The sequence below is a fragment of the Triticum urartu genome, chromosome 5A, assembly GCF_056163025.1.
Source record: "Triticum urartu cultivar PI428250 chromosome 5A, HENAU_Tu73, whole genome shotgun sequence".
Classification (NCBI taxonomy): domain Eukaryota; kingdom Viridiplantae; phylum Streptophyta; class Magnoliopsida; order Poales; family Poaceae; genus Triticum; species Triticum urartu.
In genome coordinates this window covers 250,634,002-250,922,359 of record NC_141877.1, presented here as the reverse complement: position 1 = coordinate 250,922,359, position 288,358 = coordinate 250,634,002, and positions in this window count along the sequence as shown.

Genomic DNA, 288,358 nt, shown 5'->3' with positions numbered 1-288,358 from the left:
AACGACCAGACAAAGGCGTCACAGAACCCCACATTGATCAATAAAGCTTTCCTCTTATATTCGCAATATCCAGATTGCAATCTTAGTTTCTTGCTTGTTCTTCATTTGCCTGCAGGAAACAGACCTTCGTGGTCAGGTTGATCGTGCTCTGGCATGGTCAATAACCTCTCGAAGTTGGTATAGAGATTGCTAAGGCACGACGTCCTCGCACGTTCGTAGTCGGATCGTCAAAGTCGGCTTCCCACCAAAACAATAGCCACCATCTCATATTCACTCAGCCCAACCTCAACCTCCGGCAAACTTGTTGGGTCAAAATGATTCAAGAGTACAATCCAAGTATTGAATACACTCCAGGAAAGGCGAATGTGATTGCAGATGCTTTGAGCAGAAAGACTTATTGCGATAACTTAATTCTCAAACCATTCCAACCGGATCTTTGTGAAGCTTTCCTCAAGATCAACCTCCAAGTTGTTCCTCAAGGTTTTCTGGCCAACCTTCAAGTCACTCCAACTTTGGAAGACCAAATTCGTGAGGCACAACTCCTTGATACCATGGTGAAGAAGGTGAAACATGGTATTGCCAAGGGTCTTTCCAAATACAAGTGCTATCGCATTGATGACAAGGACACCTTATTCTTTGAGGACCGGATTGTGGTTCCTAAAGGTGATCTAAGGAAGGTCATAATGAATGAAGCGCACAATTCTCTTCTTTCCATTCATCCAGGTAGTTCGAAGGTGTACCATGACCTCAAGCAGTCATATTGGTGGACTCGAATGAAGCAAGAGATTTCTCAATTCGTGAATGAATGTGATGTCTGTCGAAGGGTGAAAGCAGAACATCAACGACCAGCTGGTCTCCTCCACCCTCTTGCTATTCCAGAATGGAAGTTTGATCATATCGAAATGGGCTTAGTCACTGGCTTTCCAAAGTCCAAGCATGGGAATGATCCTATCTTCGTTGTCATCGATAAGCTTACAAAAGTGGCTCATTTCTTTTCAATCAATGAATCTATCACGACAGCTCAGTTGGTAGAGCTATACACCTCCAGAATTGTCTTGTTGCACGGAATTCCGCAATTGATCTCTTCAAACCACGGAAGCATTTTCACTTCCAAGTTTTGGGACTCCTTCCAAAAGGCCATGGGCACCAACATTCGCTTCAGCACGACTTTCGATCCTCAAACAAGTGGTCAAGTCGAGAGAGTCAATCAAATCCTCGAAGACATGCTCAGAGCTTGTGTCATCTCTTTCGGTATGAAGTGGGAAGATTTCCTCCCATATGCCGAGTTCTCCTACAACAACAGTTTCCAAGCAAGTTCGGGCAAGGCCCCATTCAAAATTCTTTATGGCAGAAAGTGTCGTACTCCTCTCAACTGGTCCGAGGCTGGTGAACGCCAACTTCTTGGCAATGACTTGATCACAGAAGCTGAAGAAATGTGTAAAGTCATCTGTGAAAATCTCAAAGCCGCGCAATCGCGCCAGAAGAGTTACTATCATAGCAAGCACCATGACTTGGCTTTCGAGATCGGAGTCAATGTGTACCTCCCTGTCTCTCCTAAGAAAGGCACTCAATGCTTCAGTATCAAAGGGAAGCTTGCCCCAGAAGGGTCCTTTCAAGATCATTGGCAAAAGAGGCGACCTCGCCTATCAACCAGAGCTTCTGTCCAACTTCTCAAATGTGCATGATGTATTTCACGTGTCACAGGTTCGCAAGTGCTTCAAGACTCCCGAGCGCACTATAAACTTCGAAGAGATTGACCTCCAAGAAGACTTGTCTTATCATGAGCATCCTGTTGCCATTCTTGAAGAAACCGAACGGAAAACTCACAACAAGTCGATCAAATTCCTAAAAGTTAAGTGGTCTCACCATTTTGACCGAGAAGCTACATGGGAGCACGAGGATCACCTCCGTTCTGAATATCCGGAGTTCTTTCAGTCCTAGATCTCGGGTCAAGATCCTCTTGTAGTGGTGGAGAGTTGTAACATCCCGGATGTAACATTCCATAATTGTAACTCCAACTCTTGCCATTTCTGGCAATGTTATATGTTATATCCTCCGTGGTTGGGTTTTGTCCTTGTTTTTGCATTTTGTTCATGTCATGCACTTCATCTCATGTCATCATGTGCATCTCATTTGCATTTGTGTTCGTCTCATGCATCCGGTCACTTTCCCCCTTATCCGTTTCGGGATCCGACACTCACACATGCACATTTTGCACCTCTCAGATCCCGTTTCATGAGCGAGAGAAAAATGTTCTCAGAATGGGCCGAGATTTGTTGAGTGGCCTTGGTACATCACCGGTAGGCCGCCTATCAAATTTCATTCCATTTGGAGGTCGTTTGATGCCCCAATGGTTAACCGTGTAACCGCTGAAACCCCTCTCTCCTTGAAGCCCAACACCCCTCCACAACAGCCCACTAGCCCATCTAAACCCCTCCATTCTCTCCGTTGTTGGATCACGATCGTGTGGGCGAAAACCGCACCCCATTTGGACTCTCCTAGCTCTCTCTACCTATAAATACGCCTCCCCCTCCAAAATTCACGGGCAAAAACCCTAGCTTAGCTCTTCCGCGCCGCCGGATGTGTCCGCCCGTGCCGAACATGGCCGCGCCACCGCCTCCACGCCAACCACCGTCCGCCACATGTCCCGCACCGCCTCCCACCGTCGCCGGCCCGCAAGCCCGAGTCAGGCCCGCGGAGCCCGAAGCCACCCCATCTTCCCCGCCGCCGTACCACCTCCCGCCGGCCACCCGTGCCACCGGAGCACCTCGCCGACCATATCCTCCCTCGCCGAAGTGCGAGCCGCCGCTGCCTCGGTTCGTGTGCCAGACGAACCCTAGATCAGGAGGTTGATTTTTCCCCAAGTCCCCGAATGTTTCATCTCATGTGACCATCTTGGCCATGTCATAACTCCGCGCTCGTAGCTCTGTTTTGCGTGGATGATATACCGAAATGTTCATCTCGTGATGCTCTACATGCTAGTGCCATTTCCATGCATGTTACTGTCCATATTGATGCCCTAATCTTCGTTGCAAAAGTGCTAAATGATGTTATCTGCTGGGAACTGTCATAACTTGCTGTTTTGTCTTTTTTCATAACATTTTGTGTGTTCATCCTTTGAGCATCATGTCAACATGTTTTAGGAGCATCTTCATGCCATCTTTACAGTGGTGCAAGCCTTGTATTTTTATGTTCCCTGTGGTGACTAGTACAAGCATGCCAAGTAGGCCACTTGATGTTGCTGATTTCAGCCACTTAGTTTTTCTGCTAAGTCTTTTCCAGTTACGTTAGGTTGCTATGTTGACTTGTCAACACAAGTAAATACATGCATATTTTAATGAATTTCAGTAAGGGTGTTTTGAAGATATGGTTATGCTCTATCTAGTAATGCTGAAAGGATCGATATGGTTGACTAGAGGGGGGGGGGGTGAATAGGCAACTACCATTTTTTAACTTTTCTTTCTCAAATTAAACTTTGCATCAAAGTAGGTTGTCTAGATGTGCAACTAGGTGAGCAACCTATATGATGCAATACCAACAAGCAAACAAGCAAGCAAGAGAAGTAACACTAAAGAGCTTGCACAAGTAAAGGTAAGAGATAACCAAGAGTGGATCCGGTGAAGACGAGGATGTGTTACCGAAGTTCCTTCCCTTTGAGGGGAAGTACGTCTCCGTTAGAGCGGTGTGGAGGCACGATGCTCCCCAAGAAGCCACTAGGGCCACCGTATTCTCCTCACACCCTCACACAATGCGAGATGCCGTGATTCCACTATTGGTTCCCTTGAAGGTGGCGACCGAACCTTTACAAACAAGGTTGGGGCAATCTCCACAACTTAATCGAAGGCTCCCAACAAAACCATGAAGCTTCACCACAATGGACTATGGCTCCGTGGTCACCTCAACCGTCTAGGGCGCTCAAACACCCAAGAGTAACAAGATCCGCTAGAGATGAGTGGGGGAATCGAAAATCCCTTGGTGGAAGTTTAGATCGGGGCCTTCTCAACCACTCCCAAGAAAATCAACATGTTTGATTTGCTAGAGAGATAGATCGGGCGAAAATGGAGCTTGGAGCATTTAATGGATCTTGAGCAATAAATGGAGCTTGAGGGGGGAAGAGGTAGGTCAAAGGAAAGAAGGGGACCCCCTTTTATAGTGGGGGCAACAATCCAACCGTTGCCCCCACCAACCAGCCCCGCACAGGGCGGTACTACCGCTAAGAGGGGGCAGTACTACCGCTAGGTCAGCGGTACTGCGTCACCAGCTAGCGGCACTGCCGCGCAGAGAAGACAAGGAGGGAATAGGACCCAACGCGGTACTACCGCGGTGGTAGGGGCGGTACTACCACTCCTGAAACGGTACTACCGCCTCTACAACCGCAACTAGTGAAGCAAAACCCGACACGAGAAAAAGTGCCCTCGAGTCGAGGCGGTAGGAGCCAGACAGCCCAACAGTACTACGACAGCGGGGTCACGGGCGGTACTACCGCTATGGAGCGGAACTACCGCTTGTGACCCTTCGGCCGTACTACCGCTGGTAGTGCGGTACTACCGCTGGGACACAGGAGAGAGAGAGAGAGGATCTCTCCAAAGAGGCTGAGGACGAGGCGGTGGTGCCAGGCACCCCAACGGTACTACTGTTGTGGAGTCAAGGGCGGTACTACCGCTATGGAGCGGTACTGCCGCTTGTGGCTCCTCAGCGGTACTACGGCTGGGTTGCGCGGTACTACCGCTAGGACCCAGACAGGACAAAGAAAGATGGAGAGATCTCTTCAAAGGAATGGAAAAGCTCGGAGGGTGAGAAGCTGATGTGTACGTGTTGATTCCACCCATGCAATACCCCAGCGGACCCCCTCTTGATAGAACGGTGCCCTCTATGCAACTAGTCCACCGAGAGAGAAACGAAAGAGCTACACCGTCTTGAAAGACACTCCGAAGGGAAGAAAATGTCTCATGCCTGGGGTGAATCTGTGAACTATTCAAAGCATATGATTAGTCCGCAAACATGTTGTCATCAATCACCAAAACTACATTGGGAGAGATATGCCATAACAATCTCCCCCTTTTTGGTGGATTGATGACAACTAGGGATTTGCGCAAGGAAAAGAAATGAATGTAAGAAAACTAAGAACTACAAAATATAGACGGGCTCCCCCAGAATGTGTGCACCTAGTTAGAGGAGCATTCGGAAAGCAAGACACACACATCCGGGTCAACACTCCCCCTATATTTTATAGTTCAACAATACTAAGCACAAGATATATGAGAGAAGAGTATAAAACAGGACAAGCATGCAACTCATAATAAACTACAGTACTAAAAAGAGATAAGAAATAAGGTAGCGTTAGGGAGCATATGTCTCACACCATATTTCTAGAACTTAGGTCTCACAGGCACCAAACCAAACCAAACAAAGACACGAGAGAACACACAAGAAAACACAAGACGACACACACAAACTCAAAGCACGGGAACAACACAAATCCCTACACTCTCTCCCCCTTTGGCAGCAAGACACCAAAAAGGGCAAAGAGTGACGCTACGACTCCAGGTGATGGGAAGACAAGGATCTCGAACATCACATCTCAGCGTGATCGTCTGCATCTTCATCATGGGTTGAAAACTGCTCGGCATCAGAGTCGGTCCAAGGGGCAATGCTAATGAGTCCATTCCTCCTCTTCAGTGATCTGACCCTCAGAACCACTGGCGACTGTCGCTCCCATCTGACGCATGAGCTCCTTGTGGCGCATCCCGGCATGCTTCTCCGCCACATGAGTCATGTACTGACCATGAGACTCCATGCAGAAAAGCTTCTTCATCTTGCGTTTAAGCTTCTGTGCCCACGACGGTTCTGTACTAGAGGGCCCAAAGTCCTCCTCGTGATCATCAGTGGCAGCCCCACCCTCGGTTCCCATGGCAGCAACAGCAGACGGACCCCCTGTTTGAGGTGCTGGGGTGACCCAATTTTCCTTCTTCCTCAGACACTTGATCTCATGAGAAACCAAGTCTCCAGTTTCTAGCAACACTCTGGGATAGATCTGTGCCCAGGCCCACTCAATGAGCCTCATGATGAATGGACCATATATCAGTCACTTGCGCTCAGACATGGCAGAGAGAAGTTCAGACCACATGACATGAGAAACATCCAGGCTCTCTCCAGTGTTTGCGTCCTTCTCATGCTGACAGAACATAAGCATGTCCACGAGATAAGAGTGGACCATATCCAGATTCCTGATGCGAGGAAAGAGAGTCTCACGGAAGATACGATGAAGAATATCCAGATACGGAGACAGCTCATAGGTTTTCTTCTTAGTCACTGGGTGAACTTTCACAGTGCAGTAGGGCCAAAGGGCTTGCTTGTGGGTGGACGTATCATTGCGGTGAGGGCGGAAACCGACTGGAGTCTCAAGCCCGTGATCCACCACATCAAGTAACTCCATGAAAGCCTTCCACTGGACGGAAAGTAGCTTGCCATTGGTCATGCATGTCAGAGTTCTGTCGACATCTGTCCCAAGATGAACGGTGGCAAAGAATTGAGCCACCAAATCTGCATTGAAATCCTTGTTGAATTGCATGATCCTGAGAATGTTCAGCTGAGTGCACATCTGAAGGGCTTCGCCAAAGTACTCCGGGTCCTTCTCCATAGCATCAGTGTCAATGGAGCGAACATCAACAAAGAGATTCTTCTTGGACTTGATCACATCAAAGTAGATGGCAAACTGAAATCGGTTCCAGAACAGGCGGTTGACCAAAGTGGGTTCTTGGTCCACCTCATAGGGATTGCGGCGACGCTTTTCCCAAAACTCCTTGTTGGTCATCTCAGTCACAGTCTTCCCTTTTGGCTTGTTGGCGGATCTCTTCGTGTGCTGAGGAGGTGGAGGAACACTTGCGGATGCACTTGCTGGAGGCGGTTGGGTGCTAGAGGAACCACCGGCTGGCTCAGAGGTGCGGTAGCGTTTTGATGTAGCACGCCCGGGGTTGATACGGCGAGCTTGATGCTTAGAATGATCATCACCTGGAGCCAAACACAAGAACACGCAAAACAACCAGAAAGAACGAGCATAATCCAACAAACACAACAAAAATGATCAAGGTAAAGCAGGAATATGATGGAATTTGGCAGGCAGCGGTAGTACCGTGACATGCCCGCAGTAGTACCGTACCAAAGAGAGCGGTAGTACCGCTCGAGGTCAAGCGGTAGTACCGCTCCAACGAGAGCGGTAGTACTTCTCGAGGCAGAGAAACAGCGGTTTCCTACATCACGAGGCGGAGAAACAACGGTTTCCTACTACCGTGGTCAGATCCGGCACTTCCGGCCTGCCAAATTCAAAAATATTCCTACCAAACTCTAATCGAGATAGTCTAGTTGCCTTCTCCAACCAAATCAAGCCTAGATTTAGCCAAAAATCTAGAGATGCAACCACCATTGCCCCTAAGAAACAAGATCTGAAAACGAGACAAAAGGAGAGAAGGAATGGGGGCAATACCGGCATCCATGGCAAGAGTACGAGGTGGGGATCGACTCCACCAAAGGAAATGGAGAGGGACGCCCCGAAGACGGAGATCCGCCGGAGCCCTCCCGCGGCGAGTTGAGGCTGGAAAGAGGAAGAGGAAAGAGGGGGCGAAGTGAATGGGTATGGGGGAGAAGAAACCTCCCCCTGCCCCGATATAACCCCCTGGTCCCGTCCCTCAGCGGTAGTACCGTGCTGGGGGCGGTAGTACCGCACACCACCAGCGGTAGTAACGCCCAGCACGCCACGGCAACCTAACAACATGGCTTTTGCTCGAACAAAACGGCAAGAAAAGAGAGCACACCAGCAAACGACCAAGACACACCTCTTCAAAAGAGGGCGGTGGCCGAGGCCACCTATGTTTGAGTCAAGTGGTATGGCGCCGCGAAGATTTTAACCTTGGGCCCATGACCAAAACTCGTCTTTGAAACACAAGTACCATCAACAATGGCTAAAGTGAAAGACTTGATCAATTTATGCATAATGGGGGAGGGAGAGTTCATTGAGAGAACAACACTCCCCCTATGTCCATGCCTACACCTAAACTAGACAGCAAATTGAGCGTGGTGGGTGTGCAAGGGTTCAAGCCACATTGCTCGAATCAATGATATTTAGCTCATGCCTTAACTCGCAAAATCTTGCTTCATCCAAGGGCTTCGTGAAAATATCTGCAAGGTTGTCATGAGTGTTGACATACTTGAGCTCGATCTCTCCTCGCCTAATGTGATCCCGATGAAGTGATACCGAATCTCAATATGCTTCGTCTTGAAGTGTTGCACCGGGTTGAGAGAGATCTTGATAGCACTTCCATTGTCACACCAAAGAGGCACTTGTCACAAGTGACACCATAATCCTTTAAAGTTTGCCTCATCCATAGGAGTTGTGCACAACAACTACCGGCGGCAACATACTCCGCCTTAGTGGACGAGAGAGACACACAACTTTGCTTTTTGGAAGACCAACTTACCAAAGAGCAACCAAGGAATTGGCACCCTCCGGAAGTGGACTTCCTATCTACTTTGTCTCCTGCCCAATCGGAATCCGAGTACCCTACAAGCTTGAAGTTTGATCCTCTTGGGTACCATAAGCCAAAGTTTGGGGTATGAGCAAAATATCGAAAGATTCGTTTGACCGCCACATAGTGACTTTCCTTAGGTGCAGCTTGAAACCGTGCACAAATTCCCACACTCAACATGATGTCCGGTCTAGATGCACAAAGGTAAAGCAAGGATCCAATCATGGAACGATATACCTTTTGATCCACCACTTTACCATTTGAATCTAAGTCAAGTTGGCACTTGGTGGGCATTGGAGTGGAAGCCGGCTTGACGTCACTTAGCTTGAATCTCTTGAGAATGTCTTGAGTGTATTTGGATTGATTGATGAAGGTTCCTTCTCTTCTTTGCTTCACTTCGAACCCTAGAAAGAACTTCAACTCTCCCATGGAGGACATCTCGAACTTTGAGGTCATGAGAGCGGAAAATTCCTCATTGAAAGCTTTGTTAGGAGAACCAAAGATAATGTCATCAATGTATAATTGGCACACAAACAACTCCCCTTTGACCTTCTTAGTCAAAAGAGTGGGGTCGATTAGCCCAACTTCAAATCCACGGTCTTGTAACAATTCGGTAAGGTGGTCATACCACGCACGTGGGGCTTGTTTAAGGCCATAGAGTGCCTTATCGAGTTGATACACATGATCGGGAAAGTAGGGATCCTCGAACCCGGGGGGTTGCTTTACGTAAACCAACTCATTAATAGGACCATTAAGAAAATCACTTTTCACATCCATTTGTTGTAACTTAAAGTTATGATGAGAAGCATATGCAATCAACATGCGAATGGATTCAAGACAAGCAACGGGAGCAAAGGTTTCACCATAGTCGATACCCTCGACTTGGGAGTAGCCTTGTGCTACCAAACGAGCCTTGTTGCGAATGATAATCCCATGGGCATCTTGCTTGTTCTTAAATATCCACTTGGTTCCTATGACATTGTGATTTCCGGTTGGTCTTGGCACCAATCTCCACACTTTGTTGCGCTCGAAGTTGTTGAGTTCTTCATGCATGGCATTGAGCCAATCCGGATCTTCTAGCGCTTCATAGACCTTGTGGGGTTCCACACAAGAGACAAACGCGTGATGCTCACAATAATTTGATAATTGTCTACGAGTGCTTACCCCCTTTCTTAAGCTTCCAAGCACATTCGTCATGAGATGATCCTTGGTGGAGAGCTTGGAAGCAACCTTGGCGGCACGACGCTCTAATTCCTCCTCGGGGGTGAGACGTGGAGTGGTCACTTGATCATCTTGAGCGTCATCTTGGGCCTGTTCTTGTTCTTGAACTTGCTCGGAGGAGAGAACTTGACCTTGGGCATCGCTTGATGTGTCGACACCGTCTTGAGCATGATCTTGCCCTTGGTCAGGTTCTTGAGGATGAGGGCCTTCATGTTGTTCTTCGGAAGCGTGTGGGCCTTGGGTTGGTGATGGCTCCACTTGAGTGGAGCTTTGTCCTTCTCCTTCGGCCACAAGGGGTTCCTCAATGGGTAGGATAAAGCCAACACCCATTCTTCTTATGGCTTGGGGAGGAATTTCATCACCTACATCACAAGTTCCACTTTGCTCCACTTGGGAGCCGTTATTCTCATCAAACTCCACGTTACACGCCTCCTCAATAAGTCCCGTGGATTTATTGAGGACACGATAAGCATGAGAGTTTGTAGCATAGCCAACAAATATGCCCTCATAAGCTCTAGCCTCAAATTTAGACAACCGAACACCTTTCTTGAGAATGAAACACTTACACCCGAATACCGGGAAGTACTTGAGATTGGGCTTGTTACCGATGAGTATCTCATATGGAGTCTTGTTCAAGCCCTTGCGGAGGTAGAGCCGATTGGATGCATGACACGCGGTGTTGATGGCTTCGGCCCAAAAGTTGTACAGAGACTTGAACTCCGCCATCATGGTCCTTGCCGCATCCATCAACGTCCGGTTCTTCCTCTCCACAACACCGTTTTGTTGAGGGGTGTAGGGTGCGGAATATTGATGCTTGATTCCCTCATAACTAAGAAACTCATCCAAGGTGTAGTTCTTGAACTCGGCGCCGTTGTCACTTCTTATTGTCAAGATCTTTGCATTGTGTTGACGTTGTGCTTCATTTGCAAAGTCAATGACGGTTTGTTGGGTCTCGCTCTTCCTCTTGAAGAAATACACCCACGTGTACCTTGAGTAGTCATCCACAATCACCAAGCAATACTTCCTACCTCCAAGACTATCAAAGGATGGAGGCCCAAAGAGATCCATGTGAAGGAGCTCCAAAGGCCTCTTCGAATAAATGATAGTCGTGGGAGGGTGAGCCTTCTCATGTAACTTTCCTTCGATACAGGCACTGCAAGCACGATCTTTAGCAAAACTAACATTCGTTAGTCCACGGACATGGTCCCCCTTGAGGAGACTTTGCAAAGATCTCATATTGACATGGGCTAAACGGCGATGCCAAAGCCATCCCACATCAACTTTAGCCATTAGGCATGTCGCGGTCTTAGTGGGTCGCTCCGAAAAGTTAGTCACATATAGACCGTTCTTGACATGCCCAACAAAGGCTACTTTAAGAGTCTTGCTCCACAAGAGGGCCACGGTATCGATATCAAAGAAAGTGGCAAAGCCCATGATTGCAAGTTGACGAACTGAAAGTAAATTGTATGCAAGGGACTCAACAAGCATGACCTTCTCGATCGTGAGATCATGAGAGATGACCACCTTGCCAAGTCCCAATACCTTAGAAGATGAGGCGTCACCCCACTCGACATTGGTGCGCATAGATGGAACCTTGTGCACGTCCACCACCATGTCCTTGCTTCCGGTCATATGATTTGTAGCTCCGCTATCGAGCAGCCATGATCCCCCACCGGAAGCAAACACCTACAAGAGATCAATTCTTGGTTTTAGGTACCCATTTTGTAATGGGTCCTTTGATGTTAGTAACAAGGGTCTTTGGAACCCAAATAGACCATTCAATGTATTCATGAGGAGAACCAACAAATTTGGCATAAACATGCCCATCACTAGCACGGCATAACACATAAGACGGATTAAAATCGCCGGCTTTGTTGGGAGGGGTGGCATTGCCCTTCTTGACATGCCGCCCTTTGCAATGTTCTTCTTCTTCTCCTTGGACACACTCTCTCCCACCTTCACAAAGGTTTGCATGAGAGGAGGAGGTCGTTTGGTCATGTCATTCTTCTTCTTGTTCTTGGAGTCGGGCATGTACCCAATGATAGAGGCAAAGGTGTCCCGATGTTTCGATGAGATGGTGGCTATCGTTTTCTGTGGGAGTCGACCTTGACGATCCGACTACGAACGTGCGAGACGTCGCGCCTTAGCAATCGCTAAACCAACTTCCGAGGGGTTATTGACCACGCCGGAGCACGATCAACCTGACCACGAGGGCCTGTTTCCTGCGAGCAAACGAAGAACAAGCAAGAAGCTGAGATTGCAATCTGGATATTGCGAATATAAGATGAAAGCTTTATTGATCAAGGTGGGGTTCTGTGACGTCTTGGTCTGGTCGTTGGACACAAACGAAGTACGCGAAGTTGCAGCTATGGCGAACTTTTAATCTAAACAAAACCCCAGTCTAAACGACGCCCTAAGGGCTGTATATATGGAGGAAGAGAGGGGAATTTCGTGGCCCTTGAGGGTGGGGTCCGAAACCAACCCTAACTCTTGTTTCCCCACACATACGGACTCTAAAAATAGCCTATACTTAAGTATTTCGAAATTACATGGGCCTGGCCCATTAATAAGGTGACACAGCACCTAGAATAGCCTATGGACAAATATTATGAAGTGGCATCTTGTATATTTCGTCCAAGGCTTCATGCACTCCTTATGGCGGCTTCAAAGTCCTGAAATCATCACTTGTAACTCCGTTCTTGATCCCCTTGCGCATGCCATCAACTCCATTCGTGTTCTTGCTCCAATGTTCATCCTTCTCCAAGCTAGGGCCTTCATTTGTAAGCAAAACAAATGTATCCAATTTAGGCAGCATCATAATCTCATGAACATTAGAATCATTACCAAGAAACGAAAGTACCTGGTAATTTAATTGGCGTGCGCAAGCTCTAGTAATTGGTCCAGTATATGTAACAGTAGGGGCTGTGGGTGTAACAATGGTATTGATGTCCTCATCATCCTCCCCTTCTTGAAATGAAGTCGTCCTCGACGGAAGCTCATCTTCCTCACCCAAATAAGGCTTCAAATCTGCAATGTTAAAAGTGGGACTAACCCCAAAATCTGCAGGCAGCTCAAGTTTATATGCATTATCATTTATTTTCTCTAAAACCTTAAAAGGACCATTAGCACGTGGCATTAGCTTTGATTTGCGCAGATTAGGAAATCTATCTTTACGCAAATGTAACCAAACAAGATCTCCAGGTGCAAACACAACATGTTTTCTACCCTTATCTCCAGCAAGTTTATATTTAGCATTCATACGCTCAATGTTTTCCTTAGTTAACTCATGCATTTTTAAAATCAATTCAGAACGTTCTTTAGCATCAAAATTAACCTTCTCCGAAGATGGAAGAGGCAACAAATCAATAGGTGCACGAGGTAGGAAACCATACACAATTTCAAAAGGGCACATCTTAGTAGTAGAATGCAATGAACGATTATAAGCAAATTCTATATGAGGCAAGCATTCTTCCCACATTTTCTTGTTATTCTTCAAAACATCCCTAAGCATAGTAGACAATGTTCTATTGACTACTTCAGTTTGTCCATCAGTTTGGGGGTGACAAGTAGTACTAAAAAGCAGCTTAGTCCCCAACTTAGCCCATAAACATCTCCAAAAGTGGCTAAGAAATTTAGTATCACGATCTGAAACAATAGTATTTGGCACACCATGTAAGCGAATAATTTCACGAAAGAACAAATCAGCAACATTAACAGCATCATCGCTTTTATGACATGGTATAAAGTGTGCCATTTTTGAGAACCTATCCACGACAACAAATATGCTATCCCTCCCCTTCTTTGTTCGAGGTAAACCTAAAACAAAGTCCATAGATATATCCTCCCAAGGAACACTAGGTACAGGCAAAGGCATATATAAACCATGAGGATTGAGTCGTGACTTAGCTCTTTGACATGTAGTGCAGCGAGCAACAAAACGCTCAACATCCCGTCTCATCTTTGGCCAAAAGAAATGTGTAGCAAGTATATCCTCCGTCTTCTTGACGCCAAAGTGTCCCATTAATCCTCCTCCATGCGCCTCCTGCAATAACAAAAGACGAACGGAGCTAGCTGGAATGCATAGCTTGTTAGCACGAAACACAAATCCATCGTTAAGAACGAACTTGTTCCAAGTTCTCCCTTCCTTACAATTCTGCAATACATCTTTAAATTCAGCATCATGAACATATTGATCTTTGATGGTCTCCAAACCAAATATTTTAAAGTCAAGTTGTGAAAGCATAGTATAACGACGAGACAAGGCATCAGCAATAACATTTTCTTTACCCTTCTTGTGTTTAATGACATAAGGGAAAGTCTCAATGAATTCAACCCATTTAGCATGTCTACAGTTCAGTTTTGCTTGACTTTTAATGTGTTTCAAAGATTCATGATCAGAATGTATAACAAATTCCTTGGGCCATAAATAATGTTGCCATGTTTCTAAGGTCCGAACAAGAGCATATAATTCTTTATCATAAGTAGAATAGTTCAGACTAGGCCCACTCAACTTTTCAGAAAAGTATGCAACAGGTTTTCCATCTTGTAATAACACACCTCCTAATCCAATTCCACTAGCATCACATTCAAGCTCAAAAGTCTTATTGAAATTAGGAAGTTGGAGTAAAGGTGCATGTGTTAACTTATCTTTCAATACTGTGAAGGCTTCTTCCTGTGCGGTACCCCAAACAAAAGGTACATCCTTCTTTGTAAGCTCGTTGAGAGGTGCAGCAATGGTGCTGAAATCTCTCACAAAACGCCTATAGAAACCAGCAAGGCCAAGGAAACTCCTCACTTGTGTGACCGTTTTGGGCTGCGGCCAACTCTCAATAGCTTCAATCTTGGCTTTATCAACTTCAATTCCCTGTGGAGTAACAACATAGCCAAGAAAAGATACTCGGTCGGTGCAAAAGGTGCACTTTCCAAGGTTACCAAACAAACGTGCATCACGTAGAGCAATAAAAACAGCACGTAAATGTTCCAAATGGTCCTCCAAAGATTTGCTATAAATCAATATGTCATCAAAGTAAACTACCACAAATCGTCCAATGAAGGCACGTAAAACTTCGTTCATTAACCTCATGAAAGTACTAGGTGCATTAGTTAACCCAAAAGGCATGACTAACCACTCATATAATCCAAACTTAGTTTTAAATGTTGTTTTCCATTCATCTCCCAATTTCATACGAATTTGATGGTAACCACTACGCAAATCAACTTTGGAGAATATTGTAGAGCCACTAAATTCATCAAGCATATCATCTAGCCTAGGAATAGGATGACGATAACGAATAGTAATATTATTAATGCCTCTACAATCAACGCACATACGCGATGTACCATCCTTTTTCGGCACTAAAATGATAGGAACAGCACAAGGACTAAGGGATTCGCGTATATAACCTTTGTCGAGCAGTTCTTGTACTTGACGCATAATCTCCTTCGTCTCCTCTGGATTGGTACGGTATGGTGCACGGTTGGGTAATGATGCACCGGGAATTAAGTCAATTTGATGCTCAATCCCGCGAATAGGTGGTAATCCCGGTGGCACGTCTTGTGGAAAGACGTCGGCGAACTCCTGCAAAATGTTAGTGACAGCAGGAGGCAAAGAGGAAGGCGCGTCCTCGAATGAAAATAATGCCTCTTTGCACACAAAAGCATAGCAAACAGATTTGCTAAAATCTAGATCATCAATATCAGATTTGGTGGCAAGTAAACATGCACTTTTCAATTTAATTTCAGAAGCAACACTAGATTGTTTATTATTATTAGGCTGCATTTGTTGCTCAAATTCTTTTGCCACAATCTGATTTTCACTCTTAGTTTTCTCCTGTTTTGCTTTATTAGCTCTATTAATATCATCTTTCAAAATGGAATCAGGAGTCATAGGAAGCAAAGTAATATTTTTATCCTTATGAACAAGAGTATACTGATTGTTTCTACCATGGTGAATAGAATTTTTATCAAATTGCCATGGCCTACCAAGTAATAAGGAACATGCTTGCATAGGTACCACATCACAATCAACATAATCAGCATATGTAGAGATACTAAAATGCACACGAACAGTACGTGTTACCTTAACCTTGCCGCTGTTGTTGAACCATTGGATGTAGTAAGGATGCGGATGTGGTCTTGTGGTGAGAGATAGCTTCTCCACCATCTCGATGCTAGCCAAGTTGTTGCAACTCCCTCCATCTATGATCACGCGAACAGAACGTTCCTTCACAACTCCCTTTGTATGGAACAAATTATGCCTCTGATTTTGCTCAGCTTGTGTAACCTGCACACTCAAAACACGTTGAGCAACTAAACATTCATACCTGTCAGCATCTTCAGGAGCCATGTATTGCTTCTCATGATCAGAATCGTCTCCACCGTGTTCGTCACGTGTAATAAGAGCCAAAGTCTCCTCATCATAGTCACTAGCGGACTCATACCCACCATCCTCAGTAACAATCATCACACGCTTAGATGGGCATTCTCTCGCATAATGACCTCCACCCTTGCAACGTCGACAAATAATATCATGTGTCTGCCCTGTTGATGCCATGGATGAAGAAGAGCTCTTTGCAGGCCCAGAAGGTGTGCTCTTGGCAGATAGTGGTGATTGTGCCTGCTTTATTGTATCACGGTTGGAGGTGGCAGCCGACGGAGGCGCCGGTGAAGCAGAACGTGTGGAAGTAGATGATGCACGTGGTGTCCATGAAGAAGGTCGACCTGCAGAAAAGTTAGTCCGCGCCAATGCCTGTCGATCCTGCACTTCACGTTCAGCTTTACAAGCAAGATGGAATAAACGAGTGATATTAGTATACTCCTTATACTCTAGAATCGTCTGAATCTCTCTATTTAATCCACCCATAAAACGTGCAAGCATAGCTTCATTCTCCTCAACAATACCACATCTAATCATGCCAGTTTGTAATTCCTGATAATATTCTTCTACAGAATTTTTTCCCTGTCTTAAGCGCTGCAATTTTTGAAGTAATTCACGTTGATAATATGGTGGAACCCAACGAGTACGCATAGCAGTTTTCAAAGCAGCCCAAGTAGCAGGAATGGGATATAATCTACAATGCTCAGACCACCAAACACATGCAAAACTAGTGAATGCACAAACAGCAGCAGGAACACGTCTCTCCTCGGGATATTGTAAACATGTAAATCGTTGTTCAGTTTCTAACTCCCAAGTAAGATATATATCAGGAACATATCTACCCTCAAATGGTGGAATATTCAATTTTAGTTTAGGGAGATGGTCATGATCTCGTACCTGAGGGTGAGCCCTACCATTGCCATTATTTGCATGTGGACGACCTGATGGTTGCTGTGCTAGTGGTGGCACGTAGTTCTGATTTTGATCAACCTCATCCTCGTAATCGCCAGCAAAATCATCCTCCTCCGCATCAGCAGCAGGAGCCACAGAAGTAGCAACAGCAGCACCAACAGTTTGGCCAGGTGCAAGAGGGAGACGGCTCGCTCGGCGGAGGGCTGTTTCACGATGTGTAGGTAGTCGTCGTTGTTGTTGTTGTAGAGGTGCGTTAGGTGCAGCCGGTGGTGGTGGTGGAAGACGCGCGAGCAATTCATTAAACCTGTCATCGAGCTTTGTTTCGAACGTCTTCTCCATGTCATCTATCTTCTCCATGGCCTCTTCAAATCTGTTTAGCACATCCTGCACCTGTCCATTCATCATTTGCTGAAATTTATCATGCAACTCCTGATTCGTCATGTTCTCCCAGTCAGTCTCGTCGGCTTGTGATCCTGCCATGGTTAGCAACAATAGAAAACACACAAGAATATGATCCTACAGAATACTAACAAGAGGTGGTGGTGGCGGGTGTCACAAATCCGTCAAGCAAATCTCAAATTCTTACCAGTTCTTACCCAGCAGCAGGCGGTGATCGGCAACCGTTGTAGTCAAAACTCTCAAAAGCTTGGATAGAGCGATTGCCAGGGAGAGTCAAACGCACGACGTAGAGGTATGTGGAGCTGGGAAGGCTTATAGTATGGTAGCAAAAAAGGGTCAGCAATAATCAATTCAGAGATGCAAAGTTGAATAAACGCTCAACGACGGTACTGTGCTGGTCCTAGGCTAGACCGTGCTAGAGACGCGAGCCTAGAACACTAACAAAATCACGGCGCTGCACGTAAATAAGGGAAAAGCACACTCTGGAACTTTTTTTTTCGCTTGTTTTTTTTTTGCGCTCCTCTTTTTTTTTGCGCTCCTCTTTTTTTTTGCGCTCCTCTTTTTTTTTGCGAAAAATTACTATAATGGCGAGTGTCTCAAAATTCTTCCCTCGTCAAACTGATAGTATGGGCACGAAAATTTTTTTTCCACTTTTTTTTTTCGGAAATCAGGGCAGCGACGACGAAAAAGTGCGACAAAAAATCACTATGATGGCACGTGGCTCAAAAGACTCAGAAAAGCCTAAAAATAGGATAGGGAAAAAAAATTTTTGCCCGAGAAAATTTTGGCCTAAAAACTGCCCGGGGGTCTCCAGACTTTTTTTTCCGAGACCTACGCAGGCAAGGAAACACGAATCGGAATTGAGATTGATCTCAAGAACAAACCTAATATGAGAAGAACTCGGATTGGTGGTGGATATATGGTTGTGGTATATGGCAGCGGTGGTGGTATATGGTAGCGGTGGTGGTATGTGGTATATGGATAAGGATTCAGAGCGGTGGCGGATTAGCAAAAGTGGTAGATGGGCGATGATGATGGTGCGGCGGCGGCGTGACAACTTATGACCAGAACTCGAAACTCTAAAAGACTAGACTCTAAGACCAGCAACTTGACACGACGATGCAACCGCAAATTCAACAAAGCAAAAACCCTAAAAAGATTATGCAAAGGCTCAGATTGGTTCGGATATGATGAACTAACCCTAATTTATTTTTTGTGGCTTTTTCGTGGACTGTAGGTATGAAGAACAGACTCGATCTAATCTACGAAAAATTGTAAAATCTCACCGAGCAACCTGGAAATCTGATACCACTTGATAGAGGCAAAGGTGTCCCGATGTTTCGATGAGATGGTGGCTATCATTTTCTGTGGGAGTCGACCTTGACGATCCGACTACGAACGTGCGAGACGTCGCGCCTTAGCAATCGCTAAACCAACTTCCGAGGGGTTATTGACCACGCCGGAGCACGATCAACCTGACCACGAGGGCCTGTTTCCTGCGAGCAAACGAAGAACAAGCAAGAAGCTGAGATTGCAATCTGGATATTGCGAATATAAGATGAAAGCTTTATTGATCAAGGTGGGGTTCTGTGACGTCTTGGTCTGGTCGTTGGACACAAACGAAGTACGCGAAGTTGCAGCTATGGCGAACTTTTAATCTAAACAAAACCCCAGTCTAAACGACGCCCTAAGGGCTGTATATATGGAGGAAGAGAGGGGAATTTCGTGGCCCTTGAGGGTGGGGTCCGAAACCAACCCTAACTCTTGTTTCCCCACACATACGGACTCTAAAAATAGCCTATACTTAAGTATTTCGAAATTACATGGGCCTGGCCCATTAATAAGGTGACGCAGCACCTAGAATAGCCTATGGACGAATATTATGAAGTGGCATCTTGTATATTTCGTCCAAGGCTTCATGCACTCCTTATGGCGGCTTCAAAGTCCTGAAATCATCACTTGTAACTCCGTTCTTGATCCCCTTGCGCATGCCATCAACTCCATTCGTGTTCTTGCTCCAATGTTCATCCTTCTCCAAGCTAGGACCTTCATTTGTAAGCAAAACAAATGTATCCAATTTAGGCAGCATCATAATCTCATGAACATTAGAATCATTACCAAGAAACGAAAGTACCTGGTAATTTAATTGGCGTGCGCGAGCTCTAGTAATTGGTCCAGTATATGTAACAGTAGGGGCTGTGGGTGTAACAATGGTATTGATGTCCTCATCACCCAACCCCTTCCTTGGCCACGACTTCCTTTTGACTACTCAAAAGGTCGTGGAGGTTCTTTTCACCTTGTATGCACGACACAAGGCCTTTATCAAGCTGCTCCTTCAACTTAGCATTTTCCTCAACAAGATGTATATGCTCACAACACGGGTTAGTAGAATTTGCATTGTCAATTAAACCATATGAGGAAATGTGGCTTTCTCCTTAGTTAGCTTTACTTGGAGTTGATCATGAGACTCCTTGAGACTAGCGTGAATACCGTTCAAGGCCTTGTGGGCCTTGTCAAGTATATCAAACTCCTCTTTGAGTCTAGCAAGATCAACCCCAAGTTTGGCCTTCTCAGAATTTAGCACACGAGAAACAACAAGAACATGACCATAATCGTTCTTTAACTTAGCATGATCAACGTTGTGTGACTCCTCAAGAGCCAAACGAAGACCACGCTCTTCATCAAGAGCATTGGAAAGATCCGAAATCCCATCGGCATAGTCACGACTATGCCCTTCCATCTTAGTGATGGTATCTTCGTGAGCCTCGATCATGTTATTGGCTTCACCAAGTTGTTCCAAGAGAGCAACAAAGTGCTTCTTGGATTTACCCTTAAGTTTGCCCATAAAGGCCTCAAACTCATTTGCCTCCACATTAGCTCCCTCATGTTCATCAATGCTATCCGTCGAAGAAGGATGATTAATGATAGTAGTTTTGATGTTGGGGGTTACCTTGTTGGTGGCTTTAGCCATGAGGCACTTGGCGGTGATGCTCTCATTGGGTGAGTAGAAGAGAGACACCCGTGGAGTCGTCGCAATGGCAACGGAGGCCATGGCAACCGACTCATCACTTTCATCATCGTCATCATCCTCATTGTACTCCTCTTGTACCACCAATGCCCGGGGAGGCGTCTTCTTGGTGAAGTTGCTCTTGTTGGGGAACGACTTGGCCTTGTCCTTTCGGATGAGCTTGCCACCATTGTCTTCCCTATTCTCATACGGGCATTCCGCAACAAAATGACTCACGTTGCCACAATTGTAGCAAGTCCGTACACGTTGCTTGCCCCTCGTGCCACTTGAGTTGTTTTTGCTAAAGTTTGGCCTCGAGTTTTTCTTGCTCCAAAATTGCCTTGAAGCAAGTGCCATGTGTTCATGATATGCATACTTCGTATCTTCGGGGTTGCTCTCCTCTTCTTCCTCCTCTTCTTCTTCAACGGTGAGCTTGGCCTTCAATGCAAGGTTAGGTCTGTTTGCCCTTTGAGAACGAAGCACCGCATTGTCGGCGGTCTTGTCCAAAATGTTCATGGCCACAAACTCATCCAACACTTCGCTTGAGGTCAAAGTGTGGAAGTCCGGTCTTTGACGAATGACGGAGGACATGGCCTTGTGATAGGGCATCATTGCCTTGAGGAATTTGCGCTTGATCCAATTGTCATCCGTGTCCTTGCTCCCGTGATCTCGTAGTGAGATCGCGAGTTTGGTTACTCTCCGATAAAGCTCACGAGGTTCTTCATCTTCTTTCATTGCAAACTCATCGGCCTCATCTTGTACCACTTCATAGTTGGAGCATTGAATGCTTGCGCTTCCCCGGTAGAGAGAGACAACACAATGCCATGCATCTTTGGCCAAGGCGAAGGGACGAAGATGAGGTAGGTCTTCGGGTGGAATTGCATCTTGGATGATGAAGAGAGCATTCTCATTGAATTGATTGTCCGCGGCTTCTCGAGGAGTGAAGTTGCTTGAATCATGCGGATAGAAACCTTCTTCAATGATTCTCCAAAGGTTAGTGTTCACATGATTTAAATGACGTTTAAAGCGGTAAACCCAAGAATCAAAGTCCTCATTTTTCACAATCTTAGGGGGAGGACCGGCATGATTCAAATGAGTAGAAGGAACCGGTCCACCATAAACAAGTGGTGGTTCCACATGAGCAAAGATGCCAGTGCCATTTTTACCACTAGAAGACGGAGCCTTTTCACTACTAGCTTCCCCCTTGTCGGGGATAACATCCGTCACCTTGTCCATGGGATCACCCACTTTCAACGGTGCGGTGGAAAGTTTAAGCCCCTCAAGAAATTTAGTAAACATGCTTTCAACCTCGGTCGTCATGGAGGTCTTCAATGTCTCTAAGGCCACATTGAACTCCTCACGAGAGACCGAGGTTCCCCCATCGCCCGTAGACGAGATCGGATTCACACTGGAGTGTTCCTCCACACCGTCTACGGTATCAACCATACTCTTTGGACGGTAAAGTCCTTAATAAAGAGACGAGGCTCTGATACCAATTGAAAGGATCGATATGGTTGACTAGAGGGGGGGGGGGTGAATAGGCAACTACCAATTTTTAACTTTTCTTTCTCAAATTAAACTTTGCATCAAAGTAGGTTGTCTAGATGTGCAACTAGGTGAGCAACCTATATGATGCAATACCAACAAGCAAACAAGCAAGCAAGAGAAGTAACACTAAAGAGCTTGCACAAGTAAAGGTAAGAGATAACCAAGAGTGGATCCAGTGAAGACGAGGATGTGTTACCGAAGTTCCTTCCCTTTGAGGGGAAGTACATCTCCGTTAGAGCGGTGTGGAGGCACGATGCTCCCCAAGAAGCCACTAGGGCCACCGTATTCTCCTCACGCCTTCACACAATGCGAGATGCCGTGATTACACTATTGGTGCCCTTGAAGGCGGCGACCGAACCTTTACAAACAAGGTTGGGGCAATCTCCACAACTTAATCGGAGGCTCCCAACAAAACCACGAAGCTTCACCACAATGGACTATGGCTCCGTGGTCACCTCAACCGTCTAGGGTGCTCAAACACCCAAGAGTAACAAGATCCGCTAGGGATGAGTGGGGGAATCGAAAATCCCTTGGTGGAAGTGTAGATCAGGGCCTTCTCAACCACTCCCGAGAAAATCAACATGTTTGATCTGCTAGAGAGATAGATCGGGCGAAAATGGAGCTTGGAGCATTTAATGGAGCTTGAGCAATAAATGGAGCTTGAGGGGGGAAGAGGTAGGTCAAAGGAAAGAAGGGGACCCCCTTTTATAGTGGGGGCAACAATCCAACCGTTGCCCCCACCAACCAGCCCCGCACAGGGCGTTACTACCGCTAAGAGGGGGCGGTACTACCGCTAGGTCAGTGGTACTGCGTCACCAGCCAGCGGCACTGCCGCGCAGAGAAGACAAGGAGGGAATATGACCCAACGCGGTACTACCGCGGTGGTAGGGGCGGTACTACCGCTCCTGAAATGGTACTACCGCCTCTACAACCGCAACTAGTGAAACAAAACCCGACACGAGAAAAAGAGCCCTCGAGTCGAGGCGGTAGGAGCCAGACAGCCCGGCGGTACTATGGCAGCGGGGTCACGGGCGGTACTACTGCTATGGAGCGGAACTACCGCTTGTGACCCTTCGGCCGTACTACCGCTGGTAGTGCGGTACTACCGCTGGGACACAGGAGAGAGAGAGGATCTCTCCAAAGAGGCTGAGGACGAGGCGGTGGTGCCAGGCACCCCAGCGGTACTACTGCTGTGGAGTCAAGGGCGGTACTACCGCTGTGGAGCGGTACTGTAACACCCTCGATGCGGCTATATCTCCCACATGTCGAAGCACGACTTAGAGGCATAACCGCATTGAAAGCAATGCCGCAAGTGAGGTAATCTTCACACAACCCATGTAATACATAAGGGAAAGAGATACATAGTTGGCTTACAATCGCCACTTCACACAAATACATGAATAAAGCATTACATCATCCAAATACAAACAGGGTCCGACTACGGAACCAAAATAAAAGAAGAACCCCAAATGCGACAAAGGTCTCCGATCGACCCCAACTGGGCTCCACTACTGATCAACTAGAACGAAACGACACAAAGGACAAGATCTTCATCGAGCTCCTCCTGAGCTTGGTTGCGTCATCTGCACGGACTCATCGGCACCTGCAAGCTGGTTTTGGAAGTATCTGTGAGCCACGGGGACTCAGCAATCTCGCACCCTGACGATCAAGACTATTTAAGCTTATGGGTAAGGTAAAAGGTATGAGGTGGAGCTGCAGCAAGCGACTAGCATATATGGTGGCTAACATACACAAATGAGAGCGAGAAGAGAAAGCAAAAGCACAGTCGAGAGTCTATGATCAAGAAGTGATCCTAAAACAACCTACGTCAAGCATAACTCCAACACCGTGTTCACTTCCCGGACTCCGCTAGAAAGAGACCATCACGGTTACACACGCGGTTGATGCATTTTAATTAAGGTTAACTTCAGGTTTTCTACAACCGCACATTAACAAATTCCCATCTGCCCATAACCGCGGGCACGGCTTTCGAAAGTTCAAATCCCTGCAGGGGTGTCCCAACTTAGCTCATGACAAGCTCTCACGGTCAACGAAGGAATAGACCTTCTAGCGGGAAGACCCGATCAGACTCGGAATCCCGGTTACAAGACATTTCGGCAATGGTAAAACAAGACCAGCAAAGCCACCCAGATGTGCCGACAAATCCCGATAGGAGCTGCACATATCTCGTTCTCAGGGCACACCGGATGAGCCAGACGTCGGGTGGGCCAACCCAGAGTTGCCCCTGGTAGCTCCGGACATCGCTCAGTTGGACCAACACTCAGAGGAGCACTGGTCCGGGGGGGGGGTTAAAATAAAGATGACCCTTGGGCTGGCCTAACCCACGGGAAAGAAAAGGCTAGGTGGCAAATGGTAAAAACCAATGTTGGGCCTTGCTGGAGGAGTTTTATTCAATGCGAACTGTCAAGGGGTTCCCATTATCACCCAACCGCGTAAGGAACGCAAAATCCGGGAACATAACACCGATATGACGGAAACTAGGGCGGCAAGAGTGGAACAAAACACCAGGCATAAGGCCGAGCCTTCCACCCTTTACCAAGTATATAGATGCATTAATTAAATAAGATATATCGTGATATCCCAACAAGTAAACATGTTCCAACAAGGAACAACATCTCCATGTTCCAACAAGGAACGAACTTCAATCTTCACCTGCAACTAACAACGCTATAAGAGGGGCTGATTAAAACGGTAACATAGCCAAACAACGGTTTGCTAGGACAAGGTGGGTTAGAGGCTTGGTTCAACAATATAGGAGGCATGATAAGCAAGTGGTAGGTATCGCAGCATAGGCATAGCAAAAGAGCGAGCATCTAGCAAGCAAAGATAGAAGTGATTTCGAGGGTATGATCATCTTGCCTGAAATCGTGCAAGGAAGAAGAACGAGACCATGAAGAAGGCAAACAGACGTAGAAGAACGGGTCCTCACAAACGCGATGTTACCGGAACCAACCCGAAGAAGCAAACACCAGAAAGAAGCACACAACATAGTAAACAACCAACACATGAACATGGTATGATATGCGGGATGCGGTATGCGATGCATATGCATGATTTGACAAGGAATGATTGAACCTAGCCTCAACTTGGAAATCCAAGTGTGCCATTGGAAAGATGAGATGAAATTGCTTGAAAACGATATAAAGATCACCGGAATCGGAGTTACGGTTTGGAAATGGCAAGCGATTCGAATATGACAATGGTCTGCGATATATAGCAAGTAGTCATCTAAATGCAACAAGATGAACATGCTACAACACTCAAACATGGCAACAAAATACATGGCAGGGATCCATTCATGATGCTTAACAAAAGATGAACACTGAGCTACGGCCAATTCATCCATTAACAGGTTCAAACAAGCATGGCAAAAGTGCAATTGGTAACAGATCTCAGACTTAGTGAAATTAACACTTGTCTGGAATTTCAGATCAGGTAGCACACTTTGGAGCATGAAAACACTATGCTACAGGACCTGAACATGGCAAAGTAAAGCATGACATGGAGCTAATCAAAGAGCTTAACAAAAGTCCCTTAGTTACCTTGAGCCAAAAGGGATCAGAAAATACAATTGCAAGCATGTGAACATGGCAAAAACATTATCAGATCACAGACTTCGTGAAAACTGGAGCATGCTGAAACAAATATCAAGTAGGCATGTTTACGAGCTCGATGCACTCACTACAGAGCAAGTCATGACAGTATAAGCATACACCCATCAAGAATACACAAAATACAAGCTAGACACGGCAAGAACAATAACATAGCATGCACGGATCAACTACAACATCCTCGGCAAAATCGCTAACAAGTAGACAATCTGCCCAGATTCACGAAATAGCAAAAGTAGAGCTCGATTGACTCAAGCTAGGGTGCTCCATAATTGCAAACAAAGACATGGATGTATATAGCACTACAAGATTAACAAAACATCCTTACTGATCATCCTCAAAAGAGGCACGGATCACTAGGAAACAACATGAACATATGGCATATTGAGATAAATAGGTCAAGGACTTAGTAGAAATGCTAAGTCCCTAAAATCAGCATTAACGAATGCTCCACTTTGCAAGCTTGTGCTAGTCACCACACACATCACAAAAATACATGGGTTGCACCTCTGAAAAGATGGCATGGCATATAACAAAACACATGAAGAGCTCAGGGGCATATCATGCGCACAATAATCATGGCAAAAATGACAAATATCCAATTGGAGCAGCAGATCTGACAATTATCTCAAATAGCATTCTTCCAACAGCATTTCGGGCATCAAGATGAGCTCAAATGAAAATGATGCAGTGAGATGAAATGATGTACTCTCGGAGACGAACATTTTGATATGCTATATGTCCAAAACGGAGATACGGATGCAGAGTTACGATGCTATGAATATGTGCATTTGAAACGTGGGAAACTCAGGGACTTAGTAGAAATTAGACCTCCAGATCTAGGGTTCTTAGCATGGATTTCGATGCAGCACGGATCTCGCCGGAGAGCGGCCGGAGACGAGGAGAAGGTGCGCCGGCAACGAGGAGGGGCCGGGCGCGGCTGCCGGAGCGTGGGGCGGCATCGGCGACGAGGTCCGCGGCGGCGGGGCAGCCGAGGCGAGGCGCGGCGGACCCGGCGCCCAGCGGGCGACGCCGGCGACGAGGATGCCGAAGGCGGCGGGCAGCGGACGCCGACGGAGGCGCGCGGTGGCCGGCGCGGCCCCTGGATCCAAGGGGCGGCGCGGGTGAGAGGAGAACGGGCGGCGGCGATTCAGGCCGGGAGGGCCCGATCTGGGTTCCTCGGTCCGCGGCGGGGCGCGTTGACCGGCGGCGGGGTTGGGCGACGTGGCGCGCCACGATTGGAGGAGGGCGGCGGCGGACATGTCCGGCACGCGGGGTGGACGCGTCCGGTGGCGCGAGGAGGACCAAGACTAGGGTTTGTACCGCGATTTTTGGGGAGGGGATCACATATATATAGGTAGAGGGAGTTAGGAGAGTCCAAATAAGGTGCGGTTTTCGGCCACGCGATCGTGATCGAACGACCGAGATGATGGAACAGGTTTAGGTGGGTTTTGGGCCAAATTGGAAGGGTGTTGGGCTGCAACACACACGAGGCCTTTTCGGTCCCTCGGTTAACCGTTGGAGTATCAAACGAAGTCCAAATGGCACGAAGCTTGACAGGCGGTCTACCGGTAGTAAACCAAGGACGCTTGGCAAGTCTCGGTCCAATCCGGAAATGTTTAACCCCCACACATGAAAAGAAGGTAGAAATAACCACTGGAGGAGATAGGAGCACCGGAATGCAAAACGGACAACGGGAAAAATGCTCAGATGCATGAGACGAACATGTATGCAAATGAAATGCACATGATGACATGATATGCAATGCATGACACGCAAGCAATGACAAGGCAACAACAATGAATAACTGGAGGACACCTGGCACATCGGTCTCGGGGCGTTACAACACTCCACCACTACGAGAGGATCTCGTCCCGAGATCTAGAATGGCACCGGAGGGACAACGGAATAGAAAGAGAAGAGGTAAGACTAAGTTGCTTCTTTGACAAACGAGTGAAACCAAAGAACCTTGAAAAGGTTGAACAAATTGAAAGACAGCATATAGCGAAGATGAACAAAGTTGAAAACACTCCATTAGAAAAGAGAGACAAGGAAGAACAACTTCTAACAGCACTCCGGTTGGAAAGATAAGCAAGACTTGATAAAAAGAAAGAACTTGAGAAGCGGGCACACACTCCGGTTAAATGGATAAGCACAGGAAAGAACATGATCTTAGATGAAACAAGATGATTGTTGAAGAAAGCAACATCACAATGCCTCCAGAACAGAAAAGAGAATGGAATGGAATGAACGACGAGAAACAAGATCTTGAGGGAGCATGCCTACAACAAATGGTATAATGGAGTTGTTGGAAAACCAAGAACGAAAAGAATAAGCTTGATATGGTCTTATGGAATACATCTCAAATCATGAGGTGACCACCTGCCACTCACGGGAAAAGAATAGGATTGATATGAACGAGGAGACGAGAAAACCTATTTCACCGGAAGGATAAAAGAAGACATTGGATCATTTATGAGCACCATAGATAGCAACAATCCTTAGGGAAAGATTTAGGTGAAATATAACCCAAGATAGCTCCAACGACGAGATTGATGGATTTAAAATACCTCATTCATAACAACATGTGAGTTATGAAACATGAACTCAAATTATTAAGAATGACATAATACCATCTCCAATGATATGGAAGAAAGATTGAACTCCGGATTGCCAGATGAGAATGCTTGAGCTCCTTAGAAAAGAATCTCGATGAACACTTCGAGAAGGAATATAAAACCTTGATGAACCATCATGTAGAACCTTCATGAAGAACTCCGGTAAACAAAAGATAACGAAAAGAAAGAGAAGTTGAAATCACAAGGTGAAACCTTGTAATGATTTAGATGGATCTCCGTGATAATTAGAGCTTGGAACTCCTGGAAAGAAAGATGAGCTATTGGAACCAAGAATAAGTATGATGAGCCACTCCGGAAAACAGGAATTGAATAAACTCGATGAAACAAGAATAAGAATTACATTATGCCTATCCTTCACCAATTAAATTGATGACAATCAACGGCTTCAACATATTACTTATTCTCTTTGAAAAGGATTAAGATAGATATAGCATAAACTCAATGAACCACCGGTAGGATTGAAACAACGAATGAATTGATATGATGAAGAAGGAAGAGAACTCTTGAGCAAACCACCGTAAGAATTGAAAAGAACGATTAAAACATGAAGAAACACCGGGAAGGATTAGCAATTAAACGAAGATGCTTGAGAGAATTTAGATCCATGAGAACGAAGGGATCACGAACTGATTAAAGATCGCTTGAACGAAGCACCGGTAAGATTGGAAAATGATAACTGAAGGCTGAGAATGAATAAATTTTGAGATGATGGACTCCGGATAACAAACTGAAAAAGGCTCCTGATTTGCTCCGGATATTTAAAAAGAATTCTCACATTCAAACAATTATGAGAGGATGGCCTCGAATTTGAACCACGAATTTCTGAGAGAACGGATAAGATATGGAGGCAAAATCTTCTTCGGTCTTCAAAATCCGAGAATGACGACGAGAAACACCACCATGAATTGTTGAGGCACTCCGGAATGAAGAATGGAAAGGTTGAGCCAACGATGAAAAGAATTTGAAAGATCGTGGAGAAATACATTTGACTGATGATAATTCATTCTTACGTCAAACTTTGAAATGAATTTAGGATAGCTCCGGGAAAATAAGAAGAGTCTGGTAAGATCCTGGGAAAAGACCTGTGGGTTAGGGCCCACTCAAAAGAAACACCGTTGAAATGATTTAAAAGAGAGGATTGCACCGGTTGAATTAAATGGCTTGGATGAGATAACAAAATCGAAATAAGTTGAACGGATCTTGAATTACGAGACGAGCCTTCTGAGATATCTTGAACACTCTGGAACAATTGAATAGCGAGAAGTGGAATGGTAATGAGGTGCAACAGCATGAGAAAGCATTGAAAACGAGGAAAGGATATGATCAACAAAGCTTGACTTGAAAACACCGGAGATGAAAAGAATGAAGAATGACGAACTAGTAGAACATCTTCATGGAAACCACCGGGTAAGGACATTGATGGAAAAGAATGGAGAGACTTCACAAAAATAAAAGGATACTTGATAAAGAAATCCGAGTCCTTGACGAAAAAGGGTGGGTGGGCGGGAAAAACAAAGGCAACTTGAGGACGGATGAAACGAACAACGTTGGAAAAAAAACAAGAGGTGATCTTGCGGATGTTGAAATGATCGGACCCACTTGAAGAGAGAACACACCGGTTGAAAAAGAATTAACATGACAATCTCGATTGTCATGAAGGATTGGTATTCACATCGGAGTATGAGAACACCATTTAGGAAAGGTATGGAATCAAATCTTGACTTCGAAGCAACTCGAATACCAGAACTCAAAACAAAAACAAAGGATTGGCTTGCAGAATAAGCCGGAAGAAACATATGATAGAGATTTCGTCCGAAGTTTTCGTGGTGGGGCCTACACGGGCTCGATCGTACAACACCATCATGTACAAGGCAGTGCACATGACATACGAAGCGTCCCCGAGTCGGCATAGCCAAGGACTCTTTAAAACACAATGAGACCACTGTAAAACCGACCGTGAATAGGCGGACCACTAGACGTCGAACCCCAATTTCAAATCATACATCTGTCAGAAAGATATCCTAAGAACTACTTGAATTCCCACTTATAAACTCCCGAAATTTTCCCGGTTATGCAATCAGGTGTTGGGGATACAGGGGAAGCATAATATCTCACCCAAAACTAGCAAATCCTACATCCAGCTATATCCATCCTTCAACACATAACCAAGAAAAACTTCGGAAACCATCTACCTCAACCTTCGAAAAGCATCCGTTATACAAGTTATGGCAATACTCCCGAACTCCCGCCCCAGTACTGGGTGGCGTCGAGGTTATCTCACCAACGAACTGCATAAAAGAGATTTTCGATGTCGGCGTACTAAACTCGGGTATTACAGAACTGCAACGATAAAATTGTGACGACAACACCTCATAGCTCAACTCCCCGGGACACTGCCACAAAACCCCTGACAGGAGGCACCAAGACAATGTTCTCGTCACAAAACCATCGGAACGATTCCAAGATACCCGCGTGATCCTTAAATTTTTTTTAGTGAAATTTGAGAAGAGAAGAGTCAAAACTCTACGTCAGGATGCCTTACCAGAGCGATGAGGAGACTGGGAAGTAAAAAGAATTCCTAAACTCTCCAATATATAATTCCTAAATGGCCCAAAACATTTTTCTAGACACAACTCGACTGCTAAAACGATCAAGGAATGGGGCTCCTAAGGTCCGGGAAGGCTCTGATACCAACTTGTAACGCCCTCGATGCGGCTATATCTGCCACGTGTCGAAGCACGACTTAGAGGCATAACCGCATTGAAAGCAATGTCGCAAGTAAGGTAATCTTCACACAACCCATGTAATACATAAGGGAAAGAGATACATAGTTGGCTTACAATCGCCACTTCACACAAATACATGAATAAAGCATTACATCATCCAAATACAAACAGGGTCCGACTACGGAACCAAAATAAAAGAAGAACCCCAAATGCGACAAAGGTCCCCAATCGACCCCAACTGGGCTCCACTACTGATCAACTAGAACGAAATGACACAAAGGACAAGATCTTCATCGAGCTCCTCCTGAGCTTGGTTGCGTCATCTGCACGGACTCATCGGCACCTGCAAGCTGGTTTTGGAAGTATCTGTGAGCCACGGGGACTCAGCAATCTCGCACCCTCGTGATCAAGACTATTTAAGCTTATGGGTAAGGTAAAAGGTATGAGGTGGAGCTGCAGCAAGCGACTAGCATATATGGTGGCTAACATACGCAAATGAGAGCGAGAAGAGAAAGCAAAAGCACGGTCGAGAGTCTATGATCAAGAAGTGATCCTAAAACAACCTACATCAAGCATAACTCCAACACCGTGTTCACTTCCCGGACTTCGCCGGAAAGAGACCATCACGGTTACACACGCGGTTGACGCATTTTAATTAAGGTTAACTTCAGGTTTTCTACAACCGGACATTAACAAATTCCCATCTGCCCATAACCGCGGGCACAGCTTTCGAAAGTTCAAATCCCTGCAGGGGTGTCCCAACTTAGCCCATGACAAGCTCTCACGGTCAACGAAGGAATAGACCTTCTAGAGGGAAGACCCGACAGACTTGGAATCCCGGTTACAAGACATTTCGGCAATGGTGAAACAATACCAACAAAGCCACCCAGATGTGCCGACAAATCCCGATAGGAGCTGCACATATCTCATTCTCAGGGCACACCGGATGAGCCAGACGTCGGGTGGGCCAGCCCAGAGTTGCCCCTGGTAGCTCCGGACATCGCTCGGTTGGACCAACACTCAGAGGAGCACTGGCCCGGGGGGGGGGGGGTTAAAATAAAGATGACCCTTGGGCTGGCCTAACCCAAGGGAAAGAAAAGGCTAGGTGGCAAATGGTAAAAACCAATGTTGGGCCTTGCTGGAGGAGTTTTATTCAAGGCGAACTGTCAAGGGGTTCCCATTATCACCCAACCGCGTAAGGAACGCAAAATCCGGGAACATAACACCGATATGACGGAAACTAGGGCGGCAAGAGTGGAACAAAACACCAAGCATAAGGCCGAGCCTTCCACCCTTTACCAAGTATATAGATGCATTAATTAAATAAGATATATCATGATATCCCAACAAGTAAACATGTTCCAACAAGGAACAACATCTCCATGTTCCAACAAGGAACGAACTTCAATCTTCACCTGCAACTAACAACGCTATAAGAGGGGCTGAGCAAAACGGTAACATAGCCAAACAACGGTTTGCTAGGACAAGGTGGGTTAGAGGCTTGGTTCAACAATATAGGAGGCATGATAAGCAAGTGGTAGGTATCGCAGCATAGGCATAGCAAAAGAGCGAGCATCTAGCAAGCAAAGATAGAAGTGATTTCGAGGGTATGATCATCTTGCCTGAAATCCCGCAAGGAAGAAGAACGAGACCATGAAGAAGGCAAACGGACATAGACGAACGGGTCCTCACAAACGCGACGTTACCGGAACCAACCCGAAGAAGCAAACACCGGAAAGAAGCACACAACATAGTAAACAACCAACACATGAACATGGTATGATATGCGGGATGCGGTATGCGATGCATATGCATGATTTGACAAGGAATGATTGAACCTGGCCTCAACTTGGAAATCCAAGTGTGCCACTGGAAAGATGAGATGAAATCGCTTGAAAACGATATAAAGATCACCGGAATCGGAGTTACGGTTTGGAAATGGCAAGCGATTCGAATATGACAACGGTCTACGATATACAACAAGTAGTCATCTAAATGCAACAAGATGAACATGCTACAGCACTCAAACATGGCAACAAAATACATGGAAGGGATCCATTCATGATGCTTAACAAAAGATGAACACTGAGCTACGGCCAATTCATCCATTAACAGGTTCAAACAAGCATGGCAAAAGTGCAATTGGTAACAGATCTCAGACTTAGTGAAATTAACACTTGTCTGGAATTTCAGATCAGGTAGCACACTTTGGAGCATGAAAACACTATGCTACAGGACCTGAACATGGCAAAGTAAAGCATGGCATGGAGCTACTCAAAGAGCTTAACAAAAGTCCCTTAGTGACCTTGAGCGAAAAGGGATCAGAAAATACAAATGCAAGCATGTGAACATGGCAAAAACATAATCAGATCACAGACTTAGTGAAAATTGGACCATGCTGAAACAGATATCAGAAAAACTGGAGCATGCTGAAGGCGGCGGGCGGCGGACGCCGGCGGAGGCGCGCGGTGGCTGGTGCGGCTCCTGGATCCAAGGGGCGGCGCGGGTGAGAGGAGAACGGGCGGCGGCGATTCGGGCCGGGAGGGCCCGATCTAGGTTCCTCGGCCCGCGGCGGGGCGCGTTGAACGGCGGCGGGGTTCGGCGATGTGGCGCGCCGCGATTGGAGGAGGGCGGCGGCGGACAAGTCCGGCACGCGGGGTGGACGTGTCCGGTGGCGCGAGGAGGACCAAGACTAGGGTTTGTACCGCGATTTTTGGGGAGGGGATCACATATATATAGGTAGAGGGAGTTAGGAGAGTCCAAATGAGGTGCGGTTTTCAGCCACGCGATCGTGATCGAACGACCGAGATGATGGAACAGGTTTAGGTGGGTTTTGGGCCAAATTGGAAGGGTGTTGGGCTGCAACACACACGAGGCCTTTTCGGTCCCTCGGTTAACCGTTGGAGTATCAAACGAAGTCCAAATGGCACGAAACTTGACAGGCGGTCTACCGGTAGTAAACCAAGGACGCTTGGCAAGTCTCAGTCCAATCCGGAAATGTTTAACCCCCACACATGAAAAGAAGGTAGAAATGACCACCGGAGGAGATAGGAGCGCCGGAATGCAAAACGGACAACGGGAAAAATGCTCGGATGCATGAGACGAACATGTATGCAAATGAAATGCACATGATGACATGATATGCAATGCATGACACGCAAGCAATGACAAGGCATCAACAGCGAATAACTGGAGGACACCTGGCACATCGGTCTCGGGGCGTTACAGGTACTGGCGCTTGTGGCTCCTCAGCGGTACTACGGCTGGGTTGCGCGGTACTACCGCTAGGACCCAGACATGAGAAAGAAAGGTGGAGATCTCTCTTCAAAGGAATGGAAAAGCTCGGAGGGTGAGAAGCTGATGTGTACGTGTTGATTCCGCCCATGCAATACCCCAGCGGACCCCCTCTTGATAGAACGGTGCCCTCTACGCAACTAGTCCACCGAGAGAGAAACGAAAGAGCTACACCGTCTTGAAAGACACTCCGAAGGGAAGAAAATGTCTCGTGCCTGGGGTGAATCTGTGAACTATTCAAAGCACATGATTAGTCCGCAAACATGTTGTCATCAATCACCAAAACTACCTTGAGAGAGATATGCCGTAACAAATGCCTTTGTTATTACTGTAGCTTGTCATTACCATGCTCTCCTTTTGCTAAATATTAGTGTTGTCAGTCTGTTAACAGGAAGTGCATTTTTGCCATGTGTTTTGCTAGTGATCCATGCACCCTATGAATATGCTCTTGCCATGTTTAGCTTCATAAATGTGTCTTCTTACTGTTGGTTGCTTGGTTATGCAATGAAATGCATTGTGGTGACTGACACAAGCTTGCAAAGTTGCTATCATGAATCTGTTCCTGCCATGTATGATTTTCCTCTTAAGTCTGAAACCTGTTTCATATCACTTGCCATGTTTGCAATGTGAAAGTGCAACTATCCCTAGGTGGTTTTGGTAATTCCTAAAAACGTATAGCTCATTGAGCTAATGCTGTTTCAAGATTAATATCTCAACAAAGCTCAATGATTGGCATGGCATGGATGAGAAAAGTGGACCCCTCAAAATGCTAAGGACAAAAGGATTGGCTCAAGCTCAAAGCTCAAGACTCTACATTTTCTATTTTAGTGATCCAAGATCACATTGAGTCTATAGGAAAAGCCAATACTATCAAGAAGGGATGAGGTGTTGCTTAATGAGGCTCTTGCTCAAAATGCTTAGTGATATGCTCCAAAGCCCTCAACTACTTTCTCACATCCACATATGACCTAAACCAAAAGTCAAACTCGACCCCACCGATTCTTTCTATCCGGCGCCACCGAGTTCAGATGTCATAGCCACTGCCACAAACCCTAGGAAAATCGGTCTCACCGATAGGGATCTCGGTCTCACCGAGATGGGATTGTAATCTCTCTGTTTCCATTCGTATTGTTTTGGTCCCACCGAGATGAGCGATCGGTCCCACCGAGATTGCAATGTAAACTCTCTGTTTCACTTTCGTAACATTTTGGTCTCACCGAAATGAGCGAATCGGTCCCACCGAGTTTACCTGACCAACTCTCTGGTTAGCTTAGTACCAAAATCGGTCTCACCGAGTTTGTGTAATCGGTCTCACCGAGATTACGTTATGCCCTAACCCTAACCATATCGGTCCTACCGTGTTGCATGTCGGTCCCACCGAAAATCCTAACGGTCACTAGATTTGCTGAGTCGGTCCAACCGAGTTTATCAATTCGGTCCCACCGAGATTGGCAAGTTGTGTGTAACGGTTAGATTTTGTGTGGAGGCTATATATAGCCCTCCACCTCCTCTTCATTTATGGAGAGACCCATCAGAACAAACCTAAACTTCCAACTTACTTTTTCTGAGAGAGAGAACCACCTACACTTGTGTTGAGGCCAAGATATTCCATTCTTACCATATGAATATTGATCTCTAGCCTTCCCCAAGTTGCTTTCCACTCAAATCTTCTTTCCACCAAATCCATATCCTGTGAGAGAGAGTTGAGTGTTGGGGAGACTATCATTTGAAGCACAAGAGCAAGGAGTTCATCATCAACACACCATTTGTTACTTGTTGGAGAGTGGTGTCTCCTAGATTGGCTAGGTGTCACTTGGGAGCCTCCGACAAGATTATGGAGTTGAACCAAGGAGTTTGTAAGGGCAAGGAGATCACCTACTTCGTGAAAGATCTACCGCTAGTGAGGCAAGTCCTTCATGGGCAACGACCATGGTGGGATAGACAAGGTTGCTTCTTCGTGGACCCTTCGTGGGTGGAGCCCTCCGTGGACTCGCGCAACCGTTACCCTTCGTGGGTTGAAGTCTCCATCAACGTGGATGTACGGTAGCACCACCTATCGGAACCACGACAAAAACATCCGTTTCTCCTATTGCGTTTGAATCCTCCAAACCCTTCCCTTTACATTCTTGCAAGTTGCATGCTTTACTTTCCGCTGCTCATATACTCTTCGCATGCTTGCTTGAATTGTGTTAAGATTGCTTGACTTGTCCAAAGTTGCTAAAATCTGCCAAGAACTAAAATTGTGAAAAGGATAAGTTTTTATTTGGTCAAGTAGTCTAATCACCCCCCCTGTGGACATACTTTCGATCCTACAAGTGATATCAGAGCTTTGGTCTCCATTTGCTTTGATTTCCATAGCTTTTGGTAGTCATAGCCTTGGTTTCACAACCTAGGAGAGTATGGCGTCTAGCGAGGGAAATTACCACCATAGAGGTCCTTACTTTGATGGTACTAATTTTGCTAGTTGGAAGCATAAGATGAAAATGCATATTCTTGGACATAGCCCCCCCGTATGGGCTATTGTGTGTATTGGCTTGCAAGGTGAATTCTTTGATGGGAGAGAACCGAACTGTGAAGCTATTGCGGAAGAGTTGAAGATGCTACAATAGAATGCTCAAGCTTGTGATATCCTCTTCAACGGATTGTGCCCCGAAGAATTCAACAAAATCAGCTGTATTGAGAATGCAAAGGAAATTTGGGATACTTTGATTGATATGCACGAAGGTACCGACTCTGTCAAGGAATCCAAGTTGGATTTGCTTTAAAGTCAGCTTGACAAGTTCAAAATGAAGGATGGTGACGGTGTCGCTAAAATGTACTCTAGGCTTGCTCTTATCACAAATGAGATCACTGGCTTAGGAAGTGAAGAGATGACCGACAAATTCATCATCAAGAAGATCCTAAGAGCTTTGGACGGAAAATATGATACCATATGCACATTGATCCAAATGATGCCCAATTACAAAGATCTCAAGCCAACGGAAGTCATTGGAAGAATTGTTGCTCATGAGATGTCACTCAAGGATAAGGAGGAGCTCCATAACAAGTCAAGTGGTGCTTACAAAGCCTCATGTGAAGCTCCCACATCATCAAGTGAGAAACAAACCTTCAATGAAGAATTGAGCCTAATGGTGAAGAACTTCAACAAGTTCTACAAGAGTAGAAACAAAGAGAGAAGTTCCAAGTCAAGGTCCTACAATGACAAAAGATCTTCTAGTCAAGAGCGAAATTGCTACATTTGTGGAAGACCCGGACACTATTCCAATGAGTGTACGGCACCCTACAAGAGAAGAGAAGATTCTCCAAAAAGAAGAAGTAGAAGAGAAGAATCACCATCAAGAGAGAGAAGGAGTAGAGATGATCGTTATGAATGAAGAACATCCCGGAGAAGCAAGGATTCAGAAATAAAGGACAAGTGATCAAGGAGCTACATAAAACAAAGACATCAAGCTCATGTTGGTGAATGGGTATCCGGCTCCGACTCCGACAATCACTCCGAGAGAAGCTATCACTCCGACTCCGAATATACTCAAGATGAAGGTGTTGCCGGTCTACCACTTGTGTCAACCAACTCCTACGACATATTTGATTCACCAAATGAAGGACTTGGAAGATGCTTCATGGCTAAAGGCCCAAAGGTATCACACCCCGAGTATGTTGATTTCAATATGATGAAGATGACTTGTTAGGTGATGATGATTTACTTGTTGAGAACTCTAGATATGAATACTATGATGAAACGTCAATTAATCATGCTAATCAAGATAAAACGAATGACAATGATAAGGAGAAGATTGAGTTTCTAACTAAAGAACTAAACACTCTTATGTTAGCTCATGAAACTATCTTAGGAGATCATCGAGAACTTTTAAGGACTCATGAGAAATTACGTTTTAAAAAGCTCAACCTTGAGCAAGAGCATGAGTTCTTAAAGGCAATCAATGATAATCTTCGCAAGAAAAGTTCTTCTTACATTGCCAAGCGTTTACTCTTATCCACTTACATGCCTCAAGTCAAGTCTAGTAACAAGAACAAGAATGATTCTTCCTCTAGTAGTGACAATAATCATGCTAAATCCAATGTTGTTGCTTCTAGTAGTTCTCTTGATTCCACTAATGATTCTCTTAGCCAAGTTACACTTGAGCAATAAAATAGTTTATTGAAGGGAATTATAGAGAAAGGTGTTTACAAGAGCCTTGCCGGGAGTAAGCAATTCGAGGAAATTGTATGCAAGCAAGGAAGGCACCGGAAGAACCAAGGTGCTGGTTTTGAATGAAAGTTCAATGCCAATGGAGTTGAGTGGGAAGAAGATCAATAACCCAAGATGAAATTTGTTCCTCAACAAGAGAAGTATGATCCTACTTCCTTCAAAGGGACACAAGCTCAAGATGATCTTCCAGCACAAGACCACAAGCAAAAAGGCAAGGATAAGCTTCAAGAGGAAATTGATGCATTTAAAGAAGAACCCAAGGCCTTGGTTAAGTGGGTTCCCAAGACTACATCAAGTTCTACTTCATCAAGTACGACTACAACTCCAAGGATTCCCATCAAGATGATGTGGATCCCGAAGAAGAAGAACTAGAGAGTTCCTGAGGCTGACTCCGCCAACATGCTTCACTCTTATCATTTTGGCAAGAACAAGTGCGATCAAGTTCCACATCTTGCACTAGTTCAAGGAGTCACAAACCCTCTTGTTGGTAAGACAAGGGACAAGGTAGCCTAATGCTTTCATAGACATCATCTTGTGTGTGCATCACTCTATGTCTATGGATATCCTTGTTTGTTCCTTGTGGGACTAACCTGTGTAGGTATTGAAAGTGCAACTCACTCCAAAGGTTTGCTCCAAATGATCTACATCACCATTGAGAATCTACATCTTCAACACCTACATGAAGTCATCATCGACAAAACCCAAGGTTAGTTCATCCCTCTTAGGGGGGATCTCACATCTAGGGGGAGCTTTACTCTAAAATTGAGCTAAAGCAACTCTAATGGTGTGAACACAACAACGCTTGATGTAAAAGTGGTAACCCCACTTGTGCTTAAACAATGAGTATGCCCTATGATCAAATGTTCTCATTTGACTCCTAAGTCAATATACTCATATACAGATGACCTAGTCATCGCCAATTGCTTCATAGATGCTAGAATTGGTTGTGCATGCTTTGCCACATATTTCATTTGCCATTTTATTGTTTGAGCATGTTGGTTGCATAATTTACTCATTCGAGGACATCCACTTGTTGTTTTGATTGCTTGGTTCCTTTTTCTTTTGGCAAGTGGATGGACAAGAATGCCTAAGAACCTTCTCTAGCTATCTATGTTTTTCTTGTCTCAAACTCTATTCATGCTACATCACAAAGTTTGATCAAGTCAGATTCGAACCACTCTATGTGAGGAGAACTCGGAGTCCCTGATTCGTCATAGACTTAAACTTCCAAAACTTCTTTGTGCGTTTCGTTCTGACCAATTCATCCATTTCGGTCATACCGAGATCACTAAGTCGATCTAGGTTTTCAATCTCGGTGCAACCGATTTGAACTTTTCGGTCACACCGAGTTGCAGTAACTCCTTGCAGTTATGCATCTCGGTGCCACCGAGTTGTTCCACTCGGTCACACCGACAGCGTCAGGCTATATATATCCTCGGGCCAAAATTTGGAAAATTTTCCGAACCCCTTCGCCCGCGCTCATCATCGCCAGCTGCCTCCCGCCACTGGTCTCCGCCGCCGTCAACGGAAATCGTCTTTGCCGTTGCCGCCGTAGCAGGTCCATCGCCGCACTTAGGGTATGGACTTGATCCTTGTGCTAATCTCACTCCGATTCCTAGCTCATTGTTTTGCCATGTATCTTGCCACGATTGACATCACTCTATCCAGCGAAATCACTCCGTAGTTTAGTTGTGGATTGAAAATTTAGGGTTAGGTTTCCGCCGAAATCATCTCGGACCAACCAAGTTGTTGAAATCGGTTCCACCGATTTGGCTATGGCCATTGCACATGTGATTCTCGGTCTGACCGAGAATTGCAAATCAGTGCGACTGAGTTCAATTCTTTGTGAAACCCTAGCAGTCTCGGTGCCACTAAACTATGACTCGGTCTGACCGAGTTCACTAGTTTAGGTTCGAAAAGTTGCTTTGTTATCATCGAGTTTTCAAATCGGTAGATCCGAAATGCTTTATGTGGAAAACTAAAACTAAGATTTTAACCCATTCTTTTGCAAAAACCTTTGTACTTTGTGATGCTCATCCAATCTAGCTCATCTATAATCTATTCATAGGGTCTGCTGTCAGTGTTTGCATCATGTCAGATCATAGTGACAGTCAGAAAAAGTCTGAGGAGCAAGTTCACATAAGTGAGGGCACTAGTCCCTCTAGCAGCTTTGATGAGGGAAGCAGGAGTACACCCAGCAACTTGCCTAAGGCAGCCACCAGGACCAGAAAGAAGAGAACCTCAGATTTTGAGGTTGAGGACTATGTGGCTATTGAGGAAGAGGCCACCTCAAAGAGGAAAGTCCTGAAAAAGGAATATGGCACAGCTGCTGCCGCTAAGCCAGGAATAAAGACAAATATTCCTGCCAAGATAGTTCCTATGTCAAAGGCTAGAACATCCACTCAAGAAACTTTGGGATCTGCACCCAAAGAACAGGTTGTGGCAGAGAAGAAAAGGAAGGAAAGGGTCAAGAAGATCACTGCCAGAGTGCTTGGCGGATCATCAATTATGGGAGATTCTGAAGAAGAAGAAGAGGAAGAGGATGCATCACCACCACCCAAAGCTCAAAAGCTTATGGGAGATGTAATTAAGACAGGGGCTGCTGTCGTGGTGGGCGCACGACAGATGCCAAGGGATGGCTAAAGAGAGGAGGAGGCTCGAGGGCGCTGGTGGACTCCAGAGGCGAGGTTGGCATGAGCAGGCGTGGGACGCCGGACATACCCAGGTTTGGGGCTCTCCGGAGAGATAATAACCCTAGTCCTGCCGAGTGTAGTTGTATGATTGATAGTACAACGTTGCTCCTAGAGCTGTGTGGAGGAGAAGGAAGCTGGCCAAGGCTTAGGCAGTTCCCTCTCCTTGGGTGTTGCTAACTAGGTGTGTGTGATGGAATAAGTTCGCCTGTATGCATGAGGGCTCCTGGGGGTTTTTATAGTCCAACCCCCCGAGGGCACAATTGTAATGTTACAAGTTGGTGGGTCCGTATTGTGGGTGTCCGGTAACCCGGGCTGGGTCCCGCTGAGGGCTTGTGGTTCGCCGGGTTCCCCTAGGTGCGGGCCCCGCATGCCTAGCGGGACTGTGCGCCGTCTTGTCGATCATCAGGGCGTTGCCGAGTTGAGTCATGTACAGTGCTCTCCATCAGGTTGCCGCTTGCCGTCGTTAGCGGTGAAGGCGGGGGCACTGTAGCCACGCCAGCCATGGTAAGCGGGTAGGTAAGGGGCACTATTGCCACGTTCCTGCTGACCAGAGGCATGGGCGGGGCACTGTTACCTCGGTCATCGTTGATTGAAGTCTTGTCCCATCATATGACTGGATGGGACAGGAGTTGACCCGTGGCTGGATTGTGTAGCACGCCATGGGTGGTGCTAGCTTGTTGAGGATGCTTTGGTTGTGCCGGGTTCGGCTGTCTTGCGCTAGTTGTCGGGGCCGAGTCGACGCGTCTTGCCGGGTCGGCTTGTCTGGCCGGCTTGCGGGGCTTGGCCGGGTCGAGCCACCCAGGCAAGCGCGTGCCGGTATTGAGGGGCAATGCCAACCCCATTATTTTTGAAGAGGATCCGGGTTCCGTTGCTTGCCCGGGGTCCATCCCCCCGACAGTAGTCCCCGAAGCTGTGAAGGTCCACCGTCTTCGGATGAGTGGGCCTTTGCAGTTTCCCCCTTAAGCAAGGTGGATCCTGCGAGCGCCGGGTCCGGCAACACCCACTGTGTGTCGGCTTTCTCGGAGACCGGATCATGGCATCCCGGCCGTGGCGGGGACTGAGAAGTCCGCTGAATCTTGGGGCTATCCCTCGGGCTTCGCGCGGGCGCCACGTGGTGCCCAGAAGTCGGAGGGGCCTGACAGGCCACGCGCGTGACGGGACCGGGCGGTGGGCTGGGGCCCATCGCCGCGCGCCCTTGGCCCAAGCGCGCGGATTTATTATGGCGTCCGGGGGCCGGTTGCTCTTCCCCGGGCAGTTACTACGCGTGTACGTGCGCACTTATTGCGGGGTAGTGGAACGGGTGCGTGCAGACGATCCCACTTCCCCACGTTCAAATCGAGGGTTATAAATTGGGGGGCAGTGGGCAGCGGACATTATTCTCGCTCGCGCCCTCCTGTCCCTTTGCTCTCGCTCCGCTGGTTGCAACCGACGCACTGCGGCGCCCGCTGCTCCGAGCAGAACTCCTTTGCCGGTCATCTTCCTTCTTCTCCTTCTTCCTTTGATCATGTCGCTGCCATCGGGCTCCTGGATGGGCTCGAACGTCACCTCTGAGGACATCACCCAACTCCGGGCGATGCGGCGCCTGCCACGGGAGACGGACGTCGGCATCCGCCTGCCGCGCGGCGGGCAGAGGCCTCGGCCCGAGGGGCAGGAGCACGTGGTCTTCCTCACACACTTCGAGCGTGGGTTCGGGCTGCCGGTGAGCTCCTTCTTCCGCGCGTTCTTGGAGTTCTTCGGGATCCAGCCGCATCATCTTGGCGCCGGTGCCATCGTCCAGCACTCCGGCTTCGTCACCCTTTGCGAGGGGTACCTGGGGGTCGAGCCTTCGATCGACCTCTGGGCGTGCTTCTTCTCCTTGAAGCAGCAGGGCCCGTCGGCCAGGGAGTTCGCCGATTGCGGCGCCGCCGTCATCTCGAAGCGGTCGGGAGCGGATTTCCCCAAGATCCCGCTGGAGGATTCTGCCTAGAAGTGGCAGAACTCCTTCTTCTACGTCCACAACCATGGTGCGGATAGCATAAATCTTCCGGCCTTCGCCATCACGCCGCCGCGGGCGAAGATGAATTGGGGCTACTCGCCCAAGCGCCCGTCGTAGGAGATCGTCCACCTCTGTGAGCGTGTGATGGTGATGAGGACGCAGGAGGGGCTCACCGGCACCGACCTTCTCGCAGAGTTCGTTAGGTGTCGGGTCCTTCCGCTTCAGGGGTGCTCCTGCCTCATCGGTGAAATGGTCGGCCTTCAAGACCCCAACCGCATGGGGTCGACGCGGCTGTCCATGGAGCAGATCGCGCGCGACGTGAATGGAATCTCCAAGGCCAACCTTGGGGAGGACTGGCGGTTCGGCATGGCGCCGTACAGCCAGTCAAACCCGGCGCCGCAGGTGAGTGCCCGGTCTTCTTACTTTGCCGCCGCGTACCTTCTCATTCGTCCTGATGCGATGCGTGAGATACTTCTGAACGCGATTCGCCATCCTTACGCCCGGGCCCCGTCGCAGGTGACACCGGTGGCGCCAGAGGAGCCCACGGCTCATGGCGGGGAGGATGAAGCTGAGTCCGACGCCGGTGCTGGGCGTCGCGCAGGTAAGTCTCGTGTTTTTCTTCATGTGTCTTGAATTGCTGGCCGCGGCACGGAACGATCGATGCTGACGCCAGTTGTTGGTGTAGCGGCGTTGGGCGGGGGAGGCGGCGACGCGGGCAGAGCCAGGTCCTCGCATGGGACGGCGCCAAGCCGCCCGCATGGGAAAGACAGCGTCGTGCCGCGACCCCAGGCCCCGAAGCGCACGGCGGACCCGGTCAGGGCCGGGAGGCCGGCCAAGAGGAAGCGCGGTGGCGGGGACGGGAGGCCAACTCCGGTCCCGGTCTTGGCGGGGTAAGCTTCATCTCTCGCTCATGCTCCGATTTTTTCCTTGAGCTAGTCTTGTTTCTTTTCTGCTTATTCCCTCTTCTTCTTCAGGTCGCCAATCACGCTGGCGAGGGCGGCGGCGGAAGCCGCGGCCGCCGAAGGGGCGAGTTCCGCAGGAGCCGGTCCGACCTCGCCGACCAGGCCGAGGTGGGGGAACAGGCCGACTCGGACCTTGGCTTGGATGCGAACGATGCCGAAGCCATGGCATGGCGGGACAGGAACCGGGCCGAGGCGGAGCTGAAGGCGGCGTCGGTCCGTGCTTGGACCGACGAGGCGGTGGCATGGGCGCGAGGCGACGGAGCCAGCCTGGCGCGAGAAGCCGGAGGGCATGGTGGTGGAGGCGACGGTCTTTGAGCCGTCGCTGGCGAGGGAGCGCGGCCGTGGAGGCCGGGTGGTCGTGGAGGTAGCGGATGACTCCCCGCCGCGGGCCGACGTGGTCGGGCGAGCGGGGGCTGATGGTGGTGGAGGCGGCGCCGTCTTGGAAGAGACGTTGCGGGCGACGGTGTCGGAGGCGCCACCTGTTTTGGAGGAGGCACCGCGGGCGGCGGTGCCGGAGGCCTCCCCGGCAGCTGGGCCGGAGATGGCGACGCGGGGCGTCCCGGCGTCCGGGTCGTCGTCGGCGCCGGGAGGGGCATCGGAGGAGGTGTTTGCCGCGTCGCGAGTGGCCAGCGGGGAGTACGCCTTGGTGCCCCGGCAGGGAGGGTGCCGAGCTGCCATGCCACAGCCGGCGCGGAGCAGGGGCGCCGTTGACTTCGGGCCTCAGACCCAGGAGGAGGCAGTGCTGGACGTCGTCAGTCGCCGCCTGCGAGGCTAGACGGAACAGCTCGAGGCCTTCGCCCAGGCTGAGGTGGAGCAGACGCGCGACCTCGAGCGCGCCGTTCTGGTAAGTTTTCTTGTAATTTCTTCTTTGTGGGGGCGCGCCAGCGCACCCACTGGGTGTATCCCCCGAGGTTCGGGCCAACTACGTAGTAGTTGGGTCGAATCTTTAGAGTGTTGGCCTTGTCCTGACTTTTGCTTTCTTCAACATCTTGACGCCTTCCGGGTTGCTGCCTACAATCGCCTCCTGGGCAAGCACCGGGAGCTCAAGGGGCAGCTTGCCACTAAGGAGGAGGAGCTCTGCATCGCCGCAGGTATTCTTGTGCTCTTATCTAGTGGGGGCGCGCTAGCGCACCCACTGGGTGTAGCCCTCGAGATTCAGGCCAACTATGTAACAGTTGGGCCAAATCTTAAGTCTTGCTTTTTTCTTCTGCTGAGTCCTTCTTCTTCGCAGCTGAGGTGTTGTCCTGGCGGACTCATCTGCTCCGGGCCGGTCATCACTATGACCGGCTCGTTGCCGACACAAGCCGTCTTGGCGTCGAGGCGGCGCAGGCGAGGGTGGAGGCGGCCACGGCTCGGCGGTCTCTTGACGAGTCCGACCGGCTGCATGAGTAGCTAGCAGGTCACAAGAGCCTCCTCGAGGCCGAGGTGGAGCACCTTAAGGCGGAAGCCGCCAAGGTGGCAGAGGTGTAGCAGGTCCTGGTGGAGGCGGACCAGCAGCGCGGCCAGCTGGCCGACGGCAAGGTCTGGCTCCAGGCCGAGGTGGATCGCTTGCGGGAGCAGGTCGCCACGGCTGAGGGGGCCTGTCAGGACGAGGCCCATCACCGCGAGGCGGCCGAGAAGGTGGCTGAAGACAAGGACGCCGAGCTGAAGGCGGCCCTGGCCAAGGCGGCCGATCTGGAGAAGGCGCTCAAGGAGCTTGATCGCTCCATCGAACGGGAGCGGCGCGGTACGTTGCTTGAAGCGCAGCACCTGGAAGAGTCCTTCTCCAGTAAGTGCTTTTTCTTTTCGTTCACCGGGTCGGGATTCGGCCTTTCTTCCTTGTTGTTCTTCTTCTAACTTGCTTTTTCCTTTGCGGCAGTGGCCTTCCCGGAGATGCAGAGGCTGGCGGAGGAAGCCGTCCGCCATCGGCGCGACCCGACCGGCGTCGTTGGGTCCGGGACGGATCCGCGGGTGGCCTGGACCTTCCCGGAGATCATCGCCGCCACTGAGGCCCGCCTGTAGGTCCTGGGAGCATAGTTGGGGCGGTTGTCCCAGGACGGCACCACAATGACGCCACTGAGGCCCGCCTGTAGGTCCTATGGCCAGACTCCGTCCAACCGAGCAGCTTCTCGCGCCTGGCGCGTTGGTTGGAGATGGGGCCGGACCGGCTTGGCGAGTGGCACGTCTCCGCCCTCGTACTGGTGCTGAGATTGCGCTGCGGTTCGCGTTGTCCTGGCATCCGGACCTGCAGCTGGACGCGTTGTTAGGCCAGCGGGCTGGTTCGGAGCAGCACTTACAGGAGCAAGCCGGCCGGATCACCTCCCAGGCCAGCTACATCGCCGAGTTCGCCTTCCACGACGAGTTCCATCCGGAGCAGACGGAAGACAGCAGGGCCGTGGACGGTGAAGACTACGGCTTGCTCCTCCACGATCCGGAGGGGAGCTCGGAGGAGACGGGCGTCTACCGCGATGCGGGTGCTGAGGAGGACACCAGCACCTTGCTGGATCTGGAGGCCGCCAGGGGAGAGCCGTCGATGTCGCGACGCGGCGCTGGAGATGCCTGAGACACTTTGTGTAATAATTTATTAAATAGCAGGTCCACCCACCCACTGGTGTAGATGTCGCGACGTGGGCCTTTTCTTAAATACTTGTGTAGATGTCGTGGGTGCTTTTGCTTTTTGCCTTCCGTTTTTGGACCGATTTCATGCGTTTTTCCTTTCTCAAACCTCCCCCCCGCGAGTCAGACGACCGAGGCTCTGGTCCGTGACAAGGAGTTTGGTTCTTTGAGAGGAGCGCGCAGGACTTGGGTCCCTCAAAACGTTGAGCGTGAGCGAAACACCCACTAGGCCGGCTGGAGGCAATCCGGCGAAGCCGGTTGGCGAGCAGCCGGTCGTGCGGCTGTTCATTTAATGAATGGTTAGCCGGGTTGATCGACCCAGCAGCCTTTGACTTAGTTTATGAAGCGTATAGGAGCTTTGGACCGTTGTGCTTGCCAGCCAACAGCCAAAGCTGGATCTGTGGCTTCAGGGTGAAGTGGGGGACCGCGGCATCCTAACTTTATCAGGAATCACCAAGTAAGGCGGCAGGGTGGCGACCGAGCCGGCCAGCCCCCGAGCCCTCGGGTCGAGCGAGTCGGACTGGTGGCCGGGTTCAGTGGTATAGTGATGCAAGAAAATAGGACACAATAAATTGTTCGACAAAAGGCATCCCCCGAGTCTTGTTCGAGGACCTCGTAGTTTCATCCGTTTACAAAAGGCGATGGTACATACGCTCGTGCGGCTATTTGTAAAATGGGCGAAGGAGTTCCGCGTTCCACGGCCGGGTCAATTCTTCACCGCTGGTGTCCTTCTTGTGCTTCCGTGATTTGCGTGCGTCGATGAGGTAGTAGGCATTGTGGTCGCGCAAGGCCCTGCTCACGATGAATGGGCCGTCCCATGGAGGAGATAGCTTGTGCTGGCCTGCCTGCTCTTGGACGAGTCGGAGGACGAGGTCGCCCTTGTGGAACGCGAGGGGCTTGATCTTCTTGCTGTGGTAGTGCCTCAGGCCTTGCTGGTAGACGGCCGAGCGACTGAGTGCCAGGAGGCGTGCTTCTTCGAGCAGGTCGACGCCATCTTCGCAGGCTTCTCTGGCTTCGGCTTCGGTGTACATCGCGACGCGCGGCGAGTCGGACTCGATGTCGGTCGGGATGACGGCTCCGGCTCCCTAGACGAGGAAGAACGGGGTGAACCTGGTCAACTGATTCGGCGTGGTGCGTAGACTCCAGAGAACGGCTGGCAACTCGTCAAGCCAGCTGCCGGGTGAGCGGATGAGTGGCTCGACGAGTCGCGGCTTGACGCCAGACAGGATGAGTCCATTGGCCCGCTCGACCTGCCCGTTGGACTGCGGATGCGCAACGGAGGCCAGGTCGAGGCGGATGCCGAAGATGGAGCAGTATTGTTTGAGTGCGCCCTTGGTGAAGTTGGTGCCGTTGTCGGTGATGATGCTGTTCGGCATGCCGTAGCACACCGCTATGTCCTTGATGAACCGGACGGCTGTTGGCCTGTCCAGTTTCTTAGTTGGTCTTGCCTCGATCCACTTGGTGAATTTGTCCACTGCCACCAGCAAGTGTGTCATGCCGCCTCGAGCGGTTTTGAAGGGTCCCACCATGTCGAGTCCCCAGACCGCGAAGGGCCAGGCGATCGGTATGGTGCGGAGTGCTGACGCCGGCTGGTGGCTGCATTTGCTAAAGCGCTAGCATCCCTCACACTTGAGGACGAGCGACTCGGCATCTTGGAGGGCCGTGGGCCAGTAGAAACAGTGGCGGAACGCCTTGGCCACCAGGGATCGTGATGCAGCATGGTGCCCGCACTCGCCCTGGTGTATGCCGCGGAGGATGTCGATGCCCCGCTCCTGCTCGACGTAGCGCCGGAACACACCGGTGGAGCTGCGCTTCACGAGCTTGTTGTTGATGACGCTGTAGGCGGACGCCCGGCGTTGCACTTGCCGAGCTTCGGTCTCATCCATGGGGAGAACCCCGTTCTCCAAAAATTCTGATATTGGGAGGGCCCAAGATGGAGCCGTAACCACGATGAAGACGGCCACTAGGGTGGGTTCCGAGTCGGCAGCCCCCGAGCCGGGTTGAGCAGCCCCCGGGTCGGGTATGGCGACGGCCGGGTCTGGGATGATGGTGGTCGGGTCGAGCTGAGCAGCCCCCGAGCCGGGTTCAGCAGTCCCCGGGCTGGGTTCAGCAGTCCCCGGGCCAGGTTCGGCAGTCCCTGGGCCGGGTTGAGGTGTGGCCGGGTCGTCTGGAATGTGGATGGACTCGTAGTCCGGCGATGGCTTGACGCACGGCTTGCGCAGGTGCTCGAGGGAGACGCTGGACGGGATAGTTTGCCGTGACGAGGCGATTTTGGCGAGCCTGTCGGCTGCTTCATTCTCCGCGCGCGGGACGTGGAAGAACTCGCAGCCATCGAAGGATCCTGACAGCTTCTGGACGAGGAAGCGGTAGCTTGCCATGTTGGGGTCGCAGGCGTCCCATTCGCCGGAGCACTGCTGCACCACCAGGTCCGAGTCGCCGTAGCACAGGATGCGCCGGATGCCGAGTTCCTTGTCAAGCCAGAGGCTGTGCACAAGGGCTTCGTACTCGGCGATGTTGTTGGAGGCGGAGAAGTGGATCTGGAGCGCGTAGCGGAGCCGGTCTCCCTTTGGGGACGACAGTACGATGTCGGCCCCCAAACCGAGTCGCATCTTGGACCCGTCGACGAGGAAGTCGGCCAGGGCTTGAGACCGGTCTCCAATGCGTCGAGTCGGGAGGCGGCGGCAAGTACTGGGTGGTCCAGTCGACGAGGAAGTCGCCCAGGGCTTGAGACTTGATCATGGTGCGGGGCTCGTAGAGAATGGTGTGGGCGGCTAGCTGGATTGCCCACTTGGCAACCCAGCCAGAGGCATCCCGGCACCCGATGATTTCTCCGATAGGCACCGTGCTAACCATGGTGACAACGTGCTCTTGGAAATACTGCTTCAGCTTCTTGGCGGTGAGGTACACGCCGTAACACATCTTTTGGTAGTGCGGGTAGTTCTGCTTGGAGTTGGGGAGCACCTCGCTCAGGTAGTAGACTGGGCACTGGACGGCTTGGATCTTGCCCTTCTTTGGTCGCTCGACCACCAACACCGTGCTGACCGCCCGCGAGGTCGCGGCTATGTAGAGCAGCAGCGGCTCCTTATCGGTCGGCGCAGCCAGGACTGGTGCGGTGGAGAGCATGCGTTTGAGGTCTTGGAAGGCCTCGTCTGCCTTGCCGTTCCATTCGAACGGGCTCGTCTTCTTCATTAGCTGGTACAGGGGTAGCGCCCTCTCGCCCAGCCGGCTTAGAAACTAGCTGACCGATGCCAAGCATCCGGTGAACTTCTGGACATCGCGCAGCCGAGCCGGCTTGCGCATGCGCTCGATGGCCTTGATCTTCTCCGGGTTCGCCTCAATGCCGTGTTCCGAGACAAGGAAGCCGAGTGGCTTTCCGGCCGGGACGCCGAAGACGCATTTTCCGTGTTAAGCTTGACCTTGTATTCACGGAGGTTGGCGAACGTTTCCTTCAAATCGTCGAGGAGCGTGAGGTGCAGCTTGGTCTTCACAATGATGTCGTCCACATACACGTGGATATTGCGGCCGAGTTGCGGCAGTAGGCATTTCTACATGCAGCGCTGGAAGGTGGTGCCGGCGTTCTTCAAGCCAAAAGACATGGTGATGTAGCAATACGCCCCAAAGGGCGTGATGATGGACGTCTTCAGGGCGTCGGCCGGGTCCAGCTTGATCTTGTGGTAGCCGGAGTAAGCATCCAGGAAGGACAGGAACTTGCACCCGGCGGTCGAGTCGATGACTTGGTCGATCCGCAGGAGGGCGAACGGATCCTTGGGACAGGCCTTGTTGAAGCTGGTGTAGCCGATACACATGCGCTAGGTCTTGTTCTTCTTTAGGATAAGGACTGGATTGGCCAGCCACTTTGGGTGAAACACTTCCATTATGAAGCCGGCCGCCAAAAGCTTGGTGACCTCTTCCTCAATGGTTCTTCTCTTCTCTTCGGAAAATCGTCGTAGGGGTTGACGGACAGGCTTGGCGTCCTTGCGGACGTGAAGTTTGAGCTCGGCGTACTTCCTCGGGATACCCGTCATGTCCTTAGGGGTCCATGTGAATATATCTTGATTCTCATAGAGGAAGTCGACGAGCTTGCCTTCCTATTCGCTGTCGAGGCGGGCGCCTGTGACAACGTACTTGCTGCAGCTGGGGTCTTCTGGTTTAGCTTCACTTTCTTGGTCTCCTTGGAGGGCTTGAAGGCGGCCTCATCGGTCGGGTCCGGGGTCGGGATCGACGCGGCGGATGCCTCGCCTGCTAGGGCGACGATCCGGTCGAGCTGGCGCCGCTCCTCGGCAATGACCAGCGACTCGGCCAACTTGGTGCCGTCTCGGGCGCACTCCAGGGACTTGCGGTAATCTCCGATGATGGTGATGAGGCCCTTGGGACCCGGCATCTTCATCTTCAGGTACGCGTAGTGGGGAACCACCATGAACTTGGTGAGCGCGGGCCGGCCCAGCAACGCATGATACGCGCTGGACAGGTCCACCACCTCGAACCAGATCGGTTCACGCCGGAAGTGGCCGCTATTACCAAACAAGACATCTAGCCGGACCCGGCCAATGGGGGCACAGGAGAGGCCGGGAACGATGCCATGGAAGATCGTTCAGGTCGGCTCCATGTCCTCGGCCTTGAGGCCAAGCTTGGTCATCATGTTGTGGTAGAGGATGTTGATGCTGTTGCCGTCGATGAGGACTCAGGAGAACTTGCATGTGCGCCGCGCGACAATGGTGGGGTTGAGGACGAAGGCGTAACCTCCCGGACTCGGCATGACTGCCGGGTGATCCTCCCGGGTCCAGGTGATCGGGCGATCCGACTAATGCATGAACTCCAGCTTGGCCGGGACGACGGTGTTCACCTCCTGCCGAAGGAGGCGCTCGCTGCGCTTGTCATCGCCGAGGCTAGTGAAGACGACGTAGGCCGCGTTCTAGTCCGGGTAGGCGTCGTCGCGCATCGCGCTGCCAGCTGGAGGCGGCGGTGGAGGTGGAGGTGGTTGTCCCGCGCCGGGAGCCGGAGGGGGCGGTACGTCGGCCCTCATGATGCGCTTGGTGATGGCGCACTGCCGAAGCGTGTGTGTGGAGGGTTTTGCGCCACTGTGGTTCTTGCAGGGGGCGTCGAGCATCTGCTCGAAGCTCATGGCGGGTTTCCATGCCGTCTTGCCAGCTTGCGAGCGCTTCGCCGCCGGGTCCGCCGTGGGTTCGGCGGCCGCGACGAGCCGGTTGTCCTGACGCGGCGCCGGCTGGTCGGCCTTGCTCTTGTTGTTCTGGTGATGCTGCTGCCGGCTACTTTCGCCAGCCGGCTTCGAAGGGGGAACCGGCTTCGCCTTGCCGGCTTCATCCAGCGCCACCTGGATCGTCATGGCAGAGTCGGCGTTGGCGTACTTGTCCGCCGTCACCATGAGCGCGGCCATGGTGGCCGGCTCGGAGCGTAAGAGCTTGTGCTTTAGGAGGGTGCCGTCTCGGCACCCGTTGACGAAGTACTGGATCGCCTGGACTTCATGGACGCCCTCGCAGCTGTTCCGGAGCTCGGTACTCGTAGCTGTTAACGAGGTACTCGTGACCGGTCTCTGCAGGCCCCTGCACGCACATGGCGAGCTGGCTAGGGCGGCCGGCTCGCTTGTAGGTTCCCGTGAAGTTGCGAATGAAGGCTTCCTCGAAGGCCACCCATGTGTTGATGATGCCCATTGGCAGGCTGTTCAACCATGTGCGGGCTGACCCTTGGAGCATGAGCGGTGCGTAGCGCATGGTGAGACGACGATTGGCACCGGTGATGCCAATGGCCGTGGTGTAGTTGGTGAGCCAGTCTTCTGGCTTCACCGTCCCGTTGTACTAGGGGTGTCGTGGGGGAGCATGAATCCTTTGGGGAAGGGCTCCTCCCGGATGCGCGGGCCGAAGCACGCCAGCTCGATAGCGCCGCTCTCCTCCACCTCCAGGGAGCGAGCGAGCCGATCGAGGCGGTGGCGAGCGTCAGCGTCGTCGATGGCGCGCGGGCCGAGTCGACTTGCGGCCAGGCCACGGGGGGCCGGGCCGGTTGGAACCGGATGCCGGCCATGCTGGCCGGGTTCGGGCTGGATCTCTAGGACAGACTCGTCGCCCAATCCGCCAGCGGCTGTAGCAGCCGGGTCGCGCCGAGTCCGGGCTCGGCCGGAGTGCGCCTCGCCGGGTGGCGAGGAAGCGGTGTGCGGAAGTTCGCTGGGCCCGCCAAGGCGGGCAGAGCCGGATCTCGCTGGCTTGGCGAGCTGGTTGAGGCGGTCCTGCTGGGTGTTGGCGGCGTGGAGGAGTTCGCGTATCCACCTGATGCCCTCTTTCAGCTCCTCACCCGTGAGCTGGTCCAGGGCGGCTGCGGCTACCTGAGCAGTGTGCATATTCTTCGCTGGGGTCTTGTAGACGGTTGGGACGGAGCCGAAGGCCCGGCCGATCGCTCCTCCCCGGGCACGCACATCGGCGATCCGGCTTGGGTCGGCCGCGACGGGCGTGAATCCGTAGGCGGCATCGCGCTCCAGCTGAGCGGCGTCCAGGTGACGCTGAGTGGCGGCGAGCATCTCAGACAGGTCCAGCATCTGTTGGCGCCTTTCCTCGAGCTGGGTTCGCGCCTCAGCGATGTTGGTGGCGTCGACGTCGGCGCCGATGGGGATGTGGAGGCTCTGTATCGCGGCGCGCAAAGGATCAGACGGCTCGATCCGATCCGCTGCGGCCCTGGCTTCGGCGGCCTTCCTTGTCTTGCTCGATGAGGAGGAGGCGCCGCCGCCGGTGATGAAGACTTCCACGTGGATGACCATTGCCCCGGCGGGAATGCCGCCGCCGAGGGAGAGGGGAGAGTCCGAGTAGCTGAGCACCTCGCTGGGGTACTCGTCGGCCGCGAACGTATCGAAGATGCGCAGCGCGGCGAAGGAGGCGACAAGCGCGCCGACGACGTCGTCCGCCAGGGCAACGGACTCGTCGGTGTAGGAGAAGGGCCCCATCTGAAGCATGTTCTCGGCCATCTCCTCGAGCTGCCCCTCGGTGGGCGCCAACTGTCATGGTGGGCGCACGGCAGATGCCAAGGGATAGCTAAAGAGAGGAGGAGGCTCGAGGGCGCTGGTGGACTCCAGAGGCGAGGTTGGCATGAGCGGGCGCGGGACACCGGACATAACCAGGTTCGGGGCTCTCCTGAGAGATAATACCCCTAGTCCTGCCGAGTGTAGTTGTATGATTGATAGTACAATGTTGCTCCTGGAGCTGTACGGAGGAGGAAGGAAGCTGGCCAAGGCTTAGGCAGTTCCCTCTCCTTGGGTGTTGCTAACTAGGTGTGTGTGTGATGGAATGAGTTCGCCTGTATGCATGAGGGCTCCTGGGGGGTTTTATAGTCCAACCCCCTGGGGGCACAATGGTAATGTTACAAGTTGGTGGGTCCGTATTGTCAGTGTCCGGGAACCCGGGCTGGGTCCCGCTGAGGGCTTGTGGTTCACCGGGTTCCCCTAGGTGCGGGCCCCACATGCCTAGGGGGACTATGCGCCGTCTTGTCGATCGTCAGGGCGTGGCCGAGTCGAGTCGTGTATAGTGCTCTCCATCAGGTTGCCGCTTGTTGTCATCAACGGTGAAGGCGGGGGCACTGTAGCCACGCCAACCATGGTCAGCGGGTAGGTGAGGGGCACTGTTGCCATGTTCCTGCTGACCAGAGGCACGGGCGGGGCACTGTTACCTCGGTTATCGTTGATTGAAGTCTCGTCCCATCATACGGCCTGGATGGGACGGGAGTTGACCCATGGCTGGATTGCATAGCACGCCACGGGTGGTGCTGGCTTCTTGAGGAGGCTTTGGTTGTGCCGGGTTTGGCTGTCTTGCGCTAGTTGTCAGGGCCGAGTCGACGCGTCTTGCCGGGTCGGCTTGTCTGGCTGGCTTGCGGGGCTTGGCCGGGTCGAGCGACCCGGCCAAGCGCGTGCCTGTATTGAGGGGCAGTGCCAACCCCGTTATTTTTGAAGAGGATCCGGGTTCCGTTGCCTGCCTGGGGTCCACCCCCCCACAGCTGCTCCATCTAAGCCCAAAACTGCTCCTAAGACTACTGCTCCAGCTCCAAAGCCAAAAGCCAAGAGAAGCACCAGGAACATCCCTACCGAGGAGAAGAACTAGGCCCAGTGCCTCAAGCTACTGAAGAAGAAGAGGATTCTGTTGTTTTGAGGAAGTTGAAGCCCAAGATCCCTGATCACAATGATGCACACCCAGTTGCAGAGAATATGAAAATCAGGAAGGATCCAGGATTGAGGCTATGGAGAGAGTCTGATCCATATGCCACCAGGAGAAGGGCTGTTGTGGACTACAGGTTCCATACAAAGGAACAACAGCACTTCTATGAGACAGTGTTGCTTTACAAGAAGCCCATAGTGTGTGACATGAGATGGGTTGATTGGAAATTCATTGAGGAAAATGAGGATCACTTCCCTGGTGTATATGATAGATTCAAGGCATCTGGAGTTGATGAGTTTGTGGCTCAAAGCTCACAAAGTGGAATTATGAGCTTATTATGCAATTCTACTCCATAGCTCATTTCTACCCAGATGGAAGGATTGTCTAGATGTCTGAAGGTACTAGGTACCAGTCAACAGTTGAAGAATGGGAAAAATTGATCAATGCTCCTGAGGAGAATGAAGATGACTTGGATGTCTATGCCAAGAAGAAGAAGGATCACAACAACATGGCACATATGTACAGAGAGATCCCAGATGCTGCTCTTGAGACACACAAATTTGGATCAGTACATTACCTTCTGTCAGGTTTGCCAACAATCAACTGGATCCTCAGACACACTCTATTGCCAAAGTTAGGTGATCACAAGATGATCAGAGGCCATGCAATTAACCTGCTTCACATATTTGATGTGCCTCAAAAGTTCAAAGTCATGAGCATAATTGTGGAAACCATAAAGAGAACGGCTGCAGATCAGAAGAGAAGTTGTGGGTATGCCCCACAGATCCAGGAGCTAATCAACTCCAAGATGGGCACTGCCACATATCTCTTGGACAAGGAACATATGCCCATCTACCCAGACTTTGAGGACAACACTGTGGTGATGGATGAGAATGAACCATCTTCTGTGCAAGCACAAGCAAAGAGGGAGAAGGCAAGGACTGAAAAGACTGCAAACATGCCAACCATTGATGAGGCATCTCAGTATCTTCGGAAGAGCAAGCAAGATCAGCTTGGCTACTTGATTGCCTCCACTATGAGGATTGAGAAGGGATTGGCCACCCTGACTCAAAACCAGGAGAGCTTGGAGAGGATCATGGAGCAAAAGTTCTATGATTTAGATGTGAAGGCCACAGAGATACAGTCAGTTGTTGAGCAACTTCAGGATGAAGTGCAGGAGAAGAAGGGCAAGTCTACCACTGATGCTTTTGCTAGAGTGCCCAGAGGACGGAGATCTGCTGCAGTGCTAGTTACCGACACCAGAGCACTTCATCTGCACCAGCTACAGCTTCAGTGCCACCAGCTCCAGCTTCAGTGCCACCAGCTCCAGCACCCACTCCACCAGCTCCATCTACATCAACTGATGCCTTCGTCCTTGGAGTTTTATCTACACCACCACCTGAAGACCCAGCCTGAGAGTCGATCTAGCACTAGGTGCATTAACCTCATGAAAGTACTAGGTGCATTAACCTCATGAAAGTACTAGGTGCCCTCATGAAAGTACTAGGTGCATTAACCTCATGAAAGTACTAGGTGCATTATTTAACCCAAAAGGCATGACTAACCACTCATATAATCCAAACTTAGTTTTAAATGCTGTTTTCCATTCATCACCCAATTTCATACGAATTTGATGGTATCCACTATGCAAATCAACTTTGGAGAATATTGTAGAGCCACTCAATTCATCAAGCATATCATCTAGCCTAGGAATAGGATGACGATAACGAATAGTAATATTATTAATGCCTCTACAATCAACGCACATACGCGACGTACCATCCTTTTTCGGCACTAACATGATAGGAACAGCACAAGGACTAAGGGATTCGCGTATATAACCTTTGTCGAGCAGTTCTTGTACTTGACGCATAATCTCCTTCGTCTCCTCTGGATTGGTACGGTATGGTGCACGGTTGGGTAGCGAAGCACCGGGAATTAAGTCAATTTGATGCTCAATCCCTCGAATAGGTGGTAATCCCGGTGGCACGTCTTGTGGAAAGACGTCAGCGAACTCCTGCAAAATGTTAGTGACAGCAGGGGGCAAAGAGGAAGGCACGTCCTCGAATGAAAATAATGCCTCTTTGCACACAAAAGCATAGCAAACAGATTTGCTGAAATCTAGCTCATCAATATCAGATTTGGTGGCAAGTAAACATGCACTTTTCAATTTAATTTCAGAAACAACAGTAGATGGTTTATTATTAGGCTTCATTTGGTGCTCAAATTCTTTTGCCACAATCTGATTTTCACTCTTATTTGTCTCCTGTTTTGCTTTATTAGCTCTATTAATATCATCTTTCAAAATGGAATCAGGAGTCATAGGAAGCAAAGTAATATTTTTATCGTTATGAACAAGAGTATACTGATTGTTTCTACCATGGTGTACAGAATTTTTATCAAATTGCCATGGTCTACCAAGTAATAAGGAACATGCTTGCATAGGTACCACATCACAATCAACATAATCAGCATATGTAGAGATACTAAAATGCACACGAACAGTACGTGTTACCTTAACCTTGCCGCTGTTGTTGAACCATTGGATGTAGTAAGGATGTGGATGTGGTCTTGTGGTGAGAGATAGCTTCTCCACCATCTCCATGCTAGCCAAGTTATTGCAGCTCCCTCCATCTATGATCACGCGAACAGAACGTTCCTTCACAACTCCCTTTGTATGGAACAAATTATGCCTCTGATTTTGCTCAGCTTGTGTAACCTGCACACTCAAAACACGTTGAGCAACTAAACATTCATACCTGTCAGCATCTTCAGGAGCCATGTATTGCGTCTCATGATCAGAATCGTCTCCACCGTGTTCGTCACGTGTAATAAGAGCCAAAGTCTCCTCATCATAGTCACTAGCGGACTCATACCCACCATCCTCAGTAACAATCATCACACGCTTAGATGGGCATTCTCTCGCATAATGACCTCCACCCTTGCAACGTCGACAAATAATATCATGTGTTTGCCCTGTTGATGCCATGGATGAAGAAGAGCTCTTTGCAGGCCCAGAAGGTGAGCTCTTGGCAGATAGTGGTGATTGTGCCTGCTTTATTGTATCACGGTTGGAGGTGGCAGCCGACGGAGGCGCCGGTGTAGTAGAACATGTGGAAGTAGATGATGCACGTGGTGTCCATGATGAAGGTCGACCTGCAGAAAAGTTAGTCCGCGCCAATGCCTGTCGATCCTGCACTTCACGTTCAGCTTTACAAGCAAGATGGAATAAACGAGTGATATTAGTATACTCCTTATACTCTAGAATCATCTGAATCTCTCTATTTAATCCACCCATAAAACGTGCAAGCATAGCTTCATTCTCCTCAACAATACCACATCTAATCATGCCAGTTTGTAATTCTGATAATATTCTTCTACAGAATTTTTCCCTGTCTTAAGCGCTGCAATTTTTGAAGTAATTCACGTTGATAATATGGTGGAACTCAACGAGTACGCATAGCAGTTTTCAAAGCAGCCCAATTAGCCGGAATAGGATATAATCTACAATGCTCAGACCACCAAACACATGCAAAACTAGTGAAAGCACAAACAGCAGCAGGAACACGTCTCTCCTCGGGATATTGTAAACATGTAAATCGTTGTTCAGTTTCTAACTCCCAAGTAAGATATATATCAGGAACATATCTACCCTCAAATGGTGGAATATTCAATTTTAGTTTAGGGAGATGGTCATGATCTCGTACCTGAGGGTGAGCCCTACCATTGCCATTATTTGCATGTGGACGACCTGGTGGTTGCTGTGCTGTTGGTGGCACGTAGTTCTGATTTTGATCAACCTCATCCTCATAATCTCCCACATAAGCATCCTCCTCCACATCAGCAGTAGGAGCCACAGAAGTATCAACAGCAGCACCAGCAGTTTGGCCCGACCGAAGAGGGACACGGCTCGCTCGGCGGAGGGCTGTTTCCCGACGTGGAGGTAGTCAGTGTTGTTGCTGTTGTTGCAGAGGTGCGGCAGGAGCAGCCGGTGGTGGTGGTGGAAAACGCGACAGCAATTCAGCAAACTTGTTATCGAGCTTTGTTTCAAACGTCTTCTCCATGCCATCTATCTTCTCCATGGCCTGTTCAAATCTGTTTATCACATCTTGCACCTGTCCATTCATCATTTGCTGAAACGTATCATGAAGCTCCTTGTTCGTCAAGTTCTCCCAGTCAGTCTCGTCGGCTTGTGATCCTGGCATGGTTAGCAGCAATAGAAACACACAAGAATATGATCCTACAGACTACTAACAAGTGGTGGTGGTGGCGGGTGTCACAAATCCGTCAAGCAAATCTCAAATTCTTACCAGTTCTTACCCAGCAGCAGGCGGTGATCGGCAACCGTTGTAGTCAAAAACTCTCAAAAGCTTGGATAGAGCGATTGCCAGGGAGAGTCAAACGCACGACGTAGATGTATGTGGAGCTGGGAAGGCTTATAGTATGGTAGCAAAAAGGGTCAGCAATAATCAATTCAGAGATGCAAAGTTGAATAAACGCTCAACGACGGTACTGTGCTGGTCCTAGGCTAGACCGTGCTAGAGACGCGAGCCTAGAACACTAACAAAATCACGGCGCTGCACGTAAATAAGGGAAAAGCACACTCTGGAACTCTCTCTTTTTTTTCGCTCTCTTTTTTTTGCGCTCCTTTTTTTTGCGCTCCTCTTTTTTCTTTTTTTTGCGCTCCTCTTTTTTTTTGCGAAAAATCACTATAATGGCGAGTGTCTCAAAACTCTTCCCTCGTCAAACTGATAGGATGGGCACGGAATTTTTTTTTCACTTTTTTTTCGGAAATCAGGGGAGCGACGACGAAAAAGTGCGACAAAAAATTACTATGATGGTACGTGGCTCAAAAGACTCAGAAAAGTCTAAAAATAGGATAGGGAAAAAAAATTTGCCTGTGAAAATTTTGGCCTAAAAATTGCCCGGGGGTCTCCAGACTTTTTTTTTCCGAGACCTACGCAGGCAAGGAAACACGAATCGGAATTTAGATTGATCTCAAGAACAAACCTAATATGAGAAGAACTCGGATTGGTGGTGGATATATGGTTGTGGTATATGGCAGCGGTGGTGGTATATGGTAGCGGTGGTGGTATATGGATAGAGATTGATGGTGGTATATGGATACGGATTGGTAGTGGTATATGGATATGGATTCAGAGCGGTGGCGGATAAGCAAAAGTGGTAGATGGGCGATGATGATGGTGCGGCGGCGGCGTGACAACTTATGACCAGAACTCGAAACTCTAAAAGACTAGACTCTAAGACCAGCAACTTGACACGACGATGCAACCGCAAATTCAACAAAGCAAAAACCCTTAAAAGATTATGCAAAGGCTCAGATTGGTTCGGATATGATGAACTAACCCTATTTTTTTTGTGTGGCTTTTTCGTGGACTGTAGGTATGAAGAACAGACTCGATCTAATCTACGAAAAACTGTAAAATCTCACCGAGCAACCTGGAAATCTGATACCACTTGATAGAGGCTAAGGTGTCCCGATGTTTCGATGAGATGGTGGCTATCGTTTTCTGTGGGAGTTGACCTTGACGATCCGACTACGAACGTGCGAGACGTCGCGCCTTAGCAATCGCTAAACCAACTTCCGAGGGTTATTGACCACGCCGGAGCACGATCAACCTGACCACGAGGGTCTGTTTCCTGCGAGCAAACGAAGAACAAGCAAGAAACTGAGATTGCAATCTGGATATTGCGAATATAAGATGAAAGCTTTATTGATCAAGGTGGGGTTCTGTGACGTCTTGGTCTGGTCGTTGGACACAAACGAAGTACGCGAACTTGCAGCTATGGCGAACTTTTAATCTAAACAAAACCCAAAGTCTAAACGACGCCCTAAGGGCTGTATATATGGAGGAAGAGGGGGGAATTTCATGGCCCTTGAGGGTGGGGTCCGAAACCAACCCTAACTCTTGTTTCCCCACACATACAGACTCTAAAAATAGCCTATACTTAAGTATTTCGAAATTACATGGGCCTGGCCCATTAATAAGGTGATGCAGCACCTAGAATAGCCTATGGACGAATATTATGAAGTGGCATCTTGTATATTTCGTCCAAGGCTTCATGCACTCCTTAGGGCGGCTTCAAAGTCCTGAAATCATCACTTGTAACTCCGTTATTGATCCCCTTGCGCATGCCATCAACTCCATGCGTGTTCTTGCTCCAATGTTCATCCTTCTCCAAGCTAGGCCCTTCATTTGTAAGCAAAACAAATGTATCCAATTTAGGCAGCATCATAATCTCATGAACATTAGAATCATTACAAAGAAACGAAAGTACCTGGTAATTTAATTGGCGTGCGCGAGCTCTAGTAATTGGTCCAGTATATGTAACAGTAGGGGCTGTGGGTGTAACAATGGTATTGATGTCCTCATCAGCATTTTTCATGAACTTTTTGGTAACTTGTTGCCAAAGGGGGAGAAAATGTATAGATCATAGGCTTTGAGAGAGAGTGTTGCTCTTTGTTCTCTCTTGTTTTTTGGTGGATGAACTTTGTTATTTGCTTGTTTGAGATACTTTATGCTTTTGTGTGATACTTGGATGATCATGTGCTTGATCATATGCTACCTTAATGCTTGTTGGATGACATTATCCTTTTATATCCCCATATGATCATTCACTTTGCTTGGTGATGAGTGCATGTATTTAATTATTATCATTTTGAGCGCTCCACCAAGATGTATGTGACATGGAAGAGTAACCCATGATCCTAAATCATTGTGCATTTGCAGTCCAAAGCAAATCTTAAACTATGCACAAATTTAGGGGAGCTCTTGCTTTTCTCATACTTCTCAAAGCGACAACGTTTTTCACTCTTATTATCATTTGTCGAAGCTTTGATCTATATGTTGTCATCAATTACCAAAAAGGGTGAGATTGAAAGTGCAACTATCCCTAGGTGGTTTTGGTAATTCCTAACAACATATAGCTCATTGAGCTAATTCTATTTCAAGATTAATATCTCAGGAAAGCTCAATGATTGGCATGGCATGGATGAGAAAAGTGGACCCCTCAAAATGCTAAGGACAAAAGGATTGGCTCAAGCTCAAAGCTCAAGACTCTACATTTTCTATTTTAGTGATCCAAGATCACATTGAGTCTATAGGAAAAGCCAATACTATCAAGGAGGGATGAGGTTTTCTTAATGAGGCTCTTGCTCAAAATTCTTAGTGATATGCTCCAAAGCCCTCAACTACTTTCTCACATCCACATATGACCTAAACCAAAAGTCAAACTCGGCCCCACCGATTCTTTCTATCCGGCGCCACCGAGTTCAGATGTCATAGCCACTTCCACAAACCCTAGGCAAATTAGTCTCGCGGAGATGGGATTGTAATCTCTCTGTTTCCCTTCATAACGGTTCGGTCCCACCGAGATGAGCGATCGGTCCCACCGAGATTGCAATGTAAACTCTCTGTTTCCCTTCTGTAACATTTCGGTCTCACCGAAATGAGCGAATCGGTCCCACCGAGTTAAATGACCAACTCTCTGGTTAGCTTATTACCAACGGTCTCACCGAGTTTGTGTAATCGGTCTCACCGAGATTACGTTATGCCCTAACCCTAACCATATCGGTCCTACCGAGTTGCATGTCGGTCCCACCGAAAATCCTAACGGTCACTAGATTTTCTGATCGTTCCGACCGAGTTTATCAATTCGGTCCCACCGAGATTGGCAAGTTGTGTGTAATGGTTAGATTTTGTGTGGAGGCTATATATACCCGTCCACCTCCTCTTCATTCATGGAGAGAGCCATCAGAACAAACCTACACTTCCAACTTACTTTTTCTGAGAGAGAACCACCTACACTTGTGTTGAGGCCAAGATATTCCATTCTTACCGTATGAATCTTGATCTCTAGCCTTTCCCAAGTTGCTTTCCACTCAAATCTTCTTTCCACCAAATCTATATCCTTTGAGAGAGAGTTGAGTGTTGGGGAGACTATCATTTGAAGCACAAGAGCAAGGAGTTCATCATCAACACACCATTTTTTACTTATTGGAGAGTGGTGTCTCCTAGATTGGCTAGGTGTCACTTGGTGGGCTAGTGAGGCAAGTCCTTTGTGAAAGATCTACCGCTAGTGAGGCAAGTCCTTCGTGGGCGATGGCCATGGTGGGATAGACAAGGTTGCTTCTTCGTGGACCCTTCGTGGGTGGAGCCCTCCGTGGACTCGCGCAGCCGTTACCCTTCGCGAGTTGAAATCTCCATCAACGTGGATGTACGATAGCACCAGCTATCAGAACCACGACAAAACATCCGTGTCTCCTATTGCGTTTGAATCCTCCAAACCCTTCCCTTTACATTCTTGCAAGTTGCATGCTTTACTTTCCGCTGCTCATATACTCTCCGCATGCTTGCTTGAATTGTGTTAAGATTTCTTGACTTGTCCAAAGTTGCTAAAATCTGCCAAGAACTAAAATTGGGAAAAGGATACGTTTTTATTTGGTCAAGTCGTCTAATCACCCCCCTCTAGACATACTTTCGATCCTACACACTGATGCTACCATCTTTTCTGTGCATCTTTGGCTCAAGTTCAGTAAGGGAGTTTTGTTCATTGCCTTTAGTACTAGAATTCCTTGCCCTTATCTGCCATGGTATGTTCATGTAGCATGTAGGTTACTAGCTCTAAACATTGCTACCTGACGCTGTTTCTATCTAGATCAGTGAGTTCTAGCAGGAGCTCAGTGTTCATGATTTGAAGAGCTTCAACTGTACTTCACTTGCATGTGTTTTGTTTTTACTTTGGAGTGTTGTAGCATATTTTCATGATGCATCTTAAGTGCTATGATGCTGTTAAGTGCAGTTTTGCTTTGTTCTTGTGTTGCTCGTCATTTGCAAACCGTGCATCCGTTTCCGGTGATCTTCATATCAATTTCGACCGATATCTCCTAACCTTTCAAGTGGCATGCTTGGTTTGCCAAGTTTATGCCATGATCATATTTTCCCTTCCGGAGTACCCATATGAATTGCACATCATATCTTGCATCCCATGCCATGTCTTGCATCATGTTGCTTGTGCATTGCATTGAACTATGATTGATTGTTGTTCCACTTCTTGTGTTCTTTCTTCGGGTAGAGCCGGGAGACAAGTTCGTGAACGAGGATCCTGTCGAGTACGTTTACGAGGAGCAAGCTTTCGACAGCCCTGAGAACTTTGCAGGCAAGATGATCATTACCCCCGATATCACTTCTATCTTTGCTTGCTAGTTGTTCGTTCTATCGCTATGTCGCGCTACCTACCACTTGTTTATCATGCCTCCCATATTTCCATGTCAAGCCTCTAACCCACCTTCCTAGCAAACCGTTGTTTGGCTATGTTACCGCTTTTGTGCAGCCCCTCTTATAACATTGCTAGTTGTAGGTGCCTTGCAGGCTGTTCCTTGTTGGAACATGGATATGTTGGGATATCATAATATCACTTATTTAATTAATGCATCTATATACTTGGTAAAGGGTGGAAGGTTTGGCCTTTTGCTTGGTGTTTTGTTCCACTCTTGCCGCCCTAGTTTCCGTCATAGCGGTGTTATGTTCCTTGATTTTGCGTCCTAACACGATGAGGGTTTATGGGCCCCTCTTGATAGTTCGCTTTGAATAAAACTCCTCCAGCAAGGCCCAACTTTGGTTTTACCATTTCCCTAATAACAACTAAAAACTTGCATAGGGACTTTCCAGCCCCTGTGGACTTAATCAACAACCCGGGCCAGTGCTCCTCATGAGTGTTGGTCCAAATCTGGACGTGGCGTGAGACGAGATACGCGCGGCTATTATCAGGGTGACGGCACGCCCATGAGGTCTTGCTGGACTAGTTTTACTATTGTCGAAATATCTTGTGCACCGGGATTCCGAGTCTGATTGGAGGGTCCTGCGATGGAGGATTGCCTCCACGGATCATGAGCTTGTCATGGGCTAAGTTGGGACACCCCTACAAGGTTTAAACTTTGGAGAGTCGTGCCCACGGTTATGTGGCAGATGGGAATTTGTTAATATCCGGTTGTAGAGAACTTAACACTTGACCTAATTAAAATACACCAACTGCGTGTGTAACCGTGATGGTCTCTTTTCGACGAGGTTCGGAAAGAGAACACGGTGGGGTTATGCTTGAACGTAAGTAGTTCTGGATCACTTCTAGTTTACGACCGTTGCATAGTTTCTCATCTTACTCTTGTACTCGTATGTTAGCCACCATATTTGCTTAGTGCTTGCTGCAACTCCACCTTATACCCACACCCTACCTATAAGCTTAAATAGTCTTGATCTCGTGGCTTTTGAGATTGCTGAGTCCTCGTGACTCACAAATATTACCAAAATAGTTGCAGGTGCTGATGATACCAGTGCAGGTGATGCCACCGAGCTCAAGTGGGAGTTCGACGAAGACCTTGGCTATTACTATGTTTCCTTTCCGGATGATCAGTAGTGGTGCCCGGTAGGGATGCGATCGGGATTTAGCATTTGGGGTTGTCTTCTTTTCATTTGGATTCGTCCGTAGTCGGACCTTGTGTGTACTCTGTTTGATGTATGAATAATTTGATCATTGTGTGACGTGGCAATTGTAAGCCAACTATTTACTTCCTTGTTCTTTTACATGGGATTATGTGAAGATGACCCTTCTTTGATTATACCAAAATGCTGTTATGCCGCTAAGTCGTGCCTTGACACGTGGGAGATATAGCCGCATCTTGGGCGTTACAAGTTGGTAATCAGAGCCATCCCGATTTAGGAGCCCCCTGTTTGATCGAACCACTTGCGTTATTGAGTCTAGAACAAAACTGCTTTGAGTCTTCGGAATATATATATCATAGAGTAGGATTCTTTTTACTCCTCAGCCCCTTCGTCGCTCTGGCGAGGAATCCTGACATAGATGATTTGACTTTCCTCTCCTCATTTTCACTAAAAAAATTAGGATCACGCGGGTATCTTGGGATCGTTCCGATATTCTTGTGACAAGAACATTGTTCTTGGTGCCTCCTGACATTTAGGGGTTGTGGCAGTGTCCCGGGGAGTTGAGCTCCGAGGTGTTGTCGTCACAATTTTATTGTTGCAGTTCTGGAATACCTAAGCTTGCCGACATCGAAAATCTCTCTTATGCAGTTAGTGGTGAGATAACCTCGACGCCACCTAGTACTGGGGAGGGAGTTCGGGAGTATTGCCACAACTAGTATAATGGATGCTTTTCGAAGGTTGAGGTACATGATTTCTGGAGTTTTCTTGGTTATGTGTTGACGGATGGATACAGTTGGAGCATAGGGCTTGTTAGTTGTGTGATATATATTGTGCCTCCCTGTATCCCCAACACCAGATTGCATAACCAGAAAGTTTCGGGAGTTAATATTTGGGAATACAAGTAGCTCTTAGGTATTCTTCCGGCAGATAATTGGTATGGGATTGGCTGTTCCTTACCACTTATTTGTTCCAGTCGTACCTTGTTGTTTCATTCATCAATCTCTTTTAAAGTGGCTTCTCACCTTAATTGTCGTGTAATGTTAACTTTGGAATTCTTTCGTTCAATCTCTGTTCGAATGTTTATTGTGAAGACTATATGTTGCAATTTATATCTGTTGATTCAGCTTGTCCATCTGTCTATCGTGGTCCTAACGGATGTCACCCTCTTCAGGATGGCTCCTCCAACGCGTCTGAATCCAGATCGCAACGATGGGGAACAGTCGAACCCTCCACCTCCGCCACACCTCCGCCTCCGGAGGCATGTCAAGCTGTGTTGGCAGCCACCATCGCCAATACCCAGATGCTTTTGCAACTCCTGCAAGAGTGCAACCAAGGCCAAGGCAACCAAGGAAATCAAGGTCAAGGGCAATTCAACAATCAACCTCAGTTTGCTACCCTCAACCTGTTTCTTGAAAATCAGCCAAAGTCTTTTAGTGCTTGTGCCGAGGCCATGGACGCTGATGATTGGCTCGTGGAATTCAACAAGCATTTTGAATGTAGCAATGTTGGGCCTGAGGACTACGTCAAGTTCGCTTCTTTTCACCTCAAGGACCAAGCAGCTGATTGGTATCAGCAATAGAAAGATTGGAGAGGGGCCCGAGTGATTACCTGGACTGACTTCTGCCGGGAGTTTCGATCTCATCACATTCCAGCAAGTGTTGTCGAGAGCAAGCGTGAGGAATTCCGCAATCTCAAGCAAGGAAGCATGTCCATGTATCAACACAATATCCAGTTTCAGAAGCTTGCTCGCTTTGCAAGGCAAGATGTTCCTGATGAAAAGAGCATGATCTATCACTTCAGGGCAGGCCTTGGAGAAGATCTACAGTTAGCTCTCGTGCTTGTTGAGCCTACTTAGTTCGATCAGTTCTATAACATGGCCCTCAGGCAAGAAGCTTCTCAGCTCAAGTGTGAGGCTTCAAAGAAGAGAATCAGGGATGCAGTCCACTCATCTTCTTCCTCTTAAGTGGTAGCTAAGCAATAGAACTTCTGGCTTCCTCCACCTCCTCCGTTTCGTCAGCCCTACTAGCATAAGAACTCAGGTGGTCGTGGATCTTCCCACCCACCCAACCCAGGCTATCAGAACAAGTCTCAGACTCAAGTTTCGAGGACAGGTGGTCCTCCTCCTCCTTATCATCATCCGCTCTCAGAGGTTACTTGCAAAAAGTGTGGTCTGAAAGGTCAAGATGCAAACAAGTGCACCCAGAGGCGCCTTCCGCCTCCTCCTCCTCCTCCTATAAGGTCTTCAAGCACAATCCAAAGCATGCAGAGGTGAACATGTTGAATGCAGCTCAAGTAGAGGAATCTACTGATTTGATCATGGGTACACTTCCAGTTAACTCTATTCCTGCTAAAGTTTTGTCTGATTTTGGTGCATCGCATTGTTTCATGTCAACACCGTTCTTCACAAAGCATGATTTCATTTCGGCACGTTTGGAAAAACCATTAGCGGTTGTTTCCCCGGGCAAGCACTTGAGTTCTCGTCTGGTGGTTCCGTATGTTACCATCAAGATGGGCAATTATAGATTCCTGGCTTCCCAAATTTTTCTCGGCGACTCTGATTTTGATCTAATTATTGGCATGGATTGGCTTTCTCAGCACAAGGTTGCTCTTGATTGTGCTACCAGTGAGATTAAATTGACGCACCCTTCTAAGGATATGATCATCTATACTGCTTGTGACGAAACCTTTCGGTTGTTCTCTCTCAATGAGAAGGGCAAGTTAGACGCTATTTCTTAGATTCTAGTTGTTCATGAGTATCAAGATGTCTTTCCATAAGAGCTTCCGGGTATGCCTCCTCACTGGCCAGTCGAGTTCGTTATTGATCTTGAGCCCGGTACTGAACCCGTTTGGAAGCACCCATTCAAGCTGGGGCCACAAGAGCTGAAAGAATTGAAGAAATAGCCCGATGAACAAGAGCGACTGGGCCTGATCAGACCAAGTTCATCTTTGTGGGGTTGTGGTATTCTTTTTGTCCAAAAGAAGGATGGCACGGACCGACTTTGCGTCGATTACCGTCCATTGAACAAGAAGACAATCAAGAATAAGTACCCACTTCCCAACATCAATGAGCTATCGAGCAACTCAAAGGTGCAAAGGTGTTTTCCTAGCTTGACCTCCGTATGGGTTATCATCAGATTTGCATTAATGAAGAAGATATCCCTAACACAGCATTCCGAACAAGCTTTGGTTCTTATGAATATACTGTCATGTCCTTCGGGCTTGTCAATGCCCCTCCAACTTTCTCTCTCATGATGAATTTCATCTTCAACCCCTACACCAATGAATTCTTCTTGGTGTATCCCGATGATATCTAGGTGTTCTCCAAGAATAAGAACGATCATGCCAAGCATTTGCGATTGGTGCTCGACAAGCTCGGAGAGTATCAATTCTACGCAAAGTTCTCCAAATGTGAGTTTTGACTTGATGAATTTCTTTACCTTCGCCACATCTGTTGGGGAACGCAGTAATTTCAAAAAATTTCCTACGCACACGCAAGATCCATCTAGGTGATGCATAGCAACAAGAGGGGATGAGTGTTGTCCATGTACCCTCGTAGACCGTAAGTGGAAGCGTTATGACAACGCGGTTGATGTAGTCGTACGACTTCACGATCCAACCGATCCTAGCACCGAAGGTACGGCACCTCTGCGATCCGCACACGTTCAGCTCGGTGACGTCCCACGAACTCTAGATCCAGCTGAGTGTCAAGGGAGAGCTTCGTCAGCATGACAACGTGATGACGGTGATGATGAAGTTACTAACGCAGGGCTTCGCCTAAGCACTAAAATGATATGACCGACGTGGAAATCTGTGGAGGGGGGGGCACCGCACACAGCTAAACAATCAACTTGTGTGTCTATGGGGTGCCCCCTCCCCGTATATAAAGGGGGGAGGAGGAGAGGGCCCGCGGCCTCATAGGGTGCGCCCCAAGGGGACAATCCTACTCCTACTAGGAGTAGGTTCCCCTTTTCCTAGTCCCACTAGGAGGGGAAGGAAAGAGGAGGAGGGGAGAAGGAAAGAGGGGGCCGGCCCCCAAGCCCTAAACCAATTCGGTTTGGGCCTAGGGGGCGTGCCCCACAGCTCCCTTGCTGCCCTCTATTTCCACTAAGTCCCATGAAGGCCCATTGACCCCCCCGGGGGTTCCGGTAACTCCCCAATACTCCGGTATTTATCCGGTGACCCCCGGAACCTTTCCGGTGTCCGAATGTAACCTTCCAATATATCAATCTTTATGTCTCGACCATTTCGAGACTCCTCGTCAGGTCCGTGATCTCATCCGGGACACCGAACAACCTTTAGTACATCAAAACACATAAACTCATAATATGGATCGTCATCGAACGTTAAGCATGCGGACCCTGCGGGTTCGAGAACTATGTAGACATGACCGAGAGTCATCTCTGGTCAATAACCAATAGCGGAACCTCGATGCTCATATTGGTTCCTACATATTCTATGAAGATCTTTATCGGTCAAACCACATAACAAGATACATTGTTCCCTTTGTCATCGGTATGTTACTTGCCCGAGATTCGATCGTCGGTATCTCAATACCTAGTTCAATCTCGTTACCGGCAAGTCTCTTTACTCATTCCATAATGCGTCATTCCGCAACTAACTCATTAGTCACATTGCTTGCAAGGCTTATAGTGATATGCATTACCGAGAGGGCCCAGAGATACCTCTCCGACAATCGGAGTGACAAATCCTAATGTCGATCTATATCAACTCAACAAACACCATTGGAGGCACCTGTAGATCATCTTTATAATCACCCAGTTACGTTGTGACATTTGATAGCACACTAAGTGTTCCTCCGGTATTCGGAAGTTTCATAATCTCATAGTCATAGGAACATGTATAAGTCATGGAGAAAGCAATAGCAATAAACTAAACGATCATAGTGCTAAGCTAACAGATGGGTCTTGTCCATCACATCATTCTCTATTGATGTGATCCCGTTCATCAAATGACAACACATGTCCATGGTTAGGAAACTTAACCATCTTTGATTAACGAGCCAGTCAAGTAGAGGCATACTAGGGACACTCTGTTTGTCTATGTATTCACACATGTACTAAGTTTCCGGTTAATACAATTCTAGCATGAATAATAAACATTTATCATGATATAAGGAAATATAAATAACAACTTTATTATTGCCTCTAGGGCATATTTCCTTCAGTCTCCCAGATGGACTAGAGTCAATAATCTAGTTCACATCGTCATGCGATTTCACACCAATAGTTCACATCTTTATGTGATTGGTTCACATCTTCATGTGAGTAATACCCAAAGGGTTTACTAGAGTCAATAATCTAGTTCACATCTCTATGTGATTAACACCCAAAGAGTGATCATGTTTTGCTTGTGAGAGAAGTTTAGTCTACGGGTCTGCAACATTCAGATCCGTATGTATTTTGCAAATTTCTATGTCTACAATACTTTGCACGGAGCTACTCTAGCTAATTTCTCCCACTTTCAGTATGTATCTAGATCGAGACTTAGAGTCATTTAGATTGGTGTCAAAAGTTTGCATCGACGTAACTCTTTACGACGAACTCTTTTATCACCTCCATAACTAAGAAATATTTCCTTAGTCCTGAAAGGATAATTTTGACCGCTGTCCAGTGATCTACTCCTAGATCACTATTGTACCCTCTTGCCAAACTCATGGTGAGGTACACAATAGGTCTGGTACACAGCATAGCACATTTTATACAACCTATGACAGAGGCATAGGGAATGACTTTTCATTCTCTTTCTATTTTCTGCCATGGTCGAGTTTTGAGTCTTTACTCAACTTTCACACCTTACAACTTAGGCAAGAACTCCTTTGACTGATCCATTTTGAACTACTTCAAAAACTTGTAAAGCTTATTTAATTGAAGAGGCAAATCTTTTGCCTCCGTTTCAAAAAATAACTTGTAAAGGTATGTACTCATTGAAAAATTTATCAAGCGTCTTGATCTATCTCTATAGATCTTGATGCTTAATATGTAAGCAGCTTTACCGAGGTCTTTCTTTGAAAAACTCCTTTCAAACACTCCTTTATGCTTTACAGAAAATTCTAGATCATTTCCGATCAACAATATGTCACTCACATATACTTATCAGAAAGGTTGTAGTGCTCCCACCCACTTTCTTGTAAATACAGGCTTCACTGCAAGTCCGTATAAAATTATATGCTTTGATCACACTATCAAAGTGCATATTCCAACTCCGAGAGGCTTGCACCAGTCCATAAATGGATCGCTGGAGCTTGCATACTTTGTTAGTACCTTTAGGATTGACAAAACCTTTTGGTTGCATCATATAAAAATCTTCTTTAATAAATCCATTAAGGAATGTAGTTTTGATATCCATTTGCCAGATTTCATAAAATGCGGCAACTTCTAACATGATTCGGACAGACTTTTAAGCATCGATACTAGTGAGAAAATCTCATCGTAGTCAACACCTTGAACTTGTTGAAAAACATTTTTGCGAAAATTCGGCCTTTGTAGATAGTAACACTACTATCAGCGCCCGTCTTCCTCTTGAAGATCTGTTTATTCTGACTGGCTCACCGATCATCGGGCAAGTCAATTAAAGTCCATATTTTGTTCTCATACATGGATCCCATCTCAGATTTCATGGCCTTAAGCCATTTCGTGAAATCTGGGCTCATCATCGCTTCCTCATAGTTCGTAGGTTCGTCATGGTCAAGTAACATGACATCCAGAACAGGATTACCGTACCACTCTGGTGCGGATCTTACTCTGCTTGATCTACGAGGTTCGGTAGTAACTTGATAAGAAGTTTTCATGATCATCATCATTAGCTTCCTCACTAATTGGTGTAGGAGTCACCGGAACTGATTTCTGTGATGAACTACTTTCCAATAAGGGAGTAGGTACAATTACCTCATCAAGTTCTACTTTCCTCCCACTCACTTCTTTCGAGAGAAACTCCTTCTCTAGAAAGGATCCACTCTTAGCAACAAAGATCTTGCCTTCGGATCTGTGATAGAAGGTGTACCCAACAATTTCTTTTGGGTATCCTATGAAGACGCACTTATCCAATTTGGGTTTGAGCTTATCAGGCTGAAACTTTTTCACATAAGCATCGCAAACCCAAACTTTAAGAAACAATAGCTTAGGTTTCTTGCTAAACCACAGTTCATATGGTGTCATCTCAACGGATTTTTAGACGGTGCCCTATTTAACGTGAATGCAACTGTCTTTACTGCATAACCCCAAAACGATAGTGATAAATCAATAAGAGACATCATAGATTGCACCATATCTAATAAAATACGGTTATGACGTTCAGACACACCATTACGCTATGGTGTTCCAGGTGGCGTGAGTTGCGAAACTATTCCACATCATTTCAAATGAAGACCAAACTCATAACTCAAATATTTGTCTCCGTGATCAGATCGTAGAAAATTTATTTTCTTGTTTAAGATGATTTTCCACTTCACTCTGAAATTCTTTGAACTTTTCAAATGTTTCATACTTATGTTTCATCAAGTTGATATACTCATATCTGCTCAAATCATCTGTGAAGGTAAGAAAATAATGATACCCGCCGCGAGCCTCAACACTCATCGAACCGCATACATCGGTATGTATTGTTTCCAATAAGTCAGTTAGCGTGCTCCATTGTTCCGGAGAACGGACTTTTAGTCATCTTGCCCATGAGGCATGGTTCGCAAGCATCAAGTGATTCATAATCAAGTGATTCCAAAAGATGATCAGCATGGAGTTTTTTCATGCGCTTTACACCAATATGACCTAAACAGTAGTGCCACAAATAAGTTGCACTATCATTATTAACTTTGCATCTTTTGGCTTCAATATTATGAATATGTGTATCGCTATGATCGAGATTCAATAAACCATTTATTTTAAGTGTATGACCATAGATGGTTTTATTCATGTAAACAGGACAACAATTATTCTTTGACTTAAATGAATAACCGTATTGCAATAAACATGATCCAATCATATTATGCTCAACGCAAACACCAAATAACATTTATTTAGGTTCAATACTAACCCCGAAGGTAGAGGGAGTATGCGATGGTGATCTTATCAACCTTGGAATCTCTTCCAACACACATCGTCACTTTGCCCTCAACTAGTCTCTGTTCATTTTGTAACTCCTGTTTCGAGTTACCAATCTTAGCAACTGAATCGGTATCAAATACCTAGGGGTTACTATGAACACTAGTAAAGTACACATCAATAATCTGTATATCAAATATACCTTTGTTCATTTTTCCATCCTTCTTATCCGCCAAGTTTTTGGGGTAGTTCCGCTTCCAGTGACCATTACCTTTGCAGTAGAAGCACTTAGTTTTAGGCTTGGGTCTAGCTTTGGGCTTCTTCATGGGAGTGGCAACTTGCTTGCCAATCTTCTTGAAGTTCCCTTTATTTCCCTTGCCCTTTTACTTGAAACTAGTGGTCTTGTCAACCATCAACACTTGATGCTTTTTCTTGATTTCTCCCTTCGCCAATTTCAGCATCGCGAAGAGCTCGGGAATCGTTTTCGTCATCCCTTACATATTATATTTCATCATGAAGTTCTAGTAACTTGGTGATAGTGACTAGAGAACTTTGTCAATCAGTATCTTATCTGGAAGATTAACTCCCACTTGATTCAAGCGATTGTAGTACTCAGACATTCTGAGCACATGCTCACTGGTTGAGCTATTCGCCATCTTCTAGGCAAAGTACTTGTCAGAGGTCTCATACCTCTTGACTCGGGCATGAGTCTGAAATACTAATTTCAGCTCTTGGAACATCTCATATGCTCCATGGCGTTCAAAATGTTTTTGAAATCCCGGATCTAAGCCGTAAAGCATGGTGCACTAAACTATCAAGTAGTCATCATAGCGAGCTTTGTCAAATGTTCATAACGTTTGCATCTGCTCCTACAATAGGTCTGTCACCTAGCGATGCATCAAGGACATAATTCTTCTGCATCAATGAGGATAATCCTCAGATCACGGAACTAGACCACATCATTGCTACTAACATCGTTCAACATAGTTTTCTCTAGGAACATATCATAAATAAAACGGGGAAGCTATACGTGAGCAATTGATCTACAACATAGATATATATGAAAATACTATCAGGACTAAGTTCATGATAAATTTAAGTTCAATTAATCATATTACTTAAGAACTCCCACTTAGATAGACATCCCTCTAATCATCTAAGTGATCTCGTGATCCATATCAACTAAACCATGTCCGATCATCACGTGAGATGGAGTAGTTTTCAATGGTGAATATCACTATGTTGATCATATCTACTATATGATTCATGCTCGACCTTTCGGGCTTAGTGTTCCGAGGCCATATCTGCATATGCCAGGCTCGTCAAGTTTAACCTGAGTATTCTGCTTGTGCAAAACTGGCTTGCACCCGTTGTATGTGAACGTAGATCTTATCACACCCGATCATCACGTGGTGTCTTGGCACAACGAAGTGTATATAGCAACGGTGCATACTCAGGGAGAACACTTATACCTTGAAATTTAGTGAGAGATCATCTTATAATGCTACTTCCGTACTAAGCAAACTAACAAGAATAAAAGATAAACATCACATGTGATCAACATATGTGACATGATATGGCCATCATCATTTTGTGCCTTTGATCTCCGTCTCCAAAGTACCGTCATGGTCTCTATCGTCACCGGCATGACACCATGATCTCCATCATCTTGATCTTTATCAACCTGTCGTCACATGGTCGACTCGCCAACTATTGCTTTTGCAACTATTGCTATCGCATAGCGATAAAGTAAATCAATTATATGGCACTTACATCTTATGCAATAAAGAGACAACCATAAGGCTCCTACCAGTTGCTGATAACTTTAACAAAACATGATCATCTTATACAACAATTTATATCTCATCACGTCTTGACCATATCACGTCACAACATGCCCTGCAAAAACAAGTTAGCCATCCTCTACTTTGTTGTTGCAAGTTTTATGTGGCTGCTACGGGCTTAACAAGAACCGTTCTTACCTATGCATCAAAAACTACAATGCAGTATAGTGATTTCTTTTTGATCTTCAGAAAGAACCATGTTCATTGAATCCGATTCAACTAAAGTTGGAGAAACAGACACCCACTAGCCACCTGTGTGCGAAGCACGTCGGTAGAACCAGTCTCGCGTAAGCGTATGCGTAATGTCGGTCTGAGCCGCTTCATCCAACAATGCCGCTGAATCAAGAATCAACTAGTGACGGCAAGCAACATGTATATACCCACGCCCACAACTCCTTTGTGGTATACTCGTGCATATAACATCTACGCATAGACTTGGCTCGGATGCCACTGTTGGGGAAAGCAGTAATTTCAAAAAAATTCTTACGCACACGCAAGATCCATCTAGGTGATGCATAGCAACAAGAGGGGATGAGTGTTGTCCATGTACCCTCGTAGACCGTAAGCGGAAGCGTTATGACAACACGGTTGATGTAGTCGTACGTCTTCACGATCCGACCGATCCTAGCAGTGAAGGTACGACACCTCCAGGATCTGCACACGTTCAGCTCGGTGACGTCCCACGAACTCTAGATCCAGCTGAGTGTTGAGGGAGAGCTTCGTCAGCACGACGGCATGATGATGGTGATGATGAAGTTACCGACGCAGGGCTTCGCCTAAGCACTACAACGATATGACCGAGGTGGAAAACTGTGGAGGGGGGCACCGCACATGGCTAAACAATCAACTTGTGTGTCTATGGGGTGTCCCCCTCCCCGTATATAAAGGGGGAGTAGGAGAGGGCCCGCGGCATCATAGGGTGTGCCCCAAGGGGGCAATCCTACTCCTACTAGGAGTAGGTTCCCCTTTTCCTAGTCCCACTAGGAGGGGAAGGAAAGAGGAGGAGGGGAGAAGGAAAGAGGGGGCCGGCCCCCCAAGCCCTAAACCAATTCGGTTTGGGCCTAGGGGGGTGCACCCCACAGCTCCCTTGCTACCCTCTATTTCCACTAAGGCCCATGAAGGCCCATTGACCCCCTGAGGGGTTCTGGTAACTCCCCTGTACTCCGGTATTTATCCGGTGACCCCCAAAACCTTTCCGGTGTCCGAATATAACCTTCCAATATATCAATCTTTATGTCTTGACCATTTCGAGACTCCTCGTCATGTCCGTGATATCATCCGGGACTCCGGACAACCTTAGGTACATCAAAACACATAAACTCATAATACTGATCGTCATTGAATGTTAAGCATGCGGACCCTATGGGTTCGAGAACTATGTAGACATGACCGAGGCTCATCTCCGGTCAATAACCAATAGCGGAACCTGGATGCTCATATTGGTTCCTACATATTTTACAAAGATCTTTATCGGTCAAACCGCATAACAACGTATGTTGTTTCCTTTGTCATGGGTATGTTACTTGCCCGAGATTCGATCGTCGGTATCTCAATACCCAGTTCAATCTCGTTACTCGTTCTGTAATGCATCATCCCGCAACTAACTCATTGGTCACATTGCTTGTAAGGCTTATAGTGATGTGCATTACCGAGAGGGCCCAGAGATACCTCTCGATAATCGGAGTGACAAATCCTAATATCGATCTATGCCAATTCAACAAACACCATCGGAGACACCTGTAGAGCATCTTTATAATCACCCAGTTATGTTGTGATGTTTGATATCACACTAAGTGTTCCTCCGGTATTCGGGAGTTGCAGAATCTCATAGTCATAGGAACATGTATAAGTCAGGAAAAAAGCAATAGCAATAAACTAAATGATCATAGTGCTAAGCTAACGGATGGGTCTTGTCCATCACATCATTCTCTAATGAGGTGATCCAGTTCATCAAATGACAACACATGTCCATGACTAGGAAACTTAACCATCTTTGATTAATGAGCTAGTCAAGTAGAGGCATACTAGGGACACTCTGTTTGTCTATGTATTCACACATCTACTAAGTTTCCGGTTAATACAATTCTAGCATGAATAATAAATATTTATCATGATATAAGGAAATATAAATAACAACTTTATTATTTCCTCTAGGGCATATTTCCTTCAACATCATCTCCGCCAAAGGCATTTCTGTTAATCCGGAAAAGGTTTCTGCAATTGTCAACTGGGAACCTCCTCAGAATGTCAAGCAGCTCCGCAGTTTCCTTGGGCTTACAAGCTATTGCCGAAGGTTTGTTGTGAATTTCTCAAAGATTGCTACACCTCTTTCCAACCTCCTCCAGAGGCATCTCAAGTATTCCTGGACTCCTGAGTGTGACGTTGCTTTCAACACTCTCAAAGAGAAACTCGTCACAGCTTCTGTCCTAACTCCTCATGATGAGTCCAAGCCATACGAAGTTTTGTGTGATGCCTCGTTGCAAGGTCTCGGTGCCATGTTAATGCAAGAGAAGAAAGTTTTGGCCTATACTTCTTGTCAGTTGAAGCCAAATGAAAGGAACTACCCCACTCACGATCTTGAGTTGGTGCCAGTTGTCCATGCATTAATAACATGGAGACATCTCTTGTTGGGAAGGCAAGTGGACATTTTCACCGATCACAAGAGCCTCAAATATATCTTCACTCAACCCAACCTCAACCTCGGGCAAAATCATTGGGTCGAAATGATTCAAGAGTACAATCCAAGTATTGAATGCACTCTAGGCAAGGCGAATATGATTGCAGATGCTTTGAGCAGAAAGGCTTATTGCAACAGCTTAATTCTCAAGCCATTCCAACCGGATCTTTGTGAAGCTTTCTACAGGCTCAACCTCAAAGTTGTTCCTCAAGGTTTTCTGGCCAACCTTCAAGTCGCCCCAACTTTGGAAGACCAAATTCGTGAGGCACAACTCCTTGATACCATGGTGAAGAAGGTGAAACATGGTATTGCCAAGGGTCTTTCCAAATACAAGTGCTATCGCATTGATGACAAGGACACCTTATTCTTTGAGGACAGGATTGTGGTTCCTAAAGGTGATCTAAGGAAGGTCATAATGAACGAAGTCCACAATTCTCTTTTTTCCATTCATCCAGGCAGTTCGAAGATGTACCATGACCTCAAGCTGTCATATTAGTGGACTCTAATGAAGCGAGAGATTGCTCAATTCGTGAATGAATGTGATGTCTGTCGAAGGGTGAAAGCAGAACATCAATGACCATATGGTCTCCTCCAAGCTCTTGCTATTCCAGAATGGAAGTTTGATCATATCAAAATGGACTTTGTGTTGGGGATATGACTACCAGATATGACCTGCCCAGGAGGGGCCGGGTCAACCACAATGGCGGTTCACCTGTATGAAGCCCAAGAGTATACAAGATGGCGGTTCACAGTTAGGTTTATAATAGGCCCAAGCCCAGAGGCGGCTTAAGGCCCGTAAGTATAAACCGCCATGTATGAATAGACCTGTAATGTAAGGCATGTAAGATACGTCACCGAGTCGGACATGTTGTATGAGCCGGCCGAGACTTTGTAGGCCGCATGGCGTCAACCATGTATATAAGGGGACGACTCGGCAGCGGCTTAGGGCAAGAAATAACAGATCGAGAGACAGGTTAAGCGTATTCACTCCCTGGTCATCGAAACCCTAGCAATATCACCTCAAACTGGACTAGGCCTTTACCTTCACCGCAAGGCGCCGAACCAGTATAAACTCCTCATGTCCTTTGTCCCGTTTAACCCCTTTAAGCTTCCTAGTTGCGATGGCTCCACGATTAAGTCCTTTCACTAGGACATCTGCCATGACAATTCCACGACAGTTGGGCCCCACCGTGGGGCCTGCGCACGGTGGATTTGAGTTCTTGAAGGGCAACTTTGAAGGGATCAAGGGATACGTTGTGGGCCGGATGACCAGGAGTCGCCGCGGCAAGCTCTACATTGACGACACTGGCTAAGGCCCCGACGCCGGCTCAACAGAGTACGGGTACCGGGCCCCCTTCGGTTGAATCCACGTCTTCATCGGCCAGATCGGCGAGCCGGGCCCTGAGCCGGACATCTGCACCGACATCATCGAGATGGCTCAGTGTGCGAGCCCCGCCCGGACTCAGCCCGCCATGAAGCGTGCCTTCGTGGGATGCATCCATGGAGGAGAATTTTCTGAAGGATCTGTGTCTGATGGTGAGACGGCTGTTTGCTCTGACGGTGGATCGTCCATAGGTGAGACGGATTCATTATATCAATTGCAAGACGGTGGGCTTGGGGGCTGTTCCGATGGCAGCAGTATTCCGGACCCCTTTGAGCCGCCAAGCAGGCAGGATCTTCATGACTGGCACACAGCCCATTCAAAACTCTACGGCTGCGGAAGTGATAACCTCCGGGTCAGTGGCGGCCGAGGCAGGAGGCCCTGCGTGCCCGCCAGCTCAGGATACTGATGGATCTCATGGATAGGATGACAGCCCTTTTAACTACCGTGGTTAACCCGGTGGATCAGGCTCTGCACGATGTAGAAGTGGCATGGTTACGTGAGGAGGTAGCACAAGCCAAGGAAAACCTAGGAGCGGAGGACGTCGGGGCGGAGCGGGTGGCTTTGGATGCTCGAGCTCAGCAGATTCAATCAGAGGCTTTCCAGCTTACGATGGATCTGAATGCATCAAATGAGGTCATGAGGAGAAGACACCAGAAGGCTCAGTCCCGTCTACCTCTGACTTATGATCCTAGAAACCTCTTCCGCACACCCGGTGCAGGCCCCAGTAACCCGCCGGAGATAAACCAGGTGGCAACGCCCGGGGCTGGGGCGCCGGTTCAGCCACAGGTGATGGAACCTCCTCGCATGAATATTGCTCCAACACCTTATATACCAACACAATCTGGTCACTATTCTAACCCTTTGGAGAACATGATCGCTGCGGCGGCACGATTGGCGGCTCTCCCAGCCGAGGGTGACTCTCCGACGGCGATTGAAACCCGAAGGGTCAGAGAACTTCTTCAGACGGCTCTGGCGCAACAGGAGGCATATTCTTATAGTCGAGACAGGATTCATTCGACCCCTCGCCCAAGCCAGAGCCCAAGTTATAGCAGGCACATAGATTCAGTAGCTGTTTCAAGCAATGCCCGGCGTCGTGACCAGCCGTGCGGGCATGACCCAACACATGATGGAGCTCTTAACTTGGTTGACCAGGACAGGATCCGCCAAGAGGTTGAGCGGGCGGCTCAACAGGCAGCTGAGCAGGCAGCTCAGCGGGTGGCTCACAAGTCTTTTCCGGTTCATCCGACGACCTCTATTGAGGCAGGCGTGGCCACAAGGACTGGAGGTGTCCCTTGCTTGGTACTGGCTCTGTGTAATGAGTGTTTGCCCAAGGATTTCAAGGGGCCTCAAAAGGTGCCTAATTACACGGCCGATTTACAGCCAGGGGCATGGATTGAAAGCTATGAGATGGCCATGGAGCTACTAGAGGTCAGTGATGCGGCAATGGCCAAGTACTTCACCATGATGTTGGATGGAACGACTCGCACTTGGTTGAAGGAGCTGCCACCCAATTCCATCGGTTCATGGGCAGAATTAAAAGCCCGTTTTATTCAGAATTTCAAAGACACCTGCAAGCATCCCATGTCAATTGTAGATTTGACTAATTGTAAACAAAAGGAAGGTGAGTCCATGACCCATTGGGTGCGCCAGGTCAAAGCCATAATACATTCATCCGATAAGATGGATGCCGGCTCTGCAGTCTTAATGTTGGAGAAAAAAATGCCGTTTTACACCTCAGAAATAGAAGCTGGGGCGGCTGAAGCGCGATTGTAATGACATGGGCCAGCTAATGGCGGCTCTGGTCAAGTGCGCCGACTCTGATAGTACCAGGGATCCTGAGTCTGACGATGAGAAGATAGGGAAGGGGAAGAAGAACGACAATGCCAAGGGTCATCAGCATAACCCGATGAATCAAGGAGGCAATAATAAGCGTAAGGCTGACGGTAGCTCGGAGTTTGTGGCTAACACCAGTGCACAGGCCAAAAATTAGCGACGTAAGGGGAGGCCACCTCCTCGGTCCGGCGGGTCAGGTCCCACTCTTGAGCAGCTATTAAATGAGCCCTGTCCAAGGCATGGTACTTAGCAGAAACTGGCCACTCACCTATGGAAGGACTGCATGATCATGAAGGTTTTCAAGAAATCTAACATGTTCAATAGCAATCATCAGCCGGGCGGCGGCTCAGGTGGCGGCGGTTTTCATGGCCCGGGCGGCGGTTCAAATTCCAATTTTCAAGGCTCTCAAGGAAATCAAGGTAGCTATAATCAGCAATCTAGCCAGGGAGGTCAGCAGCAACAATCTGGATATCAGAGCAATCCAAAGCAGTTTAATAGTGGGCAGTATCATGTGTTCACCACCAGTTTGTGCAGACGGGACCAGAAGCTTCATAAGAGGGTTGTGAATGCTGTTGAGCCGGCAGTCCCTCGTTATTTGAGATGGTCTGAGCAGCCTATTCTATGGAGTAGGGAAGATCAGCCTCCCCGGGTTGATAATCGGGGTCACCTGGCTTTGCTGGTGGCACCTCCGGTTGGTGGATATAAATTCACTAAAGTACTCATGGACGGAGGCAGTAGCATCAATATCCTCTATTATGAGACTTTCCGTCACATGGGGTTGACTAACAAAAATCTTAAGACATCCAACACTATTTTCCATGGAGTGGTACCTGGTAAGTCGGCGTACCAAGTGGGTAAGATTGAACTGGAAGTAGCCTTTGGAGATGAGCATGATTCTTGGGCTGAGAAGTTAACTTTTGAGATGGTCAAAATCAAGAGCCCCTATCACGCCCTGTTTGGACGACTGGCTTATGCCAAGTTCATTGCACGACCGTGTTATGTTTATTTGCAGCTTAAAATGCTGGGTCATAAGGGCACCATTACAGTGCATGGGAGCCGGAAGATAGCCTTGGAATGTGAGGAACGCGATGCTGCTTACACTGAATCTATTTGTGCAACAGAGGAGTTGAAGTTCTACAAGGACAATGTTGACCCGGTGGACATGAGGTCCTTGAAAAAGCCAACTACAGAACATGAGCCGATGCTGAAGTTTAAGTCGGCTAATGACACCAAGCTTGTCGATTTTGTTCCAGGTGACTCATCTAAGCAGTTTAGTATTAGTGCTAATCTGGATCCCAAATAGGAAAGCGCACTTATCGAGTTCATCCGTGAGAACCGGGACATCTTTGCATGGAAACCATCTGACATGTCGGGTGTACCGAGAGAACTCGTTGAGCACACTCTCAATATTGATCCAAAATTTAAGCCGATCAAGCAGTTTCTTCGGCGGTTCAATGAGGAAAGGTGCAAGGCCATTGGTGAAGAAGTGGCCCGGCTCTTGGCGGTCGGGTTCATTATTGAAGTTTTTCATCCAGAGTGGTTGGCTAACCCGGTGCTCGTGCTTAAAAAGAACGACATCTGGTGTATGTGTGTGGATTACACGGACTTAAACAAGGATTGTCCGGCTGATCCTTTTGCTCTCCCTCGTGTTGATCAAATCATTGATGCTACGGCAGGTTGTGAGCATTTGAGCTTTTTGGATGCTTATTCTAGTTATCATCAGATCAAGATGGCCGTTAAGGACCAGGAGAAGATGGCTTTTATTACTCCATTTGGAGCCTTCTGCTATGTGTCTATTCCTTTTGGGCTTAAGAGTGCCTAGGCGACTTATCAGCGATGTGTGCAGAACTGTCTTCACAATCAGATTGGGCGCAATGTTCATGCTTATGTGGACGATATTGTGGTGAACTCCAGAGAGAAGGAGACATTGATAGATGATCTGAAGGGAACCCTTTGATAACCTCCGGGTCTACAAGATGATGCTTAACCTACCCAAGTGCGTTTTGGAGTACCATCGGGCAAGCTTTGGGGTTTTTTGGTTTCTAACAGAGGCATCGAGGCTAACCCGGAGAAGATCAAAGCAATCACTTCTTTGGCTAAGCCGACATGCATCAATGATGTTTAGTGTTTGGCGGGTCGTATTGGTGCTTTAAGCCGGTTCATAAGCCGGTTAGGTGAGAAGGCCATACCGCTGTATCAAATGATGAAGAAGACAGGCGATTTTGTCTGGAGTGATGCTGCTAACACCGCCTTTGAAGATCTGAAGAGACAGTTTGCTGAGCCGCCGGTCCTTGCTGCTCCTGTTGATAAGGAGCCATTATTGTTATATGTGGCTGCTAACACACATGCTGTCATTGTGGCCGTTGTAGTAGAGCGCAAAGAGGCTGGCAAGGAATATCCGGTTCAACGACCGGTTTACTACATTAGTGAGGTGCTTATTGTGTCCAATCAGAGATATCCACATTTGCAGAAACTTGTTTATGGGGTGTTCATGGCGAGCCGGAAGCTTAAGCAATATTTTCAGGGTCATCCCATCATTGTGGTTAGTTCTGCTCCTTTATGAGATATCATTCAAAATAGAGAAGCCATAGGACGAGTCGCCAAGTGGGCCATTGAGCTTGTGCCTCATGTCGGATGTGGGGTTCCGGGAAACCCTTAAGGTTCGAACACTGGGGTGCGCGCGAAGTCTTTCCTTCCTATCGATCTACGCCCTAGCTCGCTAAGATCTCGCGGACGAACTCGACGAACTCGCAACACAGAATGACACGAGGTTTATGCTGGTTCGGGCCACCATTGTGGTGTAATACCCTACTCCAGTGTGGTGGTGGTGGATTGCCTCTAGGGCTGATGATGAATAGTATAAGGGAAGAATAGCCTCCTGAGGTTGAGGTGTTCTTATGAGTAGGCTCTCGATCGGGTTGGATCAAGCTAAGATAAGATGAGATGAGATGGGATGCGATCCGATCAGATGCCCCTACTATGGTGGCTAGCTCTAGTTATATAGGCCCTAGTCCTCTTCCCAAATATCGAGTGGGAAGGGAGGCAATAACGGCGGGCAAATTTGAAGGAGGACAACTAGTACAAGCTATCCCGACAAAAGCGGTCTTCGCCTGTGAAAAGCTCTGGTGGTGACGACGTCTTGGGATCCACGATGACCTCCATCTTGCCGTCCTCCTGGTCTTGGTCTCATTGCACCAATATAGCAACCTTTTCCTGATGCCTCGGTATTCTTCGCCTGCGCTGGCCTCCTTAGCACCAAAGAGGAAATAAGGACGATGTGCGCTCTGGCGCCTGCCTGGTGTCGTGCGTCATGGCTCATGTCATGAGGGCCTCGTGAGGTTTGCCTCGCCTTGATATCTCTGCTCCTCGTGAGCCTGCCTGGCTAGGCTACTCTAGAGGAGGTCTTGCGCCGTCCGCCTCGCGAGGCTTGGACCCTCGCGAGGGTCTTGGATGCTTTGTTGGTGAAGATGGGCCGTACAGCCTGCTGGCTCAGCCACGCCGCGGGCCGCAGGCAGGCAAGTCTGGGGACCCCCATTCCCAGGACGCCGACAGTAGCCCCCGGGCCCAAGGTGTGCTCGGGCTTGGCTTCGCGGCAAAGCCAAGGGCCAAGTACGGAGCGCCATGGGCCCCAAAAGCCTGCGACCTTGGTTGATGCGTGGCGGATGATTGGACATGGGCGTCCCCGCTTCCCCATGCCGCCTTGGCAACTGCACGACTTGACAAGTCCCTGCGACATGCAAGGAAAACCATAATTACCTGCGATCGTGGGAGACGCTGGTTGGCCTTCTCTTGCTATAAATGGGGAGGGGGCGGAGCCCCCGTCTCCCATCTCTTCCTCGCTTGCTTGCTTCTTCCTCCTTGCTCCATTGCTGACAACAATGGCGCTCATCAGAAGGTTTTCTACTGAAGAGAAAGGAAAGGCTCCCCGTGATGATCCGGGGCCTCTTCCGCCGAAGAAAAGGTCGATCCATCGCCGTGATGAAGCGGCGATGCAGGTGGTGTTGAGGCCTTGATGCGAGCGGTCTCCTCCGGGGTACCCGCTGCCCTTGTACGCCCAAGTAGAGGGCTCGGGATGACAAAGTGACGAGCAGCGCAGCCCACACCGCATCCCGCGCGAGTTGGTGTTGTGGGCGTCGATGCCTCCAAGCTCCTGGATCCGCTTCCCGCGGTTCTTCTCCAACATGATGCCGCCGAGGGGGCCTCTCGAGCTCTGGCTGCAGCACGCCGACTGCAGCACTCTGGCGACCGGAGTGGAGATCGAAGCAGTCCCCACCGGCAATATCTTCATGACTCGCGGCTGGGGCAAGATCGCGCGGGTCTGCCGTGCGAGGGGCGCCCTCGCGATCCACTTTGAGTACGACGGTGTGTCCACGCTATTATTCTAGGTCTTTGATGCTGAGGGCCGCCGCCTGGAGTGCTGCTCCAGTGAGGAGCATGAGGCTGACGCGCGTCCCGCTCGCAGCCACTCCAGCAGCTCTCCTGAGCTCTATGAGACTCCGGAGACGAGCGATGACAGCTACATGCCCCCGAGCTTTCGCCGCGCTCGAAGCAGAGCTGCGGCATCCGGCCGTCACCGCCGCTAATCTGGATGGGGTTGGCGCCGGCCTCCCGTGGCCCACTGTTGATGATGGTGTCCACCACGAAAGGATGTAGATAGGATTCCCCTTACTATCAGCTTTTGTTTCCAGTGAAGAATCATGAATTACCCCGTGGGGGCATGTAAGGGTTTGTAATGTCTTTTGTGCTTATCTTCCCTGTTATGAGAATTTGGTGAACGCATGTCCCGTTAAGGCTCGATCCCCCCTTTCTTTCCTCGCGATAGCTTGTTGCTCAACGCTGACAGGTCCCGGTCCCCAGGAAGGCTACGGCCGTCGCTGGTATGCCAGGTCGCGTGCCGTGGTCAAGGCCAGGAGGTGTGCGGCCCGAGGTCCAGTAAGAGCCCCTGAGGTGCGATGCTCAGGAGGTCCCCCTTAGCGCTCAAGCAGCCATGGTAAGGCGAGAAAGGGAGTTGACGTGGCCGCAACAGGTTTGCGGCAAGGTGTGAGTGACCATTAGGCCCAAACATTTAGCCGATTCGAGTGCTGGACTTATCTTGTTGATCTCGTGGCGACTCCTGACATTGCGCTAGGGCTGCGCGCCTACTCGTGCGGCATAGGTAGGCCGGCCCATACGAGTTTCCCTCCCCTCATGCTCTCCTTCGTGCTCTACGTCTTCAGTTCCCAGCCCTCGAGCAAGCTCAGCCGCTGCTGGTATGCCAGGTCACGATGCCGTGGTCAAGGCCAGGGGGTGAGGGCTAGAGAGCCAGTAAGAGCTCCTGAGTCATGATGCTCAGGAGCCCCCCTTTTAACGCGCAAGCGAATTGCACGAGAGAAAAGGAGACTCGCGGTGCCGCCTGCTATTCTTCTCACAGGATCCCTGTGAACAGGCACAAGAAGAAACACGGTTTTTCGTTACAGCTATCATCCTGCCGTTGCTTGCTCTGGATGAGGTGAAGGCACCGAGGGCCTGGTGAGGTGACGTGCACAGGGTGTGCCGCGAGCCAGAGCTCGACCGCTCAGATTTGTCGGCGTGGCAGGGACGGACCCATGCACCTGCGTTGTGCCTATGTGGAGGCCCTCGGGGAGGCGATGATCGAGCAACTGCTATCAGTTGGCAAGTTAAGCATTGAGAGCAGATCAACTTGGATAAATGCAGGAAGACGCGTGCCACCGGGTCTGGCCCGAGCGGCTTGGGGATGATGCGGCCCGAGGGGCGCCCCAATAAGGTAAGCTAAAGACATAAGCAAAAGGAATACATGCCGCAGTGACGAACCCACGCGGCCTGGGAATAATGTAGCCTGAGAGGCGCTCCCAGCTAAACGAGCTTGGAAGATGTCACCTGGTTCTGTAGACGAAGTAGAGTTGGTGCAGCTGAAGGCGTGCATTGAAGAAATGACTCCACATGAGCCGCCAGAACCCCGAGCCTCGGGAGGCTCTGGGGGCTCGGGAGGTTCCCTGAAGACCGTCTCCATCTCCTCCAGAACGGCGTGGTACCTGGCTTCCTGAGCTGCCAGGACAAGTCGCATGTTGCGCTGATAGGCCGACGCCATGCTTGGCAAGCCAAAGGGCATACGAATGTAGCTGTGCGCGGGCCCTCACAGCGGCCCACACGCGAAGGCCAGAAACGCTCCTAAGATGCGGCCCTGTTGGGCCCTGGGACGTTGATGCAGACACGCAGCCCAGCATCCTCGCCAGGATGCGGAGCTGCGCCTCGTGGGCGGCTGTCGCCGCGCATGGCTCTTGCTTCTTGCAGTTCCTGGGTGGTCTTGGTGATGAACTCCTGAGTGGTGGGCACTCCTTGCCCTGTGCTCTCCTGAGGGTCACGCGCCGTGAAGCACGCCTCCAAGTGGTGCCCAAGCGCCTCCCTCGTGAGGTTGGCAAGGTCTGAGGCCCTCCAGAAGAGAGTCCCCGAGCCCTGCCTGAGGAGGGCGCCGGACGCACCTTCCTATGCAATGGAGGGAGGCGCCCCTGGAGTGGGCGCTGGTCCTGACGAGGCTCCTGCCGCGACGCCATCCTCCTGAGGTCCTGCACGGCGCGGCTTCTTCTTCTTGGGGATGGCCTCCAGAGGGCCTTCATTTCTGCTATCGGGGTCGTTGATTGTTGCGGCTTGAAAGGCGCGCTTGAGGGAGCACACCGCATCCCTCTCTTCACATGGGACTGCGATGATTCCTCTGCTTCCTGGCATCTTGAGAACGTTGTAGCCATGATGAGTGACTGCCATGAACTTGGCTAGGGCCGGATACCCGAGGATGGCATTGTACGGCAGGCGGATGTGCGCGACATCGAAGTCGATGAGCTCGGTGCGGTAGTTCTTGCGCTCCCTGAAGGTGACGGGCAGGCAAACCTGCCCTATCGGTGTGGTGGAGCCGTCGGTCACTCCTGAGAAAGGCTTGGTTGGCTGGAGCTGTTCATATGGCACTTGGAGGTTGTCGAACGTGTCGACGGACAGGACGTTGAGCCCTGCGGCGGCGTCGATGAGGGTCTTGGTGACCTGCACATTGCTAATGACTGGGGAACACAACATAGGGAGGGCGCCAGCGGTGGCTGCGCAATTGAGCTGATCCGCCGAGTTGAAAGTGATGGCACATTGGGACCACTTGAGCGGGCGCGTGGCCTCGTATTTGGGGAGCGCCGCGTTCACCTCACGAGCGAACTGTTCGAAGATGAACTGAGAGGCTGGGGCCTGGGCGCGGCCCAAGATGCAGGCGATTGCATGCGGCTCCTGGAAGCCCCCAGCCCCCTCGTCCTGGTGGTGGTCATCGTTCCTTCTTGGTGGCGGCAATGGGGGAAGACCGACGTTGCCCTGGGGGCGATCCTCACGCGGCGGGTCCCTTCAGGCGCCCTCGCGAGGTTGGTCCTGCCAGTTGTCCTCACGAGGCCGGCCGCGCCACTCCTGGCGCGGGCCACGGCCGTCCCAGTGTCCGCCTACACATCCTGCTCCGTGGCTGTAGCCCCGGTCGTTGCGCTCGGGGCATCGACCGTAGCGTCCTTCTCATTTGGCTCTGAGCTCTTGATAGTCGCTTGTGTTGTGGGTGTTTAGTTTGTGGAAGGCGCAAAACGGTCGGTCGTTCTTGGATGACTCGGGCTGATCTCTGCCCCGCTTGATGTCGGGCTCCACTACGAGCACAACTGCCTCCTTGCGCTTCACGTCCTTGGCCTTGGCCTTCTTCTCCTCCGCGCCCATGGCTGGCAGCTCAAGGAGAGATAGGTGCCCCTCCTCAGCTCTTGCGCACTTGGTTGCCAGGTTGAACAGCTCCTGAGATGTGCAGAGCTCCTCATGGATGGCGAGCTCTTCCTTCATCTTGACGTCGCGGACGCCGTCGGAAAACGCGGAGATAATGGCCTCGTCCGTGACCTTGGGGATCTTGAGGCGGGTGTTGTTGAAGCGCTGGATGTACTTCTGGAGGGTCTCTCCTGGCTGCTGCCTGATGCGGCGTAGATCACCCGCGGCCGGCGGGCGGTCGCGAGTTCCCTGGAAGTTGGCGACGAAGCGGTCGCGCATCTCATCCCAGGAGGAGATCGAGCCGTGCTGCAGGTTCAGGAGCAAGGAGCGAATTCCATCCTTGAGAGCCATGGGAAACCAGTTTGCCATGACCTTTTCATCACCGTTGGCCGCTTCGATGCTCAGCTCATAGAGCTGCAGGAACTCCGCGGGGTCGGCGGTACCGTCGTAGCGAGGAGGCAGATCCGGCTTGAACTTGACCGGCCAGGCAACGCTATGCAGCTCGGGGGTGAAGGCACGGTAGCCAGCCGTGGTTGTCGGGGCCCGCTTCAGAGGTGGAGCTTGGTCGTGACGAGGTCCGCGCTGCACCGCTGCGGGCGGTGCGCGGTTTTGACGAGGTGGCGCGGGGAGCGTAGGTGCAGCTTCTCGCGGCTGAGGAATTTCTTGGCAGCTTCTCTCTTGGCACGCGGGCACCGGGCGCGGCGGATCACGCCATGGAGCCGCGCGCCTTGGTGCCAAGGCGCCGTCTTGGGGCTGAGGTGGTGGAGGCACGCCATGAGCCCCATCGCCCGCGGTTGGTTGAGGGGGAGGCACAGAGTGGGATGGCACCAGAGTGCCCCCTGCGGCACGGACGAGCTCGATGACGCGGTCGAGCCACTCCTCGTAGAGGTCGTCGACGGGGCGGTAGCGCAGGAGCTCGTTCGCCGCGAGGAGCGCGGCCCGTGCCTCCATGGGAGTTCTGTGCGCGTGAGACGAAGAACCGGCAGGGGTCAGCGATGGAGTGGCAGTGTGGCCGTCCTGCCGCACCGAAGGATGCACCGAGGATGCCTGCTGCTCGTTCCCTGCCGGGCCGTGGCAGCGTTGGCGGCATGAGACGGAGAATGGCGATGTGGCCCGCCGACGGGAGCCGTCTGAGCGAGGCGGGCGGTGAGGGCAGCTTGACGCTCAGCTCGAGCATGACGAGCGTCCGCCATGGAGACGACGGAGCGACGGAGCGATGAAATGATGGAAGGGAAGTTACGGCGCACCCCTACCTGGCACGCCAAATGTCGGATGTGGGGTTCCGGCAAACCCTTAAGGTTCGAACACTGGGGTGCGCATGAAGTCTTTCCTTCGTAACGATCTACGCCCTAGCTCGCTAACATCTCGCGGACGAACTCAACGAACTCACAACACAGAAAGACACGAGGTTTATACTGGTTCAGTCAACCATTGTGGTCTAATACCCTACTCCAGTGTGGTGGTGGTGGATTGCCTCTAGGGCTGATGATGAACAATACAAGGGAAGAACAGCCTCCTGAGGTTGAGGTGTTCTTGTGAGTAGGCTCTCGATCTGGTTGGATCAAGCTAAGATAAGATGAGATGAGATGTGATCCGATCAGAAGCCCCTACTATGGTCGCTAGCTCTACTTATATAGGCCCTGCTCCTCTTCCCAAATATTGAGTGGGAAGGGAGCCAACAACGACGGACAAATTTGAAGGGGGACAACTAGTACAAGCTATCCTGACAAAAGCGGTCTTCGCCTGCGAAAAGCTCTGGTGGTGATGCCGTCTTGGGCTCCACGATGACCGCCGTCTTGCCATCCTCCTGGTCTTGGTCTCGTTGCACCAATATAGAAACCTTTGCCTGATGCCTCAGTACTCTTCACCTGCGCTGGCCTCCTTAGCACCAAAGAGGAAATAAGGACGTTGTGCGCACTAGCACCCGCCTGGTGTCGTGCGTCATGGCTCACGTCACGAGGGCCTCGTGAGGTTTGCCCCGCCTTGATATCTCCGCTCCTCGTGAGACTGCCTGGCTAGGCTACTCCAGAGGAGGTCTTGCGCCAACCGCCTCGCGAGGGTCTTGGATGCTTTGTTGGTGAAGATGGGCCGTACGGCCTGCTGGCTCAACCACACCGCGGGCCGCAGGCAGGCAAGTCTGGGGACCCCCGTTCCCAGGACACCGACACCTCATGACTTAATGTATGTGCCACGCACTACTATGAAATCTCAATGATTGGACAGAGCTCCAGATGCCTGAAGAGAAGCCGGACAACACATATTGGACTATTCATTTTGATGGGTCCAGGCAATTAGAGGGATCAGGGGCTGGAGATGTTTTAGCTTCCCCTCGAGGTGACAAATTTTGTTATGTGCTACGGTTGATGTTTCCCTGTACTAACAATGCAACTGAGTATGAGGCCTTGCTCCATGGTTTTCGGATGGCTAAGGAGATGAGCTTGAGCCGGTAAGGTGTTTTGGCGACTCAGATTTGGTGGCTCAAAAAGTATCGGGCAAGTGGGATTCCAAAGATCCTCTCATAGCGGTTTATCGCCGTGAAGTTGATGCCATTGCTGGACACTATAAGGGTTACCAAGTGGAACACATTGATCGTAGAAAGAATGAAGCGGCTGATGCTTTAAGTCGGCTGGGGTGTCAGCGTAAGCCGGTGCCACCTAACACTTTCTTAGATGTTCTGCATAACCCTTCTGTCAAGTTGCCTACGAAGGAAGCACAATTGGTGGCGGCTCTTCACGTCATCCCAGATTGGACAGTGCCATATTTGGCTTATATGACCCAGGGAGAGTTGCCTGAGGATGAAACCTTGGCTAGACAGATAACCCAGTGGTCTAAATCAATGACAATTGCCAATGGTGAGTTGCATCATTGTAGTGTCACAGGGGTGTTTCAACCCTGTGTCTCTCCTGAGGAAGGTCAAGAAATTCTTCGTGAAATCCATGAAGGAGATTGTGGCCATCATGACGGTTCAAAGTTCCTTGTAGGCAAAGCCTTCCGTCATGGTTTTTACTGGCCGACGGCTCACGCTGATGCGGAGGATCTGGTCAGTAGGTGTGATGGTTTTTAGAAATTCTCATGACGGGCACACGTGCCGGCTCAAGAATTGCGGATGATTCCAATTACTTGGCCGTTTGCAGTCTGGGGCTCGACATGGTTGGACCTTTCAAAAGATCAAAAGATAAAAAGACACACCTTTTGGTGGCAGTTAACAAATTCACAAAGTGGGTTGAGGCACAGCCAGTTAGTAAGTGTGATGCAGCCATGGCGGTTCAATTCATGAAAAAGGTGGTCTTTCGTTTTGGCTTTCCACACAGCATTATAACCGACAATGGTACTAATCTGTCCAAGGGTGCTATGGAGGAATTCTGCCAATGTGAGCATATCCGTCTTGATGTTTCATCAGTAGCTCACCCCGAGTCCAATGGTCAAGCTGAAAGAGCCAATCAGGAAATCTTGAAAGGTCTCAAGCCCCGGCTTATGGTTCCTTTACAACGGACGCCGATTTGTTGGGTGGAGGAGTTGCCCTCTATGATATGGAGCATCAATACTACCCCTAATAGGTATACGAGTTATACGCCTTTCTTCGTGGTTTATGGAGCAGAGGCAGTCTTACCTATTGACATCTGTCATGACTTGCCCCGCGTGGCGGCTTACGTTGAACCTGATAACGAACAAGCCCGCCAGGATGCACTTGACCTGTTAGATGAAAATCGTGACTTAGCAGTAGCCCATTCTGCGATTTACCAATAGGACCTGCGCCGTTATCATAGCCGCCGAGTTAAATCTAGAACCTTTCAAGAAGGTGACTTGGTGCTCCGGCTTATCCAGGATCAAACTGATGCACACAAGTTATCCCCACGGCCATGGAATATCGCTATTCGAGAGCACAAAGACTCACGTAAGTCAAAGGAAGAGACCCGCCGGCCATGGAATATCGCTCATCTTCGGCCTTACTACACTTGAGCCACTGGCTCTCATGATGTACATATCTTGATGTTGTATATATTATGATAAGTAATAAAGCATGACCTCTGTCCTTTTCATCATAAATAATCATATGTCTTCATCATTATAATTTCAAAATGACCAATTGGGGGCTGATTGTGTTCAAATCCAGCTTAACCCCTTTGGTCCGGCTCATGATCGTATTCGAATCTAGCCGTTAAACCATATGATCATTTGGGGGGGCTTCCTGTTCAAACATAGGTCGTATTCGAACCAAAGAGAACATAACTGTCGGTACCCTCTTGATCGGCATAATGCCAAACTCACTGGGGGCTTCTTGATCGTATTCGAATCATAGCTTAACCCCTTTTGGGTCTGACTTTGGTCGTATTCGAATAAGAGTTGTTAAAAAATTCTCAAGGTCATTCAGGGGCTTCCGGTTCAAACATAGGTCGTATTCGAACCAAAGAGAACATAGCTGTCGGTACCCTCTTGATCGGCGCAACGCCAAAGCCACTGGGGGCTACATCATCGTATTCGAATCCTAGCTTAACCCCTTTGGTCCGATTTACTGATCGTATTCGAATCAGAAGCCTCCAAATTTTTCTTTTTATTTGGCTTATGTTTTTGAAAAACAATCTTTGTTTTTTATTCGACAGCCTTTTCGTCTAGATCTAAGTATAAGCATGGTTTCAATTTAACCCAACTTGGTTTTTTGACGATAAATCACCAGTGTATGACAATCATCACTTTAACCGGCAGTGCAAAATCAAAATCACAGGTATGATATTGCTATTATGTTTCAAAGTTAAAATTTGTAACAGGCTTATTTGTGTCTCTTCTTTCAATATTAATGGTCGTATGTAAGCTATTACGACCCACCCTGTGGTAAGACACCAACATAATTCAATATCATAGGAATGATATATTTCATGTTGATTATTCTTGCATCTAGCCTTAGTTATACAGTTATGTTGGTTTCCATGTTTGTGTATCGGGTGTTATGACCCGTCCGGCGATAAACCGCCAGAACAATTTTTAGATATTGCATGCAGGAATAGATTCAACACTACTGATATTGTAAGGGATGTAAAGCGTATCTTCACATGATGGACAAAAGTGCTGTACACAGCACAATATGCATGATGGCATAAGCAGAACATGAAGTTTTAAGCTAGCCTATTACAAGGCGCTTGGAGCCCAAAAGGATAATACTATTTTTACTTTCACACATAGTAGATGATAAACTGGAGCCGGTTCATGAATCCTGGCGGGGTCGACTGGATGGTTGCGACTCATCCCTTGCCGGTTCGTCCTCCTCCACCATTTGGAAATTGGGTTTGGACCAATCAAAGCCATGAAGGGCGATGAACTCAGCCTCATCATCAATCAAACTAGACGTGTCAATTTTAGGGGCGAAAGTGTGCTGCCGAATCGGCGGGATTAAGTATGTCACTTTATATGAAGGAGTGGCCATCTTCTTATTTTCTACATCAAAACCCGGCTAATACTTGGTGAGATTGGTTTCTTCAGCAATGATGGTGGCGTGAGGACGAATCTCTTTCACACAGGCAGCAAAGTCTTCTTGGTCGACGGGACTTTCGTCTTCCTTAAAGCTGGGATACTCCTTGGCTACGTCCGCCAGCTCTAACTCCGGTACCCAGGTTTTGGAGCGGCTCAAAGCAGTTACGGCTCCGGCTCTCGCACAAGAACGCTTGACTTCCTGAAACCTGGCGGGTAAGATGGACAACTTCTTCAAGACATCACTCAATAAGTTTGGCCCTTGGTTAGCTGCGGAGATAATGGCAAGAGCCCTCTGAGCTCCAGTATACAATTGCTCCACAAGAGTGTAAACCGCCTTGAGCTTTATTAGGCTATTTTGACTCAGATTGCTGCTACGGGGACCTGTGAAGTTTTCCCAGTGAGTTAAGTAGGCGGCTTACATTATGGTGACAAATATAGACTTTGAGTAAGTAATAAGGTGATTTACCAAAGATTGCAGAAACCATCTGAGATACACGGTTCTTTAAACCGGTAAGTTCAGCGGTAACTTCTTTCAGAGCCGCCTTGGCCGTTTCAGCATGCTGCGTCAGAGCAGTCTTCTCATCAGCCCAAGTCTTTTTCTCTGCACTAAAACTGGTCTTTAGTTTCTCTGCTTCAGACAAACTCAATTGGAGTTTGGATTCAGTTTTCTTTATTTCAGTCTCCTGAGTCGACAGCCGGGTCTTGGCTTCAGATAATTGGGATTCCAGTTCTACGGTGGCAACCTGTATAGAACATAAGGTTGTTTAGTTTCCTGGCGGATTATAAAAAGCAAGTCCCAAATGCTTTGCAAACAATAACACTTGGCACTTGGGGGCTAATGTTTGTCAACACAATTTTTCAAAAGAATCGGCTCTTTCTAAAGTCCCAAGTGCTTTGCAAGCAACAACACTTGGCACTTAGGGGCTAATGCACATTGCTTGTTTTCTTTCTAAGGATGAGCCGGGTGTGCTGTTGATAGTCCCAGCCGACTCATGGGGGCTATGCAGTTAAGTTCTATTCTTTTACACGATAATTAATAGGTCCGGCTCATTCATACTAACTAAGCCGTCCCTTGGTGACTACAAATGCAAAGTTATGCTCTCATCAGAATCCGGTTTTACAATATATAAACCGGACTTGGAGGGAGTCTAGGACATAAGCTTGTAAATATTTCAAGTCTACAAATTATTCAAGTTTCTCATAATCAGAAAACTTGGGGGCTGGCATGATGTATATATAAGCCGGATGACGTACCTCATACTTCTGGTGAAGTTGTTTAACTATTTGTATCTCATAGTCACAGATGGAATGCACTCGACTGACATAGCCAGATAATACTTCACTAGTACTCAGTTGAGCATAGTGGGAGACATCAAACCTTACTTTCCGTCTTTCCATGACTTCTTGTTTGGCCGAATGTCTCGCTAGTATCGTTGGATTCCCCGACTCAGTAAATCGGGTGCCAGTGATTACAACATCATCAGCATGAATCTTCGGCTGGTTAATTGAGCTTGACGGTTCAATACTCGACGGATCAATAGTGGTTTTGTCAACAGGTGGCTCAGGCATTTCAGGTTGAGCATTGAGAGGAGGATCTTCTGGTTGTTCAGGATGTTCCGGGGCAAGAGTCGGTTGTGCTGGTTCAGCGGCTTTTGGATCCTCAGCCGGTTTTGCCACTTTTGCTTTCTTGGGCTTTGCTTGACCACTAAGAAGAATTTGATGAATCAATAAAATGATACAGGCATAAAGGCGCAGAAGAAGGATAACTATCTTTACCCGGGGGCAGTCTTAAAAGCCGGTAGCTGAGTTTGTGAAGAATCACCAGAGGAGGAACGAGCAATCTCCTGCAGCAATGGAATTATAGTTGAGTGACTTATAGAAGTGACTCGTTCATCAAAGTTAAGATGTAAAAGAACCTCGTTTTGGTGTTTCCGAGGAGTTTTCGGTAAGCCAGAGGGTACCTCATCGTCTCCATTGGTCCGGGTCTGACGGCGACTCTCATGTTGTTGTTTTTTCAAAAGAAAATGAGGATCTAAATAAGCCAAGGGGTGTGAAAACCTTACTTTTCGGGTTACCCGCCGAGGTTTCTTCCTTGGTAAAGGTTCTGAGTCGGAGGAAATAATAGTTACCTCTTCTTCAACTGTCTGGCTGGCCCCCATGTCGCCCTGGTAATAGTCAGTGTCAATAAGGTTGTTAAAAAGCAGGCCAAGAGAGTCAAGGGCTACCTCCGACTCAGAGACGTCATCCAACTTGAATAAGTCATAAGAAGTTGTTTTCTTCTTATATTTTCTGGCGATTTTCTTGGCGGCTATTGCAGTGGCTCTAGCTTTTTTAGCAGCCTCATGATCATATTTGGCTTTCCAAAAGTCAGATTTAGCCTGTAGAAAAATAGCATGTTGAAACCCATGCAAATACTTAACTGCTGAGGAAAAAAGGAGTCAAGAGGCTTACCTCTGGTGCCGGGTTAAGCTTGCAGAAAGGATTCATCCCTACTTTGCTACAGTCTTCGTATCTTCTGTTGACGAGGGTGGTCGCCATTTCAACAATGGCTTCTTCGGTCAGACGAAGGGAGCTTCATGTAATGGGTCGTCTGTTCCTCCGGTATAGTTGCACATCAAATCAGATCGGTGGCTCAGAGGGATGATCCACCATGCGATCCAATAGCGGATCAAGTCAACTCCAATTAAGCCATTTCCCAGCAAGGCTTGAACCCTTTTGATTGTTGGGTTAAGTTTCTTGCATTCAGCGGCAGAAATTTTATCAAGGAGTGAATATTTAGCGTCAAGACGCTTAGCGTGATAACCCGGCATTGGTTTTTAATTAGCCGGCGACGTATCTTTGCAATAGAACCAGGTTTGGTTCCAGTCTTTGGGATGTGTCGTGGAATTGTCACGGCAGATGTTCTAGAGCAAGGACTTAGTCGTAGGGCCATCGCACTAGGAAGCTTAAAGGGATTAATTGGGACAAAGGACACGAGAGGGTTTTATACTAGTTCGGACTCTTACGATGAAGGTAAAAGCCTATGTCTAGTTGGGATTGGTATTGCTGGGGTTTCGATCACCAAGAGGCTCACCTCGCCGGCTTGGTTATCGATTTGTTGTTTCTTGCCCTAAGCCGCCACTGGGTCGTCCCCTTATATACATGGGTTGACACCTGGTGGCCTACAGAGTCCCGGCCGGCTCATAATCGTGTCCGGCTCGGTGGCTTCCTTTACATGCCTTTCTTTACAAGTCTTTCCTTACATACGGCGGTTTACAATATCGGGCCTTAAGCCGCCTCCAGGCCCTTGGGCCTTCTATAAGGTTTAATAAACTATCGTCTTGAACGTTTACTGGGCTTCTTGCGTAACCCGCCATTGGGGTTGACCCGGCCCCTCCTGGGTGGGTCATGACTGATAGTAATATCCCGAACATTAGGCCCCAGGTTGACTTTGAATTTCATTCTTTGTCAATCTTCAATACTTAGACAAAAATCCATCTTGTTATCTTCGTTGAAGTTTTCGTAACCTGCCGTGACGTCATCCCTTGAAAACGCAAAGAACTTTCATGACATCATCTCCCAACGGATCTTTTATCTTTAATGCTTCCCGAGAATCGAGGCGTCTGGGTAGCTAGATAACCTTTATTCGGCTCTCCTCGATTTTCACGCCCGTCTGTTCACATCTTTCCTTATAAATAGGCACGCCTCGGCCTTCTCATTCTCCTCTCTTACTCCGTCTTCTTCCTCTCGCAAACTCCGTGCTGCTCGAGCTCTGCAATAATACAATTTTTTCCATTTTGAATAGCCATTTGATCTGGAATAATACCAAACAATTTAGGAAACTGGTTTGTCTCAACACTTAGCTTAATTTGCCTTCCTCAAATATCTGTAGTCATGGCGGCTTACCATGCCGGCTTAATTTTCCTTATATGTCATTAGCCCTTAACTAAACCGCCATTACTTGTTTGCATCATCATTAGTTAACTGTCAATCTCACCATTAAACTGAACCGGCATGTTGCCTTTCCAAAGCACCAACCATTTGTAACTAGGTTCCCTCAACCGTAACTGAGGAACGTTTGAAAGAGTTCTTCACCATAGGATTTCTGCCAGTGAAAACCGTCATGTCTTACCGTGCCCCTGACTCGGAAGAAGAACGACCCAATACAAGAGACGGCGAAGTGATCGTTTTCACTGACCACATGAACTGTGGCTTCTCACCGCCCGGCTCAAAGTTCTTGAGAGAGGTCCTCCACTTTTTCAAGCTCCATCCTCAAGATATCGGGCCTAATTCCATATCTAACATCTGTAACTTCTGTAACACCCAAAAATTTTAACCATGATTTGTTTATTAAAATTTTGCCAGGAAATTAAAATTTTCATTTTCTGGATTTTCTTTGATTTCAGAAACATTCTTTTCTTTGATAATGTGGAGTTTTTACCCCAAGCGAAAACTTTCCAAATATATTGTTGGACTTGTTTATCTTCCCAAGACCATTTCTTTTGATCAGTGGAATTATTTCTGAATTTATTTTTCCCTAAATTTTATTTCCCTTAAAATGGTTTTTCATTAGTGTCAAAGCCTCTTTTGCACTACAACCCTTTTATAAATTTATTTAAAATTCCAACCAAAATTTGGGGATGTCATGTGATGTCTTTAAATCAATTTTATGCAAAAATATCTTCTATTCATTGGAGATTTTGAGCTCTACAGCAAACTTTTAAATATGGTCCAGTTGGTAATTTTGCACTACAACCTATTTAAATATTTCTTTAAAGCCTTCACCAAAATTAGGGGATGTTAGTAGGAGTATATTATTCAACTTTATGCAAAAACCCACTGATGTTCTTCGAAATTTTTGAGTAAATCATCCTCATCTTCATTCTGGTCGAGCTTGGTGAATTGTATTGCATCTATATTTTCTCTTGCTCTTTTTGCCATGGGATTTGCCCTACTTGAAGTACACCCTACCAAACCCTTAAGTCCAGGAGGTTGGACGCATTGGAGTATTTTTGGTACATGAAATAATGCCATTTACCTTCTGTCCAGAGCTGAAGATTTGCAAAAACTTGCATTAGCAAGTTACTGGTTTTGCCCATATGGTCTTGCCATCATCACCTACATCTAAAGAGACCCCAGTCTGGAGTTTGTGACCACCCCAAGAGATGCCTAGATGCCCTTGGCATTTCATCGAACAGGTTAGGAGCATGGCCAGTTTTTGCATGCTTTTAGACTTGCATTAGGAAGGTGCCCTTATGATCAATAGCCTAGTTCTGTTTAGTTGCAGAGGCATCAAAGAGGCCTACGACGCGTTGGCATAGCGTCGAGCACCTGGCGTGCGTGCTCTGGGCGCGCCCAGAGCGCACGTTTTGCACGCGCGCGCACCGAGCCGCCGCGTCTTGCCCCTGGCCTTCGCGCACCCGCAGAGCCACGCCCCGTTCCCGTCCACTCACCAGAACCCTCCAGGCCACCCTGGCGCCTTACAGCGCCGCCGTCAGAGCCCCCTTGGCGGCACGCCGGAGTCCACAGCACGCCCCTGCCGTGGACGGCGCCGCCCGAGCCATATGAGCGCGCTAGCTCGCCCCCTTGAGCAGTGGGGAGCTCGTCGGGATGCGCCGACTAGCCCCAACCGCCTCCAAGTCGCCCTGCTGCAACAGAATGGCGGTTCGCCGATCTTATCTCTGGCCGTCGCGGAACCGACCTAGCCGCGCTATAAGTAGGGGCCCCCGAGCTCATCCAAGCACTCAAGCAGCCTCAGGCCCTTCCCCTGGAGCCCCCATGGCTAGCAATCGACGGCGGGAAGCTCTCTTCCTCGACTCCGGCTAGTTCGGCCGCCGCCACGCTCCAACTCCATCCGTCGCAACCAGGGCCTCCCCCGTCCATCCAGCACCACCACCCGACTCCTCTCGACCGTGCTGAGCTGCCCAGCCCCTCAAACACGGTCAAGAGCCACCGTAGCCCAAACCCCCAATCCCTCCCGAAGCCATCTCTGCCACGAAGCTCGCCGCCGGCGACTCCCTCCATCCCCGCAGGCCAGTCGACCACCGGAAGGACCGCACTGAACCAGCGGATCCATCCCTGCCCTCGGAGTCCCGCGAGATGCCACCAATCGTCGGCGTTGATCGCCGGAGCCCCGCCTCTGCTCGGCCAGAGGAGGAAGGAGGCGCGGGCGACTGGTCAAACCTGACCAGTGGGCCCAAGGGACCCACTGTCAGTGACCCGAGCCGGCCCACACTGGTTTAAGTTGACGCGTAAACCCCGGAGTACGTCTCCTCTGCCTCGGAAACGTATTCTCCCCGACACGTTTTCTTTTTCTGGTTTTATTTAAAAACAGAATATTGACTAAACTATGACTAGCTATAACTTTTTAAATATAAGTCCAAATGACTTGATTCTTTTTCTGTTGTTCCCCAAATTTGGTCTAGTTTATTTTCATATTTATTTGAGAATTTTCAAAACAAGTTTTTTGTGCTACTTTGTAACTACGTGTTGATTTCAAATTTTCTTAAATAGGATTTTTGGAAGAAGGAAGAAACTTTCAAAAGTTTTGGAATGCACCCTGCCTCTCCACAACTTGAAGGCAAGCATCCTGAACCCTGGCATAATATGTTGTGTGTTGTTTGACAACGGTTACACACCACCTTGACATGGAGCATTCGTTATTTTATTGTGATGATATAATCATACGCATGGGTGCATAATGAAGATATCTTGTTGTTGGAAATGGATATGCTTGTGAAAGTAATCACCCTCATATACCTTTCATGCCTAGCGGGAGGAAGCCGGGAAAGTCTCTGTCTTGGGTAGACACGAGCTTGTCTTCGGTCATTGCCGAGACGGTTGTGTCTGGTACGGCATAGTGAGGCATGATGAGTGGTGATCTTGCCTGTTGGTTGAAACGTATTTGTTATGCTAACCATGCAGGGAATACTTAAACCTCCTGAGTCGACCATGGATCGAGTCTTGTTCCAGTAACCCCCATACCTATTTTGTACTACCACTTGTCCCTGCCATAGGTAGTGTACGGTTCAGTAAATTGTCAACCCCTCCCTAGCACACACCATACAGAGAGGCCATGGTGGAAGATACCGGAGGCATCCGGTAGGCATGCCACCTAGTCCGGGGGCATGGGTGTTTTTGGTTGTACCCGAAGGGGTAGCTCCCCTAGTTTGCGTGCGGTATAAATTTTGTGATCCCATGCTAGTCGAGGTTGAAGCCTCCCACTTAGAGTTTTGCTTAACGGGTGTCAAGGGTGATTCCAGACACCGGTGAGTTAGGCTGGTGTGTGCGGTCAGGTGTGTTTTCAATCAAAAGGCCGTAGACGGAATTAGTCCCGATGGACTAAAGGAAACCGTCACTCGTGGGTAAAGAGTACACCCTCTGGAGAGATTATATCTATTCGAATAGCCGTGTCCATGGTTAAGGACTACAGTCTGGGATGGGTCAAGTGTCAGTCTTAGTGTCGGTCTTCGGAGGAAAAACTACTAAATCGGAACACGGATCATGACTTGTGACTCATGATGATTATGATTATTATTACTATGGACTAACCATCTACATTATTTCAATTATTGAGTATCCCTGGGACGGTTCTACCTCCTGGATATACACCGTGATCATTCTTATATAATCCCTTTATGTGGTGTCGCACGGACGCCCGACTGTGGCATGCTTGTCATTTATTTACTTATACGCCCTTTATGCGGTGTTGCTGAGACGCCCGACTGTGGCATGCTTGTCATTTATTTACTTATAAGCCCTTTATGCGGTGTCGCTGAGATGCCTGACTGTGGCATGCTTATTATTTATTCACTTATAAGCCATTTATGTGGTGTCGCACAGACGCCCAACTGTGGCATGCTTGTTACTTATTTACCTTATAAGCCCTTTAGGTGGTGTCGCACAGACGCCCGACTATGGCATGCTTGTTATTTAAATCACTATATGCCCTTTATGTGGTGTCGCTCAGCCACCCGACTGAGGCAGGTTTTATATTATTGTTCTTTCGTGGTGTTGCTTCAGACACCCGATCGATGCATTTTACTTCTATACTCGGACTTCTTATTCCTATTCTACATGGATAACCTACTTGCGTGCATCACGAAAATTTATTTTGTAACTAACCAAGTGATCATGGCATATTTCCGAGCATCATTAATATATGTTATATTATACCTGTGTTCGTAATGTTTGCGAGTACATTCAAAGTACTCACTGGCTTGTCCCTGGCTATTGTCTTGGCCAGATTTCTTGCGTGGAGAGGAGCATCGCGATGACAGCCCCGGGACCTACGCAATGGTGATAACAGCCTCGCGAAGATAGGAGTTACCCTGGTCAGCTGTTCCTGTGGGAAATGGAGTCCCATGGCCACTGATGAACCTCAAACCGCTTCCGCCATCAACCATTAGAAACCATTTTGTTGTACTCATAGGCCAGAATGGTCTTGTACTACATATGATGTACTTTGCTTAGAGTTTCTGTATCAAGTTTGTGCCTCACCAGCTAACAATAATCCTGGGGCTAGTGAGCACAAGGGCCATTTTTTTGGGAAATTAATGTTCTGAAAAACCGGTCCTGACAAACTTGGTATCAGAGCTAGGCTGACCATTGGCTAATCCTATCTTAGCCAGGTCGAAAACCTAGGTTAACCAACCCACCAGACCTTAACCAAACCCCGGCCAAGCTTCTCGTGTAAGATAGCCACACAGTGACCCCGGCACCTTTTGGCAGTCGGTGCCCAACCTATCAGCCTAGCCTGTCGATCACACGTCAGTGACCGACACCTAAAATTGTCTCATTCGCAAGCGTGCGAAGGAAGACTCCGTCCCCTTTTTCTATAAAAAGGGCACGCTAGCCTCAACCCAGCACAACACAACCTCTACCCCCAAACCGAGCTAGAATGCCAGGACCCATTGTTCACAATGAGACCACAACAACCAACCTTGGTAGTTTTGTGACCGTGCTAGCCAACCTCACCCGCCGTGCCTTTGCATTAGTAGAGCCCCAGAATATGTTGTATACCAAGGACCCATGAGCGGTGAGAGCCGTCAATTCTGGGCCACTGTGCACATTTATGGTAGGGGTCTATCGCCAGAACGCCCCTACAGGTTCACCGGAAGGACAACTTCCTTTGAGCCACAAGCCATCCAACTAGCTTCTCGAGAGGCTATAGTTTAACTCCGGCACTTGTCGCCTAGAGTTAACTGTCGCTCGTTCTACTACTACCCCAGCCGTGATGGGTATGGTAGGCCACCCCAAGTTGCCAACGGAGATCACGAGATGGATCCTGCATTATTGCATCTGGTGCGCTATGTAAGTGCACTAGAGGAACTGTTTGATCAAATCACCCTTGATCTGATTGCAGCTCGAGGAGAACTGGTTCACCGAACCCCGGCAAGAAGGGAAGATGAGCCCGACGCCGACTACCCAGTCGTGCTGTTCGGACAACCGATCGAGTCCTTGAGGTCTGCCCCAGCCATCGACCAAGGTGCTTTGATGTCCCCAGAAGTGCTTCGTCGCCTTTTGGGAACACGCTCCGACGGGATTGTGGCCAACAATCCCCGCGACGATCATCATCGCTACCCCGACCCTGCAGTTCCTCAACCCCCTCCAGCTAACCCCGACGGTGAAACCCGTGGAGAAACCTCGACGTCCACGAGGCACCCCCGCTTAGATATAAACGAGGTAGACTAAGTCACTCGAGTAGTACCGAGTCGTAGTATGTCCACGCCCTGTAATTAGGTGATCTTGTATTGCCATAATTAAATGTTGTCTGCTTGTGCGCCCCTATTTTTAACTGTAGCCATGCATAAGTGCGTTGGTGTACGACTGCATTTTTAATTCTGGGTGTAGCTACCAAAAACCACCCCAATGACACCCACAATTATATGTCACTTTTACAAGATATGTGTATCTGTGGCATTGACCCCGACCCCATAGAGCAGAACCGACAAACTAGTTGCCCCTCACCGTGATAAATAACCCGACCCAGTTGCTATATAAAAGGCCACCTCGTGACCTTGCCAAGTACCCCTCACCTTGAGCGCAACCCTCACAGCCAGTTCTCGCCATGCCAAGCCCTAGTATTTATCTGAGAACCCCAGATGCAACCCCAGGTAGTTTTGTTAAAATATTGTGGGACTTTACCTGCAGTACCATGAGTGCTACCCATCCACCCCACTACGAGTTGCTCGAATCGAGGATCACCCCTTCCACCTCGAAATATTGGGCAGTAGTACACATCCCTCCCGCAAACCCTAACCAAGACCCAAGGGAAGTCTCTTTTGTGGGGAAGTCTATGCCAACTCCGCATATGGCCATAGAAGCTGCGGCGTACGAAGCGCTTGCTCGCCTTCGATTCACGGTACCCTATGCCAGCGATCGAGGGTATTATTACTTCCCGAGTCGTGCAACACCCGGAGAAGTAACATCCTTCCCCGGTGGACGAATTGAGAGAGACCCAGTACTGGCTAACCTTGCCTAGTACGTCATTGCTCAAGAGCGTCTGACCCAGCGAGTAATGGGTTATCTCCAGAGCCTCGCTGATTTAAATCCTCAAATCGCCATCGGCAGACCACTGAGGCTCGACCAGGAGAGACGCGTTCATCGACTAGTCAATCCGCTTCCCCCGATAGAAGAAGAGTGTGCCCCAGTACCAGAGACGTTTTCTCGGGACCCCGTCCAATTACCGTTTTCATTGTAGACGTCACCGCTAGGTTTATTGTTCTAGCATTTATTTATGGGTTGTAACTTATGCGTGGTATCCTGAGTTTGTGCGGCGAATAAGTTATTTGGTTTCAATTAATATGAGTAGTTTTTACTGCTATTAATTTTGATTTAACTATTTTCACTCGCGATAAATCCCGGAGTGAGATTCCTTTTCCCTGAGTTGCTACAGCGTATATCTCCTCACGACATAGATTTTTATTCACACAGCACCACGGCAGCAGACTCACAACCACAACCACCCGTACACACGCACTAATTGCAAACCACGTACCCGTATTACATCTAACTGATCACCTCCCTAACACACCGCAGTATCTGAAGGAAAGATTAGTGGGTAATCATCCGGGTGCAAGTTACCTCCAGCACACCGACAGCAGTTAGCACCCGACACCACACCTAATCCTCATGATCACCACCATCGCGGAGAGCCAACACTCGAGCGGCAGCATCATGGCGATCATCGAGGATCATCACACACAAGAGCACGGAGAACCCCAGCAATGCCGTCAGCCCTCCGCACACCAGGATCATGTACCGGTCCGGCACCGCCCCCGCCATTAGAGTCTCGTCTTGAGCTTCTGTAATTAGAGATGGAGAAGAAGGAAGGAGAAGGAGAAGCGAGGCCAGGTGTGAGGAAGAAGAGAAGAGCACCTCGGTCGTTTTATAGCTCGAGATCGGTGTACGGTGGGCGAAGTCCACCAGCGCCGCTCGTCGCTCGATCGCCGGTGTTCGGAGGCGAATCCGCGAGCAGTGCCGACAGCGCACTGGCCCGCGAGGTGAGTGCAAGCTGCACCAGCAGCTAGCACGCCTCGCACTAACGCAGTACAGCCTAGATGCCCTACGCGCTAGACGTTGCCGGTGGAGAAAGCACGGGAAAGCGTGCGAGAGAGAGGAAGAAGAGAGAGCCAGAGGAAGAAGAAGAGACTGACAGTGGGCCCTGGGTCCACCTGTCGGCCAGAGGAAGCATTGTGCTCTCGGGTACGACCAGCGTATTTTAGAAATTTAGAATTTAATTCTAAATTTACGGTATCCAGCGTAGAAATCTCTCGTTTTTCCCAAACCATGGATATTTCCATGCAGCGCCAGTGTTCCACACTGTAGTTTTACACCACTTATGGCCCTCTCACTATAGCCTTTTTTTATTGCATGAGTAAGATGGTTATTTTTTTTGTGATTTCTCGTTGAGATAGTAGGAGTAATTCTTTTCAAGCAGCCCTTAGCAAATCTCGAGGGTGAGATTTTTCTTAAGGGGGGTAGTGTTGTAACACCCCAAAATTTTAACCATGATTTGTTTATTAAAATTTTCCCAGGAAATTAAAATTTTCAGTTTCTGGATTTTCTTTGATTTCAGAACCATTCTTTTCTTTGATAATGTGGAGTTTTTACCCCAATTGAAAACTTTCCAAATATATTGTTGGACTTGTTTATCTTCCCAAGACCATTTATTTTGATCAGTGGAATTATTTCTGAATTTATTTTTCCCTAAATTTTATTTCCCTTAAAATGGTTTTTCATTAGTGTCAGATCCTCTTTTGCACTGCAACCCTTTTATAAATTTATTTAAAATTCCAACCAAAATTTGGGGATATCATGTGATGTTTTTAAATCACTTCTATTCAAAAGTATCTTCTATTCATTGGAGATTTTGAGCTCTACACCAAACTTTTAGATCTGGTCCATTTGGTAATTTTGCACTACAACCTATTTAAATATTTCTTTAAAGCCTTCACCAAAATTAGGGGATGTTAGTAGGAGTATATTATTCAACTTTATGCAAAAACCCACTGATGTTCTTCGAAAATTTTGAGTAAATCATCCTCAGCTTCATTCTGGTCCAGCTTGGTGAACTGTATTGCATCTATATTTTCTCTTGCTCTTTTTGCCATGGGATTTGCCCTGCTTGAAGTACACCCTACCAAACCCTTAAGTCCAGGAGGTTGGACCCATTGGAGCATTTTTGGTACATGAAATAATGCCATTTACCTTCTGTCCAGAGCTGAAGATTTGCAAAAACTTGCACTAGCAAGTTTCTGGTTTTGCCCATATGGCCTTGCCATCATCACCTACATCTAAAGAGACCCCAGTGTGGAGTTTGTGACCATCCCAAGAGATGCCTAGATGCCCTTGGCATTTCATCGAACAGGTTAGGAGCATGGCCAGTTTTGGCATGCTTTTAGACTTGCATTAGGAAGGTGCTCTAATGACCTTACCTGCATGTCTACTAGCTCCCTTATGATCTATAGCCTAGTTCTGTTTAGTTGCAGAGGCATCAGAGAGGCCTAGGGCGCATTGGCATAGCGTCGAGCACCTGGCGTGCGTGCTCTGGGCGCGCCTAGAGCGCACGTTTTGCATGCGCGCGCACCGAGCCACCGCGTCTTGCCCCTGGCCTTCGCGCGCCCGCTGAGCCACGCCCCATTCCCGTCCAGTCACCAGAACCCTCCAGGCCACCCTGGTGCCCTACAGCGCCGCCGTCAGAGCCCCCTTGGCGGCACATCGGAGTCCACAGCACGCCCCTGCCGTGGACGGTGCCGCCCGAGCCATGCGCGCGCGCCAGCTCGCCCCCTTGAGCAGTGGGGAGCTCGTCGGGATGCGCCGACCAGCCCCAACCGCCTCTACGTCGCCCTGCTGCAACAGAACGGTGGTTCGCCGATCTTATCTTCGGCCGCCGCGGAACCGACCTAACCACGCTATAAGTAGGGGCCCTCGAGCTCATCCAAGCACTCAGGCAGCCTCAGGCCCTTCCCCTGGAACCCCCATGGCCAGCAATCGATGGCGGGAAGCTCTCTTCCTCGACTCCGGCCAGTTCGGCCGCCGCCACGCTCCGACTCCGTCAGTAGCAACCAGGGCCTCCCCCGTCTATCCAGCACCACCACCCGACTCCTCTCGACCATGCGCAGCTGCCCAGCCCCTCAAACGCGGTCAAGAGCCACTGTAGGCCAAACCCCCAATCCCTCCCGAAGCCATCTCCGCCGCGAAGCTCGCCGCCGTCGACTCCCTCCGTCCCCGCCGGCCAGTCGACCATCGGAAGGACCGCACTGAACCAGCGGATCCATCCCTTCCCTCGGAGTCCCGTGAGAAGCCACCAATCGCCGGCGTTGATCACCGGATCCCCGGCCCTGCTCGGCCAGAGGAGGAAGGAGGCGCGGGCGACTGGTCAAACCTGACTAGTGGGCCCAAGGGACCCACTGTTAGTGACCCGAGCCGGCCCACGCTGGTTTAAGGGGACGCGTAAACCCCAGAGTACGTCTCCTCTGCCTCGGAAACATATTCTCCCCGACATGTTTTCTTTTTTTGGTTTTATTTAAAAACAGAATATTGACTAAACTTTAACTGGCTATAACTTTTTAAATATAAGTCCAAATGACTTGATTCTTTTTCTGTTGTTCCGCAAATTTGGTCTAGTTTATTTTCATATTTATTTGAAAATTTTCCAAACAACTTTTTTGTACTGCTTTGAAACTACGTGTTGATTTCAAATTTTCTTAAATAGGATTTTTGCAAGAAGGAAGAAACTTTCAAAAGATTTGGAATGCACCCTGCCTCTCCACAACTTGAAGGCAAGCATCCTGAACCCTGGCATAATATGTTGTGTGTTGTTTGACATCGGTTACAAACCACCTCGACATGGAGCATTCGTTATTTTTTGTGATGATATAATCATACGCATGGGTGCATAATGAAGATATCTTGCTGTTGGAAATGGATATGCTTGTGAAAGTAATCACCCTCATATACCTTTCATGCCTACCGGGAGGAAGCCAGGAAAGTCTCTGTCCTGGGTATACACGAGCTTGTCTTCGGTCTTCGCCGAGACAGTTGTGTCCGGTATGGCATAGTGAGGCATGATGAGTGGTGATCTTGCCTGTTGGTTGAAACGTATTTGTTACACTAACCATGCAGGGAATACTTAAACCTCCTGAGTCGACCGTAGATCGAGTCTTGTTCCAGTAACCCCCATACCTGTTTCGTACTACCACTTGTCCCTGCCACAGGTAGGGTACGGTTCAGTAAATTGTCAACCCCTCCCTAGCACACACCGTACAGAGAGGCCATGGTGGAAGATAACAGAGGCATCCGGTAGGCATGCCACCTAGTCCGGGGCATGGGTGTTTTCGGTTGTACCCGAAGGGGTAGCTCCCCTAGTTTGCACGCGATATAAATTTTGTGATCCCATGCTAGTCGAGGTTGAAGCCTCCCACTTAGAGTTTTTCTTAACAGGTGTCAAGGGTGATTCCAGACACCGGTGAGTTAGGCTGCTGTGTGCGGTCAGGTGTGTTTTCAATCAAAAGGCCGTCGACGGAATTAGTCCCGATGGACTAAAGGAATCCGTCACTCGTGGGTAAAGAGTACACCCTCTACAGAGATTATATCTATTCGAATAGCCGTGTCCATGGTTAAGGACTATAGTCTGGGATGTGTCTAGTGTCGGTCTTAGTGTCGGTCTTCGGAGAAAAACTACTAAACCGGAACATGGATCATGACTTGTGACTCATGATGATTATGATTATTATTACTATGGACTAACCATCTACATTATTTGAATTATTGAGGATCCCTGGGACAGTTCTACCTCCTGGATATACACCGTGATCATTCTTATATAATCCCTTTATGTGGTGTCGCACGGATGCCCGACTGTGGCATGCTTGTCATTTATTTACTTATACGCCCTTTATGCGGTGTCGCTGAGATGCCCGACTGTGGCATGCTTGTCATTTATTTACTTATAAGCCCTTTATGCGGTGTCGCTGAGATGCCCGACTGTGGCATGCTTATTATTTATTCACTTATAAGCCCTTTATGTGGTGTCGCACAGACGCCCGACTGTGGCATGCTTGTTACTTATTTACCTTATAAGCCCTTTAGGTGGTGTCGCACAGACGCCCGACTGTGGCATGCTTGTTATTTAAATCACTATAAGCCCTTTATGTGGTGTCGCTCAGACGCCCGACCGAGGCATGTTTTATATTATTGTTCTTTCATGGTGTTGCTTCAGACACTCGTTCGGTGCATTTTACTTCTATACTCGGACTGCTTATTCCTATTCTACATGGATAACCTACTTGCGTGCATCACGAAAATTTATTTTATAACTAACCAGGTGATCATGGCATATTTCTGAGCATCATTAATATATGTTATATTATACCTGTGTTCGTAATGTTTGCGAGTACATTCAAAGTACTGAGTGGCTTGTCCCTGGCTATTGTCTTGGCCAGATTTCTTGCGTGGAGAGGAGCGTCACGATGACAGCCCCGGGACCTATGCAATGGTGATAATAGCCTCGCAAAGATAGGAGTTACACTGGTCAGCTGTTCCTGTGGGAAATGGAGTCCCATGGCCACTGATGAACCTCAAACCGCTTCCGCCATCAACCATTAGAAACCATTTTGTTGTACTCATAGGTCAGAATGGTCTTGTACTACATATGATGTACTTTGCTTAGAGTTTCTGTATCAAGTTGGTGCCTCATCAGCTAACAGTAATCCTGGGGCTGGTGAGCACAAGGGCCATTTTTTTGGGAAATTAATGTTCCAGAAAACCGGTCCTGACAACTTCCAAGTACTCTGTGAAGTATATCTTCAACAAGAGCTGACCGTGGAGTTGTTTAGAGAATACTTTTATCTGAACCGGCAGAACGGTTGCACCAACGGCCTTAGCTTAGAGCTTGGAGGAATATCAATTCAGCACTGGCAGGGTGCCGTCTTCCCCTTCATTGTCTTACCAAGTCACCCAAAGGACTGGAACCAGACTTGGTTCTACTGCCAGGACACTTCACCTGCAAACGAGAAGCCACTGCCGGGTATGGCCCGATCGTCTTGACTCCAAGTTCACGCTTCCTGATAAGCTTACTACCGCTGAACGCAAGAGGCTGATACCCTCCATCAAAAGGATTAATGCTCTATTAGGGAATGGGTTAACTGGAGTTGATCTGACCCGCTGCTGATCTCATGGCAGGTCATCCCTTTAAGCCGTCGATCAAAGATGATGTATGAGTGTGGTGTATTCCCGGATGACTCTCTTCATCACAGCCCCGTTCAACTAACATAAGAAGATATTGTTTCAATGTCAACTCTTCTGGTGAACGGGAAATACAAAGATTGCAGTGTCGTCGGGTTAAACCCCTTCTGCCAGCTTAACCCGGTGCCAGAAGTAAGGATTTGTTACTTCTCTCCTTTGTATTTTTCCCAGACGTATTGTTTTAATACTTGCCTGACTCTTCATCTTGTTTTTACCTGTCTGTAGGCCAACTCTGACTTCTGGAAAGTTAAGTATGACCACGAGGCTGCCAAGAAAGCGAGAGCCGCCACCATAAACGCCAAGAAAATGACCCGGAGGTCGAAAAAGAAGAAAAAGAGCCCTGCTGAAGATTGGATGAAGCTTGATGATACATCTGATTCGGAGGTAGCCCTTGATTCCCTTCCCAATTTTTTAACAATCTTATTAACACTGATCATTACCAGGATGACACTGGGGCCAGTCAGGCTGCGGAACAGAGGTAACTATCATTTCCTCTGACTCAGAGCCCTTGCCAAGACAAAAAATTCGACGAGTGATCCGTAACGTAAGGTTTTCTAACCCTTTAGCTCACTTGGATCCCAACTTTCATTTGAAAAAGCAGTAACATGAAAACCGCCGTCAAGCTCGGACTGAAGATGAGCCGGCTGTCGTTCTTCAGCAAACTCCTCAGAAGCGCCCGAATGAGGTTTACTTCTTTCTGTCTTTAACTCTGTTTAATGGATCCTTCCCCTTGTATTACTTTAACTCTATTTTATCTTTTCAGGAGGTGTCTCACTCTTCTCGCGATTCATCGCAAACTCAATTTCCGGCCTTCAAGACTGCCCCTGGGTAATGAAAAATCCTCCTTTTTCTGGGTTATTCAAATTGTATCTCTATATTGACGGTTCTGCAACATCTCTCTTAGTGGCCAAGCTAAGTCCAAGGAGGCAAAGACAGCTAAATCGGCAGAAGACCCACCAATGCTTGCAACTGACCCAGCCAGGCCATCTTCTCCTCTATTGAATGATGCTCCCGAAGACCCGCCTATTGATGCAGAGGCAAATCCCGCTGAGCCGTCGTTTGATGAGACCACTGTAAACCCTTCCGCAACTGGACCATCAAGCTCAGCCAACCCGCCATCACCGTCCGCACAAGACGTTCAGATCACCGGGAGCCTTTTTGTTGAGCCGAGGAATCCAACTGTGCTGGCTCGGTGTACTGCGAAACAAGAGGCATTGGAGAGGCAGAAAGTGCGCTTTGACATTGCCAACTACAACCATCTAAATGCCAATGATATTTTATCCGGCTATCTCAGTCATGTGCACTCCAGTCACGACTCTGAGATCGAAATGGTCAAACAGCTGCAGTTGAAATACGAGGTACATTCTTCCGGTTTATCTATATTCTTTCAGCCCCCAAGTCGTCAGATTATGAGAGAACCGAAATGATCTGTAGACTTTATAATATAGGCCAAGACCTTTACCTTTGAAACTTTTCTTGAATTCAATAGAACAAAGCTTCACCTGTAGTCCCCAAGGGCCGGTTCATTTTGATCATAAATGAGCCGGTACTGCATACATCAGCCCCCAAGTCCAAGTGCTATTACTTTGTAAAGTACTTGGGACTTAAAGTATGCCTTTAGAATCATAAAAATTTGTTTTGGCATACATTAGCCCCCAAGTGTCAAGTGGTTTTTTGTAAAGTACTTGAGACTTGAATCTTGATTTTTGAACTTGAAGCAAAATCTTGACTCATCTGAATGTTTTGCAGAATGCCTTATCTGAATTGAACTCGCAATTGATTGATGCGAAGACCCGGCTAGCGAGTCAGGAGGCAGAAATCAAATCTGCTAACTCCAAACTGGAAATAAGTCTCTGTGAGACGGAAAATTTAAAGACCAGCTTCGTTGCCAAGAATAAAACCTGGGAAGAGGAAAACACGCTTCTGACCCAACGCGCTGAGAAGGCCGGAACAGCCCTTGAAGAGATTTCAACAGAGCTGAACGGTTTAAAGGGCCGGGTGTCTCAAATGGTGGCTGCCATCTTTGGTAAGCCGTCCGACTTTAATTTTATGTACTTTTTGCTGATCCGGAATATAAGCCACCATCTGACCTTGTGTATAAAACATGTGTAGGCCCACGAAGCAAGAACCTAAGCCAAGATCCTTTAATTAAACTAAAGGCAGTGTACACTTTAGTAGAACAACTGTATATTGGTGCACAACGGGCACTTGCCGCCATCTCTCCTGCCAATCAAGGACCCAACCGGTTCAGCGACGTTTTGAAGAAACTATCAATTCTGCCTGCCAGATTTCAAGAAGTGAAGCGCTCCTGTGCGCGAGCCGGGGCTTTGACTGCCCTGAGCCGCTCCGTGGCTTGGGTGCCAGACCTTGACCCGGGGGATGTGGCCAGAGGCTATCCCACCATGAAGGAAGACGGATCTCCCTTTGAGCAGGATGACTTCATGGCTTGTGTGCACGGAGTTTGGCCTCAGGAAACTACCCTTGGAGATGATACCAATATTGACAAATATCAGCCGGGTTTTGATGCTGAAAATAAGAAGATGGCGACTCCCTCGTACAAGGTGACAGATTTGATCCCGCCTATAAGAGAAAATACATTTGCCCAGAAGTTGACCCGGCCGGCCTGATCGACGAAGAAGCAGAATTCGTCACCGTGAATGGTTTTGACTAGTCAAAACCCAACTTCCAGCCAACAGAGGGCGGTGAACCAGCGAGGGAGGAATAATAACCATCTTCATCGGCTTATAAAAAGCCATGTAATAGTTTAGCTGTGAAAACACTGAATGCCTTGCTTATGCCATTGTGCATAAAACACTGTGTGTGACTCGGTGTTTCCTGATGGCAATATATGCATTATATTTTATGATTATTTGTGCAACACTTTAACTCTGTTCCCTGTAGATACAAGAGAAAAGACTGGTTTGGCGGTTTAGAACCGAACGGGTTAAAACACCCGGCTTAAATCCAATATATTTATCATAATAGAAAACAGAAAACGGATATAAATAAAGGACAAGGGCTGAAACTAACTCTTTAGTTAATGCAGCATGCAATTATATATAAATAATAGCCATACTTGTACCTTTGAGCCTTAGACCACCGGTTTGAGTAACCCGGGTAATGAAGCTGATAACTCAATCTTTCTGAGAAATAAATACCTTTGAATACTTTAATGATCGTCATACCTTGGTAGCCTTGTTGTCAAATAGACAAGCCGACGAAGAAGATCATGCTAATTATTTGCAACAAGAAACTCAAAGGCAAATAATAGTTAACAAGTATGATTTAACCTTATATTTAAAGGTTGGTGGCTTCTGATTCGAATACGATCAGTAAACCGGACCAAAGGGGTTAAGCTAAGGTTCAAATATGACCATATAGCCCCCAGTGGCTGTGGCGTTGCGCCGATCAAGAGGGCACCGACAGCTATGTTCTCTTTCGTTCGAATACGACCTATGTTTGAAAAGGAAGCCCCCAAATGACCTTGAGAGGTTTTTAACGACCCTGATTCGAATACGATCCAAGTCGGACCCAAAAGGGGTTAAGCTATGATTCAGATACGATCAAGAAGCCCCCTAGTGAGTTTGGCCTTGAGCCGATCAAGAGGGTTACGACAGCTATGTTCTCTTTGGTTCGAATACGACCTATGTTTGAATAGGAAGCCCCCAAGTGACCATGATAATTGCAGCTAGATTCGAATACGATCATAAGCTGGACAAAAAAAGGTTAGACTTGATTCAAATATGATCAGCTCCTTAATAGTCATTTGAAAATAAGAAATAACAAAGATGCATAATCTTTGAAAAGAAAAGAGACTGATGGTCTTACTTTATTACTTATCATGGTATATACAATGTTAAAGTATGTACATGATGAGAGCAGGTAGCTCAGGTGTAGTATGGCCGAAGTTGAGCAATGTTCCACGGCCAGCGGGTCTCCTCCTCCGACTTACGTGAATCTTTGTGTTCTCGAACGTCAATGAGGTAATACGACCCGTTGTTTAAGTTCTTGCTGACCACAAAGGTTCCTTCCCAAGGTGGGTATAGCTTGTGCGCATCTGACAGATCCTGGATGAGCCGGAGCACCAGGTCACCTTCCTGAAAAGTCCTGGATTTGACCCGGCAGCTGTGATAACGGCGCAGGTCCTGTTGATAAATTGCTGACCGATCCGCTGCTAAGTCTCTTTCTTCATCCAACAAGTCAAGTGCATCATGTCTGGCTTGTTCATTATTAGCTTCAACATAAGTCGCCACACGGGGCGAGTCATGACGGATGTCACTAGGCAACACTGCTTCTGCTCCATTCACCATGAAGAAAGGTGTGTAGCCTATAGATCTGTTAGGTGTGGTGTTTATACTCCACAACACCGAGGGTAATTCCCCTACCCAACAACCCGGCGTTCGCTGTAAGGGAACCATAAGCCGGGGTTTGAGACCTTTTAAAATTTCCTGATTTGCTCTCTCAGCTTGACCATTGGATTGAGGATGAGCTACAGAAGAAACATCAAGCCGGATGTGCTCACGTTGACAAAACTCCTCCATAGCCCCTTGGGACAGATTAGTGCCATTGTCAGTGATAATGCTGTGTAGAAAACCAAAACGGAAGATCACCTTTTTCATGAACTGAACCACCGTGGCCGCGTCACACTTACTCACTGGCTCCGCCTCAACCCACTTAGTGAATTTATCAACTGCCACTAACAGATGTGTCTTTTTATCCTTAGACCTTTTGAAAGGTCCCACCATGTCAAGCCCCCAGACCGCAAACGGCCAAGTGATTGGAATCGTCCGAAGCTCTTGAGCCGACACATGCGCTCATCGTGCAAACTTTTGACATCCATCACATATGCTGACCAGATCCTCTACGTCGGCGTCAGCCGTCAACCAGTAAAAACCGTGACGAAAAGCCTTGGCCACCAGAGATTCTGACCCGGCGTGATGACCACAATCGCCTTCATGGATCTCACGAAGTATTTCTTGACCTTCTTCGGGGGAAATAGACCGCTGAAACGCTCCAGAGATGCTGCGATGGTATAATTCTCCATTCGAAATCATCATTGACTTAGACCGCCGGGTTATCTGTCGAGCCAGGGTCTCATCCGCTGGCAACTCTCCCCGGGTCATGTAAGCCAAGAACGGCACTGTCCAATCTGGGATGACATGAAGAGCCGCCACCAACTGCACCTCCGGGTCAGGAACAGCTAAATCTTCTTCTTTGGGCAACTTGACAGACGGGTTATGCAAAACATCCAAAAAGGTGTTAGGTGGTACCGACTTACGCTGAGACCCCAACCGGCTTAAAGCATCAGCTGCTTTGTTCTTTCGACGGTTGATGTGCTCCACCTAATAACCTTTAAAATGCCCTGCAACAGCATCAACCTCCCGGCGATAAGCCGCCATGAGAGGGTCCTTGGAATCCCATTTGCCTGATACCTGTTGAGCCACTAGATCTGAGTCGCCAAGACATCTGACCCAGCTCAAACTCATATCTTTTGCCACTCGAAGACCATGGAGCAAAGCTTCATACTCTGCTGCGTTGTTAGTGCAAGGAAACATCAACCGTAACACATAACAAAATTTTTCACCTCGAGGAGAGGTTAAAACACCTCCAGCCCCCGAGCCTTCCAACTGTCTAGACCCATCAAAATGAGTAGTCCAATACGTGTTGTCCGGTTTTTCTTCTGGCATCTGCATCTCTGTCCAGTCATTAATGAAGTCAACTAGTGCTTGAGATTTGATCGTGATACGTGGCATATATTTCAACCCATGAGACCAAAGCTCAATCGCCCACTTGGCGACTCGTCCAGTGGATTCCCTGTTTTGAATGATGTCTCCCAAAGGAGCAGAGCTAACCATGGTGATTGGATGTCCCTGAAAATAATGCTTAAGCTTCCGGCTTGCCATGAACACCCCATATACGAGCTTCTGCCAATGTGGATATCATTTCTTAGATTCAATTAGCACCTCACTGACGTAGTAAACCGTCCGTTGAACCGGATGCTCCTTGCCAGCCTCCTTGCGCTCCACCACAATGGCCACACTAACAGCTCCTGAGTTGGCGGCCACGTATAACAGCAGTGGCTCTTTCTCAACTGGAGCAGCCAGGACCGGCGGCTCAGCAAGCTGTGTCTTCAAATCTTCAAAAGCAGAGTTTGCAGCATCGCTCCAAACAAAATCATCTGTTTTCTTCATCATCTGATATAGAGGCATTGCCTTCTGCCCTAACCAGATTATGAACCGGCTCAAAACAGCGACACGACCCGCTAGTCGTTGAACGTCATTGATGCATGTTGGTTTGGCCAAGGATGTAATTGCCTTGATTTTCTCCGGGTTAGCCTCAATACCTCGGTTAGACACCAAAAAACCCCAAGAGCTTGCCAGCTGGGACTCCAAAAACACACTTGGCTGGGTTAAGCATCATTTTGTAGACCTGGAGATTATCGATAGTCTCTTTCAGATCTGCGACCAAGGTTTCCTCCTTCCTGGATTTTACCACTATATCATCCACATAAGCATGAACATTATGTCCAATTTGATCGTGAAGACAATTCTGCACACACCGTTGGTAAGTCGCCTGGGCACTCTTCAGCCCAAAAGGCATAGACACATAGCAGAAAGCTCCAAAAGGAGTGATAAAAGCCGTCTTCTCCTGATCTTCGACTACCATATTGATCTGATGATAACCAGAATACGCATCCAAAAAACTCAAACGTGCGCAACCCGCCGTAGCATCAATGATCTGATCAATACGAGGGAGGGCAAAAGGATCAGCCGGATAAGCCTTGTTCAGATCGGTGTAATCCACACACATACGCCAGGTGCCATTCTTTTTTAGTACAAGCACCGGGTTGGCTAACCGCTCTGGGTGAAAGACTTCTACAATGAACCCAGCTGCCAAAACCGGGCCACCTCTTCTCCAATGGCCTAGCGCCTTTCTTCATTGAACCGTCGGAGAATTGTCGGACATGTTTAAACTTTGGATCAATATTGAGAGTGTGCTCAGCGAGTTCCCTCAGGACACCCGACATGTCTGAAGGTTTCCATGCGAAGATGTCCCGGTTCTCACGGATGAACTCAATGAGCGCGCTTTCCAATTTTGGATCCAAGTTAGCACTGATGATGAACTGCTTGGATGAGTCGCCACGCACGAAGTCAACCATCTTGGTGTCATCGGCTGATTTGAACTTCAACACCGGCTCATGCTCTGTTGTTGGTTTCTTTAATGACGTCATGTCTACCGGTCGACATGATCTTTGTAAAATTTTAACTCCTCTGTTACACAGACAGATTCAGCATAGGCGGCATCACCTTCTTCACACTCCAAAGCTATTTGTCGGCTCCCGTGTACTGTAATGGTGCCCTTATAACCCGGCATCTTAATCTGCAAATACACATAACACAACCGAGCCATGAATTTGGCGTAAGCCGGCCGTCCAAACAGAGCATGATACGGGCTTTTGATCTTAACCACCTCAAAGGTTAATTTTTCTGCTCTGGAGTCATACTCATCCCCAAAGGCTACTTCTAGTTCAATCTTACCCACTGGGTATGCCGACTTGCCAGGAACCACACCGTGAAAAACAGTGTTGGATTGTTTAGACTCTTATCAGTCAATCCCATCCGGCGGAACGTCTCATAGTAGAGGATGTTGATGCTGCTGCCTCCATCCATGAGTACCTTAGTGAATTTGTATCCACCAACCTAAGGCGCCACCACCAAAGGCAAGTGTCCCGGATTATCGACCCGGGGTGGGTGATCCTCTCTACTCCACACAATAGGCTGCTCTGACCAACGTAAGTAACATGGAACCGCCGGCTCAACGGCATTGACGGCCCTCTTGTGAACCTTCTGGTCTCTCTTACATAAGCTAGTGGTGAATACATGGTATTGCCCACTATTCAGCTACTTCGGGTTGCTCTGATATCCGGACTGCTGCTGCTGATTACCTTGGCAGGGTTGAGGATTATACCCTCCTTGGTTACTAGGATGGCCTTTACCGTGGAATCCTCCTCCACCTAAGCCGGCGCCGGGGCCTTGGAAACCGCCTCCACCTGAGCCGCCACCTGGGCCGTGACCTCCATCAAATGTGTTTGAATTTGTAAACGCCTTCATGATCGTACAATCTTTCCACAGGTGGGTGGCTGGCTTCTCCCGGGTGCCATGCTTTGGACAAGGCTCATTCAATAATTGCTCAAGGGTGGGACCTGACCCGGCCGACCGAGGGGGCTGTCTGCCCTTGCGCCGTTGATTTCCGCCCTTTGCATTGGTGTTAGCAACAAACTCATCAGCCTTATGTTTATTACCTCCTTGATTCGCCGGGTTATGCTGGTGACCCTTGCCATTGTCGTTCTTCTTTACCTTTGTTGCCTTTTCTTCGTCAGATACCGGGTCGTTGGTAGTATCAGAATCAACATACTTGACGAGAGCCGCCATCAACATTCCCATGTCATTACAGTCACGCTTGAGCCGCCCCAGCTTCTGCTTCAGAGGTTCGAAACGACAATTTTTCTCCAACATTAAGACTGCTGAGCCGGCATCCATCTTATCAGATGAATGTATTATTTCCTTGACCCGGCGCACCCAATGGGTTGTGGATTCACCATCCTCTTGCTTGCAATTGGGCAGGTCCACAATCGACATAGGCTGCTTACACGTGTCTTTAAAGTTCTGGATGAACCGGGCCTTCAACTCTGCCGATGAGCTGATAGAATTGGGTGGCAACCCCTTCAACCAAGTACGAGCTGTTCCATCTAACATCATAGTGAAATACTTGGCCATTGCTGCATCACTGACCTCCAATAACTCCATAGCCATCTCATAACTCTCAATCCAAGTCCCGGGCTGTAAGTCAGCTGTGTAATTAGGCACCTTACGAGGCCCCTTAAAATCCTTTGGCAAACGCTCATTACGTATGGCCGGGACCAAGCAAGGAACTCCTCTGGTTCTTGTGGCCACTCCTGCCTTGACCGAGGTTGCTGGATAAGCCGGAAAAGTTTGATGAGCCGCCTGATCTGCTCGTTCCGCCTTTTGTCGAATCCTCTCCTGATCCGCCAAGTTAAGGGCTCCAGCCCGCACCGGCTCATGCCAGTATGGCCGGTTGTGGCGTTGAGCATTGCTTGACATATCCGCGGATTCCATATCCTACTGTAACTCGGGCTCCGGCTTGGGCGAGGAGTTGAATGGATCCTATCTCGACTGTAGGAGTATGCATCCTGCTGCGCCAGAGCTCTTTGAAGAAGTTCTCTTACCCTCCATGTTTCAACTGCCGCCAGTGAGTCACCTTCCATCGGAAGAGCCGCCAGACGAGCCGATGCTGCGATGAGGTTTTCCAAAGGGTTGGAGAAGTGACCCGGCGGCGTTGGGACGTAATGAGGTGGAGCGGTAATTATACGAGGTGGATCCATGGCACGCGGCTGGACCGGTGCGCCGGGTGTTGTAATCCGGGGTGCCTCCGGTGGGTTACTTCCCCCGGCTCCGGGTGTGTGAAAAAGATTCCTAGGATCGAGCGTCAGAGGCAGACGTGATTGGGTTTTCTAATGCCTCCTCCTCATGACCTGGTTCGACGCGTTCAGATCCACCAAGAGCCGGAAGGTCTCTGCTTGAAGCTGTTGAGCACGAACGTCCAAAGCTGCCCGCTCCACTGCCATCCTGACTTCCTCTGCGGCTAGATTTTCCTTAGCTTGCACCATCTCTTCACGTACATGTGCCACCTCTACGTCATGCTGGGCTTGATCCGCCGGCTCTACCACGGTAGTCAATAGAGTCGTCAGTTTATCCATGAGGTTCATCAAGATATGAGCCGGGGGGGGGGGGCGCGGGGTCTCCTGACCCGGCCGCAGCCGACTCGGTAGCTGTTGCCGCCGCTGCTGTAGAGTTCCGCCCGGGCTGTGTCCCTTCCATGAAGACTCCGGCCCAATTCGGCAGCTCAAGAGGGCCCGGAATACTGCTGCCATCGGAACAGCCCCCGAGCATGCTGTCCTGCAGCTGGTACCAAGAGTCTGTCTTGCCCGTTGATGATGCAGTGTCAGAACAGACGACCGTCTCACCGCCCTCCACCGATCCTTCAGAGTATTCACCGCCGTGGACGCAGCCTACGAAGGCATGCTTCACGGAAGATTGAACATAGGCGGTCCTCGCGTGCCGAGCCGTTTCGATCAGGTCGGTGTGGACGTCCGGCTCAGGACCTGACTCGCCGATCCGGCCGATGAAGATGTGAATTCCGCTGAAGGGGACCTGGTATCCGTACTCAATTGAGCCGGCCTCGGGGCCCCAGCCTTCATCGTTTATGTAGAGCTTGCCGCGATGACTCTTGGTCATCCGGCCCATAGTGTATCCCTTGAGCCCTTCGAAGTTGCCCTTCAAGAACTCAAATCCATCGTGTGCTGGCCCCACGGTGGGCGCCAACTATCGTGGAATTGTCATGGCAGATGTCCTAGAGCAAGGACTTAGTCGTAGGGCCATCGCACTAGGAAGCTTAAAGGGGTTAATCTGGACAAAGGACACAAGAGGGTTTTATACTAGTTCGGCCCCTTACGATGAAGGTAAAATCCTACGTCTAGTTGGGATTGGTATTGCTGGGGTTTCGATCATCAAGAGGCTCAACTCGCCGGCTTGGTTATCGATTTGTTGTTTCTTGCCCTAAGCCTCCACCGGGTCGTCCCCTTATATACATGGGTTGATGCCTGGTGGCCTACAGAGTCCCGGCCGGCTCATAATCGTGTCCGGCTCGGTGGCTTCCTTTACATGCCTTTCTTTACAAGTCTTTCCTTACATACATCGGTTTACAATATCGGGCCTTAAGCCGCCTCCAGGCCCTTGGGCCTTCTATAAGGTTTAATAAACTATTGTCTTGAATGTTTACTGGGCTTCTTGAGTAACCTGACATTGGGGCTGACCCGGCCCCTCCTGGGCGGGTCATGACTGATAGTAATATCCTCAATAGGATGGCTTGGCAAGGCTACTAAAGGAAAGACAGCATCCCGTCTGCGCTGAATCGAAATCCCGCCAAGTTCTAAGCTAGGGTCGTTGGTGTACTCATTCTGGCGGTTCAAATAGAAGTATTCTCTGAAGAGTTCAACAGTAGGTTCTTCTTGAAGATAAACCTCGCAGAAAACATGGTAATTATAGATGCTTGATATGGAATTGGGTCCAATATCTTACGGATAAAGCTTGAAAAAGTGCAGAACATCTCTAAAGAATTTTGAGTCGGGCGGTGAAGAGCCCCGGTTCATATGATCAGTGAAGAAGATGATTTCACCGTCCTTTGGCTGAGGTCTTTCTTCGGCCGGGTCAGGGGCGCGGTAAGACATGACGCTCTTCTCTAGTATATATCCGACAGTGACAAAATCCTTTAGAGTATCCTCAGTGACTGTGTAAGTGACCCAATTGCATACTGTCATCGTCTTAATTTGCCGGCTCAAATTAATTGGTGGAATTACAAGCTAATAATTGTATTACAGATGTATAATGGCGGCTTAAATAAGGGCTAATGGTATATGAAGGAAAAATAAGCCGGCATGGTAAGCCGCCATGAGTAAAGACATTCAAGAGTTGCCAGCAACGAAAAGTTGGTTAAGTACTAAGATAAACAAGGCTGCAGCTATTATTTCGGATCAAAGGTTGTCCAGGAAAGGAAAAATAAATCTAGACCTAAAAATCAATACAGATGAGTTCATGAGCTTGCACAAGATTTTTTTCCAGAAAACGGGATCTACTGATATCAAAAGTAGAAATAAAACGACTACCACATTGGTATAACACCGTTTTCAGATCAAAGAAGCTCGCGGTATAGCCTGGAAGATGAACTACGACAGACTGTGAAGAACACGGAGGAGCTCGCAAACCCTAGTGCGGATCTAAGGTATGAGAAGGCAGAAACTTATAGCTGCAGATCTGCTGCGGAGGATCGCCGTCGTTATCTGGATTGACTCAGGTTGATGCAGCGGCCGAGGTTGAGGAAGACAAAGTGCTCTATGGCGGTAGTGGAGCTCGAACATCAGAGGGGTTGCGAGATAAAGAAGCTAGAAGGAGAAGAGACAAGAATGAAAATGAGGTGTTTTGGCCCTATTTATAAGGAAAGGGGCAATAAATAGGCGCGAAAGACGAGGGGTCCAAAATGATGATTATCCAGCTAATTGGACGCCTCGATTTTTGGAAAGACATTTAAGATAAAGATCCGTTAAGGTGACATCGTGGCGGGTTTCCAAAATTCCTGGAGATGATGCGCGTCGAGGTGACACCAGGACTTGGTCGACGTAGGCGGGATGATGACGTCGGCTTGCCATGACATTGTGTGGCGTGAGGCCAATGGCGACATAGGGCGTCTAACAATATACCGAATGACTGATGCACGCGGGACAGTGCGGCATACCGGATCGCCCTAAAACGACGGCCTTTATATGGACCAGACTGTAAAACCTGCCGTACCAAAAATTGTGGTCGAGCCGAAAATACTGTTTGAAATATTATAAATATGCACAACGCGAATAACCAAAACAATTGCACCTGAGGATTCATCCGACAACGTCCAAACCTTGGAGGATGTGGCGATAATGCTCGTGGGACGTCCTGACCGGAGTGCCTGAAGACTACATTGGGCCGAACAGTATACGGAACGACCGATCTGAACACGAGGGTTCTGACGTATAGGTCGGCTCGCCCGATTGACACAGATGGAAAACCTTTGTGTAAGCGTCAACAAAATATTCCGGTAAAACTGTAGGGTTGTAGCAGATAAAAGCAAATAAAGCAAAGAGATTCCCATTGAATGAGTACCAGATCGCTTTGATCTTTCCAAGTAGTAGTATTACTCAAACTAGTAGTAATCACCAATTCGTGAAGTGGTGCTGGCAGCCTAGGTCTTAAAGACCGTGCTTGGAAAAGGAGTATTATTTAAATGTGTGAGTCATGGTATTGTTGTTGGTTTGCACTTATTAGAAGAATGATTGCAAAGGACCTGCAATCGAACTAGGAGCCAGATTAAAAAAGGAAATGAAGGGAATCTTCCTGATATATGCTCCACCGAGCTGAAGCCTGGTCGGCCTTGTTACCCTGCGTGCGTGGTCTCCTCGGCTGAAACGCCACTAGTCAGATCGCCAATTTTTTCTTTTTGCATTGACATCACATCCGCGAGCTGCTATCGGGATCCAATCGTACTATCCGGCGACGGACACACGCCGCCGCCGCCATTGTTATTGCTTCGATCCCGATCCATCTGTAAACAATAATACGACGCGACTGTGATGCTTTTGCAAAGAGATAATTTACATGAAACAAATCTTTACTGAAAAAATATCACCTGATTATCCCACTCAATTGTGACAATCACCTAGCAGGCTCTCAATGAAAGCACCAATGTCGGTTCAATATCTGACGTATCTCGTAGTAGGGGTCCTAAGCTAGGCGTCTTGGAGCGATGGTAACATGGACAAGGGATTTTACCCAGGTTCAGGCCCTCTTGATGGAGGTAAAACCCTACGTCCTGCTTTTGATTGTATTCATATGGGTGTAGTACAGAGTACATATGTCTACCACGAGATTGTAGTAATGAATATGAGTTTGTCCATTGACTAGCCTGGCCTTGGTTTATATAAGACATCGGAGGCCTAGGGTTTAGGAGAGTCCTTGTCTTGGGCGCCAAGTCTTGTGGAGTCTTCCTTCTATGCGGCAGGGGTTGTCCGAACTGGCCCATGAGTATGCGGCCATGGGGGTCCTCGAGCCGATACACCTATTCGGGAGTCGACGTGTTGAGTACCCCCTAGTCCAGGACACCCTCACCGCCCGCCACCCCCTCCGGTCCCCATTCACAACTGGACAAGCTCCTCCACGTCTATGCATGGCACCGCCTATCGTCGGGACAACCACTTAGCTCGACGCCTGTCACTGCCGCCAGGCTGCGGGCAAACCCCACTGCATTTCACCACTTCCACTTGCCACCGCCTATCGCCATCGACTTTCTCGACGCTGCTCGCGGTCGACCCAGCTCCTCCAGATTGGGGAATCCGCCATATTGACAGTTTTTTCTCATAGACAACAAGGTAACTAATTTACTGAGATATTATCTCATCCCTTATCCCAGTTCATCTGCCTCCTTTAATCACACGAGAAAAATCGCCTTGAATTCATTTTTATTCGAGCTGATTTGAGGATTTCCTTTCATTCATAGAGTGTACAGTGCACAGACACATCAAGACTTTGCGGCCTCGGCCAGACATCCATGGAGTTCCATCTCACCGTACCATATGACTTGAGGATGCGCGCGGTATGTTCAATCTCACCCTAAATTGGTTGGCATGGCCTACTTTCATGAACATACACTATATATTGCTACATTTGGATAAAAGTTGCCACATGCAACGTATACGTCAAAGAGGATTTTTTCCTCTTCTTTCTATATTAGGCAAATTAATGATGTATTGTTCTATCGATTACTCACATATTTCCATGACATCATGGTCACCCTATCTGTTTAATTATAGATTTTTGTCCTTTGATTTCAACTGCTATATAGTCCTTTCAATTTCGCCCATATTTGCGTGTCCCTTGCCATGCAACAGAATCTGTAGTACACAATCATTCCTTTTACATAAATCAAGACTGCAGGGATGTCATACTGAACACAAACCACGGATTTACAATCATTGCTTCTGTAAGACTTTACGTTTGCGATCACTCCTATTTTGCCAAGGGCCTTTGGACAGAAACTTCTAAGTTTAATGTACTGAAAGCTGGCACTAAAATTGCACTGCACATAAAAGACCCTGGCCATGAGATATATGCTAACTTCCCCGACGATATCATCCATCCAGACTTTGTTCGAAGTAAGTGTTCTCTTCAAGTATCTGCATGTTGACTTACCTAGCAATATCAAATGAATTGTGTAGTATTTAAGCACCAAATTGTTATTCCATTTTCTTACTCTATTCCTACCTACTAACTTCTAGTTACCAATACACTTTTCTATTGCCCTGTTTTAACTAAATATTCCATGTACTCCCACTTCTATCAGAAAGCGCCACTGATGAGGAGACTCCGGAGGTGGAGAACTAGGCTGCCAACAAGCGGTGGTGGGTCGAGCAAGAACCTCAAGCGAATCCAGCAGGCCTACACTTCATTAGCAGCCTCCCCTATAATATGTTGATAGTCATCATCTCCCTCCTCCCAATCAAATATGGGGTGCGGACAACTGTCCTTTCCCGGCGGTGGCGCCCCCTATGGATCGCCACCCTCTCGACCTCATCGACACCCACGAGCTCTGCCATGGCTATCGCAAAAGTTGGATGAGTTCTCCAAGATCCTCGACAGTCACCCTAGCCCAACCAGAGGCCTTAGCATGGGCAAGTTCCATTCCAATGGCAAGGACCGAGACAAGCTTGACGATAGGTTCCGATCCCCCGCCCTAGATTAGCTCAAGGAGATCACTTTTGATGATGGGCATATGCGCTCGCTGCCAACATCCGCGCTCCGCCTCGCACCCACGCTGTGTGTCACCAAGTTCAGGAACTGCCATCCCCCCTCAGTGATGTGCGCGCTCTTATTCTACCACGCCTGAAGCACCTCGAGCTTGTCGCCGTCTGCCTCCCAAACGGTGATAAGGAGCGCCAGCTCCGTGGCTGTACTGCACTCGAGTACCTTTATCTTCAGGAGATCAATGGGTTGAGTAGCTTCCACATCACCTCCATGACTCTCCGGACTATTTATGTGTATTTTTGGTTCTGCAAGAAGACATCAGAATATGTGTACCATGATATGGTCATTGAGGGCACACCTTCACTTGAGAGATTACTTGTAGTTGATCAAGAAGGTCCAACAAGAATCAATGTCATTTCTGCGCCAAAATTGACAGTGGTTCGCTACTCGTCTGACAAATACTCCGAACTTGTTATTGGATCCACACCCGTTTAGGTACAACAGCTGCCTTCTACCTTTCCTTCTAGAAATTAACACTATTTCTAACTTTGAAGATGTATGTTCGTCTGTTATCCAGAAAATGATTCCGACAAGCTTGACCCGGAAACTTTGAAGGTCTTGGCACTAGAATCTATCAGCCCCAACCTCGAGCAAGTTGTCAGTTTCCTGAGATGCTTTTCGTGCCTGGAGAAGCTATATATATCAAGGTGATGTTACTTTCCCGTTAAATGTTAACCATAAGGGAGTTCAATTTGTGACACCTTTTTCCATGTTTACAATGATAATGTACTACGATTTCTGAAGGATTTTTGGAGGATTTCACTACATACATGTTTTCACCCCATATTGGTTGCTTGATCCATATGGTTACAATCCATAAGCATTTGTCCTTTGGATTCATCTATACTAGTTTTCTTAGGGGACTTTTCATCCACCCCAACCTCTTGTGAAGAAGGCTACATTTTTTTAGATTGTAATCAAATGCCCATGTTAATCATGTCGGATCGAAGATGGCATGTTAGTGCATTTTACAAATCATGCAAACCAAATAGGCATGTAGTCGTGTTCAAAACTGCATGTAGGCACTAACATGTTTTCTTCGTTTGCAGATAAGATTAGGCTCGGTGGTGGATAATGTGATACAATATAACAATCACATCGAACGCCTAGATCTGCATCTCTCAGAAATTACTTTGAACTCCTACCGAGTGACCTTACCGAAGATTATATTCGCCAGGTTCTTTGTTGTCAGATCAAGGGTGCTGAATGTAATGAGGTTTGCCCTACATTTACTTCACAAAAATGAATGTTTGTTGATTAGCACCGGAGGCTGCGGCAGAATGGAATAGGCTCCAAAAATGCTGAATTTCATTTTGGAACTTTAGATGATAGAGTAATCGGATGTCATTGTGTCAACCCCATACATGACTTCTCAGTGGTTGACGCCTTTGCAAAAATTGTGAGGTTTCAAAACCAGCCTTACAAGTGGTAATATTAGTTTGAACCTCTCTTAGATCCATTTTTAGTGGATCAGCGCGAGCATTTGCAGCCGATGAGCTGAATTTCATTTCTAATATCAGTTTGAACCATGTAATCTTCGAATTTGAGCCATATAACTATGGAATTTGAACCTTGTAATATTTTGAGCTTTTGTGGTACAATCCTTGAAATGGCATCGTATGAGACTCGTATATTGGTAGCACTATTTTGACCTTAATATGCAATGGAATTAGACTTTATTAACCATTCTCGAATCTGTTTACCTTGTCGATCTCATAGCACATAATGTGTATAACTAACTTAAATGCGATCTTCGACATTATTGCACACAGTTGGTTTCTTCAACCATGTGCCCTGTAGAGAGCATAATTAATTATCGCACCCGAGTGTCCATCATCACCCTTCTGTGTAACTTTAGCCTCGTCACCCATAGGTAAACTTATGACCGATGTCATTGCACACACTTCGTTTTTACAAAGATTTTTGCCAATAAACGACCATGATTTGTCCCTCTTTTTGCCGACGCATGGCCAAACTAGCGGGGTGGCAAGCTTGCGCGGTAAGCTGTGTGGTAGCACGGGAACAAGTTCACCAATGATACATTTGGCGCCTCTTTGAGCCCACACATGGTCAAACAAAACGTGTGCGGTGTTGTCAAGCGTGCACTGGAATCCTCCGCTATGAACACGGTAAAAAGACATGAGGATTGCAGGCCGTCCGTCCCCCATTTATTATAGCGGCCATTTAACCCTTGTGTCTCTTCAACCTTTCGATCGCGCCCCACCATTGTAAGAAGCACACCCACCATGATAAATTCTTAGAGGGTATCTTGCGCGGTGATATGTCTCCAAGCTATCTATAATTTTTGATTATTCCATGCTATTATATTATCTATTTTGGATGTTTTATATGTATTAATATGCTATTTTATATGATTTTCGGGACTAACCTATTAACCTAGAGCCCAGTGCGAGTTTCTGTTTTCCCCTTATTTTAGAGTTTCGCAAAAAAGGAATACCAACCAGAGTCCAAACGAAATAAAATTTTCTTGGACCAGAAGACCCATAGGAGACTTGGAGTGCATGTCAGAAGAGCCACGAGGTGGCCACAAGGGTGGAGGGCGCGCCCAGGGGGGTAGGGCGTGCCACCCAACCTTGTGGGCCCCTTGGTGACATCCTAACCTAGATCTTCCTCCTATATATACTCATATACCCCAAAAACTTCCAAGGGAGCTACGAAACCACTTTTCCACCGTCGCAACCTTCTGTACCCGTGAGATCCCATCTTGGGGCCTTTTCCGGCGTCCTGCCAGAGGGGGATTCGATCACGGAGGTCTTCTACATCAACACCATTGCCTCTCTGATGAAGCGTGAGTAGTTTACCACAGACCTACGGGTCCATAGTAAGTAGCTAGATGGCTTCTTCTCTCTCTTTGATTCTCAATACAAAGTTCTCCTCGATGTTCTTGGAGATCTATTTGATGCAATACTCCTTTGCGGTGTGTTTGCCAAGATCCGATGAATTGTGGATTTATGATGAGCTTATCTATGAATATTATTTGAATCTCCTCTGAATTCTTATATGCATGATTTGATATCTTTGCAAGTCTCTTCGAACTATCGATTTGGTTTGGCCAACTAGATTGGTTTTTCTTGCAATGTGAGAAGTGCTTAGCTTTGGGTTCAATCTTGCGATGCTCGATCCTAGTGATAGAAGGGGAACGGACACGTATTGTATTGTTGCCATCGAGGATAAAAAGATGGGGTTTTCGTCATATTGCTTGAGTTAATTCCTCTACATCATGTCACCTTGCTTAATACTCTAGATGCATGCTGGAGAGTGGTCGATGTGTGGAGTAATAGTAGTAGATGCAGAATCGTTTCAGTTTACTTGACACGGACGTGATGCCTATGTTAATGATCATTGCCTTAGCTATCGTCATAACTTTGCACTTTTCTATCAATTACATGGCAGTAATTTGTTCACCCACCGTAATAATTCCTTTCTTGAGAGAAGCCTCTAGTGAAACCTATGGCCCCCCTATTTTCCATCATATAAGTTTTTAATCTACAATTTTAGTTTCCTATTTACTTTGCAATCTTCTACTTTCCATTCCATAAACCAAAAATACCAAAAACATTACTTTGTCATTTATCTATCTCTATCAGATCTCACGTTGCAAATAACCGTGAAGGTATTAACAACCCCTTTATCGCATTGATAACCCACAAGTATAGGGGATCGCAACAGTTTTCGAGGGTAAAGTATTCAACCCAAATTTATTGATTCGACACAAGGGGAGCCAAAGAATACTCTCAAGTATTAGCAACTGAGTTGTCAATTCAACCACACCTGGAAATTTAGTATTTGCAGCAAAGTGTTTAGTAGCAAAGTAATATGATAGTAGTGGTAACGGTAGCAAAAGGTAACAGTAGTAAAAGTAGTGTTTTTGGTATTTTGTAGTGATGATAGCAATAGCAACGGGAAATTAAATAAGCGAAGAACAATATGTGGAAAGCTCGTAGGCAATGGATCAATGATGGAGAATTATGCGGATGCGGTTCATCATGTAACAGTCATAACCTAGGGTGACACAGAACTAGCTCCAGTTCATCAATGTAATGTAGGCATGTATTCCGAATATGGTCATACGTGCTTATGGGAAAGAACTTGCATGACATCTTCTGTCCTACCCTCCCGTTGCAGCGGGATCCTTACGGAAACTAAGGGATATTAAGGCTTATCTTCCTTTTTCCTGACGATCAAAGAAGGCAAGAGCAGGGAGAGTAATATGGACAGCTCGGCGTTTGTCAAAGATTAGTCGATACTGGAGAGGTGATTCATTCCTCTCAACAAACTGGTGGAGAACCATAGCATTAAAATCTAAATAAGCAGGAGGCAACTCAATATCATCCTCGCGGCTACATCAAGAAAATTAGCTATGCGGGTTGCATAAATTCAACCAAAGAAATCTCCATTAAATCTATTAAGATGCAACCTACGTGCAACAATGGCTCCCAAATTATAAGAATTGTCTCCTAACACAGCACTCCTAAGAATACTGAGGTCAGGAATACACATATGACATGCTTCATCTTTACCATTTATGCATCTACCTATGAAGAGAGCAAAATAATGTATAGAAGGAAAATGAATGCTCCCTATGGTAGCTTGTGTTATATCTCTAGATTCCCCCACAGTTATTCTAGGAAGAAAATCTCTAAATTCAGATTGCGAGGATCCCTAATACTACCCCATTGTGGAAGTTTGCAAGCAGTGGTAAAATCCTCTAAGTCCATAGTGTAATAATTTTCATAAAGATCAAACAGGACAGTTGCAGAATTACGTGAAGATGGAAATTCAAACCTTCTCACAAAGGTACTAGTGAGATTGTGATACTGGTTGCACTTCTCTTCCTCGAAGCTCACAAGATCAGCGTTACGCAAATATGCGTTAAATTCTTCCTTAATTCCTGCTCGATCCATAAAGTTCTCAGAAGGCCATTCACAAGGACGCACTGGAGCGTCTCTTGGTGGCTCATCATCAGCATCACGCATTGCAAGCCTGGGTCCTTGTTTCCTTGAAGAACCACCTTGGAACATTTTCCTAAGCATATTTCTTCCTCTGAAAAATTCTGAAATTTTTTAGTAACTTCAAAATAAAAGTAAACCAAACTCAATAATATTGATAGCAACTACTCCTACAATTTCCTAGAGCCTATATCATGCATCAAAACTACTTGGAACAATATAAATTTGACATGCAAGCTCAAGAACATGGTCACCTAAGTAGCACAAATTTGCGATGAATAAAGCACTAGAACGGAAACTAATTGGACCAATGGAGGAGTCACATACCAAGGAACAATCTACCCAAGCAGTTTTGTGAGAGGTGCTTTGAGCAAGGAGATCGAAAATGGCAGCATAACGAGCTTGGACTCGGGTTTGAGCAGGTTGTTCATGTTTGGGGGAGGAAGAAGGAGTGTGTGGATGAAAGGATAAGTGGAGGAGGGCCACCGTGGGCCCACAAGGCAGGGAGCACGCCCAGGGGGGTAGGACGTGCCCTCCACCCTCTTGGGCAGGTGGTTGACCCCCCTGCTGTGTTCTCAGTGCCAAATATTCTCAAATATTCCAGAAAAATCATATTTAAATTTCAGGGCATTTGGAGAACTTTTATTTTTGGGGTATTTTTATATTGCACGGATAATCAGTTAACAGACAGAAAAATATTTATTTTTTATTTTATTTAATATAAATAACAGAAAGTAAAAGTGGGGTATAGAAGGTTGTGCCTTCTAGTTTCATCCATCTCATGATCATCAAAAGGAATCCACTAACAAGGTTGATCAAGTCTTGTTAACGAACTCATTCCGAATAACATGGATCCGGAGAAATTTCAAATAACACTATGTGACCTCAACGGGGATATGCATATCCCCAATAATAAGAATATCATATTTCTTCTTGACAGTAGGAAGAGGAAATTCAAAACCTCCAAATATAATCGATGGAATTTTTCCAATAGAGTTGATACTATGAACTTGAGGTTGTTTCCTCAGAAAGTGTACCGTATGCTCATTACCATTAACATGAAAAGTGACATTGAAAGTGCGTTATATCGACTAGAGGGGGGGTGAATAAGCGATTTTTACGAAATTCTTCACTGAGGAATTTGCTGGTGAGGAAATTCCTTCGCGAAGAACTACTAGCAGCGGAATAAGTACTCAAAAGTAAACACAACAGAATACAAGCATAGTCATCATGATGAAATGAAGACAGGCACAAAGTACAGGAAGCGTAATCACAGGATAACATAGGATGAAGATAAACAGACTGAAGAAATTGAACTGAGGAAATTGAGAAAGTCTTCAGTCAAAGTCTTCAAACACTGATATGAACAAACATACAACACAGTTATGAGGAAATGAAAAAGTTGAGGAAATAGAACCAGTAAGCTCGGTGAAGACAATGATTTGGTAGACCAGTTCCAACTGCTGTTTCAGTTGTACGTCTGGTTGGCGCGGCTGAGTATTTAAACTCAAGGACACACAGTCCCGGACACCCAGTCAAGGACACACAGTCCTCACCGTATTCTCCTTGAACTAAGGTCACACAGACCTCGTCCAATCACTCGTGGTAAGTCTTCAGGCGACTTCCAAACCTTCACAAACTTGGTCACTCGGCGATCGACAATTCCTCTTGGATGCTCTAGACCATGACCCCTAACCGTCTGGAAGAAGCACAGTCTTCAAAGGTAACAAGCGTCGAATCCACTCAGGATCAATCTCTTCAGTGATGCTCAATCACTTGGGGTTTGTAGGTGTTTGGGTTTTGGGTTTTTGGTTTTTCCTCACTTGATGATTTTCGCTCAAAGTCCTCGGAGGATGGGTTGCTCTCAAATGACAAGTGTCAGTTTCTCTCGGAGCAGCCAACCAGCTAGTGGTTGTAGGGGGCGGCTATTTATAGCCTAGGGAGCAGCCCGACATGATAAGAGATAAATGCCCTTCAATGATATGACCGTTAGGTGGATAGATATTTTGGAACAGCTGGCGCATAGCACAGCAACGGTCGGAATTTTGAGTAGCAAAATCCTCAGGGCTACCATGTTCCTCACTGTGTAGGCAATCCGCACTGGCGAATTCCTAACTCCTCAGTCAGGAAAAATTCCTCAGAGACCTGAAGAACTTTGTCTCTGTCACTGAAGAAATTGACTGAACTGAATGAGATTTCCAATGGCTTCACTCGAAGGGATGGGTAGGTGTAGGATTTTGAGTTGAGCATCACATGGAAATTTTTCCTTAGTATTTCCTCGACCCCCTTTAACAGTACGGTGTTTCCTATGACTCAAGAAAGAGAAAAACAAAACTATGAAAACGAAAGTCTTCAAGCTTCATATTTCTCGCATGAATATCAAGTCTTCATGGACACACCAATTTCTTCACTTTCAAAGTCTTCATGAAAGTCTTCAGAAATACCAAAATATTCAGTCGTAGATATTCATTTTTAGGGGTCGACTTTTCCTGTAAATATCAAACTCCTCATAGACTTATAGAGCTGTGTACACTCACACATGCATTAGTCCCTTAACCTATAAGTCTTCAATACACCAAAATCACTAAGGGGCACTAGATGCACTTACAGTCTCCCCCTTTTTGGTGATTGATGACAATATAGGTTAAGTTTTCAACGGGGATAAACATATGAAGTGTAAAAACTGATATTGAGGAATTTGGTTGCAAGATATAGAAGAACTCCCCCTAAAGATGTGCATAGTGAGGAATTTGCTTTTGAAGCAATGCACACTTGAAGAGTTGAATCATGGAGATCTCCCCCTATATCTTGTAATTCACACACACATTTAACATATAATATGAAGAATTTTAAATGCATGATGAAATATGGTCCTGATGAATTTTAGCATGTGTGCAATAATATTAACGAGGAATAAGCATGCAGAATAGTGCATCAAGAGTATCAGAGCACAATGCATCAAAAGTATCAGAGCACCATCGGGTTTAAGATTACAACTCGATCCAACAAAGTTTCAGAAGAACGAGAGTTGTAACTTAGCAAAAAAACGCCCATATAGTAGACCCGCTTGAAGACTAACTCATATTTCTCCCCCTTTGTCATCGAATGACCAAACGGATCGAAAATGAGGACTAACGCCCCTGAAGATAATCATGTTGATGAAGGAGCGCCAGCGTTGTTGGGGTCGTTTGTTGATGTAGGGCCTGCCGCAGTGTCGTCCAAATCTTCATGTTCATCAGTGTCGCGCGATGAAGAATATGAGCTGGCCACCAGAGAAGGAACCTTGACCTTCTTGAATTTCTTCGGTGGAGGTGCAGACCAGTCATTAAGACCCATGTTCTTCAGATCTTCTTCACCATACAGATGTGACAGGATTGCCCAGGTGCGACCAAAGACTTGATGGAGGTAGTTGTGGATTTTCTTCACTGCATTGTGTGTGGCAGTCATGTTGTGAAGAAGTGAACCAAACTGACGCTTAACCCATTTGTGATTTCGATCCACCTTCTGGTGAAGACTAAGCAGAAGTTCACGGTCTGTCATCATGGGTGGAGCAGTGGCTTGAGGAGTGGACTTGGGTGCATTGGCAGAGTCATGTGTGGCAGAGTCATCATTGGTGGAAAAAGATGCAGCTTTGTGAAACTGACCATCCAATGGACGAATGCCTTCATCAATTATAGCTGGTGCCTTGCCCTTTCCATCAACTGATGGAATATGTCTGCTTGAGGACTTCAATTGGGGGCAAGTAGCTGAGATGATTCTGGAAATCAACTTTGTAGTTGAGTGAAGACTGAGGGAGTCCTGGATTAGGGGGTATCCGGATGGCCGAACTATACCTTCAGCCGGACTCCTGGACTATGAAGATACAAGATTGAAGACTTCGTCCCGTGTCCGGAAGGGACTTTCCATGGCGTGGAAGGCAAGCTTGGCGATACGGATATGTAGATCTCCTACCATTGTAACCGACTTTGTGTAACCCTAACCCTCTCCGGTGTCTATATAAACCGGAGGGTTTTAGTCCGTAGGACAACATACACAATAACAATCATACCATAGGCTAGCTTCTAGGGTTTAGCCTCTTCGATCTCGCGGTAGATCTACTCTTGTACTACCCATATCATCAATATTAATCAAGCAGGACGTAGGGTTTTACCTCCATCGAGAGGTCCTGAACCTGGGTAAAACTTCGTGTCCCTTGCCTCCTGTTACCATCCGGCCTAGACGCACAGTTCGGGACCCCCTACCCGAGATCCGCCGGTTTTGACACCGACATTGGTGCTTTCATTGAGAGTTCCTCTGTGTCGTCGCCGTCAGGCTCGATGGCTCCAACGATCATCAATAGCGATGTAGTCTAGGGTGAGACCTTCCTCCCCGGACAGATCTTCGTCTTCGGCGGCTTCTAACTGCGGGCCAATTCACTTAGCCATCTGGAGCAGATCGAAAGCTACGCCCCTGGCCGTCAGGTCAGATATGGAAGTTTAAACTACAAGGCTGACATCCGCGGGGACTTGATCTTCGACGGATTCGAGCCACTGCCGAGCGCGCCGCACTGTCCCGACGAGCATGATCTAGCTCTGCCGCCGAACAGTGCCCTGGAGGCCGCACCCACATCGGCTTCGACCCTTAATTCGGAGCCAACTGCACCGATCGAGGATGGGCGGTTGGACACCGCCTCGGGGGCTGCGATCCCAACGGTGATTGAGCCAAACACCAGCCCCACACTCCACGAGACTCGTGACTCCAAGGAGCCGGACTCCTCTCCGGACTCCGAACCCTCTGTGCCCCTACCGATCGAATCCGATTGGGCGCCGATCATGGAGTTTACTGCCGCGGACATCTTTCAGCACTCGCCTTTCGGCGATATTCTGAAGACACTGGAGTCTCTCTCTTTATCAAGAGAGCCCTGGCCGGACTACGGTCAGCAAGGTTGGGGTACGGACAATGAAGAAATTCAAAACCCACCCACCACCCACTTTGTAGCCGCTGTCGACGATTTAACTGACATGCTTGACTTCGACTCCGAAGACATCGATGGTATGGACGCCGAGGAAGGAGACGATGAAGAACCAGCGCCTATCAGGACCTGGAAAGCCACCTCGTCATACGACATATATGTGGTGGACACCCAAAAAGAAGGACATGGCGATGGAACAGCGGAGGATGACCCCTCCAAGAAACAGCCTAAGCGCCAGCATCAGCGGCACCGCTCAAAATCCCGACAAAACAAATACGGTGATTCTAGCACGGGAGATAATAATACTCCGGAAAGTGCCGAAGAAAACCCCCTCCAGCAAGATTTAGCACAGGAGGATGGAGAAACCATCCCTCATGAGAGAGCGGCAGACAGAGAGGTCGAGGACGATAATTATATACCTCCCTCCAAAGACGAGGCAAGCCTCGATGACGATGAATTCGTCGTGCCAGAGGATCCCGTCGAGCAAGAGTGTTTTCAACGCAGGCTTATGGCCACGGCAAGAAGCCTCAAGAAAAAACAGAAACAACTTAAAGCTGAGCAAGATTTGCTAGTCGACAGATGGACTGAAGTCCTTGCGGCCGAAGAGCATAAACTCGAACGCCCCTCCAAGAGCTACCCAAAGCGCAGGTTGCTACCCCGATTAGAGGAGGAAGCACTTGATGCGGCCGACCGGCCACCTCGTGGCCGCGACAGAGAGGCCTCTTGGCCCTCCACTCAAGCCGCACCCCGTACCAAGGCACGGGAATACGCGCCGTACTTACGAGATATGTTGGAGGACAAGGCAAGGCAAACAAGATCGATCTACGGATCGCGTGGGCGCCCCACAGCTCGAGACGGTAACCGTCACGCCGGCCACAAATTCGGCAGGGCCGAACATAGTAGACTAAGCTAATTGGAGCTACGTCGTGATATAGCCCAGTATAGAGGCGGCGCACACCCACTGTGCTTCACAGACGAAATAATGGATCATCTAATCCCTGAGGGTTTCAAACCCGTAAACATCGAATCATATGATGGCACAACAGATCCTGCGGTATGGATCGAGGATTATCTCCTTCATATCCACATGGCCCGCGGCGATGATTTCCACGCCATCAAATACATCCCACTCAAGCTTAAAGGACCAGCTCGGCATTGGCTTAACAGCTTGCCAACAGGATCAATCAGTTGTTGCGAGGACCTCGAAGCCGCATTCCTCGACAATTTCCAAGGCACTTATGTGCGACCCCCAGACGCCGATGACCTAAGTCACGTAATTCAGCAGCCAGTGGAATCGGCCAGGCAATTCTGGACACGGTTCCTAACAAAGAAAAATCAAATAGTCGACTGTCCGGACGCTGAGGCCCTAGCACCCTTCAAGCACAATATCTGTGACGAGTGGCTTGCTCGGCACCTTGGACAGGAAAAGCCGAAGTCTATGGCAGCACTCACGACACTCATGACCCGCTTTTGAGTGGGAGAAGACAGCTGGCTTGCTCATAGCAACAATATGACCAAGAACCCTGGTAATTCGGGTACCAGGGACAGTAGTGGCAGGTCGCGTCGCAACAAGCAGAAGCGCCGCATTAACGGCGACAATGCTGAGGATACGAGAGTTAATTCCGGATTCAGAGGCTCTAAATCCGGTCAGTGGAAAAAGCCATTCAAAAGGAATCCTAGTGGCTCGTCTAGTTTGGACTGAATACTCGACCGCTTATGCCAGATACATGGCACCCCCGAAAAGCCGGCCAATCACACCAACAGGGATTGTTGGGTGTTCAAGCAGGCAGGCAAGTTAAATGCCGAAAATGAAGACAAGGGGCTGCATAGCGATGGCGACGAGGAGCCCCGGCCGCCGAACAACAGTGGACAGAAGGGTTTTCCCCCACAAGTGCGGACGGTGAACATGATATACGCAACCCACATCCCCAAAGGGAGCGGAAGCACGCGTTAAGGGACGTATACGTGGTAGAGCCAGTCGCCCCAAAGTTCAACCCATGGTCCTCCTGCCCAATCACCTTTGATCGAAGGGACCATCCCACTAGCATCCGTCAGGGCGGATTCACCGCATTCGTTCTAGACCCAATTATTGATGGATTTCATCTCACTAGAGTCCTTATGGATGGCGGCAGCAGCCTGAACCTGCTTTACCAGGATACAGTGCGGAAAATGGGCATAGATCCCTCGAGGATTAAGCCCACCAAAACAACCTTTAAAGGCGTAATACCAGGTGTAGAGGCCAACTGTACAGGCTCAGTCACACTTGAAGTGGTCTTCGGATCTCCGGATAATTTCCGAAGCGAGGAGTTAATCTTAGACATAGTCACATTCCGCAGTGGCTATCATGCACTACTCGGGCGAACCGCATTCGCCAAGTTCAATGCGGAACCGCACTACGCATACCTTAAGCTCAAAATGCCAGGCCCTCGAGGAGTAATTACGGTCAACGGAAACACCGAACGCTCCCTCCGAACGGAGGAGCACACGGCGGCCCTTGCAGCAGAAGTACAAAGCAGCCTCTCCAGGCAGTTCTCCAGTCCGGCCATTAAACGACCGGACACCGTCAAGCGCGCCCGGAGTAACCTACAACAAGACCGCCTGGCACGACCCGAGCAGGCGTAGCAATGCGGCCCCAACCCCAGCCCTCGCAAAAATGCGATACCAGTACTTCGCGTACATAACTACGCTCTAGAAATACCATGGGTATAGTGGGAGGGGCACCATCACGGCACGCCCGAAACACGGGTTAAACCGCACCAGGGGCTGCCGATTTTTTAATTTTCTCTTGCTTTCAGGACTCCACTCTTCGGAAGGCCTGTTCGGCAGTTCAATTGTCGCACAAACGATGCAAGAACCAGGGAAGCAGACAAGCCACGCCGCATTACGGAACCCCCAGGTGGTCTCTATCACGAGCAATATACCTGTTTCACATACTATTCCACAGCTTGCCCCTGGAACGGACATGTTACATAGTCCAACCTTTTGCTTATTGCATTATTTGTATCGTTCTGCTTTGATCGCAGACCTCTTTAATAAACAATGCATGGCTTTTGTCTATTTTTGCATTACTTTATATATATATATATGTTCCTTAACGACATGTTGCACCCGTACACTTTGGTACGGCCAAAATACGCCAGGGGCTTTAGTACCCCTCAACATGGTGTGAGAAGTCCGAACACTTTAACAAGTGCGGCACCCCGAACTTATAGCATTATATGCATCAGCTCCGAATCATGTCTTGGGTCAATAGTTGGGTTTGCCGCTCCTATGTTTTGGTGCCTTACGTTCCGCTATATCAGCTAAGGTAGCACTAGGAGAACCACTGCGATTGTGCCCCAGTTGAGCTGGGTCGAGCACCTCAGTGGAGAAAGCTAAAACTGACTGTCATGATGAAGCGAGAGTTGGTCGCTGTTCAAGAGGTTTTTTCGAGTCCTTAAAGACTTATGCCGCTTAGGGCGAGGAGTCGGCTTCGTCCGGCCAAGGCGTGGATAGCGCCCCGAACTCGGTCTTCCGAATACCACGGGCTTCGCCGAAATTTAAAATTATAGAATTCTATGGCTAAGTGAGAGTGTTCACACATTATAGTCCGATTGCCTTGTTCGTTGGGCTAAGCGCCTCCCTCGAAGGACCCAAACATGGGAAAAAGAGCGCTCAGGTTTATCCCCGAACACCCCAGCACTAGCGGCACGGGGGCAGAAGCCGACGACTCGCCATCTCTCAGAATTGATAAACACCCGCACAGAAGGTAATATTTTAAATTCCAAACAGCATTGCTTAGTGCATATGAACAAGTTTTCAGCGCACAAGACAAAACGAGCAAGTTTCACTCAAAAATTACATCCCTAGAACATTCATCCGCCATAAGGCAGGCACCCTTCAGAAAATCCTTATAATAATTCTCGGGCTTGCGATGCTCTTTCCCCGGCGGTGGCCCGTCCTTCACAAGCTTCTCAGCATCCAGCTTGCCCCAGTGCACCTTAGCACGGGCAAGGGCCCTACGGGCACCTTCAATGCAGACGGAGCGCTTGATGACTTCGAGCCTTGGACAGGCCTCCACCAGCCGCCGCACCAGCCCGAAATAGCTCCCAGGCAGAGCCTCTCCAGGCCACAGTCGAACTATGAGGCCCCTCATGGCCTGTTCGGCCGCCTTGTGGAGCTCGACCAATTGCTTTAGCTGGTCGCTCAGGGGCACGGGGTGTCCGACCTCAGCATACTGAGACCAGAACACCTTCTCTGTCGAGCTGCCCTCCTCGGCTCGATAGAATGCGGCGGCATCAAACACACTCTGGGGAAGATCTGCGAATGCTCCTGGAGAGCTCCCGATTTGGGTAAGTAACAATTAACTCACGTTTATGTGTTTGCTTTGCATAAAGAATGCCTTACCCGCCGCTATCTTCTTCACCTCATCCAACTCCTGGAGGATCTTCTGGGATTCGGCCTTGGCAGACTTGGCATTTTCAATAGCCGCCGCGAGCTCGGACGCTCGCGTCTTTGAGTTAAGCTCCAAACTCTCATGTTTTTTCATGAGAACCTGGAGCTCTTGTTGCACCTTGCCAACCTGGGCCTCGTACTTCTCCCGCTCGGTGCGCTTCGTGGCCGCCCTCTTCTCGGCCTCGACCAGCGCTTGCTTAAGGGCCACCACCTCAGACATGGCCCCTACAATAGCCACGATAATCCTGTCACTTTTTGCAATTGCACCTTTTTATATATATTTAAACAAGGTATTTCTTACCTTCATTGTTGTTGAGCTGCTTCTTGGCATGCCCGAGCTCTTGCTCGGACCGCTCGAGGTTCTGCTTTAGCGTGTCCACTTCCGCAATCAGTGCGGCGGACGCAAGCAGAGAAGCCTGCATACGCATATTAACTCCTTTTTGTTAGACTCCTGCGAATTTTATTTGATCCTCTATTCGGCTTTTCTTCCCGAACGCCAAACAGAGCATCAGCGGCTACTGTCTATGTGGTAATATTATTTACACATTCTTTACTTACCTCAAAGCCTGTTAAAAGGCTAGTACAAGCTTCAGTCGGTCCGCTCTTGGCGGAATGAACCTTCTGGACCACCGCACTCATAATGGTGCGGTGCTCCTCGTTGATGGAGGCGCCTTGGAGCTCCTCCAACAGATTGTCCGGCGCCTCCGGTTGGACGGAGGTCACCGGCACGGTGGGCTTGCTCCTCTTGGAAGGAGGTCCCCCGTCGGACTCTGGAACCTTTGAAGGTTCCGTAGCGGTGTCCGGCCTAGGGCCGGACTTGGAGCCCTGGGGGGGTTTCATCTTCTTTACTCCTGGAGTCTGGGAGGTCACCTTGCGGCGCCTCCAGGACCACCTCCTCCCGGCTTGGAACCTGTTGGGACAACACTTCGGTGTCGTCTGTAGGGTGGGGGGAGGAAGCCGTCAGAAGCGAGTTCACATCCGACGAGTCCAGTGAGCCGCTCGACAACGCGTCGAGCCGGTCTTTGGGTGGGCTGCATAAACATATTCAACATAAGGGAAAGCTGTGCAATAAACGAGTACTATGAATTACTCTGGTATCCGGATACTTACGATTTTGCCAGGGGCTTGGCCCTGGGCGGCCACTCCTCTCCGCCGTCGTCGGCATCGGTGGAGTAGTCCGGAGGAAGGATTTTCCCCTTCTTGGACCCTCCGGCCTCCCCAGACAGGCCGGCCTTTCTTTTCTTCTCTCCTCCCGCTGGAGGGGGAGAGGTCTCTTCTTCTTCCTCCTCGTCTTCATGGGAGAAATGCGCCTCGGAACCGTCGGATGATGGATCCGACACCTCCTGGCTCCGGGCACTCTTTCGAGTCCCTGTGGCCTTTTTCACGGCCTTTTTCTCCGGCACCACATAGGGTGCCGGGACCAGCAGCTTCGCCAAGCGAGCGTCCGCTGGGCCTTCGGGCAAAGGAGCCGGACAGTTGATCTGTCCGGACGTCACCTGCCAATCCTGTCAAAGGTAAGGGATCTTAGATCCCGCATGGAGTCAAACTATGAAAAACTGATACCCTGTAAAAGGAAAAAATAGCTTACCGCATGAGCGTAACGCTGCGCACTGAATCCGCGATCCTCGGTAGCGGATGCGGGGGCCTCGGCGCCCTTGAAAAGCACCTTCCAGGCATCTTCGTACGTTGTGTTGAAGAGCCTGCTCAGAGTTTGTTGCCGCGCCGGGTCGAACTCCAACAGGTTGAAAGCCCGTTATTGACACGGGAGGATCAGGCGGATGAGCATAACCTAGACTACGTTGACAAGTTTGAGCTTCTTGTCCACCAGGGTTTGGACGCTTGTTTGGAGTCCGGTCAGCTCTCCTTTTTTACCCCACGACAGGCCCGTCTCCTTCCAGGAGGTGAGCCGCGTAGGGGGTCCGGATCGAAACTCGGGGGCTGCGACCCATTCGGGGTCGCACGGCTCGTTGATGTAAAACCACCCCGATTGCCACCCCTTCAGGGTCTCCACAAAGGAGCCCTCAAGCCATAAGACATTGGCCATCTTGCCCACCACGGCGCCTCCGCACTCCGCCTGGTTGCCGCGCACCACGTTCGGCTTGACATTGAAAGTCTTGAGCCATAGGCCGAAATGGGGGAGGATGCGGAGGAAAGCCTCGCACACGACGATAAACGCCGAGATGTTGAGGACAAAGTTCGTGGCCAGATCGTGGAAATCCAGGCCATAGTAGAACATGAGCCCCCGGACAAATGGGTGAAGAGGGAAGCCCAGTCCGCGGAGGAAATGGGGGAGGAATACCACCCTCTCATGTGGCCTAGGGGTGGGGATGAGCTGCCCCTTTTCGGGAAGCCAGTACGCAATGTCGTTAGACAAGTATCCGGCCTTCCTCAGTTTTTTGATGTGTCCCTCCGTGACGGAGGAGACCATCCACTTGCCTCCCGCTCCGAACATGGCTGGAGAAGGTTGAGGTGGGGAGTGCGGACTTGGGCGCTGGAGCTCGAGTGCGCGAGAATGGATAAGCAAGGGAGGAAGAAGGCGTAGGTGAAAAGGTGGATCCTTATCCCCTTATATGGGTGGACACAACTACGTGTCCCCACAAGCCTGGTAAAACTCGCTTATCTCCAAGCGCCGTAATCAATGGCGCGGTTGGGTTACCCACGCCCGTATTAATGAGAATCCCGGAATAAGGGGACACGATCTCTACTTTAACAAGACGTGCCAAGGAAACCGCCTCGCATGACGCGCTGAGGTGGGATAATAAAACGACTTGGATAAAGGCTTGGCCGTGGTGTGTCACACTACGGAATACGTCAGCAGATTAGATTTGTGTAAATATTACTCTCTATATGGCAATATGTGGAAACTTATTTTGAAGAGCTGAACACTATCTTCGTGTTCAAAATCTTCTATGAAGTACTTGGAGGAGGAACCCGCCTTGCAATGCCGAAGACAATCTGCGCGCCGGACTCGTCGTCATTAAAGCCTGGTTCAGGGGCTACTGAGGGAGTCCTAGATTAGGGGGTGTCCGGATGGCCGGACTATACCTTCAGCCGGACTCCTGGACTATGAAGATACAAGATTGAAGACTTCGTCCCGTGTCCGGAAGGGACTTTCCTTGGCGTGGAAGGCAAGCTTGGCGATACGGATATGTAGATCTCCTACCATTGTAACCGACTTTGTGTAACCCTAACCCTCTCCGGTGTCTATATAAACCGGAGGGTTTTAGTCCGTAGGACAACATACATAATAACAATCATACCATAGGCTAGCTTCTAGGGTTTAGCCTCTTCTATCTCGCGGTAGATCTACTCTTGTACTACCCATATCATCAATATTAATCAAGCAGGACATAGGGTTTTACCTCCATCGAGAGGGCCCGAAGCTGGGTAAAACTTCGTGTCCCTTGCCTCCTATTACCATCCGGCCTAGACGCACAGTTCGGGACCCCCTACCCGAGATCCGCCAGTTTTGACACTGACAAAGACCTTGTCCTGAGGAATCTCATAATCCAAGGTGCATAAGGCTTCAGCTCAAACAGAGACAGTGCAACATTGGCCATAGTCCTCATGAAGAAATCATGATAATTGACAGGAATGCCATGAACCATGTTGAATACCAGATTCTTCATGATCCCAACAATTTCCTCATCAGATGAGTCGTGACCTTTGATAGGACTGATTTTCCTCGTAAGAATACGATAAACAGTTCTGGGCACGTACAACAATTCCTTCACGAGGAATTTGGTTCTTGGTGCTTGACCTGGCTTCAAAGGTTTCATCAGCACCTGCATGTAATGATGTGTGAGCTCAGGTTCACTATAGATGCAGCGAGCTTCTTCAAGAGGAGGACTGAGTGGTAGAGCACGAAGCAATTTAGAGGCTGGTGCAGTGTAGTGAGTGTTTTCAGACATCCAGTCCAGCACCCATGAACTCACATCTTCAGCGTCTCTAGTGATGTGCAGCGTTGCATAGAATTGAAGAATCAGTTCTTCATTCCAATCGCAGATGTCAGAGAAAAAGTTGAGCAGCCCAGTGTCATGAAGAATACTAAGGACTGGTGCGAAGCACGATAGAGATTCCATATCCACGTGCGGAATATGCTCATGGTAGAAAATCTTCTCCTTGTTGAACAACACTGAGGAATAGAAATTGGCTTGACTAGCAGTCCAGAAATGCCTCTTCCTAATGCGAGCAGAGTCATATGGGTTGTAATCTTTGAAGAATACGTGCTCGCCGAAGAAATCATCAGCCTTGAACTTTTGCTTGCGTGAGAATGGATCCTTTGGCTTCGGCAGAGGAGTGTCAGTGAGTTGCATCACGACCTCAGGAATCTCAATCGCAGGTTCTTCAGGCTGAGGAATTTCTGGTTCCTCCTCAGTGGCAGTCTGCGTCGTTGGTTGTTCAGCAGTAGCAGTTTCTTCAACGCTAGTGGCTGGAATTTCGTCATGGACAGATGCAGTGGGATGAGTTTCTTCAGAGCCCATGTGAACAGTTTGTGTGGGGGACTGAGGAATTTGCTGTAGAGGGGTGAACATTGGAGAGTTTGGATGCTGACTTTCCCAGAAATCATCACTGATTACGGGTGTGGAGCAGCCAATGTCCACATCTTCATCTTCCATTTCTTCGATGCCAGCCTCTTCAGCTGTGAATTGAGGCATAGGCGAGGAGATGATAGGTGTTGAAGGGATCGTATCCACTTCAATTTCTTCCTCCAACGGTTCAGACGAAGCAGCAGAGGGAGTTTCTTCACCAGATCCATTGGGGATCACATATTCTTCATCAGAAGGAACAAGGTCCTTTGATGGCCAGGTTGAGATGGGAACAACATCAATCGGATTTGCAAATGAACTTGTCATAGGCTTCATTTTCTTCGGAGCTGAAGAATCTGAAGCACCGGATGCTTTCCTTTTCTTCACTGCAGCATGCTTTGCAGCCTTGGTCTTCTTCACATCTGATGCAGATGGAAGGATTGGAGTTAAAGTTGGTGCAGGAGCAGCTGAGGAATCTGGTTGATTTGCTTCAGGCACAACTGATGCAGTTGCCCTGAGTTCTTCAGTTTCTTCAGGCACACCACTAGTGGGTGCCCTGGCAATTTCTTCAGCGGCTGGAATGCAGTCATCAGCCCTGGAACTCACATTATCTTCAGCAGCCTGATTGTCATCAGCGGTGCTGGCATTTTCTTCAATCGGCTGAGCAGATGCTTCAGCTTGAGGAATTTCCTGTTGCGTTGGGGCAGCAACATTTGAAGTGAACTTTTTAGTTATCTTTACAAATCTAACTTTGGCTCCTTGCCAATCAGCATAGTAGGCTTTGGAGTCATCGCTGAGGGTTTTGATTTCAGATTGGATTTTTACAAGTTCATCAGTTGTCATAGTGACAACGTTGTTCTTCAGAAATTTCTCCTTCTTGTACTACGCTTTCTTGATCTGCCTGGCCTTCTCAAATTTCCACTTTTCTTCTTGAATGAAGTGGGTCAGCATGTGACTTTGGCCAGGAGTCAACTTCAAGTCAGGCAAGGGAGTGTTGGGTCCTTCTGCCAATCATCAATGTAGTCGAGGATCAGCTTGGGATCCAAAAGCAGTGGCACCTCTGATCCTTTGGCTCTAGCGGCCCTGACTTGCCTGTCTCTGATGATTTCTGCAAGTTCATCATCATCAGCTTCGTCTTCATTAGACGACACTTGGAAAGTGACTTGCTTCTTTTGAGGACTTGGGCGTGGACCTCGTCTAGCAGTGGCCTTTGTCTTCAGCAGTGAGGGGCCAGTTGAGGAACTTGGTGCAGCTGAGGAACTAGCTGAGACACCTGAGGCAATGGAGATGCCGGCAGTCCTTTGGCACGAAGCAAGATGCACATGTGCTGAGGATTTGGTCGGAACAGCTGAAGGCTTTGGCGGAGCAGCTGAGGACTTTGGAGGAATAGGAGCAGCATGAGGAATTGGCCGTGAGGGCTTTGATGATTCTGGCCACGAGGGCATTGCTGAGGAAGCACTTGGCTTGTGCGCATGCTTCTTTGACATAGCCTTCTTTCGCTTGACAGCAAGGACCTCAACAGAGGCAGTAGCAGCAGCAGAGTCTTCATTGAATTTCCTCACTTCTTCTTTGGCTTGCTTAGCCAACTTGCCTTGGCGCTTGGCCCATTCATCAGGATAGTCCTCACCTCGCTTGAGGCTGGTGGGATCAGCAATTTGGCTAGGTGCCAGTGGTGCTCTTGGGCATGGAGGATTGAGTGTGAATTTCTTCATGTACTTAGGAGTGACATATATGTACTCCCTCCATTCTCTTGCCCATCTCCTCTCTATCTTCTGAATGTGCACTTTGCGCTCATTCTTGGTTTCCTCAGGAGGTGTGCAGTACCCAGCATATATGTCATCAGGGATTTCAAACGCTGTATTTACCTCAGGCCTCTTTCCTCCCTTCTGTGGCCTTTTACCATCAGCCATTTTCTTCAGTTGAGGAATTTGAACAATTGAATTCTCTGAAGAAGTATGCAACTTTTCTTCGAGGAACGCTGCAAATGAGTTAAGTTGATGAGAACCTAGTGATTCAGCAGCTGACATGTGTACCTATGAACAGAGTATAGTTGCGAGGAATTTGGAGAGGTCATATGCGTTCTCAGAAGGTTTTTCAAGAAGAAAAAGTTTGAGGAATTTGGCCAGATGAGTCTTGAAGATTTTCACTAAGCGTTCTTTGTCTTAGGTTCCAGAGTTGTATAGATCAAAGATCCACACAATTGAGGAATCTTGAAGAAAAATGATGCTTAGAGAAACGAATCAAGACAGATGACTTTGTGAGGCATTCAGTGTGTGAAGATATGAAGAAAAACACTTTTGAAGATTTTGTAGGTAATCATTCGAATCAACAAGGGCAGTAAAAGTAACTTTTATTTACCCTGGACGAAGAACACGACGAACTGGAGTGAGGAGATGTGAAGTTCGTCTGTGCAGATCTTCCACGCCCTAACTTGGCGGAGGAAGATGGCTACGGCGGCGACGGAGTGAAGATGTCCACAGTCGGCGCGAGTACGTCGGCGATGAGGTCGAGGCAGTGAAGCTCTTCCTCACCGGTGGCGATGAAGTAGCGGCGGCGCTAGGGTTTGAGAAGCTCGAGCTGGAGAGAGAGGTCGAGCGGAGTAAAAGAAGTGAGGAAGGGAAGGAGGGGTATTTATAGCCAGGGTGAAAAGACTGCTCGCCTGAAGAAATTGGAAGAACATGCCCCTGACCCTTCTCATTCGCATGACATGTGTCACCCACGTAGTGAGAGGTGGAGATCGTGTTAGATTGTGGGTGAGTGGATAAGTGTATCGTGGGATGCGGAACGGTTTGAGCGGCAAAGCCAAAAATTTAGATAAGATAGATTTTAAAGTTTCGTTCGCAATTTCTTCAGCTGACAAGGACACAGTGAAGATTTTGAACGAGTTTCGAATAGAACGCACATGAAGAATTTGTGAACAGATTGAGTTGAGTATAGCATAGAGGGGAAGGGTCCGATCACATTCACTTAGCAGAAAACCAAATTGAAGAAATAGCAATAAGTGAATGCTGTAGAGAACATAAACTCATATATATATATAGCCAATGAAGAAAAACAACGGAACCAGTGAAGACTATGCAAAGTTGAAGAATATGAATAATTTGAGGAATTTCAACTTCTGGTGGTGGCGTGACCCACCATATAAGAATGATGATTTCAGACACCGCGTACAATTATCGTAGGGTTCTGAGAATCAAATTCTTCGTTAATTTCTTCACACTAAGAGTGTTATTCTTCATTGATTGAAGTAAAACGTTTCTTCATGTGTTGCACATCTAAGTTATCAATTTTGCATAAGTGTTAGGATGAGTGTCCTTTTCACAGAACATTCGAAGATTCTAGGATATTTAGCTCACACCGCAACTTGCTAAATCTCTTCTCATCCAAGGGCTTTGTGAAGATATTGGCTAGCTATTCTTCAGTCTTCACATGCTCAATAGAAATGTCGCCCTTCAACACATGATCACGAAGAAAATGATGACGAATCTGAATGTGCTTTGTCTCCGAGTGCTGAACTGGGTTGTGAGCAATCTTGATAGCACTCTCATTGTCACAGAAGAGAGGTACATTCTTCATGTTGACGCCGTAGTCCTTGAGAGTTTGCTTCATCCATAGCAATTGCGCACAGCAAGAACCAGCGGCAATGTACTCAGCTTCAGCAGTAGATAGTGATACGTAGTTTTTTTTCTTCGAGGACCAACAGACCAAAGGTCGTCCGAGGAAATGACATGTACCAGATGTTGACTTGCAATCCACACGATCACCAGCATAGTCAGAGTCAGAGTATCCAACAAGATCAAAAGCCGAGCCCTTGGGGTTCCATAATCCAAGTGTTGGTGTGTGAGCTAGATATCGAAGAATATGCTTCACAGCCTTATGGTGTGATTCCTTCGGTGCAGCTTGAAATCGGGCACACATGCAAACACTAAGCATTATATCTGGCCTAGATGCACATAAGTATAATAAGGAACCTATCATGGAGCGTTATACCTTATGATCGAAGTCAATACCATTTTCATCAGTGCACAGATGGCCATTTGTGGGCATAGGAATTTTGACGCCTTTGCAATCTTGCATGCCGAATTTCCTCAGTACATCCTTGAGGTATTCTCCTGAGATATGAATATGCCATTGTGTTGTTGACGAATTTGAAGACCTAAGAAGAATTTCAACTCTCCCATACTAGACATTTGATATTCTTCACTCATCATATAGGCAAATTCATCACTATAACGTTGGTCAGTACAGCCAAAGATAATATCATCAACATATACTTGGCACACAAACAATTCACCATCATAAGATTTAGTGAAAAGAGTAGGGTCGAGTGAACCGGGTTTGAAGCCTTTCTTCATGAAGAGTTCCTTCGAAGTATCATACCAAGCCCGTCGGTCCTACTTGAGGCCATAGAGGGCCTTGTTGAGTCTGAAGACTTTGCCAGGATTCTTTGGATCTTCAAAACCTGGGGGTTGAGCAACATATACTTCTTCCTCAAGCTTACCATTGAGGAATGCACTTTTCACATCCATTTGATATAGAGTGATATCATGATGGTTAGCATAAGAAAGTAATATGTGAATAGCCTCAAGTCTAGCAACAGGTGCAAAAGTTTCATCGAAATCAATTCCTTCGACCTGTGTGTAGCCTTGAGCTACAAGTCGTGCCTTATTCCTCACCACAAGGCCATTTTCATCTTGCTTGTTGCGGTAGATCCACTTTGTGCCGATGATATTGTGCTTGCGAGGATCTGGATGTTTGACCAGTTCCCAGACATTGTTGAGCTCGAACTGATGTAATTCTTCTTGCATGGCCTGAATCCACTCAGGCTCCAGAAATGCTTTATCTACCTTAGTGGGCTCTGTAATAGAGACAAAAGCATACTGCCCACAAAAGTTAGACAAATGTGAAGCTTTTGAGCGTGTGAGAGGACCTGGCGCTTTGATGTCATTGATGATCTTTTCAATTTGCACTTCTTTCGCAATGCGAGGATGAGCTGGTTGTCGTTGAAGAGTTTGATCAGCGTTTTCTTCAGCACCATTTTCTTCAGCATTTTCTTCAGGTGCATTAGCTCGACGTTCTTCATGTTTTGGAATGAATTCTTCAGCAGATTCTTCAGTAGGAATGACATCCTCAGTAGCCTTGAACTTGTTAGTTTCCTCAGGTGCTGGTTCATCTATCACAGTAGGTAGGTGCTCTCTTTGCGAGCCATTAGTTTCATCGAACCGCACATCTACAGTTTCAACAGCTTTGTGAAGAACGTTGTTGAAGACTCTGTAGGTGTGCGAGTCCTTTCCGTAACCAAGCATAAAACCTTAATGTGCTTTCGGTGCAAATTTTGAGTTGTGATCAGGATCTCTAATCCAACATTTAGCATCGAAGACTTTGAAATAACTTACATTGGGTTTCTTATCAGTGAGGAGTTCATAGGCAGTCTTTTTGAAGAATCTGTGAAGATATACTCTGTTGATGATGTGGCACGCAGTATCAATTGCCTCAGTCCAGAAACGACGAGGCATTTTGTATTCATCAAGCATAGTGTGAGCCATCTCAGCAAGAGTCCTGTTCTTGCGCTCCACGACGCCATTCTGCTGAGGAGTGTAAGGAGCAGATAACGCATGAGTGATACCAAGTTCATCAAGATAGTCATTGAGACCAGAATTCTTGAACTCAGTGCCATTGTCACTTCTGATGTGCTTGATCTTCACACCAAAGTTGGTTGAAGCCCTCGAGGAAAATCGTTTGAAGACTTCATGCACTTCATGTTTGTAAGTAACAAGGTGTACCCATGTGTAACGAGAATAATCATCAACAATAACGAAGCCATATTGAGATGCTTCATTTGAGATAGTAGAATAATGATTAGGACCAAAGAGATCCATGTGAAGCAATTCAAATGGGCGAGTGGTGGTCATGATAGTCTTTGCTGGATGCTTGGCCTTGGTCATCTTCCCAGCTTCATAGGCTCCGCATAGGTGATCCTTGAGGAATTTGACATTCTCGATGCCAATGACATGCTTCTTCTTCGCAGGCGTGTGCAAATTCCTCATGCCTGCATGACCAAGTCGTCGATGCCAGAGCCAGCCTTCTGAAGCTTTTGCAAGTAAGCACACGGCTGGTTGTGGTCCTGTAGAGAAATCAACAATATACAGGTCTCCTCTCCTAAAGCCTTCGAAGACTTTGGAATTGTCAGCTTCCATAACCACAACACAATGGTACTTGCCAAAGACAACAACCATATCAAGATCACAAAGCATTGAGACAGACATAAGGTTGTATCCTAAGGACTCAACAAGCATGACTTTGTCCATGTGTCGATCCTTTGTAATCGCAACCTTACCTAGACCCAATACCTGACTTTTTCCTTTGTCAGCAAAGATGATATGCTTCAGATGCGACGGAGATAATGGAGCATCCATCAATAGATTCTTGTCACCAGTCATGTGGTTTGTACATCCACTATCGAGGACCCATTCAGTGGCTTTGGGTTGATCATCCTGCAGATGAATTAGTGCAGCTTACAAACTCATATACTTCATCACTGAAGAATATGACATCAATTCATCAGATCAATTTCATCAAGTAAGAGAACTGATAAAGCAATATGAGGACGTGAGAAATGCAAGTTCATTTCTTCATGATTAGCCTGCGTCCTATCAGGCATGCTCAGGTCTCCAGCAAATTCTTCAGATGATTATGTGCGTCTGGAGACCTGACCCTTCAGAAGAGATTAGTTCTTTTTCTTCACCACCCACATCTGAAGGGGTGGCAAACAGTTCATCATTCTGCGAGCTCCATACAAGAAGGATGGCATAGAAGCCAGTCCATTTCGTTTCACATAAGAGGGGTTAGAGTAAGCATAAGAGTATGCAGAGAAATTCTTCGAGGACTTATGGACATAATGATTTGAAGAATAATGCATATATCCATAATCCTTAGATCTTCCCTGCGAAACAGACGGGTTAGCACGATGATGTTCATATGAGGACTTTGATCCATATGAGGAATTTGGTCCGTATGAGGAATTTGATCTAGGGTTCCTATTCTTCACAGGTGGTGTCATGATGACATTCACCTGAAGATTTTCACGACATCTTTTGGGAACCCAGATTTTCTTCATTGGGGAGTCGTTCCTGCAGTTAGTGCCAACATATCTAGCAAATACTTCACCATTCTGATTTTTGAATAGCTTATAGTTGGAGTCAATTGACTCATCATCAGAATGAGGAGATTCATATGCATATCTAGATAAGTTAGATGGATCAACTGGAGGTCCCTTTGCAGCAACCCATGTAGTTTTGGGGTACTGCTTAGGCTTCCAATATGTACCATCAGCATTGAGTTTCCTCTCAAAGGCGATACCCTCTTTCCTAGGGTTCCTGTTGAGGATCTGCTTTTTAAGCACATCACAAAGAGCCTGATGCCCTTTGAGGCTTTTGTACATGCCATCGTGTACAATTCCTTCAGCCCTGCATCGTTAGTGATACTAGCAATGTCCTCAGATGAGGAATTAGTGATAGCAGAGGCATGTGAAGAATTTGAAACATTAGCAGCATTTGAACATTCAGGTGAAGAATTAGCAGATTCACATTCAATGCACTTCAAGCATGGAGGAACAAATTCTTCCTGAGATGCGCTGATTTGTTGAGCAAGTAATGAATCGCGCTCCTTCTGAAGATCTTCATAACTCACTCTTAGCTTCTCAAGGTCTTGCTTTCTTTGAAGAAATTCATAAGAAAGCTTCTCATGATCCGATAAGAGAGTGTTATGATGACTTTGAAGTTTGTCAAGCTTGGACTGAAGTCTCTGAAGATTTTCAGTCAAAGTTTCAGTGCGATCCATTTCTTCACCCAACATATCATCACTTTTATTTAGCATGTTTTGAACCTTTTCTAAAGCCCTTTGTTGTTTTATAGCAATCTTAGCAAGTTTAGAATAGCCGGGTTTAAGGTTTTCATCAGATTCATTCTCACTTGATTCAGAGGAGGTATATTTGAGTACCTTGGCACCCTTTGCCATGAAGCAATAGGTGGGAGCGTAGTCATCATCGCCTTCATCAGCCTTGTTGGTGAGGTCATTTTCTTCAGTGTTGAAGATAGACTTGCTGACGAATGCAGTAGCGAGAGCAAGGCTCACCACTCCGGATTTGGACTCCTCAGATGACTCCTCTTCCTCATTTTCTTCAGATTCAGCCTCAGAGTCCATTTCCTTGCCAATGAATGCCCTGGCCTTCTTGGAGATGCTCTTCTTGTGATATGAAGGCTTGGAGGATTTTGATGATGAGGATTTTTTGGATTTCTTCTTTTTCTTCGCATCATCAGAACTGTAATCCTTGTATTTCTTCTTCTTTGATTCCTTTTCCCGCTGAGGACAATCTTGAATGAAATGTCCAGGTTTCTTGCATTTGTGACAGAGCCTCTTCTTGTAGTCACTAGATGAGGAATCATTGCTCCTTGAGGATCTTCCAAGGCGACCACGTCTTGAGAACTTTTGGAACTTCTTCACGAGCAGAGCCAGATCATGGCTCAGTTCCTTAGGATCACCAAGGCTGCTACCAAAGTCTCCATCTTCGGACTCAGATACTGCCTTAGCCTTCAGTGCACGTGTTCTGCCATAGCTTGAACCATAGAGACCTCTCTTTTCAGCAAGTTGGAACTCATGAGTATTTAGCCTCTCGAGAATATCAGCGGGATCAAGTGACTTGTAATCAACACGTTCTTGTATCATCAATGCCAGAGTGTCAAATGAGGAATCAAGCGATCTCAGCAATTTCTTCACCACCTCATGGTCAGTGATGTCAGTGGCACCAAGTGCTTGAAGCTCATTTGAGATGTCAGTGAGGCAATCGAAGGTTTGTTGAACATTTTCATTGTCGAGTCTTTTGAAGCGGTTGAAGAGATTGCGAAGAACATCAACTCGAGAGTCACGCTGAGTTGAGACTCCTTCATTCACTTTGGATAACCTGTCCCAGATAAGCTTCACTGTTTCCAAAGCACTCACTCTGCCATACCGTCCTTTGCTCAGATGGCCACATATGATATTCTTCGCTTGAGAGTCGAGTTGCTTGAATCTCTTCACATCGGCAGCATTCAAAGAAGGTGTGACTGAGGGAACACCATTTTCCACAACATACCAGAGATCGTTATCAATTGCTTCAAGATGCATTCGCATCTTATTCTTCCAGTAGGGGTAGTCCGTCCCATCGAAGGTAGGACACCCAGTAGAGACCTTGATCATACCTGCGGTCGACATAACTAAAACTCCAGGCGGTTAAACCAAAATCACACAAAACAAGGGAGTACCTTGCTCTGATACTAATTGAAAGTGCGTTATATCGACTAGAGGGGGGTGAATAGGCGATTTTTACGAAATTCTTCACTGAGGAATTTGCTGGTGAGGAAATTCCTTAGCGAAGAGCTACTAGCACCGGAATAAGTACTCAAAAGTAAACACAACAGAATACAAGCATAGTCATCATGATGAAATGAAGACAGGCACAGAGTACAGGAAGCGTAATCACAGGATAACACAAGATGAAGACAAACAGACTGAAGAAATTGAACTGAGGAAATTGAGAAAGTCTTCAGTCAAAGTCTACAAACACAGATATGAACAAACATACAACATAGTTATGAGGAAATGAAAGAGTTGAGGAAATAGAACCAGTAAGCTTGGTGAAGACAATGATTTGGTTAACTGCTGTCTCAGTTGTACGTCTGGTTGGAGCAGCTGAGTATTTAAACTCGAGGACACACGGTCCCGGTCACCCTGTCAAGGACACTCAGTCCAAGACACCCAGTCCTCACCGTATTCTCCTTGAACTAAGGTCACACAAACCTCGTCCAATCACTCATGGTAAGTCTTCAGGCGACTTCCAAACCTTCACAAACTTGGTCACTCGGCGATCCACAATTCCTCTTGGATGCTCTAGACCATGACGCCTAACCATCTGGAAGAAGCACAATCTTCAAAGGTAACAAGCGTCAAATCCACTCAGGATCAATCTCTTCAGTGATGCTCAATCACTTGGGGTTTGTAGGTGTTTGGGTTTTGGGTTTTTGGTTTTTCCTCACTTGATGATTTTTGCTCAAAGTCCTCGGAGGATGGGTTGCTCTCAAATGACAAGTGTCAGTTTCTCTCGGAGCAGCCAACCAGCTAGTGGTTGTAGGGGGCGGCTATATAGCCTAGGGAGCATCCCGACATGATAAGACATAAATGCCCTTCAATGATATGACCGTTAGGTGGATAGATATTTTGGAACAGCTGGCGCATAGCACAGCAACGGTTTGAATTTTGAGTAGCAAAATCCTCAGGGCTATCATGTTCCTCACTATGTATGCAATGCGCACTGGCGAATTCCTAACTCCTCAGTCAGGACAAATTCCTCAGAGACCGGAAGAACTTCGTCTCTGTCATTGAAGAAATTGACTGAACTGAAAGAGATTTCCAATGGCTTCACTCGAAGGGATTGGTAGGTGTAGGATTTTGAGTTGAGCATCACATGGAAATTTTTCCTTAGTATTTCCTCGACCCCCTTTAACAGTACGGTGTTTCCTATAACTCAATAAAGAGAAAAACAAAACTATGAAAACGAAAGTCTTCAAGCTTCATATTTCTCGCATGAATATCAAGTCTTCACAGACACACAATTTCTTCACTTTCAAAGTCTTCATGAAAGTCTTCAGAAATACCAAAATCTTCAGTCGAAGATATTCATTTTTAGGGGTCAACTTTTCTTGTAAATATCAAACTCCTCACAGACTTATAGACCTGTGTACACTCCCACACGCATTAGTCCCTTAACCTATAAGTCTTCAATACACCAAAATCACTAAGGGGCACTAGATGCACTTACAGACTTTGCCTCTAGTGCAATCAATAACAGACCCTTTACTACCTTTTTCTTTCATAGATTTCTTTGCCTCTTGCATATCTTCAGGACTGAGAAATAGAATACCCCTCTTCTTCGGAGCTGGTTTAGGAATAGGCTCAGGAATTGGATCCGGAGGTGTCCAATTATTTTCATTTGTTAACATATTATTCAATAGAATTTCAGCTTCATCCGGTGTTCTTTCCCTGAAAACAGAACCTGCACAACTACCTAGGTAATCTCTGGAAGCATCGGTTAGTCCATTATAAAAGATATCAAGTATTTCATTTTTCTTAAGAGGATGATCAGGCAAAGCATTAAGTAATTGGAGAAGCCTACCCCAAGCTTGTGGGAGACTCTCTTCTTCAATTTGCACAAAATTATATATATCCCTTAAAGCAGCTTGTTTCTTATGGGCAGGGAAATATTTACCAGAGAAGTAATAAATCATATCCTGGGGACTACGCACACAACCAGGATCAAGAGAATTAAACCATATCTTAGCATCACCCTTCAATGAGAACGGAAATATTTTAAGGATATAAAAGTAGCGAGATCTCTCATCATTAGTGAACAGGGTGGCTATATCATTTAATTTAGTAAGATGTGACACAACAGTTTCAGATTCATAGCCATGAAAAGGATCAGATTCAACCAAAGTAATTATATCAGGATCAACAGAGAATTCATAATCCTTATCGGTAACACAGATAGGTGAAGTAGCAAAATCAGGGTGAGGTTTCATTCTAGCATTTAGAGATTGCTTATTCCATTTAGCTAATAACCTCTTAAGTTCGTGTCTATCTTTGCAAGCTAAAATAGCTAAAGAAGCTTCTTTATCAAAAACATAACCCTCGGGAATAACAGGCAAGTCTTCATCATCAATTTCATCAGTATTATCAGATTCAATATTTTCAATCTCTCTAGCCCTAGCAAGTTGTTCATCAATAAATTCACCAAGTGGCACTGTAGTATCAAGCATAGAAGTAGTTTCATCATAAGTATCATGTATAGCAGAAGTGGCATCATCAATAACATGCAACATATCAGAACGAATAGCAGAAGCAGGTTTAGGTGTCGCAAGCTTACTCAAAACAGAAGGTGAATCAAGTGCAGAGCTAGATGGCAGTTCCTTACCTCCCCTCGTAGTTGAGGGATAAATCTTTGTTCTTGGATCTTTCAAGTTCTTCATAATGATAAGCAGATATAAATCCCAAGTGACTCAAAGAATAGAGCTATGCTCCCCAGCAACGGCACCAGAAAATAGTCTTGATAACCCACAAGTATAGGGGATCGCAACAGTTTTCGAGGGTAAAGTATTCAACCCAAATTTATTGATTCGACACAAGGGGAGCCAAAGAATACTCTCAAGTATTAGCAGCTGAGTTGTCGATTCAACCACACCTGGAAACTTAGTATCTGCAGCAAAGTGTTTAGTAGCAATGTAATATGATAGTAGTGGTAACGGTAGCAAAAGGTAACAGTAGTAAAAGTAGTGTTTTTGGTGTTTTGTAGTGATGATAGCAATAGCAACGGGAAAGTAAATAGGTGAAGAATAATATGTGGAAAGCTCGTAGGCAATGGATCAATGATGGATAATTATGCCGGATGTAGTTCATCATGTAACAGTCATAACCTAGGGTGACACAGAACTAGCTCCAATTCATCAATGTAATGTAGGCATGTATTCTGAATATAGTCATACGTGCTGATGGGAAAGAACTTGCATGACATCTTTTGTCCTACCCTCCCATGGCAGCGGGGTCCTTACGGAAACTAAGGGATATTAAGGCCTCCTTTTAATAGAGTACCGGAACAAAGCATTAACACATAGTGAATACATGAAATCCTCAAACTACGGTCATCACTGGTAAGTATCCCGATTATTATCACTTCGGGGTTAACGGATCATAACACATAATAGGTGACTATAGACTTGCAAGATAGGATCAAGAACACTCATATATTGATGAAAACATAATAGGTTCAGATCTGAAATCATGGCACTCGGGCCCTAGTGACAAGCATTAAGCATAGCAAAGTCATAGCAACATCAATCTCAAAACATAGTGGATACTAGGGATCAAACCCTAACAAAACTAACTCGATTACATGATAGATCCCATCCAACCCATCACTGTCCAGCAAGCCTACGATGGAATTACTCATGCACGGCGGTGAGCATCATGAAATTGGTGATGGAGGATGGTTGATGATGACGATGGCGACAGATTCCCCTCTCCGGAGCCCCGAACGGACTCCAGATCAGCCCTCCCAAGAGGTTTTAGGGCTTGCAACAGCTCCGTATCGTGAAACGCGATGAATTCTTCTCTTTGATTTTTTTTCTCCCCGAAACACAATATATAGAGTTGGAGTTGGAGTCGGAGGAGCTCTAGGGGGCCCACGAGGTAGGGGGCGCGCCCCCCACCCTCGTGGACAGGTGGTGGGCCCCCTGGCCTTCATCTTTTGCAGGTATTTTTTATATTTTCCAAAAAGTTGCTCCGTGAAGTTTCAGGTTATTCCGAGAACGTTTGTTTGTGCACATAAATAACACCATGGTAATTCTGCTTAAAACAGTGTTAGTCCAGGTTAGTTCCATTGAAATCATGCAAGTTAGAGTCCAAAACAAGGGCAAAAGTATTTGGAAAAGTAGATACGACGGAGACGTATCACGCGTTGGGTGCAAGTTGGTGTTTATTTGTGCAGGTATTCTGTGGCTTGTGCATTGTAAACTACTGGATTGATACCTTGGTTCTCAAAACTGAGGGAAGTACTTACTCTACTTTGCTGCATCACCCTTTCCTCTTCAAGGGAAAAACCAACGCAAGCTCAAGTGGTAGTAGGAAGAATTTCTGGCGCCATTGCCGGGGAGATCTATGCCAAGCCAAGAGATACCAAGTACCCACCTTAAACTCTCATCTCTCGCATTACATTATTCGCCATTCACCTCTCATTTTATTCTCCCCCACTTCTAAAACAATTTTCGGAAAGATTCACCTTTTCTTCGCCCCTCTTCCGTTCGTCTCATTCACTCGCTTTTTTGTGTGCTCGTGTGTTGGATTGCTTGCCTTGTCACGATGGCTCAAGATAATACCCAATTGTGTGACTTTTCCGGTACCAACAACAATGATTTTATTAGTACTCCGATTGCTCCCGATGCTAATGCAGAATCTTGTGAAATTAATACCGCTTTGCTGAATCTTGTTATGAAAGATCAATTTTTCGGCCTTCCCAATGAAGATGTCGCATCCCATCTTAATAACTTTGTTGATTTGTGTGATATGCAAAAGAAAAAAGATATGTATAATGATATTGTTAAATTGAATCTATTTCCATTGTCACTTCGAGATCGTGCTAAAAGTTGGTTTTCATCTTTGCCTAAAAATAGTATTGATTCATGGAACAAGTGTAAAGATGCTTTTATTTCCATGTATTTTCCTCCCACTAAGATCATCTCCCTTAGGCATGATATTATGAATTTTAAGCAACTTGATCATGAACATGTTGCACAATCTTGGGAGAGGATGAAATTGATGATTAGAAATTGCCCCACTCATGGTTTGACTCTGTGGATGATTATACAAAAAAATTATGACGGATTGAATTTTGCTTCTAGAAATCTTTTAGATTCGGCCGCGAGAGGCACTTTTATGGAAATTACCTTAGGAGAAGCTTCTAAACTCCTAGATAATATTATGGTTAATTATTCTAAATGGCATACCGAAAGATCTTTTAGTAGTAAAAAAGTGCATGCAATTGAAGAGATTAATGTTTTGAGTGGAAAGATGGATGAACTCATGAAATTGTTTGCTAATAAGAGTGATCCTATTGATCCTAATGATTTGCCTTTGTCTACTTTTATTGAAAAAAATAATGAACCTTTGGATGTGAATTTTGTTGGTAGGAACAATTTTGGTAATAACGCGTATATATGTAATTTTCCTAGTCCATTTCCTAGTAATTTCTCTAATAATTATGGTAATTCCTATAACAATTATTATGGAAATTATAATAAGATGCCCTCTGATTTTGAGATAGTGTTAAAGAATTTATAAGTTCACAAAAGAATTTCAATGCTTTGATTGAAGAAAAATTGCTCAAGATCGATGATTTGGCTAGGAACGTGGATATAATTTCTCTTAATGTTGATTCTTTGAAACATAGATATATTCCACCTAAGCATGATATCAATGAGTCTCTCAAAGCCATGAGAATTTCCATTGATGAGTGCAAAGAAAGAACCGCTAAGATGCGTGCTAAGAAAGATTGGTTTATAAAAGTGTGTTCTTGTAGTTTCTATGGAAATAATAATGAAGATCTTAAAGTGATTGATGTGACTCCTATTGAATCTTTGTTTTCCAATGTTAATCTTGATAAAGATGGGACTGGAGATGAGTCAACTTAGTTAGAAGGCGTCCCAATGATTCAAAGTTTTTACATCTTGATGCGAAAATTGATAAAAGTGGGATTGGAGAGGTCAAAACTTTAAGTAGCGATGAACCCACTCTTTTGGATTTCAAGCAATTTAATTATGATAATTGTTCTTTAATAGATTGTATTTCCTTGTTGCAATCCATGTTGAATTCTCCTCATGCTTATTATCAAAACAAAGCTTTTACTAATCATATCGTTGATGCGATGATGCAATCTTTTGAAGAAAATCTTGAATTGGAAGTTTCTATACCTAGAAAATTTTATGATGAGTGGGAACCTACTATTAAAATTAAGATTAAAGATTATGAATGATATGCTTTGTGTGATTTGGGTGTTAGTGTTTTCACGATTCCCAAAACTTTAGGTGATGTGTTTGGTTCCCGTGAATTTGATGATTGCTCCTTAAATTTGCATCTTGTGGATTCCACTATTAAATAACCTATGGGAAGAATTAATTATGTTCTTATTGTTGCAAATAGGAATTATGTGCCCGTAGATTTTATTGTTCTTGATATAAATTGCAATCTTACATGTCCTATTATTCTTGGTAGACCTTTCCTTAGAACGATTGGTGCAATTATTGATATGAAAGAAGGAAACATTAGTGTAGCGACCAGACCTCAAACAGTCTGATCTCTGTGCATCAGTGTCATCCCTGGATCGGTAATGCTGACACGCACAGTACTTGAGGATTTATAACAGAGTAGCAATCACACACTTATTACATCGAATGTCTTAAAAGAGAACTTATTACAATAAATATGGCTTAAGGCCATCTAATACGATAACGGCGGAAGGCTTGGAAGATAAAGTGAGTCCATCAACTCCAACGGCATCACTGAGTGAAAGAGCATGACCTAAGGCATCCTTACTCGTCGTCTGAAAAGTCTGCAACATGATACGTTGCAGCCCGAAAATGGGTGAATATGCTGGCAATGTAACACAAGAGAGTAATGAACAATGTAAAGCTATCACTACACGCATATATGGCTAGTGGAGGTTGTATGGTTAATTGGTTTTGCAAAAAGCCAATTTTTACCTACTACAAAGGAATATATTTTATTTAGCTACAAAGTTGGTTGAAAATATTGAGAAGGTAAACCCCCTCTCAATCCCAATTAAAAGTAATCATTAATCCAATCAAATTTATATTGAAGAGTGTTGAGATCCACATGATAATTGACACGTCCATTTTGCATCATGCTTTTATATCAATATTTATTGCATTATGGGCTGTTATTACACATTATGTCACTATACTTATGCCTATTCTCTCTTATTTTCCAAGGTTTACATAAAGAGGGAAAATGTCGGCAGCTGGGATTCTGGCTGGAAAAGGAGCAAATATTAGAGACCTATTCTGCACAGCTCCAAAAGTCATGAAACTTCACGGATGATGTTTTCCAAATATATAAAAAACATTGAGCGCAAGAACTTCACCAGGGGGGCCACACCCTGCCCATGAGGGTGGGGGCGCGCCCTACCCCCCTGGGCGCGCCCCCCTACCTCGTGGGCCCCCTGGTGGCCCTCCGGTGACCATCTTCTGCTATATGGACTCTTTCGATGGGAAAAAATCATAAGCCATCTTCTCGGACGAAACTCCGCCGCCACGAGGCGGAACCTTGGCGGAGCCAATCTAGGGTTCTGGCTGGGCTGTTCTGTCGGGGAAACTTCCCTCCCGGAGGGGGAAATCATCGCCATCGTCATCACCAACGCTCCTCTAATCGGGAGAGGGCAATCTCCATCAACATCTTCATCAACACCATCTCATCTCAAAACCCTAGTTCATCTCTTGTATCCAATTCTTGTCTCCATGTCCAGGATTGGTGCTAGTAGGTTGCTAGTAGTGTTAATTACTCCTTGTAGTTGATGCTAGTTGGTTAAATTGGTGGAAGATCATATGTTCAGATCCTATATGCACATTAATACCCCTCTGATTATGAACATGTTTATGTTTTGTGAGTAGTTACTTTTGTTCTTGAGGACATGGGAGAAGTCTTGCCATTAGTAGTCATGTGAATTTGGTATTCGTTCGATATTTTGACGAGATGTATGTTGTCTCTCCTCTAGTGGTGTTATGTGAACGTCGACTACATGACACTTCACCATTAATTGGGCCTAGAGGAAGGCATTGGGAAGTAATAAGTAGATGATGGGTTGCTAGAGTGACAGAAGCTTAAACCCTAGTTTATGCGTTGCTTCGTAAGGGGCTGATTTGGATCTGTATGTTTCATGCTATGGTTAGGTTTACCTTAATACTTTTGTTGTATTTGTGGATGCTTGCAATAGAGGTTAATCATAAGTGGGATGCTTGTCCAAGTAAGGGAAGCAACCAAGCACCGGTCCACCCACATACCAAATTATCAAAGTCCCGAACACGAGTCATATGAACGTGATGAAAACTAGCTTGACGATATCCCCATGTGTCCTTGGGAGCGCTTTAGATCATATAAGAGTTTGTCCAGGCTTGTCCTTTGCTACAAAAGGATTGGGCCACCTTGCTGCACTTTATTTACTTTTGTTACTTGTTGCTTGTTACAAACTATCCTATCACAAAACTATCTGTTACCACTTATTTCAGTACTTGCAGAGAATACCTTGCTGGAAACTGCTTATCATATCCTTCTGCTCCTTGTTGGGTTTGACACTCTTACTTATCGAAAGGACTACGATAGATCCCCTATACTTGTGGGTCATCAAGACTCTTTTCTAGCGCCGTTGCCGGGGAGTGAAGCGCCTTTGGTAGGTGGAATTTGGTAAGGAAAAATTTATATAGTGTGCTGAAATTTACTGTCACTTGTTACTATGGAAAGTAGTCCTCTGAGGGGCTTGTTCGGGGTATCTTCACCCCGACCAGTAGAGAAAAGAGTTGCTCCTCAACCTACTGAACCTACTGAAAATTAAAATGCTTGCTTTGAAATTCCTTTGGGTATGGTAGAAAACTGCTAGCTAATCCTTTTTTAGGAGATGGAACAAAACATCCTGATGAGCATCTAATATATGTGGATGAAGTTTGTGGATTATTTAAGCTTGCAGGTGTACCCGGAGATGTTGTTAAGAAGAAGGTCTTCCCTTTATCTTTGGGGGAGATGCATCGACAAGGTATAGGCTATGTGATGACATGGAGTCCTGGAACTACAAACGATTGAAATTGGAATTTCATCAAAAGTTTTATCCTATGCATCTTGTTCATCGTGATCGCAATTATATATATAATTTTTGGCCTCGCGAAGGAGAAAGCATCGCTCAAGCTTGGGGGAGGCTTAAATCATTGTTATATTCATGCCCCAATCATGAGCTCTCAAGAGAAATGATTATTCAAAAATTTTATGCTCGGCTTTCTGGTAACAATCGCACCATGCTTGATACTTCTTGTGCTGGCTCTTTTATGATGAAGACTATTGAATTCAAATGGGATTTATTGGAAAGAATTAAATGCAACTCCGAAGATTGGGACCTCGACAATGGTAAGGAGTCAGGTATGACACCTAGTTTTGATTGTGTTAAATCTTTTATGGACACCGATATTTTTCGTAAATTTAGCACTAAATATGGACTTGACTCTGAGATAGTAGCTTCTTTCTGTGAATCTTTTGCTGCTTATGTTGATCTCCCCAAGGAGAAGTGGTTTAAATATCATCCTCCCATAGAAGTAAAAGTAGCTGCACCTATTAAAGTTGAAGAAAAGACTATTACTTATAATGATCCTATTGTTCCTACTTCTTATGTTGAGAAGCCACCTTTCCCTGTTAGGATTAAGGATCATGCTAAAGCTTCAACTCTGGTTCATAAAAGCAATATTAAAACATATACACATCGTGAGCAAGTTAAAGTTGAACCTAATATTGCTATTGTTAAAGATCTCTAGTCTGATAATATAGATGGGCATGTTATTTATTTCTGTAATGAAACTGCTAGAATTGCTAAACCCCGTGATACAGATAAACCTAGACCTGTGGTAGGCATGCTTGTTATTTCTGTTAAAATAGGAGATCATTGTTATCATGGCTTGTGTGATATGGGTGCTAGTGCTAGTGCAATACCTATTGACTTATACAAAGAAATTATGCATGACATTGCACCCGCTGAGTTAGAAGATATTGATGTCACAATTAAACTTGCTAATAGAGATACTATTTCACCAATGGGAATTGTTAGAGATGTTGAAGTCTTGTGTGGGAAAACTAAATATCCTGCTGATTTTCTTGTTCTTGGTTCCCCACAAGATAGTTTTTGTCCCATTATATTTGGTAGACCCTTCTTAAATACTGTTAATGCTACCATAGATTGCAAAAGGGATGTTGTTACTATCGGTTTAGATGATATGACTCATGAGTTTAATTTTTCTAAATTTAGTAGACAACACAGTGAAGAAGAATTACCTAGTAATGATGAAATTATTGGTCTTGCTTCTATTGCCGTACATCCTAGTGATCCTTTAGAACAATATTTGCTAGACCATGAAAATGATATGTTTATGAATGAAAGAAGGGAATTAGATGAAGTATTCTTTAAGCAGGAACCTATTCTGAAAAACAATTTACCTGTTGAAATCCTAGGGGATCCTCCTCCACCCAAGGGTGATCCTGTGTTTGAGCTTAAACCGTTACCTGATACTCTTAAATATGCTTATCTTGACGAGAAAAAGATATATCCTGTTATTATTAGTGCTAACCTTTCAGAGCATGAAGATGAGAGGTTATTCAAAACTCTGAAGAAGCATCGTGCTGCTATTGGGTATACTCTTGATGATCTTAAGGGCATTAGTCCCACTCTATGTCAACATAAAATTAATTTGGAAGAAGATGCTAAACCAGTTCATGATCATCAACGCCGTCTGAATCCTAAAATGAAAGAAGTGGTAAGAAAGGAGATACTAAAGCTCCTTGAGGCAGGTATAATTTATCCCGTTGCTGATAGTAAGTGGGTAAGTTCTATACATTGTGTCCCTAAGAAGGGAGGTATTACTGTTGTTCCTAATGATAAAGATGAATTGATTCCTCAAAGAATTATTACTGGTTATAGGATGGTAATTGATTTCCGCAAATTAAATAAGGCTACTAAAAAAGATCATTACCCCTTACCTTTTATCGATCAAATGCTAGAAAGATTATCTAGACATACACATTTTTGCTTTCTAGATGGTTATTCTGGTTTCTCTCAAAAACCTGTGTCAGCCAAAGATCAATCAAAGACTACTTTTACATGCCCTTTTGGTACTTTTTCTTATAGACATATGCCTTTTGGTTTATGTAATGCACCTGCTACCTTTCAAAGATGCATGATGGCTATATTCTCTGACTTTTGTGAAACGATTTGTGAGCTTTTCATGGACGACTTTTCCGTCTATGGATCTTCTTTTGATGATTGCTTGAGCAACCCTGATCGAGTTTTGCAGAGATGTGAAGAAACTAATCTTGTCTTGAATTGGGAAAAGTGCCACTTTATGGTTAACGAAGGTATTGTCTTGGGGTATAAAGTTTCTGAAAGAGGTATTGAAGTTGATAAAGCCAAGGTTGATGCTATTGAAAAGATGCCATGTCCCAAGGACATCGAAGGTATAAGAAGTTTCCTTGGTCATGCCAGTTTTTATAGGAGGTTCATCAAGGACTTCTCAAAAATCTCTCGGCTCTGACTAATTTATTACAAAAATATATACCATTTGTCTTTGATGATGATTGTGTAGAAGCATTTGAAATACTTAAGAAAGCATTGATATCTGCGCCTATTGTTCAGCCACTTGATTGGAATTTACCCTTTGAAATTATGTGCGATGCTAGTGATTATGCTGTAGGTGTTGTTCTAGGACAAAGAGTTGATAAGAAACTAAATGTTATTCAATATGCTAGTAAAACTCTAGACAATGCTCAAAGAAATTATGCTACTACTCAAAAAGAATTCTTAGTAGTCGTATTTGCTTGTGATAAGTTTAGACCTTATATTGTTGATTCTAAAGTAACTATTCACACTGATCATGCTGATATTAAATTTCTTATGGAAAAGAAAGATGCTAAACCTAGACTTATTATATGGGTTCTCTTGCTACAAGAATTTGATTTACATATTGTTGATAGAAAAGAAGATGAGAACCCCGTTGTGGACAACTTGCCTAGGTTAGAAAATGTGCTTGATGACCCACTACCTATTGATGATAGCTTTCCTAATGAGCAACTAAATTCCATAAATACTTCTCATACTGCTCCATGGTATGCTGATTATGCTAATTACATTGTTGCTAAGTTTATACCACCTAGTTTCACATACCAGCAAAAGAAAAAGTTCTTTTATGATTTGAGGCATTACTTTTGGGATGACCCATATAAAGGAGTAGATGGTGTTATTATACGTTGTGTACCTGAGCATGAACAGGAACAGCTCCTACACAAGTGTCACTCCGAAGCTTATGGAGGACACCAGGCTGGAGATAGAACTGCACATAAGATACTGCAATCTGGTTTTTATTGGCCTACTCTCTTGAAGGATGCTCGTAAGTTTGTCTTATATTGTGATGAATGTCAAAGAATTGGTTATATTAGTAGATGTCAAGAAATGCCTATGAATTATTCACTTGTTATTGAACCATTTGATGTTTGGGGCTTTGACTATATGGGACCTTTTCCTTCCTCTAATGGTTACACACATATTTTAGTTGTTGTTGATTATGTTACTAAGTGGGTAGAAGCTATTCCAACTAGTAGTGCTGATCATAACACTTCTATTAAAATGCTTAAAGAAGTTATTTTTCCAAGGTTTGGAGTCCCTAGATATTTAATGACTGATCGTGGTTCACATTTTATTCATGGTGCTTTCCGTAAAATGCTTGCTAAATATGATGTTAATCATAGAATTGCATCTCCTTATCACCCTCAGTCTAGCGGTCAAGTAGAATTGAGCAATAGAGAACTCAAACTAATTTTGCAAAAGACTGTTAATAGGTCCATAAAGAATTGGTCCAAGAAACTTGATGATGCATTATGGGCCTATAGAACTGCATATAAAAATCCTATGGGTATGTCTTCGTATAAAATGGTCTATGGAAAAGCATGTCACTTACCTCTTGAACTAGAACACAAGGCTTATTGGGCTATTAAAGAACTTAATTATGATTTTAAACTTGCCGGTTAGAAGAGGTTATTTGATATTAGCTCACTTGATGAATGGAGAACCCAAGCCTACGAAAATGCCAAGTTGTTTAAAGAAAAAGTTAAAAGGTGGCATGATAAAAGAATACAAAGGCGTGAGTTTAATGTAGGTGATTATGTATTGCTATACAACTCTTGTTTAAGATTTTTTCCAGGAAAACATCTCTCTAAATGGGAAGGCCCTTACGTTATCGAGGAGGTCTACCGTTCCGGTGCCATAAAAATCAACAACTTCGAAGGCACAAATCCGAAGGTGGTGAACGGTCAAAGAATCAAACACTATATCTCAGGTAATCGCATAAATGTTGAAACCAGTGTTATTGAAACCATAACCCCGGAGGAGTACATAAAGGACACTTTCCGGAACATTTCAGACTCCAAAAAGGAATAGGTATGTGGTACGGTAAGTAAACCGACTCCAAAATTGTTTTTAAGGCAATATTTCTCTGTTTTGGAATATTTAGAAAAATAGAAAAATAAGCAGCTGTCCGGAAAGGACACGAGGGCCCCACGAGGGTGGAGGGCGTGCCCTACCCTACTGGGCGTGCCCCCCTACCTCGAGGACACCTCGTGTGCTCTCCCAACTCCGTTTTCTTACAGGCCACATATTTTGGTCGGTAAAAATTCATTATATAACCTCCCGGGGGTTTTGACTCCCATATCACGCAAAAATCTCTTGTCTTTCTTTCGAGCTGTTTTTCTGACAGATCTAGATTATCATGACGTCTCCAAGTGCTCCCAAGGACATGTTCTTCGAGAAGGTCATCAAGCTGTACCTCGCGGAGGTGCAGCAACACCCTCAAACCATTGAGATGCGTGATGGGTTGCTGCACATCCGTGATGCTGAGGGACCAAAGGGGAACGGAAGCATGGAGACGAGGCTCGAAGCAATGGAGCAAAAAGTTTTCAAGTGTCAGGGGACGGTGGAGCGTGGACTCAACTCCAACTACATGATGATCGCAGAGTTCACCAACAAACACAAGCTGGATGCCGACAACATCGGGGAGACCGTCTTCAAGCTTCACGATAAAATCGAGCACCTTCAAGCTCATATCTATGACCTGCAAAACCAAAACTGTGAGTATGAATATAGATTCAAAAGGATGAGTTTGGCTGCAGATTTGAGGATACCGGAGACTCGGTCATCCTTCTATGATGGTGAGCCTATGCCTTGGAAGAAGGACGACAAGCCTACGCCATCAAAAAAATCACCACCGTCTCCTCCAACAAAGAAGGATTGAGTATCTGGTATGGGCACTCCACTTGGCAACTGCCAAGCTTGGGGGAGTTCCCCGGTATCGTATCACCATCACTTTTATCTTTACCGTTTTTCTTAGTTCGATCCTTTTGGTAATATCTTAATCTAGTAGAATAAAAGTACTTAGTATGATCTAGTTGTGAGTTTTGCTTTATTATCCTTCTATGTAATCAAGTCCGTGAGCTATATAATAAAGATTAGTGTTGAGTCAAGGGCTTGATTATTTTTGCCATGATCCCAAGTGAATAAAATAAAAGAGAAAGAAATAAAAAGAAACAAAGAGATCATGTGACTCTTATGGAGAGTAATGAGCTCACATAGAAAGAGTATGATGAATAAAAGCTGTTGAGAGTTGACAAACATAGTTTTGGTCATCATTGCAATTAATAGGAAGTAATAAAGAAATAGAGGTCTTCACATATAAATATACTATCTTGGACATATTTTATGATTGTGAGCACTCATTAAAATATGACATGCTAAAGAGTTGACATTGGACAAGGAAGACAACGTAATGGGTTATGTTTTCTTACATTTGAGATAAATTATATTGTCTTGGATCCTCCAACATGTTGAGCTTGCCTTTCTCCCTCATGCTAGCCAAATTCATTGCACCAAGTAGAGATACTACTTGTGCTTCCAAACACCCTTAAACCAGTCTTGCCATAAGAGTCCACCATACCTACCTATGGTTGAGTAAGATCCATCAAGTAAGTTGTCATCGGTGCAAGCAATAAAAATTTCTTTCTAAATATGTATGATTGATTGGTGTGGTAGAAATAAGCTTTATACAATCGTGTGATATGGAAGTAATAAAAGCGACAGACTGCATAATAAAGGTCCATATCACAAGTGGCAATATAAAGTGACGTTCTTTCGCATTAGGATTTTGTGCATCCAACCATAAAAGCGCACGACAACCTCTGCTTCCCTCTGCGAAGGGCCTATCTTTTACTTTTATCTCATATACTGCAAAAGAGTCAAGGTGATCTTCACCCTTCCTTTTTACATTTTATCCTTTGGCAAGCACAATATGGTGGAAAGATCCTGGTATATATGGCTAATTGGATGTGGGTTTTCATGAACTATTATTGTTGACATTACCCTTGAGGTAAAACGTTGGGAGGAAAAACTATAAGCCCCTATCTTTCTCTGTGTCCGATTAAAACTCCATACCCATAAGTATTGCGTGAGTGTCAGCAATTATGAAATACTATATGATAGTTGAGTATGTGGACTTGCTAAAAAGCCTTATACATTGACTCTTTCCTATGTTGTGATAAATTGCAATTGCTTCAATGACTGAGATTATAGTTTGTTAGTTTTCAATGAAGTTTACGATTCATACATGATATTGTGATTGAATAATTACTCTAGCATAAGATATCATATGACAAGAATTATATAATTGCTGCTCTAGGAATGATCATGGTGCCCTCATGTTCGTATTTTATTTTTATCGACACCTTCATCTCTAAACTTGTGGACATATTTTTCGATTTTGGCTTTTTGCTTGAGGACAAGTGAGGTTTAAGCTTGGGGGAGTTGATACGTCCATTTTGCATCATGCTTTTATATCAATATTTATTGTATTATGGGTTGTTATTACACATTATGTCACAATACTTATGCCTATTCTCTCTTATTTTACAAGGTTTACATAAAGAGGGAGAATGCCGGCAGCTGGGATTCTGGCTGGAAAAGGAGAAAATATTAGAGACCTATTCTGCACAGTTCCAAAAGTCCTGAAACTTCACGGATGATGTTTTCCAAATATATAAAAAACATTGAGCGCAAGAACTTCAACAGGGGGGCCACACCCTGCCCACGAGGGTGGGGGCGCGCCCTACCCCCCTGGGCGCGCCCCCTACCTCGTGGGCCCCCTGGTGGCCCTCCAGTGACCATCTTCTGCTATATGGACTCTTTCGATGGGAAAAAAATCATAAGCCATCTTCTCGGACGAAACTCCGCCGCCATGAGGCGGAACCTTGGCGGAGCCAATCTAGGGTTCTGGCGGGGCTGTTCTGCCGGGGAAACTTCCCTCCCAGAGGGGGAAATCATTACCATCGTCATCACCAACGCTCCTCTCATCGGGAGAGGGCAATCTCCATCAACATCTTCATCACCACCATCTCATCTCAAAACCCTAGTTCATCTCTTGTATCCAATTCTTGTCTCCAAGTCCGGGATTGGTGCTAGTAGGTTGCTAGTAGTGTTAATTACTCCTTGTAGTTGATGCTAGTTGGTTTAATTGGTGGAAGATCATATGTTCAGATCCTATGATGTAGGGTAGAGACCCTAATCGCCCGATCTTTCATGAAAGGAGCGGATCCCGGGGAAATAACGAAGAACATGGGGAAGAAAAGAGGGGAAACACGAGAGGAAATCACTAAACCGACATGAATAAGTCACACATGGGCTAGATCCTCGAGTACATAGGACGATACACGAATCCACGGACAACTAAGGACGATACACGGTAACTGGTTCTTCTCCGTGAGGAGGTCTTGATGGGGCCGCCCAAGAGGGGGTCTTGATGATCTTCTCCGCAAGGAGGTCTTGAATCCGCTTGGGGGATCTTCTCCGGTGGAGGCTCGAATCTCCGAGGAGAAGGTAACCAAGTGGATGAGCAAAGCTCTCTCACAAATATGAGCTAAACATTTGCTGAACCTGGAAAGGAGGTGGGAGAGGTCTATTTATAGTCTAAGTGCAAATGGGGGAGAAAGTAGGGGTACATGGGCCTCAGGCCCAAATCTGGACGCAGCCAGGTACCGGACGTTCGCTGGTGGCCGGTCGTCCGGAGTCTCAGGAGCGGCCGATCGTCCTGTGTCCTCCGGACGTCCGCTGGTTTGGCTCTGTGATGGGGGTGCCGGACATTCGGAAACGTCGGGCTTTCGCTGATGTTGGTTCGGGTGCCGGTGCGCCGGTCGTCCAGTCCGGACCGGACGTCCGCTCGTTTGCTTCGGGTGCAGGGGCACCGGTCGTCCGCTCTGGACCGGACGTCCACTCGCTGGGGCTCGGCTGATGTTTCAGGCGCCGGACGTCCGGTCCCGGCCGGTCGTACGGTGGCTGGGACTTTTCCTTCAGCCCTCCTTCTTCTCCGTCTTCTCGTCCCTCTTCCTCTTCTTCTTTTCCTTGCTCCTTAGCTTCTTCATTGTACCTGAGTATGCACAAAGTATCCATATGAGGTAGTAGCCATGCTTCATGTGCATCGAAGTGGAATTGTGAGAGGAGAGATGTCACCTCGGTTTCAAGAGCTCTTGCACGTGATCGAGTCATGGGTCCACTAGGCACTTGATGAGACGATGGTAGGTCCATGGGGATGACCTTGGGATGCTCCGCATCATCTCCCCTCCCTTGGGGAAGATCCGACCTCGGATCAAATTCTTCATCACCATGGAAGGGAGAGAGATCTTTGACGTTGAAGATGTCACTCACGTTGTACTTGTCGCGTGGGAGGTTGATCTTGTAAGCGTTGTCGTTGTAGCGTGCAAGCACCTTGAAGGGTCCATCCGCTCATGGTCGAAGCTTGGATTTGCGTTCTTGTGGGAAGTGGTCCTTGCGAAGGTGTAGCCACACTCGCTCACCAATGTTGAAGACCATAGGTTGCTTGTTGAAGTTGAGCTGGGTCGCAAGGCGTTGAACTTGGCGCTCGATGGTGTTTCTTGTATCTTCATGCACCGTCTTGAGATGTGTCACATGCGCACTTGCATCCAAATTGATGCGCTCTTGGAGTGGTAGAGGAAGAATGTCCAATGGTGACAATGGGTTGAATCCGTAAACAACCTCGAAAGGAGACTTGCCGGTTGTTGAGTGTCTTGCTCTGTTGTAGGCGAACTCGGCGATAGGTAGGCACTCCTCCCACTCCTTGATGTTCTTCTTGATGAGTACTTGAAGTAGATAGGAGAGTGTGCGGTTTGTCACCTCCGTTTGGCCGTCGGTTTGAGGATGGTACGCCGTGGAGAAGAGTAACTTGATTCCGAGCTTGGCGCATAGGGTCTTCAAAAAGTAGCTAAGGAACTTCACGTCGCGGTCCGAGACAATTGTCTTTGGCACACCATGGAGATGCAATATTTCCCTACAAAAGAGATTAGCAACATGTGAAGCATCGTCTATCTTGTGACAAGGAATAAAATGTGCCATTTTGGAGAAACGGTCCACAACGACAAATATAGAATCTTTCCCATTGCGAGTTCTAGGCAAACCAAGTACAAAGTCCAGGTTAATGTCTTCTCATCATTGGTATGGAATCGGAAAAGGCATATAGAGGCCATGAGGTTGAGCTTTGGACTTAGCTTTGCGGCATGTCGAACATCGGTTGGTGAAGCGATTGACGTCCCGAAACATCTTTGGCCAAAAGTAGCGCTTTGAGAGCGTGGCGAACGTCTTGTCGCGTCCCAAATGTCCCATTAAGCCTCCTCCATGTGATTCCTGCAAAAGCAACAAACGAAGGGACGACTTGGGGATGCAAAGTTTGTTAGCTCTCATAAGATAGCCGTCTTTGATGTAATAGTGTTACCAAGATGTATTCGGCAAACACTTGGCATCAGGAGTGGCAAAAGTTTCATCATGCTCATAGAATTCTTTGATATGCTCGAAGCCAATGACATCTAACTCAAGTTGTGTGACTAGCATGCATATGCGGGAAAGAGCATCCACTACGATGTTTTCTTTACCCTTGAATCTACTTGATGACATAGGGAAAAGACTCAATGAATTCACTCCATTTAGCTTGACGCTTGTTCAACTTAGTTTGACCCTTAAGATACTTGAGAGTCTCATGATCGGTATGAATGATAAACTCATGGGGACGAAGGTAATGTTCCCATTCATGTAAAACGCGGACTAAAGCATATAGCTCTTTGTCATAGATGGGATAGTTGAGTTGCGCTCCAGAAAGTTTCTCACTAAAGTAAGCTATGGGGTGCTTCTCTTGCGTTAACACACCTCCTATGCCATTACCGCTAGCATCGCAATAAATCTCAAAAGGCTTGTCGAAGTTGGGTAAAGCAAGCACGGGAGCATGAGTAAGAAAATTCTTAAGCTCATTGAATGCGATATCTTGGGATGGTCCCCAAACAAACGGCGCATTCTTCTTGCTCAAAGCATGCAAAGGCGAAGCAATGGTGCTAAAAATCCTTCACAAAGCGACGATAGAAACCCGCAAGACCAAGAAAACTACGCACTTGATGCAAGTTGGTTGGTTGCAGCCAAGTCTTGATAGCATTGATCTTGGACTCATCTACATGAACACCCTCAGAAGAAACGACAAAACCCAAGAAAACGAGCTTATCAACACCAAAAACGCATTTCTCCATATTAGCATAGAGGCGCTCTTTTCGAAGAGTTTGCAAAACGGTGTGGACATGGGTGACATGCTCTTTGATAGATTTGCTAAACACAAGAATGTCATCGAAGTAAACCACAACAAATTCACCAATATAAGTACGAAAAACATGATGCATAAGGCGCATAAAAGTGCCAGGTGCTTCCGAGAGACCCATAGGCATGACTAACCACTCATACAAACCAAACTTGGTTTTGAATGCGGTTCTCCATTCATCACCCTCTTGTATGCGGATTTGATAGTAACCACTCTTAAGATTAATTTTGGAAAATATAGTGGCACCACTAAGCTCATCTAGCATATCATCTAGGCGTGGAATGGGATACCTATAACGAACGGTGATAGCATTGAGAGGTCTACAATCGGAGCACATGTGAAAACTACCGTCACGTTTTGGCACAAGAATCACCAGTACGGCACAAGGGCTCAAACTTTCACGCACATGTCCATGGTCTATGAGATTCTTTACTTGCCTTTGAATTTCTTTGGTTTCTTCGGGGTTGACGCGGTAGGGAGCTTTGTTCGACAGCGGTGCTCCGGGGATGAGGTCGATCCGGTGCTTGATGCCTCGTAGTGGAGGTAGTCCCGGAGGTAGCTCATCGGGGAAAACATCTTGAAATTCCTCCAAAAGAGAAGACAACACTAGAGGAAGAGTGTGAGAAGTGTTAGTTTGTGGTGCATTGTCCTTGCACACGAGGACGTAGTGTAGGACACTAGATGGGTTCTCGCACACTTCTCTCATCTCACGTTTGGTGGCAAATAGAACTAGGTTCTTGTTTTCGCTCATCGTGGAGGCACTCAATTTGGGCTTGTGGCACTCACTCTCTTTTTGGTGGGTCACTCTCTCACCATTCTCTCCATGATGGGTGGCTTGATTATCGGCGATCACTTGGCTTGGAGACATAGGTCGTAACACAAACTCCTTTCCTTGCATCTTGAAGTTATAGTGGTTTGTACGCCCATTGTGTACGACTCCTCTATCGAATTGCCATGGCCGTCCAAGGAGAAGATGACAAACGGTCATTGGGATGACGTCGCACTCCAAGGTGTCTTCGTAGGCACAGATTTTGAAGGAGACTTGTACTCGGTGCTCGACTTGGATAGTGCCGGAGTCACTAAGCCATTGCACTTTGTATGGATGTGGGTGCTTTGTCTTGGGCAATTGGAGCTTGGACCGAAGTTCTTAACTTGCGAGATTGTGACAACTCCCTCCATCTATGATGACCTTGACGGATCGTCCATTGATGCCGGCCTTGGTGTGGAATATGGTGCATCATTGGTCTTCTTCTTGGTGATGTTGGAGAGTCAAGACTTTGGAGACAACAAGTGCGGGACGTGAGTCATCATCACAAAATACTTGTTTTTCTTCATTGTTCACTTGGCGGTGCATGGCGACTTGCTGAAGGGCTTCCATTTCTCCTTCGCTCATGGAACCATAAGTGCCATCATCGTTGAAGATCATGGTGCGCTTGTTGGTGCACTCATATGACTTGTGGCCTCAGCCGCCGCAAGTGAAACACTTGAAGGAACTCGTCTTGACGGTATCATCGGTAGGGGTTGATGATGATGAAGCTCTTGGCTTGAAGTTGCTCGTATGAGGATTGTTTGTAGTTGGCGAAGCTTTATTGGAGGTCGACTTGTCGATGTTGGAAGTAGAGGGTCTTGTAGTCGTTGTTGGAGTCGTTGAAGCTTGGTTATTGGGGAAGCCGTAAGACTTGGATGAGAACTTGGCATACTTGAAATCATCTTGCACTTGGCGTTCTGCTTTGGTAGCTTGGTGCACTAGCTCGATGAGATTTGAGTATGGTTGGAAGTCGGCGATCTTCTTTATAGGATGATTGAGTCCATTCAAGAAACGTGCCATTGTTTGCTCATCGTCTTCCGTCACATTGGCTCTTATCATTGCAATCTCCATCTCCTTGTAGTATTCTTCAACGCTCTTGGTTCCTTTCTTGAGTTGTTGGAGTTTCTTGAAGAGGTCGCAGTTGTAGTAGGTAGGCACGAAGCGTGCTCTCATGACATCCTTCATTTGTGCCCAAGTGGTGATGGGTGGTTCACCTCTTGCCTCGCGGCGCTCTATGATTTGTTCCCACCAAATGAGGACATAGTCTTGAAACTCAAGGGATGCCATCGTGATCTTCTTCTCTTATTCATAATTGTGCAAACGGAAGATCTTGTCAACTTTCAATGCCCATGAAAGGTATTCTTCAGTATCGTTGCTTCCGTTGAACTTGGGCATGGTGAACTTGAGCTTGCCATAGCGTTGCTCTTCATTGTGTTGGGGTCGGGGATGATGACACCCATGTTGTAGATGATTGTTCAACTCGTTGTGCTCTTGACGCGGAGGATTGTCAACCTCATGTTGCTCTTGTCGCGGAGGATTCCCATTGTCGTCATGCTCTTGATGCACTTGATGGTCTTGGCGAACTTGTGGAGGAGCTTGTCGAGCTCGAGGAGTAACTTGACGATGCACGCGAGCGTGAAATCGTCGTTCTTGAATTTCTTCACGAAGTGCTTCCTCTTGTTCACGGGCTTGTCGGCCTCGGTTAGCAACGGCTCGACTCGAATCGCGTAGAGCTTGTTGCGCCTCAAGTGCTTGAGCGTCACGGAGTTGTTGTTCTTGACGTTGTGTCTCGGCATCTTTGTAACGCCCTCGATGCGGCTATATCTCCCACATGTCGAAGCACGACTTAGAGGCATAACCGCATTGAAATCAATGTCGCAAGTAAGGCAATCTTCACAACATCCCATGTAAATAGATAATAAAAGGGGAAGGTACATAGTTGGCTTACACTCGCCATGTCAAACAAAGTACATAAATAGCATTGGCTTACACTCGCATGTTTACGAGCTCGATGCACTCACTACAGAGCATGTCATGACAATCTAAGAATACACCCGTCAAGAATACACATTATAAAAGCTAGACATGGCAAGAACAACAACATAGCATGCACGGATCAACTACAACATCCGCGGCAAAATCGCTAACAAGTAGACAATCTGCCCAGATTCACGAAATAGCAACAGTAGAGCTTGATTGACTCAAGCTAGGTTGCTCCATAATTGCAAACAAAGCCATGGATGAATAGAGCACTACAAGATTAACAAATCATCCTTACTGATCATCCTCAAAAGAGGCATGGATCACTAGGAAACAACATGAACATATGGCATATTGATAAGAACAAATCAAGGACCTGAAATTGCTAAGTCCCTGAAATCAGCATTAACGAATGCACCACTTTGCAAGCTTGTGCTAGTCACCACACACATCACAAAAATACATAGATTGCACCTCTGGAAAGATGGCAAAGCATATAACAAAACTCATGTAGAGCTCAGGGGCATATCATGCACACAATAATCATGGCAAAAATGACAAATAGCTATTTGGAGCAGCAGATCTGACAATTAACTCAAATAGCACTCTTCCAACAGCATTTCGGGCATCAAGATGAGCTCAAATGAAAATGATGCAATGAGATGAAATGATGTGCTCTCTGAGGCGAACATTTTGATATGCTACATGCCCAAAACGGATCTACGGATGCGGAGATATAGCACGATGAAAAACGCAAAATATTAGGGTTTCGGGGGGAAAGTCCACCGGATCTAGATCTGGATCTAAGAACATTGTAGCAGTGCACGGACTTCAAGGTTTGTCGGCCGGACTTGACGCGGTGGATCCGGCCGGAGAGCTCGTCGGAGGAGGCGAGGAGGTGCGCCGGTGAGGGAGGAGGAGGCGGCTGGCGTCCGGGCGGTGGTGGCCGGAGCCGTGGCGGCGGGGCGTCGCCTGAAGCGGCGCGGCGGGGCGGCGCCGGAGCTCGGGCGGCGAACGGCGTGCGGCGGCGGGGCGAGGTAGGAGATGAGGCGGCCGGCGCGGGCGCCTCTGGCCCAGGCGGCGACGGGAGAGGGCCGGCCTTGGGCCCTTGCGGGCCTGAGCGGGAGTGGCGGCGATGTGGGGCGCCGCTGCCACGTGGCGTGCCCCGGTAGGTCGGCAGTGGCGAGCGGACAACGCCCGGCCGTCCGGATTTTGTCCGGCGGCTGGAGGAGGAGGGGGACTAGGGTTTCAACCATGATTTCGAATGGGGGAGATATTTATAGGCATAGAGGGAGCTAGGAGTGTCCAAATGAGGTGCGGTTTTCGGCCACGCGATCGTGATCGAACGCTCTAGATGATGGAGAGGGTTTTGGTGGGTTTTGGGACAAATTGGAGGGGTGTTGGGCTTCAACACACACAAGGCCTTCTCGGCCCCTCGGTTAACCGTTGGAGCATCAAACGAAGTCCAAATGGTACGAAACTTGACAGGCGGTCTACCGGTAGTAAACCAAGGCTGCTTGGCAAGTCTCGGTCCAATCCGGAAATGTTTAACCCCCACACACGAGAAGAAGGTAGAAATGACCACCGGAGGAGATAGGAGCGCCGGAATGCAAAACGGACAACGGGGAAAATGCTCGGATGCATGAGACGAACACGTATGCAAATGCAATGCACATGATGACATGATATGAGATGCATGACAACGACAACAACACACGGAGAAAAAAACCCGAACCCGAGAAAATAAAATAACTTAGCGCCGAAAACAGCAAGAGTTGGAGTACATATTAGGTAAATTACATCCGGGGTGTTACAACACTCCACCACTACAAAAGGATCTCGTCCCGAGATTTAGGACTGGAAGAACGCCGGGTACTCAGAACGGAGGTGATCCTTGCGTTCCCAGGTGACTTCATGGTCGGAATGGTGTGAACACTTGACTTTGAGGAATTTGATTGACTTATTGCGAGTCTTGCGTTCAGTGTCTTCAAGAATAGCAACGAGGTGCTCACGATAAGAGAGATCTTCTTGGAGATCAATGTCTTCGAAGTTGACAGTGCGGTCAGGAGTCTTGAAGCACTTGCGGAGCTGAGAGACATAGAACACGTCGTGCACATTTGCAAAGTTTGAAGGAAGATTGAGTTGATAGGCGAGATCGCCTCTCTTGCTGACGATCTTGAGAGGACCCACGTATCTAGGGGAAGCTTCCCTTTGATACCGAAGCGACGAGTACCTTTCATTGGAGAGACGCGGAGGTAAACATGGTCTCCGATGTCGAAAGCCAAATCACGGTGCTTACTATCATAGTAACTCTTCTGTCGCGATTGCGCTGCTTTGAGGTTATCACGAATGACTTTACACATTTCCTCTGCCTCCGTGATCAAGTCATTTCCCAGAAGTTGACGTTCACCGGTTTCTGACCAGTTGAGTGGAGTACGCACTTCCTCCCATACAGAATTTCGAATGGGGCCTTGCCCGAACTTGCTTGAAAACTGTTGCTGTAGGAGAATTCAGCATATGGAAGGCAATCTTCCCACTTCATGCCGAAGGAGATCACGCAAGCCCTGAGCATATCTTCAAGAATCTGATTGACACGCTCGACTTGACCGCTAGTTTGAGGATGGAAAGCTGTGCTGAAGCGGATGTTGGTGCCCATGGCCTTCTGAAAAGAATCCCAAAACTTGGAGGTAAAGATGCTGCCACGGTCTGAAGAGATCACCCGTGGAATACCGTGCAGAGAGACAATCCGAGAGGTATACAGCTCCGCTAATTGAGCTGCAGTGATAGACTCTTTGATAGGCAGAAAGTGAGCCACTTTAGTGAGTTTGTCGATGACAACGAATATAGCATCATTGCCATGTTTGGACTTTGGAAACCCAGTCACGAAGTCCATCTCAATGTGGTCAAACTTCTATTCTGGAATGGCAAGAGGTTGGAGGAGACCGACTGGCCTTTGGTGTTCTGCTTTCACTCTTCTGAAGACATCACACTCATTCACGAACTGAGCAATCTCGCGCTTCATTCGAGTCCACCAATAAGCCTGCTTGAGGTCCTGGTACATCTTCATACTCCCAGGGTGGATGGAGAGGAGTGAATTTTGAGCCTCGTTCATGATCACTTTACGGAGGTCACCTTTGGGCACAACAATACGATCCTCAAAGAAGAGAGTATCCTTGTCATCAAGGCGGTAGCACTTGTACTTGGGTTGACTCTTGGCAATCCCAATCTTCACCTTCTTCACCATAGCATCAAGAAGTTGAGCCTCGCGAATCTGGTCTTCCAAGGTAGGAGAGACTTGAAGGTTGGCGAGGAAACCTTGAGGAACAACTTGCAGATTGAGTTTGCGGAAAGCATCACAAAGCTCGGGTTGGTAAGGCTTGAGAATCAGACTGTTGCAATAAGCCTTCCTGCTCAATGCGTCAGCAATCACATTGGCCTTGCCTGGAGTATACTCGATACTCGGATTACACTCTTGAATCATTTCGACCCATCGAGTCTGCCTAAGGTTGAGATTAGGCTGAGTGAAGATGTACTTGAGACTCTTATGGTCAGTGAAAATGTCCACTTTTCTTCCCAATAAGAGATGTCTCCAAGTCAAAAGAGCATGCACAACTGCCGCCAACTCGAGGTCATGAGTGGGGTAGTTCTTCTCGTTGGGCTTCAACTGGCGAGAGGTATAAGCCACAACTTTGTTCTCTTGCATCAACACTGCACCAAGACCTTGGAGAGAGGCATCGCAGAAGACCTCGAACGGTTTGGATTCATCAGGAGGAGTCAGAACTGGAGCAGTGACCAATTTCTCTTTCAAAGTGTTGAAAGCGATGTCACATTCCGGAGACCAAACATACTTGGCGTGCTTCTAGAGAAGGTTTGAAAGAGGCTTCACGATCTTAGAAAAGTTTGCAAAGAACCTTCGACAGTAGCTTGAGAGACCGAGGAAGCTACGGAGTTGCTTCACGTTCTGAGGTGGTTCCCAATTCACAATTGCAGACACCTTCTCAGGATTCACCACAATGCCCTTGGCAGAGATGATATGCCCAAGATAAAGAACCTCATCGAGCCAAAACTCGCACTTTGAGAACATGGCGTAGAATTGATGTTCCCTGAGCTTATCGAGCACCAAATGCAAGTGCTTGGCATGATCTTCTTTGTTCTTTGAAAAGACCAGAATGTCGTCGAGATAGACCAAAACAAAGTCATTTGTGTAGGCGTTGAAGATGAAGTTCATCATGCGAGAGAAAGTCGGAGGAGCGTTGGCGAGGCCAAAAGACATGACAGTGTATTCATATGAACCATAGCTTGTCCTGAAAGCCGTCTTGGGAATATCTTGCTCACGGATTCGAATCTGGTGATAACCCATACGGAGATCAAGCTTGGAGAATACTTGGGCACCTTTGAGTTGTTCGAACAGCTCGTTGATGTTGGGAAGTGGGTACTTGTTCTTGATAGTCTTCTTGTTCAATGGACGGTAGTCAACACAAAGTCGGTCGGTTCCATCCTTCTTCTTCACAAAAAGTACTCCACAACCCCACGGAGAGGAACTAGGTCGGATGAGACCCATTCGCTCTTGAATATTGAGTTGCTTCTTCAGCTCCTTCAACTCTTCAGGTCCGAGCTTGTAAGGACGCTTGCAAACCGGTTCCGTGCCAGGCTCAAGATCGATGACGAATTCAACTAGCCGGTGCGAGGGCATTCCTGGAAGCTCTTCTGGAAAGACGTCTTGATATTCGCAAACAACTGGAATTTGCGAGATGGCATCCAGTTCTGTAAGTGCATCTAGTGCCACCCCAAGTTGGTTTTGGAGTATTGATGACAAACCTAGTTGAGGGACTAATGTGTTTGTGAGAATTGCAGGATAACACAGGTAGAAGTCCCTCATTGATTCGGTTTTCCTACCAGAGATGACCCCTAAAAATGTATGAAGACATTGAAGTCAAAGGTGGTATATGAAGATATTCACATTGAAGACTATGACAAGAGAAGACACCACATGAAGCCTATGGAGCTCGAAGACTTAGATCTTTCATAGTTCTCTTTCTTCTGTGTTGAGTCATAGGAACCACCGTACTGTTAAGTGGGGTCCAAGAGAACTAGTCAGAATGACTGAAGTGATGCTTAAACAAAACCTATGTCTTTGAGTGAAGACTTTGAGAGCGAATCTTGTCCAGAGTCGGGAAAGTCAGCTTTGCTTGAAGCCCAAGTAAAGTTGCCGTGTGAGTTTGAAATCTGACCGTTGAAACACGTGTCAGTTCCTTAGTGACCCAGTGTCATTTCGGACAAATCAGGTCGGGTTGCCTTGTGGCTATAAATAGCCCACCCCCTACAACCATAAACGGTTGGCTGCTCAGATTCAGAGTACGGCTTTTGTCGTTTGAGAGCAACCCACCTCGAAGCCGTTGAGAGAGAATTCCTTGCGAGGATAAATCCCTAACCACCCAGAGCCAAAGAGAATTAGGCATCACTTAAGTCTTCTTGTCTGTGTGATCTGAAGACTTATTACACTTGAGGACTGTGCATCCTCCAGCCGGTTAGGCATCGCGTTCTGAGCATCCAAAAGACATTGTGGATTGCCCGTGAACAAAGTCTGTGAAGGTTTGGGAGTCTACCTTGAAGACTTACCAGAGTGATTGGGTGAGGTCTGTATGACCTTAGCTCAAGGGGAATACGGTGAGGACTGGGTGTCCTGAGCTGCGTGTTCAGGACTGGGTGTCCGGGACTGTGTGTCCTAAGGTTTAAATACCTAGCCGCCCTAACCAGACGTACAATTGTCACAGCAACTGGAACTGGTCCAACAAATCATTGTCTTCAGCGAGTCACTGGTTTCATCTTTCCTTCCCTTTACTTACTGTTACTCCTTGTGAAGTCATTGTATGTTCGCACTATATTTTGTCTTCACTGAGTGACTGCGTGTTCTGTGTGGCTTCACAATATCTTCCTACCTGATCCTTACTACATTGCTGCTATTAGTCATTGTGCTTTCACTCTATTGAATACTTGACTATGGCTTTCCTAGTGTAGACTACCTTTCGCTGCAGGGTAATAGGTTTATTTCTATCGTTTGTCTTCATAACTTCCACGTTTTGAAGACTTTCATAAAAATCGCCTATTCACCCCCCTCTAGTCGATATAACACACTTTCAATTGGTATCAGAGCAAGGTGCTCCCTTGTTCTGTGTGATTCGGTTTAACCACCTGGAGTTTTAGCTATGTCGACTGTAGGGATAATTAAAGTCTCCGCTGCGTGCCCCGTCTTCGATGGAATTGAATATCCCTACTAGAAGAATAAGATGCGCATGCATCTTGGAGCCATTGACGTCGACCTATGGTATGTCGTCAAGAACGGCGTTCCCAAGGCTGGAGAAGATGTCACTGCTGCTGATGTCAAGAAGTTCATTCAACTGGACTCTACTGCCAAGAATATCATCTGTGGTCATCTGACCAAAGGACAGTATGGCCGTGTGAGTGCTTTGGAAACATCTAAGCTGGTCTGGGACTGGCTCTCCAAGGTCAATGAAGGCGTCTCAACCCAGAGAGATCAGAGAATCAGTGTCCTTCGCAACCTCTTCAACCGCTTCAAGCGAAATGACAATGAGAATGTCCAGCTCACATTTGACCGACTCACTAACATCACAAATGAGCTTCAAGCCCTCGGCGCTACTGAGATCACCAAACATGAAGTCGTCAAGACACTACTGAGATCACTTGATAGTTCCATTGACACCCTAGCCCTGATGATTCAAGAACGTCCTGATTTCAAGACACTCGATCCGTCTGACAAAATTGAGAGGCTCAACACACATGAGTTTTAGCTTTCTGAGAAAAGAGATATCTACGGTCCAAACTATGGGCGAACTCGTGCCTTGAAGGCAAAAGCTGTCTCCTCATCTGAAGAAGAATCTGACAGCAGTTCGGATGATCCTGAAGACATTGGAAGGGAACTTGCTATGCTTGTGAAGAAGTTCCAAAAATTCACCAAGAAGAAAGGTTTCAGAAAGTCTTCCCGATCAAGCTCAAGGAATGATGAAGCTTCTGCTCACGACTACAAGAAGAAAACATGTCACAAGTGCAAGAAACCTGGCCACTTCATCTCTGAGTGTCCACAGTGGGACAATGAGAACAAAAAGAAGAAGAAGAAGAGCAAGGAATATGACTCTGACAACAAGAAGAAGAAGAAATACTCAAAGTCTTCTTCCAAGTCTTCCTCAAAGGCTTCATCACACAAGAAGAGCTCATCTGGCAAGGCACGTGTGTTTTTTGGCAAGGAAATGAATTCAGAGGAGGAATCCGCTTCTGAGGAGGCGGAGGTGGAGTCTGAGGAGGAGTCCAATTCAGGCGTCGCAAGTCTGGCTACAGCATACATTGCCAAGTCCATCTTCAACACTGAAGACAATGACTTCATCACCGACACCGATGCAAATGACAAGGACTACTCCGCTTCTACCTACTGCTTCATGGCACGCGGTGCCAAGGTAAACACACGCTCTACTCACTATCAAACATCTAGTGACAATGACTCTGATTTTGGTTCAAAACCCAGCTACAAAACACTTGCTAAAATTGCAACTGAACAACAGAAAGCTATGGAACATATTCAAAAACTGTTAAACAGAAGCGATGATCTGTTAGGTGCTGAAATGACTCGATCTGAATCCTTAATTGAAGACATAAAAAATCTTCACGTTAAGTATGAGGAACTTGAAAGTCGTCATGAAACTCTCTCAACAACTCATGAAAAGCTTTCCTATGATTATCTTCAAAGGAAGCAAGATCTTGAGAAATTGAGAGCGGCTCATGAAGATCTTCAAAAGGAAAACGAGTCACTTCGCGCCAAACAGATTAGTTCCGCTCAGGAAGGATTTGAACCACCATGTCTTAAATGCATAGAGCGTGATAATGCTACTTCTGTTGCTGAATGTTCTACTACTACTACTGTTGCAATATCTTCAACTGTTGATGTGGTAACTAACCCCTCTGCTGAGGATACCACTGCTATTGCTGATGAGAATGCTAGGTTGAAGACATTGCTTGAAACAGGGATGTACAAAAGTCTTAAAGGGCATCAGACACTATGTGATGTCCTCAAAAAGCAGATTCTGAACTGAAACCCGAGGAAAGAGGGTGTTGGGTTCGTAAGGAAAATGAATGCTGATGGCTCTTACTGGAAACCTGAGCAGTACCCCAAAACCACGTGGGTTGCTGCAAAGGAACCTTCAGCAGATCCATCCAATCTATCTGGCTTCACTTGTGCTAACCCCATTATCATTGATGAATCCCTTGATGCAAACTATAAATTGTTTAAGAATCAGAATGGTGAAGTGTTTGCCAGGTACATTGGTACTAACTGCAGGAATGGACCGCCTATGAAGAAGATCTGGGTTCTGAAAAGGTGTCTGGAGAATCTTCCTGTGAATGTCATCATGACACCTCAAGTGAAGAAGACAAACCTCAGACCAAAGGCTTCATACGGTCCAAAGGCTTCATACAGACAGAGGACTCACCTGAGTCGCACTAACGCAAATGTTTTGCAAGGAAACCATACTCAGGCATATGAATATGAGAGCGGTTCATCAAACTGCCATGTTCATAAGACCAAGAACTATTCTGCTTATTCTTATGAGTACTATTATCCGCCTGCAAGACTGTTTGCTAGGGCTCCAAAGCCAAAGTTCTCAGATGCTGCACTTAGACTTATTGCTTCGAAGCCACCCTTGAAGATGTGGGTGGCTAAGAAAACTTAACTCTCTTTTGCAGGGAAAGGTCTCCAGCAGAAAACCAAAATCGTCTGACGCTATTGCTGGGGACCTTAAACATCTTGTAGGGTGCAAGATCAAATGCCCGAATGGTCTTACTATGTAGTTCATTCCTGAATCGCTTGCTACTCTCCCTATTAGTCCTAATCTAGATCTAAGCTTTCATAACCCACTGGTTCGTCAAATGTTTTTGCTTCACAATGCTCTTCGTGAAGCCTATCCCCCCTAACTGCACTGTAGGGTACGACACCAGCGTCTTCAGAATGGATTATTGATAGTGGGTGTACAAATCACATGACTGGCAAAAGAAGCCTTCTTATGGACTCAACCTTACGTCCATCCGACAAGAGCCAGATCACATTTGCTGACACTAGTAAAAGTAAGGTATTGGGTCTAGGTAGAGTTGCAATCTCAAGGGATCAACACATGGATAAAGTCATGCTTGTTGAATCCATTGGCTTCAACTTAATGTCTGTCTCAATGCTTTGCGATTTAAACATGATCGTAATATTTGGAAAATATCGTTGCCTTGTTCTAATGGAATCTGACAAGTCTCTAGTATTTGAAGGGTATCAAAAAGATGATTTGTACGTGGTAGATTTCTCAGCAAGACCACAACTTGCCGTATGTCTTGTAGCAAAAGCTTCAGAATGCTGGCTCTGGCAGCGGTGGCTTGGGCATGCTGGCATGAGGAACCTCCACACCCTGGCAAAGGAGAAGCATGTCATAGGCATCGAGGGCATCAAGTTCAAGAAAGATCACTTATGCGGTGCCTGTGAGGCAGGAAAGATGACGAGGGCCAAACATCCCTCGAAGACAATCTTGACCACTACTCGACCCTTCGAACTGCTTCACATGGATCTTTTCGGTCCCACTCATTACTCAACTCTTACTACTACTGGTTGTCTCTATGGCTTTGTCATTGTTGATGATTATTCTAGATATACTTGGGTGCACATAATCCTTTACAAGACTGAAGTGCAGGATGTCTTCAGACGCTTCGCCAATCGAGCAATGAACAACTATGGCGCCAAGATAAAGCATATCAGAAGTGACAATGACACTGAATTCAAGAACACTGTCCTTGATACATATCTTGATACCTTGGGCATAACACATGAATTCTCAGCCCCGTACACGCCACAGCAGAATGGGGTCGTCGAACGCAAGAACAGAACTCTCATTGAGATGGCCAGAACGAAGCTAGATGAATACAAGACTCCAAGAAAATTCTGGCCTGAAGCCATTGATACTGCATGCCATACAATAAATCGTGTTTATCTTCACAAGCTTCTGAACAAGACTTCTTATGAGCTCCTTACTGGCAAGAAGCCAAATGTCAGTTACTTCAGAGTATTTGGCGCCAGGTGCTGGATCAAGGACCCACATCACACCTCAAAGTTTGCACCAAAAGCACATGAGGGTTTTATGCTTGGATATGGAAAGGATTCGCACTCCTATAGAGTCTTCAATCTCTTTCATTACAAAGTGGTAGAAACAGTGGATGTGCGGTTCGATGAGACCAACGGTTCACAAAGAGAGCAACTGCCAAATGTGCTAGATGAAGTTCCATCCAATGAATCAATCAAGCTAATGGGAACTGGAGAAATTATACCTTCTGAAGCTCATCCTGAAGAAGAACTTATCATCTCAGCACCTGATCAACATGAATACAATGCTCAGCCTGAAGACATTCCTTCTAACAATGACAATGATCACCAAGAGCAAAATCTTCGCCCTGTACATCCTCGCGTTGCCAATGAAGTGCAGATTGAAAGAATAATTGATAGCATCAATGCACCCGGTCCACTCACTCGTTCAAGGGAAACTCAGCTAGCAAATTTCTGTGGGCACTTCGCATTCGTCTCAATAACAGAACCCAAGAAAGTTGAAGAAGCCTTCATGGAACCTGAATGGATTCAAGCTATGCAAGACGAGCTTCAACAGTTTGAGCTGAATAATGTATGGGAACTGATCAAGCGTCCCGATCCTCGGAAGCACAACATAATAGGCACCAAATGGATATACCGCAACAAGCAAGATGAGCATGGTCAAGTTGTCAGAAACAAAGCTCGTCTCGTTGCTCAAGGATATACTCAAGTGGAAGGCATTGACTTCGATGAAACATTTGCTCCTGTGGCTAGACTTGAAGCCATACGCATACTGCTGGCCTATGCAAATCATCACAACATACTTCTTTATCAAATGGATGTGAAGAGCGCCTTCCTCAATGGCAAGATTGAAGAAGAAGTGTATGTTGCACAACCTCCTGGCTTTGAAGATCCAAAACATCCTGACATGGTATACAAGCTCAACAAGGCACTGTATGGCCTCAAACAAGCCCCTCGGGCCTGGTATGACACACTCAAATACTTCCTGAAGAGCAAAGGCTTCATACCTGGTTCTCTCGACCCCACTCTCTTCACGAAGACATATGATGGTGAACTGTTTGTGTGCCAAATATATGTGGATGACATTGTCTTCGGCTGCACCAATCAGAAGTACAGTGAAGAGTTTGGATATATGATGCAAGAGCAATATCAAATGTCTATGATGGGAGAGCTGAAGTTCTTTCTCGGTCTTCAAATACGACAGCAGCGCAATGGCATCTTCATATCTCAAGAGAAGTATCTCAAAGATTTCCTGAAGAAGTTCGGTATGCAAGACTGCAAAGGCTTCACGACGCCAATGCCATCCAAGCATCATCTGGGTCCTGACGACAATGGTAAAGAGTTCGATCAAAAGGTATACCGCTTCATGATTGGTTCTTTACTTTATCTATGTGCATCTAGTCCAGATATTATGCTTAGTGTTTGCATGTGTGCTCGATTTCAAGCGGCACCAAAGGAGTCGCATCACTTAGCTGTGAAGCGAATTCTTCGATATTTGGCTCACACCCCAACTCTAGGATTATGGTATCCAAAGGGCTCAGAGTTTGATCTGGTTGGATTCTCGGATGCTGATTATGCTGGTGACAAAGTTGATCGCAAGTATACATCAGGCACATGTCACTTTCTGGGACGATCACTTGTATGTTGGTCTTCAAAGAAGCAGAACTATGTATCTCTCTCCACTGCTGAATCTAAATACATTGCCGCTGGATCTTGCTGCGCTCAGCTTCTGTGGATGAAGCAAACGCTCAAAGACTATGGCATTCATCTGAAGCAAGTGCCACTCTACTGCGACAACGAAAGCGCCATCAAGATTGCCAACAACCCAGTTCAGCACTCGAAGACAAAGCACATTGAAATTCGTCATCACTTTCTCAGAGATCATGTTGTGAAGGAAGATATTGATATCATACACGTCAACACTGAAGAGCAATTGGCAGATATCTTCACCAAGCCCTTGGATGAGAAGAGATTTTGCAAGTTACGATGTGAGCTAAATATCCTGGAATCCTCAAATGTCCTATGATCAGGCACACATCCTAACCCTTATGCATATTGATGACTTAGATGTGCAACACACGAAGTAAAGTATATCTTCAATCAATGAAGACATACATTCTAAGTGTGAATACATTAATGTGCAATTTGACTTCGGAGCGCCACAATAATTGTGCACCGTGTCTGGGTCTAATACTTCCTATACGGTGGGTAACGCCACCACCAAATGTTCTATTTTGAAGTGTTTCACTCATGGCGTTACCTTGCTATGTCTTCACATTTGGTTTGACTTCAATCTCAACATGTCTTCATGATTATCTTCACTATGTTGATTATATATACACACACTAGTGTTCTGTCCTCTACAGCATTCACTTATAGCTATGTATTCTTGTTGAATCTTTTGAACTAAGTGAATGTGATCGGACCCTAACCTCTCTATGCTATCTATCTCAAACTCTATCTCTCCAAATCATATGCATTCTATTGAAACTGTCGAATGTCTTCTCTGCGTCCTTGTCAGCAAAAGATACAAAGACAAACCTTAAGTCCACTTTCAATGCTCATTCCTCCACATGAAACCCAGAGAAGTAGGAACGACCACCCGACAATCCAGGCGTGCGTGGGACGTGGAACAAACCCCAAAATTCTACATGATGGCCACGTGTTCCTCAGATGCGAATCGCCAGGGGCACCTGTGTAATAACGCAGTGCCGCCCCTGTACCTATAAATACACACTTCACGGCAGTCATTATCTCTTCTTCCACTCTCGCACGAACCCTAGCGCCACCGCTAGCCCTCGACGACGCCGGCGACGAAGCGCTTCGCTGCCGCAAGCTCTCCGACGCCGTCTTCACGCCGACCGAGGACATCGTCCTCTCCGCCGTCGCCGTAGGTGTCCTCCGTCGCCAAGTTAGGGCACGGAAGATCGAACTGCTCGGCCTCATCTTCTACTCCGTCTAGTAGTTCTTAGTGTGGTAAATAAAACTTCCTTTTTACGGCACCGTTGATCCTATGGCTTTGTCACTTTCTACCACAAGCAGTTTCTATTCACACAAGTTAGATCTCTCTCATACTGCATATCATAACATGCCTAGTATATTCACTTATGCTTCACAAAGTAGTTAGATTCCTCACTTGTACTGATCTCTGGATTCGTACAAATCTGGAACCAACTCCTTATCTATGAGTGAATGTCTTCGCACGATGAGGTCAATGTCTTCTAAACTGATTTATATTCAAAATCTTCTGAGAATGCATATGACCTCTTCCCCTTCCCTCGCACCTTAATGGTGTCACAGGTACATGTCCGTGGGAGAATCCCTTGGTTCTCATAGTCTGCATTCATTTGCAGAATTCTTACAGCATCATATAAATTCTCCCGAAGCAAGTTCCTGTTTGTCCAGCAAGCGAAAATCTTTGAAGCCTTTGAACATGTTGAAGCCTTTCAGTTTAAAGTTCATGGCTTCAGAGAAATCAGCAAGGAAGGGTGGCAGAAAGCGTCGTGGAGAAACATCTAGAGATCTACCAGATGACCTCTCAGAACTGTACAAGACAGATCCTGAAGAGGATTACAATCAGCGCAAGACCCGAATCCAATGGATTCGAAGATATTGGGCAGAACAATGGTTCAAATACCGATTTGTAACCCAGGAATATGCTGAGAAAAATGCCATCAAGAGGCCGTGGGGAGACATCCTATACAAGAATCTTCAACCCAGGTCCAGAGATGAAGCCATTGAACAAGGCTTCTATCCCTGCATGGTCCGTGGGCCACAGCCTGTTGATGCACACCCATCGTCACTACTATGGTGTCGTGACGACATTCTGTTCAAGCGCAACTTCCAGTTTGCCTAGCACTCAGCGAAGCAAAACAAGAAGACATTGGGACTAGACTTCAACCCTGGTCCCTCAGCTCCAAGGGCTGATGGCACACGAGATGCAGAACCCAATGTCGTTGGTCCTTTCTACAACCTTGAAGGCCTCATCACCCATATCTTGGTTCAAGGGACTGCAGTGAATGAGCCTGCAGCTGACGCTGAATCAGATGTAGCGCCTGCAGCACCGAAGCCAAAGAAGTTGAAGAAGCCTAAAGCTTGAAAGCCTGCCCCTTCACCAAAAATCTCACGAGCGAAGCCACTGGCAACTGCACCTCCTGAAGACAGTGTGCAGTCTGAAGATTTATCATGCATCTCCAAGCCCCAAAAGGTCAAGATGCCTCTGCCACACACCGGCCAAGAGCTAACAGCTACTGCCATTCTGTGCAATGATGCCATTGATCTGTCAAGTGATGAAGATCTTGCAGATGACGCTCTTGAGCAACTCATCAAGAGCAAAGAAGAAGCAGAAATCTTCAATGATCTTCCTCTCTTTGATGTAACAATCATCCACAACTTCATTGATGAATGGTTTGACACGCCGAACATCAGCTTCGAAGATCTGCAACTACCCATTGGCCTCAGTGTCGACTTCCATGGCACCATTGCTTCAGAGTTAGCTATCGCCCAGCACATTGTTGAACTGAAGCAAAAGATTGACTATGAAAAGGCTCAGTTCAAGAAGCATATGGCCAAGCTCAGCGTGCAAGAGGTGAAGAACTTCAAGATTGTGCTGCACGAGCTCAAGGAAGCCTTTCTCAAGAAACGTGCAGAAGCTCAAGGTTCTCGTGAGCGCATGAAGGTTCTGGCTGACAAATGTGTGCAGGCCTACAATGAGGCTGAGAAGCGCAAGGCCCTTGGGCGTCCTGGCATCGACCCCAGGATGTCAGCAAAGAAGATGAAGAAGCCCACTTCGGCTGAACCTGACGCACCAAGGCAGGAAGCAGATCCCATTGTCTTCCCAACTAGAATGACTGGCTCGAAGCCAAAAAGCCGGTCAACCGCTTCAGAGCTCAAGAAGACGAGGACTGCTGAGGCTGAAGCCAGGAAGAGGAAACATCATGAAGCCTCTCCTATTGCCCCCTCCAAGAAGAAGAGGAAGACCAACAAAGATCGGGCTGCTCCCACAGAGCCTTTGATAGTTGAACCCATTTCCATGGTTCGTCCTGACGCTGAACGCCAATTGACAATCCATGTGCCTGCTTTCACAGAGGCTCATGAAGCTGAAGACTTTCCAGCAGCTGATCCCATCGCTGCTGAAGACATTGGTCAACATGACCATGTAGAAGATGGTGCAGTCCTTCCTCCGCTCGAGAACAGCGAACTCATCAGCATTGGTCGTGCTCTGACGCCAATCGGTCAGGATGCTTCATGGGCTGATCGCCCACAAGAGGAAGAAGACTTTGAGGCCCAGCCAACTCCAACTACACAGGCGTCACCTGCGTTGCGCAGGCTTCGCAAAGGACCTAGGCCTCCAGTCTCTGTGTCTGAAGCTGAAACTGCTGAAGACATTCCGGCTGCATCATCTGATGAAGAAGAAGTCCCACAAGCTGCTACTCCCCTGTCCCACCAAGAAGCGGTTCTCGAGGAGAACGTGATTGTGACCGACCCTCCAGCTCATCAAGTGGAGGTTGAAAATCTTGAGGCTGCCACCACCACCACCAATGAAGCCACTGATGATGTCATGGCTGAAGCTAATGTGGAGCCCTCCCCAACAAAAGCATCAGAAGTCAGTGAAGCCACTGATTCCACTCCTTCTATTCCTGCACCTGCTGCCGGTCCCCAGTTCGACTATCATGTTGAGCACAGGCCTCAGGTACAGAAGCCAATCCCAAAATTGCCCAGGTTCCCAGGTCCTGCATCAGCACCTGGATCCTTCAATATCAATGGCTTCAGAGCAGACAACACATTCTTCAATAGCTCCAGGAACTCCTACTCAAGGGAAAGGATATCATCTGATCGGTTCTGGAGCTATCCGCAGCGAAGCTATTACTCCTGCATTCTATACAATCAAGGTCACATCTTCCCCCACAAGCGTCTTGACATTGAAGCTATAGCTGGTCTGCCCTGTCTGGAAGAAGCTCTGGATTTCTTCAAAGAAGTTGGATTGCTGCCATTTTTGTCACCGACCAAGAGCATTGGAATGAAGAGTTGCTGCTCCAATTCTATGCCACACTTCACATCCGCGGATATAGCAGAGATCCGAAGACTTGGGTCCTGGAGTGGATGACAGGAAACGTTCATCACGAAGCCAAAGCCTTTGACATCATTGAGCTCACTGGTTTGCCCACTCCTGGCGATCTCTACGAGCATGGCTGTCAGCTTCATAGTGAAGCTATTGAGAGCATCTTTCAGAAGACTGAACCTAATATGAGTCAGATGCTCAGTATGATGAAGCCATTGCCCCAAGATGCTGCTTATCCCACGGAGTTCTTCATTGAAGACCTTGAGTATCTGCCAAGAACCATTTATCACATCATAAGGCGAACTCTCCGGCCAATCAAAGGACATTCTCCCCATGCCAAGCTTGAAGGTGCAATGAAGACTTTGGTCTTCTATATTCTTCATGGAAAATGCTTCAATGCACAGGACTTCTTCATTCGCCAACTTGCTGCATCAGGCTCTGATCTGTTTGGCTTGAAGTTCTACGCCCCATGGGTCATGCAGCTGATCAAACTTCACTCCACTATCTCATATCAGCCATCTGCTCACAATCATCGGATTTTTCTGCCTGATGTGGATATGTCGATTGAAGCCATCTATCCTGAGCCTGCCAAGGAACCCCTAAGTCTTCAGAATGCAGAACATCAGAGTTTTTCTCAGAACATTGAAGGAGTTGAAGCAGTTGCTCGTGTGTATCCTTTGGCTGGCACTACACGTGCACCGCATCCTGCTCTCACTGAAGCCACTGACAGTACAACTGCTCCATGACCCAAGAAGCGCACTCGTGTTCTCAATGATCGAGAGCTTCTTGTGGCTCTTCATTAGAAACAGGATAGGCATCATGAATGGCTGAAGCGTCAGATGCAAAGCCTCTTGATGGATGTTAATTGCATTCGCAATCTTGCCACCAAGAATGCTTTTGTTGCCCATGAAACCTCTCGCCGCACATGGAAAGGGCTAACGCTGATGTGTTCTGAAGATGATCTTCAAGAGGATGGCTTCACTGAGCAATTCAAGTTTGACTCCACACCTCCTCGAAGAACAGTGCTATGACGAACTCCATCCCTTGAAGACTCTGAGTTCTCTTCCTCTGCTGCAACTGTGAATGCCAGAGTGATCGAGGATGAAGACGATGCTACTTCACCGCCACCTCCTTCAGCACGCTTCGACTCTGCTCCAAGCTCTTCAGCACCGCCAAACACCACCAACGACCCTGCTGCTTCACCTACTCCTCATGGGAACCAGTAGATGCTCTATGTCTTCAAACCTTTTTGGTCCTTACTGACAAAAGGGGGAGAAGCATATGAGGTTGATAGTCTTCAAGAGGGTCCATATGGGCGGGTGCTTTATATTTTTCTTCATGCTTACAACTCTCATTTTGCTACATTTGGTTCTTTGAGTTGTAACACTTAAACTCGATGGTCGTCTGCTACTTATCTGCCACCTTGTGTTGCGATGATAAATTCCGCACTTAGATCATTCTGCAGACGTCCATTTTCCATTATGCATGTCATTATCTTCATATACTTTCACATGCATAGTGGATTGTCATCATAAGTTGAAGTGGATCTCCACAAGTACAACCTGCCATGTGCATTTTCATTCCGAAAGCAAATTACTTATATGCACATCTTCAGGGGGAGCCCTTGCAACTTATGAAGACAATTCCTTATCCTTTACAATTTCATAGATTATATTCCCCATTGAAAACTTCAACTAGTTTGTCATCAATCACCAAAAAGGGGGAGATTGTAAGTGCACCTAGTGCCACCCCTAGTTGGTTTTGGAGTATTGACGACAAACCTAGTTGAGGGACTAATGTGTTTGTGAGAATTGCAGGATAACACAGGTAGAAGTCCCTCATTGATTCGGTTTTCCTACCAGAGATGACCCCTAAAAATGTATGAAGACGTTGAAGTCAAAGGTGGTATATGAAGATATTCACATTGAAGACTATGACAAGAGAAGACACCACATGAAGCCTATGGAGCTCGAAGACTTAGATCTTTCGTAGTTCTCTTTCTTCTGTGTTGAGTCATAGGAACCACCGTACTGTTAAGTGGGGTCCAAGAGAACCAGTCAGAATGACTGAAGTGATGCTTAAACAAAACCTATGTCTTCGAGTGAAGACTTTGAGAGCGAATCTTGTCCAGAGTCGGGCAAGTCAGCTTTGCTTGAAGCCCAAGTAAAGTTGCCGTGTGAGTTTGAAATCTGACAGTTGGAACACGTGTCAGTTCCTTAGTGACCCAGGGTCATTTCAGACAAATCAGGTCAGGTTTCCTTGTGGCTATAAATAGCCCACCTCCTACAACCATAAACGGTTGGCTACTCAGATTCAGAGTACGGCTTTTGTCGTTTGAGAGCAACCCACCTCGAAGCCTTTGAGAGAGAATTCCTTGCGAGGATAAAGCCCTAACCACCCAGAGCCAAAGAGAATTAGGCATCACTTAAGTCTTCTTGTCTGTGTGATCTGAAGACTTATTACACTTGAGGACTGTGCATCCTCCAGCCGGTTAGGCGTCGTGTTCTGAGCATCCAAGAGACATTGTGGATTTCCGGTGAACGAAGTCTGTGAAGGTTTGGGAGTCTACCTTGAAGACTTACCAGAGTGATTGGGTGAGGTCTGTGTGACCTTAGCTCAAGGCAATACGGTGAGGACTGGGTGTCCCGAGCTGCGTGTTCAGGACTGGGTGTCCGGGACTGTGTGTCCTAAGGTTTAAATACCTAGCCGCCCTAACCAGAAATACAGTTGTCATAGCAACTGGAACTGGTCCAACAAATCATTGTCTTCAGCGAGTCACTGGTTTCATCTTTCCTTCCCTTTACTTACTGTTACTCCTTGTGAAGTCATTGTATGTTCGCACTATCTTTTGTCTTCACTGAGTGACTGCGTGTTCTGTGTGGCTTCACAATATCTTCCTACCTGATCCTTACTACATTGCTGCTATTAGTCATTGTGCTTTCACTCTATTGAATACTTGACTATGGCTGCCTAGTGTAGTCTACCTTCCACTGCAGGGTAATAGGTTTATTTCTATCGTTTGTCTTCATAACTTCCATGTTTTGAAGACTTTCATAAAAATCGCCTATTCACCCCCCTCTAGTCGATATAACGCACTTTCAAGTTCACCCTTCTCATTGAGAGAAAACAGACAGATTGTATCATCGTGAGCGGCAAAGACAATTACATCCTCAGACGAATGAGTCAATTGAATCTGCCTGGCTGCACAATCAAGATGCGCCTTGTGCTTAGAAAGCCAATCCATTCCAAGAATAAGATCAATACCCGAGTTTCCAAGAACCACCGGAGAAGAAAGAAACTTGTAGTCGCCCAACGTGATAGTAACATCCGGGCCATAGCGCTTGCATTCATGAATTTACCCGGAGAAACAACGGATAACTGACTAGGCAAATCTTGTAAATGTAACTCATGCTTAGAAACAAATGGTCTCGAGATGAAACAATGCGATGCACCAGTGTCAAAAAGAACTTTTGCAGGAATATCATTAACAGGAAGGTTACCCATGATGACATCTGACGAGTCCTCTGCCTGAGCTGCATTCATCAAGTTAACCTTTGCAGACTTGGGGTTATGCTTGACCACAGCTGTACTTGCCGATCTCACAGGAGGAGGAGGAGGGAGACGCCTCTCATTGAAGCATTTGTTGGCATAGTGACCCTTCTGTTGGCACTTGTTGCACGTCACCTCTGAAAGCGGATGGTGATACGGAGCACTCGATCTTGGAGCTTGAGACGAAGTCTTGTTCTGAAAGCCAGGGTTGGGTGGGTGGGAAGATCCACTGCCACCTTTGCTCTTCTGCTGATACGGCTGGCGGAATGGAGGAGGAGGAAGCCAATACTTCTGCTGCTTGGCCACTTGAGTAGAGGAAGAAGGAGTAGCATCTCTGACTCGCTTCTTGGAAGCATCACACTTCAGCTGAGTAGCCTCTTGCTTCAATGCCATGTTGTAGAACTCATTGTACCTCAAGGGCTCAAAGAGAACAAGAGCTAGCTGGATTTCTTCTCTGAGACCACCCCTGAACTGGTATATCATGCTCTTCTCATCAGGGACGTCCTGCTTAGCAAAGCGGGCGAGCTTTTGAAACAACTTGTTGTAGTCATAGACAGATAAAGAGCCTTGCTTCAGGTTGCGGAATTCCTCACGCTTGCTTTCAACCACGCTCTGAGGAATATGATGAGCTTTGAAGTCTTGACAGAATTCATCCCAGGTAATCACACGGCCTCCTCTAGAATCTTTGTACTGCTGGAACCATTCTGCAGCTTGGTCTTTGAGTTGGAAGGAAGCGAACTTGACAAAGTCCTCAGGCCTGACGTTACTGCACTCGAAATGCTTGCACAAGTCCACAAGCCAATCGTCAGCATCAGTTGCCTCAACACAATTGCTGAAAGTCTTTGGCTGGTTCGCAAGGAACTGGTTGAGTGTAGCAAAGTGATTCTGATTGTTGCCTAGGTTGCCTTGGTTCGCTTGGTTGCGCTCTTGAAGAATTTGCATGATCAACTGCGTGTTTGCATTGGTTGCGTCCATCACAGCTTGCCATGCCTCCGGAGGAGGTGGAGGTGGTGGCGGACCAGGATTCGGAGTCGTGCGTGTTGGAGGAGCCATCCTGAAGAGGTTGACATCCATTAGCACATTGATAGGCAAAATTGAAGATGAATCAAGCGGGTTGAAATTGCAACAAATAGTCTTCACATCCAAACAAAATGAACGAATGCATTCCAATTGAAATGGTCACATATCCATAAATTGAGAAGCCACTCAGAATTTAGGTAGAGGAATAAAACAACAAGGTACGGAGCAAGAACGAATACTCGGTAAGAAATCCCAATCTCAAACCAAATATCCGTGGAAGAAAAGCTAGAGCTACAAGAATTCCCACCTATGAAACTCCCGAACCTTTCCGGTTATGCAATCAGGTGTTGGGGATATAGGGGAAGCATAATATCTCACCCAAATCTAGCAAATCCTACATCCAGCTGTATCCATCCTTCAACACATAACCGAGAAAAACTTTAGAAACCATCTACGTCAACCTTCAAAAAGCATCCGTTATACAAGTTATGGCAATACTCCCGAACTCCCGCCCCAGTACTGGGTGGCGTCGAGGTTATCTCACCAACAACTGCATAAAAGAGATTTTCGATGTCGGCGTACTAAACTCAGGTATTCCAGTAGTGCAACGATAAAATTGTGACGACAACACCTCGGAGCTCAACTCCCCGGGACACTGCCACAACCCTAAATGACAGGAGGCACCAAGAACAATGTTCTCGTCACAAATCGATCGGAACGATTCCAAGATACCCGCGTGATCCTAAATTTTTTTTAGTGAAATTTGAGAAGAGAAGAGTCAAAACTCTACGTCAGGATGCCTTACCAAAGTGATGAAGAGACTGGGGAGTAAAAATAATTCCAGAACTCTCCGATATATAATTCCTAAATGACTCAAAACATTTTTCTAGACTCAACAACAGCTGCTAAATACGATCAAGCAGTGGGGGCTCCTAAGGTCGTGGAAGGCTCTGATTACCAACTTGGTAACGCCCTCGATGCGGCTATATCTCCCACATGTCGAAGCACGACTTAGAGGCATAACTGCATTGAAAGCAATGTCGCAAGTAAGGCAATCTTCACAACATCCCATGTAAATAGATAATAAAAAGGGAAGGTACATAGTTGGCTTACACTCGCCATGTCAAACAAAGTACATAAATAGCATTACATCATCCAATCACTCATGGTCCGACTACGGTACCAAAATAAAAGATCAACCCAACTTGCGACACGGTCCCGATCGCCCCAACTAGGCACCACTACTGATCATCAGGGAAAGACACATAGTAACGGCGTGAGTCCTCGTCAAACTCCCACTTGAGCTCAAGCGCATCATCTGGAACGGAGTCATCAGGCCCTGCATCTAGTTTGGAAGTAATCTGTGAGCCACAGGGACTCAGCAATCTCGCACCCTCGCGATCAAGACTATTTAAGCTTATAGGTAAGGCAAGGTAATATGTGGAGCTGCAGCAAGCGACTAGCATATATGGTGGCTAACCTGTTCGCAAAAGAGAGCGAGAAGAGAAGGCAAAGCACGAACGGATAACTAGAGAACAACCTGCGGCAAGCATTACTCCAACACCGTGTAGCATTGCTCCAACACCGTGTTCACTTCCCGGACTCCGCCGAGAAGAGACCATCACGGTAACTCACACAGTTGATTCATTTTAATTAAGTTTAGGTTCAAGTTATCTACAACCAGACATTAACAAATTCCCATCTTCCCATAACCGCGGGCACGGCTTTCGAAAGTTCAAATCCCTGCAGGGGAGTCCCAACTTAGCCCATGACAAGCTCTCACGGTCAACGAAGGATATACCTTATCCCGAGACATTCCGATCAGACTCGGCATCCCGGTTCTACAAGACACTTCGACAAGTTAAAATAAATCCAACAACACCGCCCGAATGTGCCGACAAATCCCGATAGGAGCTGCACATATCTTGTTCTCAGGGCATACTCAGATGAGCCAGACGTTGGGTAGGCTAGCCCAGAGTTGCCCCTGGTAGCCCCGGACATCACTCGGTTGGACCAACACTCAGAGGAGCACTGGCCCGGGGGGGTTTAAATAAGATGACCCTCGGGCTCCGGAAACCCAAGGGAAAAAGAGGCTAGGTGGCAAATGGTAAAACCAAGGTTGGGCATTGCTGGAAGAGTTTTATTCAAGGCGAACTGTCAAGGGGTTCCCATTATTACCCAACCGCGTAAGGAACACAAAATCCGGGAACATAACGCTGATATGACGGAAACTAGGGCGGCAAGAGTGGAACAAAACACTAGGCAAAAGGCCGAGCCTTCCACCCTTAACCAAGTATATAGATGCATTAACATAACAAGGCAATATAATGATATCCCAACAAGAAAATAATGTTCCAACAAGGAACGATCTCCAATCTTCACCTGCAACTAGCAACGCTATAAGAGGGGCTGAGCAAAGCGGTAACATAGCCAATCAACGGTTTGCTAGGACATGGTGGGTCAGAGGTTTCACATGGCAATTTGGGAAGCATGATAAGCAAGTGGTAGGCATCGTAGCATAGGCATAGCAAAAGAGCGAGCATCTAACAAAGCAAAGATAGAAGTGATTTTGAGGGTATGATCATCTTGCCTGCAAAATTGTCAGAGTTGACTGGATCCTCGAAAGAAAACTCAACGGGCTCCTCGCTAGCGAACTCGTCTCTGGCTCTACCCAAACAAGACAAACAAGCAAAAGGAATGCAATGAACCACGTGCAAAGCTCAAACAACATGATGCAAACATGGTATGCTATGCGGGATGCCCTATGTGGTGCATATGCAAGATTTGACCAAGGATGAAAGAACCTGGCCTCAACATGGAAATCCAAGAGTGCCACTGGAAAGATGAGGTGATTTCGGTTGAAATCGATATAAAGAACGCCGGAATCGGATGCACGGTTTGGAAATGGCAAGCAATTCAAATATGGCACCGGTCTGCAATAAACAGCAAGTAGCCATCTAAATGCAACAAGATGAACATGCTACAGCACCCAAACATGACAAGAAAATACATGGCAGGGATCCATTCATGATGCTTAACAAAAGATGAACACTGAACTACGGCCAATTCATCCATTAACAGGTTCAAACAAGCATGGAAAAAGTGCAATTGGTAAACAGATTTCAGACTTAGTGAAATTAACACAAGCCTGGAATTTCAGATCAGGTAGCACACTTTGGAGCAAGAAATATATATGCTACAGGAACTTGACATGGCAAGGCAAGGCATGGCATGGAGCTACTCAAAGAGCTTAACAAAAGTCCCTTAGTGACTTTGAGTCAAAAGGGATCAGAAAATACAATTGCAAGCATGCGAACATGGCAAAAACATAATCAGTTCTCAGACTTGTGAAAAACTGGAGCATGCAAATCAGATATCAAATAAGCATGTTTACGAGCTCGATGCACTCACTAGAGAGCATGTCATGACAATCTAAGCATACACCTGTCAAGAATACACATTATACAAGCTAGACATGGCAAGAACAACAACATAGCATGCACGTATCAACTACAACATCCTCGGCAAAATCGCTAACAAGTAGACAATCTGCCCAGATTCATGAAATAGCAAAAGTAGAGCTCGATTGACTCAAGCTAGGGTGCTCCATAATTGCAAACAAAGACATGGATGGATAGAGCACTACAAGATTAACAAATCATCCTTAATGATCATCCTCAAAAGAGGCACGGATCACTAGGAAACAACATGAACATATGGCATATTGATAAGAACAAATCAAGGACCTGAAATTGCTAAGTCCCTGAAATCAGCATTAACGAATGCACCACTTTGCAAGCTTGTGCTAGTCACCACACACATCACAAAAATACATAGATTGCACCTCTGGAAAGATGACAAATCATATAACAAGACTCATGTAGAGCTCAGGGGCATATCATGCACACAATAATCATGGCAAAAATGACAAATAGCTATTTGGAGCAGCAGATCTGACAATTAACTCAAATAGCACTCTTCCAACAGCATTTCGGGCATCAAGATGAGCTCAAATGAAAATGATGCAATGAGATGAAATGATGTGCTCTCCGAGACGAACATTTTGATATGCTACACGCCCAAAACGGATCTACGGATGCGGAGATATAGCACGATGAAAAACGCAAAATATTAGTGTTTCGGGGGGAAAGTCCACCGGATCTAGATCTGGATCTAAGAACATTGTAGCAGTGCACGGACTTCAAGGTTTGTCGGCCGGACTTGACGCGGTGGATCCGGCCGGAGAGCTCGTCGGAGGAGGCGAGGAGGTGCGCCGGTGAGGGAGGAGGAGGCGGCCGGCGTCCGGGCGGTGGTGGCCGGAGCCGTGGCGGCGGGGCGGCGCCGGAGCTCGCCGGAGCTCGGGCGGCGAACGGCGTGCGGCGGCGGGGCGAGGTAGGAGAAGAGGCGGCCGACGCGGGCACCTCTGGCCCAAGTGGCGACGGGAGAGGGCCGGCCTTGGGCCCTCGCGGGCCTTAGCGGGAGTGGCGGCGATGTGGGGCGCTGCTGCCATGTGGCGCGCCCCGGTAGGTCGGCGGCGGCGAGCGGACAACGTCCGGCCTTCCGGATTTTGTCCGGCGGTTGGAGGAGGAGGGGGACTAGGGTTTCAACCGTGATTTCGAATGGGGGAGATATTTATAGGCATAGAGGGAGCTAGGAGTGTCCAAATGAGGTGCGGTTTTCGGCCATGCGATCGTGATCGAACGCTCTAGATGATGGAGAGGGTTTTGGTGGGTTTTGGGCCATATTGGAGGGGTGTTGGGCTACAACACACACGAGGCCTTCTCGGGCCCTCGGTGAACCGTTAGAGCATCAAACGAAGTCCAAATGGTACGAAACTTGACAGGCGGTCTACCGGTAGTAAACCAAGGCTGCTTGGCAAGTCTCGGTCCAATCCGGAAATGTTTAACCCCCACACACGAGAAGAAGGTAGAAATGACCACCGGAGGAGATAGGAGCGCCGGAATGCAAAACGTACAACGGGGAAAATGCTCCGATGCATGAGACGAACACGTATGCAAATGCAATGCACATGATGACATGATATGAGATGCATGACAACGACAACAACACACGGAGACAAAAACCCGAACCCGAGAAAATAAAATAACTTAGCGCCGGAAACGGCAAGAGTTGGAGTACATATTAGGTAAATTACATCTGGGGTGTTACAATCTTGTGCAAGTTGGTGGAGACGCGCACGTTCTTACTCTTCATGTTGGCGTTGTTGTTGCTGGTCTCGTGCTAGCGCAAAGGCTTCTTCGGTTTGACGTTGTCAATGTTCTTGCAAGTCGGTGTCTCGAAGTGGATTGAGGTTTGCTTGATGGTTGGTGCGCGCAGCTCGACGAAGAGTGTTCGATGTCGGTGTACTTGAGCCGGAGAGGGTGAAGTCGGAGTGGCGACTTGAACGGCTCCTTCTTGAAGTAGAAGAAGAGCGGTTGAGCAACAAAGCGCGAATCTCGTCCATCCTTGCGTCATTCTCTTGCTTGTGATCATCGAGCTTGTGGTCGAAGTAGTCCCTTGTACGTTGCTCGGAAAGTCGCAAGTCGGCGGCAAGATTGTTGATGCGTTCACTCACAGCTTGTTGCTCTTGATGCAAAGCACGTTGTGCACCAAAGAGGTGACTCTTGGTGACGAAGGAGTTCATGTCGTCATCTTGCTCCATGAAGAGTGGGTTGGTAGAAGTACTTGGCCTATCCATCATTCCAAGACAATTGTGAGTGGTAGAAAGAGAAGAACGAATACCAAATGTACCTTGACCGAAGTTGAAAGTGAATCGACGATCACTCCAATGTAGGACAAGGAAATAGCCCAATTGGTACGAATTCTCGTCGGTTTCTCACACGTACACAAATAAAAGCTTATGGTGGAGCTTGGTTAGGATGGTGGCACAATTTTTAATGTGAATGTAAGCAAGATTCAATAATGTTGGACAAGATTCGCAAGATGCAATGTAACAAGTAGACCAAGCATATAAGGTACACGGAAACACACGCGCAAAAAGATAAGTGAGGTTGTGCAACCAAGGGTGAGCCAAGATGTGGAATCCACAAAAATGCTCTTGTTGTACAACACTAGAGAGACGCTAGCACGATTGCACGATAGGCGGATACAAGAACTTGTGCACAACCTACTTAGCAAAATGCAACGACTTCTATCCCAAATATGTTTTATGCAAGGTGTTGCTATGATATGATCCAAGATGATCGAGTATGACAATATTAATGTTGTATGCTGCTATGGTTCTTGCTTAAAAGCTCTTTGCTTATCTTTCCTCTTTGCTTAAAAGCTTGGTTGGCTCTTTGATGTTTGAGCTCTTTTCTCATGCAATGCTTGACGAACCAAGATAGCAAGTGAGTATGCGATGACAACTTTGTGACACAAGAGATGATACCAATATAGGCAACAATGATGTATGTATGTATGCTATGGGAAGTATGATCACTAATGTGCACAAGTCTCGTTGCCGGCAATAATCAATGGCTAGTCTCGATGGGTAAGCAATGCAAAGGAGTAAGGCTATGATGGCTATCAATGTAATGGCAAGAGTGATATGTCCAATACCAAGATGAGGTTACCGGTCTTGCTTTTGGTATCGTGTCAAAATGGTGGCACGAATACCAAGTCGTAGTCGAGGTGGTTGTTGTTGATGACGCGTCCGTGGCGAAAATGAGCGGCGGTGATGTCGATGTCGAACCGTACCTAGATAGCCGAAACACAAAAGGATACGGTACCGCAACTCAAATTCTCAAAACCAAGTGCGACAAAAAGCGTCGGAGTAGGTAGCGGGTAAGTGGTGGTGTCGGTTGGGATATTGGAACGGTTTGCGGAAGTAGGTGGTGATGTAGCGGATGAAGTGGTGGAAGTAGCGGTCGTTCAGAAGTGGACGGATGCCCGGTCGCCGGACATCCGGTAGGGTCGGAAATCCGCTAATTTCAGCTCGGTTTAGAGGTTCCGGTCATCCGGTAAGGTCGGACGTCCGGTGGTTCCTGCGGAGCCGGACGTCCGGTAAGTTGCGGCCGTCCGGTGGGTCTCGGGCAAAATTGATATGAAATTCGTGGATTTTGGATGGATTTCGAGGTGGAGATGGTGGGGGAAGGCTAGATCCACTTGCAACACAACAATTCACGGATCAAAACCAACAAAACATCATCAAAACTCACAGAACACAAGAAAATTTTTTGGGGCTATTTTTGTGGGGATTTTCGGATTAGGACGAAAAACAACAAAATCAAGCTAGAAAACGAAGAGGGGGCTCCGAAATCATGATCAACCTTGCTCTGATACCAAGATGATGTAGGGTAGAGATCCTAATCGCCCGATCTTTCACGAAAGGAGCGGATCCCGGGGAAATCATGAAGAACACGGGGAAGAACGGAGGGGAAACACGAGAGGAAATCACCAAACCGACATGAATAAGTCACACATGGGCTAGATCCTCGAGTACATAGGACAATACACGAATCCACAGACAACTAAGGACGATACACGGTAACCGGCTCTTCTTCGTGAGGAGGTCTTGATGGGGCCGCCCAGGAGGGGGTCTTGATGATCTTCTCCGCAAGGAGGTCTTGAATCTTCTTGGGGGATCTTCTCCGGTGGAGGCTCGAATCTCCGAGGAGAAGGTAACCAAGTGGATGAGCAAAGCTCTCTCACAAATATGAGCTAAACATGTGCTGAACCTGGAAAGGAGGTAGGAGAGGTCTATTTAAAGTCTAAGTGCAAATGGGGGCGAAAGTAGGGGTACATGGGCCTCAGGCCCGAATCTGGACGCAGCCAGGTACCGGACATCCGCTGGTGGCCAGTCGTCCGGTGTCTCAGGAGCGGCCGGTCGTTCGGTGCCCTCCGGACGTCCGCTGGTTTGGCTCTGGATGGGAGTGCCGGACGTCCGGAAACGTCGGGCTTCCACTGATGTTGGTTCGGGTGCCGGTGCGCCGGTCGTCCGGTCGGGACCGGACGTCCGCTCGTTTGCTTCGGGTGAAGGGGCACTGGTCGTGCGGTCTGGACCGGACGTCCGCTAGCTGGGGCTCGGCTGATGCTTCAGGCGCGTGGACGTCCGATCCTGGCCGGCTGTGACGCCCGTATAATTAAGCTACAGTAACCCTCTGCTAAGGATGCCACGTCCCCTCGGTTACTGTTGATAAACTCGAGTTAGTTCAAAAACGATTCAAATTCAAATCTAAAATATAGGCAAACAGTAAAAGTTTCCAAACATTAAAACTAAAATGCTCTAGACGTGCCAAATAATGCATAGGTAATTATGGTTAAGAAACCCCATTTTTATAAAATGTTTAAATACCCTTAGGTGAATAAAACAGTAGCAAAAACCAATATACAAATGCTTTTATAATTAACAAAATACTAAACTAAATAGCTTTGGGATAAAACCTTTTTGTTGTAGGGGATTTTAATGTATTACTAAATTAGGGATTATTTTAATATTAGTTAAAAACTAAATGAAAAAAAAGAAACTAGAAATAAAACAGAAAAGGGAAAAACTAAACTAACAAAAAAAAAGAGAAAGCCCCCCCCCGCTGGGCCAAGTGGCCCAGCTGGCCTCAGCCGCCCGAACGGGCCGCCCCCCCCCCCCCCCGGCCCAGCCGGCCCCCCCCACACACCCCTATAACCCCCCACCCTGGTCAACCGAAACCCTAGCCGCCACCCACTCGTCCCCCACTCCCCTCGCTCCTCCCCCCCCCCCACGAACGGATCTGGATCGGGGGGGGGGCAACCGACACCCCCGACCCCTCCCGCTGCCGTTGCGCGCCATGGCCCCGCCGCCATCGCCGCCTAGACCCTGTCGCTCGCCTCCCCGTCCTCACCCCCTTCCCGATCCAGAACGGGATCGGGGCACGACCCCGCCGCCCTCGTCGCCGGCGCTCCCCGTCGCCGCCGCCGGAGCTCCTCGCCGGACGGCCTCCCAGGAGCGCTCCCTCGCCGGTCTGCCTCGTCTACCTCGACGCCATCGTCTCCGACCACCACCCCGACCCCCGCTGCCTTAGTCCCTGCGCTCCATCGTGAGCTTCCTCCCTCTCCCCCTCTCTGTTGCACGTCGCCGCTCCCGACTGCCCCGACGAGCTCCTCCGCGCGCGCCCGTCGCCGTGGCCTCCTCCGGCCTCTCCTGACCGCCTACGCGCCCGCCTGGGCCTCGTCTGCCCAGGGCCACGACTCCGTGGTCCGCGCTCGCCATCGTCGCTGCGCTGCTGCTCGCCCCACCCGGTGTGCCCCACGCACGCGCGCCCGAGCCCCGCCTCGCTCTGCCGCGGCGCTGCTAGCTCGCGCCCGCTGCCGCCCCAAGCGCCCCTACAGCCACACGCGCCGCTGCCTCCTCCCCTGCTGCATGGCTCCCTCCGTCTCCGCGCCGTTCCGGCCGCCTGCCGGTGTCGTGGCCGCCGGCGCCCCGTGGCGCTGGGCCGCACCCGTTACGGCTGCGTCCAGGTGACCCGACGCCCGCACCCGCAACGCCCACTCGCCCGCTAAGACCCCTTCGGGCCACTGACCAGAGGGGCCCAGCCCACAGAACGTTTTAAAAGAAAATGAAAAATAAAATAAAATAAAATGAATTAATTAATTTATTAATTAATTAAAATAATTAATTAATTTATTAATTAATTAAAATAATTAATTAATTAGTGAATTAATTAAGTTAATTAATCCTATTTAATTAACCTAATTAATTAGTTAGTTTAATTAAACAGTAACTGGATTAGCTAAACCCTAACTAACCTAAACAGAGGATGACAGGTGGGTCCCGTTGGACCCACGGGCTAGGTTTGACTTTGGTCAGCTGGGTTTGACCTGCTGACGTCATGGTGATGTCATGCTGACATCACCTTTCACTGTTCTGGATAATGTTCAATTTAAATAATTAAATAAATTTCAAAAATGCCTAAAACTTTGATAAATCATAGAACATAAACCGTAGCTCAGATGGAAAAACTTTGTACATGAAAGTTGCTCAGAACGACGAGACAAATTTGAATACGCAGCCCGTTTATCCGCCACGCATCCCTAGCATAGCGAACACGCAACTTTCCCCCTCTGTTTCATCTGTGCGAAAACGCGAAACACCGGGGATACTCTCCCGGATGTTTCCCCCCCTTCACCGGTATCACCTCATACCGCGATAGGGCACCCCTAGCACCGCTACTTGTCATGTCATGCATCGCTATGCATCTGTTTGCTTAAATACTTATTGTTTCTCCCCCCTCTTCTCTCGCTAGACACCGAGACCGACGCCGCTGCTACCCCGTACGACTACGGAGTTGACGACCCCTCTCTCTTGCCAGAGCAACCAGGCAAGCCCCCCCTTTGATCACCAGATATCGCCTATTCTTCTCTATACTGCTTGCATTAGAGTAGAGTAGCATGTTACTGCTTTCCGTTATTCCTATCCTGATGCATAGCCTGTCCTTGCTACTACTGTTGTTACCATTACCTGCTATCCTACTGCTTAGTATAGGATGCTAGTGTTCCATCAGTGGCCCTACACTCTTGTCCGTCTGCCATGCTATACTACTGGGCCATGATCACTTCGGGAGGTGATCACGGGCATATACTATATACTCTACATTGATACATTACCTGTGATACTGTTCGGACATGGGGGCTGAAGGGGCAGGTGGCTCCATCCCGGTAGAGGTGGGCCTGGGTTCCCGACGGCCCCCGATTGTTACTTTGAGGCGGAGCGACAGGGCAGGTTCAGACCACCTAGGAGAGAGGTGGGCCTAGCCCTGATCGGCGTTCGCGGATACTTAACACGCTTAACGAGATCTGGGTATTTGATCTGAGTCTGGCCATTTGGTCTATACGCACTAACCATCTACATGGGAGTAGTTATGGGTATCCCGACGTCGTACTATCAGCCGAAGCCTTCGTGACGTCAGCGACTGAGTGGCGCGCGCCGGATTGGACTGGAAGGCCACTAGGCTAGGTCTGCTTTCGGCCGCGTTCGCAACGTGCAGGTGTGCTAAGGGCGATGGGCCCAGACCCCTGGGCGCTTAGGTTTAGACCGGCGTGCTGACCTCTCTGTTGGTCTAGGTGGGGCTGCGACGTGTTGATCTTCCGAGGCTGGGCATGACCCAGGAAAGTGTGTCCGGCCAAATGGGATCGAGCGTGTTGGGGTATGTGGTGCACCCCTGCAGGGAAGTTAATCTATTCGAATAGCCGTGATCTTCGGTAACACGACGACTTGGAGTTGTACCTTGACCTTATGACAACTAGAACTGGATACTTAATAAAACACACCCTTCCAAGTGCCAGATACAACCGGTGATCGCTCTCTCACAGGGTGACGAGGGGAGGATCATCGGTTAGGGTTATGCTATGCGATGCTACTTGGAGGTCTTCAGTCTACTCTCTTCTATATGCTGCAAGACGGAGGCTGCAAGAAGCATAGTCTTCGATAAGACTAGATATCCCCCTCTTATTCTGGCTTTCTGCAGTTCAGTCCATTGATATGGCCCTTTACACATATATCCATGCATATGTAGTGTAGTTCCTTGCTTGAGAGTACTTTGGATGAGTACTCACGGTTGCTTTCTCCTTCTTTTTCCTCTATCCCTTCTACCTGGTTGTCGCAACCAGATGTTGGAGACCAGGAGCCAGACGCCACCGTCGTCGACGACTCCTACTACACCGGAGGAGCCTACTACTACGTGCTGCCCGCTGAGGACGACTAGGAGTAGTTTAGGAGGATCCCAGGCAGGAGGCCTGCGCCTCTTTCGATCTGTATCCCAGTTTGTGCTAGCCTTCTTAAGGCAAACTTGTTTAACTTATGTCTGTACTCAGATATTGTTGCTTCCGCTGACTCGTCTATGATCGAGCTCTTGTATTCGAGCCCTCGAGGCCCCTGGCTTGTAATATGATGCTTGTATGACTTATTTTATTTGTAGAGTTGTGTTGTGATATCTTCCCGTGAGTCCCTGATCTTGATCGTACACGTTTGCGTGTATGATTTGTGTACGGTCAAATCGGGGGCATCACAAGTTGGTATCAGAGCCGACTGCCTGTAGGAATCCCCCTTCCATACTCCTTGGCCGAAGTCGAGTCTAGTCAATACAAAACTTTTACTAACATGGATGTGTGTCTTACGGGCACACGTCGCCATTGGGTGGTACTAGGATCTTTTACTCCTTGTCTATACTCTGGGAATCTGATCTCTCTTCTATTCGGGTTAAAAGATTTTGCTAAAATCTAACTCAAGGTTCTCGTTACCACTTCCTGCCGGAGAACCATTTCATTACGGATGATCGACTGCTTCAACAGAAGATTCTGACAATACTCTCCAATATTTTCTCGAGACCTTATGCATGTTGCTTTTGCAATTCCCTACCACCGAAAAATCCCTATGGATAAATACTTACACCTGTCGTTCTTACTTTTATTCCCAGTTGGTCTTGTTATTACAAGATACCCCGAAATACTCGTCGTTGTTTCGATAATCCTTTGGGCTTACTGCCTTGTTGTTCTTTGACACCTGAATACCCCTACGGATAATTCTCGCACTTATCGAGTATCCGCTCATCCCCCAGTTGTTCGTGTGTTTCACAATGGTCATCGAAATACTATTCGATCCTCCAAAAATCCTTAATAGCTTATTGCTCGGTAATACTTGTCTGCTTGCATGATGGATGCTTTCCATATGTCTGGCAATATTCGTTAGTATCCTTATGCAATGCTACTTGGAGGTCTTCAGTCTACTCTCTTCTATATGCTGCAAGACGGAGGCTACAAGAAGCGTAGTCTTCGATAAGACTAGATATCCCCCTCTTATTCTGGCTTTCTGCAGTTCAGTCCATTGATATGGCCCTTTACACATATATCCATGCATATGTAGTGTAGTTCCTTGCTTGCGAGTACTTTGGATGAGTACTCACGGTTGCTTTCTCCTTCTTTTTCCTCTATCCCTTCTACCTGGTTGTCGCAACCAGATGTTGGAGACCAGGAGCCAAACGCCACCGTCGTCGACGACTCCTACTACACCGGAGGAGCCTACTACTACGTGCTGCCCGCTGAGGACGACTAGGAGTAGTTTAGGAGGATCCCCGGCAGGAGGCCTGCGCCTCTTTCGATCTGTATCCCAGTTTGTGCTAGCCTTCTTAAGGCAAACTTGTTTAACTTATGTCTGTACTCAGATATTGTTGCTTCCGCTGACTCGTCTATGATCGAGCTCTTGTATTCGAGCCCTCGAGGCCCCTGGCTTGTAATATGATGCTTGTATGACTTATTTTATTTGTAGAGTTGTGTTGTGATATCTTCCCGTGAGTCCCTGATCTTGATCGTACACGTTTGCGTGTATGATTTGTGTACGGTCAAATCGGGGGCGTCACACCGGCCGTCCGGTGGCTGGGACTTTTCCTTCAGCCCTCCTTCTTCTCCGTCTTCTCGTCCATCTTCCTCTTCTTCTTGTCCTTGCTCCTTAGCTTCTTCATTGTACCGGAGTATGCACAAAGTATCCAATGAGGTAGTAGCCATGCTTCATGTGCATCAAAGTGGAATTGTGAGAGGAGAGATGTCACCTCGGTTTCAAGAGCTCTTGCAAGTGATCGAGTCATGGGTCCACTAGGCACTTGATGAGACGATGGTAGGTCCATGGGGATGAACTTGGGATGCTCCACATCATCCTATATTCACATTAATACCCCTCTGATTATGAACATGTTTATGCTTTGCGAGTAGTTACTTTTGTTCCTAAGAACATGGGAGAAGTCTTGCTATTAGTAGTCATGTGAATTTGGTATTTGTTCGATATTTTGATGAGATTTATGTTGTCTCTCCTCTAGTGTTGTTATGTGAACGTCGACTACATGACACTTCACCATTAATTGGGCCTAGAGGAAGGCATTGGGAAGTAATAAGTAGATGATGGGTTGCTAGAGTGACAGAAGCTTAAACCCTAGTTTATGCGTTGCCTCGTAAGGGGCTGATTTGGATCCGTATATTTCATGCTATGGTTAGGTTTACGTTAATACTTTTGTTGTATTTGCGGATGCTTGCAATAGAGGTTAATCATAAGTGGGATGCTTGTCCAAGTAAGGGCAGCACCCAAGCACCAGTCCACCCACATACCAAATTATCAAAGTACCGAACGCGAATCATATGAACATGATGAAAACTAGCTTGACGATATTCCCATGTGTCCTCGGGAGCGCTTTACATCATATAAGAGTTTTTCCAGGCTTGTCCTTTTCTACAAAAGGATTGGGCCACCTTGCTGCACTTTATTTACTTTTGTTACTTGTTGCTCGTTACAAACTATCCTATCACAAAACTATGTGTTACCACTTATTTCAGTACTTGCAGAGAATACCTTGCTGGAAACCGCTTATCATTTCCTTCTGCTCCTCGTTGGGTTCGACACTCTTACTTATTGAAAGGACTATGACAGATCCCCTATACTTGTCGGTCATCAATAATCCAAGAACCAGATACTCAAGATGTACATAACCAGGGACACGGCTAACCATGATTAGTTTGTACATTCTGCAGAGGTTTGTGCACTTTTTCCCACAAGACTCGATCTCCTCCGTTGGATTTCTCGCACTACAAGGTGTTTGAGAAAAGGATGACCGAGACACAGTCTTTCAGAAGCATGTGGCTGCACATGGAAGTTTCCAGCATGAACAATCTTATGATCCCTTTGAGCCTGGGTGGCGGTCCATAGGAAAATCACACGGTACCCCGGGATTTCCAAAAATACAAGAAATCACTGGGTTCCCCAGGTGCCTCAATCCACCCAGATGTGTATTAAAGTTGCCACCTTAAGTTGAACCATTAAGTACACAATCTCACAATCTGTCATGGAATACACTCAAACCCAATCCACGTCTACAAGCAAAGCATGGCAATATAAGCATAACGTAGAAGTAACTCCCATGGTTTGATAGCAAACAGGTGAATAGGTGGTACCTCATCTACTCCCCAACCCACAATTTACTCAGATCATAACCATGCAAGTGTTTGAGAATTGATCTAATGCAATAAAACTGGGTAGTAAATAGGTATGATCAAAGTGTTACTTGCCTTGCTGATGATCCGTGAAACCTAGAGACTCGATGTAGCACACTTCGCACTCCGGGTACTCTATCGCAATCAAATAAGCAATCAAGCAAGGGCACGGGTAAAACTCAAATAAGAGATCTAACCTGAAATTTCAACTTAAGAACTCTGCTTTGCAAAAAGAATCAAATCAAACGAAGCAACGAAACTCAAACTGCGAAAGAAACAAGCTTCGTTTACTAATCTGGACTAAAGTCAAATTTTACAGTAGCAAAAACTTGTTTAAGTTGATTAAACGGAAAGAGGGTTTCGAGATGAAACTCTAGGCGCTTGAATCGCCTGATTCTGAAAAACGAGTGAAAAGTTATACTAAAACAAAAATCGGATCAGAAATCGCGATAAAAAATAATCGCGCAAAATCCGAGAAAAATAAAAACTGACGAACAGGTTAACGAACGAACTTTCGCTGTCTACGGCTAAACGGTGAAAACCGTTTGTTAAAACGAACGTAAAAACGAGCGTTCGCTAAATAAGTAAACCGAAAAAACCGAACCGGATCTAGGTTTTCGAAAAAAACAACGGTTTTCTCACGAAAACCGAGGCGGCTACCTCGGGTCCGGCGGTGGTCCGACGAGGCAGCGGGCTCCGGTTCGGCGGCGCGGCTTGGTGGCAGGGCGGCTGGGCGGCACGGTGTGGCGGCGCGGGCGGCGGGGCGGCGGCGGCTCAGCGGCACGGCGGCTAGGGTTTCGAGGCTCGGGCTGATGGGCCCCGGGGCTCGGTCGGCGCGGCTTATAAAGCCTCCCCGGGCGGGGTCCCGCTCGGGTACGGCCCGGAGTCGGTTTGATTTTTTTAAATAATTCCGATGTGCAGAAAAAGAAAGAGAAGAAATACTAAACGGACTCCAAAAATCCAGAAATAAATTTTCCCCGTCTCTAAAAATAAGTCGGACAAGGTGAACATTTATTTGGGCCTAAAATGCAATTTTGAAAAACGCATTTTTTCCTAATTCAAATAAAATAACGATAAAACTCCGAATAAAAATCTTATTTGATTTTAATATTAAATCTTCGATATTTCTCTATTTTGAGGAAGTCATTTTATCCTCTCTCTTTTATTTTAATAAAAGAAATAATCGAAGAGAAAATAATTAAAATCAAACGATCCTCTTTCCAAAATTCGCGAAAACGCGAATATGAAAATAATGAAATCCCCAACTCTCTCCGTAGGTCCTTGAGTTGCGTAGAATTTCTAGGATCATGCGAAAATGCAATAAAATATGATATGCAATGATGATCTAATGCATAACATTCCAAATTGAAAATTTGGGATGTTACAAACCTACCCCCCTTAAGATGAATCTCGCCCTCGAGATTCGGGTTGGCTAGAAAATAGATGTGGATGGTCCTTGCGTAGGTCTTCTTCTCGTTCCCAGGTGGCTTTATCCTCGTTATGGTGGCTCCACGGAACTTTACAGAACTTGACAACTTTGCTGCGTGTAACTCGGCTGGCAAACTCGAGAATCTGGACTGGCTTCTCCTCGTAAGTCATGTCGCTATCCAACTGTATCGCTTCCAGTGGCACTGTATCTCTCAGACGAATATCGGCCATCTCCGCATGGCACTTCTTCAACTGAGAAACGTGGAACACATTGTGAAGTCTTGTCAATCCTTCGGGCAATTCCATCTTGTAAGTAACTTCTCCCATACGTTCCAAAACTTTGTATGGTCCCACAAATTGTGGTGCTAACTTTCCCTTAACTCCAAAGCGCTTAACTCCTCGGAGTGGTGATACCCAAAGATACACTCTGTCTCCAACTTCGTAAGCTTTCTCCTTGCGTTTAGAATCCGCATAGCTCTTCTGCCTGGACTGGGCTACCTTGAGTCTATCACGAATTAGCTTAACTTTCTCTTCTGATTCTTTAATCAAATCTGGTCCAAACAACTGTCGGTCTCCAACTTCATCCCATAACAACGGTGTTCTGCACCTCCTTCCATACAATGCTTCCAAAGGGGCCATCTTCAAACTGGCTTGGTAACTGTTGTTGTATGAGAACTCGGCGTAGGGCAAGTTGTCATCCCAACTAGATCCATAATCTAGTGCACAAGCTCTCAACATATCCTCTAGAATCTGGTTCACTCTGTCGGTCTGTCCATCTGTTTGCAGGTCAAAAGCTGTAATGAACTCCAGTCTTGTTCCCAAAGTTTCATGCAACTAATTCCAGAATTTTGAGGTAAAGTGGGTTCCTCTATCTGATACAATTGTTCTCGGAACTCCATGCAAACATACGATCCTGGTCATGTATATCTTTGCCAACTTAGCACTGGTGTAAGTTGTCTTCACTAGGATGAATTGAGCTACTTTGGTCAAGCGATCAACTACAACCCATATCGAGTCATAGCCTGAACGAGTCCTGGGTAATCCCGTGATAAAATCCATGCCTAGCTTATCCCACTTCCATTCGGGTATCGGCAATGGTTGCAGCAATCCTGGTGGCTTCTGACTTCCTTCACTCTCTGACATATATCACAAACTGCTACATACTCCGCAATATCCTTCTTCATTCCAGTCCACCAGAATCTATCTTTCAGATCCAGGTACATCTTGGTATTTCCTGGGTGAATCGAGTATGGTGAGTCATGGGCCTCCTACAAAATCAGCTTCCTGATCTCCTGATCATTTGGTACATATACGCGGTCCTCAGACCATCAGGTATCGTGCTCATCCTCACAAAATCCTTTAGCCTTTCCTTTGCTCATCCTTTCCTTTATCTCGGCGATCTCCTTGTCCGTCTTCTGCGCTTATCAGATCTTATCCATCAAAGCAGACCAAATCTCCAAAGCTGCTACGTAACCTCTCGGAACTATCTCCAAACATAGCTCACGAAGGTCTTCTGCTAACTCCTTGGGTAACTCTCCGGTCATGAGTGTATTGACATGACTCTTGTGGCTCAACGCATCGGCTACTACGTTAGCCTTTCCGGGATGATAGTGAAACTTCATGTCATAATCTTTAATGAGTTCCAACCATCTCCTCTGCGTGAGATTCAACTCCTTCTGTGTGAAGATATACTTCAAACTCTTGTGATCCGTGTATACCTCACAATGGTTTCCGATGAGAAAATGTCTCCAAGTCTTCAACACATGCACTATGGCTGCTAACTCCAAATCTTGCGTAGCACAATTTAACTCATGGGTTTTCAGCTGTCGTGAGGCATATGAAACAACTCTTCATTCCTGCATAAGCACTGCTCGAAGTCCTCGGCGGGAGGCGTCGCAATACACTTCATAATCCTTGCATTGATCTGGCAGAATCAACACTGGTGATATAACCAAACGTTTCTTCAATTCCTGAAAACTGGCCTCACACTCCTCAGTCCATTTGAATTTGGTGTCCTTCTTTAATAACTCCCTCATAGGCTTTACAATCTTCGAGAAATTCTCAATGAACCTCCGATAGTATCCCGCGAGTCTAAGAAAACTCCGGATCTCTCCAGCGGACGTGGGTGCCTCCCAATTTGTCACAGTGATGACTTTGTTTGGTTCTACTACTATTCCTTCTTCGAATATAACATGTCCAAGGAATCCAACTTCCTTCAACCAAAACTCACACTTGCTGAACTTGGCGTATAGCTGATGTTCTCTGAGATTCCCAAGTACCAAACACAAGTGCTCCTTATGCTCCTCTTCATTTTTCGAGTAGACCAGAATATCATCTATGAACACTACGACGAACTTATCCAAAAACTCCATAAGCACTTTGTTCATCATGTTCATAAAATAAGCAGGTGTGTTAGTCAAGCCAAATGACATAACGGTATACACATATAGCCCGTACCTTGTGGTAAAAGTTGTCTTAGGTATATCCTGCCCTCGAATCTTCAACTGGTGGTAACCTGATCGCAGATCGATCATGGAAAACACCTTAGCTCCTTGCAGTTGATCAATCAAATCATTGATCATCGGCACTGGGTACTTGTTCTTGATCGTTACTTCATTCAATCCACGATAATCAACAACCATCCTTAACGATCCATCATTCTTCTCCACTAGAAGTACTGGTGATCCCCAAGGTGAAGAACTTGGGCGAATATATCCTTTATCCAGTAACTCCTTAATATGTTTCTTAATTTCCTCTAAATCCTGTGTGGGCATCCTATACGGTCTCTTAGATATTGGCCCCGTGGCTAGCAAAAGCTCAATCAAAAACTCTATGTCTCTATCTGGTGGCATGCATGGCAACTCTTCTGGAAATACATCCGGGAAATCCTTTACCACTGGTACTTCCTCCTGTACAACTCCTGTTAAGGAATTTACTTGAGTCCTAATCGGCAAATGCCGGGATACATACTTGATCCTTCTTCCTTCTGGGGTGGTGAGCAAAATCAACTTACTAGCGCAATCGATGTTTCCTCCATACATCGATAGCCAATCCATACCCAGAATCACATCCAAACCTTGCGACTCCAGAATTATCAGGTCTAAGGGGAAAACATACCTACCTATGGCCAACGGTATCTGAAAACATCCTTGGCTTGCCATATACTCTGCTCCTGGCGAGCTCACTAACATAGGTGTACTAACAACTTTGGTGGGCAGTTTTATACTTATCCACAAATCCCCTTGATATGTATGAATGCGATGCACTAGTATCGAAAAGTACGACTGCAATAAAAGACTTAACCAAAAACTTACCTATTACTGCATCTGGCTGGGCCTCAATCTCCTCCACGTTAACGTGGTTCACTTGTCCCCTATTGAAAGGGTTGGGCTTGTACCCAGAGCTTCCATTGCCATTTCCGTTCTTAACTTCAGGACATTCATTGGTGTAATGTCCGGTCTGCTGGCACTTGTAGCAAGTAACATGGCTTAGATCTTTCTTGGCGGGCGTTGATGGGTTGGAACGGTTCTGTCCGTTGCTTCCTCCATTATCATCCTTGGAGCCACTATGGTTGTGAGAACTTCCTCCATTGTGAGTGTGGCCTCCATGGTTATGCACAAGTCCTCCCGAGTTCGGGGTGAAACGGGGTCTCTGCTAAGCTCCTGAATTATGCTTCCCTTGTCCATACTTCCTCTTGCGGTTATCAATCTGCTGTTGCTTCCCTTCAATCATGAGAGCTCTATCTACCAATTGTTGGTAGTTATTAAAGGCTGCTACCATCAACTGCATGCTCAGCTCATCATTCAGTCCTTCCAAAAACTTCTCCTTCCTAGCCGCATCTGTAGCAACGTCATCTGGGGCATAACGGGCTAGCTTGCTAAAGTCATCCACATACTGGCTAACTGTGCGTCCTCCTTGGCGTAAGTTGCGAAACTCACGATTCTTTATGGCCATAACTCCTGCTGATACATGGGCAGTACGAAAAGCCTGCTGGAACTGGTCCCATGTAATAGTGGCTATAGGATAGGTGACAGTGTAATTCTCCCACCATGAGGCTGCTGGTCCATCCAATTGGTGCGCGGCAAAAGGCACCCTCTCAGCATTTGTGCATCCTACAATGGTTAACTCCCTTCCAATCCTGCGGAGCCAATCATCTGCCACTATCATCTCGGTGCTAGTGGAAAACACCGGCGGTTGCAACCTCAGAAAACGGGCTAAAGTTGTCAACTGGTGGTGGTGGTGGGTTGTTGTTGCCTTTGTTCTGAACTAACAACTGCATCAGGGGTATTCTGCTGCTGGATCAACTGAGTGAGCTCCGGTGGAAAGGTAAATCCGGGGTCACATATCGGAGGCATCTGAGGGTTTAGAGGGAAGAGAATAGAATAGAATGAGGTCTAGTGAGAAAACACTACCCATATGCACATGACAAAAACACAATCATATCACTCAATCAATCAAGCAAGGGCATACAATCAGTCTAGAACTTATCGTTACAAAGTGCTCGGACTATACTATATAGATGGTAGACTACTACTACTGTTTTGGTGGTCAACTAGAAATACTGATCGATCGAAGACTCCATGATATATGCTCCAGCTTCGTCTTTATAATCATCATTACTATCGTCGGGGTCCGAGTCGGTGTCATCGATGATGATGTAGTCCTCAGAACGAATCTCCTTGGGTTCATCGTCTTCTCCTCCTGGCGTGGGGTCTCCCATGAATACACCTAGATTCCTTTCCAGATCGTTATTCTTCTCCACTAGTACGACGATTTCCTCCTCATAATCTTCGCGAGTTGCCTTGAGTTCTTACTCAAGCTCTGTGTTCCTTGTCATCGCCTTCTTCAGATCTATCATGCCTGCGCACATCTGGTTCTCCCGGCGACGAATGTGCTGGTTTAACTCCTGGATGAAAGCTGTAATTGATATATCCTTCCTGGTGTTGATCATCTCCCATTGCTCATCTCGGCGCCCACAAATCTGGTAGATAGTATCCTTGAGATCCTTCTGGTAAACTTCTCCAATGTGTCCCATGGTGATGTGGGTTGCCATACTCTTTCCTAGACTCTAGGTTGGTGCATCAAAGGAAAACTCTATGGGCTCAGTGACTGGCGTAAATGTCTTTCCTGGAACTTGAACTTGAATCATCCAGCGATCCTCTTGTGGTAAAGTGGCGTTGTAAGTCCCAGTGAAGCTTGGTATTCCGATGTTCAGGTACCTAGTGACTTCCTTCAAGGGTCGTCCAAAGGGAGTTTCTTCATCCGGTTGTGCAAACTTGTTCCTTGCGTCCGCCATCCTAAAGAGTAGAAAATGGAGAGGAGTCAGAAATGAGAAGAGAGCAGTGATCTAGGGCTTTAGCTTAGTGGTCGTGGCCTACAGTCAGTGTGTGCTCTGATACCATCTTGTAGCGACCAAACCTCAAACAGTCTGATCTTAGTGCATCAGTGTCATCCCTGGGTCGGTACTGCTGACACGCTGATACGTCTCCAACGTATCTATAATTTTTGATTGCTCCATGCTATATTATCTACTGTTTTGGACTATATTGGGCTTTATTTTCCACTTTTATATTATTTTTGGGAGTAACCTATTAACCGGAGGCCCAGCCTAGAATTGCTGTTTTTTGCCTATTTCAGTGTTTCGAAGAAACGGAATATCAAACGGAGTCCAAACGGAATAAAATCTTCGGGAACGTGATTTTTTCACCGAACATGATCCAGGAGACTTGGGCCCTGCTCCAAGGAACAAAAGAGGTGGTCACAAGGGTGGGGGGCGCCCCCCTGCCTCGTGGGCCCCTCATTGCTCCTCCAGCGTACTTCTTCCTCCTATATATACACACGTACCCCCAAATGACCAGAACAGGAGCCAAAAACCTAATTCCACCGCCGCAACTTTCTGTATCCACGAGATCCTATCTTGGGGCCTGTTCTGGAGCTCCGCTGGAAGAGGGCCGTCATCACGGAGGGCTTCTACATCACCATAGCCCCTCCGATGAAGTGTGAGTAGTTTACCTCAGACCTTTGGGTCCATAGTTAGTAGCTAGATGGCTTCATCTCTCTCTTTGAATCTCAATACAAAGTGCTCCCCCTCTCTCGTGGAGATCTATTCGATGTGATCTTCTTTTTTGCAGTGTGTTTGTTGAGACCGATGAATTGTGGGTTTATGATCAAGTCTATCTATGAATAATATTTGAATCTTCTCTGAATTCTTTTATGCATGATTGGTTATCTTTGCAAGTCTCTTCGAATTATCCTTTTGGTTTGGCCAACTAGATTGGTAGTTCTTGCCATGGGAGAAGTGCTTAGCTTTTGCGAAAAGCCAATTTTTTCCTACTGCAAAGGAATATATTTTATTTAGTTACAAAGTTGGTTGAAAATATTGAGAAGGTAAACCACCTCTCAATCCCAATTAAAAGTAATCATTAACCCAATCAAATTTATATTGAAGAGTGTTGAGATCCACATGATAATCCAAGAACCAGATACTCAAGATGTCCATAACCGGGGACACGGCTAACCATGATTAGTTTGTACACTCTGCAGAGGTTTGTGCACTTTTCCCCACAAGACTCGATCTACTCCGTTGGATTTCTCGCACTACAAGGTGTTTGAGAAACGGATGACCGAGATACAGTCTTTCAGAAGCGTTAGCACCTTAAGATGGGTAGACCGGTACACCTACATCCCCTACATCTGCTAGCCTACCACTGTAAGAGTTCACATGACATAATCAACTATGCCAGAGCCCATAATGGCATGTGGCTGCTCACGGAAGTTTCCAGCATGAATAATCTTATGATCCCTTTGAGCCTGGGTGGCGGTCCATAGGAAAATCACACGGTACCCCGGGATTTCCAAAAATACAGGCAATCACTGGGTTCCCCAGGTGCCTCAATCAACCCAGATGTGTATTAAAGTTTCCACCTTAAGTTGAACCATTAAGTAAACAATCTCACAATCTGTCATGGAATACACTCAAATCCAATCCACGTCTACGAGCAAAGCATGGCAATATAAGCATAACGTAGAAGTAACTCCCAGGGTTTGATAGCAAATAGGTGAATAGGTGTTACCTCATCTACTCCCCAACCCACAATTTACTCAGATCCTAACCATGCAAGTGTTTGAGGATTGATCTAATGCAATAAAACTGGGTAGTAAAGAGGTATGATCAAAGTCTTACTTGCCTTGCTGATGATCCGTGAAACCTAGAGACTCGATGTAGCACGCTTCGCACTCCGGGTACTCTATCGCAATCAAACAAGCATACAATAAGCAATCAAGAAAGGGCATGGGTAAAACTCAAATAAGAGATCTAACCAGAAATTTCAACGTAAGAACTCCGGTTTGCAAAAAGAATCAAATCAAACGGAGCAACGAAACTCAAATTGCGAAAGAAACAAGCTTCGTTTACTAATCTGGACTAATGTCAAATTTTACAGTAGCAAAAACTTGTTTAAGTTGATTAAACAGAAAGAGGGTTTCGAGACGAAACTCTAGGGGTTTGAATCGCCTGATTCCAAAAAACGAGCCAAAAGTTATACTAAAATGAAAATCTGATCAGAAATCGCGATCGAAAATAATCGTGCAAAATCCGAGAAAAAGAAAAACTGACGAACAGGCTAACGAATGAGCGTTCGCTGTCTGCAGCTAAACGGTGAAAACGGTTCGTTAAAACGAACGTAAAAACGGGCGTTCACTAAATAACTAAACCGAAAAAAAAACCGAACCGGATCTAATAAAAAAACGGATCTAGGGTTTCGAAAAAAAACCAACGGTTTTCTTACGAAAATCGAGGCGGCTACCACGGGTCCGGCGATGGTCCGACGAGGCGGCGGACTTCGGTGCGGCGGCGCAGCGAGGCGGCGCGGTGCGGCAGCGGTGCGGCCTGGCGGCGCGGGCGGCGGTGCGGTGCGGCGGCGGCGGTGGCTCGGTGGCGCGGCGGCTAGGGTTTTGGGGCTCGGGCTGATGGGCCTCGGGGCTAGGCCGGCGCGCTTATAAAGCCTCCCCGGGCGGAGTGCCGCTCGGGTACGGCCTGGAGTCGGTTTGACTTTTTTTAAAATAATTCTGACGTGTAGAAAAAAAGAAGAAAAGAGATACTAAACGGACTCCAAAAATCCAGAAAGAGATACTAAACGCACCATGTTTTCCCTGCCTTGCTCGATCTCCTGGAGGAGAGGACAAGCGCGTTGACCGTGCCATCCCGTCTAGCTGCTGCACCAGCTGGGCCGAAGCCCATGGTGAGGCGACCCAGCATCTTTTTTCCCTTCTGGTGGGCTAGCAGATTCGCCCCGCTTCTGTTTTTTTCCTATCAGCGAATTTCCTAATTATCCAGAAAACAGCCAGTTTACAGTTTAGTCCCTAGTCTTCATGCATATAATAACTCATGAACTATGCATCATACGTAAAAATTCCAAATATGTAAAATGCTTAGAATTCTGTCTAGTTTCATAATTTGCAACTCTCATCCATGTTAAAAATGTTTAAAATGTTGTGTGTGTTTATTTCGCATAAATGACATGTTAAAATGATTTATTTCATAACTAAATAGCCGTAGCTCCAAATTTAATAAACTTTATATGTAAATGGGGTAGAAAAATGCATAGATTAACATGGTGCACTCATCCTGCTTGTTTAACAACTCTTAAATATGTTTTAGGGCAGAATAGTACCAAATTCATAATATGCATATGAGGATTTTCCGGAATTGTTGTTTGTTGCTTCCGGCCTCATTTAAACTTTCCTAGATAGATAGTTTTGTTGTGCTTCACCTCTTGCCATGTTTAACAACATTTAATTTTGTTGGGTACATAACCGGGAGAGAACTAAATAAATGAATGTGGTGTTTAGTCAATATGCAACTCGTTGCATATTGAGCTCCACTTAATTTGTAGTATTGTTTGTTGCACTTTGCCATGCCATCCTTCTTTAAACTGGACATGCATCATACATGTTTGCGCGTCATGCCATGTTTATGTTAGGGTTGTTTACCATGTTGTTTGCTTCTTTCCGGGTTGCTTCTCTTGTTAGCTTCGGTTTCGTTCCGGAGTTGTGAGGAGTCATTCGACTACGTCCGCTTGTCTTCTTAATGGAATCGTACTTCTTCCTTGCGGGATCTCAGGCAAGATGACCATACCCTCGAAATCACTTCTATCTTTGCTTGCTAGTTGTTCGTTCAATCGCTTTGTCGCGCTACCTACCACTTGTTATATCATGCCTCCCATATTGCCATGTCAAGCCTCTAACCCACCTTCCTAGCAAACCGTTGTTTGGCTATGTTACCGCTTTTGCTCAGCCCCTCTTATAGCATTGCTAGTTGCAGGTGAAGCTGTAGTTTGTTCCATGTTGGAACATGGATATGTTGGGATATCACAATATCTCTTATTTTAATTAATGCATCTATATACTTGGTAAAGGGTGGAAGGCTCGGCCTTTTGCCTGGTGTTTTGTTCCACTCTTGCCGCCTTAGTTTCCATCATACCGGTGTTATGTTCCTTGATTTTGTGTTCCTTACGCGGTTGGGTGTTATGGGAACCCGTTGACAGTTCGCTTTGAATAGAACTCCTCCAGCAAGGCCAACCTTGATTTTACATTTGCCTAAAAACCTAATACTTTTTCCCTTGGGTTTCTGGAGCCCGAGGGTCATCTTTATTTTAAACCCCCAGGCCAGTGCTCCTCTGAGTGTTGGTCCAACCTGTCAACCGCCAGTGGCCACCAGGGGCAACTCTGGGCTGGCCTACCGGAAGTTTGCACAATACGGTGTGCCCTAAGAACAAGATATGTGCAGCTCCTATCGGGATTTGTCGGCACATTCGAGCGTCTTTGCTGGTCTTGTTTTACCATTGTCGAAATGTCTTGTAACTGGGATTCCGAGACTGATCGGGTCTTTCCGGCAGAAGGAATATCCTTCGTTGACCATGAGAGCTTATGGTGGGCTAAGTTGGGACACCCCTTGCAGGGTATAAACTTTCAAGCGGCGTGCCCGCGGTTATGTGGCAGATGGGAATTTGTTAATATCCGGTTGTAGAGAACTTGACACTTAACTTAATTAAAATGCAACAACCGTGTGTGTAGCCGTGATGGTCTCTTTTCGGCGGAGTCCGGGAAGTGAACACGGTTCTTGTGTTATGATTGTGCGTAAGAAGTTTCAGGATCACTTGTTGATCACTTCTAGTTTCACGACCGGTGCCTTGCTTCTCTTCTCACTCTTATTTGCATATGTTAGCCACCATATTTGCTTAGTGCTTGCTGCAGCTCCACCTCATTACCCTATCCTACACATAAGCTTAAATAGTCTTGATCTCGCGGGTGCGAGATTGCTGAGTCCTCGTGACTCACAGATACTTCCAAACAGTTGCAGGTGCAGATGATACCAGTGCGGGTGACGCAACCAGGCTCAAGTGGGAGCTCGATGAAGATCTTGGTCATTGTTTTGTGTCTTTTCCAGATGATCAGTAGTGGTGCCCAGTTGGGACAATCGGGGATCTAGCATTTGGGGTTGTCTTCCTTTATTTTGGTTCCGTAGTCGGACCTTTGATTGTATTTGGATGATGTATGAATTATTTATGTATTGTGTGAAGTGGCGATTGTAAGACAACTCTTTATCCCTTTCTTGTTCAGTGCATGGGATTGTGTGAAGATTACCCCTCTTGCGACAAAACTACCATGCGGCTATGCCTCTAAGTCGTGCCCTGAGACGAGGGAGATGTAGCCGCATCATGGGTGTTACAGCGGCCGTGCCACCTTCGGCACAGAAGCACGGGACTGGCCTGCGCGCTCCTGCGGCTGGGTCGTCCTCCCTAGGCTCGGAGGCCCACCCTCAGGAGGAGGCGATCCCTGCAGCCAGGCCGGCTTAGGAGTCACGCGCTCTCAGCTCGCCTGCTGAGGTCCCGAAGGCTTCAGAGCCCCGACCCTCTCTGTCGCTGCTGCTTCGCCGGTCCTGGCACTTGCGCCGTCTCCTCCCCCGTCCATCAGGCCGTTGGGCTGTGATTCTTCTGCCGTGCCCGGTGTTCTGGAGGAGGCCTTCTCCGCTCTGAACCATCTTCAGGGAAATCTTCAGGGGCCTGACCAGCGCAGGGCGTCGGGGCACTTAGAGCTGATCTCAGGATGGCTCCGGGCCGACGCATCCGTGAGGGCGGTCTGCGGCTAGGCCATGGCGGCCTTAGAGGAGGGCGAGCAGGTAGCCAACCACACCGCAACCGCCCGTCATGATGTGGTGAAGGACGCCAAGGCCGCCGAGCAGCCCTGCCAAGCGACGGAGGCCGAGCTGAAGACCCTCCGCGACAGGCATTCCACCGAGACCCATCAGCTCGAGGTGCGGGAGGAAGAGCTGAAGGCCCGAGAAGCTGCAGTTGCTAACCGTGACACCGAGCTGGAGCAAGCGGCCCAGAAGCAGTCCGCGGAGCGCGGCCACCTGGAGAAGTTGAAGGAGAAGGTGGATGTGGAGAAGACCCAGCTGGAGGCCAGGGAAAACTTCTTGCCGAGGGGCGCGCCACCTTTGACTCCCTCAACCAGAGGTCTCGCAAGGTATTGCCGGATCTCTATGGAAGGGGGTTGAAGGAGACGTTGGTGACTTTGGAGGAAGGCCCTGCTGAGCTGCTCCCCCAGCTCGTCATGACGCTCGAGGGCATTGTCGTTGGGGTTGGCCCCATGGTGGAACGAGAAGCCCGTGCGCTCTCCACCTCGGCTGTGTCACACGTCATCAGCCAGCTCCATCTCCGCGACTCCTAGCTTCGACTTTGGTACCTTGCTTGAGCCTGTCGACCCGGAGCGCTGCACCACTGCTGCCGAAGCCGTGAAGGATCCGGTGGAGGCCCTGCTACGGAAGTTCCTCGCCGTCTACCCCACGACCACGGCTGATGGCACCACTGACCCCACGACCACGGCTGACGACACGGGCGACGACAACGTTGTCGACGACAGGGCTCCCCTCGCGGGCGATGGCGGTACCCAAGGTTGAAGAAGAGGCTCGATGGTGGCGCTCCCCTTTGTTGGACTCCTGCAACATGTATCGTGCCTCATGGAGGCGTGCAAACTTATGCTTGGTACTTTTAAGAGACAGTATGTTTTGTAATAATTTGCTGGGATTCTGCGATTTCCTTCCCGTTTGCTTTAATGTTCTACATCCGCAGGGCCAGGCCCCGCACATAACTCAGCCGCCGTTGGGTCGTCCAGATCACCAGGATGAGACCAAGTGGTGAGGGGCTACGTGACCAATTAGGCTCCTGAGTCACGATGCTCATGAGTCCCCCTTGATGTAGTAACAGCCCTCGGGATGGAGATGCAAGAGTATGCCTTAGCGTTCTGCGTCGGCAGGGCCTGGCCCCGCGCATATCTCAGCCGCCGTCGGGTCGTTCGGATCACCAAGACGAGACCAAGGGGTGAGGGGCTACATGACCATTTAGGCTCCTGAGTCGCGATGCTCAAGAGTCCCCCTTGACATACGAACTGACCTCCATACCATTACTCGCCGAGGTCCCGCTCAGGAGGGGCGCACGAAGACCAGGTCTGAGGAACCTGCAAGGGTGAGAAGGAAATATGACCTAGAGGCAATAATATAGTTGTTATTTATATTTCCTTATACCATGATAAATGTTTATTATTCATGCTAGAATTGTATTAACCGAAAACTTGATACATGTGTGGATACATAGACAAAACACCGTGTCCCTAGTAAGCCTCTACTAGACTAGCTCGTTGATCAAAGATGGTTAAGTTTCCTAACCATAGACATGTGTTGTCATTTGATTAACGGGGTCACACCATTAGGAGAATGATGTGATGGACAAGACCCATCTGTTAGCTTAGCATAATGATCGTTAAGTTTTATTGCTATTGCTTTATTCATGACTTATACATATTCCTTTGACTATGAGATTATGCAACTCCCGGATACCGGAGGAATACCTTGTGTGCTATCTAACGTCACAACATAATTGGGTGATTGTAAAGATGCTCTACAGGTATCTCCGAAGGTGTTCGTTGGGTAGGCATAGATCGATATTAGGATTTGTCACTCCGACTATCGAGAGGTATCTTTAGGCCCTCTCGGTAATGCAGATCATAATAAGACTTGCAAGCAATGTGACTAATGAGTTAGTTGCGGGATGATGCACTATAGAATGAGTAAAGAGACTTGCCGGTAACGAGATTGAACTAGGTATGGAGATACCGACGATCGAATCTCGGGCAAGTAACATACCAATGACAAAGCGAATAAACGTATGTCGTGATAGCGGTTCGATAGATAAAGATCTTCATAGAATATGTGGAAGCCAATATGAGCATCCAGGTTCCACTATTGGTTATTGACCGAAGAGGTGTCTCGGTCATGTCTACATAGTTCTCGAACCCGTAGGGTCCGCATGCTTAACGTTCAGTGACGATTTGTATTATACAAGTTATGTGATTTGGTGACCGAATGTTGTTCAGAGTCCCGAATGAGATCACGAACATGACGAGGAGTCTCTAAATGGTTGAGAGGTAAATAGTCATATATAGGACGATAGTATTTGGACACCGGAAGTGTTCCGGGGGTACCAGGTACGTATCGGGTCACTAGAAGGGGTTCCTAGCTGTAGCGACCAGACCTCAAACAGTCTGATCTCTGTGCTCCGGTGTCATCCCTGGATCAGTAATGCTGACACCACATAGTACTCGGAGGATTTATAACAGAGTAGCAATCACACACTTATTACATCGAGTGTCTCATAAGAGAACTTATTACAATAAATATGGCTTAAGGCCATCTAATAACGATAATAGCGGAAGGCTTAGAAGATAAGTGAGTCCATCAACTCCAACGGCATCACTGAGTATAGAACCATGACCTAAAAACTCCTTAATCGTCGTCTGAAAACTCTGCAACATTAACGTTGCAGCCCGAAACAGGTCAGCACATGGAATATGCTGGCAATGTAACACATAGAGAGTAATGGAATGAAACAGCTATACTTTATGCATATTTGGCTGGTGGAAAGCTCTATGGTTACAGTTTTGCGTAAAGCCAATTTTTCCCTACTACAAAGGAATAAATTTTATTTAACTATCATGGTAGTTGTTAAACATTGAGAATGGTTGATACCATCCTCAATCCCAATTAAGCGTCATCATTAAACAAAACCCAACAAAATTAATTTAGAGTAACATGTTGAGATTCACATGATAATCCAGGTACTAGATACTCAAGATGTCCATAACGGGGGACACGGCTAACCATGATTAGTTTATTACACTCTGCAGAGGTTTGCGCACTTTTCCCCACAAGACTCGATCGCCTCCGTTTGGTTTCTCGCACTACAAGGTGTTTGAGAAGGCGGATGACCAAGACATAGTCTTTCAGAAGCGCTAGCACTTTACGATCGGGTAGACCGTACCACCTACATCCCGTACATCTGCTAGTCTACCACTGTAAGTGTTCGCACGACTTAGTCAACTATGCTAGAGCCCAAAATAGCTTGTGGCTGCACATGGAAGTTTCTAGTATGAATACTCTCATGATCCCTTTGAGCCTGGGTGGCGGTCCAAAAGAAAACAGGCAAGTCCTGGAATACCCAGGTGCCTTAATCCACCTAGATGTGTGTTTAAGTTGCCACCTTAGATAAACCATTAATTAACAAAACTCACATCTGTCATGGATATCACTCACCCAATCGACGTCTACTAGCATAGCATGGCATAATAAGCAAATGTAGAAGTAACTCCCAAAGGTTTGATAATAAACAGGTAATAGGTACTACCTCATCTACTTCCCATCCCACAATTTAATTAGATCCTAACAATGCAATGTGTGAGGATTGATCTAATGCAATAAAACTGGGTAGTAGAAAAGGTATGATCAAAGTGTTACTTGCCTTGTTGATGATCCGCGAAACCTAGAGATTCGAAGTAACAGGCGGCGCACTCCGGGTATTCTATCGCAGACAAACAAACAAGCATACAATAAGTACTTATCTAATGCACAGGTAAAACTCAAATAAGAGATCTAACCAGAAAGTTCAACTTAAGAACTCCGGTTGGCAAAAAGAATCAAATCGAACGAAGCAACGAAAGTCAAACGGCGAAAGAAAACAACTTCGTTCTACTAATCTGGATCTAGGGCAAATTTTATAGTAGAAAAATCTTGTTTAAGTTGGTTAAACGGATAGAGGGTTTCGAGACGAAACTCTAGGCGCTTGAATCGCCTGATTCCGATAAACGAGCGAAAAGTTATACTAAATCGAAAATCGGATCACGAATCGTGATCAGAAAATTCGTGGATTTAATCCGAGAAAAAGAAAAAACGACGAACGTTTGCTGGAATGAACGAACGGACGAATGCTCGCTATTTAATTAAACCGGAAAAACCAATCTATTTAAAAAAACCGAATCTAAAAAAAACCGATGGAAATACCGAATGGTTTTTTGAAAAAAATAAAAAAACCGGCGCGGATTTCGAGGCGGCGGCGGACCTCGGGCGGTGGGTCGGCGGCGGCAGGCGGCGGGAGCTGGCTAGGGTTTCGGGGCTGGGGCGCTGGCTCGGCTGGGCCTCTCCCCTGGCTTATAAAGCCTGCCCGGGCCGGTGTCCAGGTCGGACACGGCCCGTAGGTCGGTGCGCGTTTTTTTTATATATAATTACGCGCAGAAGAAAAATAAAAAGAAATAATAAATGGACTCCAAAAATTCCGAAATAAATTTTCACGGGCTTCTAAAATCAAGCCGCACAAGATGAACATTTATTTGGGACCTAAATGCAATTTTGAAAAACGCACATTTTTCCTAATATCAAATAAAACACCGAAAAACCCCGAAATAAAATCTTATTTGATTTTATTATTAAATCCTCAATATTTCTTTATTTTGGGAAAGTCATTTTATTCCCTCTCTCATATTTTTGTAATAGAAATAATTGATGATAAAATAAATAAAATCAAATGATCCTATTCTCAAAATTTGAGAGAACTCAAATATGAAAATAACGAAATCCCCAACTCTCTCCGTGGGTCATTGAGTTGCGTAGAATTTCTAGGATCAACCAAAATGCAAAATAAAATATGGTATGCAATGATGATCTAATGTATAACATTTCAAATTGAAAATTTGGGATGTTACACTGGCTACCCCCGGCAAACTATATGGGCCTATTGGGTGAAGAGGGGAAACCCAGCAGCCAGCGTGGGCTGCTGCGCCCCCCCTGCTGGCCGAATAGGAAGGGGAAAGGAAAAGGGAAGAGAGAAGGAAGCGGAGCCAATTCGGCCTCCCTCTTCCTTCTCTCCCCTTTGCTTCCTTCTCCGAAAAAGATGGTGAGCCCAAGTAGGATTCAGCCTACTTGGGCGCCGCCCTGGCTGCCTCTTCCCCCCTCCAACCTATATATATGTGGGTAGGGGGCGCCTAGAAGACACAAAAACAACTGTTAGCCATGTGCGGCACCCCCCTCCATTGTTTACTCCTCCAGTCATATTGTCGTAGTTCTTAGGCGAAGCCTTGCGCGGATCACTTCACCATCACCGTCACCATGTCGTCGTGGTGATGAAACTCTCCCTCGACACTTTGCTGGATCAAGAGTTCGAGGGACATCATCGAGATGAACGTTTGCAGAACTTAGAAGTGTCGTACGTCCGGTGCTTGATCGGTCGGAATGAGAAGAAGTTCGACTACAGCAACCTCGTTGTCAAACGTTTCCGCTTTCAGTCTACAAGGGTATGTGGACACACTCTCCCCCTCTCGTTGATATGCATCTCCTAGATAGATCTTGTGTGACCGTAGGATTTTTTTTTAAATTGCATGCTACGTTACCCAACAGTGGCATCTGAGCCAGGTCTATGCATAGATGATATGCACGAGTAGAACACACAGATTTGTGGGCGGTGATCATCATACTGCTTACCACCAATGTCTTATTTTGATTCGGCGGTATTGTTGGATGAAGCGGCCCGGAAAAAACTTACATGACCACGTTCATGAGACCGGCTCCACCGATAGACATGCAACTAGTTTTGCATAAAGGTGGCTGGCGGGTGTCTGTTTCTCCAACTTTAGTTGAATCGAATTTGACTGCGGTCGTTCCTTGTTGAAGGCTAAAACAACCAACTTGATAAATCACCATTGTGGTTTTGATGCGTAGGTAAGAACGGTTCTTACTAGAAGCCCGTAGCAGCCACGTCAAACTTGCAACAACAAAGTACAGGAAGTCTAACTTGTTTTTTCAGGGCATGTTGTGATGTGATATGGTTAAGACATGATGTGATATACGTTGTTGTATGGGATGATCATGTTTTGTAAAAGTTATCGGCAACTGACAGGAGCCTTAGGGTTGTCGCTTTATTATATGAAATGGAAGCTCCATGTAATTGTTTTACTTTATCACTATGCGTTAGCGATAGTAGTAGAAGCAGTAGTTGGCAAGATGAGCATGACGCTATGATAGGGATCAAGGTGTCAAGCCGGTGACGATGGAGATCATGACGATGCTTTGGAGATGGAGATAAAAGGCACAAGATGATGATGGCCATATCGTGTCACATATTTTGATTGCATGTGATGTTTATCTTTTATGCATCTTATTTTGCTTAGTATGGCGGTAGCATTATAAGATGATCCCTCACTAAAATTTCAAGATATAAGTGTTCTCCCTGAGTATGCACCGTTGCGACAGTTCGTCGTGCCGAGACATCACGTGATGATCGGGTGTGTCTAAGCTCTACATTCACATACAACGGGTGCAAGATAGTTTTGCACATGCGGAATACTCGGGTTGAACTTGACGAGCCTAGCATGTGCAGACATGGCCTCGGAACACTGGAGATCGAAAGGTTGAACGTGAATCATATAGTAGATACGATCAACATAGAGATGTTCACCATTGAAAACTACTCCATCTCACGTGATGATCGGACATGGTTTAGTTGATATGGATCACATGATCATTTAGATGACTCGAGGGATGTCTATCTAAGTGGGAGTTCTTAAGTAATATGATTAATTGAACTTAATTTATCATGAACTTAGTCATGATAGTTTTTGCATATCTATGTTGTAGATCAATGGCCCGTGCTACCGTTCCCTTGAATTTTAATGCGTTCCTAGAGAAAGCTAAGTTGAAAGATGATGGTAGAAACTACACAAACTGGGTCCATAACTTGAGGATTATCCTCATTGCTACACAGAAGTATTATGTCCTTGATACACCGCTAGGTGACAAGCCCCCTCCCGCTAATGTAGATGCTTTGAATGCCTGGTAGACACGGTCTGATGACTACTCTATAGTTCAGTGTGCCATGCTCTACGGCTTAGAATCGGGACTTCAAAGACGTTTTGAACGTCATGGACCATATGAGATGTTCAAGGAGTTGAAGCTAATATTTCAAGGAAATGCCCGATTTGAGAGATATGAAGTCTCCAACAAGTTCTATAGCTGCAAGATGGAGGAGAACAGTTTTGTCAGTGAACACATACTCAAAATGTCTGGGTGTCATAATCACTTGACTCAGCTGGGAGTTAATCCTCTGGATGATAGTGTTATTGACAGAGTTCTTAAATCACTGCCACCAAGCTATAAAGGCTTCATGATGAACTATAATATGCAAGGGATGGATAAGAAAATTCCCGAGCTCTTCGCTATGCTCAAAACTGCGGAGGTAGAAATCAAGAAAGAGCATCAAGTTTTGATGGTTAACAAGACCACTAGTTTCAAGAAAAAAGGCAAGGGAAAGAAGGGGAACTTCATGAAGAATGACAAGCAAGTTGTCACTCCCGGGAAGAAGCCCATGTCTGGACCCAAGCCAGAAACTGAGTGCTTCTACTGCAAAGGGACTGGTCACTGGAAGCGGAACTGCCCCAAGTATTTGGCGGATAAGAAGGATGGCAAAGTGAACAAAGGTATATTTGATATACATGTTATTGATGTGTACCTTACTAATGCTCGTAGTAGCGCCTGGGTATTTGATACTAGTTCTGTTGCTCATATTTGCAACTCGTAACAGGGGCTACGGATTAAACAAAGATTGGCTAAGGACGAGGTGACGATGCGAGTCGGGAATGGTTCCAAGGTCGATGTGATCGCCGTCGGCACGCTACCTCTACATTAGTTTTAGACCTCAATAATTATTATTTGGTGCCAGTGTTGAGCATGAACATTATATCGGGATCTTGTTTGATGCGAGACGGTTATTCATTTAAATCAAAGAATAATGGTTGTTCTATTTATATGAGTAATATCTTTTATGGTCATGCACTCTTGAAGAGTGGTCTATTTTTTTGAATCTCGATCGTGGTGATACACATATTCATAATATTGGTGCCAAAAGATGCAAAGTTGATAATGATAGTGCAACATATTTATGGCACTGCCGTTTAGGTCATATTGGTGTAAAGCGCGTGAAGAAACTCCATGCGGATGGACTTTTGGAATCACTTGATTATGAATCATTTGATTCTTGCGAACCATGCCTCATGGGCAAGATGACTAAAACTCTGTTTTCCGGAACAATGGAGCGAGCCACTGACTTATTGGAAATAATACATACCGATGTATGCGGTCCGATGAGTGTTGAGCCTCATGGCGGGTATCGTTATTTTCTGACCTTCACAGATGATTTGAGCAGATATGGGTATATCTACTTAATGAAAGATAAGTCTAGTTTTTTTGAAAAGTTCAAAGAATTTTAGAGTGAAGTGGAGAATCATCGTAACAAGGAAATAAAGTTTCTACGATCTGATCAAGGAGGCAAATATTAGAGTTAAGAGTTTGTCCTTCATTTAAAACAATGTGGAATAGTTTCACAACTCATGCCACCTGGAACACCACATCATAATGGTGTGTTCAAATGTCGTGACCGTACTTTATTAGATATGGTGCGATCTATGATGTCTCTTACCGATTTACCACTATCATTTTGGGGTCATGCATTAGAGACAGCTGCATTCACTTTAAATACGACAACATCTAAATTCGTTGAGACGACGCCGTATGAACTATGGTTTTGCAAGAAACCTAAGTTGTAGTTTCTTAAAGTTTGGGGTTGTGATGCTTATGTGAAAAAGCTTCAGCCCGATAAGCTCAAACCCAAATCAAAGAAGTGTGTCTTCATAGGATATCCAAAAGAAACTGTTGGGTACAACTTCTATCATAGACCCAAAGGCAAGTTCTTTGTTGCTAAGAATGGATCCTTTCTAGAGAAGGAGTTTCTCTTGAAAGAAGTGAGTGGGAGGAAAGTAGAACTTGATTTGGTAATTGTACCTTCTATCGAATTGGATAGTAGCTCATCACAGAAAACCGTTCCCGTGATGCCTACACCAACTAATGAGGAAGCTAATGATAATGATCATGAAACTTCAGATCAAGTTACCACCAAACCTCGTAGGTCAACCAGAGCATGTTCCGCACCACAGTAGTACGGTAATCCTATTCTGGAAGTCACGTTACAAGACCATGACGAACCTACGAACTATGAGGATGCGACGATGAGCCCAGATTCCGCAAAATGGCTTGAGGCCATGAAATCTAAGATAGGTTCCATGTATGAGAACAAAGTATGGACTTTGGTTGGCTTGCCCGATGATCGGCAAGCCATAGAGAATAAATGGATCTTCAAGAAGAAGACTGGCGCTGATGGTAATGTTACTATCTACAGAGCTCGACTTGTTGTGAAAGGTTTTCGACAAGTTGAAGGAGTTGACTACGGTAAGACTTTCTCACCCGTAGCGATGCTTAAGTCTGTCCAAATCATGTTGGTAATTGCCGCATTTTATGATTTTTAAACCTGGCAAATGGATGTCAAAACTGCATTCCTTAATGGATTTCTCAAAGAAGAGTTGTATATGATGCAACCAGAAGGTTTTGTCGATCCTAAAGGTGCTAGCAAAGTGTGCAAGCTCCAGCGATCCATTTATGGACTGGTGCAAGCATCTGGGAGTTGGAATATATGCTTTGATAGTGTGATCAAATCATATGGTTGTATACAGACTTTTGGAGAAGCGTGTATTTAGAAGAAAGTGAGGGGGAGCTCTTCAACATTTCTAATATTATATGTGGATGACATATTGTTAATTGGAAATGATATAGAATTTCTGGATAGGATAAAAGGATACTTGAATAAGAGTTTTTCAATGAAAGATCTCGGTGAAGCTGCTTATATATTGGGCATCAAGATCTATAGAGATAGATTAATACGCTTAATTGGACTTTGACAAAGCACATACGTACCTTGATAAAGTTTTGAAGAAGTTCAAAATGGATCGTTCAAAGAAAGGGTTCTTGCCTGTGTTACAAGGTGTGAAGTTGAGTCAGACTCAATGCCCAACCACTTCAGAAGATAGAGAGAAAATGAAAGCCATTCCCTATGCCTCAACCATAGGTTCTATCATGTATGCAATGTTGTGTACCAGACCTGATGTGTGCAATTCTATAAGTCTAGTAGGGAGGTACCAAAGTAATCCAGGAGTGGATCACTGGACAGCGGTCAAGAACATCCTGAAGTACCTGAAAAGGACTAAGGATATGTTTCTCGTTCATGGAGGTGACAAAGAGCTCGTTGTAAATGGTTACGTCGATGCTAGTTTTGACACTGATCTGGATGACTCTAAGTCACAAACTAGATACGTATTTATATTGAATGGTGGAGTTGTCAGTTGGTGCAGATCCAAGCAAAGCGTCATGGCGGGATCTACGTGTAAAGCGAAGTGCATAGCTGCTTCGGAAGCAGCAAATGAAGGAGTCTAGATGAAGGAGTTCATATCCGATCTAGGTGTAATACCTAGTGTAGGTCCAATGAAAATCTTTTGTGACAATACTGGAGCAATTGCCTTGGCGAAGGAATCCATATTTCACAAAAGAACCAAACACATCAAGAGACGCTTCAACTCCACCTGTGATCAAGTCAAGGAGCGAGACATAGAGATTTGAAAAATGCATACGAATCTGAATGTGCCAGACCCCTTAACTAAGCCTCTTCTACGAGCAAAACATGATCCGCACCAAGACTCCATGGGTGTCAGATTCATTACAATATAATCTAGATTATTGACTCTAGTGCAAGTGGGAGACTAAAGGAAATATGCCCTAGAGGCAATAAGAAAGTTGTTATTTATATTTCCTTATATCATGATAAATGTTTATTATTCATGCTAGAATTGTATTAACCGAATACTTCATACATGTGTGGATACATAGACAAAACACCGTGTCCCTAGTAAGCCTCTAATAGACTAGCTCGTTGATCAAAGATGGTTAAGTTTCCTAACCATAGACATGTGTTGTCATTTGATTAACGGGGTCACATCATTAGGAGAATGATGTGATGGACAAGACCCATCTGTTGGCTTAGCATAATGATCGCTAAGTTTTATTGCTATTGCTTTATTCATGACTTATACATATTTCTTTGACTATGAGAGTATGCAACTCCCGGATACCGGAGGAATACCTTGTGTGCTATCTAACGTCACAACATAATTGGGTGATTGTAAAGATGCTCTACAGCTATCTCCGAAGGTGTTTGTTGGGTAGGCACAGATCAAGATGAGGATTTGTCACTCCGACTATCGGAGAGGTATCTCTGGGCCCTCTCGGTAATGCACATCATAATAAGCCTTGAAAGCAATGTGACTAATGAGTTAGTTGCGGGATGATGCACTATAGAACAAGTAAAGAGACTTGCCGGTAACAAGATTAAACTAGGTATTGAGATATCGGCGATCGAATCTCGGGCAAGTAACATACCGATGACAAAGGGAATAAATGAATGTTGTCATAGCGGTTTGACCGATGAAGATCTTCGTAGAACATGTGGGAGCCAATATGAGCATCCAGGTTCCGCTATTTGTTAGTGACCAGAGAGGTGTCTCGGTCATTTCCACATAGTTCTCGAACCCATTGGGTCCGCATGCTTAACGTTCGATGACGATTTGTATTATATGAGTTATGTGGTATGGTGACCGAATGTTGTTTGGAATCCCGGATGAGATCACAGACATGAAGAGGAGTCTCAAAATGGTCGAGAGGTAAAGATTCATATATAGGACGATAGTATTTGGACACCGGAATTGTTCCGTGGGTACCGGGTATATATCGGGTCACCGGAAGGGGTTCTGGGCTACCCCCAACAAACTATATGGGCCTATTGGGCAAAGAGGGGAAACACAACAGCCAACATGGGCTGATGTGCCCCCTTGATGGCCGAATAGAAAGGAGAAAGGAAAGGGGAATAGAGAAGGAAGGGGAGGCAATTCGGCCTCCCCCTTCCTACCCTCCTCTCTCCCCTTTCCTTCCTGCTCTGAAAAAGATGGTAAGGGGGGCGGGGGCGAATTGGGGTGGGAGCCCAATTAGGATTAAGCTTACTTGGGCACCCCCTGGCTAACTCTTCCCCCCTCCAACCTATATATATGTGGGGAGGGGGCACCTATAAGACACAGAAACAACTGTTAGCCGTGTGCGGCGCCCCCCTCCACAGTTTACACCTCCGGTCATATTGTCGTAGTGCTTAGGCGAAGCCTGGGCGGATCACTTCATCATCACCGTCACCATGCCGTCGTGCTGACAAAACTCTCCCTCGACACTTTGCTCGATCAAGAGTTCGAGGGACGTCATCGAGCTGAACGTGTGCAGAACTCGGAGGTGTCGTACATTCGGTGCTTGGTCGGTCGGAATGAGAAGCAGTTCGACTACGTCACCAACATTGTCAAATGCTTCCGCTTTTGGTCTACGACGGTACGTGGGAACACTCTCCCCCTCTCGTTGCTATGCATCTCCTAGATAGATCTTGCATGAGCGTAGGAATTTTTTTGAAATTGCATACTACGTTACCCTACAGGGTGGCGTACGCTAGGCGTGACCTAAGCATAGCCCCCGTTCCCAGGCCGCTCGCGCGGCTCTCCTGAAGGGGAAGCATTGTGGTGAGGCTCAACACCGAGCCTGCCGGCTCCCTCAGGATATTGCACCCATGGGGCCACCCCCAGTTGTTTATCACCAGGGTGGAGCATGGCGCTTCCGCACTTGCACGTGCATAGCCGCTCCTGGACCATGTCGACTGCCAGCGCGAAGCATGGTGCTTCCACTGGTGCGTGGGTGGGGGCTCCCTTTGAGTGGAGCCCCCGGGACATGTACATCCCCTCCCTGACACGTGGCTTGCACGACAGGGCTAGAGGAGGTGTGTATGGGCACTCGTGAGCCAGCGCAGGACTCACGAGGCCCTACCTCAAGGCGGGTTGCGCCTGAATTTGATTTGGAACACTTGTGATGGCTCTGGGAGATGGTTAGGAAACTTGCGCCAAATGAATCTCGTAAGGTTATCACATGACCCCAGGAGGTGACGTGAACGGGGTCGGCCCGCCAGACAGAGCTCAGTCGTTGGGTTTATCGATGCTGCAGGGACGGACCCGAGCACAGACGCCGTGCCCAGTCTTCTCATGCGAAAGTCCTGAAGAAAGACGGCCGACGCGCGGCTCCCGTGGTGACGAGGCACCGGGTCGTGCACCCTGGCTCACCCGCCCGCGATTAGCTCATCCGAGAGCAAGGCACCATGGACCATGGGAGGTGACGTGCATGGGAGCTGGCCCGCGAGCCAGAGCTCAGCCTCTTGGGTTTAGTGAAGCTGCAGGGACGGGCCCGAGCACAGACGCCGTGCCTGCCCTTAATCATGAGGCGGTCGTGGGTGGGTTTGCGAGGGCGTATGACGTACGTGGCAACGAAGTGCTGGACAGGCAGAAGATAATCATAAAGTAAATCATGGAAGGAGGAAAGCCAGCTCTAACAGATGCATAAAATGATACATGCCATAGGGACAGACCCATGTGGCCCGGGGATGATGCAGCCCGAGGGGGGCCCCCAACTGGATGACTAGAAGGTGCAAGAAACATACATCTCGCAGGGACAGACCCACGCGACCTAGGGATAAAGCAGCCTGAGGGGGGCCCCCAACTGAATAAACCAAAAAATGTCACCTGGCACATTTGCTAGAGGTGTTGAAGCAGCTAAAGACGCATGCTGAAGAAGTCGCTCCTCATGAGCCACCGAGGCCCTGAACCTCAGGAGGCTCTGGAGGTCCGGGAGGCTCATGAAGAACCATCGCCATCTCAGTCAAGACCACCTGGTGCCTGGCCTCCTGAGCCGCCAAGACGCTCCACATGTGGTGCTGGAAAGTAACAGCCGCGTTCGGCAAGCCAAAAGGCATGCGAATGTAGTTGTGAGGGGGACCCTCGCACCATCCAGCGCAAAATGGCTAGAAGCGCAGGGATGTTGACGGAGGCATGCAGCTCGCTGTCCTTGCCAGGACAAGGAGCAGCGCCAGGTGGTGGGTGGCGGTCGCCGCGCATGGCTCTTGCCTCTTGAAGCTCCTCGGTCACCTTGGTGATAAACTCCTGAGCACCTGGCGCCCCATGCCTTGTGCCTTCCTGGCGGAGACACACGCTGAAACACGCCTGCACGTGGTGCCCGAGCACCTCCCTCGTAACATCGTCTAGGTCAGAGTCCCTCTAGACGAGAACCCCTGAGACCAGCTTGAGAGGGGCGTCGCGCGCCCTCCTATGCAAGAGAGGGAGGCGCACCATTCGTGGGCGTAGATCCTGAGGTGGTGCCGCTGGACACACCGCTCCCCTGAGGCTCTTGGCGGAGCACCTACTTCTTCTTCTTGGGGACAACCTCGGGAGGGTTTATGACGCCTTCATCATCTGGATTCTCGACTGCCGCAGCCTGCTAGGCGTGCTCAAGAGAGCACACCGCGTCCTTCTCCTCGCAGGCAACCGTGATGATGTCGTGGCTTCCTGGCATCTTGAGGACATTGTAACCATGATGAGTCACTGCCATGAACTTGGACATGGCCGGATATCCAAGGATGGCGTTGTAAGGAAGACGAATGTGGGCGACGTCGAAGTCGAAGTGCTCTGTGCGGTAGTTGTCGCGGGTGCCGAAGGTGACAGGGAGGCAGATCTGCCCTATAGGGGTGGTGGAGCCGTCGGTCACTCCTGGGAAGGGCTTGGTGGGCTGCAGCTAGTCATATGGCACCTGGAGTCGACCGAAGGTCTTGATCGACAGAACATTAAGCCTGAAGTTGGGAGGGCGCCGGAAGTTGCTGCGCACTTGAGCTGGTTAGACGAGCTGAAGGTGATGGTGCACTTGGACCACCTGAGTGGGCGCATGGCCTTGAGCTTGGGGAGGGCCGCGTTCACCTCATAGGCAAACTGCTTGAAGATGCGATGAGAGGCAGGGGCCTGAGCATCACCCAAGATGTAGGCGATGGCACGAGGCTCCTGGAAGCCCCCAACCCCCTCGTCCTGGTGGTGGTCGTTGTTCCTTCTTGGTGGTGGTGACAGCGGAGGGAGGCCAGCGTTGCCCCGAGGATGGTCCTCATGAGGTTGGTCCCTCCAGGGGCCCTCGCAAGGCTGGCCCTGCCAACGTTCCTCACGAGGCTAGTCACACCATTCCTGGTGAGGGCCGCAATCGCCCCAGCATCCTCCACTTTGGCCTCCTCCCTAGTCATAGCCTCGATCGTTGCGCTCGGGGCAACGACCGAGGCGCCCATCCCGGAAGTCCCAGAGCTCCTGACAGTCGTTGGCGTTGTGGCTGTACACATTGTGGAAGACGCAGAACAGGCGACTACCCTTGGATGATGCTACCTCTTGAGCACTGCGTTGGTTTTCCCTTGAAGAGGAAAGGGTGATGCAGTAAAGTAGCGTAAGTATTTCCCTCAGTTTTTCAGAACCAAGGTATCAATCCAGTAGGAGACTACACGCAAGTCCTCGTACCTACACAAACAAATAAGAACCTCGCAACCAACGCGATAAAGGGGTTGTCAATCCCTTGACGGTCACTTACGAGAGTGAGATCTGATAGAGATAATAATAATAAGATAAATATTTTTGGAATTTTCATGATATAGATTGAAATTAAAGAGTGCGAAACAAAATAGATTGGAAACTTATATGATAAAAGATAGACCCGAGGGCCATAGGTTTCACTAGTGGCTTCTCTCAAGATAGCATAAGTATTATGGTAGGTGAACAAATTACTGTTGAGCAATTGATAGAAAAGTGCATAATTATGAGAATATCTAGGGATGATCATGTATATAGGCATCACGTCCGCGACAAGTAGACCGAAACGATTCTGCATCTACTACTATTACTCCACACATCGACTGCTATCCAGCATGCATCTAGAGTATTAAGTTCTTAAGAACAGAGTAACGCATTAAGCAAGATGACATGATGTAGAGGTATAAACTCAAGAAATATGATATAAACCCCATCTTTTTATCCTCGATGGCAACAATCCAATATGTGCCTTGCTGCCCCTGCTGTCACTGGGAAAGGACACCGCAAGATTGAACCCAAAGCTAAGCACTTCTCCCATTGCAAGAAAGATCAATCTAGTAGGCCAAACCAAACTGATAATTTGAAGAGACTTGCAAAGATAATTAAATCATACACATAATAATTTAGAGAAGAACCAAATATTGTTCATAGATAATCTTGATCATAAACCCACAATTCATCGGATCTCGACAATCACACCGCAAAAAGAGTTACATCAAATAGATCTCCAAGAAGATCGAGGAGAACTTTGTTTTGAGATCCAAAGAGCGAGAAGAAGCCATCTTGCTAATAACTATGGACCCGAAGGTCTGAGGTAAACTACTCACACATCATCGGAGAGGCTATGGTGTTGATGTAGAAGCCCTCCATGATTAATTCCCCCTCCGGCGGAGCTCCGGAAAAGGCCCCAAGATGGGATCTCTTGGGTAAAGAAGGTTGCGGCGGTGGAAATAGGGTTTCGTGGTACTCCTAGATGTTTTTGGGGTATATGGGTATATATAGGAGGAAGAAGTAGGTCGGTGGAGCTACGAGGGGCCCACGAGTGTGGAGGGCGCGCCCAGGGGGGTAGGCACGACCCCCTGCCTTGTGGCCGCCTTGTTTGTTTCTTGACGTCCACTCCAAGTCCCCTGGGTCACGTTTGTTCCAAAAATAACTCTCCTGAAGGTTTCACTCCGTTTGGATTCCATTTGATATTCCTTTTCTGCAAAACACTGAAATAGGGAAAACAACAATTTGCACTGGCCCTTGGGTTAGTAGGTTAGTGCTACTTCTTGAGCACTGCGTTGGTTTTCCCTTGAAGAGGAAAGGGTGATGCAGCAAAGTAGCGTAAGTATTTCCCTCAGTTTTGAGAACCAAGGTATCAATCCAGTAGGAGGCCACATTCAAGTCCCACGTACCGACACAAACAAATAAGAACCTCGCAACCAACGCGATAAAGGGGTTGTCAATCCCTTCACGGTCACTTACGAGAGTGAGATCTGATAGAGATAATAATAATAAGATAAATATTTTTGGTATTTTTATGATAAAGATTGAAAGTAAAGATTGCAAAATAAAATAGATTGGAAACTTATATGATAAAAGATAGACCCGGGGGCCATATGTTTCACTAGTGGCTTCTCTCAAGATAGCATAAGTATTACGGTGGGTGAACAAATTACTGTCGAGCAATTGATAGAAAAGCGAATAATTATAAGAATATCTAGACATGATCATGTATATAGGCATCACGTCTGTGACAAGTAGACCGACTCCTGCCTGCATCTACTACTATTACTCCACACATCGACCGCTATCCAGCATGCATCTAGAGTATTAAGTTCATAAGAACAGAGTAACACATTAGGCAAGCTGACATGATGTAGAGGGATAAACTCAAGCAATATGATATAAACCCCATCTTTTTATCCTCGATGGCAACAATACAATACGTGTCATTTCCCTTTCTGTCACTGGGATCGAGCACCGCAAGATTGAACCCAAAGCTAAGCACTTCTCCCATTGCAAGAAAGATCAATCTAGTAGGCCAAACCAAACTGATAATTCAAAGAGACTTGCAAAGATAACCAATCATACATAAAAGATTCCAGAGAAGAATCAAATATTGTTCATAGATAGACTTGATCATAAACCCCCAATTCATCGGATCTCGACAAACACACCGCAAAAAGAGTTACATCGAATAGATCTCCAAGAAGATCGAGTAGAACTTTGTATTGAGATCCAAAGAGAGAGAAGAAGCCATCTAGCTAATAACTATGGACCCGAAGGTCTGAAGTAAACTACCCACGCATCACCGGACAACCCATGGAGTTGATGTAGAGGCCCTCCGTGATCGATTCCCCCTCCGACGGAGCTCCGGAAAAGGCCCCAATATGGGATCTCTTAGGCACAGAAGGTTGCGGCGATGGAAATAGGGTTTCGTGGTGCTCCAGGTTGTTTTCGGGGTATATGATTTTATATAGGAGGAAGAAGTATTTTGGTTGAGCCACGAGGGGGGAGGGCGCGCCCTGGGGAGGTAGGCGCGCCCCCTGCCTCGTGGACTCCTCATTTGTTTCTTGACGTCCACTCCAAGTCCTCTGGATCATGTTTGTTCCAAAAATAACTCTCCCAAAGGTTTCATTCCATTTGGATTCCGTTTGATATTACTTTTCTGTGAAACACTGAAATAGGCAAAAAACAGCAATTTGCACTAGGCCTTGGGTTAGTAGTTTAGTCCCAAAAATAATATATAAGTGTAAAATAAAGCCCATTAACATCGAAAATAGATAATATAATAGCATGGAACAATCAAAAATTATAGATACGTTGGAGACGTATTAGTTAGTCCCAAAAATAATATAAAAGTGCTTCGTAAAGCCCATTAAACATCCAAAACAGATAATATAATAGCATGGAACAATCAAAAATTATAGATATGTTGGAGACGTATCAAGCATCCCCAAGCTTAATTCCTGCTCGTCCTCGAGTAGGTAAAAGATAACAACAATTTTTTCATGTGGAATGCTACCTAGCATATTCCTTAATGTAATTTTCTTTATTGTGGTATGAATGTTCAGATCCGAAAGATTCAAGAAAAAAGTTTAATATTGACATAAAAATAGTAATACTTCAAGCATACTAACAAAGCAATCATGTCTTCTCAAAATAACATGGACAAAGAAAGTATCCCTACAAAATCATATAGTTTGGCTATGCTCTATCTTCATCACACAAAGTATTTAATCATGCACAACCCCGATGACAAGCCAAGCAATTGTTTCATACTGTTGATGTTCTCAAACTTTTTCAATCTTCACGCAATACATGAGCGTGAGCCATGGACATAGCACTATAGGTGGAATAGAATGGTGGTTGTGGAGAAGACAAAAAAGGAGAAGATAGTCTCACATCAACTAGACGTATCAACAGGCTATGGAGATGCACATCAATAGATATCAATGTGAGTGAGTAGGGATTGCCATGCAACGGAGGCGCTAGAACTATAAGTGTATGAAAGGTCAACAAAATAAACTAAGTGGGTGTGCATCCAACTCGCTTGCTCACGAAGACCTAGGGAATTTTGAGGAAGCCCATCATTGGAATTTAGAAGCCAAGTTCTATAATGTAAAATTCCCACTAGTACATGAAGGTGGCAACATAGGAGACTCTCTGTCATGAAGATCATGGTGCTACTTTGAAGCACAAGTTTGCAAAAAGGATAGTAACATTGTCCCTTCTCTCTTTTTCTCTCATTTTTTCATTCCTTTTTTTATTTGGGCCTTCTTTTTTTGATGGCCTCTTTTCTTCCTTTCTTTTTTCTTTTCATCCGGAGTCTCATCCCGACTTGTGGGGGAATCATAGTCTCCATCATCCTTTCCTCACTTGGGAAAATGCTCTAATAATGATGATCATCACACTTTTGTTTACTTACAACTGAAAGATTACAACTCAATACTTAGAACAAAATATGACTCTATGTGAATGCCTCCGGCGGTGTACCAAGATACGCAATGAATCAAGAGTGGCATGTATGAAAGAATTATGAATGGTGGAAAGTTGCATGGCAATATATCTCGGAATGGCTATGTAAATGCCATAATAGGTAGGCATGGTGGCTGTTTTGAGGAAGGTATATGGTGGGTTTAAGGTACGGTCGAAATTTGCGCGGTACTAGAGAGGCTAGTAATGGTGGAAGGGTGAGAGTGCGTATAATCCATGGACTCAACATTAGTCACAAAGAACTCACATACTTATTGCAAAAACTTATTAGTTATCGAAACAAAGTACTACACGCATGCTCCTAGGGGGATAGATTGGTAGGAAAAGACCATCGCTCGTCCCCAACCGCCACTCATAAGGAAGACAATCAATAAATAAATCATGCTCCGACTTCATCACATAACGGTTCAGCATACGTGCATGTTATGGGAATCACAAACTTTAGAACAAGAATTTCTCAAATTCACAACTACTCAACTAGCATGACTCTAATATCACCATCTTCATATCTCAAAACAATCATCAAGTATCAAACTTCTCATAGTATTCAATGCACTTTTTATGATTGTTTTTATTATACCCATCTTGGATGCCTATCATATTAGGACTAATTTTATAACCAAAGCAAATTACCATGCTGTTCTAAAGGACTCTCAAAATAATATAAGTGAAGCAGTTTCTATAAAATAAAACCACCACCGTGTTCTAAAAGATATACATGAAGCACTAGAGCAAAATTATCTAGCTCAAAAGATATGTGAAGCACATAGAGTATTCTAATAAATTCCAATTCATGTGTGTCTCTCCCAAAAGGTGTGTACAGCAATGATGATTGTGGTAAACTAAAAAGAAAATACTAAATCATACAAGATGCTCCAAGCAAAAGACATATCATGTGGTGAATAAAAATATAGCCTCAAGTAAAGTTACCGATAGAAGAAGACGAAAGAGGGGACGCCTTCCAGGGCATCCCCAAGATTAGGCTTTTGGTTTTTCTTTAATTTTACCTTGGGGTTCCTTGGGCATCCCCAAGCTTAGGTTCTTGCCACTCCTTATTCCATAATCCATCAAATCTTTACCCAAAACTTGAAAACTTCACAACACAAAACATAAACAGAAAATCTCATGAGCTCCGTTAGTATAACAAAACAAACCACCACTTAAGGCACTGTAATGAACTCATTCTTTATTTATTTTGGTGTTAAACCTAATGTATTCCAACTTCTCTATGGTTCATAACCTCCGATACTAGCCATAGATTCATCAAAATAAGCAAACAACACGCGAAAAACAGAATCTGTCAAAAAGAGAACAGTCTGTAGTAATATGTAGGTTTAGAATACTTATGTAACCCCAAAAATTCTAAAACAAATTTCTGGACGTGAGTAATTTATCTATTAATCATCTTCAAAAAGAATCAACCTAATCGCACTCTCCAGTAAAAATGGTAGCAAATCTCGTGAGCGCTAAAGTTTCTATTTTTTACAGGAAGATTGCAAAGACTTTCCCCAAGTCTTCCCAAAGGTTCTACTTGGCACAAACACTAATTAAAAGCATAAAACCACATCTAAATAGAGGCTGGATGAATTATTTATTAATAAACATAACCAAAAAGCAAGAAACAAAAAAAAATTGGGTTGCCTCCCAACAAGCGCTATCGTTTAACGCCCCTAGCTAGGCATAAAAGCAAGGATATATCTATGTATTATCTTGATAATGATAAGGAAATCGCGAAAACTCATTTCATACTCCCTACATTCAGCAGCAAGCTTTCTTTGTGGCAAGAAAAAGTAATCAAAAGGGCTAAATTTAATGGGACAAAAGTCCCCAAGATCAAGCTCGGGAGTTATTGGTTCCTCCTTTCGCCCCTCATATTGCACAACCAATTCATCATTATAAGCATTCTTTTGGAAAAAAGTCATGAGCCTTTGTCCAAGGGAAAAACCTAACCCATTATTCTGGATAGCAAAATTATCATTAATTTAAGAGATCCTGTCAACAAGAACATCGGTAGGAACCTTTTTTCTAAGGTTTTCATTAAAAGCAACATGATCTAAAGATCGTAAACGCATAATGTCTTCTTCATAAAAAAGGATTGCTTCTATGGGAGGACGGCCGACATCCACCCTATAATGTGCAAAAATTTCATTGGCCTCTTTTATTATAAATCTGAACTCATGAGCTAAAAAGATGGTCACTGCTCGCTTAAAAGAAGAATGCTCAATGTTAGAAAATTCTAGGAAAATCCTTTGTATGGAAGATGCATATGTGAAAATTGTCTTTCAAGTTCAACTACGAGCAAAGACATAGCACCCGCGAGACTACTAGTTTTATGAAGAATAGACCCAGTCATGGTGGGCCAAGCACCGGCACAAGTAAAGAAATCTTGAATAACTCCCTTCCCAATAATATTATCGCTACCAATCCGAAACTTTTTAGTGTGTAAAATAGTAGGATTTTCAAGAGGATCGTCAATAGCATCAAAGTTTTCCATATTATTATCCTTATAAATGATAACCTACCCAGTTTCAGACATGATGGCAACAAATTGCAAAAAGAACGAGCACACATAAGGCAGGAAGGAAAAAGATGGCGAATAAAACGGCAAGGGTGAAGTGGGGGAGAGGAAAACGAGAGGAAAATGGCAAATAATGTAATGCGAGGGATAAGAGTCTGTGATGGGTACTTGGTATGTCTTGACTTTATGTAGATCTCCTCGGCAATGGCGCCAGAAATCCTTCTTGCTACCTTTTGAGCACAGCATTGGTTTTCCTTTGAAGAGGAAAGGGTGATGCAGTAAAGTAGCGTAAGTATTTCCCTCAGTTTTTGAGAACCAAGGTATCAATCCAGTAGGAGACTACATGCAAGTCCCTCATACCTACACAAACAAATAAGAACCTCGCAACCAACGCGATAAAGGGGTTGTCAATCCCTTCATGGTCACTTACGAGAGTGAGATCTGATAGAGATAATAATAATAAGATAACTAATTTTGGAATTTTTATGATATAGATTGAAAGTAGAGATTGTGAAATAAAATAGACTGGAAACTTATATGATAAAGATAGACCCCGGGGCCATAGGTTTCACTAGTGGCTTCTCGCAAGATAGCATAAGTATTACGGTGGGTGAACAAATTACTGTCGAGCAATTGATAGAAAAGTGCATAATTATGAGAATATCTAGGCATGATCATGTATATAGGCATCACATCCGCGACAAGTAGACCGAAGCGATTCTGCATCTACTACTTTTACTCAACACATCGACCGCTATCCAGCATGCATCTGGATTATTAAGTTCATAAGAATAGAGTAACACATTAAGATGACATGATGCAGAGGGATAAACTCAAGCAATATGATATAAACCCCGTCTTTTTATCTCGATGGCAAAAATGCAATACATGCCTTGCTGCCCCTGCTATCACTGGGAAAGGACACCGCAATATTGAACCCAAAGCTAAGCACTTCTCCCATGGAAAGAAAGATCAGTCTAGTGGGCCAAACCAAAATTATAATTCAAAGAGACTTGCAAAGGTAATTAAATCATACATATAATGTAACATCCGAAATTTTCAATTTGGAATGTTATACATTAGATCATCAATGCATATCATATTTCTTTTGCATTTTGGTTGATCCTAGAAATTCTACGCAACTCAATGACCCATGGAGAGAGTTGGGGATTTCGATATTTTCATATTTGAGTTCTCTCAAATTTTGAGAATAGGATCATTTGATTTTATTTATTTTATCATCAATTATTTCTACTACAAAAATATGAGAGAGGGAATAAAATGACTTTCCCAAAATAAAGAAATATTGAGGATTTAATAATAAAATCAAATAAGATTTTATTCGGAGTTTTTCGGTGTTTTATTTGAATTAGGAAAAAAGTGCAATTTTCAAAATTGCATTTAGGTCCCAAATAAATGTTCACCTTGTGAGGCTTGATTTTAGAAGCCCGTGAAAATTTATTTCGGAATTTTTGGAGTCCGTTTAGTATTTCTTTTTCTTTTTCTTCCGAGCGGAATATTTTAAAAAAAACCGCGCCTGACTGGGCCAAGGGCCCAGCCGAGCCAGGCCGGCCCAGCCGCCGCCGCCTCCCGCTCGAGCAGCCGCCGGACTCGGGAGGAGTCCGCGCCGGAGCTGCCTCGCCGCCGCCCGACCCCCTCCCCAAGTCAGCCCCCCCTTCTCTTAAATACCAAGCCACCCCGCCGCCCTCACCTCACCACCGCCCCGCCGCCCGCCAGCCGCAGCCGCCCCGCCGCCTGCTGCTGCCGCCGCCGCATGCCGCACGCCGCCTCCGCTGCTACCGCTGCTGCGCCGCCGCCGCTGCCGAGCCGCCCCGCATAGCCGCCGCCGCCGCCGGAGCCCCGCCGCGCCTGCCGGAATACCTCGCCGGAGGTATAGCCGCAGCCGTTCGCCGTTCGGTTTTTTAAAGAAACCGCCTCGGTTTTTTTCGAAACCCTAGATCAGTTTATTTCTCTGGTTTACTTAATTAGTGAACGTTCACCGATTCGTTCGTTTTAACGAATGCGTTCATCGTTTAATTTCAGATAACGAATGTTCGTTCATTAATCTGTTCTTTGTTTTTCTTTTCTCGGATTAAATCCGCGATTTCTGATCGCAATTTCTGATCCGATTTTCATTTTAGTTTAACTTTTCGCTCGTTTATCGGAATCAGGCGATTCAAGCGCCTAGGGATTCATCTTGAAACCCTCTATCCGTTTAACCAACCTAAACAAGATTTTTCTACTATAAAAATTGCCCTAGATCCAGATTGCTAGAATGAAGTTGTTTTCTTTCGCCGTTTGACTTTCGTTGCTTCGTTCGATTCGATTCTTTTGCCAACCGGAGTTCTTAAGTTGAACCTTCTGGTTAGATCTCTTATTTGAGTTTTACCTGTGCATTAGATGAGTGCTTATTGTATGCTTGTTTGTTTGTTTGCGATAGAATATCCGGAGTGCGCCGCCTGTTACTTCGAATTGCTAGGTTTCCTGGATCATCAGCAAGGCAAGTAATACTTTGATCATACCTTTCCTACTACCCAGTTTTATTGCATTAGATCAATCCTCACACATTGCATGATTAGGATCTAATTAAATTGTGGGATGGGAAGTAGATGAGGTAGTACCTATTACCAGTTATTATCAAACCTTTGGGAGTTACTTCTATGTTTGCTTATTATGCCATGCTATGCTAGTACACGTGGATTGGGTGAGTGAAATCCATTGACAGATGTGATATTGATAATTAATGGTTTATCTAAGGTGGCAACTTAAACACACATCTGGGTGGATTGAGGCACCTGGGTATTCCAGACTTGCCTGTTTTTCTTTTGGACCGCCACCCAGGCTCAAAGGGATCATAAGACTATTCATACTAGAAACTTCCATGTGCAGCCACAAGCTATTATGGGCTCTAGCATAATTGACTAAGTTGTGCGAACTCTTACAGTGGTAGACTAGCAGATGTAGGGGATATAGGTGGTACGGTCTACCCGATCGTAAGGTGCTAGCGCTTCTGAAAGACTATGTCTCGGTCATCCGTATTCTCAAACACCCTGTAGTGCAAGAAACCAAACGGAGGCGATCGAGTCTTGTGGGGAAAAGTGCGCAAACCTCTGCAGAGTGTAACAAACTAATCATGATTAGCCGTGTCCCCGGTTATGGACATCTTGAGTATCTAGTACCTGGATTATCATGTGAATCTCAACATGTTACTCTAAATTAATTTGGTTGGGTTATGTTTAATGATGATGCTTAATTGGGGTTGAGAATGCTGTCAACCATTCTCAATGTTTAACAACTACCATGATAGTTAAATAAATTTTATTCCTTTGAAGTAGGGAAAAATTGGCTTTACGCAAAACTGTAACCATAGAGCTTTCCACCAGCCAGATATGCATTTAGTATAGCTGTTCATTCCATTAATCTCTATGTGTTACCCTGCCATCATATTCCATGTGCTGACCCGTTTTCGGGCTACAACGTTAATGTTACAGACTTTTCAGACGACGATTAAGGAGTTTTAGGTCGTGGTTCTATACTCAGTGATGCCGTTGGAGTTGATGGACTCACTTATCTTCCAAGCCTTCCGCTGTTATCGTTATTAGATGGCCTTAAGCCATATTTATTGTAATAAGTTCTCTTATGAGACATTCGATGTAATAAGTGTGTGATTGCTACTCTGCTATAAATCCTCCGAGTATTGTGTGGTGTCAGCATTACTGATCTAGGGATGACACCAGAGCACAGAGATCAGACCGTTTGAGGTTTGGTCGCTACAGAGATGGTATCAGAGCACACGCTGACTGTAGGACACGACCACTAAGCTAAAAGACCTAGATCACTTTTCACTCTCTTCTCTTTTGACTTCTCATATTTTCTACTCTTTAGGATGGCGGATGTAAGGAATAAGTTCACGCAACCGGATGAAGATACAACCTTTGGACGCCACTTGAAGGAAGTCACTAGATACTTGAATATAGGAGTACCAAGCTTCATGGGAACCTACAACGCCACTTTACCGGAAGAAGAGCGCTGGATGATTCAAGTTCAAGTTCCAGGAAGGACGTTCATGCCAGTCACTGAACCCATAAAGTTTTCTTTTGATGCACCAACTTGGAGTCTAGGAAAGAGCATGGCAGCTCACATAGCCATGGGACGCATTGGAGAAGTCTGCCGCAAGGATCTCAAAGATACTATCTACCAGATTTGTGGGCGCCGAGATGAACACTGGGAGATGATCAGCACCATGAAGGATAGATCAATCACAGCTTTTATCCAGGAATTAAACCAGCACATTCGATGACAGGAGAACCAGATGTGTGCCGACATGATAGATCTGAAGAAGGCTAAGACTAGAATCAAGGAACTGGAGGAAGAACTCAAGGCTACACGTGAAGATTATGAAGAAGAAATTGAAGTATTGGTGGAGAAGAATGACGACCTGATCAAGAAGATTGGAATATTTATGGGAGGCCCGACACCAGTAGATGAAGACGAAGAACCCAAGGAGATTAACCCAGAAGACTACATCATCATCGACGGCACCGACTCGGAACCAGATAGTAGCGATCATGACTATATTGATGAAGCTGGAGCAGATATTATGGAGTCAACGACCGAGGAATATTTCTAGTAAACCACCTCATCAGTAGTAGTAGTCCACCATGTAAATAAAGTAGTTCGAGCACTTTTGCGATAGTTAGATCGATTGTATGCCCTTGTTTGATTGAATGAAGTGAATTGTTTGCTTTTGCCTCATGTGCATATGGGTAGTGCTTTCTCTTTAGACCCCCTCTGTTCTTACATCTCATCTTTTCTAAACCCTCAGATGCCTCTGAGACGTGACCCCGGATTTGCCTTTCCACCGGAGCTCACCTAGTTGATCCAGCAGCAGAACACATTGATGCAGTTGCTAGTCCAGAATCAGAATCAGGGGAACAACAACAACAACCCACCACCACCACCACCACCTGTTGACCACTTAGCCCGTTTTCTTAGGCTGAATCTGCCAGTGTTTTCCAGTAGCACCGAGCCGATAGTAGCAGATGATTGGCTCCGCAAGACAGCTAGGGAGTTGACCACAGCAGGATGCACAGATGCGGAGAAGGTGAAGTTTGCCGCACATCAGCTAGAAGGACCCGCAGCATCATGGTGGGAGAATTACACAGCCACTTTCCCAGCCGACACTGTCACATGGGACCAGTTTCAGCAGGCTTTCCATACTGCCCATGTTTCAGCGAGAGCTATGGCCATGAAGAGGCGTGAGTTTCGTAACTTGCGCCAAGGAGGACGGACTATTAGCCAGTATGTGGAGGAATTTAGTAAGTTAGCACATTATGCCCCGGATGACGTCGCTACGGATGCAGCTAAGCAGGAGAAGTTTCTAGAAGGACTGAATGATGAGTTGAGCATGCAGTTGATGGTAGCCACCTTCAACAACTACCAGGAGTTGGTAGATCGTGCTCTTATGATTGAAGGGAAGCAGCAGCAAATTGAGAATCGCAAGAGGAAGTATGGACAAGGAAAGTACAATTCAGGAGCTCAGCAGAAGCCACATTTTACCCCTAGACCAGGAGGACATTTTCAGCATACCCATGGAGGAGGTAGCTCGCACAGTCATAATGGCACCAAGAATGGTAATGGCAATGGAGGAAGCAATGGCCAGAACCGCACCAACCCCTCGACCCCAGCCAAGAAGGACCTAAGCCAAGTCACTTGCTATAAGTGTTCGAAGACCGGACATTATGCCAATGAATGTCCTGAAGGCAAAAATGGCAATGGAAGTTCTGGGAAGAAGCCGAACCCTTTCAACAGGGAACAGGTGAACCACGTTAGCGTGGAGGAGGTTGAAGCTTAGCCCGATGCAGTAATAGGTAAGTTTTTGGTTAAGTCATTTACTGCACTCGTTCTTTTTGATACTGGAGCATCGCATTCATACATCTCAAGGGAATTTGTGGATAAGTATAACCTACCAACCCAAGCCCTTAGGTCACCCATGTTAGTAACCTCGCCCGGAGCAGAGTATGTGGCTAGTCTATGGTGTGATCGGTTACCATTAAGGATTGGTAACTATGTTTTTCCCTCAGACCTAATAGTGTTGGAATCTCAAGGATTGGATGTGATATTAGGCATGGATTGGTTATCAAAGTATGAAGGGAATATTGAGTGTGCTAGTAAGTCAATTTTTCTTACCACACCAGAAGGGAGAAGGATCAAGTATGTATCCCGGCATGTGCCAAAGAGGACCCAAGTAAATTGCCTAACAGGAGTTGTGCAGGAGGAAGTACCAGTGGTAAGGGATTTCCCTGATGTATTTCCAGAAGAGTTGCCAGGCATGCCACCGGATAGAGATATTGAGTTTTTGATTGAGCTATTGCCAGGCACAGGGCCAATATCAAAGAGACCATATAGGATGCCAGCAAAGGATTTGGTGGAAATTAAGAAGCAGATTAAGGAGTTACTGGATAAGGGATATATTCGCCCAAGTTCTTCGCCTTGGGGATCGCCAGTACTTCTAGTGGAGAAGAAGGATGGATCGTTAAGGATGGTTGTTGATTATCGAGGATTGAATGAAGTAATGATGAAGAACAAGTACCCACTACCAATGATCAACGATCTGTTTGATCGATTGCAAGGAGCTAAGGTATTTTCCAAGATCGATCTGCGATCAGGATACCACCAGTTGAAGATTCGAGAACAGGATATTCCGAAGACAACTTTTACTACCAGGTATGGGCTGTATGAGTATATCGTTATGTCATTTGGTCTGACTAGCGCACCTGCATATTTTATGAACATGATGAACAAAGTGTTTATGGAGTTTTTGGATAAGTTCGTCGTAGTGTTCATTGATGATATCCTGGTTTATTCGAAGAATGAAGAGGAGCATAAGGAGCATTTGCGTTTGGTACTTGGAAAGCTCAAAGAACACCAATTATATGCCAAGTTCAGCAAATGTGAGTTTTGGTTAAAGGAAGTAGGATTTCTCGGACACGTTATATCCGGAGAAGGTATAGCAGTAGATCCCGCTAAAGTTGAAACCGTGACCAAGTGGGAAGCCCCAACAACAGTTGGAGAGATCCGGAGATTTCTTGGACTCGCAGGATACTATCGGAGATTTATTGAGAATTTCTCAAAGATTGCGAAGCCTATGACGGATTTCCAGGAGTTGAAGAAACGTTTGGTTACCTCACCAGTGTTGATTTTGCCAGACCAGACCAAAGATTATGAGGTGTACTGCAACTCTTCACGTTGAGGACTTGGAGCAGTGCTTATGCAGGAAGGGAGAGTTGTTTCATATGCCTCAAGACAACTGAAGCCCCATGAGTTGAATTATGCTACGCATGATTTGGAGTTAGCAGCATAGTGCATGCATTGAAGACATGGAGACATTTTCTCATTGGAAACCATTGTGAGGTGTACACGGATCATAAGAGTTTGAAGTACATTTTCACACAGAAGGAGTTGAATCTCAGACAAAGGAGATGGTTGGAGCTTATCAAGGATTATGATATGAAATTGCATTATCATCCTGGAAAGGCTAATGTAGTAGCTGACGCATTAAGCCGCAAGAGTCATGTCAATACGTTAATGATGGGAGAAATACCCAAGGAGTTAGCAGAAAATCTTCGTGAACTATGTTTAGAAATAGTTCCGAGAAGCTATGTAGTAGCATTGGAGATTCAGTCAACTTTGATGGATAGAATCAGAGAAGCTCATAAAGCTGACAAAGAGATTGCCGCTATAAAAGAGAAACTGAGCAAAGGAAAAGCTAAAGGATTTCGTGAGGATGAGCACGACACCCTATGGTTTGAAGACCGTGTTTACATGCCCAATGACCCGGAGATCAGGAAGTTGATTTTGCAAGAGGCACACGATTCACCATATTCAATTCATCCAGGAAATACCAAGATGTATCTGGATTTGAAGGATATTTTCTGGTGGACCGGAATGAAGAAGGATATAGCGGAGTATGTAGCAGTTTGTGATGTATGCCAGAGAGTAAAGGCAGAGCATCAGAAGCCAGCAGGATTGTTACAACCATTGCCGATACCCGAATGGAAGTGGGATAAGCTAGGCATGGATTTTATCACGGGATTGCCCAGGACTCGTTCAGGCTATGACTCTATTTGGGTTGTAGTTGATCGATTGACGAAAGTACCTCATTTCATCCCAGTAAAGACCACTTACACCAGTGCTAAGTTGGCAAAGATATACATGACCAGGATCGTATGTCTGCATGGAGTTCCAAGGAGTATCGTATCAGATAGAGGAACCCAATTTACCTCAAAGTTCTGGAAGCAGTTGCATGAAACTTTGGGTACCAGGCTAGAATTCAGCACAACTTTTCATCCACGGACAGATGGACAGACCAAGAGGGTAAATCAGATTTTGGAGGATATGCTGAGAGCTTGTGCGCTAGATTATGGATCTAGTTGGGACGACAATTTGCCATATGCAGAGTTCTCTTACAACAACAGTTACCAAACCAGTTTGAAGATGGCCCCTTTAGAAGCCTTGTATGGAAGGAGGTGCAGGACACCATTGTCATGGGACGAAGTTGGAGATCGTCAGTTGTTTGGTCCTGACTTGATTAAAGAGTCTGAACAGAAGGTGAAGTTGATTCGCGATAGGCTCAAGGTAGCGCAGTCCAGACAGAAGAGTTATGCGGATTCTAAACGCAAGGAGACAGTTTATGAAGTTGGAGATAGAGCTTACCTTCGAGTATCCCCACTTCGGGGAACAAAATGTTTTGGAGTCAAAGGAAAGTTAGCACCACGATTTGTAGGACCATATCGAGTATTGGAACGTATGGGGGAAGTAGCCTACAATTTGGAATTGCCTGAAGGATTGTCAGGAGTACATGACGTGTTCCACGTTTCTCAGCTGAAGAAATGTCACACAGAGATGGCTGATATACCGTTGAGAGATACAGTGCCTTTGGATACTATTCAGTTGGATAACGATTTGACCTACGAGGAGAAGCCTGTTAAGATCCTCGAGTTTGCCAACCGAGTTACTCGCAGCAAGGTTATCAAGTTTTGCAAAGTCCAGTGGAGCCACCACTCAGAGGATGAAGCCACCTGGGAGCGAGAGGAAGATTTGTTCAAGGACCACCCTCACCTATTTTCTAGCCAACCCGAATCTCGAGGGCGAGATTCATCTTAAGGGGGGGTAGGTTTGTAACATCCCAAATTTTCAATTTGGAATGTTATACATTAGATCATCAATGCATATCATATTTCTTTTGCATTTTGGTTGATCCTAGAAATTCTACGCAACTCAATGACCCATGGAGAGAGTTGGGGATTTCGATATTTTCATATTTGAGTTCTCTCAAATTTTGAGAATAGGATCATTTGATTTTATTTATTTTATCAACAATTATTTCTACTACAAAAATATGAGAGAGGGAATAAAATGACTTTCCCAAAATAAAGAAATATTGAGAATTTAATAATAAAATCAAATAAGATTTTATTTCGGAGTTTTTCGGTGTTTTATTTGAATTAGGAAAAAAGTGCGTTATTCAAAATTGCATTTAGGTCCCAAATAAATGTTCACCTTGTGAGGCTTGATTTTAGAAGCCCGTGAAAATTTATTTTGGAATTTTGGGAGTCCGTTTAGTATTTATTTTTATTTTTCTTCCGAGCGGAATATTAAAAAAAACCCGTGCCCGACTGGGCCAAGGGCCCAGCCGAGCCAGGCCGGCCCAGCCGCCTCCGCCTCCCGCTCGAGCAGCCGCCGGACTCGGGAGGAGTCTGAGCCGGAGCCGCCTCGCCGCCGCCCAACCCCGTCCCCAAGTCAGCCCCCCCTTCTCTTAAATACCAAGCCACCCCGCCGCCCTCACCTCACCACCGCCCCGCCGCCCGCCAGCCGCAGCCGCCCCGCCGCCTGCTGCTGCCGCCGCCGCTGCTGCCGCTGCTGCGCCGCCGCCGCTGCCGAGCCGCCCCGCCGCCTCGCATAGCCACCGCCGCCGCCGGAGCCCCGCCCCGCCCGCCGGAATACCTCGCCGGAGGTATAGCCGCCGCCGTTCACCTTTCGTTTTTGTTAAGAAACCGCCTCGGTTTTTTTCAAAACCCTAGATCGGTTTATTTCTCTGGTTTACTTAATTAGTGAACGTTCACCAATTCGTTCGTTTTAACGAACGCGTTCATCGATTAGTTTCAGATAACGAACGTTCGTTCATTAATCTGTTCTTTGTTTTTCTTTTCTTGGATTAAATCCGTGATTTTTCTGATCGCGATTTCTGATCCGATTTTCGTTTTAGTTTAACTTTTCACTCGTTTATCAGAATCAGGCGATTCAAGCGCCTAGGGATTCGTCTCGAAACCCTCTATCCATTTAACCAACCTAAACAAGATTTTTCTACTATAAAAATTACCCTAGATCCAGATTGCTAGAACGAAGTTGTTTTGTTTCGCCATTTGACTTTCGTTGCTTCATTCGATTCGATTCTTTTGCCAACCGGAGTTCTTAAGTTGAACCTTCTGGTTAGATCTCTTATTTGAGTTTTACCTGTGCATTAGATGAGTGCTTATTGTATGCTTGTTTGTTTGTTTGCGATAGAATATCCGGAGTGCGCCGCCAGTTACTTTGAATCGCTAGGTTTCCCGGATCATCAGCAAGGCAAGTAACAATTTGATCATACCTTTCCTACTACCCAGTTTTATTGCATTAGATCAATCCTCACACATTGCATGATTAGGATCTAATTAAATTGTGGGATGGGAAGTAGATGAGGTAGTAGCTATTACCAGTTATTATCAAACCTTTGGGAGTTACTTCTACGTTTGCTTATTATGCCATGCTATGCTAGTAGACGTGGATTGGGTGAGTGAAATCCATTGACAGATGTGAGATTGATAATTAATGGTTTATCTAAGGTGGCAACTTAAACACACATCTGGGTGGATTGAGGCACCTGGGTATTCCAGGACTTGCCTGTTTTTCTTTTGGACCGCCACCCAGGCTCAAAGGGATCATAAGACTATTCATACTAGAAACTTCCGTGTGCAGCCACAAGCTATTATGGGCTCTAGCATAGTTGACTAAGTTGTGCGAACTCTTACAGTGGTAGACTAGCAGATGTAGGGGATATAGGTGGTATGGTCTACCCGGTCGTAAGGTGCTAGCGCTTCTGAAAGACTATGTCTCGGTCATCCGTCTTCTCAAACACCCTGTAGTGCGAGAAACCAAACGGAGGCGATCGAGTCTTGTGGGGAAAAGTGCGCAAACCTCTGCAGAGTGTAACAAACTAATCATGATTAGCCGTGTCCCCGGTTATGGACATCTTGAGTATCTAGTACCTGGATTATCATGTGAATCTCAACATGTTACTCTAAATTAATTTGGTTGGGTTATGTTTAATGATGATGCCCTCCATGATCGGAGAGGCTATGGTGTTGATGTAGAAGCCCTCCATGATGATTCCCCCTCCGGTGGAGCTCCGGAAAAGGCCCCAAGATGGGATCTCTTGGGTACAGAAGGTTGCGGCGGTGGAAATAGGGTTTCGTGGTGCTCCTGGATGTTTTCGGGGTATATGGGTATATATAGGAGGAAGAAATAGGTCGGTGGAGCTACGAGGGGCCCACAAGGGTGGAGGGCGCACCCAGGAGGGGTAGGCGCACCCCCCTGCATTGTGGCCGCCTCATTTGTTTCATGACATCCACTCCAAGTCCCCTGGGTCACGTTTGTTCCAAAAATAACTCTCCCGAAGGTTTTATTCCGTTTGATATTCCTTTTCTGCAGAACACTGGAATAGGCAAAAAACATCAATTTGCACTGGGACTTGGGTTAGTAGGTTAGTCCCAAAAATAATATAGAAGTCTTAGTAAAGCTCATTAAACATCCAAAACAGATAATATAATAGCATGGAACAATCAAAAATTATAGATACGTTGGAGACGTATGAGATGACTCCAGGTGATCGCAGCCGCGCTTCATCTCTGGCTCGGCGGCGAGCATGGTTGCCCCCTTGCGCTTCACGTCCTTGGCCTTGGCTTTCTTATCCTCTAGATCAGCTTCAGGGAGCTCGAGGAGGGAGAGGCGTCCCTCCTCAGCTCTTGCGCACTTGGTCGCCATGTTGAACATCTCCAGGGCCATGCATAGGTCCTCGTGTATGGTGAGCTCCTCCTTCATCTTGACGTCGCGGACGCCATCAGTGAACGCGGAGATGATGGCCTCGTCTAACACCTTGGGGATCTTGAGACGAACGCTATTGAAACGCTGGATGTACTCCTGCAGGGTCTCCCATGGCTGCTGCTTGATGCGCCTCAGGTCACCCGCAGCTGGAGGGCGGTCGCGAGTGCCCTAGAAGTTGGCGACGAAACGCCCGTGCAGCTCTCCCCAGGAGGAGATCAATCCTACGAGCAGGTTTAGGAGCCACGAGCGCACTCCGTCCTTGAGGGACATGGGAAACCAGTTTGCCATAACCTTCTCGTCGCCGTTTGCCGCCTCAATGCTCAGCTCGTAAAGCTGCAGGAACTTAGCAGGGTCGGGGGTGCCATCGTAGCGTGGAGGCAGGTCGGGCTTGAACTTCCCCGACAAGAGGACTATGCGCAGCTCCAGAGTGAAGGCGCGCCAACCCGTTGTGGTTACGGGCGCCCATCGTGGAGGCGGAGCTTGATCTTGGTGCTCGTGCGCCACCGCCACAGGCGGCGCTGGGAGTGCTCAAGCATCTTCATGCGGCCGATGGACCACCTCGCAGCTTTCTTCTTCACTCGCCGGTGCCCTACGCGGCGGGTCACGCCGCAGGACTTCGCGCCTTGGATCGACGATGGCATCTTAATGGGGAGGCGGAGGAGGTGCTCCGTGGGCCACGTCGCCCACAGCAGGCGGTGGGCGAGGCAGCGAGGGAGATGGTGTAGGAGAGCCCCCAACGGCGCTGACAAGCTCGGCGATGCGGTCCAGCCAATCTTCGTAGAGGTCGTCGACGGGGCGGTAGCGCAGAAGCTCGCGCGCCATAAGTAGCGCAGCCTGCGTGTCCGCCGGGCCGCGACAAGCTTGGGATGATGAACCGGCCAGAGTCAATGATGGGGTGGCGGTGCGCCCATCACGCCACATGGAGGGGTGCAGCGACGAAGCTTGCTGCTCGTGCCCTGCCGGGCGGAGGGTACCATTGGTGTCAGGCGGTGGAGAACGATGAGGAGGCCCGCCGAGAGGCGCCGTCTAGGTGACGCGAGCAGCGAGGTCAGCCCGACGCTCAGCACGGGCTCCACAAGCGTCAGCCATGGAAGTGGTGGAGCGGCGGCGAGTCGACCGGCGGAAGAGATGCTCCGGCGCACCCCTACTTGGCGTGCCAAATGTCGGATTTCGGGTTCCGCAGACCCTTGAGAGGTTTAAACTCTGTCGTGCGCGTGAAGAACTCGTTGTCCCCAGTCTTCCCGCTCGCTAATCTCACGGCCAAGCTCGACGAACCAAATGGACAAGAGACACAGCAGTTTACCCAGGTTTGGGCCACCTTGCGGTGTAAAACCCTACTCCTGCTTTGTGGTGGATTGTCCTCGAGGAGCTGAGGATGAACTAGTATAGTGGAGAACAACCTCAGGAGGAGAGGTGTTCTTGTGCTCGATGAGCTGGTGGGTGTGAGGATGATCTCGATTATTCGTCCCCCTCTAGGGTGGTTGCTAGGTCCTATTTATAGTGGCCTTGGTCCTCTTCCCAAAGGAAGGCGGGAAGGGATCCCAAAACGGCCAATTTTGAAGGGAGACAACTAGTACATGCTATCCTGACAAAAGTAATCTTTGCCTGCATAAGTCTGTGGTAGTGACGTCGTGATGGGCTCGATGATGATATCCATCCTGCCATCCTGGCGGTCTTGGTCTTGTTGCACCGGAATGGAAACCTTTGCTTGATTCCTCGGGACTCCGCGTTTGCGCTTGCCTCCTTAGCACCAAAGAGGAAAACTGGTACGCCGCGACCGTTGGCGCCTGCCAGGCCTTGGTCATCATGGCTCACGTCATCTGAGCCTCGCAAGGTGCAGCTTGCATAGATATCTCCGCTCCTCGTGAGCCAGCCTGGGGAGGCCGCCCCACGTGGAGGTCTTGGTGTCATCCGCCTCGCGAGGCTTGGCCCCTCACGAGGGTCTTGAGTTGTTGATGTTGAAGCTAGGTCATACCAGGCCGTCGATGGAGCCACGTCGTGGGCCACAGGCAGGCAAGTCTGGGTGCACCCGTTCCCAGAATGCTGACACACCGTGGCGTCATCCACAACGGACGAACCAATCATTATAGCTTTAAGATGAAGTGAAAGGAGTATGTGTTGGAAATATGCCCTAAAGGCAATAATCAATTGGTTATTATTAAATTTCCTTGTTCATGATAATCATTTATTATCCATGCTATAATTTTATTGATTGGAAACTCAAATACATGTGTGGGTACATAGACAACAATGTGTCCCTAGTGAGCCTATACCGGACAAGCTCGTTGATCAAAGATGGCTATGGTTTCCTACATAGACATGAGTTGTCATTTGATGATGGGATCACATCATTAGGAGAATGATGTGATGGACAAGACCCAAACTATGAACGTAGCATATGATCGTGTCAAGTTTATAGCTACCGTTTTCTACATGTCAAGTATATGTTCCTATGGCCATGAGATCATTTAACTCACTGACACCGGAGGAGTACCTTGTGTGTACCAAACGTCGCATCGTAACTGGGTGACTATAAAGGTGCTCTACAGGTATCTTCGAGGGTGTCTGTTGAGTTGACATTGATCAAGACTGGGATTTGTCACTTCGTATGACGGAGAGGTATCTCAGGGCCCACTTTGTAATACAGTATCACAAAGAGCTTGAAATCAATGTGACTAATGAGTTAGCCACGAGATATTGTATTACCAAACAAGTAAAGAGACTTGTCCGTAACGAGATTGAACTAGGTATGGAGATACCGACGATCAAATCTCGGGTAAGTAACATACCGATAGACAAAGGGAACTACATACGGGGTTAGCTAAATACATGACATCAAGGTTTGATCGATAAGATCTTTGTAGAATATGTGGGAACCAATATGGGCATCCAGGTCCCGCTATTGGTTATTGACCGTAGAGGTGTCTCGGTCATGTCTGCATAGTTCTCGAACCCGCAGGGTCTACACACTTAACGTTTGGTGATGATATAAGTATATGAGAGTCCTTATGGTGGTTACCGAAGGTTGGTCGGAGTCCCGAATGAGATCCCGAACATGACGAGGAACTCTAGAATGGTCTGGAGGTGAAGATTGATATATTGGACGAAGGTTATTGGAGTCCGGAATTGTTCTGGGGGTACGGGGTGATGACCAGCGTCACCGAAGGGGTTTCGGGGGGCCCAGGAAAGTGTTGGGGGCCCCATGGGCCAAGGGGAGGGGGCAAACTAGCCCACTAAGGGGCTGAGCGCCCCCTCACCCCATCTCACGTTACCAGGAGGGTTGGGGGCGTTCCCCTAGGTCTTCCCACCTCCCGGATTGGGGGCAAGTCACCCTAGGGGAGATCCTATCTGCCCTGGCTGCCACCCCTCCTAGGGGAAACCCTAGGGGCACCACCCCTCCTCCCTTCCCCTATATATAGAGAGGTAGAGAGAGGGCAGCCGACCCCAAAGAGCATATCTCCATGCCATGGCGTTGCCTCTCCTCTCCCTCGCATACCTCTTCCTCTCCGTAGTGCTTAGCGAAGCTCTGCTGATATTCTGCCACCACCACCGCCACCACGCCGTCGTGCTGCCGGAGGACTCGAGCTACTACTTCACCATCCCTCGCTAGATCAAGGAGGTGAAGGCGTCATCAAGCCGTACGTCTGTTGAACGCGAAGGTGTCGTCTGTTCGGCACTTGGATCGGGAGTTCGCGGGACGGATCATGATTGGATCGCGAAGACGTTTGACTACATCAACCACGTTTCTTAACGCTTCCGCTTAGCGATCTACATGGGTATGTAGATGCAATCTCTCCTATCGTAGATGTTCGTCTCCTAGATTGGTCTTGGTGAGTGCAGGAATTTTTTGTTTCCCATGCAATGTAACCCAACAGTGGCATCATGAGCTAGGTCTATGTGTAGATGACATCACGAGTAGGGCACAAAGGAGTTTGTGGGCGTTGATATTCAAATTGCTTCCTTCCTTGGTCTTTTCTTGATTCGGCGGTATTGTGGGATGAAGCGGCCTGGACCGACTTTACATGTCCACGTACATGAGACCGGTTCTATCGACAGACATGTGACTTTGTTGCATAAAGATGGCTAGCGGGTGTCTATCTCTCCCACCTTAGTTGAATCAGATTTGACAAAGGTGGTCCTTGTAGAAGGTTAAATAGCAACTTGCATATCACCGTTGTGGCTTTGCGTTGGTAAGAATCGTTCTTGCTAGATACCCATAGCAGCCACGTAAAACATGCAACAACAATTAGAGGACGTCTAACTTGTTTTTGCAGGGTATGTTTTGATATGATATGGCCAAAGACATGATGAGATATATTTGATGTATGAGATGATCATGTTTGTAATAGTTTATATCGACTTGCATGTCGATGCATACGGCAATCGGCAGGAGCCATAGGGTTGTCTTTAATTATTGTATGACCTGCGTGTCAATCATTAAGCGCTATGTATAGTAGTACAAGCATGGTTGGTGTGGCAACCCCGATGGCGGGATGGTGATGGAGATCATGGTGTCATGCGGGTGATGATGGATATCATACCGGTGCTTTGGAGGTGGAGATCAAAAGCACATGTTGATGGCCATATCATGCCACTTATGATTTGCATGTGATGTTAATCCTTTAATGCATCTTATTTTTCTTAGGACGACGGTAGCATTATAAGGTGACCCCTCACTAAAATTTCAAGATAAAATCGAGTTCTCCCCAAGTGTGCACCGTTGCGAAAGTTCGTCATTCCGAAGCACCACGTGATGATCGTGTGTGATAGACTCTACGTTTGCATACAACGGGTGTAAGCCAGTTTTGCACATGTGGAACACTTGGGTTAAACTTGATGAGCCTAACATGTACATACATGGCCTCGGAACACAAGAGACCGAAAGGTCGAACACGAGTCATATAGTAGATATGATCAACATGGAGATGTTCACTATTGAAACCACCTCATCTCACGTGATGATCGAACTTGGGTCGGTGAATTTGGATCGTGTTACACTCGGACAACCGGAGGGATGTTGATTTGAGTGGGATTTCTTAGGTAGTATGATTAATTGAACTCATTTATCATGAACAGTAGTCTAAGTTATCTTTGCAAACTTACGCTGTAGATCAATGGCTCGTGCAGTAGCTCCCCTGAATTTCAATGTGTTCCTAGAGAAAGCTAAGCTGAAAGATGATGGAAGTAACTTTGTGGACTGGGCCCTTAATCTGAGGATTATCCTCACGGCTTCGCATAAGTCTTATGTCCTTGATGCACCGCTTGGTGCGCCACTCCCTCCAGCAACTGTGGACGTTGTGAATGCCTGGTAGTTGCGTGTTGATGACTACTCAATAGTTCAGTGCACCATGCTGTATGGCTTAGAGCCGGGACTTCAAAGGCATTTTGAACGTCATGGAGCATATGAGATGTTCCAAGAGGTGAAGTTTATCTTTGAGAAGAATGCCCAGATCGAGAGGTATGAGAGCTCCGATAACTTCTATGCCTGCAAGATGGAGGAGAACGGGCCTGTCAGTGAGCACATACTCAGAATACTAGATACTACAACCGTCCGGCTGAGTTGGGAATTGAGCTCCTACCAGGGGCTGTCACTGACGGAGTTCTTCAATCACTACCACCTAGCTACAAGAGCTTTGTGTTGAACTATAACATGCAAGGTATGAACAAGTCAGTCTCCGAGCTATTCGCGATGCTGAAAGTCACTGAGTCAGACATCCAGAAGGAGCATCAAGTGTTGATGGTGAATAAAACCACTAGTTTCAAGAAGAGCAAGGGAAAGAAGGGATACTTCAAGAAGGGTGGCAAAGCAGTTGCTCCTCCCGTGAAGAAACCCAAGGCTGGACCCAAGCCGGAAACTGAGTGCTTCTATTGCAAGGGAACTGGCCACTAGAAGCGGAACTGCCCCGAGTATCTGGCTGACAAGAAGGGGGCCAACGTCAACAAAGGTATATATGATATACATGCTATTGATGTGTACCTTACCAATTCTCATTGTAGTGCCTGGGTATTTGATACCGGTTCGGTTTCTCACATTTGCAATTCAAAGCAGGAACTACGGAATAGAAGGAGGCTGGCAAAGGACGAAGTGACGATGCACATGGGAAATGGTTCCAAGGTTGATGTGATCGCCGTCGGCACGCTCGCTCTTTGATTACCCTCGGGATTAGTGATGAAGCTGGATAATTGTTATTTAGTGCCTGCGTCGAGCATGAAAATTATATCTGGATCATGTTTAACGCGAGACAGTTACTCATTTAAATCAGAGAATAATGGTTGTTCTATTTATATGGGTAATATCTTTTATGGTTGTGCACCCATTTTGAGGGGTTTATACTTATTAAATCTCGATAGTGATGATACACATGTTCATAACATTGATGCCAAAAGATGTAGAGTTGATAATGATAGTACCACTTTTTTGTGGCACTGCTGCTTAGATCATATTGGCGTAAAGCGCATGAAGAAACTCCATGCTGATGGACTTTTAGATTCACTTGATTTTGAATCACTTGACACATGAGAACCATGCCTCATGGGCAAGATGACTAAGACCCCATTTTCCGGAACAATAGAATGGGCAAATGACTTGTTGGAAATCATACATACTGATGTGTGCGGTCCAATGAGCGTTGACGCGCGCGGTGGATATCGTTACTTTCCCACCTTCACCAATGACTTGAGTAGGTACGAGTATATTTACTTGATGAACCATAAGTTTGAAACCTTTGAAAAGTTCAAGCAATTTCAGAGTGAAGTTGAGAATCATCGTAACAAGAAGATTAAATTCCTATGATATGATCGAGGGGGAGAATGTCTGAATTATGAGTTTGGCAATCACTTAAGACAATGTGGATTTTTTTTCACAATTGACACCGCCTGGAACAGCATAGCGTAATGGTGTGTCCGAACATCGTAATCATACCTTATTGGATATGTTGCATTCTATGATGTCTCTTGCCAATCTGCCATTATCGTTTTGGGGTTATGCGTTAGAGACAGCTGCATTCACTTTACATAGGGTACCATCTAAGTCCGTGCAGATGACACTGTATGAACTGTGGTTTGGCAAGAAACCTAAGTTGTCCTTTCTTAAGGTTTGGGGCTGCGATGGTTATGTCAAAAGGCTTCAGCCGAAAAAGCTCGAACCCAAAGCAGACAAATGCCTCTTCATAGGATACCCAAAAGAGACGGTTGGGTATACCTTCTATCTCAGAGCCGAAGGCAAAGTGTTTGTCGCTAAGAACGGGTCCTTTCCCGAGAAAGATTTTCTCTCGAAAGAATTGAGTGGGAGGAAGATAGAACTTGATGAGGTTGTTGAACCTTTACTTCAACCAGAGAGTAGCACAACAGATAAATATGTTTCTGTGGCACCTACGTCAGTTCAAGAGGAAGCTAATAATGATGATCTTGAAGCTTCGGATCAAGTTAATGTCAAACCTCATAGGTCGACGAGGGTACGTATAGCTCCTGAGTGGTACAGTAACCCTGTCTTAGAGGTCATGTTGTTGGACAACAACAACGATGAACCTACGAGCTATGGAAAAGCAATGGTGGGCCCGGATTCTGACAAATGGTTAAAGGCCATGAAATCCGAGATGGGATCCATGTATGAAAACAAAGTGTGGACTTTGGAAGTATTACCTGAAGGGCGAAAGGCCATTCAGAATAGATGGATCTTCAAGAAGAAGATGGAAGCGAACAGTAATATCACCACCTAAGAAGATGGAAAAGGGGTTTTCACAAGTTGAAGGAGTTGACTACAATGAGACTCCATCACCTGTAGTGATGCTTAAGTACGTCATAATCATGTTGGCAATAGCTGCATTTTCCGATTATGAAATCTGGCAGATAGATGTCAAAACAACATTCCTTAACGGTTTCCTTAAGGAAGGGTTGTATATGATGCAACTAGAAGGTTTTGTCAATCCAGAGAATGCTAACAAAGTGTGCAAGCTCCAGCGATCCTGTTGGCACGTGATATCGATGCGCAACACCAGGATATTTGTCGTGCTTTTTTGACGACAAACGATTGCTTTACGAACAAAGCAACAAAGATTTTCTCGCTTTCGTGAAGAAAAACCGGCCGCTTTTCATCGCAAAACGGCAAAGATCACCAAACCCTAGGGCCGCTAGGGCTCGACAAGAAGTAACGACGGAAAATAGACGTAAGTGAAAATAGACTTTGTATTGATAGATCGATTGTTGGGTGCGTTTCCAATCGGCCATCGCCTTATATATAAGGCACGCTGGACTTTGACGTATACAAGGCAGGACTTGGTGTACACAAGTGAATTCCAAAATCAAACCGATTAGAATCTAATCAGGTCATCCTAATTGGGCTACCATGTATAGTACTTGACGTTTTACATTAGGCTAACCTGCATGTCAATCCCATCTAACCATATACACACCTTGCCTTATCAATTAAATATTCCGTCCACGTCGCTATCACACCAGATAATATAGTAGCCCAAGTTCTAAGCATACTCGTACAAATACCTTGAGCCTTCAAAGAAAATAATAAAATATTCCAGCAATGTCGCAAATCAAACTTGATAATGGCCATCAACACTAAACATACTTCTTCACATATGGTAGATATATAGCCATGCACACAACGCACCCATAGTTCAGCTTAGCATCTGATTCTTCTTAGAACTTGTACCTTTGCGGTCCATGAAAATTCCTGTTGCAATATTTCAACAATGCATCAACTGATCATCTTGATAAATCATTGAATTAATTTGGCTCACCATATACCAACTAGCCAAATTGTATCATCAACACATGCAACCTGTTTTTGGTACAATTGCATTGACCAAAAATACTGTAGCATTTACCATAGGATGAAGCCGGTCACTGATCATATCATTACTCAGGGCGATGTCCAACGACACATCGGCCAAATTTGCTTAGGGTGATATTTGGAATAACATATCGTCCACAACATGTTTAGGCTTCCTGCCACATGCTAGGATAGTACTTCTTCAAATATTTTCCATTGAGAGCTTTCGAAAACTTATCTCCATCCAAAGATTGTATAAAATATGAATTTCCAGGAACAATCTCTATTATTTTATACGGGCCTTCCCAACTCGGCGACCATTTGCCAAATTTCCTATCTTTAGTTCCAATAAGTAAAATCATTTTCCACACTAAATCTCCTATTTGAAACGATATCTCTCTCACCTTTTTATTATAATCCTTGGCTACTCTTAATTTCTCCTTCTCAATCTCTAGCAAAGCTCTTAATCTCTCTTATGAAATGTCATCTATCTTATCCATCATCAAATCATTATAATCTACAGCCAACAAATCATTTTGTCTGGCCACCATAAGAGCTTGTAAATTAACCTCTACAGTTAATACCGCCTCCTGACCATATAATAGATCATACGGTGCTACTTGAGTCGCTCCGTGTTTCGATATTCGATGAGCCCATAAGCTTCGGATAGTACCTCATGCCATCTTTTCGGATGCTCCTCAATTTTCTTCTTTATTAGCTTAATTAAAGTTTTATTGCTAGATTCGGCCTGTCCATTAGCTTGAGCATAATAAGGCGACCAATTTAACAATTTAATTCCTAAAGATTCGGAAAATTCATGAAATTGATTAGACATAAAAGAAGCACCTTGATCGGTAGTTAAAGTTTGAGGAATACCGAATCTATGAATAATATGCTCTAAAACAAAACTAATAATTTCCTTATGAGTTATATTTTCAAAGGAACCGCTTCAGTCCATGTAGTAAAATAATCCGTCCCAACTAGGACGAAGCGATGTTTTTTAGAAGACGAAGGATGTATTTCACCAATAAAATCTAAGCCTCATCCCCTAAATGGCCACAACCTAATTATGGGATTTAACATACACGCGGGCGCTAACTGTAAATTACCAAAATTTTGACATGCCTCACAACCTTTATAGTACCGAAAACAATCCTCTAGCAAAGTCGGCGAATAAAACCCCGCTCTTTTTAATAACCATCGCTTGTGAGCCGACTGATGTGTTCCACATATTCCTTCACGCACTTCACCCATATCTATTCTAGATTGATTATAATCCAAGCATTTAAAAAAAACCCATCTATTGTTCGGCGATATAATTCATCATTAAACAAAGTATATTTTAAAGCTTGTCGCCGAATTTTCCTATCTCTTGTTTGACTTGGATCCTTTAAATGATTAACTAGAGGAACTCTCCAATCACTTAGTTCTAAATTATTTGCTAATTCGGTCGTTTGTGACCCATGCACCGAATCTGCAGTACATTGTATAGCTAGTTGTTCAACTGTCCTAGGCCCAAGTGCACCCTGTGGCAAAGTATCCAACATTATAGACTCAGCATGCATTGGCTTGTCTAATATAAAAAACATTCGTTTACTAATGTGATAACTGGATGCTTGCTGTGCTAAACAATTAGCTCTAGAATTCTCTTCTCTAGGTATATGATGGATGGTGAACGTATCTAGAGACTTAATTATGTATAAACATTGGTCCAAATAATTATTTAATAACCCATCAAAACATTGAAATTCGCTTTTAATTTGTTGTACTACTAGAAGCGAATCCCCAAAAGCATCTACATCCTTTACGCCCATATCAACTAAAGTTTGTAAACAAACAGTAAAGCTTCATACTCAGCTTGGTTATTAGTGCAAGGATATTCCAAACGGACCGATGTATCACTTACAACATTATTAGGTGAAACTAAAACATTACCGATGCCTTGCCCATCCCTACAAACCGATCCATCAAAATAAAGCTTCCATGGACACACATTAACATAATTAATATTTTCATCATCTTTAATCCTATTATCAACAATGAAATCGGTGATAACTTGACCCTTCATAGCACACAACGATTCATATGTTAAATCATATTCTATTAGTGTGTAAGCCCACTTTCCAATCCTACCACTAAGAATCGGTTGTTGCAACATATACTTAATGGCGTCGGCCTGGCAAGCTACTACACACGTACTAGAAAGAAGATAAGGTCAAAACTTCGTACATGCATAGTATAAAGATAAGCATAACTTCTCAATAAACACGTACTGACTTTCGGCGTCGAGCAAATGACGGCTTAAGTATGCAATGATGTATTCTTTCCCGCTGACCTCTGCGCCAACACCGCACTAATCACCCTATCTTCTGCAGCAATGTACAGCATGAACGGCGCATCGGACTTGGGCGCCCGCAATATTGGATTCGACAAGCATCGCTTTATATAATTAAAAGCATCTCGTTGCTCTGCCCCCAAGTAAATTTGGCCTCATTCTTTAGCCGAAGTAGAGGAACAAATGATTCAATTTTCCCTGCCAGGTTATATATGAATCGTCCCAGTAATTAATTTTTCCTAGCAATTTTTGCACAACCTTTTACACGTGGGTTCCTCCAAATTTCTAATTGCCTCCACCTTCTTAGGGTCCATCTCTATGCCATTTTCATGAATTATGAAGCCTAAAAACATACCAGCCGACACGCCAAAAGCACATTTGAGTGGGTTCATTTTTAATCGATACCGGTGCATCCTTTCAAAAGCTAACCTTAAATCGGCAAAATGATGATCAAAACCATCTGATTTAACAACTATGTCATCAATATATATTTCTAGTACAATGCCTAGAAGATCATGAAAAATTAAATTCATAGCTCTTTGGTACGTAGCACCAGCATTTTTCAACCCAAATGTCAGAACGACCCACTCAAATAAACCAACAAAACCTGGGCAACGAAAAGCAGTCTTAGACATATCTTGTTCGGCCATAAATATTTGATTATAACATGCATTACCATCTAAAAAGTTAATTACTTTATGTCCTCAGGCATCATTAATAAGCATGTCGGCTATAGGCATAGGATAAACTTAGCTTTTAACAACCGATCTCTAAAATCAACACATATTCTAATATTACCAGTATTTTTCTTTTCCACAGGCACAATATTAGTAACCCAATCTGCATATCTACATGGCTGAATAAACTTAGCTTTTAACAACCGATCAACTTCTTCTTTGATGCGGTCATACAAATTAGGATAGAAACTTCTACGAGGTTGTTTATACGGCCTAAAACCAGATTTAATAGGTAATCTATGTTCTACCAAATCTCTATCAAACCGGGCATCTCGGTATAATTCCAAGTAGAGCAATCAATGAATTCTTTAAGTAATAAACATACCTTACTTTTATGATCGGCTTTCAAGATAGCTTCAATAAATGTAGGCCTCGAAATACTTCCATCACCAATATCAATTTCTTCAAGTGGATCAGCCGATGAGAATCCCTGCACAAGATTTTCCATGTTATGAAAATCTTTAATAGTTTCATACATATCGTTCTTTCTGGAACGATACTCCTTCGTGCGTCTTTGCAGCCACATAATACTGTCGACTTTATTCCTCATTTATATAGATAAATCATTAAGCCGAGCCACATTAGCATGCTGTGCATTTATAGGTACAAAACCATCTCTACCAATACTGATATAATCATAATCCGATAAATCCCTACTGGTCAAACATTGCATGTCACCGTGTTGCCAATCAACTGGCGCCTCCGTCAAAGCAATGCAAGAAGAATTTTCCGCCTCAATCACCTCGACATCATCATTAACACACTGAATTAAGCATTGATGAAGAGTAGAAGGGATGCAACAATTTGCATGAATCCAGTCGCGTCCCAAAATAATATTATACCGGCCTTTGACATCGACAACAAAAATGCAGTCGGCAACGTTTTGCTTCCGACTGTGAGCTCCATAGAAATAACACCCTTAGCCTCGGACCATTCTCCTGAGAACCCACTAAGTCCCATGTTGGTCTACATTAACTCGCTCTCTTTTCGGTTTAGTTTAGAAAATACCGAAAAGGGCATAATATTAGCACCTGCACCGCCATCAACAAGCATGCGACCAATAGGCTTACCATGAATGTGACCTCTAATAAATAATGGATTTAGGTGCTGTCCATGCTTCTCTGGTTTCTCAAATGTAGCATGTTGGGTTCTACAGTAGGGTGCGTCGACTGCAAATTAAAAATTTCCTACACGCAGAACAACAACCAAGAACATGCTACGGGAGATGGATCACAGATTGTTACCACTAGACACGCAGTGCCGTGCAGTGTAAGAAGAGTTGGGGCAGTGCGTCCGCGTGAATCGTGTCCTCCTTGTATGATCTCCCTCGAACAGCTGGTCATCGGATCCCTCGTACAGGTTTGCTGAAGCGGCACAAGTGCACCGCCTCTAACGGTATCCGCGCGTGTAGGAGGAACACCGTGCGGGGGACTGCAAGGTCCGATCACACAGTCGGCAATCGAGTGGAGGTGTCTATCTGCAACACATGCAAACTCTAGTGACAGCACCGAAGCGGTCAACCGTATGAGTGTGCCGCACCCCATTTTATATAGGCGTCCGTCGCGGGCTCAACACATGGGCCTCGCACGGACCCTAAAGCCCATAGGTCTACTCGGCCACAATCCGAATACAGCTCGGATCACATCTGACCAGTCTCCCCGGATCTGACCTCATAGGTTCCTTCCCTTAAGCGCGCGACCCCTTAGGTTCAAGTCGGCTTGGTCGCAGTTCGGATCACCTCCGAACTGCACGGTAGGTAGTGGCCCCTAGCAAGGCATGCCGAACACCAAGCAGTCTATGAAGCTGGTTAGGCGAACCTATACATCATACTTACATTCCTTTTGCCGTCACGATATATGTTGTTGGGCTCAAGGCGAGTCTGTCATCCTTGTGCTAGCCCGACCTCTTTCTTGCTCAAGTGATGTCGACCACAAACCGGATTATCTCATAATCTTAATCGCATGGCCATTCTTATCTTGGTCGAATCACATGAGGGACCCAGAGTATATCTCTCATGATCGGAGGGGCAAATCCCATTTTGCTCGACCATGTCTCGCAGCATGGGTCTGACAAGCCCGAAACCTACCTTTGTGACTACCCAGTAACGAAGTAGCGTTTGGTTGGCCCAAAGCAAGTCTGTCACCATCCCGAGTACATGCGCCAGCTCAGGTGTTAGGACATAGAACGTATGTTGTACTAGAGACTCAGAGATGACATATCGCTGTGTCTCATAGTTGGGTTTGTCCGACTCGGACCTTATCTCAACTCGAATCCGATTACGTCGCATCCGACCAGATCCTTCCGAGTCCATATTATCCGGTTAGCATCCAATGCTCCATGGCTAGTGAGACCAAGCCATCAACCGTGTCATATGCTAGTCTAGTCGGCTGCGCGTCCACACAACCATTTCGACTAGGGACCTTTTAGGGCAGTCATCATACAATGCATAGTCCCACAATCAAGTCACGTACTTGTTGATACACATCATTGATAATGTCCAAGGACTATCTTTATTCATAAACACACAGGAAATAGAATCATACATGATTGCCTCTAGGGCATATCTCCAACAGTCTCCCACTTGCACTAGAGTCAATCAAATAGACATCGAATTCCCATAGCTCTAACGTGCCTCTCATGCTTGGATTGTGGAAGCGGCTTAGTCAACGGATCTGCAACATTTGCATCCGTGTGAATTTTGCATAACTCAACATCACCATTCTTACGATCTTTCATATCAGGTGATATTTCCGATCTATGTGTCTGGTCTTGTGGTGATCCCTCGACTCCTTGGCTTGTGCGATGGCAACAGAGTTATCACAATAAAGGTCCAACGGTTTTACCGACGCTGGGAAAATACCGAGATCATCCGGAAAGTTCCGGATCCAAACACCTTCCTTTGCAGCTTCACAAGCCGCAATGTATTCGGCTTCTGTGGCAGAATCGGCCACCGTATCTTGCTTGGAACTCATCCAGCTCACTGCTCCTCTGTTCATGACATACACGAATCTGGACTGTTATCGATGATACGTCTCCAATGTATCTATAATTTTTGATTGCTCCATGCTATGTTATCTACTGTTTTGGGCAATATTGGGCTTTATTATCCACTTCTATATTATTTTTGGGACTAACCTATTAACCGGAGGCCTAGCCAAGAATTGCTATTTTTTGCCTATTTCAGTGTTTCAAAGAAAAGGAATATCAAACGGAGTCGAAACAGAACGAAATCAACTAGAGAAGTTACTTTTGGAAGGAAAGCTACCGGAAAAGCTTGGAGTGCACGTCAGGAAATATAAGAAATCTCCAGGCAGCTTCACTTAGATGCATCATCTTCGGCTAGGAGTCAGCTTGAAGAACGACCTTCTCAGGTTAATTCTTGGGTCAGTGTTTCGGCTTTCCTCCATTGGTTCGTAAAAACCGCATGGTAACTTGACTTTATAGAGAAGCTGCTACACTATAACTTTGGTTTAATCTGTCGATAATGCCCATGAGTATATTCTTAATGTATGTTTGACCAGATTGTTTTAACTTGTGTTGTTCCTATGCTTCAGGAGACTGCAACTGACATGCTGGATGGGGAATAACCAAATTTGTGGACAAAGCCAAAGAGTTCATCGCAAGGGGTGGTGTTCAGGATATATACACAAAAGAGGAAACAATTTTTGTACAGAACCAAATTATATGATGTAATTGACCACTATTTCTAAGAAATGTTCATGTATTAAGTACATTTTATTGTGTCACTTTTTTTGAGGGATAGCTTTATTCATCAAACATCACAAAGTGTGCGATAGAGTTCATCAAACCAGGCTTTATTGTGTCACCTATGTTTACCTTCTTTTTTACGGTGTCGCCTATGTTTACCTTCTTTTTAGCGTAAGCTATTTGGACTTTCTAATTGCAGGCTCAGTTATTTGACCCACCGATGTTCTAATTTGTTGCATAATTACATTAAGAAACTATTTACATTTTATTCTTTGTTTGTATTTTTTTAAACTTATGCCTCCATGTTCCTGAATAACATAACAAATTATGCATGCTCAAGTATATATTTTGAAGGACAAGTCTATTCTTTTTTATAAAAATAATTACAATTCGTGTCCTATGTGATTGCTCAAGCCTATAGTAACCTATTCATGTCACACAAATATTTTCTTTTTCCAAACCCATTGCCAAAAAATACAACCATGCCAACTTTACTCTCTCATCATAGTGGGCATATTTTCAAACTGAACATATTCATATTATGCAATTTTCCTTTTCCCAGACTATTATTTCACAACGTAATAAACATGTTTAAAAAATAGCATGATTTAGCAGAAGGTCCTTGCAGCATGGAACTATTTTCATCGATAGCATGTCTTCAGCGGGTCTCTGTGCCATTTGGCGCAACGGGTCATCTAGTAGTCAAAATAAAGCCTTTACCAAACATATCGTTGATGCTTTGATGCAATCTTATGAAGAAAAACCTGAGTTGGAAGTTTCTATCCCTAGAAAACTTTATGATGAGTGGGAACCTACTGTTAAAATTATGATTAAAGATCATGAATTATATGGCTTGTGTGATTTGGGTGCTAGTGTTTCCATGATTCCAAAGACTTTGTGTGATTTGCTAGGTTTCCGTGATTTTGATGATTGCTCTTTAAACTTGCACCTTGCAGAATCAACTATTAAGAAACCTATGGGAATAATTAATAATGTTCTTATTGTTGCAAATTGGAATTATGTGCCCGTGGATTTTATTGTTCTTGACATATATTGCAATCCTTCATGTCCTATTATTCTTGGTAGACCTTTCCTTAGAAGGCCTGGTGCAATTATTGATATGAAGGAAGGGAATATTAGATTCCAATTTCCGTTAAGGAAAGGCATGGAACACTTCCCTAGAAAGAAAATTAAATTACCTTATGAATCTATTATGAGAGCCACTTATGGATTGCCTTCCAAAGATGGCAATACCTAGATCTATCTTTGCTTTCATGCCTAGCTAGGGGCGTTAAACGATAGCGCTTGTTGGGAGGCAACCCAATTTTATTTTTATTCTTTGCTTTTTGCTCCTGTTTAGTAATAAATAATTTATCTAGCCTCTTATTCGGTTGTGTTTTCGTGTTTAATTAGTGTTTGTGCCAAGTAGAACCGTTGGGAAGACTTGGGGAAAGTCTTTTTAATCTTGCTGTAAAAAACAGAAACTTTAGCGCTCACGAGAACTGCTGCCATTTTTATTTCGAAAGTGGTATTTAGTTAATTATTTTTTCATATGATTATTAGATAAATTCCTCAAGTCCAGCAATTTATTTTAGAATTTTTGGGGTACCTGATCTTGCGTTAGCTACAGATTACTACAGACTGTTCTGTTTTTGGCAGATTCTGTTTTCCATGTGTTGTTTGCTTATTTTGATGGATCCATGGCTAGTAAAATAGTTTATAAACCATAGAGAAGTTGGAATAAAGTAGGTTTAACACCAATATAAATAAATAATGAGTTCATTACAGTACCTTGAAGTGGTGTTTTGTTTTTCTTTCGCTAACGGAGCTCACGAGATTTTCTACTTTAAGTTTTGTGTTGTGAACTTTTCAAGTTTTGGGTAAAGATTTGATGGATTATGGAACAAGGAGTGGCAAGGGCTTAAGCTTGGGGATGCGCATGGCACCCCCAAGATAATCTAAGGACACCTAAAAGCCAAAGCTTGGGGATGCCACGGAAGGCATCCCCTCTTTCGTCTACTTCTATCGGTAACTTTACTTGGAGCTATATTTTTATTTACCACATGATATGTGTTTTGCTTGGAGCGTATTGTATTATTTTAGTCTTTATTTGTTAGTTTTCCACAATCATCCTTGATGCACACACCTCTTTGAGGGAGACACTCATGATTCGAAAATTGTTGGAATACTCTATGTGCTTCACTTATATCTTTTGAGTTATATAGTTTTTGCTCTAGTGCTTCACTTATATCTTTTATAGCACGTTGGTAGATTTGTTTTATAGAAACTTTTGTTCTCTCATGCTTCACTTAGATTATTTTGATAGTCCTACAAAACAGCATGGTAATTTGCTTTAATTATGTTAGGCATTCAAGATTAATAATAAAATTTTCTTATGAGTGTGTTGAATACTATGTGAAGTTTGAAACTTGATAATTGTTTTGAGATATGGAGATGGTGATATTAGAGTCGTGCTAGTTGAGTAGTTGTGAATTTGAGAAATGCTTGTGTTGAAGTTTGTGATTCCCGTAGCATGCACGTATGGTGAACCATTATGTTAAGAAGTCGGAGCATGATGTATTTATTGATTGTCCTCCTTATGAGTGGCGGTCAGGGACGAGTGATGGTCTTTTCCTACCAATCTATCCCCCTAGGAGCATGCGCATAGTACTTTGCTTCGATAACTAATAGATTTTTGCAATAAGTATGTGAGTTCTTTATGACTAATGTTGAGTCCATGGATTATACGCACTCTCACCCTTCCACCATTGCTAGCCTCTCTAATACCACGCACCTTTCGCCGGTATCATACACCCACCATATACCTCCCTCAAAACAGCCACCATACCTACCTATCATGGCATTTCCATAGCCATTCCAAGATATATTGCCATGCAACTTTCCACCGTTCCGTTTACTATGACACGCTCCATCATTGTCATATTGCTTCACATGATCATGTAGTTGAGATTTTAGTTGTGGCAAAGCCACCGTTCATAATTCTTTCATATAAGTCACTCATGCATCATTGCTATCCTGGTACACTACCGGAGGCATTCATATAGAGTCATACTTTTTTATAGTATCGAGTTGTAAATAAATAGAAGTGTGATGTTCATCATTCATAGAGTATTGTACCCAAAAAAAAAGAGAAAGGCCAAATAAAAAAAGAAGGCCAAAAAAGAGAATAAATAAAAAGGGGCAATACTACTATCTTTTTTTCCACACTTGTGCTTCAAAGTAGCACCATGATCTTCATGATAGAGAGTCTCCTATGTTATCACTTTCATATACTAGTGGGAATTTTTCATTATAGAACTTGGCTTGTATATTCCAACGATGGGCTTCCTCAAAATGCGCTAGGTCTTCGTGAGCAAGCAAGTTGGATGCACACCCACTTAGTTTCTTTTTGTTGAGCTTTCATATACTTATAGCTCTAGTGCATCCGTTGCATGGCAATCCCTACTCACTCACATTAATATCTATTGATGGGCATCTCCATAGCCCGTTGATACACGTAGTTGATGTGAGACTATCTTCTCCTTTTTACCTTCTCCACAACCACCATTCTATTCCACCTATAGTGTTATGTCCATGGCTCACGCTCATGTATTGCATGAACATTGAAAAAAATTTAGAACACCAAAAGTATGAAACAATTGCTTGGCTTGTCATCAGGGTTGTGCATGATTTGTATACTTTGTGTGGTGAACATGGAGCATAGCCAGACTATATGATTTTGTAGGGATAACTTTCTTTGGCCATGTTATTTGGAAGAGACATAATTGCTTAGTTAGTATGCTTGAAGTATTATTATTTCTAGGTAAATATTAAACTTTTGTCTTGAATCTTTCGGATCTGAATATTCATACCACAATTAAGAGAATTACATTGAAATTATGCCAAGTAGCATTCCACATCAAAAATTCTGTTTTATCATTTACCTACTCAAGGACGAGCAGGAATTAAGCTTGGGGATGCTTGATACGTCTCCAACGTATCTATAATTTTTGATTGTTCCATGCTATATTATATCCTGTTTTGGACATTATTGGTATTTATTATACACTTTTATATTATTTTTGGGACTAACCTATTAACTCGAGGCCCAACCCAGAATTGCTGTTTTTTTTGCCTATTTTAGGGTTTCGCAGAAAAAGGATATCAAACGGAGTCCAAACGGAATGAAACTTTCGGGAACGTGATTTTTGGAACGAACATGATCCAGAGGACTTGGACCCTACGTCAAGCAATCAACGAGGAAGTCACGAGGTAGGGGGGCGCGCCTACCCCCCCAGGCGCGCCCTCCACCCTCGTGGGGCCCATGTTGCTCCACCGACGTACTCCTTCTTCCTATATATACCTACGTACCCCCAAACTACCAGATACGAAGCCAAAACCCTAATTCCACCGCCGTAACTTTCTGTATCCACGAGATCCCATCTTGGGGCATTTTCTGGAGCTCCGCCGGAGGGGGTATCGATCACGGAGGGCTTCTACATCAACACCATAGCCTCTCCGATGAAGTGTGAGTAGTTTACTTCAGACCTACGGGTCCATAGTTATTAGCTAGATGGCTTCTTCTCTCTTTTTGGATCTCAATACAAAGTTCTCCCCCTCTCTTGTGGATATCTATTCGATGTAATCTTCTTTTGCGGTGTGTTTGTTGAGATCGATGAATTGTGGGTTTATGATCAAGTTTATCTATGAACAATATTTGAATCTTCTCTGAATTCTTTTATGTATGATTGGTTATCTTTGCAAGTCTCTTCGAATTATCAGGTTGGTTTTGCCTACTAGATCGATCTTTCTTACAATGGGAGAAGTGCTTAGCTTTGTGTTCAATCTTGCGGTGTTGTTTCCCAGTAACAGTAGGGGCAGCAAGGCACGTAATGTATTGTTGCCATCGAGGATAACAAGATGGGGTTTATATCATATTGCATGAGTTTATCCCTCTACATCATGTCATCTTGCTTAAAGCATTACTCTGTTCTCTTGAACTTAATACTCTAGATGCATGCTGGATAGCGGTCGATGTGTGGAGTAATAGTAGTAGATGCAGGCAGGAGTCGGTCTACTTGTCTCGGGCGTGATGCCTATATACATGATCATACCTAGATATTCTCATAACTATGCTCAATTCTGTCAATTGCTCAACAGTAATTCGTTCATCCACCGTAAAATACTTATGCTCTTGAGAGAAGACACTAGTGAAACCTATGGCCCCGGGTCTATCTTTATCATATTAATCTCCTACTACTTAGTTATTTCCTTTGCTCTTTACTTATGATACCTTGGTTCTCAAAAACTGAGGGAAATACTTATGCTGCTCTATTGCATCACCCTTTCCTCTTCGAGGGAAAACCAATGCAGTGCTCAAGAGGTAGCAATGAAGCATCCTCGTCCCTACAAGGTCCAATGAGTTAGCATATGGTCCTACTGGTACCATTCTAGTGGAGCACACCGTTCAAGTCTACTTCAAAGTTGGAGCATATGAAGGCACATTGGAGTGTGATGTGGTTCCGATGCCCATTTGCCACCTACTTGGATGACCTTGGAAAATCGACTATGTCGTCATCCACAACGGATGAACCAATCACTATAGCTTCAAGATGAAGTGAAAGGAGTATGTGTTGGAAATATGACCTAGAGGTAGGTTATAATTATATTTCCTTTTTCATGATAATCATTTATTATCCATGCTATAATTGTATTGATCGGAAACTCAAATACATGTGTGGGTACATAGACAACAACATGTCCCTAGTGAGCCTCTATCGGACTAGCTTGTTGATCAAAGATGGCTATGGTTTCCCAGTAATAGACATGAGTTTTCATTTGATGACGGGATAACATCATTAAGAGAATGATGTGATGGACAAGACCCAAACTATGAATGTAGCATATGATCGTGTCAAGTTTATTGCTATCGTTTTCTACATGTCAAGTATATGTTCCTATGACCATGAAATCATGCAACTCATTGACACCAAAGGAGTACCTTGTGTGTACCAAATGTTGCAAGGTAACCGAGTGACTATAAAGGTGCTCTACAGGTATCTCCGAGGGTGTCTATTGAGTTGGCATGGATCAAGACTGGGATTTGTCACTCCGTATGATGGAGAGGTATCTCAGGGCCCACTTGGTAATACAGTATCACAATGAGCTTGCAAGCAATGTGACTAATGAGTTAGCCATGAGATCTTGTATTACAGAACAAGTAAAGAGACTTGACGGAAACAAGATTGACCTAGGTATGGAGATACCGACGATCTAATCTCAGGCAAGTGACATACCGATAGATAAAGGGAACTACCTATGGGATTAGCTGAATCCTTGACATCAAGGTTCGACCGATAAGATCTTCGTAGAATATGTGGGAACCAATATGGACATCCAGGTCCCGCTATCGCTTATTGACCGTAGAGGTGTCTCGGTCATCTCTACATAGTTCTCGAACCCACAGGGTCTACACACTTAACGTTTGGTGACGATATAAGTATAGTTGAGTCATTATGGCGGTTACCGAAGTTTGTAGTCCTGGATGAGATCCCGGATGTGATGAGGAACTCCGGAATGGTTTGGAGGTGAAGATCAATATATTGGACGAAGGGTATTGGAGTTCGGAATTATTCTCGGGGTACCGGGTGATGACCAGCGTCACCAAAAGGGGTTTCAGGGGGCCCCGGCAAGTGTTGGGGGCCCATGGGCCAAGGGGAGGGGGTAAACCATCCCACGAAGGGGCTGAGCGCCCCCCTCACCCCATCTCACGTAACCAGGAGGGTTGGGGGCGTTCCCCTAGGGATTCCCACCTCCCGGCTTGCGGGGCAAGTCACCCTAGCGGAGATCCCATCTACCCTGGCCGCCCCCTAGGGGAAACCCTAGGGGCGCCACCTCTCCTACCTCCCCCTAAATATAGAGAGGTGGAGAGAGGGCAGCCGACCCCAAAGAGCACATCTCCACGCCACGACGCTGCCTCACCTCTCCCTCATATCCCTCTTCCTCTCCATAGTGCTTAGCGAAGCTCTGCTGAGATTCCGCCACCACCACCGCCACCACACCGTCGTGGTGCTGGAGGACTCAAGCTACTACTTCACCATCACTCACTGGATCAAGGAGGTGAAGGCATCATCAAGCCGTACGTGTGTTGAATGCGGAGGTGCCATCTGTTTGGCACTTGTATCGAGAGTTCGTGGGACGGATCGTGATTGGATCGCGAAGACGCTAGACTACATCAACCACCTTTCTTAATGCTTCCGCTTAGCGATCTACAAGGGTATGTAGATGCAATCTCTTTTCTCGTAGATGTTCATATCCTAGATTGATCTTGGTGAGCATAGGAATTTTTTTGTTTCCCATGCAACGTTCCCCAACAGTATCTTCTACGACCCATGTCGCAAAGTGAAGTGATCATCAACAACCAAGCATCCACTTATTATGAAGAGAATAGTGAGAGAATGAGCCACCAAAAAGAGAGCGCCACAAGCCAAAATTGAGTGCCTCCACAATGAGCGACAAGAAAAACATAGTGCTTTTAGTCACCAAAAGAGGTATGAGAGATGTGTGTGAGAGCCGAATGAGTGTTCTTCACTATGTCCTAGTGTGCAAAGATGAAGCAGCAAGAACTAACACCTCTCACCATCTACCTCTAGTGTTGTTTAATCTATTGCAGGAGTTTGCAGACGTGTTTCCCGTTGAGCTACCTCCCGGACTACCTCCTCTACGCAGCATCAAACACCGCATTGACCTCATCCCCAGCACACCTCTATCGAACAAGGCACCATACAACGTTAACCCCGAAGAAACCAAGGAAATACAAAGGCAAGTAAAACACCTCATTGATAATGGGCATGTACGTGAGAGCTAAAAGGGATGGTAGTTTTCGCATGTGTTCTGATTGCCATCCCATAAACGCTATCATCATTCGTTATAGGCATCCCATTCCACGCCTTGATGATATGCTATATGAGCTTAGTGGAGCCACCATTTTCTCAAAAATTGATCTTAAAATTCGCATTCAAGAGGATGATGAACGGAAAACTGCTTTCTAAAGCAAGTTTGGCTTCTATGAGTGGTTAGTCATGCCTATGGGCTTATCCAAAGCACCTAGAAATTTCATGTGTGTGATGCATTATGTTCTTCGCAAATAGATTGGCATATGTGTTGTGGTCTACTTTGATGATATACTTGTGTTTAGCGAATCTCTAGAAGATCATGTCACTCATCTTAGGGATGTTTTGCAAGTTCTTTGAAACGAGCGCCTTTATGCTAACATGGAGAAGTGCACACTTGGTGTTGACAAGCTTGTTTTCTTGGGATTTGTTATCTCTTCTAAGGATGTTCATGTTGACGAGACTAAGATTGACTGTATGAAAACTTGGCCACAACCAACCAATTTGCAACAAGTGCATAGTTTCCTTGGCCTAGCCGGTTTCTATCATCGATTCGTTAAGGACTTTAGAAATATTGCATCACCATTACATGCTTTGAGCAAGAAAAATGCACCCTTCATATGGGGACTGTCTTGGCTTTTTCATGGCACATGCCCTAGTGAAAGGACTTAGGTGTGAGGCCATCGCTATGGTGATTAGCTTGTCAGGGTTGAACGGGATGAGAGACATGAGTTTACCCAGGTTCGGCCCCTCATGATCGAGGTAATAGCCTACGTCCTGCTTTATGTTGTATTGCTTGAGTATTGATTACAAGGGAGAAGATTCACTTGACCTAGCTATCGCTTGATTGTAACTTAGTCTATCTACCCTAGGGGCTCGCCTTTATATACATGTCGAGGGACCAAGCTTACATGAGTCCGAGTCTTACTTATACTCGTGACGAGATACATCTCTAATCCGCCATATTCTCCAAGTAAGGAAAGCTCAGGGTGGCTTGCGCCTTCCAGGCCATGAACCGACATCCACAATGCTGGGCTTAAGAGTTGGCCCACTCAAGAGCCACTCGTGGGGTCTTCAATATTGGGGCCTACGGCCCATGTTCGCCTTGGGCTATTGACTCGCCACTTCTATGACCCGGCCTCAGCACGGCAGGTCATATCCCGGGGTCATATCCCCAACATCAGGCCCCATATTGTCTTGAACTTGTTCATGCCAATCTTCCTCCTCTTGATCAGGCGATCTTCTGATGAAAATCATTCTTCCTTAAGCCGCCAAATGCCAGCTCATCGAAATTTCATACTTACCAATTTTCCATCCTCTTGCTGACGCCATCCTCCATGATTGAATGAATAAATGATTACATCACTACAGATCCTTTAAACATATCTCCTTATCTTTAAAATCGAGGCGTCCGTCAAGCTGAAAAAAGTTATCATGCCACCTTATTTCTCGCGCCTGCCATTTACTGCAGCTACCTCTTCCTTTTAAATAGGTACTAGGGAGGGCAAGTTTTTACTTTTCACACTGCCCCTCCACTTCGTCTTCTTCCTTGTGCCAGGACGTTAGCAACCAAAGCTCCGCCGCGACCAGACAACATCACCAGTCATCTCAGCTAGTACCGCGGCGCTCCGCTCACATCTTTGCTCGAGCCTTGCCACGCGCCGCCGCTAGCCTCGACGGTTACCAGGTATCAACTAACCCTTCCTCTTAGATCTATATTTATGTTACCGGAGCTTTCATAGTTCGTTGGAGTTCATCTCCATTGCACCGCTATCTGCTTCATCAATCTTCCTTCTTACCCAATACATTCATAGAAGAACTGCGGCTTCGCCTTTGAGATTCATCCCTTGTGTAGATGTTACACATCGTCAATATAGCTCATGAACTATCAAGCAACCTCTGTCGCCCTAGTGTTTTTAGCTGGGTAATTTTTCTTCTTTTTCAAACTGCTCATAGAGCTTAAATTTCTTGCACTTGTAATGAAATCTGTTGTTCCAGACTTAGCAATAACTTCAATATATCTCTGCTTAGATGACCCACCAGCATGCTGCCCGCTTATACTTCCATAATTTGACCCGCCATATTTGAACGACCTAATAGTCACCTCACCCCCATAGCTAGGGCGGCTCATAATTTCTCAATGGTTCGCCATAAACACATTTGTTGTCTTATAATCATAACTGGCCCATTACTGCTAAGATATCATGTAATCATTTAGGCGGCTTATCATTGCAGTTTTAACGTGCCATACTCTTATTCCTTGTCCGCAGTTTTTTAACCTAGCCAATCATGTCTAAACCTCCCACTTCTTGTGACTGGGTAGCCTTCCAAGTCTCAGAGCTCATGCTCAATGAGTATGTGGACATGGGGGTTTTACCGCCTAAGAAGTTATTAACTGGTGGGTTCCCGGTCCTGAGACCACTCCACAACCCGGAGAGGGTGACGTTGTAATTTTTAGGGATCACCTCCTCCGTGGTTTTTCACTTCCCGAGTCAAAAAAAAATCGGGGCGCTCTGCATGTTTACAAGCTTCATCCTCAAGATATCGGTCCCAACTCCGTCTCCAATCTGTGCCAATTTCAAGTATTCTGCAAAGTATATCTGCATGAAGATACCACTATTGATCTCTTTAAAGATTTCTTTTGTATCAACCACTAGACTGAAATGACAGACGGGCCCAGTCTAGAACTTGGAGGTGTTTCCATTCAGTGGCTGAGAGATGTAACCTTTCCCTTAGTTGTACTACCAAGCCATCCCAAGGGCTAGAACTGCACTTGGTTTTATTGTAGAAACACTGCTCTGGCTAAAGAAATCCCCTTGCCGGGTTATCACCTCTACCGGCTCATTACCAGTAGCAAGCTTCCTGGTCGATTAACCACCATAGAATGCGCTCAGTATGCACACATATTTTCAAAGATAACAGCTTTAATAGGCAACGGCTTAACCGGAGTCAACTTGACCCACTGCTGGGTCTCATGGAGGATCTTGCTGCTGAGCCGACGTAGCCGGCCAAAGGCTTAATGTGCCAATACACTGGTGATGTGAAGGACCCGCAACAATATAATCAAAAACCTCTGACTGATAGGGAGATTAATGAAATGGTCAAGTCCTATGCGGATGCAGGGGGCTCGGCGAAGCTGCTGGTTCTGGCACCCTATGTGGTGCCGGAGAAGAAGGCCAAGAAGAAGGCCACGGGAACTCGAAAGAGTGCCCGACGCCAGGAGGTGTCGGGTTCATCATCCGATGACTCCAAGGCGCACTCCTCCCGTGAAGACGAGGAGGAGGAAGAAGAGACCTCTCCCCCTCCAGCGGGGGGGAGAGAAGAAAAGGAAGGCCGCCCCAACTGGGGAGGCCGAAGGGTCCAAGAAGGGGAAGACCCTTCCTCCGGACTACACCAACGCCGACGACGGTGAAGAGGAGTGGCCAAATAGGGCCAAGCCCCTAGCGAGATCGTAAGTATTCAGACACCAGAGCAATTCATAGTGTTCCTTTATTGCACAGCTCCTCCTTATGCCGAACATGACTATGCAGTCCGCCCAAGGGCGGGCTCGACGAGTCGTCGAGCGGCTCCCTGGATTCCTTGGATGTGAATTCGCTTCCGACAGCTACCTCCCCCCATCCTACGGGCGACGCCGAGGTGGCGTCCCAACAGGTTCCAAGCCAGGAAGAGTTGGTCTTGGGGCGCCGCAAGGCAACCTCTCGTACTCCAGGCGTAAAGGGGATAGAACCCCCAAGGGCTCCAAGTCCGGCCTTGAGCCGGACATCGCACCGGAACCTTCAACGGTTCCGGACTCTGGTAGGCAGTCTCCTTCCAAGAGGAGCAAGCCTACCGAGCCGGTGACCTCCGTCCAACCGGAGGTACCGGACAATTTGCTGGAGGTGCTTAACGGCGCCTCCATCGACGAGGAGCACCGCACTGTTATGTGTGCGGTGATCCAAAAGGTTCAGTCCGCCAAGAGCGGACTGACTGAAGCCTGTGCCAGCCTTCTAGCAGGCTTTGAGGTAAGTAAAAGATATGTAAAAATATTCCCGCATAGACAGTAGCCCATGATGCTCTGTTTGGCGTTCAGAAAGAAAAGCCGAATAGAGGATCTAATAACGTTCGCAGGAGTCTAACAAAAGTAAGTCAATATGCATATGCAGGCTTCGCTGCTAGCATCCGCCGCACTGACTGCGGAGGTGGGCAAGCTGAAGCAGAACCTCGAGCGGTCCGAGCAAGAGCTCGGCCTAGCCAAGCAGCAGCTCGAGGAGAAGGAAGGTAAGAAATACCTTATTGAGATATGTGAAAGGTGCAATTGCAAAAAGTGACAGGATTAACACGACTATTGTAGGGGCCACAACTGAGGTGGCGACCCTTAAGCAAGCGCTGTCTGAGGCCGAGAAGAGGGCGGCCACGGAGCGCACCGAGCGGGAGAAGCATGAGACGCAGGTTGGCGAGGTGCGGCAAGAGCTCCAGGCTCTCATGAAAAAACATGAGAGTTTGGAGCTTGACTCGAAGACGCGAGAGTCTGAGCTCACGGCGGCCATTGAAGATGTCAAGTCTGCCAAAGCCGAAGCCCAGAAGGCCCTCCAGGAGGTTGAGGCAATAAAAAAGATAGCAGCGGTAAGGCATTCTTTATGCAAAGCAAGCACGTAAAAGTGAATTACAATCCGGAGCTCTCCAGGAGCATTCGCAGACTTGCCCCATAGCGTGTCGGATGCCGCCGCCTTCTACCGGGCCAAGGAGGGAAGCTCGAAGGAGAAGGTGTTCTGGTCTCAGTATGCTAAGGCCGAACACCCGGTGCCCTTAAGCGACCAGCTGAAACAGCTGTTCGAGCTCCATAAGGTGGCCGAACAGGCCATGAAGGGCCTCATAGTCCGGCTATGGCCTGGAGAGGCCATGCCTGGGAGCTACATCGGGCTGGTGAGGCGGCTGGTGGAGGCCTGTCCAAGGCTCGAAGTCATCAAGCGCTCCGTATGCATCGAGGGTGCCCGTAGGGCGCTTGCCCGTGCGAAGGTGCACTGGGGCAAGCTGGATGCTGAGAAGCTTGTGAAGGACGGGCCAC